At 41.6% G+C, this 288,358-nt stretch overlaps 1 protein-coding gene across 1 annotated transcript; it reads left to right on the top strand.

The window, feature by feature from the left end:
* Positions 1-117,166: 117,166 nt before the first annotated feature.
* On the top strand, positions 117,167-246,007 carry LOC119660327 (pair-rule protein odd-paired). The gene is made up of 3 exons (XM_038068805.1): positions 117,167-118,815; positions 240,557-240,726; positions 244,486-246,007. Exons 1-3 carry the CDS (start codon positions 117,828-117,830, stop codon positions 245,023-245,025), a joined length of 1,698 nt encoding a protein of 565 aa, XP_037924733.1. The 5' UTR covers positions 117,167-117,827; the 3' UTR covers positions 245,026-246,007.
* The last annotated feature ends 42,351 nt before the right edge of the window (positions 246,008-288,358 follow it).

Here is a 288,358-nt window from a genome sequence, read left to right as displayed (position 1 = left end):
GTCAAAGCCTCATTATAAATTGGGTCGACATCCCCAGTTACTAAGCTTCTCCTGACTACTGGATTCATGGAGTGCCTTACAGGTGGAGTACTTGTGTTACTCCTTTGACTAGTCCGGTAATTTGATGACTCCAGCCCGAGCTCAAGTGAAACCTCTTGGAAGATTTGTTGCCTAGTTGGTAAGGCAACTCGGTTGTTATTCACGATCACCCGGTACTGGTTGACGACGTTTTGTTCCGGAACATGACTTAGCTCCGGAAATCGGGTTATGAACGCGTCATGTAGTCGATGTCTGTACCCTTATGGATTCCGTTCCAAATCCGTGACACGGTAATAGGCGCGGACGATAAATTCGTTGAGTTGGTTCGTCCAAACCATACGACGCCTAGGTTTCCCGTCCCTGGTGGTTGACGGCATAACCGCCAAAACATCCAAGGGCGAAGAGCCGCTCTGATGTTGTTGAATGACCCTTAACCGTGTTGGGTACTGTCTTCGTGTCCCTGGGGTCCCATTAAAAGAATTTAAATTGTTTTCCCCAATTTTATTCCCACGAGTATTAGGGAAGCAGTCAACCCTGCAACAGAGCCCCAATGTTGCAATGCCCCATGGTTACCTCCAAAGGTAGGGAAGGTATTTGGAGGGGAGCCGCTGAAATACAGTGTAACGTCACTGCAATTCATCCGATAGGCGCGTCGATCCCTTCACCCCGGATTACGGATTTGTTAAGGAGGTTTACTCCCCCTGAACGGGAAGAATCGGTAAGGGAGGACGAACACAAAGGGAAACGTTCTGCTTGTCCGCGGCTACTTATTTACAAGATTAACTTGCGATATTCGTAGCTGGCCCGGTGGGTCATGTCATTATCCGCAACCCATGACACGCGCCTGCTCGCATGAAGCTCTGCGTTTGCCACTCAGGTGAGGATAAACCTGGTACGCATATATATATATATATATATGCCGACGATGGCTCCGAACTGGATCTTGTTTGACGCATTAGTAGTGTTAGATCCGCATTTGATGCCTTGTCTCGTGTCCGAAAATCCACTTATCTCAACACCAAGATCAAATTGAGACTGTTCAATGCTAGTGTTCTTTTCATGATGGTGAATTGGAGTAGCACATGAAAAGTGAGCTCCACGGCCATTCGAAAGCTCCAATCCTTCGTAAACACTGCGACGTATCACCGAAGAACCCTAACCTGTTACTATTTCAAACAAACAATTTGGTCGGCGCACAGCCCTGTCTCCGTAAGCGATGTGCTCGGAAGGCAGAAGCGGCAGTATACAGATCACATAATGACGAGGGGTGGCAATTGCATTACTGCCTACTCCATCTAGTGGAATCTACTCTCCCAAGAAAGCCGACGAATGGGCTCCTCCTGGGTTACTCGGCGCAAAACAGTAGAGGTGGAATGTAGGGTTCTCAGGAAGTCGCGGAAGGGGGTGTGGATTTGAAGCACACTTCAGCTAACTGGAGGGGGGGGGGGGGTAATTCAAAAAGCTATGAAAGTATCAAAACGGTGGATTACGAGCCATATGGTGCAAAGCTTCAACTTTTAGTAAGCAGGCATTTGGGACGCTATCTTAGTGCACGGAGCATATATGTACATGGCCGTATATGACATATAAGTCATGTTCATTTTATTCTACTTAACTGTACAAAGATTGCAGTTTGTAGTGGAAGATACGCTCAGTGAATCGTTTAATTAACGTCCAACATTAATACTAATTTACAATTTTTGTCCGCACAAAGAATACAAAAATATTGACAGCCACAACAACTGAATTTGTTTTCTCTTCATCTAAATCTTGTATCTGAGCAAATGGACAAGATTGAGATAATTTTATCTTATTACCATCGAGAAGCAATTTGGGTCGCTTCTTGTCAGACAGTTCCTGATTGACTTCTCTTCTTCATTTTCTGTTGGACTCTAATAGCATTATTTCAAACATAGTCTCGTAGGCTGTTTTCAGATTTGCTGCTCATGTGTTACATATGCGTGTTCTTTGTAGATCTGTCAGATTGTAATTTTGTAACATTCCAAAAGGAATCTATCTGAAGGGGAGACATCGTACGAGCATACAACGTTAATCTGAACAACGATGGAGGAAGTCGACGATTCTGTGAAGGGTCGTTCAGATTAATGAATCGAAACAAACAAGACAAACAAATACAAGAGGAATTGAATTAGAGCCACTATCGTCATCCCAATCATCAGAATCATCGTCGATTTAATCAGCAACAACATTTCCATAATAGACGACATAATCGAGCAAACATATAATGACTAATCAGGATAAGTGGGATGCAAATTAATTGAATAAAAGATCATCTGCGGTATTGTTGAGTGGTAGAGGGAAGAATGTACATATTCGTGTCAGAAAAGAACTGCGTATTGTGGAACAGAGAAATCTAGTTTGGAAGAAGGAGCTAATCAACTCTCAGTAAAGTAAGTCACAAGAGCTAAATTTGGAAAAAAAAACTTGTAAGGTATTAGCGAAAAGTTTCCTGCAAACAGTGGCATTAATTGTGAATATATTGATTTCAGAGGCAACAAAATAAACTAGGTTGTAATGAAGGTGGCGTTCAAATCTCTTCTTTTCAATGCTGTGTGCGTGTCAAAACTTCTCAGCTTTGGGGTTGTCTTTTACACGAAATATGATAGAACATAGTTTAACCTACTGTCAAGAAACCCCGCGACAGGAAGTCCTTCGTATAGTGGGCCTCAGAATGCTGACTTCTTGCAACTTGAGTGAAAATACCGGCGATATCAACCTGAACACAATAAGCCCTTCTTAGATGCATCTATCATCGCTAGTAGCTCTTCCCTGTGCTTCGGCTAAGAAATTATAAGAGGGGAGTGAGTTGGCCAATAAGTCCTTTTTAGAAGAGTGTCGAGTTTGGAACACTAAGCTGTTCTATATTAGGGGATTGTAAGAGAAAAGCCCCCAGATTTTTCGGTTGGGTAGTTTCTGAGAATGGGTCCGTTGAAGAAATGATCATTTTCCTAACAAATGTCAAAATTAAATTAAGACCGGCTTCGGAAAATAGTAACCTTGATGAAAAAAGAATTCACACCCCTCTTTTACATGTATGGGGACCCCCCCCCCCTCCCTTCCAACATAAATTCGACGTAAAAGGATGTAACTCACTGTATTTTGTGTCATTTGAAATGGAGAAGGCGACAGTCAAATGCCCAATAGAAGTGACAAAACCCGGACAGTTCGCTAGTTCCTTAAAGATTTTGAGGAGGAGACATTTCTGCGGCTTTAGGCGGAGGTCACGAGCCGAAAAGAACATCGCTGGAAAAGGTGAGTTAGCTCTGTCAGCGGATATGTAACTCTTCAATGCCGCGACGGCGTTCTCACCTCAGTAAGAAACCAAATTACTGGTGGAATTAGGAAATCTCACTGTTGAGATCATAATGTCTACAAGCGAGGAAATTTTACCAAAAGATAATAGTGAAGCAAGAATATCGGTATATGGAGGAAGAATACCGTAATCTTCATGATCAAAACTTGCCCGCCACTCTTGTTCCAAATAAGCGCAATTGTTTTCCCATAACAGGAAGAAAGTGAACTTCAGTCAACGGTTCAACAGAAGATCTTTACGATCCCCCGGGTGTCGGGGCAGGAACTACGAGGGATCAGTGGACGAATTGGGTATACTAAATCTCCGCGATTGGCCAAGAGTCTGAACAAAACCTTGAAGTTGACAGTTAAAAGAGGTTCGCATCGTGCATACCCACATTTGAATCATGCCTGGTAGAAGGAATGTTCCCTGCCCAGTGGAAGAGGTGGAAGTTGGTTCTGCTACCGAAAACCCAACCCCACTTGGTGCACTTTTTCATTTCTCCCTATCTGTCTTTTAGATACTATAGGATGTTGGAGAGGGTGAAATACAATAGGCTACTCCGTTCATCGAGCTAGTGGCTTGTCTTTAGGAGCGGCAGTGTTGGCAGTGTTGTTTTGACCCCACCGACCATGATTGATTCGTTGATAAAAACCTACCGTGTAGTAACTCCGCAACAATAGCCGGTATTACGCACCGTGGTCTTTAATCGTTGGAATTACCAACAGTTATCGTCTAAGATATTAACATGGGCGTAGGGCTTGGCTTGGCTTACGGAGTCTGACAACACCGCACGATACGGCGATTGAGAGTATGAGGAGATGCTAGAAAGTTTTGCATTGGACGCTTGATAGCAGTGTTTTGTCTGTGGAGCCTGTAGTGATGAACATCGTAGGTCAAATTGTCAAATTCTAATCAAAATTTCAGTAGAACATCGATATCGCACTAGCCAAAGTACCGATTTTTCTAAGTAGAGGGTTGGGCTCGATCGTCGACATTCATCAGTACTTCATTGGCGAGGAGGACGGTCTAGCAGGTGAGTCAGCACCACCAGTCCAACTTTATTTACATTGGAAACAACAATCGAAGGCGCTCTGGAAGTAATTAATCCAGGATTACTGATGGTACTTCGACTTTGTGGTCGTTTCGTCTGCAAGCGGGGAGATTTGAAAAAAAGGGAAAGGGGGCAGCTGGAGGATCTCTCAAGTAGTAAGAAAAATTTAACAAGAATTCTAGAAAGAGTTATACTTTGAAGCTAACTCGAAACCGTGGTTCGTGGGCTCAGCTAATGATTTAACAATCGAGATAATATCCTGGGATTCCCGATGAGGAACTACGGGACATCTGTTGACATAGAGGAGCTTCGGGATTGGGCAGAATACTTAACTAGGCTCTTAAGTTGGCTGCTAAGACTAGGCCCGACTGTCCCATAAGCAGATTTGAATTATGCATGTTGAAAGGAGTATTCCCGTTCCATTGCAAGAGGCAGTAGTTGATCTTCTGTGAAGCCGCAAAATGCGCTTGGACTTTGGGAAAGATGTTGAAGGTTGGGTATATAGTAGACAGGTATAACAGGTTCATCGAGCTGCGGAGCAGCAATATGGGTTCTGACGCGCTCGTTCTATAGTTGATGTGATAAAAAGGGTCGTATGATTCGGAATCTTATAATAATTTGCATTTGGTCCACAATGGTGGCACTAGATATCAGGAATTCTATTAATTCAGTGAGCTGACGTTAGATTAAGGGTAACTTTGCTATTCTGGATGTGATTGGCTACTTATCCTCCTCCTTCGATGATTCGGTCCAGAATATTAAGGTTTGGCTCCTCGTTCACAATGGCGTACAGCTGAACACTAAGTCCCAGCTCTGATGGATGATTCATTCAACTCCGGTAGCATGGGTTGCTCTCCAAAATGGGAAATCATCTTGGCCATCAGTGCACTTATGCGGGGGAAAGAGATGACAGTACTCCTTAATTGCGGTATGGGTATTATGTAAGCCTCGCATCTACCACCAAGAACGCATCGTTGTGTCAGTTCGTGCGTGCCTCTGACTGTGGTTTTTTACTGAAATAGTCGATGAGGACCGTGGGGGTAGGTTAGAACGTAAAACCACCAGGACTTAACTATGCTACTGTATGGGAGTAGTACCGGAAACTGATCGCCACTCTTAATCACAAGCTCCAAGCTTTCGTTAGCACCCGCCTTACGGTTCGGTGGGATACTCTAGTCCGACACAACGTCAACCGGCCCAGATATCCATAGACATATTGCGGCGACATAAGCGGAAGTGGCAGTGGATAGATCACACTTTAAGAAAGGTCGAAGACTCCATGGTCGCCGCAGAAACATGTAGCACAGAACAGGAAATGAAGCATGAGGCTTCTCAGGGAGACTTGAAAGTAGGTAAAGGCCATTTCGGCGATTCGACAACGGTTCGCAGAAGTGTCATTTAAGGGATATTGACAGTCATATATATTTGTATATGAAAGATCGTCGATATGTTCACAGTTCTGTGTATGATGATTCTACCTTTTCCACTGAATATCCGTTTAAAGATAAAGACCTGAACCAAAATGATATTCATATATTTGTTTTCTAGACCAACAGCTGTAGACTCTAATTATACATATTACTTAAGAAGGTCTGCCGAAAAATGAACTCCTTTGTATTAGAGTCATCGATGATTTGCAAACAATGCAAGGAATCGTTCGAGATGACGTGTGGCTCATTTGATTATGTTCACAGACGTGGATGCACATGAACACTAAAAGGGTTTGCATCCGGTGTAATGCTTATTTCCCGAGGATATGATCCAGTGTCAAAACATTAAGCCATTTGCTAATTGATTTTCCTTTCCTTTCCTCCCATAGTTGCGCAGAAATATCAGTTGCATCGACCATCAAGTCAGTGTCTCTTTTAATTTATTCAATGCAGCTGAAGAGCGTGCATTGTAAATACCACGACAGTCATTTCGAAATCCTTCATTTATCGAGATGCTTTGTATTTCTTGATTTCAAATTAATTAATATGAAGAAGGCTGGACTGTTTTGACAAGTAACCGGCACAGAGTCTTTGTAGTGTAGAAAACTTCTTAAAGTACGTCCCAGCATGACACAACCGAATGCTTACTGAATTTGTCGTTTCTGGAAGGAAAAATGAAAACAAGAAGGAAAAAAACAATAACAGCAACCTTTCGGCAAGGTCTGCGCGCAAGATTAATAATAATTTGCACAAGACTGAATTGAGGTTCGACTTGGAAATGTCTGATGGTAAAAGCCATTTGGGGGCTTTCATTCAATTTCCAGCCATCGTACTATCACGTACACATATGAGTTCTGATGTATGAAGATTCGAGTGGCAAAAAAGAACATGGCAAGCGAATGGCCAGATTGTGAAAGGTCGACCTGAAAAGAAAGACCGAACGTGCCTTTGTAAACTTTCAATACAAACTACTAATATTAGCGCGTGCTGAGGTGTCTCAATGGGAGGGCGAATTTAGCGTCCTGCTGGGTATTTTTTGTCGCACTATTTCATCTTCTCCAAAAGTTCAAATTCAATTTGAGTGCAAATTTAGCGGTTAATGGAACCGCGGCAGCAACTCACTGGAAAACCAACAAAACGGCATCAATGATTCACTTAGAGTCGTCGACATTTCCCCTGATAGGACTACACTTCTCGTGGTTGTGTAAAAGGTGCACGCAGGATTAGTCGTTATTCGCGTCGAAATTTGATGAGACGTGAAAATAATCAGAACCCACCGTTTATCCTTAGAAGTCCTATGACTTATTGAACAACAAAAACCAAATGACGTTGAAACGTTTCCTCGAAAGGGTTCGAATACCTTGAAGCCTAAAGTTTGAAAGGTCCCCAACTGGCATGCACATTTGCTGCCACCCATGCGGTCCTACTTCATTCTGTTGTCTCTGCGCAATGAACTGCATGCATTTGGTTTAGATCCTGACTTGATTTGAATGGCATTTCACAGTTCTCGCGCCGACCATTAACTTCAGGCCATTAGCCATGATTGAAGTCAACCGGGACTCCTGGGTTCAAAGACTCTGATTAGTCCTGTCGTTTGATTCAAATATTCAGAACTAGAAAAACCACAAATGAACATAAACAATAATCACCTGGGGGCTCCTAAGGGGGAAACATAATGTTTCGTCCTGGGAATACCAAAGGACATTATGCCAATTCACAAAAACAAAGGAACGATTAACGAGTCGTTTTACAGACCCCGTACATGCTATGTATACACATGCATATGATTTTGAACAAAACTGAACAGCGAGAGCAACAGCTAAAACGGCATTGAAAATATCGGATCCTATTCAGTTAATAACAAAAGGATCTGTCAAATGAGTGGAAAATATTCGTCCCATTTTTGTTCAGTTTTTGCTTTTCAATTGTTTCTTGCCCAGGAGAGCCTTTTTTGTTATCGTTCGTTTTCCAAAAGGACGGTATTTGATGGTTTGGTCCTGTTTGTTTTTCGAATCTGAAACCCGTGGAAAACATCCGGGTATTGTTCTAATGTTCTTTGGATTTGTTTACAAGGCAATCTGACTTCTTAAGAACTGACTTTGGTTCTTTCAAAACGCGCTTCAATTCATAAGTCAGGCTTTTATTATTTCCATGGCCGTCTTTGGCGTATCCCGTCTGTTAGTAATTTCATCAACTTGAGAAGGCATTGTTTGCAGAAGTAGGTCTAAGTACAATTCCGCACTCAGTCACATTTAAATACTTGAACACTTTTTAAGGAGCACTTTGACACATTTGGAGTAGGAATTGAGCTGCATAATATCATAGTTCACTACATTAAGAAACGTAAGAAATTACGTCATTTCATTCAGTGAAATCATGTAAGCTACAAGCATATTAACTATCATTTCAATAATAGATTGTTTATAATCGTCGTGTTTTCACAATAGACCTGGATGGTCATGACCTTGGTGCAGGCGGTCAAAGGGTAGTATATGTAGGTCCCAGGGCGAAACGTGGACTGGTACCCACGATGGAGCATTAAACCTGCGAAACGCCTGCTGAACTAACATCAACAACTCTATTACCACATCCTGTCTCCACCTCCTCGTGTTGATGGCTGGGAGTATTTCCTTAATGAAAAACTGCGGACGGAGAAGGAGTCTCCGGCGCCTAAAAACGGAACAAATTGTACCAAGTGGTCCTCTAGGTTGGGGATTGGGTAGGACTGACAAACTTACACCGAAAACTGCCTTTATGAAGCCACGAAAGGAGCCTCAGACTGGATTGACAACACAAAGATAATTCCCGCAACGAAAACGGGATAACGATTTGTGCATTTTCTTAAGAAACGTGCGCTCCCTGTACAGACCGAATCCTGCACGGCAGCTGGCTAATACCCTGTACAAGATTGATGTAACAGCGTTGCAAGAGATGTGTTGGACATGGACCGGTTTCCTGGAGAAGAGCTACTACATCATATACTATAGTGACCATCCCGTAAACCATGTGTTCGGACTAGGTTTCCTAGTCAACCAAAAAATAAAACCTGCTGTTATTGGCTTTGAAAACATAAGTCAAAGGCTATGCACTCTATGTTTGCGAGGCAAATTTAGAAATACAAACCTCGTTAGCATTCACGTCCCTACAGATAAGACTGCGGAACCGGAGAAGGATACCTTCTACGAGGCAGTTGAGCGGACCCACCAAGCCTGTCCGAAGTATGTTATTATCCTTGAAATAGGGACGGAGGCGTATTCAGGCCACACGTCCGCTTCCATAGTTTACATACCAATGATAACGGACGAAACCTGGTTTGCACGGAAAGCGATCCACCAACATACGTGGGCCTCTCCAATGGGATCACTTTCAACAAAATTGACCACGTGTTGATTGAACACCGCCACCTTCAAGCCTTCATGAATGTCAGAACATATAGGAGGGCAATACAGACTCGGATCACTATCTTATTGGTACAGTGCTCCGGGCTCGAATTACAACACCGCCAACAATCCCTCCTGGTAATCAGGTGAGAGTTTACACTGAAGCCATCCACAGCACAGCCCTCTATAACATGTATAAGTTACAAATAAATGCTGCAATAACTGCAGCTAATAGATATCCTAGAGATGAAGCAACAACAAATGATCTTCACAATCACTTGAAGAATATTATCATTGGTACGCCGCAAACATACTTGACCCCAGTCGCAAAAGGGGTCGAAACGACTGGTTCGACTAAGAATGTAAACTAGCAATGGAATGGAAGAATACTGCACACCGGGCAATGCTGCACTCTCAAAGAACTCGGGCACGCGCAGAAGCCTATCACGAAATCCGCCGGATGGAGAAGCGACTTCACAGACGGAAAAAGGAAACCCAGGAGAACCAAACAGTCTCGAAAAGTACAGGGAGCAACCGCACCATGCGCGGAAGTTTTACCAACAAGTCAGCAGGATGAAGCCTTATACACCTCGATGCTCATCTTGCCAGGACAAAAAATGAAATCTAATTTCTGACCGAGCAGTGGAGCGATGGGTTAAGTACTTTGATGAACTGCTCAACAACCAAAATATCGGTAATTTGGAGGTCCCGCCAGTTGAGGACGACATGCAAATACTACCACCACCAAGCATGGAAGAAACAGAAACAGAAAAAGGGAGATATCACTCAGCGCTGCAATTATAAGGGTATCACGTTGCTGCGTGTGCCCGGTACGTTGGGGCTTAAGAGTACATTCAAAGTCTTCCCTGTCATAACAGGCGACTAAGGGGATAGAAACTTATGGGCAAGCAACTTGCCAATTTTGAAATTTTATTTTTACCAAAACATCAACAATTTCTCGGATAGGGACTGACCTCACGCCTACGACCTTTGGCTATCGAAAACAGACAATGACTGGTTTCTGGAATGCACGCACGCCCCTCGACGACGGTAGTGACGGTCTTAAGAATGCTCACTTTCTGCAACTTGAGCGGGAATTCAAGCGGTATAGGCTGGATATTTTGGGTTTAAACGAAGTAGAATTCTGGGACTCTGGAGAGTACTCCTCTCTTGCCACGCTTATGACAATGTACTTCTGTATTCTGGAAAGCCAAGTGGTAGGAGACGTGAATCCGGTACAACGCTGCTTCTGACGGCTACCGCAAAGCGCGTTCTCTTAATTTGGGAGTCGGTTTCTGTCAGATTTCTAACTGGAAGTTTCCGTTTCAGGTTAAGGAGCATCATAATTGTACAATGCTTCGCACTAACGGAAACTTCCGATATAGTGGAGATGATCTGAATACCAAGGTGGAGGTGACCTGAATACCAAGGTGGGCTCTGACAACACCTTACTCCGACATGTGAAGGTGAGACATGGTCTTGGCGACCGCAACGGTAATGGTGGAAGGTTCGTGGATTTCCATCCCGTCGTCATTGATGGCACAATGTTTGAGCATAGAATCTCCCATAAAGTCAGTTGGGTTTGAACTGACCGACGCCGTACGAATATTCACATCGACCACTTCACGGTCAACAGTAGATTTAGAAATTGTCTGCTGGATGTGCGTTACAAGAGAGGGACTTACATCGGTCTCGAAAGAGATCACCATCTGATGACCCCCTAAGTTCATCACCGACCGCTTGTATGTCCCAGCTTTCGTTCGACAGTGGGAGAGCTATTTTGCTGATCGGACGGCAGATATAATGATGACAAATTTCGTCGGCTTCGTCCCGAAGGGGGGTTATAAGATCTAAGGTGACTGCGAAATCCTGGAAATGGATCGATGCACGGAAGGTGTTGAAAGTTCTACTAACCCCTGCGGGTGATGGCGGGGATGACGCATTTGAACTCTGATACCGAGCGAAATCCCGAGAAGTTCAACGTAGTGTACGCCATGACAAGAGATACTTTGCTATTGGCGCAGATCGCAATAATTTCAGGAATTTACTATACTGCATCAAGAAAGAGCTTGCATGTGGCCGTAAATCTTCGCTCCACCTGGAGTACTCTATGCAGGAGGGGCATTACAGAAAAACTAATAGCGACATATGATGGGCCCAAAATGTCACGTGCTGCAATGCAGGAAAATCTCGGAGGATTTTGAGGCGCAAAGAGGAGTTCACCAGGGCTGCATACTATCACCGATATTATTCCTTATTCTAATCGGTGACGTTGTTCATGCTGCCTGGTCTGGAGGGCGTGGTGAAGTCCAATAGAGTATGACATTTTTCCTCAAATACCTCAACTACGTTGATGACATCTGCTTGATCTCTCACTGGGCCATTTACCTTAGTCAAATGGCTTTGAATTTGAGGTGCAAATGGAATTGGACTGAAGATAAACACCAATAAAACCAAAGTTCTCAGTCTCACGGGTCATCATACTCTCTCTATCTGCATTAAGGGGGAAGGCCCCAAAGGCGTCGATTAATCCGTATATATAGGCCACGTCGTTTCTGCGGACAGTGTCACCGAATTGGACGTTGCCCAATGCATTAACAATGCTAGAACCGTCTTCGTCAGTCTAAAATCTGGAAAGGCAGTTGTCTCAACGCCAAGATCAAGTTCAGATTATTATGTGCTTCTGTTCTTTGTGCGTTTCTATATGAGAGTAGCACATTGAAAGGAAACTCCACGGTTACCCAAAAGATCCAAGCCTTCGTCAATACCTGTCTGTGTCGTACGACCTGACACTATCCTAAACGAAGAACTTGGTTGGTGCGCAGGACTGGTACTCGTACGCACTGCGATTGGAAAACGGATGTGGCAGTGGATAGGTCATATATTAAAGAGGGGCAACAATTACATTGTAGAGCAAGCCAAGTAGTGGAATCCATTCAGGCAAATCAGCAACGGATCAGATTTTCTCTGTGAGGCAAGCGATGCATCATGCCAAAGCTTCTTCCTATCTACTGGCGGCGAAGCTAGCCAAGTTGCAGGTCTGGCCTCCTTATATATTTCTGGTTCAAGAGCCATGGGTTTGTTTTAACAGAATCTGTGGTATTGGATCAGTCAAGGGGACTAGGTTCGATGAAAGATCCTCGAGACCGAAGGCCTGCGTTCTGATGTTCAAATTGTTAGAGGCAACCATGCTGACATAATTCTGTTTCTAGGACCTTGTTGCGGTCAATTTACAATACCAAGTTAATGGTAAGAAGAGAAAGGCATAGTTGCCTCTGCCTACCTCCCTTATGATTCTTTGTGCCGTCCGCCGATGCAAGAACTAAGGGATCTGGTAGTGTATGCAGAATCAAGTGGCCTTGAAGTGTTAATAGGTTGTGATGCGAATGCTCAGCGTATTTGTTGGGGGAGTAGCAAATGCAATTCTAGAGGAGAGAAGCTGTTTGATTTTATCACTTTCACTGGTCTAATGACGCGGGGCCAAGAAGAAGTGAAGTAATTGACCTAACAATCTGTACTCCAAAGTCGCTAGAGTTGATTAGAAACTGGTGAGTGCTAGATAAAGTCTCATTCTCAGATCATCGTTAGTTAGAATTTAGTTTAACTATTGCAGGCTAACAGCCTTTAATACAAAGACGGAATCCTAGGAAAACGGATTGGACGAAGTTCAATGAACTTCTTGGCGACAAAGTTGAACTCCCTAGGCGACTAAGGCGATAGAAGATCAATTGAAAACTCTGAATTGTGCACTTTTAGAGTGCTTTGAAGAGGCTTGTCCTATTTCCCGAGGCCAGAGTGGTAAAACGGTTCCATGGTGGAGCCGAGAACTGGAGATACTCAGGAAATCAATCAGACGACTTCTAAATTGTGACTGCAAAAGCAATAAAGACGAAGACTGGCTAAACTTACAGAACTCGCAACATGAATATAAAACGCTCGTAAAACGTTCTAAACGAGACTCTTTTAAAGCATATTGTGAGAAACTGGAAGGTGAAAGGGAGACTTTGAGGTTATACAGAGACCTTAATAAGGATAAGTCGGCCAAATTGGACTCTCTTAGAAAACCGGGTGGTACTTGCATGAACACCACCCGGGAGAACATGTCTCAGAAGTGGGATGAAATGAATCGGGGGTTTCTGGAAACGCTTCAAAACAACACCTACGTGGAGGGACACTGGGGAATTGGGACACTGCAAGAGCGGTTGTTACCAATGAAAAAGCGAGAGTTGCTATACTGTCATTTGAAAACTTCAAAGCACCTGGCATGGATGCATCTACCTAGCGATGGTAAAAGAGGATATAAGGCAGTTAGAGCAACTTCTAAGAAATATTTTTCGAGGATGTCTTGCTCTGGGCTACGTGCCTTCCTCTTGGCAGAAGGTGAAGGTAGTCTTCTTACCTAAGCCTGGGAAAAATGACTATTCAAATCCAAAGGACTTCAGGCAAATCAGTCTAACATCATTTTCGCTGAAATGTCTTGGGAGACTGGTAAAGCGTCACATTCGCAAGAAGGCACTAAAGTCGCACCCCCTAAATGAAAACCAACGTGGAAAGCACTGTGAGTCTGCTCTTTATTCTTTGGTTTAAAGATAGAGGATGGAACTCTGAAGGGTGAGTAGGCGATGGGGGTGTTCGCGGATATTGAAGGGGCTTTTGACTGTGGGCCCTTCCAAAAGCTCTGTGATGCTGACAAAGAGGATGGTGTTGACGAAACTCTGATAAAGTGGATCTACGCTATGCTAACGCAGAGATGGTTGTGTGTTGAAGTGGATGTTGATCGCTACTTAATAACGGAAGCGACGAAAGGCTGCCCTCAAGAAGGTGTGCCATCGCCACTTCTGTGGAGTATACTGATCAACTCACTACTATGCGGATGAAGTGGCTGTGCTGGCTGTTGATCGAGATCTTGGAATGGTGTGTAAAAATATAGAACGCGCCGTTGATTTGATTGACAGTTGATGTCTCAGGCATGGACTTTCAGTAAATCCAAATAAAACCACAACGGAGGAAACTGAATGGCCTTTGCCTTCCAGAGATGAGGGGTGCAACCCTTCAACTCTCCGAAGAAGTGAAATACCTGGGAGTTATCCTAGACAAGAAGCTTCTTTGGAACAAACATGTAGATTTAAAAATGAAACGAGCTCTCACAGCTTATGGGCTGTGTAGGCGGACCTTTGCCCCGACGTGGGGACTTAGACATCATATAGTAATGTGGATATATTTTGCTATCATTAGGCCGATGTTTGCTTATCCATCCATAGTGTGGTGGGTTAAGGTGAAATAAAAGGGTTTTCGCTGTAAACTAGGCGCACTGCAAAGGACTGTGTGTCTGGGTATCAACGGGCCCATGAGCACCACATCCGGCGCAGCTCTGAATGCATTACTCAATTTGTTACCCTTGGATTTGTTTATTCAGAGGACTGCAATGAGAGCAGCTCATAGATTAATTCGATTAGATCTATGGGAAATCAATGGACGGGGGGCGCACAGAGCATTGGAAGAGTCATTGGGAGAACTGAATTCAGTTTTCGCAATGCCTTCCGATTCTCAGATCCCCATACATTTGTTTGGTAGAAGATATAATGTTACCTTGAAACGGGAAGAAAATTGAGACGAACCAGAAGAATGCGTGTCAGGCTATACTGACATCTTCTACACCGATGGCTAAAGACAGAAGATGGTTTTGGAGCACGAGTCTAGCTCTCGGATAAAAGCGAGAAGTGGACTTTTCCTTTGGGACAATACAGAACGGCCTTTCAGGTTGAAGTATATGCAATCCTAAGGACGGCAACCTGGATGATTGACGAGTGGTTGAAGGACAGGAGCATCTGTAGCGATAGTCAAGTTCCATTGAGGGCGTTGATCACTTCCAAAATCGTTCAGGAATGTAGAAACCGATTGAATTCTGTTTCTAGATTCAATACGGTGGATTTACCTGGTCATTGTGGTGTAGAGGGAAATGACATCTTGGATGCTTTAGCAAAAGAGGTTTCAACGATTCAACTTTCACCATGCCCGGACCGGAACCAGCAATTGGGGTTTCAGTAACATTGGCTGATGCTGCTATCAAAAACTGGGAATAAGCTTCCCATAATGACAGGTGGCGAAGCCTTAATGCTGCTAGACAGACCAAAGCCTTCCTGTCAGAACCAAACTAACATACTACAAAATTTATCCTGTCGAAAAGCAGGAAGACGTGCAGAAGTATTGTGGGCATTCCAACTGGCCATAATTCACTATTCACTAGCTGGGCATATGCTCAGGATAGGAATTATCCAAGATGATACGTGTCCATCCTGTAATGAGGAAGCGGAATTCACGGAACCATGTGAGTGCCCCTCCTACGGACGCATCAGACATCAGATTTTTGGTGCTGATGTGCTTTAGTTGCAGCGGGTAGCAACACATCCACTAACGGAAATCCTGCGATACATAAACGAATCCGGGATATTCTGTTAGACGAGGAAATCGAGTACAATGGACCACTAAGGTCTGAGTGCTCAGAGGGTTTGCCTCTCCCCCACCTCAAACACACACACACTAATTACCAAATAGGAATATCATTTGCATTTCTATCGACACTAAAGTTTGAGTGGAACTTGGGATCTAATTAACAAGCACGCGAGCAATTTAATTGTTCGTCATTTGCCGAGTGCTATCTCGAGAGTGAAGCCTCAACGTGGAGAGTAAAGTTCTTGAAAGATCCATCCAAAGCATTGGGGCTAGCAAGTCTTCTAGATATCTACTAGTAAAGGATAATTAAAGTTAGGTGGCTTCCTTAAAGTTTTTAAATTATAGTTTCCCACACATATCATCACAAATAATTCACTGGCATTGACTAGATGAATCTGATGGGAATTGACTAGATAAATTTGATCGAAAAGATAGTTCCAATGATTTTCAAATTTCTTTCAGATACATATCACATTAGTTCATCTGCGAACAAAGGATTTAAATGGTTTAATTGGTGAGCAATAATATCATGACCGATTAGTAGCACACAGTGTTATTATTGGATCTCTATAATTGGACCCGCGTCAAATACTAATTATATAAGATTGTAATCAAGAAAAGCCTTTTAAAATTAATGTAGAACAAATTCCCACCGGGGGTCCTTATTGTAAGCTTTAATTAGATTTAATTAATGCCAATAAAGTAAAAATAGATTATCCCAACCGAAATGAATCCACCTTAGTTCGCTGCCCTTTCACACATTCAAGAATGCCAGGAGCACAAATAACGCTTTCACTGCACCCAGTTTGGTTAGCAAACATTTGATCGACTGAAGATTCGATAGCCCAGAGCTTATCGTTTCACCCCTGGATCCCCATGAATGTTTATATTGGCTCTTAATAAACTCTATTATAGCTCGAACATCCCTTTTGACATTTTCAAGCCGAGGGTGGTCTTTTCATATTGGGAGCTGGATACGTATACTGTCGTTCGTTGTTCGGAATGAGGATGATGGGTTGGAAGTATGGTCTCTAATTCTTTGTCCTCTTTATTCATCACTCACAAGTCTATGTACATATTTATGGAAGGAGGTGTTTGTTATTAAATCGTACATCAAACATATGTTCGTTACAGTGAAATGCAGGAGTGCATACAAAGGGTCACATCCCTTAAATAAGATGTCCAGAGTAGTATCTTCTCGCCGCAGTGTCTCCTTCATAATGCAATTGAGTGGTTTTTGCGTGGAACCATCAGGATCTTAGGAGTAATATGGGGAGTCTTATTTGAGTGCTTAAGGAAAGCCAATTTGGTGTAAGGGCGTTATTAAATTGTGAAAATCTATTAAGAGCATTTTGCTGTTGTTTCTTTATTGATGAGATGATTAGCCATAATTAAGGACTTCATGGGAGAATGTATGGAAGGTCTGGGCGTGGGAGGCACTTTAATTTCGAGTTTTCTGTTTTCAAATAGAAAAATTTATTTAACGTAACATACTTTACTTAAGACCTTGAGAAATTATAGAAAGTTCAAACTGAGTTACGTTGTCAACGAAGTGTTGATGATTGAGATGATTTGAGGTCGCTTCTGCATTTTAACACAATTTTTTTTTTAGTAAAATGACTGAGTTGTGTTAGATTTATCACTTTACACTTTATTAACAACTGTTTGCCACTTTGGAAGAAGGTAATTAATAATGAACGCGATATTTGCCAATAAGTTCCGACCAACTTTACAATACCAGGTTCATTACAAATTGCCCCCCGCCATTTGCCATAATCTATTATAGTTTAAACTAAGCACGGAATTCGGAGTTAGAGTCGGCGAATGTATGATTCGCATACCCACTAAAAACACCCCCAATCTTTCCAGCCCCAGTCTCGCGAGACCACCGTTTAGGTATTACTTCGCGTAGTGGGTTTGCATTTAGGCTCTCTTCTTTCTGCTCCTATCAGCTTTTCTCTTTCTTTCTTCGGCAAGTTAATTTTCCCGACTCAAACTCCTGGTTAGTGCTTGGTTTACCCCGAGGCAGTGAAATATCACATACTCTGAAGCCTTCGGTATGCCACCGCATTTAGGATAATTCGGTGAATTACTCAACCCAATGCAATGCAGAGACTATCTGTAGCAACCACCAAGCTTCATGTGGAATAAGGTAATGTGGCAGTTGGTCTCCCCATGTTGCCGCTCAGGCCACACCCTAATGTTTGGAATGAGCATGTGGGTTTCCAAAAATTCCTCCAAAAATCACCAATTTTCCTGGCACTCAGACCCCCCAACCTATATAACATTTTGAAGCTCAGACCCTCCTCCGGTAGTAGTACGAATTAAGCACCCTTTTTCGAAATTCCCAATATTAACGGAGATATAAGTGTTTAAAGTTTTCCCAAGATTCCTCAAAAAATCACCAATTTTCTTGACACTCAGACACCCCAACCTATATACTATTTTGAAGCTCAGACCCTCCTCCGATGGTAGTGATCACGAATTAAGCTCCTTTTTGCGAAATTCTCAATATTAACGGAGATATAAGTGTTTAAAGTTTTTCCCAAGATTTCTCACAAAATCTGCAATTTTCCTGGCACTCAGACCCCTCAACCTGTATACCATTTTGAAGCTCAGGACCTCCCCCAATAGTAGTGATCACGAATTATGCTAATTTTTGGGAAATTCTCAATATTAAGGGAGATATAAGTGTTTAAAGTTTTTCCTAAGATTCACCAATTTTGCTGGCACTCAGACCCTCCAACCTATATACCATTTTGAAGCTCAGGCCCTCCCCCAATAGTAGTTATCACGAATTAAGCTACTTTTTGGGAAATTCTCAATATTAACGGAGATATAAGCGTTTAAAGTTTTTCCCAAGATTCCTCCAAAATTCACCAATTTTGCTGGCACTCAGACCCTCCAACCTATATACCATTTTGAAGCTCAGGCCCTCCCCCAATAGTAGTGATCACGAAATAAGCTACTTTTTGGGAAATTCTCAATATTAACGGAGATATAAGCGTTTAAAGTTTTTCCCAAGATTCCTCCAAAATTCACCAATTTTGCTGGCACTCAGACCCTCCAACCTATATACCATTTTGAAGCTCAGACCCTCCCCCGGTAGTAATACGAATTAAGCTCCCTTTTTCGAAATTCTCAATATTAGCGGAGATATAAATGTTCAAAGTTTTCCCAAGATTCCTCAAGAAATCACCAATTTTCCTGGCACTCAGACTCCGTCAGCCTATATACCATTTTGAAGCTCAGACCCTCCCCCAACGTAGTGGTCACGAATTCAGCTCCTTTTTGCGAAATTCTCGGTTACCTGAAATGCGCTTCAGACCTCCCGCGACTTCCTGCTGAGATGCTCGCACTAGTCCTCTACTGTTTTGCGCTAAGTGTCTTGGGAGAGTAGATTACACTGCATGGCATAGCCTGCAACACAACTGTCGACCTATCCAGTGCCAGTTCCGCCTTCCCATCACAGTCGGAGGTGTCAGACCTGAACGTCGACCAGGTTCTTCGTTTGAGATAGTGTTAGGTCAGCATAGTCGGATGATATGACGCAGGCAGGTATTGACTAAAGCTTGAGTAACAGTGGCGTTTCATGTGCTACTCCTATGTAACACGGAAAGAACTTGATCTTAGTGTTGAGACAACTGCACTTCCCGATTTCAGACAAGGCAGCGGAAGCGGATCCAGCGCTGTTAATGCGGCCGGCATATCCAATTTGGTGGTATTGTCGGCAGAAATCACGCTTCTTACATATACAAATTGATCGACACCTTTGATGGTCTGTTCATTATGGCAAATAGGGAGGGTATGATAACCCGTCAGCCCGAGAACTTTTTATTTTGTTTGGTTTGGTGTAGTTTTATTGGTGTTTATCTTCTCCCAACTCTACTTGCCTCTCCTTTCAAATCGAGGGCCATTGACCTTTACAATGACTCAGTGCGAGAGCAAACAGATGTCATCGGTGTAGTTAAGGTGAAGGGAAATGTCATCGTCCAATGAATTCCTCTACATTCTCCTCTAAGGCAACAAGAAGAAATAATATCATTGGCAGGATGCAACCCTCCACTCCGGAATCCGATTTGGATTTGAGAATCCCCCAAGATTATACCTCGGTGCAGCACGTGATATGTTGCGCCATCATATGCCATTCTGATAATGACTATTAGTTTATCCAGAATGACCCTCTATGTGGAACACCCCAGATACACTCCCTATTCCTCCAATTATCACGCACAAAACGGGTGCCTGCCTTTGAAATCTTAACGATCATCCTTTTCTCCTAGTTTTTGGAAAAGGCCCCGATTTCCGTGCGACTGGAAGCATTAGATCTGCAGTAACTGCAGGTGCAGCGATAAATAACTCATCGAAAAAACTGCCAGCCGTCACCACATTCGTATGTTACGGTGACTAGCTATTGAATCAAGAAGAGAAGGAACCTCATCGAATGTGATACGGTTAAGAACAGTGGTGAAGTGTTCCTTCCACCTCTAGAACTAGATGACATTCGCTCAGCATTTATTTAAGGCGTAGCGAACTAAGTGCAATTGAAAAAAATATCGTCACCATGACGATTGCGGTCAGACGTGGTCGCCTAATGGAACGGCACAAGAGGCGTAGCAAGGGTCCCGAGCGCTTAATAGAGCTTGGCTACTGTTTGCTTTTTACCTTCAAGTTGGCTCCCGAATTTTCTGCGAAAGCAGGTTCTAGGCCATGGCTTAGCATCTTTTGTAGCAAATTGTAGGGTTTACCGCTGCCTTTAGTCCTTTGCACAGAATTTGCCACGACTCTCCAGTGCAGTTTCTAATGGGGTGCTCTCCTTTTCCGCATTTCCTGCACTTTAGGAACGTACTCGTTGTTGAAGAATGGCATCAGAAGCCTACAAATCCAACTTACTTTCATACTGCCCACTATAATTAAGTTAAGTCTTGATACATCTCGGGAACGACAGGGATTTCTAATGTTATTTGCAGCGCTTCACTCCATATCGCTGACGACGAACAGTTCTCAAAATTCTCTTGGAATCCTATCAGCCAGTGGTGAAGCACGTTATAAAATCGCTTCCACAACTGGGTTTTTGGTGATCGATACGTAAACAAACATCTCAAATCCAAAATTTCTCGTAGTTTGGTATCCCTTCCGACCTTTACGGTTCTGAGTGCTGGTCGAGTATAAAAGACAATAAAAGGTGCCTCGCGTTAATGGACATGGAGATGTTACGTCGAACTATTGGGGTAACACCCCATAATCACATACGAAATGAGGATATCCACGACCGATATGGAGCTGCAACGATCGTCAAAAAATTTCAAGAAGGACATCTTCGATGATATGAATATGTAATTTGCGTTGACGAGAACTCCCTTGCCAAGATTGGTCTGAACATCGAAGTCGGTAGGAAACGACCAAAAAACGACAAAGACAGCATTGGCTCAATTTCTAGATTTTCGAGTCAGAAAGTAAGTGTACTGGGGCTTTTACGGCCGTAGGGAATGGTTTTTCGACATGTTGGTGACACCGTCTGTAGCCTGACTACTCCCTTTCAAAATGATACCAATTCGAGGTTAGTATGCTGAAAATTTTTGATCCAGAATCATCTCTTGCGAAAAATGATAATCTAATCTCCTGCCAAGGGCAAAATCCGTTGTCCGCCTTTTCATTGGCAAGGGAAAAGAAAAATCTATGAGCGGTGCAATGAACGTTAGGTTGTGGATAAAATCCGGCTCAATAGGTTATGGTGGGCGGGTCATTTAACTCGTATGGATGAGGATGATGCAGCCCGGAAAGTCCCAAAAGTGAGATGAAACGATGGCGTAGGTCAGGACGCCATACAGCTTTTAGGGATATCGAATTAGTGGACCCCGGCGCAAACCCGGGTTGTCTGGACTTCCTTTTTAAGGCAGGCCTAGACCGGATACCGGTTCTTGCGCCGTTGATGATAATGATGAGAACTATTTATGGGTGCTGCCCACTGCACTTTCGACACCAAAATAATGAATATCTATCTCAGGAGTACACCATCTACTCAGCAAGAAACTGCCCTAAGACACTGCAGATCTCACACGGTCAACGCTATAAAATTAGTCCTGGACTTTTCCCCTCATTTGCGCTTTCAGATTACCATCACTTTTCTGCAGGTACACATGGGTGAAAAAGGGTTTCAAAGGGGCGAAGAAGAATGGGAAGTGAAGGAGACGTTCAGAATCCGTTGGACGTCAGATGCAGGGATGACTAGCTTTGGGCTGCTGTTGCCGACCAATAGACAGACAAACTTTGCCAGCCGGTCAAATTATGTTTCGTCTTTTCATCTGTGGGAGTAATTAGCGAGAATTCAGTTCTAACTAGCTCTATGTCAAATGGGTACACCAAAGGTTCGAAGTTAAGATATCATGTTTTACTTTAGATGCGAAAAAATCGATCCTGCCTATAGTATTTGAAGTTGATAAGGCTCCTTGAGGCATAAGGGGGAATTAGCCCATCTCATATCTAAATTTGAGGAGGTCCAAAATTTCAGTCGCACTATTTCCTTGAGCTCTCTAATAATTACCTTTTAACCGCGAAGAACACGCCTTTTTACTGTGGGCTTCACTTCTAAACTCGCTTTGTAGGAAGGGTTAAAACTACGAAGGATTTAGAACTGGGATTCAAGCCTGGAAATTACTTCGAAGCAATATTCTTGCTAAACGTTCAGTTTTGTATACTACAAACCGCGTTTAACGAAATTCTATTTGTTCTTTATTAGAAATTTAGTGCTGAATTGGAAATTAAAGAGAAAGCATTTTTTCCTTTCTCCTTTCCAGCAAAGTTGTTTTTCAGAATTTTTTACTTTGGGATTGAAGATGTTCGCATTTTATTTCATTATTAGACATTCCAATTTCATGACTCACAAAACCAGCGATAGTTTCGAGGCTTTATTCCCACGACCATATAAACTTTTATTGAAATTTCAGTATGCAAATTGCCGAGTATCTAACTGAAAATTAAAAAACACAAACATTGCTATTAATTAAATAGAAATAACAATCAGCCCCTGTAACTTCCAACAAACAACCGATCCAATAGCAATTTCTCCAATTTAGTTGCAAAATTCGCCCCGTTGGATCCATTCTTCGATTTGGAATTTTTAAAATAGTTCCCATGGCGTGTGAGGTACCACCTGTCGCTACATTATCATCTTGATCATTTCCATCTATGTATATCGATAATCAAGCGAGATGATCTTTAAGGCACAGCGGGAAAAATGTCACATGTTTGTTACGTTTTAATTTTATATCGGGAATTCAGTCAATTATTAGTGAAAAAGCAATTTATGATATTTCATCGCTCATAAAGTAATGTGTCCCAGAAGTCACTGTGCCGACCAGGCTTTTAGGACTGTTGAAATAATAAAGACCATGTGCATTGTCAGGCTATAGTTTGTCTTAACCATAAAAGGCAAAGTGAGTTAGTTTTTAAGAAGATATTGCCATTTATTCGGGAACTATTAACTTCAGAAAGTCGATCGTAGCGCAGCTTCCTTTACTGACAACAGTCAACCCTCAGATATTTTTTTGATCTCTGACACGACGAAGTTATCATAGAGCCCCTGGTCCAGACAGAACTTCAAGACATATTTCTTCTAGTTCTTGTGCCATGGCCGTTTTTTAGTTTTCCTGACTCACATGAACCTTCGCCCTTTATTCATTTATAACATATCAAATGTTACTCCCACGCAGTTCGCCTATCTGTATAAAAATATTGGTCTTGATTCAACATTACATTAAGGAAATGTTAGCGAAAGCATGGAAGACCCCTTTGATATTTAAAATGGTATGCACTTTGTAGGCAGAAACGTTGAAATCCTTTCGACAGAGCTCACCAGTATATCTGGGTCAGAAAATAAACATCAATATCCGTATCCAGGTCCAGATGCTCTGTTAGCAGTAAATATATTGAACTGTTTTTCAATTCATGTGGGGCCCAATAACTAGCTCTGTGAATCATTGTCTTAAACGTTTTTCAACAGCTAATTCTTTTTTCTTCAACCTTTGTCCCGTTCACAAGCGAAGTCGTCTCATCGTGATCGGTTTCGCCATTTGGCTCTGTCAAATGTCTGATCTGGATGCAATCGCAAGGCTTTGAAATCCCCATCCAACGTATTAAGCCACCATTGTATCGGCCGGCCATTTGGTCGCTTACCATCGACTTCGACGTTCAAACCAATCTTGGGAAGTAAATTCTCTTGTAGTTTTTCCACGATCGGTGCAACCCTATATCGATCCTCATTTCGGATGTGACCAAAACGTGTCACGCCACTAGTCCAATGCAACATCTTCGCCTCCATTACCGCAAGACGCGGCTTATTGTCTTTTATAGTTGGTCAACACTTAGAACCATAGAGAGCGACAGGACGGACGACATTGCGGTAGATTTTAGATTTGAGACGTTCGTTGATACGTCGATCACAAAGAACACCAGTTGTGGAATGCCACTTCATCCAGGTTGCATTATTGCGTGAAGCAATTTCATTACGCATTTCTCCATTCGCAAATAGCGTTGCTCCGAGGTATTTAAATTGATTAGTTCTGGGCAGATCACTGCCGCTGACAGTGGTTGTCCCAGTTTCATGGGGATCCGTCGTCAAAAATTCAGTTTTGTTTAGACTCAATCTGAGACCGTGTTGCATGAGGCGATCATTCCATTTTTAGACAAGTTGTTCGAGATAATTTTTGCTATTAGACGCTAGGAAAATATCATTTGCATGAAGTAGTGTATAGGACGCTGGATGTTGGATATCCCGTGTGACGGTGTCCATAACAAGAACAAAGAGGAGTGGTGAGAGGGCGCTTCCTTGATGAACACCAACAGAGACACGAAGCGGTTCGCCATACTTCGAACTTTACTTTTCGGATCGTGCTAATGCAATTGAATCCAGCGCAAGAGTTCTCCGGGTTTTAAGTGTTGTGGTAAAGCATACCAGATGAGTTCGTGTGGCACACGTTCAAACGCCTTCTCTAGATCCAGAAATGCAATGTAAAGAGGGCGATGCTTCTCACGGTGTTTCTCCATGAGTAACCACGCAGCGTGTATTGCGCCAATAGTTTCATAGTTCTCGACAAATCCAGCTTGATTCACGGTTTTTTCAACGATTTTGCGAATACGGTTGTCAAGAATGTGTTCAAAAATCTTCATGGTATGGGAATATAACCGGATCGGACGGTAATTTGAATATTCTGCTGGACTACGTTTCTTTTTCCATATTGGAAAAGTGTACTTTCTTGCCAGTCAGATGGTATTCTTCCTTCCTGAATAACCCGATTAAAGAATTCACTGAGTTACAGTGTTGGGTCCTAGCTCTTCGCTTTCAAGAGCTCAGATGAGATGTTGTCAAACTCTGTGGCTTTTTCCGATTTCATTCATTTTATTGCCTCGACCGATCATATGGTTTCCAGATTCATCTTTGAAAAGACATACACTGTCGTAACCACTGAAAGAGAAGAATGATTGGCAAATGGCCATGAGTCTTTTCAGATTGCAGACTTAATAATATTCACCGGCAGCACAGGGGTGTTCTCGCAGAATCTGATTATAGAACTGGCCCGACCCTTCAGAAAAATGTCGACCATATTCCAGGCGGAGATATATCGCATTCCATTGGCAGCAGAAGAATGCGACAAAAATGGGGGTCACCATTGGAATCTGTTCTGGCAGCCGGGTGGCATTATCAGCACTAATCAACATTAATATATCAAGCTAGTTGGTGTAGAGTTGTCATTAGGTGCTGCTGAAACCTGGCCGACTGAACAAAACATTGTTGATGTGGGTGCCGGAGCACTGTAACATCGCTGGTAATGAGGAGGCTGACAGGCTAGCAAGCCGAGGATCTGGATCCGCAATGGTGGCGATAGAACCAGCTTTTGCAATCCGGCCATTCACTGTCAAGTCTACTCTGAACGGTGAAATTGCAAGGATTCTGGCAGCCGAGGGGAGAAATGTGGACTCTGCCGGCAGGCAAACATCCTTGTGAAAAAGCCTAGGGTCGCTAGAGCGACATTTTTTTGTCCCTTAAGAAGTGGGATATGCAAACCCTAGTAGGGCTTTTATCGAGATACTGCTCCTTAAACTACTATATGGAAAATATTGGGGTGGTGGTTTCGGCTACATGCAGCCAATGTGAGTTTAGCTATTCTTCGTTCCGCAACTAGTTTTGGGGCCAGGCTCGTTCAGCTCGAACGTTATTATGCAAAAGGAATATCACCAATTAGTATTCGTTCGCTGGTCGTTCGGCAGCTCATATAAAAATCAAATTTCAAGATGCTTTGTGTCACTTCACTGTAACAATTCCACTTTCGCATCGAACGCAGCTGGTAATTTCACCACTTTGATCGTAGTTTCCAAAATAACTTTCCTGAACCTTTACGGTTAATGCTAGGCAGAACAAAGTTTCACGTTGTCTGCTTAGTTATAGTTGGGATCAATTGTTAAACAATTTCAATTTAGTTCTACGTCTGTTTTTTCTTTGGTTGAAATCAAACGATATACCGAATTTAGCTAGTTACTAAGTTACACATTACACATTAAAAGAATACTTCAATTTGGATAATCGATGAATTTTGTTCAAAAAGAAAACGTGCTGTGCGCACTTGCCGGTAGTCAAGACAGGAGAGAGCGGCTCATCTCCATGCGGTCTTTTCCTGTTCCAACCAACGGCACCTTCTCACCGCTAGTCCTCCACACCCGTGGCGAGTTCTAAATAGTAGAGAGTTCGGCGCGCCATCTATTTGCTCGCATTCGCAACATTCGAAATAAATTTCAAATGCCGCGAATCCTGCTGCACCACATCACTCCGCCCCCAGATGAAATCTAGGTTGTTTCAGCGACTGAATCCGGAACTGCGTTCTCCATCAGTCCGCGAAGCGAACGCGACGTTGCTTCGGGGCGCACACGGGTTGGTTTTGATGCGTCGGAGATTATCCCTCAGCAGACGCACTAACCCCGAATCTGTGAGACCCGATCTCTTGTCGAAGACCGGATCGCTTGAGAGTCTTGGGTTCTCCCCGTATACCAGCTCCGCGGGGCTGGCAGCAAATTCCTCTCGGCGGGTTGTACGTAGGCCGAGTAGGACTAGAGGCAAGGCTTGCGTAGGATGTTTTCGTGGCGTTTCATCCTGGCGGATGTCACCTTCCCCATACTAGGCGCAGACTTCTTGTGTCACTATGGGTTGCTGGTGGACTTGCAAAATAAGCCCCTTATAGACCCCATGACCAACCTTAATTCGTCCGTTCCTTCCGTTCTTTTGGAAGACTCACCGACTCTCGTGTTCGGACACTTCTCCAAAAGTTCAGCCAGATTACTATCGAGTGTAGTCTCTCAAAAACAGTGAAGCACAATGTGCAGCACCAGATTAACACTACTGGTTATCCGATCTTCTCGAAGGTGCGTGTCGTGGCGAGTTCTGAATAGTGGAGAGTTCGGCGCGCCATCTATTTGCTCGTATTCGCAACATTCGAAATAAATTTCGAATGTCGCGAATCCTGCTGCGCCACATGAGGAGGAGGCGGAGACGGCTCTACACTTTTTATGCAGTTGTCCGGCCTCCTCAGATCTCAGACGAAGACACCTTGGCAAGGTTTTCATCAATGAAGAATTTGCACACTCTCTGCCTCTGGAAAATATTCTCAGATTCACTAAAACCTACGAACGCCGTAGGTGGGAAGCTATTGAATAGGCGATTTACGGGGATAGTACAATGGGCCTAACGATGGCTTCAGTGCTCGGAGCTGCGGATCCCCCCCGTAAACTAAACTAACTATGTTAGAGTACTTCATTCAAAACTGTAGCGGCACACTACAGGATTTTAGTAACCTTTAGGAGGCAATGTGGTCAGCATTCTGGAGGTCCCATCCTAAAATACCTATTTTCCACGTTGGTTAAAATATTCTGTTTGATGAGTTTCTGATTTTTTTGTTCTCTTTGAAAGGGTCCTATACTTCGTTAAGCTGGCCTCTCCTCAGCAATCGAGTGCCATGAGTTTAAATTGCCCACCGTTTTCGCGAAGTCACTATGGCTTTAAATGTAACAACGAATCTCTGATTTTGTCCCTAAAGCGAAATTTTTCACTCCTTGCGACTTACAACATTTCTGTACCTTTTTATGCTGGAAATTGTTGCAGAAATATTTTCAGGAACCTCATTGTTTGTCGGATTCAAAGTTCTATAAGCAAAGGTCAAATATTCTTTTCTATTTCGCAATATAGGGTTAAAAATTGTCATAATTAGGCACATCTTTGGAAAATGATCAAAGCTGGGACAATAAAAAGCACAAATTTATAGCGTCTTTCTATTATTTGAATAATAGATCCTTATCAGTTACTCTTGTGTTAGTCGTTAACATTAGATCTTATCAAAAGCCATTTTTCAGACGGCGATAGTTGCTTAGATCGCAACATGCAGCGCATGGGACATCTTTAGTACGCCGATATAGATCCGTATCTCGGTTACGGTTCCAAGATCCGTTTTAGAGATTGTAGGCCACACTCTGGTGAAAATTGCGCACCTCCTACGTTCCTGATCTTATCTCTGAAAAGTCGTCACTTTTGAAAAGCCAAATCATTAACGATTTCGGTTGATTTAAATTCGAGATAGCCGTACTTTTCCACAAAAATTCCGATTTTATCTATTTAATAAAGTATTTCATAAATAAAATATGATCACGTCATCTACTAATCTAACAAACAGTCTTGGCGGGTCTTAAATCAACGCCAAAGTTGATTTAGGAGCCTAAATTGTGATTTGGCTGGTTGTCTAATCACACTGTGTCCACGCTGTTCAGGTGAGCATTCCCGCATTCTAAATGGCAAGATGGGTACACGATTAGCACCACAGCAATTGGATAATATCATAATATCAATGGCACGATCTTTCGACACATACTTCCCCTATAGTTCTAGGTTTGGGCAAGAAAAGTAAGAAACAATTAACGTTCGGCATCTCACCTTTCTAGTACCACGCTTTTCAGATGGCAGGCTTGATTCTAGGCAAGGAATGAAAAATTGAAGTTTTAAGCGGGTCCCTTGATGGTTTTGACCATCTGCCAAAAGAGGTTTATGCAGAGGTTAATATCGTTGGACACTTACCTACAGTACTGCATTGGAGTATCTGACTAACGATGCACTGAGATTCCAAAATTTCCCAGTTCCTAAGTTTGGAGTTGAAAGAAAATCATTTCAATTTTTACAACGTGACTTTGGATATTCACTGTATCGAAAATATACATCGTCCAATAATTGATTATCCTATCACCCGCTTAATCTGACTGCAGTCGTTTTCTAATCGCTTTCGTACGATCTTCAAGATCATTTTTAAACGTGAAGATTGCCAAATGATCTTTTCATTGCTCGAATGCCTGCACACGATCTCCATTGAATGTAAATGATTTGAAGAAAATTTAACGATCGTCCCAAAATTATGTTCAGATGGGAATAAGTGATTATAGGTTAATTAATTTGTTTAATTTATCTTCTGTAAGTATTTGTTGTCGGTGATTTCACTGAAGGAATGTGCACCGACAATTTGAACAATTACAAAAAGTATCAATCATGGTAGCGTATTAGACGAATTACAAGGTTTTCTGTTCTATTAATTGAAGTTGATTCCTCAAATACAAAGTTTGGAAAGTATATCTGGGTCCTCTATTTTCTATCTGTTTCTATCGAATGTCCAGAGGAGAAATGAGGTCGCAACCTGATAAACATTCCTAAGGGGCTATTTTAGTAACAAGGACCCGTTCCAGGTCCAAGTCAACCCTCCTATGTTGTTTTATAATTATGAGGAACTTAATAACGACGCCATGCTATTAACATAGTATCCTGGTCCCAAACCCAGGTAAAAGAGGAGGGATCCTCAGTAAAACAAAAATAAAATGCTGAGAACAGGGGAAGAGATAAATAGAGTATAGTTGGAGTTATTCTACTATGCCAAATCCTACCTCATCTCTCTTGGTGACAGGTCCCGTGACAGGCCGATCAAGAAAATGCATGCAATATCGTTACAAACATGATGATCGGATTCAGTCACAAGTATCGGAAAAATGCTAGGGCGTTCGCCTCAGTCGACGCGGTAGGACGGGCCCCGGTCCTGACGAGAAATGGGGAAGGGATCTTGACGTCAGGACGTAAGTAAGTTAGTCCGAACAAAACGAACAAAACAAATACGTGTCTGCACGCTAAATGATGGTATCCTAATTAGAAAGACCGAGCAACTCGCAAGAGCCCTTGGGAAAAGGCGCACTGACATCTGCGCTCTGCAAGAAACCCGATGCTCTGGTGCCAAAAGCTGCGACATTGAACGCGAAAGCCGTAAAAATTGCTATAAACTTCTCTATTTTGGTAGCCCACACACTCAACATGGTGTTGGCGTTGCCATTTCAGAGGGTTTCCGTGATTCCATTAAAGAAGTCGAACGATTTGATGATCGGCTGATGAAGCTCACCATTATATCAGCTGATCTCACTATTCACTTCTTCACCACGTACATACCACAGATAGGTCGACCTGATGCCGAGAAAGATGCCCTCTGGCAACTTCTTCATCATTGCCGGTGACCTTAATGGTCATGTGGGTGAAAAGGCAGACGGTAATAGGTGCTATAGGGGAAAGGCGTTCGGAGCGCAATGAGGGTAACGATCGTATAATCGATTTTGCGGACACTCATGACCTTGTACTTATAAATACATGGTTCATCAAACGATTGTCTCATTTCCCTACATTTTATAGTTGGAACAGTAAAACGCAAATTGACTATATTCTCATAAGACGCCGACATTTTGCCACCGTCCCTGATTGCAAAGCCGTTCCCTATGAGACCATCGCACCTCAACATCGGCCATTGATTGCCGTCCTGCGAACTAAGCCACCAATAAAACAACGTGAGGAACGCACTGGCTCGCGGCGCATTAAATGGTGGCGATTTGGTGAGAAGAAAAAAGAAATGATCTCTCTAAAGCGATTACCACCCATTACGGATGCGGAAGATTCGTGGAACCAAATGAAAGGCACGATCCACAAAGCGGTGTCTGCAACCCTCAGGGTCACCAAACCGGGTAAGTGGTACATCAACCGAGATACTTGGTTTTGGAATGATGATGTTAAAATGAAGGTCTGTGAAAAGAAACGCCTCTACTATAAGTTTCTCGACGATAAAACACCGGCCAATTGGCAAATTGATAAGAATGCCAACCGGGAAGCAAAGAAACCAGTCGCCTTCACCCGAGCGGACCATTACAAAATTCTTTAAGATAAACTGGATACTTGGGATGCTGAGAGAGATCTGTATCGACTTGCCAAAAGCAGTAACGAACGCACACAGGATATGGAACACTTCTGTTGCGTTATTGATAAGAACGGTACTTTGCTTACCAACCATCGAGCCGCAACGGATAGATGGCGAGAATACTTCGAGCAGATTTTAACTGAAGAATTTGCTCATCCACCACTTCCACAATCGTTGCCACCTATCAATGCAACTGGTGCTCAGAGGTGGCGGTGAGGACGACGGTGCGTCAACCCTATCGGCCAAACCAAAACCAAGTGGCCGAGGAGAATCTCCAAAGTGGTGGCACCGGGAGACGCTGTACTCACTTTGGTTTGCCGGTCGTGATGCAGTAGGCGAATGCTCCAAAGGCCTAATCAGGGCGATCAGACCCGAGTCTGCACGGGGACTCATTTGAAGTGGCAAATTGGTTACGAAACCTTACCAGGGGTATACTGTTACCATGGGAGCCGGGATAGCCCCTGGACTCTCATACTTCTGGTGAACTCCCGTTGTATGTGAGTATAGCTCGGTTGTTTGCGGTTGGCCCCCCTAGTGGGAGTTTCATGGGGGTTGTGGTTATGCTCAGGCGAGAAGAGACCTTCGGGCCTCGGCGTGGTGTTGCGTTTCAACACGGGTGCCGTACTCCTTAGTTCGGTAGAGATTTAGGAATGTCTTGCATATACCAGTACGAATGCTATGCCATGCAATTGGTGTAGACTGGTACCGTTGTTGCTTGTCTCAGCGGGGCTCTGATTGTGGTCACAAAATCAATCCGTGTCTTAAAAAGACCGTGGGATTTAGTCTTCCAGACAGGTGCTCACGTAAAACCCTCATGGACTTATCAATGCAACTGAAGTCGTGGAGGCGATAAAATGAATGAAATCAGGGAAAGCCACAGGACCTGACGACATCGCATCTGAGGTCTGGAAAGCGAAGAGCTGGGACCCAACACTGTGGCTCAGTGAATTCTTTAATCGGGTTATTTGGGAAGGAAGAACACTATCTGACTGGTAAGAAAGTACCACTGTTCCAATATGGAAAAAGAAAGGTAGTGCAGCAGAATTTTCAAAAAAACCGTCCGATCCGGTTACTTTCCCACACCATGAAGACTTTTGAATGCATTCTTGACAACCGTATTCGCGAAATCGTTGAAATAACCGTGAATCAAACCGGATTTGTCAAAAATTGCGGAACTACTGACTCAATACACGTTGCGCAGTTACTCATGGAGAAACATCACCCTCTTTCCACTGTATTTATGGATCAGAAAATGTTTGATCGTGTGCCACACGAACTCATCGACTCATTTACGACAACACTTAGAGCCAGAAGAACTCGTGCGCCGGGTTCAATTGCTCTATCACGATCCGAAAAGTAAAGTTCGTAGTATGACGGGTGTATCAAAGCTGTACGCTTCAGGTACGAAAGGTTTTGTGTATTTCTTAGTACGTAGCACGTAATATATGCATAATAATATTATCCACTTTCGGGTGATATTGACGTTCATTGTCTTGAATTTTCATAGAAGCGACAACCTTGACGTATTATAACTTTGTCCGTCCCCATTACCATAAGACGCGTTCATTGTCTTTTATATTCGGCCAACACTCAGAACTATAGAGAGTGGCAGACGGACGACATTGCAGTAAATTTTAGATTTGGGATGTGCGCTGATACGTTGATCACAAAGAACATCAGTTGTGGAAAGCTACTTCATCCAGGTTGCGTTAATGCGTGAAGCAATTTCATTACGCAGTTCTCCGTTGGCTGATACCATTGACTCGAGATATTTAAATCGGTAAGTTGTGGCAATGGCAGGAACCTGCCCTTGACATATTTAAATCGCTCAGTTCTGGCAATGGCAGTAACCTGCCCGGAACTGAACGATTTAAATATCTCGGGTCAATGCTATCAGCCAATGGAGATCTGCGTTATGCTCCTCTCATAGGGAAACACAAAACCTTTTATACCTGAAGCGTCAAGCTTTCCGTTTCCCGACTTGTTTCCTTTTTGGTGCCTGTTGATTGCCCAAAGCTTCTCCCTCCTTGTCTCGTACTTTCTTACTTGATCGAAGGTCGATGACGTTGCGCTTTGGGTCGCCTGTGATACTGTTGGGGCTGGGATGTCCGGCTTCCTTTCTTCTTCCTGTGACCTATTGTAAAGCAGCCTCATGGCTCTCATCATGTTCTTAATGGCTTGGTGCACGTTGTGCTTGTCCTTGATGAATTCGGACAGCTCTACTATTTTACCCCCAAGCTGCATAAAAGGTAGTTCTTCTGTGTCAGGGCTCTGTTCTCGGCGAGTCGTGGCTGCCTACTGAATCCTTCACGTTTTTCAGTCGCTGAGCTCCCATGAGCTTTCTCTTTTTGCCGGCTTTGGTATTGGATTAGATCGTAAAATTGCTGAGCTTCTCTTGAATGGATCTATTTGCTGCTGCAGGAATACCTCTTGATCAGATCCGATGGGGGTCGAAATCGCTTTTTGTGGCCAGCTATCATCTTTTAGCCCATCATTCTTTCCCTTTGCAATTGGTGTTCTTGGCAGAGTTGTGCTTCGTTTGACCACCTTCTTCTCCAAATCTAAAACACTGTCTGTGTATCTATCTGTCTCTCACACGCATTTTTCTCGGAGACGGTTATAGCGATTCACATCAAATTTGATAGAAAGGTGAGAACTGTGAACGCTCACGCATGCAGTGAGTTACATCCTTTTACCTTGAACTTATGGTGGGAGGATCCCCATACTTGCAAAAGGGGGTGTACATTTTTTTTCACCAAATATTGTCATGTGGGGTATCAAATGAAAGGTCTCGGTTAGTACTTCCCGAAACCGGTCTTAGTTTTGACATTTGTTGGAAAGGTGGGGAGTTCAGGGGGTTGAAACTGGTCAGTTGTCGTTTCTTTGAAAATTTAAGACTTTGAATATTAATATCACCCGCAAGTAGATTTTCTCACATAGTATATGCATGTACAATATTACGTTCTACGTACTAATGGGGGATATGCATACTCAAATGTCTTTATACCAGAAATACACAAACCTTTTATACCTGAAGCGCCCAGCTTCCAGTTTCCTGACTTGTTACTAGGAACTGCCAATGATGGCGGTTGACCTTTATCGCAACCATAAGTATTCCAATTGTGGGGGTTTTGGAGGTTTCATATAAAAAGAAGGATGCCAAACTCAGGTTATGAAGGTCGTGAAAAGGATAAGAGAGTGCAGGCGGTTGAGAGCATAACTCATTCGAAAATCAGGACATTCATTCATTCATTTTGGCTGTAGATCAGAGCATCTAGAACTGTCGATTGCGATAGATCTAGACTTGACACCTTATTGACATTTGCTATTTATTGATATTTTTATTAATTAAGAGTATCTTTTTTCTACGTGGTATGTGAATTATTGCTGAGTTGACAAGAAGCCTCATCTTTGCATGGTCACAAATGTAATTACTGACTGTGAACTTTTTTTGAGTTATATATTCTAACTGACGTAGGGAAAGATGTAATCAGTTTGAACGATTAACAATATAAGATTTTCCTTACAGTCCCGGGTTTGCTTTCACATACATTCGCATACAAAACTTAAAACCAAATAATGCAATCTAAAATTTAAACGGAAATTTACGATTACTTTCAATTACAGCCTGGACTTGTATCATGTGAAAGCAAGTTGAAATTTTAATTGATATGCATAAAGTGCGCACGAATAACTCATACGTACGCTTTGCGGTACTCAGTATTCATGCAATTGAACAATAAATCAGAGCGATTTCATCAATTTTGTCAGAGCAGTATGCAGGTCATGCTAAAGGACACTTAATTTTTATTGCGATAATTGAGTCGAGTGGTTCTAAGCGAGATTGTGACTAATTTTAGATTTGATAGCCAGCATGAGTGCTACTCCGTGAAGAGTGTCTGAACTTCAGCTGATGTTCTTGAAAATGGGGACATGAGGGTTTAGTTTTAGGATGAAAATGAAAGCTTTCAGAATAGTTACTTTTCTCTGCCGATTGTAAGTTAATTTTTTCTCCATATTTTTTCCTGGAAAATGGGCGTAGTTAATGACTGACTAAATTTTACTTTGAGCGTCCATTTCACTTTTTTCCGAATAAAACCCGAATTGGCACTAAATTATTCCTAACTATAATACATTTAATAAAGTTGTCATATTATATCGCGTTCAAATGGGTCACATGAAAATATCATTTCCACCCCGAATTTCATAGCTAAGTTGCCATTACTAGTGGTAAGTAAATAAAGACATTGGATTGCCTTGCCCTCTTATAACTCTCCCAACCCATATACGCAGAATGGAAACATTATATCAAATGGACACGCATTTGCCAAATATTTTTGGATAGAAAGTCAACTCACTTAGCAAGGAATTAGGATTTTTGGTATTTTTTCACATTCCGTGCACGCCGGTCATTTATCAGGCACAGCAGGCCATCTTCAAAATGTTTGTTGATGAAAATGTAAAGCAAAGAGAGAACAAACATATTTGTATGAACAAGAAAAATGGCACAGAAATGTATTTTCCGAGGGAAATTGAAATAATATTTTCATTACTACGTTTTGCTTGCAAATAAGATGTAACAGACCTTAGAGCTTTTGCTATATCTCAAAGAGGAGTTAGATTTTGTTGAAAAACTAAGTCAAGGTGGAATTTGATAGCATGCGCTAACCCTTTCCTGGTTTGCACGACAGTTTGGATTTTTTTCTGCGATTCGGTTAGGAGGGTGTAAGAGAAGATTGACCATCATCATCATCATCATCAACGGCGAAACAACCGGTATCCGGTCTAGACCTGCCTTAATAAGGAACTCCAGACATCCCGGTTTTGCGACGAGGTTCACCAATTTCATATCCTTAAAAGCTGTCTGGCATCCTGACCTACGCCATCGCTCCATCTCAGGCAGGGTCTGCCTCGTCTTCCTTTTCAACCACAGATATTGCCCTTATAGACTTTCCGGGCTGGATCATCCTCATCCATACGAATTAAGTGGCCCACACACTGTAACCTATTGAGCCGGATTTTATCCACAATCTGACGGTCATGGTATCGCTCATAGATTTCGTCATTATGTAGGTTACGGAATGCTCTCGAACGCGGCCAAAAGTTTGGAATTTTTCTTGCTAAGAACCCAAGTCTACAAGGAATACATGAGGACTGGCAAAATCATTGTCTTATACCGTAAGAACCTTGACCCTCACCATAGTTCGAACCACGTTTCGAGCAGAACAGTTTTTGTAAGCTGAAATAGGCTCCCCCTCGGACACCACCTTGTCGTGGTGGGGGAGCCTGTAGTAGTTTACTACTACACTAAGGGTGTCCAAAAATATGAATATGGAAACGATGGATTTAAACTCTCCAAGTGGTAAGAAGTCACAGACTTTGAATCCACCCGCGACCATGAGCAATCATGTCGCGGCCCGAAGCCGACGGTAGAAGAGAGCACTGCGAAGGAAGATGAAGTACCTTGAGAATGAAGACATGGACGTGACTGTACCCAAGGCGCGGTAACGCCCAGAGAAATCGGATACAAGGAAGCGGAATCTCCGGCGGAAAGTGGGGATAAACTGGAAACCCCGGTAAGATCCACACTGGACGCACCAGACTCTTCTGTCAGCGGTAATGCGCGCAAGAAGCGTAAGACCAACACATCTGCTGTGGACAACGCTTTATTGTGCTCCGCACCAGGGCTTATATTCACGGCTCTCGCGGGGATTAGGACCGGTGTGCCCCCCGTATGGGGGCTCGCACTGGGGAAGGGACTACAGAGTGAATCCTACCTGCTAGTAACTTTTCCTACACCTTCCAAGGAGCAGGCGGAAGGAAGGGAAGCCAGAGACGTGAACGGAACTGAATTGATGCCAGTTCGAGTGATCGAATCTATGCAACCCGGACACCGCAAACCAATTAAGGTGCTAAGTGGAGAACAGACGAATGCTCTGCGGGATGAGATGAGATCTTTCGTGGATGAGAACATGGGAATTGTGGTACTTCCAAGTACGGCTTTTCTAAGAGAAATCAATCACGAGGGGATCGAGTCTCTGGCGGTACGGTGTGGGGGGAACCCCGTCATACGCGGACTGCCGCATACGCTTTTAACTGTTTTCCATAAGACAATAGACTAAGTTTATGTCGAAAAACATAAAGATTGGTCAAATCATCCTGCAGCATGCCAAAGCTCCTTCCTACCTGTTGGCAGCGAGAATGACAAAGCTGCAGGATTTCCCCTATATCTTTCTGGTGCAAGAACCGTGGGTTCGATTTAACAGAATCTGTGGCATTGGATCAGTAAAGGGGGCTAGGATCTTCTACGACGAAAGATCCATAAGACCGAGAGCTTGCGTCCTGATGTCAAGACGGTTAGAGGCAACTATGCTGAGACAATATTGTTCCCAGGACTTAACTACGGTCATCATACAATACCAAATAAATGGCGAGGGGAAAAACATCATAGTTGCCTCCGCTTATTTACCCTATGGTTCTTTGTATCCTCCACCGACGAAAGAACTTAGGGATCTGGTGGCGTATGCAGAATCAAGTGGCCTCGAACTCTTAATAGGTTGCGATGCGAATGCTCAACACATTTGTTGGGGCAGTAGCAAATGCAATCCAAGAGGAGAGAAGCTATTGATTTCATCACTTCAGCCGGTCTTATGACTGCAAACGTAGGGTGCGCCCCTACGTTCGTGCGACCGAGAAAAAGCGAAGTAATTGACCTAACAATCTGTACCCCAAAATTGTTAGAGTTGATTAGACACTGGCGAGTGCTAGACGAGGTCTCACTGTCAGATAACCGATATCTAGAATTCAATCTGACTATTGCGGGCGAACAGTCTGCAGTACAAAGGCGGAACCCTAGGAAAACGGATTGGGCAAAGTTCAATGATCTTCTTGGCAATAAAGTACAGTTCCCTAGGCGACTAAGGACTCCTTTGGTGCTGGAAGATGAATTGAAAACTCTGAACTGCACACTTTTAGAGTGCTATGAAGAGGCTTCTCCTATTTCCCGAGGCCAAAGCGGTAAAACGGTTCCTTGGTGGAACCGAGAACTGCAAAAACTCAGGAAATCAACCAGGCGACTTCTAAACCGTGCTTGCAAAAGTAACAAGAACGAAGACTGGTTAAATTTCAGGAACTCACAACGTGAATATAAGAGGCTCGTTAGGTGTTCGAAACGTGACGAAAGAGAGACTTCAAGGCTGTGCAGAGTCCTCAAAAGGGATGAGTCAGCCAAGTTGGATTCTCTTAGAAAACCCGACGATACTTTCACGAGCTCCAGACTGGACGCAGTACAGACCCTCCTGGAAGTACACCACCCGGGAGAACGGGTGAGAGAAGTGGTAGGGGGAGAGTTGACGGTTCTTGCAACCCCTTCAACACGCAAGTGTTGCAAGGGGAACTGGAACACTGCGAAAGCAGTTGTTACCCATGAAAAGGTGAGAGCTGCCATACTGTCCTTTGAACATTTCAAAGCACCTGGCATGGATGGCATCTATCCGGCAATGCTAAAGGAGGGTATGGAGCATTTAGGGCGACCTCTAAGAAATATTTTTCGAGGATGTCTTGCTCTGGGCTACCTTCTTCTTGGCAACAGGTTAAGGTAGTTTTCATACCGAAACCTGGGAAAGATGACTATTCTAATCCAAAGAACTTCAGACAAATCAGCTTGACTTCATTCTTGCTGAAAGGTTTGGAGAGACTGGTGGAGCGTCGCATTCGTGGAAAAGCACTTAGGTCACACCCACTTAGTGAAAACCAACATGCTTACCAACGTGGAAAGTCCTGTGAGTCTGCTCTTCATTCTTTGGTCACAAAGATAGAGGATGCAACTTTGAATGGTGAGTACGCGATGGGGGTGTTCGTGGACATTGAAGGGGCTTTTGACTGTGCGCATTTTCAAAAACTTTGTGATGCCGCCAGAGCGCATGGTGTTGATGATGCTTTAATTAAGTGGATCCATGCTATGCTAACGCAAAGATTGTTGTGCGCTGAGGTAGGGGTCGTTTCACCGTAAACTAGCCGCACTGCAAAGAACTGTTTGTCTGGATATCACTGGTGCCATGAGCACGACATCCGGCGCAGCTCTGAATACACTACTCAATTTGCAGCCACTGGATATATTTATTCAAAGCACTGCAATGAGAGCAGCTCATAGACTAATTCGATCGGATCTATGGGAAAACAACGGATGTGGGGGGCACAGAGCATTGGAAGAGTTACTGGGAGGACTGAATCCAGCTCTTACAATGCCGATTCTCCGTCCGATTCTCGTGTCCCCATACATCTGTTTGGTAGAAGCGTAGAGAGGACTGGGAAGACCCAGAGGAATGCGTGGCGGGATATACGGAAGTCTTCTACACCGATGGCTCAAAAACAGAAGAGGGTTCTGGAGTCGGAGTCTACCTCTCGAATAAAAACGATAAGTGGGCTTTTCCTTTGGGACCATATGCAACGGTTTTTGAAGCCGAAGTTTATGCGATCCTAAGGGTGGCAAACTGGGTGATTGACGAGCGGTTGAAGGGCAGGCGCATCGCAATCTGCAGTGACAGTCAAGCTGCACACAGGGCATTGAGCAGTCCTTTGATCACCTCGAAAATCGTTCAGGAATGCAGAAACCGTTTGAACTCTATCTCTAGATTCAATGCGGTGGAACTACTCTGGGTACTGGGTCACTGTGGCGTAGAGGGAAATGAAATCTCGGATGCTTTAGCGAAAGAGGGGTCAATCTCCCCCATGCTGGGACCGGAGTCAGCAATTGGAGTATCAGTAGCATTAGCTAAATCTGTTTTCAAAAACTGGGAACCCCATAACGACAGGTGGCAGAGCTTAAATGCTGCTCGACACACCAAACTTTTCCTGCCAGAACCCAACATACTTACCGCAGAGTTTATCCTGTCGAAAAGCAGGAGGACTTGCAGATGTATTGTGGGCATTCTGACAGGCCATAATTCACTAGCTGGGCATATGTTCAGAATAGGAATTACCGAAGATGATACGTGTCCCTCCTTTAATGAGGAAGCGGAATCCACGGAGCATTTCCTATGTGAATGCCCCGCCTATGGACGCATCAGGCATCTGATCTTTGGTGCCGATGTTCTCCAGTTGCGACGGGTGGCATCACATCAACTAACGGAAATCCTGCGATACGTTAACGAATCCGGAATATTCCGTTAGACAGGGGAGGCGAGTACAATGGGCCAACACGGCCTGAGTGCTCAGAAGCTGTAGCTTCTCCCCCACCATACACACACACACACGCACACACGGCTCTATTGGTTGCCAGCAACCGTGCGCGGATTTCATCATCATAGCTGTTATCGGTTGTGATTTTCGACTCTAGATAGGAGAAATTATCAACGGTTTCAAAGTTTTAGCCTCCTATCTTTATTCTTCCTGTTTGACCAGTGCGGTTTGATGTTGTTGGTTGGTTGGTTTTGGCGCTGATGTTGTCACCATGTTCTTTGTCTTGCCTTCATTGATGTGACGCCCGAGATCTCGCATCAATCGCTGCCTGCTCGATCTGGATGAAGGTAGACTGTACATCTCGGGTTGTTCATCCCATGATGTCGATATCGTCAGCATAGGCCAGTAGTTGGGTGAACTTAAAGAGGATCCTCCCGCATTTACATCGGCATCGCGAATCACTTTCTCCAGGGCCTGGTGGTAGAGGACGCATGATAGGGCATCCCCATGTCGTAGACCGTTGCCGATGTTGGATGGTCTCGAGAGTGATCCTGCTGCTTTTATCTGACCTCGCACATTGTTCAGGGTCAGCCTAGCCAGTCTTATCGGGATACCGGATTCTCTCATAGCCGTGTACAGTTTTACCTTGGCGATGCTATCATGGGCGGCTTTAAAATCGATGAAAAGATGGTACACTGTCCGTTTTCCATCGGTTGCATACAGAGAAAATCTGATCTGTTGCTGATTTGCCCCGAGCGAAGCCTCTTTGGTATGGGCCTACAACATTCTGGGCGTATGGGGCTATCCGGCCTAGCAAGATAGCGGAGAACATCTCATAGATGGTACTCAGCAACGTGATATCTCTATAACTGCTGCACTGTGTGATATCTCCCTTTTGATCTATAAGGCAGATAATGCCTCTTTGCCAGTCGTCAGACATTAATTCACTGTCCCATACCTTGAGCATAAGTTGATGTACCACTTGGTGTAATTGGTCGCCTCCATATTTAACCAATTCCTTTGCAATTCCATTGGCTCCTGGCGACTTATGATTCTTAAGGCGATGAATTGCACGGACTGTTTCTCATATACTTGGCGGTGGCAGTATTTGTCCGTCGTTTTCAGTTGGCGGGACCTCTAACTCACCGATGTCCTGGTTATTCAGTAGTTCACCAGAGTACTCAACCCATCGCTCCAATATGCCCATTCTGCCGGAAATCAGATTTCCCTTTTTGTCTCGGCAGAATGAACATCGAGGTGTGTGAGGCTTCATCCTGCTGACTCGTTGGCAAAACTTCGGCCTTCTGTGCCTGGTGCGGTTGCTCCCTGTAATTTTCTAGTTCACACACGTGTTGGTTCTCCCAGGCTTCCTTTTTCCATCTGTGAAGTCGCTTCTCCGCTCGATGATAAGTCTCTGCGCGTGCTCGCGTTCTTTGAGAATGCAACATTACTCGGTATGTGGCATTTCTTCAGCCGTTCCGACTTTTCTTGTGGCTGGGGCCAAATATCTTTTTCGACGTATCAATGATAACGTTCTTCAGGTGGTTGTGAAGATGACTTGTTGATGCTTCATTTCTAGGATCTCTCTTGTTACGGAGGGAGGGGTTGTGAATGGCTTCAGTATTCACTCTCACCTGATTGTCAGAGGGGATTGTAGGTGGTGTCGTATATCGAGCTTGGGGCACTACACCAACGAGATACTGGTCCGAGTCTATATTAGTCCCCCTATATGTACTGACATTCATCAAGGCTGAGAGATGGCGGCGCTCAATCAGCACTAGGTGAATTTGGTTGAAAGTGGTCTATTTGTGGACCGCTTTACGGTCAAACCAGGTACTTCCAATATCTATTTCCTGCGATACTGCTAACTGAATAATGCGCAATCCGTTATCATTGGTATTCCTATGCAAGCTATGGGAGCGACTCATCGCCTGAATACGGGCTCCTTCCCTACTTGACTGTTGAAATCTCCAAGTATGATTTTGATATCGTTCTTGGAACAGACTTCGAGGGTCCGGTCAGCTGCCTCGGAGAAGTTATCCTTCTCCGACTCTACAGTCTCCTCTGTAAGGGCGTGAACGTTTATGAGGCTTATATTTCTATATTTTTGCCCCGCAAACGTAGAGTGCATAGACGTTCGCTTATATATTCAAAGCCGATAACAGCAGGTTTAATTTTTTGGCTGACTAAGAAACCTACTCCGAGCTCATGGTTTACTGAATGGCCACTATAATATAGATGTAGTGGCTCTTCTCCAGGAAACCGGTCCCTGTCTATCGCATCTCTTGCAACGCTGTTGCATCTGCCCTATATTGGGACGAAATATCTGATAGCTGCTCGGCAGCTCCATCTCTGTACAGGGAGCGCACTTTCCATGAGAAAATGCACAAATCGTTAATCCGTTGTTGTTGCCGGGTCCGTCGTTTTGAAATCCATCCTGGCCGGGGCTCCTTCCGTGGCTTCGTAACATCGTTTTCCATGTAGGGTTGTCAGCCCTATTCAACCCCCAAACCTGGAGGATCAGTTGGTACATTTTGTCCCGCTTTTAGGCGGGGGAGGGTCACCTTCATTCTTCTCCGTCTGCAGTTTTTCATGAAGAAAAAACTCGCAGCGATCACCACATGGAGGTGGAGACAGGGTTTGGTAGTAGAGCTGTTGGTGTTGGTTCAGCAGGTGTTTTCCAGGTACCAATCCACGTTTCGCTCTGGGACCTATACTACCTTTTGACCGCCGAAGATTGATTATGCACCAAATTCAGGCCCCTGGGAATGAGGTTTGGTGAGACATCCTATCCTTCATGTCTAGAATATCAATTTCAGTCTGGCTAGCGGTTCCATATGAAATTATGAACTATGTGAAGTTGATATCATAATTCTTAAGAAGGATTTCCTCCGTTAATTTTGTGTTGTCTACGATATTTGGATAATGAGGTGAAATGAAATTGTATCAAGTGCACTAACGTGAAACCACACAATTTTGACAGTTTAAGAGCACACAATCCGTGGTCCCATTAGTGTTGGCTACTGCGAAGCAGGTCGTTTTGACGCCGCTCGTTCCGACGCCAGATAATATTTTTTTAACTAACATTTTTTTTTTCAAATTGCATCTGTTTATCTAAGTTCATACCGTTTTGATGAGGTATACTTTTTCACCAGCATGTTGTAAATTTTGTTCGTGAATATTATAAGCATATACGATATAGGCATGTATTTTGAATTGTGTAGCTATGCTATTGTACGCGCGTAAAAAAAAAACAATATCTGGAATGCTACTGCATTCGGAGACAATTTGCTATACCAGGTTTTGTTTCAAGTTGAACTATTCTTAAAAACCATGGTTTACGGGTCAAGACCCTTCTTCCTTTGGATGACCATTCTTCTGAGAGTGAATTGAGAGTTATGACATGTAATTTTTTAGCGACCGAACGTGACAGCTTTGCTATTAACAACTGCTACGCAGGGGAATATTGGAATTGGGGAAACGTAGAAGGAACTAATGATGAAGGATACGGTATAGTCCAGTCATTGAAACTGAAAATCGGGTGCGCCTTCCGAATCCTTTCAATCAAGATCGATTGACATGGGTGAGAGGAGAGTGTAGCATAAGAAACAAAAATTACATAACGCCGAAGTTCGCCTCCCTTCGGGGGGCCAATGATTGAAATAATTTAATATTACCAGTACTGACCAAGTTCTCTGGCGGTGTACCCGCCCTAGGCCCTGGTATTATATTTCCTTACGAGGAAACCACACCATACCTTAGGACCATAGAGAAGAACGGACTGAACTATGCTATTAGTATGCGACACCTACTGGATACAGGACCTCTTACATTGCCCATCAGCCAATCAATCGCAGCGCCCAGAGCCTGTCAAAGTGCTGAGGTATTTCATTCTACCGTGATCTCACCAACTTGCACTTTGGCCACTTCGGTTTTCTCCAGAGCTAGATAAAATCCGTGCACAGTCCATCTAATGATTCGCTTTCTTCCCAGTGTGTGCTGGGCTTGCTCGGCAGAAATGTACCGAAACATCATGAAGGTATCAAACCCGGTGCGAGTACCTCCCGATGTGACCTTTATTCTCCGTTATCCTTCCCGGGTCTCGCAGAGTAAGACGGAATAACGTAGATTCGAAATATCTAGTTCCTAGTACCTCGGAATCTAACTTTACAGTGCCCGACATATCAGAATACTACGACGCTGAACTCCTAAATTAATACTGCTCAATGAGGACCAACAGGTCGGCTATTCTTTCTCCTACCATACAATCTCATCAGGTTGTGAATTCGGTCTGCCACACTTGTAAGACAAAGTACTCTAGCTCTTCCCTTTGCATTTTCTGGTTACGTGCCCAGCCCAAAGTTGGTGGGCTATTTTCTTGGGGACGCCAACTGTGGCCTATTATTGCCCCCGAAGTTGAAAAATAAGCCCTCTCCCTTCGGATTGATTACATTTGGGTAATCCGGTTTGATTGCTTTCTCTGCCTCTTCCTTATACAAGGAAAAGCAGCTTCCTTATGTTAGGACCGGATGTGGGTACGACTTAGGAAAATATTCCGAAGGTAGTTTGGATTTTGCAAAACGTGATCCTCCTTTAAGTTCTTGACAATGCGTTTACGGTCGCTTGGAGTTCGCCGGGCAGATTTCGCATTTACCTGAGCTTCCTTTGGTCTGACGCTAGTGAAAGTTCCTTGCATAATTTCTTACAAGAGATTGTTCGGCTTACTGTGAAGGACCGCAAAGACATTCTTCATTGTGTGTGTGTGTTTGAGGTGGGGGAGAGGTAAAGCCTCTGAGCACTCAGACCCTAGTGGTCCATTGTACTCGATTCCTCCGTCTAACGGAAATATTTAGAATTCGGATTCATTTACCTATCACAGAATTTCTGTTAGTGGATGTGAAGCTACCCGCTGCAGTTGTAGCACATCAGCCCGCGGTGGGGCACTCACATAGAAGATGTTCCGTGGATTCCGTTTCCTGCTTTTCGGCAGGATAAACTTCGCAGAACATTTGCTTCGTTCTGACAGGAGAAGTTTGGTGTGTTTAGCAGCATTAAGGCTCAGCCACCTGTCATCATGGGAAGCCAATGGTACTGACACCCCAATTGCTGGTTCCGATCCGGGCATGGGGAGCATCTGAGATTTCATTTCCTTCTACACACAATGACTGGGTACCCAGGAAAGTTTCACCGTATTTAATCTAGAAACACAATTTCTAGATTCCAGAATAATTTTTGAAGTGATCAAAGCGGATTGACTATCGCTACAGATTGCGATGCACTTACCTTTCAACCTCTTGTCAATCATACAGGTTGCTGCCCTTAGGATCACATACACTTTAATATGCATATATAACGTGCTACGTACTAATGGGGCAAACCTTTCATACCTGAAGCGTCTAGCTTTCGGTTTCCCGACTTGTTCTTGTTGATTTTGCTGATCTATGGTTCCCTGCGAGCTGTACGCTCGGCATATTCAACCTCATGCAGAACATTCCGTACAGTTTCAACCGATACGATTTTCCCTACTTCTTTCTTTACCTCAGCAGCTATTTTCGACCCACTCTGGCTAGGATTTTTTTTTAAATTTTTCCCACTATTTGCTGTTTTCCACTTCCGGTGTTTTCGCATTTTCTTGTTTTCGTCTACTTTGTGTTTTTGTTTTTTCTTAATAACAATGAGTGAAAAGCTTATTTTTCAATTTATTTTCAAAGAATTGATAATAGAGGAAGTTGGCGAGATGAACTGGTTGTAAAAGAAGTAGGGAAGGATAGCTTCAGTCTGAATGGCTGTACGCGCCACCGCAGCGCCTTAGGCGGTAAATGAGGAAAGTGCAGGAACTTTGCAGTCTTGGAGATTACTCACTGAGGAAGCTATCATCACACCTGGCAGTTAGGTATAAAATGCAAATCTATTTAATGAGAAGAAGGAGAAACTTGAGATCCGGTACGAATACCGGCGGGAGTCGTCTGACTTGGTAACTGGGTCGTGTCCCCGTAATGGACAGCACGGCGTCGATCCGCTAGTCGTGGGGAGGTTGGAAGTCTAGGCGCCATGACGACTAGGAGCATTGCTCCGTCTGCTTTAGCTGTTTCGCCACAATCTGTGGCGACCATTTCAGCACGTTTGCGTAGGCAGCGGATGAAGTGGACTGAAGAGATGAACCTCTTCATCATCCGCTCCTACTGTGAAATAACGGCGGGGGCGGGTAGAACTTCTTACTGCCCCTTGTTGGACCAGAGATTCGTCGAGCATTTCTCGCAATCCGCGCACGTGACTGCGCAGCGAGTCGCAGACCAGTACCGCTTTATAACTCGCAGCGACACAATACCGGTCATCATCAGAGAGCGTGTTCGACTTGAAGTCAACTGGGAAACTGGTGACCAGGGATCGATGCGGGCAGAGGCGGCGGCATCAACAACACCACGCCGCACTGCAGGCAGTAGTCTCACTACTCGCCGAAGCGCTCTTCTCCACCGTCCAGCTGAGGTTTCCGTTGAGGTTCGGAACGAATTCCAAAGAGGTGTATCGAATTCTCGGAAATGGATCCTTTGAATAGACTAGGTATTCCCAGGCTCTATGCATTTCCAGTAACTCCGAGAATTCTATCTCAAATCAATGATGAGATTGCATCTCGACTGTGTGCTGATATGTCACTGTGGCAACTACAAACACTTGTGTATCGTGGTGCAGTTACGGCTATAAGATTACACGGTCAGAAGATTCGCTTTCGTGTTATTGGTTTGTGCGACCGAAGAGACAAACCATGGAAACTTTGTCTGGAACGTCGGCGGGACTCATTAAGGCAGGATATTGCTAGACTGATTCAGATTAGCACTGGCAATGCCAGCAGATAGGTGAGAAATAAGGTGCAGAGGATTTACCGAAATTATGCCATCCCCAATGAGACACCCGTAGTTGAAATTCTGGACATACTAAAGCAGAAACTTTCTGTCATATGCAGTCGGTTACGACGGTATGGCGAAAGTCACTCCAGACGCGTCCAGAATGCAACATACACGAGGAACCAGCCGATCTTCTTCAGATCTCTCAACAGTTTTCGGTGACATAAGCGAAAGAGTATTGGAGTGGACTTTGGAGGTTACCCGCCCAGCATGCTGAGTGGATTACCACCGATGGTACCCGCCATGCCAATACGCCTGGCATGAATTTTGCGGATGTTACCGAAGAGGAAATTCGACGAGCCATAAACAGCTTGAAGAATTGGAGGCGGCCAGGTCTGGATCGGGTGCAGAATTTGTGGTATAAGAAAATTAACAGCGTACACAGTCGGTTGGCAGGTCATTAATCGGCCGGAGGAATGTCCATCCTTTCTCACTGCGAGGATTACCTACCTTACCCCTGAGTAGGACACGATGCAGTACCCCGCAAACACAATACCACTTACTTGCTTACCAACCCCCTACAAATTCATAACGTCTATTATTAGTGGAAGGGTTAATGCGCACCTCGAGACCAACAACATTCTGTAGGACAAGCAACTAGAGGCTAAAGAAACCTCTTTAGTTGCTATATCGATTATGCCAAGGCTTTTCTCGTGTTTTAAATGTATGTAGATGGTATCTGACCCCCCCAAAAAAAATATTGTTATCGATTTTATATAACATCTGGCGAATTGATCACCCGAGGCTGAGGCAAAGCACTTGAGACGAAATGTCGTTCCCTCATGTAAAGAAAATTGGATTAGGACGCTAACTCATAATTGTCAATGATTTCTGGGCTACGATTGAATTATTGATGTTCTTGGTTATGTTCGAGGTATTACTACTTTCTTCTCTGGAATCCTAATCTCCATCCAAAAAATATAAAGGAGTTTCCACAATGCCTCACAAAGGAAACTATAGAAAAAGTACAAAGTTAATTCATGCTTCAACTCTGCTTCTACTATATATGAGTATCATTACCAAAGTATAACGACCAACGCTATCAAGCCCACTTCGTACCTAGCTCTATAATTATCTGGTAGCCTCACACTAATTCCGCATCAGTCAACAGAAATTACACCCACTCCAATTTGCAAAACTTCCGAAACCGTGTCGTGATACTCCACGTCCACTTCTGCAACAATCATTAATCTTCGCGAAAATTACCTCGAAACAGAACCCATAAAAGGGCGTTACAAGGGCGTATTCCCATTTCATAGCCTTTAATTAATTTACTGCCTGCTGCCTAAGGATGAGCATCAGGAATTGGAGCCCGCGTTTGCTTCACCACCAGGTACTTTCGAACCTGCCAGTTATTGTGCATCAAGAGCTCTAATTAATTTGTTTCATTTTTGAGTCCTTTCTTCAACTGTAGGGCTGGCGGTATGGGATTCGAAATTTCAACAACAGGTGAGTTTGCCCCTGGGGAACAAGCATAAGGGTCTTCAGCTTATAAACATGGGTTTGGAATGCAATTAATTACTGTCTGAATCGGAACAAAAAACAAATGATATTTCAGCCATTTGCGGGCTTCAGATGACCGTGGTAAAATTATTTGGTTTTCGATGCGTATCAATTTCAGGAATTTTTTTCGGCTTGCCGAGCATCCTTTTGTCCTGTGTTTCGTGAAACCATTTTATTCGATTGTTATTAATTATTTCTACAAGAATGACTCCTTAAGGGGGCTTTACACGCAACGATAACTCGTAACAATTCATTGAACGATTTATCGCTCCAACAAATCGAAAGAGTAGAGCACTGTTTACACGCTACGCTAAATTGTAACGATTTCTTGTCAAATATCACCCTACATCGACCCCTCAGTCTTTATAAAAGCTTTAACCATGGAGGAAGTAGTGTTGCTGTCGCTGTACATCGGTTGTTTGGTGAGAAAGGTGAAGAATCGTTACGATTCCCAGAAATTGATGCCGGCCGGCATCAACCATCCACTCCAACTCCAATCCCAATAAATCGCTACAATCTCCCGTTTACACACAACGATAAATTGTAACAATCTGATCGTTACGATAAATTGCTACAATGTATCGTTGCGTGTAAAGCCCCCTTTAGAGGCATCTGGGTTCCAATTCGTTTTGGACTTTGAGACCGCGGGTCAATAATGGGCGGCATTGTATTTAGGATATTCTAACACTCTAACAAGTCGACAACAATAGGACGAAAGTGGTTTGACAAATGATGTTTTCATGAACTCGCACAAAGAAATAATGCTTAGTGTTTTCGAGGAATAATGGAATTGTTTAGGGGCGAACTGAAAAATATTGTTGGTCGTTGATTTAAAATTATTTTCCTATGAGGGATGGGAGATACAAGAAACTTATTTTGAATATTGTAAGTTTATTTTATAGCAGGAGATTACAATGCACACCTCAAGATCCTTAATGAGCTCACTCTTCATTCATTCATTCTCTTTCGGGCATGGTACCAACAATCTGCAGTATTGAAATTCTTTTCAATGTTCAATTGATCCTTGTCAACCACGAGGGCAAAAGTATTCTATGAACCGAAAAAGTTCAAGTTCGACAGCATTTCAGTCCAGCTCGAATGAAGAACTCATTAATACTCGTATATGCTGGGAGACGTAATAAAATGGAGAATATGTAATCTGAAATAACAATATTAGGTTAATGAAGCCAGTTTTTGAGAGCATGTAGGTACCCGAAATGTTACTGCTGGAACCAAAGCCTACCTCCGCTTTTACTGCGCAGTTTCTGTACGGCAACCTTTTTGAAAGATACAACAGCGCTAATCTGTCGGATTTGAAGTCAACCGCCATCCCATGTGTCCAAATTCAACACCGAAGCCTTATACAGAAAATAAATGGGTCACTTGCAAGTCCAACCAATCCCCCTCCTTCACCCGGTCCCAGCAAGATGGGTACGACTTCATTGGTGGCAGACGGATTTGCATTATGACTGAATGTTGGATACGAGTCGACTCAGTTCTGAATGAGTACCTAAGCCATATCAGGGTAATAATTTCGGATGAGCGTAATACTGATCACATTAACTTCTAAAATGTATTGCCATGCCTTCGGTCTTATTCACTAGCCTCAGCAGATAATCACCTTTTCAGGATTTGTTGTTTTCTAGGAGGTAAAGTTCGATTGCGACAGATCGAGGCAATCCAACATAACATCGTTGCCAATGTCGCCCTTTTCAGCGCAAAGTCTATGTATAGGTCCCCATCTTGTGCAGATATTTCAGTAGCCGACAACTACCTATCAGCGTCCTCATTTTAAGTTCACTAAGTTCCAAGTTTTCAGCTGTTTTTATCTGTCACCATTTGATGACTATGTTATCTCTTTTTCCCTTTCTAGTGTTTCATAGTTCTATTGGCATGCCACCTGAAAAATTTTGACCTGCAAGGGTTCACTGCATATATCTCAACCGCAGTGCGAACAAGTGGGATCAGTGCAAATACAGAAATGGATCCAAATAAAATAACGAAACGAAGTAAGTCGTCCTATCCAAAGGGGTTTAATACCACCGCTCATAAGAGGATCGAAAATTGGAAAGGATAGATCTTAATGATCAAATTCTGACCTGGCGGTCTATGCCTAGTGAATGCTTGATATTCATAATAAGTGACGCGAACCGTGGCATTTTTCTTCCGTTTCTATGTCACAAAATAAAATCTCTGCTCGAGTTGCAATTAAGTTGCGTGTGCCTAGGACCGTGACAAAGCCTGGCAATCCAAGAGTCAATCAAACTAGCAGTATAGTTTTTCGTAAAACTAGAGCCAACTTCGACGCCACTAAATTCATCAATATCATCAACGGCGCAATAACAGGTATCCGGTCTAGGTCTGCTTTAGTAAAGAACTCCAGATACCCCGGTTTTGCGCCGAGGTCCACCAATTCGTCATTCCTAAAAGCTGTGTAACGTCCTGACCAATGCCATCGCTCCATCTCCGGCAGGGTCTGACTCGACTTCTTTTTCTACCATAGATATTGCTCTTATAGACTTTCTAGGCTGGATCATCCTAATCGATACGGATTAGGTGACCCGCCCACCGTAACCTATCGAGCCGGATTTTATCCACCACCAGAGGACCGTGGAATTGCGTTCATGTAGGGGGCAAACATTTTTCGGAGGATTTTTCTCTCGAACGCCAGGCGAAGAGTTCACAATTTTTTTTACTAAGAGCCCAGGTCTTCAAGGAATACATGAGGACTGGCAAGACAGTTGTCTTGTACAGTAAAAACTTCGACCATATGGTGAGACGTTTCGAGCGAAACGAAACGTTTTTGTAAACTGAAATAGGCTCCGTTGGCTTCCAACAACCGTGCGCGGATTTCATTGTCGTAGCTGTTATCGGTTGTGATTTTCGACCCTAGATAGGAAAAATTTTCAACAGGTTCAAAGTTGTAGTCGCCTATCTTTATTGTTTTCGTTTGACCAGTGCGATTCGATGTTGTTCTCTTAAAGGTTATTAACGCCGACGTTACCACCATATATTTTGTAGCCCAAGATCTTGCTCCATCAGCTCGATCTGGGTAAAACCAGTTTGCACGTCTCGGATCATTCTTTCTATGATGACGATATCGTCAGCATGGGGCAGTAGTTGGGTGGACTTAAAAAGGATCGTACCCCTCGCATTTATCTCAGCATCTCGGATCAGGGCCAGGTTAAAAAGAACGTATGTCGAATGGTCTCAAGAGTGATCCTGGTGCTTTTATCTGGCCTCGCACATTGGTCAGGGTCAGCCTAATCAGTCTTATCAATTTCGTCGGTATACCAAATTCTCTCATGGCCCTGTACAGTTTTACCCTGGCAATGCTGTCATAGGCGGCTTTAAAGTCGATGAATAGATGGTGCAACGCAGAGAGAAAATGTGATCTGTCTCTGATTTGCCTTGAGTGAAGCTTGTTTAGTATGGACCAATGATGTCCTGGGCGTATGGGGCTATTCGGCCTAGCAAGATAGTGGAGAATATCTTATAGATGGTACTCAGCAACGTGGTACATGTATAATTGCTGCACTGTGTGATATCCTCCTTTTTATATATGTGACAGATAATGCCCCGTTGCAATCGTCAGGCATTGATTCGCTGTCCCACACCTTGAGTATCAGTTGGTGGACTGCTTGGTGTCATTGGTCGCCTCAATATTTAACCAATTCGGCTATAACTCCGTCGGCTCCTGGCGACTTATGGTTTTTAATCAGGTAGATTGCACGGACTGTTTCTTCCATGCTTGGTGTTGGCAACATATGTCCGCCCTCTTTAGTTGGCAGCACCTCTAACTCGTTGATATTTTGGTTGTTGAGCAGTTCATCAAAATACTTAACCCATCGCTCCAATATGCCCATTTTGTCGGAAATCAGATTTTCCTCTTTGTCTCGGCAGGATGAGCGTCGAGGTGTATAAGGCTTCATCCTGCTGACTTGTTGGTAAAAATTCCGCGCCTGGTGCGGTTGCTCCCTGTACTTTTCGAGTTCACAGACCTGTTCTTTCTCCCAGGCTTCCTTTTCCCGTGTGTGAAGTCACTTCTCCGCACGACGGAGTTCGTGATAAGTCTCCGCTCGTCCCGGGTTTTTTGAGAATGCAAAATTACAGGGTATGCAGCATTCTTTCGTTTCATTGCTAGCTTAAGCGGTTCCCACTCTCTTGCGACTGGGGCCAAATATATTTGTGGCCGTATCAATGATAACGTTCTTCTGGTGGTTGTGAAGATCATTTGTTAATGCCTCGTCTGCAGGACATCTGTTGACTGCGCTTATTGCGGCATCCCTTCCCCCTTGTAGGTATTACGGAGGGTTGTGTTGTGTATGGCTTCAATACTCAGTCTGACCTGATTGTTTGAGGGGATTGTAGGTGGTGTTGTAATTCGAGCCCGGAGCACTATACCAAAGGGATAGTGATCCGAATCTATATTAGCTCCCTGTATGTGCTGGCAGTTCATCAAGGCTGAGAGGTGGCGGTGTTCAGTCAGCACGTGGCCAATTTAGTTGAAAATGGTGCCGTCTGGAGAGGCACGCGTATGTTTGTGGACCGCTTTCCGCGCAAACCAGATACTTCCAACAAACATTTCGTGTGATGCTGCTAACTGAATAATCCGCAGTCCGTTATCATTGATATCCCTATGTAAGCTACGGGAGTCGACATATTGCCTGAACACGGGCTCCATCCCTACTTGCCTGTTGAAATCTCCACGAATGATTTTGATGTCCGACTCTGCAGTCTCCTCTGTAGGGGCGTGGACGTTTATGGGGTTTATATTTCTAAACTTGCCTCGCAAACGCAGAGTTCATAGCCGTTCGCTTATATTTTCAAAGCCGATAACAGCAGATTTCATTTTTTGGCTGATTAAGAGACCTACGCCGAACACAAGGTTTACTGGATTACCACTATAATATATGGTGTATTGGCTCTTCTCCACGAAACGGGTCCCTGTTTAGCGCATATCTTGCAACGCTGTTACATGAGCCTTATATTGGGCAGAATAGCGGCCAGCTGCTGAGCAGCATTTAGTCGTTTTCGGCGGGTTTGTCGAGGCTCCTTCTGTGGCTTCGTAACATCGGTCCGTGAAGAGGGGTTGTAAGCCCTATCCAACCCTCAACCTGTAGGCCAACTGCTACAATTTGTCGCGTTTCTAGGCGCGGGAGGCTCGCCTTCTCCGTCTGCATTAAGAAATAACTCCCAGCGATCACTACGTGAAAGTGGATATAGGTTTGGGTTGTTGAGCTGTTGGTGCGTTTCCCGTGGTTTATGTTCCATCGTGGGTAGCAATCCACGTTTCGCTCTGGGACCTATACTACCCATTGACCACCTCAAATTTGTTTTTAGTAATGCAGGATGATAGCGTGGTGCCAGTAAATATCACGTGGTAGCTATCCTAGATGCAAACGCATTCAATTTAGTCAATTGGAGCTTAATTAGGATCAGTGATCACTAGACTGATATTTTTAGGTGCTGTCGTTAGCAGCAACTTGGAGCGAAGAAGGTTGTGGCATGACAGTGGTGGCTTTATTGTTGCTGATGATGAGACCGCAGTCAACGTTATTTGGTGAATGACAAGAGCTAAACGCGCCTTCGCTGGGTAAGCAGGTAGGTATCAGTGGTCGCTCCGAGGAGTCCAATTAGTGCCGTTGTGCGCGATTTGATGCCATAACCTAGGAGTGCAGTGGTAAGAGCAAGCGGGCAGAGTCCAGTCGGTTCAGATCTGCTGAGCGAGCCCGTAGTTTTCATGATGGAAAGCAGCTCTCCCATCCTCTTCTCCGCAGTTTCGGCAATGCGAATTGTAGAGTGTCCAGAGTCAGGTGGCATGGTACTTCGAAAACCGGTGCCCCTGCAGGCCGCCGTAATCTTGTATGCATTTGTACATGTCGGGCGCAAGAGCGCTCGTGATCGTATTTTGCGTTAAGCGAGCCAAACCCTCCTAATCTTGGCACAGATGTATAACCTTCACCATCTGAGGTCCGCTATTGTGAAGTAGTGTGAGTAGATTCCACCATTAACAGTCGCTAGCGGGGTGCCTACCGAAGAACTGTCTAGAGAAGAGCCCCGCCTGGCGAGTCCGTTAGCCGAATCAGTCCCCTATACCATATGTTGAGCGTGCCGCCCAAACTGCCAACGCATTTCTGCGCTGCCCCACCAACTTGGAGGATGTTGTGTACTTCCGTTTGGAATACACTGGGAAATCCTGAGAGACCACGCGACTCGGGTACACTGTGTGTAGAGAGAAAATTGTCGGTGAAGAATACCATGTCATAACCTCGCATCATGCTGCCGGTCTTCTATTCTGCACTGGTTGGAAATTCCACAGAAAAGTCTCTTTTGAAGTTCGGTTTGTGTGTGGCATAGTCCGTGGGTGATGTCCAGAGTTCCCGAGGTGCTGCATTTAATGCGGAGGTGTAGGAGTAAGAGCCTCTGACGGGCAGGACTACAAAACCCCGGTAGCACCAGCGCACGCGCTTTTTTGAATCTTATTAACCTTTGTTCTATTGTACTTTTTGCTCAAAGCCTGCCACCATACAATATACCCTCATGTTAAGATAAGACGTACCATACCTAGTGGACCTACCATCTGCCAGCGCCACACGTGACTTTTGACCACGTCGCACTTCGTGGTTCGTCGGCTAGCTTTTCCTGGTTACCTGTTTGCAGAGATTGTTTGGCATCCAAGCCCTTGCATACTCTGGCCCGCTTGTGCTGTTGTTCCAGCTTGCCCTGAGATCGAATGCATTTGAAAGCGGTGGGCTTTGCCTTTTTCTCGTTTGCCATTTATATTTGATATATTTTTCAACAATTGCCTGATGTTTAACGAGGTTCTTTTCTTCCCGCTCGTAGACAGAGTCGGCCTCTTTATTATTCTCAATCTTGCTCAGAATATGTGTGGCCTTCTGGTGTTAGATCTTGAATAAGACTACAGTAGATCCCCAGTTTTTAGCGTGTTTCTTTAGAAGTACTATGGCTGGTATTTGCTACACCCAGCAGCGGAATCCAAGTTTGCCGCCTCGCTTCCGAAGGTTCCTTGCGGTTGGTTACAGCATAGCGGTGCTACGATTGGTACCTCAACGGCTACTGTCTCCTGGCTGGATGCCAGCAGCTCGTCCTCCCGATGATGCGCTTGTCATCATTTCCTCTTCTTCTCCGTTTTATGTATTTTTTGTTGGGTTCATGTCTTGGTCCCACGAGTAGTTCAGCAAAAATACCTTCCTGGCTAGCCCGCCCCCAGGGTTAGGGTCTCATTTGAAAATGAAGGTATCCTAGCTATTCAGAGTTCGCATACTAAAGTTCAATTGCTAGTGATATTATGTAGTGAAGTCCACTACCCTGACCTGCGAATAAGTTGTCTTAGAGACACAAAGTGCAGAGCAGTGAAGGAGAAGTGTAAGTTTTCCGGTAAGTCGTGGATGTATCTGAAATGTGTTGTCAAAAATCGCAATACTTGTGTTTAGGCTAATACGCTATGCAACACATGAGGGATGTTAGCGACCATATATTTTGGAAAGTCCATCTGGGACGACGGTGGTTGAGGGGTTAGAGCGCTAGCCTTTCGGTCTCGTTGCTCTGAATGGATGTTTGTGTTCGTCTTGCTGCTGTGAGCTTATCACTTGCACAGCGTTATGTATAGTGATAATGAAACTAAAGTATAATCTCACTGTGTCGATGTTCTATACTCCACCAAAGAGTGAACAGCAGGTAAACAAATATACAATCAGCTCTTCAGGATTGCAACTTTAAACTGTCGAAAAGAAAAGATTGTCAAGTGAATGGGATCAGCGATGGTTTTTTTTTTGGGTAGGGTAGGTGAATGCATTTACGCACAGAGCGTTGGCCTCGCGCAACGGTATGTTGTCAAACTACCAACTAAGCACCTCCTCATCGTCAGAGAGCTAACCTGGAACCGTTTGTCAAATTACTTCGGGCAAGCCCCCGAACTGTCCCGTCTTGCGAAGCCTTCAAATTAGGGAATTCCTTTCACCAACAGGAGGGGAGAGAAGGAAGGGAATTATTAGTTCAAAGAGCCCCCTATCATCCGACTCTTCCACCGGTCGAGCTCTATCTGTTTTGCAACAAGAAGCACCTGAACGTAATGGGCAACACGGCTCCTGTCAGTGCTCCTCAGCATCTCCTCGACAATGTTGTCTGGAGAGAGATCCGCTGTGTTTAAATAGAGCTGCGGACGAATCCCATCTCACCTTCCAAAAGTGTGGATCCATCGCCCCAGAAGAGGGTAGTTGATTCTAAGGACTGCTTCCTAATATCAAAAAGTGTTTGCAGACAATGGATTACACACAGGATTACTATCATCTTGTGGGGTATTTCACAGGGATTATAGGATATCACAAGAAGCTCCACAGACAGGCTGCTTGTGTTACCGCAAAGACCAAAGGAGATTTGTGGACATAAACGAAAGCCTAAAGACGACTTTAGATGAAGTACAAGAATTAGAAAATGAACCGATAGCCTCATGTCAAGAGTGAACCGTTGAATGTTATGTTCGAAACTAGGTCTTGATCTTATGATTTCCATATTGTGGGAATTCGAGATCGAGGTCAACCTTAACAACCTCAGCCACTTTTGGCTTTGTTTAGAAATCTCAATCTAGACTATCTAAATAGTACATCCGTGACTAGCAGAAATGGGGGTCCTGCACTCAAGATTATACTTATGTTACCCATTCGTCCTGCATTACTACCCTCACTACTCCGAGGCTGTTTATTCGAAATAGCATGTTTCCAGAGCAGCAGGCATTCCAAAAAAAGTCTAAACTTCAATTTCATTAATTGGATAGTAACGCGGTATCTGTGGTTGATCGATTGAATTCAAAAACGATTACATCTAATTCTACATAATTACTGCAACAAAAATGTCAAAGGCCCAATTGATTTTGATTCTTATCAAAACCATCCTCGATCAAATTGAAATGACATTTTTTCTTTGAACCCGTCCAGCAATGAAGATCGTTCCTTAGTCGCCAGATAAAATCTAGACTCTCCGATATCACGAAATCTCACAAAAAGTGTTGTTGTACAAGGTAATAAATGACGGCGCTTGGATTCAATCAAAGCGCCATCAAAAAGTGATCGTTTCGGACGCCAAGTAAAATGATGACGATAACCTACAATTAAAAAAAATATCTTGAATCTCCAAATACTGGCACTGATACTGTCCGGCCTTTTATAAGAAAACGCCAGGACAGAGTCCATGATCGTTACGCTTGTGTGATCTGGGGGCAAGATCGACTGGGATCCACCTTGGATGCGGACTCATTACAAGAGCGCCAGGTCCTGGACACTTTGGCCATTATTATCTGAAATCGGATCGCGGCGTCTGTGTGGAGTATTAAAAATTCTTATGGCGACATCAGAAATATCTTTTAAATGGCTTTCTTATTGATGATAAAATCATGTCCCAATAGGAAATGGTGGCGTTTGATGGGTTTGACCGCCGAGCGAATGGCGCACAGCCTGTAAGGGGAGCGAGTGGCTAAGTAGAAACCATACTATTTATGGTGTAATAAGGTGTAGATATTAGGTTTGGATTCAACAGAATTCTAGTAGTACACGGTTCCGATGCAATCCTAAAATAATGTACCAAAAGGCTCCTCTGGTTTTATCACTAATAGGTCAATAATGCCTTGAACCGCTCTTCAGATTACTTAATCCCTATTACAGTATCTTCTAAGTATGCAAAAGAAACTCAGTACGTATTGGATTTTCTATTACTTCTTTTCCAAAAAGAAAGAAAGATCGATTGACGGCCCAAACCGTACGAATAAGGAAGGATCCCATCGAGTGACAAGTCGTCTTCGACGGCTTTACAAGCGTTTAATCAGTTTTGTCACTAAAATCCGTGGATAGGCCATAATTTCAAGTTGGTGGCTTGTATCGCTCGATACGATCATGTTCACCTGCACGTTATCTTGTTACTGCGTTGCGGTCGGCAATCGAGATGCTTGTTCCTCAAGTCGTCTGAGTGATCTTGAATAAGTACCCACAGCACAGCCGCCATCGTCGTGGTCGATAGGGTCCTCTTCAGACCAAGACAAGCCGTTGGCAGTCGTGTGCCATAGCAAGTTATTTACGACTTGTCGGGAGATTTAGCACATTTTAGGTGCCATGAGGGAAGATTCTTCAGATAATAGGGAAACGGACGACTTACAGCTGTGTTATGAATGGTAAAGTACTCTTGATGTTTTCAATCAAGGATTTCGAAAAAGGATGTACGTTAGATTCTTTGCGAATCTAAAAGATAAAGATCTTTGAAAATTTATTTCATAGTTATGTTGATTGTATCTTTGCAATATTATAAGAAAAATTACTTAACTGATAAGCGGTGTTTGGATAATATCTGATGCCCAAACTCGGACAAGGCAGTTATCTTAAGCTTTATCCTATTAATTTTCTCCTGGATAAGTGATTCAGGTGTGTAATTCTAACTGTAAGTGCCCATTCCAAATCTAGTCCTGCTAAGAATTGTGGTTTACGCAGGGTGAGCTTCGTGCGGGATTTCCAAACAAGATTTGTGATGTGTTGTAAGGCTGTGGAGTTGGACCTGAAGATTTCTCGGGTACTCTCCAGGTGGAGGTACTCGCGATATAGAAGCCAAACTAGACCCAACTCCCAACCGAAACTTAGCTATTTTGACTGGCACTCAGCTTGAGATTCAACGATTTTACCTGCTAAACTGGTAAGTCAATGCAGGGATGAACGGAACAATCTAGCGCTTTATCCCCCTGGTTTCAGGATACAGGAATATATAGCGAAACATGTGGCGCAACTACCTGGCTAGAGGGGTTGCAGCCTTGCTGCTCCCGCCAGGCGCAGTCCACGCCCTATTGACTGCAGTAAGGAGTGGAATCTACCTGGACTTCTGATGGCTTATTATCACCATCTTTGATAAATTGAGGAAAATTTGACGTTCCTACTGCACAATCAGGCACGAGAGCTTTAATACCAATCAATTACGAATACCTACGAAGTTACAGGGATCAGCATACAGTATTGTCCACTAAGGTAGCATGACATCGGACTGTTACGAAGTAACAATAATCAGGCAACAAACGTTAAGTCAACCGCCTTTTGGCGATCTCATAGAAATGTTTACCTGTAGGGTAAAGGAATCGACATATTTCGTAAACTCCACGGGTTAGCTATAGGATTAAAAATCCATCTACTTTCTTTTTACTTCTTTGATTCCTTATAACTGCCATGAAGTTGAGAATGCTTCGGTTTGCGAAACATCCACTTTCACCTGCTCATCTTAGCCGTGCTTCTTCAAGACCTTTCTCAGATATACCTCAAGGATTATCTTCGTATCATGACTATATAATCGGGAGTTGTATTGCAAGCAATCATGCAGTCACTGATACGCTCTGTTCTTTCTTTTCTACCATTCACTTCAGCAAGCGTTTCTTCTTACTTTCCCACTCACTACTTAACATGTTCCCAATAAGGATTGAGTCTGACTACCTTTGTTCGGGTAGGCAGGTAAAATGTGACACTAGGCCGCTTGACACATTGCCTCAGGCAAGACCTATTCAGTCTAGCAGTACAACCCCCCACAGGGCCTCAGCTACCTTGCCGCCTCCAATTCATCTCCCTCTTTTCCGTCTTAGCACTGCTTTGAGTGTAGCGCACTACTGTTCTCCACGTGTCCCGCTTTACAGCATACCACTTGACATCTTTCCGTCGACAGGTGATGGCAATGTTGCCCCCACCTTCTGCAGAAGAAAAAGGTGTGGAAAACATCATGTACCACATCGTTGCAGTAAATACAGTCAGCCGGCCGTGATCTTCCAAATATGTCCAGGTAACACTTGGAAAGCTTGTATCCGTCGAGCAGCTTGGGTAGGCAATGGTCAATCTAACAGTGTTTCCGATTGAAAGACTGCCACACGCCATTAGTGATATGCACGGACCATCAACCCCACAGCTGCTACCACGGTTTCCTTATTTTCATCAGTTTTTGGGGTACATAGACCTCAGTTCTGTAGCATGGTGATCAACCCGAATAACTTTTACCGCAATCATTACTGCTGTCTTGGGGATGGTATGATGGGCGAATGCAACTCAGAAAGTCCCTTGTCGTTGCACTTGCGCTAGGCGCTTGCAGAACATTTCCTTACTGAAGCAAGCCCATACTTCGGAACCGGAAGGAAGGATGAACTGAACCGCACTCATCAGCAAACGACGCCAACTTGATACAGGACCTCCAACATTGAACATCAACAGGCAAATCGCAAACTTGGGTCGCGCCGCTATAAAACCATATTGTTTTGGAAGGTATCTCTTGCACGTATTGCTTCAGACAGTCAGTGTCTCAAGTAGCTTCCTCGCTGTCCATCTTACTGAAAGACGAGTACGCTGACTGCACCTCAAGGTTGCCTTTGTCTTGCGGTCAAAGGGTAGTATAGGTCTCAGGGCGAAATGTGGATTGGTACCCACGATGGAGCATAAAACCTGGAAAATGTCTGCTGAACCAACACCAATAGCTCTACTACCAAACCTTATCTCCACCTGCACGTGGTGATCGCTGTTCCTTTTTTATGAAAAACTGCAGACGGAGAAGGATGAATGCGAGTTTGCCGCACCTAAAAACGAGACAAAATGTACCTACTGGTCCCCCAGGTTGAGGGTTGGGTAGGGCTAACAACCCTATACCGAAAACCAAAGTTAGCAAGCCACGGAAGGAGCCTCGAACAGGATAGAACGAACGGAACGAAAACGGATTAACGATTTGCGCATTTTTTATGGAACGTGCGCTCCCTGTACAGACCGAATGCTGCTGAGCAGCTAACCGACATCTCGTCCCAATATAAGGCTGATGTAACAGCGTTGCAAGAGATGCGATGGATAGGCACCGGTTTCCTGGAGAAGAGCCGTTACACCAAATAGTGTAGTAGTCATCCAGTAAAGCATATGCTCGCACTAGGTTGCTTAGTCAGCCAAAAAATGAAATCTACTGTTATCGGCTTTCAAAATATAAGCGGAAGGCTATGCATTCTATGATTGCGAAGAAAATTTAGAAATATAAACCTCATAAACGTTCACGCCCTACAAAGGCAACTGCAAAGTCGGTGAAGGATACTTTCTACTAGGCAATAGAGCGTACCCTCGAAGCCTGTCTCAAGTATGATATCAAAGTCATACTTGGGAACATCATTGGTCCATACCATAGAGGCTTCACTCCAGGCAAATCAGCAGCAGATCAGATTTTCTTCCTGCGGCAATCGATAGAAAAACTGTTGGAATATGAACATCAGTTGCACCATCTTTTCATCGATTTTAAAGCCGCCTATAATAGCATAGCCAGGGAAAAACTGTACATGGCCATGGGAGAATTTGGTATTCCGACGAAATTGATAAGACTGACTAGGCTGAGCAATGTGCGAGGCCAGATAAAAGCAGCAGGATCACCCTCGAGAAAATTCGACATCAACGACGGTCTACAACATGGGGATGCCCTATTATGGGTCCTCTTTACCCTGGCCCTGGAGCAAAAAGCTCCGTGATGCTGAGGTAAATGCAAGGGGTACGATCCTCTTTAAGTCCACCCAACTACTAGCCTATCCTGACAATATCGTCGTCATGAGAAGAACGACCCGAGTCGTAGAAATTGCCTTCATCCAGATCAAGGAGACCGCGATTGATGCGAGATCTTGGACGGCACATCAATGAAGGGAAGACAAAATATATTGTGGCAACGTCAGTACCGAAAACCACCCAACCAGCAACATCAAACCGCACTGGTGAAACGGGAAGAATAAAGATAGGAGACTACAACTTTGAGACCGTTGATAATTTCTCCTATCTAGGGTCGAAAATCACAACCGATAACAGCTACGACGATAAAATCCGTACATGGTTGTTGACAACCAACAGAGCCTATTTCAGCTTACAAAAACTGTTCCGCTCGAAACGTCTCACTATAGGGTCAAAGCTCTTACTGTATAGGATAATGATCTTGCCAGTCCTCATATATTTCTTGGAGACTTGGGTTCTTAGCAAGAGAAATTACGAACTCTTGGGCATGTTGAAGAGAAGAATCCTCCGAAGAATTTCTGACCCCCTACATGAGGATGGGCGATTCGGTAGCCTACATAACCACGAAATCTATGAGCGATACCATGACCGTCAGGTTGTGGATAAAATCCGGCTTAATAGGTTACGTTGGGCGGTTCACTTAATCCGTATGGATGAGGATGATCCAGGCCGGAAAGGGCAATATCTATGGTAGAAAAAGAAGACGAGGCAAACCCTGCCTAAGATGGAGCGATGGTGTTGTGTAGGACAGCTTTTAGGTGTATCGAATTAGTTGACCTCTTTGTAAAACCAGGACTAGACCGGATACGGATGATGATGATAACAGAGGATGAAAATGTAGGAACTAAAAAACTCCCGGGCTGGACGGAATACCGAACGTGGCTATGAAGGCGGCGGCGAAAGTAGGACCGGAGTGGTTCATTTCCACTTTTAGTATTTGTTTGGAAGAGGATACCATCCCGACTCAGTGGAAAAGGCAAATGCCGGTGCTGCTACCAAAGAGAATTAAATTATCTGGAGAGCCATCGTTCTATCGCCTCATTTATTTGCTGGGTGGTGTAGGGAAGTTGCTGGAGCGTATTATATGCAACAGGCTGCTCCCAATTGTAGAGGAAGCAGCAGGCATGTCTACACAACATGCTATCGACCCAGTAGTTAGTCTGGCAAAGAAAGCAATTGCAGGTATAACCCTCGACGTGAGGTTTGCTTTCAACTCAGCGCAATAGCAGCATATAATAAGATTCTCAAGCCAGCTGAATGTGTCTCAGGAATCAGTGCTGCGCCCACTGCTCTGGAAAGTGATGTATGACCATGTGTTGCACATCAAACTCCCGCGACAAACTGCCCTTATCGGCTATGCAGACGCCATCGCAATTGTTATAGTAGACAAACACTTGGAGGATATTATCTGGGCATGTGAGACATCGGTTAGGCTAACCAAGGGTTGGTTGATATAACTGGATTGGAATTGTGGAACACAAAACTGAAGCTACGCTAGTCAGCAGTCGTAAACTGAAAGAAATTCTACGGTTTCATATAGGACAGCATTATGCTGGATCTTCGATTGACCTTTAAGGAATACTTCAGCTACGCGAGCGGGAAAGCGACGAAAGTTGTACCTGCGTTAAGCGGCACTATGCCCAATATTGGAGGACTCAAACCATCGACGAGGCTGTTGCTAGCCAAAGTGCAGCACCAGTTTGGATGAAAGCCCTTAATGCTCACACGTATAGGAGAAAATTGTCTTCAGTATCTCGTCTGAGGGCGTTAAGAGTCGCTAGAGCATTCCAAACAACGTCAGACGAAGGAACTTTCGTAGTCGCGGGAATGGTGGCCACTGATATTTTGGCTGGAGATCGGAACGCTATACAATTGGTAAGCACGGAGTGACCTTAATGCTGAAAATCGACAACGAGAAGGGAGAACGCATACAATCAGGGTGTGGCAAGTACGTTGGGATAATTCTCATAAGGGGAAGGGATGCACGGGCTGATTCCAAATATCCAACTTAAGATTATGCCCAGCCATGAAGACGTCCACTATCACTTAACCTAGTTTCTAACTGGGCATGGTGGATAGAGTAGGTATTTACATCATTTTGGACATGACGATTCTCCCTTTTGTCCTGAGTGTATAAACGAATACGAGAACCCGGAGCACATATCTTCGTACGTTCGAGATTTGCATATGAAAAGGAACAGCTTCAACTTCTCTTGACAAGACCCTTATAAGTGGAGACGATCATTCCACAAATGCTCGAATCCCTAGAAGCGTGGAATGCAGTTAGTGGCACCATAAGCTTCGAAGGTTACACCGCTTACGAAAAAGCGGCAGGGAGGGAACAATTCTCACCATAAGAGTAAGGCGCTAACGCTTAAATCTGTCCAACGATGTAATGTCTTTAGGGGAACTAAAAGGGCTAGAAATTGGTGGTTTAGCAAATTACGAAACTTTCTTGCTACGGCTTGGGATGGGGAGGAACTTCACGGCAACTACATTTGGCAATGGAGAACGGTTAATGATTGGTTTCAGGAATGTGCGATAAGGGTATCGGGACCTCTGGAGAATACTTCTCTTACTCTTCTGGTACTGTGCTTTTGTGCTCTGGTAGACATGAATTCCGTGTCGAACTGTTGCTGACGACTATCACTCACTTCAGAATCAGGTCCTGTTTAAGGAAGGAGGAATCTTTCGACAGTGTATTGTATTTGGAGTGCTCCATGCAGAATTCGTGGTGAAAGTTAGAGGTTCAGCGTCAATTAACTTTGATTTTCACTTGCCATCTCCAAACTGTTAGCTAGCACAATCGACTGCCATGACCTCTTAATAGCCCTAAGACTAGTACTCATATTAAAGAATTAATTCACCATCGATCTGGCCATTTCCTTACGTTGCTTTCTGTGAAGGACCCAATAAACTTTTTGCAAGTAAAGGGTGTGCTGTGGCGGGGCTAATTATTTCACCACTTACTTTCTCTTAAATACAATTCAGTTAGTTGCTTGAATTTAGGGAACTTCAAGCTTCCTAAATAGTACCTCTGCGTCAAGGGAGTTTAACACAACATTGGTTCCAGAAAGATATTTAATAAGGCACTTCCAACTCTAGTACCAACTCCTTGCATGTGGGATGAAGTCTATTTTCCTACTTTTCAATATAAAGAAATGGAATTAGTTCATATAAAAACCCAATAAGCCCAGAAAGGATTACTAAATCCACACAAGCCTATGTATGTCGGTATGTTATTTTGACGTCCTCAATCTTTGTGTCGCCAGACTGTCGCCCACTTTATTATCATCTTCCTCTAAGCCATCTCCAGGCGCATTCATCGCCTCCCCATTGAATCATGTATCCCCGCACATTCACATCCACACAAAATTCAATTAACGATACCACACAAATTTCATTTTTCGGAAAATAAATCCCATCAATAATTTGTTCCAATAAATAATTTCTTTATTGCATTTCTTCTCGTTTTGTGGATTTTTTTGCGGTCTGCATTATGTCTTCTATACAGTCTGGTTGTGTTGAACCATCGTATGTCCATCGAGTGTCCGCTGACATTTGAGGGATGGCACAATTGCACGCAAGCATATCCCTCCTTTCCACCTCTACAAATGAAGTTAGGAAGATGCGCTCAAGGATGAAGGAGAACGTCAGGATCTTTGTGTATTTATGTATAAAAAATTACCGGACTAAAAAAAATGCTGGGAAAAGTGGTAGAACACAAGCAGCAGAGAAAAGAGATGAACTTAGAATTCGTAGGGGAATACTCCCAGTTTATCGGATGATGTCAGTTCGCATTTTTCCAGGTTCCTCAATATGTTGTTGAAGGCCCGTCTTAAAGCTTTGGGAGATAATACTATTTCAGATGTAAAACTCGACGATTTGAAATCAGAGAAGAAGTTAAATATTTTTCTTGGAAATTTGGGCTTGGGGGAGGGAGTGTGGGTTTCATCCGTTCAAACGAAATGAATGAATTGTCATTGTTGCCTATTTTATCGATGAGTGTATCACCGTTTTTCTGAAGAGAATTGAAGATATCTCCTATTCCACACTTTTTCCAAAGTATTGTAATATGTTAAAGGGGTTAGATGATGGTCAAAAGGCCATTAGAGTTTGTCGAATCATTACAAATGCCGCCCAACGTTGAGCCCGTCATTCATTACGATATCGTTTGGTTCCAAATAAATGAAACTTTTGGAAAAGGCATCCTCCATTTGGATGGTCCGATGATACCAAACAAGGGTGGGACTAACAAAGGCAATGGCTCCTGAATATCAGAAGCAGGGAACATCAACTGCGGATGCGATTCGCCGTGAATCTTCCGTCTCGATCACGACACTCGAGTCTCGAATTTTATGGCTCCACGCGTTTTCGAGCCAGTATTTTCATCAATTTTTGGTCTAACTATACGCGAAATCCCATTTAGTCTTTCAAGGTCCAGAGCGGTCCCACGTATCTGCAAATAACACGTGAAATTTTGGTTAATGCCACTTGAAGCGCTCATTGTGAGAAGCATGTTCCCAGTTTTTAAAGACAGCCTTAGCCAATGCTACTGATACTCAAATTGCTGGTTCCGGTCCAGGGATGATGGAGATTGAATCCTTTCCCTCTACGCTACAGTGACCAGGTATCCAGAGTAGTTCCACCGTTTTGAATCTAGAGATAGAATTCAAATGGTTTCTGTATTTCTGAACGATTTTCGAGGTGATCAATGGACTATTCAACGCCCTCAATGTAGGCTGGCAGTGACTGCAGCTTGTGATGTGCCTGCCCTTCAACCGCTCGTCAATTACCCAGTCTGCCGACTTTAGCATTGCATACACTTCGCCTTGAAAAACTGTTGAATATTGTCCTTAAGGAAAAGCCCACTTCTTGTTTTTATTCGAGAGGTAGATACCGACTGCTGAGCCCTATTCCGTTTTTGAGCTATCGGTGTAGAAGACTTCCGTATATCCCGCACGCATTCCTCTGAGACTTCCCAGTTATCTCTAGGTATGTGTAATTTCATATCTTCTACCAAACAGATCCCTATACACCCGAGAATTAGAAGGCATTGTAAGAACTGGATTCAGTACTCCTAATAACTCTTCCAATGCTCTGTGCCCTCCACATCCCCGCGGTTCAGAAGTTGCCTGGTGGATGCCTTGAGTTTTTGCGGCGCCCAGTTCCACGAAGGAACCGGTTTGGCCTCGGAAAATAGGACAAGTCTCTTCATAACACTCTAAAAGTGTGCAATTTAAGATTTCCAATTCATCTTCAACCGCCAAAGAAATCCGTAGTCGCCTAGGGAGCTACATTTTATTGCCAAGAAGTTCATTGAACTTTGTCCAATCCGTTTTCCTCGGATCCGTCCGTCAGTTTCAATGATGATCTGTTATCTGACAGTGAGACTTCGACTAGCACCCGCCACTGAGTAATTAACTCTAACACTTTTGAAGTGAAGATTGTTAGGTCAATTACTTCACTTCTTCTCGGACCCACGAACGTAGTGGCGCACCTTTCGTTTGCGATTGTGAGGCCAGTTAAAGTGATGAAATCAAATAGTTTCTCTCCTCCTTGCTACTGTCCCAACAAATTCGCATAACAAGCTTCGCATTCGCATCGCAACCTATTAAGAGTTCGACACCACTTTATATTGTAAAAGCTACCAGATCCCCCCAATTCTTGCGTCGTGCAGGATACAAAGAATCATAGGGTAGATAAGCGGAGATAACTATGTTGTTTTTCTTCTCGCTACTGTTATGGTATTGCACGAAGGTCGTAACTAAGTCCTGCGAATAGAACTATTTCAGCATGGTTGCCTCTAACCATCTTGACATCAAGACACAAGCTCTCGGTCTTATGCATCTTTTATCGAAGAAGATCCTAGCCCCCTTTACTGACCCAATGCCACAATTCTATTAAATCAAACCCCTAGTCTACAATCACTTAACCTAGTTTCTAGCTGGCCATAGTGGATAGCTTTTGCACCAGAAAAATGTAAGGCAATCCAGCAGTTTTGTCAGTCTCGCTGCCAGCAGGCTTTGGCATGCTTCAAGTTAATTTGCCCAATACTTATGTTTTTCGACATAAACCTAGTCTAAGGTGTAATGTGTTCCGTAAATGATGTAAATGAAGTTACTAACAGGTAGGATTACCTCTGTAGTCCAGTGCGAACCCATACCAGGGCTCCGCCACTATATGCACTATCCTCCGCGAGTAACTTCCTTGGGGGAATTTGCAATCTGCTCTATCTTGTGTGAGTCGAAGACCATCATGGTTCTTCGCTCTAAGAGTGGAGATGATGCTCTACAATTTCCTGACATGATTGAATTTCAATTTATCTAGGAAAAAGTGGAGCACCATACGATGACTTACCCTGAGCACATTCAGGCTCCTTTGGTTCAGTTCGGACACCAAGATAAAATCCCCTCGTTTGCAGATCTGTCGTTTCTAGCATTCATGTAGCGCCCTCCAGTGGCGAAGTCCATTCCGGTGGTGTGTTCACTCAACATGCGGATTATAACTCATGCTTTCTTTCGAGGCCCCAGTAACCAACACCGGACGTGTTCTGTCTGCGCAGCGCAGTGTTCACAATAGTGAACTTATGCCGAGCGCCAGAATTCAAAGCCAGGATTACCTGCTGGAGTCATTTTAAGGCAGCCTTATCAATGCACTCTAAATGGAGAAGTCCATCGCGAGAACCTTAATTGTTAAATCTTGGCTTCGTTCCAGGCCCCACAGGCACAGACATTTTGCCGTCCTTGAAGGAAACTCCCACAGCAGCGGACAAAAATTAGATTCCAGCTTGTGCATACATCCTCTTCCTTCCCGTCTTAGTGTCCGTATTTCTATGGAAGGGACCAGCTTCATTGAGATCTCTCTCGCTGATTTGCTCATTTCCCGATACGCCGGTTCTAATCCCTGTAGGCCCCGGCGTGGTTCACAATAAAGCATTGGCCACCACAGATGTGTTGATCATACGCTTCTTTCGTGCATTACCGCTTACAGAAGAGGCTGGTGCATCCAGTGTGGACGTCACCGGGGTTACCAGTTTATCCTCACCTTTCGCCGAAAATCCCACTTCCTTCAGTCTGATTTCTCTGGACATTATCACACATAGTGGTGCAGCCGCGTCCATGTCCTCATTCCCAAGTCGTTTCATCTTCCTGGACAGTGTCTTCTTCTGCCGCCAGCTTGGGGCCTTCCAAAGTTTACGGTGTTCAGGCCGCTTGGGTCCATCTCCACATACCGGCATTAAACCAGTAGCGCCCACGTTATCAGCTTCCCCCTTTTTTCCGCTCGTCCCGGTAAGGATCAAGGAGAAGATTCTGACAGGCAGGATTTAGCCCTCCTTAGTGGTTGAAGTTTCTTTTTGAAGAGTCTTCCTCTTCAGTTTGCGGAGAGATTTGGGCTGTAGTACCGTGAACGGGCTGGCGTAGTTGGATTTCACACTTTCCTTCCTCCCCCTTTTACTAATACGGTTCGTATTCCGTATTCATATGTATGAGAAATTGTTTGAAGAAGTCAAGCCTATCCAAGCCCGGAGGTTTCCCTCCTTCGGGAAGAAATATAAATATTCTTCGCATCAACGCCAATATCGCTGGCACAAAAGGCGATTGTAGGGGACAGCAAACTGGAACAGCGTTTCCTTTACTAGGAGAGTAGTCGCGGTCCAAATCTCACTGGTAGCAGAGAGATTAGTTATCTGGGCTGGACGTCAGTTATGTGAATGAGTACCTAAGTTAAATCAGGGTAATAATCTCAGGTGATCGCAATGCTGACCGTATTGCCGCCTACAGCGTGCGGTAATATACTGTCACGGCCTTGAGTGAAGTTCTCTAACACACTTCAAAGCCTTGATCCCCAACAATTAATTACTATTAAAGCACTGGGAGAAGAAAAGATTCAACTTTTAAGTGGCAAAATCCGAAGGGGCTCTGGAAGTGCAAAAACTATAGTTGGCTGATCCCCTGGGGCTTCTGAAAAGGAGATATTCTTGGCGGCTCTAGAAGGAGCTTATAACTCAAGGGAACGGCGAAGGATAAGGCGAATCAACCGGCGCGATCTTTCCATCACAGAATTGCACCGAAAAACTGTAGGAAACAAAAAATCTCAACGTTGAGATTATTTTGATTATGAGCGGGGAATTATTGCCCAAGGCCAAAGTTACTCGGTTACGTGCCTGCACTCCTGTCCTAGTAATTACAATTATTGTCGCAACAAGTAAAAAGTAAACCTCGACCAACGACTTCACTTGGCAATTTTGGCAATGGTTACTTGGTTCGGTTAATCGGAAATTACCTCTCGGAGAGGCTTCTCTGGGGGCGTAGCAGGTGCTTCGCGTTCGTATGCCCGAGGATGAAATGTTGAGTGGTTTTACAGAGGGCGTGGACCCTTTTGGAAGTGAAGCTATTCATGCCACCAAATCTTGGTTAAGAGTAGTTTAACGGGACCTGATGGACAACAAACCGAAAGTGGTCTTTGTAAGCAGTCGCTGAAAAAAACAATACTATCAAAATTCGGGTTGGCAATCATGAAGTCGTTACAAAAGATCGATCATTAGATACCAGGGGGTGATGATTGATGCTTACTTGTGTTTCAAGGGGCGCGAGACAAGGCAACAAGGGCTAGTTCATCTTCAGCAGGAATGGTGTCTTATATCCGAGAAGCAGAATATAATCACAGGCTTCTTGTCGGAATATTGTTGAAATAAATTATTTTACATGTGACTCTTGTCTGGGCGGGAGCATTTTTGAAAATACTGTGAATCGGAAGAGGGTCGGGTCCGCATATTATTCAGTGCCGGTGAAGATGTGCAATGCATATAGCGGGGCGATCCCTTCGGATCTTCTAATTAATGAAGAAGTCCAAGATGATTGCTGACTTTTGAAAATCCACTAGGAACGATATGTACAGGAGACGGTAGCAATAGTAAGGTAGTTCCCAAAAAAACCCACAGGATCCATATACTAGTCGCTTGTACTGTGAGATGGGTTGAGCAGAAACACGACGAATTAAATTACCACCTGACAGAATTACAGAGCACGGTGAGTGTAGGAAGTATTTTCATCGCTTCGGATTAGACGAGTTCCCCGACCGTGCCGAATGCACCGCTACACCCAAAGTCACGAGGGTCCATAATCTCCTGGGGGAGGTACTAAGGTCAGAAACAAAATGGGAGCGTGTTAAACGCAAAATAGCAGATATCGAAGGTCTAAGTTCATATAGGCGCATAACCATGATTTTTTCAGATTTTTTGTTTGGAGTTGATTTGGGTGTTGTGAACCAGATCTGTTACAGAGCAGAATATTGAAAGTTAAGATCTGCTCATGTACGACGTTTTGACATCAAAATACCTTCTATACCGATAATTGATCAAATAACGCTAATAGTAGTTTGTTACTATATTCTTGGAAAGTTTAGGGTTAACCCCACCTAAGTGGACCCCAAAAATCATTTGCAGCAATATAGGCTATAATATATAGCATGATACTATGAAGTTTGGTGCAAATCGAATCATTATTGACAAAACAACCAAATATTCTCTCACAACAAACGCTCCCAAACTTGCCAGTTCCATGAGAACTTAGCAACTAATAAAAATGTGACATAATAAAGCATTGGGTCTGCAGAACATACCCATTCATCATCATCAACGACGCAACAACCGGTATCCGATCTAGGCATGCCTTAATAAGGAACTCCAGACATCCCGGTTTTGCGCCGAGGTCAACCAATTCGATATCGCTAAAAGCTGTCTGGCATCCTGACCTCCACCATCGCTCCATCTCAGACAGGGTCTTCCTCGTCTTCTTTTTCTTTTTCTACCATAGATATTGCCTTTATAGATTTTCCGGCCTGGATCATCCTCATCCATATGGATTAAGTGACCCGCCGACTGTAACCTGTTGAGCCGGATTTTATCAACAACCTGACAGTGGTATCGCTCATAGATTTCGTTGCTATACAGGCTACCGAATCGTTCATCCTCATGTAGGGGACCCAAAATTTTTAAGAGGATTCTTTTCTCGAACGCGGCCAAGAGTTCTTCTTACTAAGAACCTAAGTCTCCGAGGAATACATGAGAACTGGCAAGATTATTGTCTTGTACAGTAAGAGATTTGACCCTATGGTGAGACGTTTCGAGTGGAAAAGTTTCTGTAACCAATAGGCTCTGTTGGCTGCCAAGAACCGTGCGCGGATTTCATCATCATAGCTGTTATCGGTTGTGATTTTCGACCATAGATAGGAGAAATTATCAACGACCTCAAAGTTGTAGTCTCCTATCTTTATTTTTCCCGTTTGACCAGTGCGGTTTTCGGTGCTGACGTTGCCACCATATATTTTGCCTTGCCTTCATTAATGTGCAGCGCAAGGTCTCGCATCAATCGCGGCCTGATCGGTCTGGCTGAAGGCAGCTTGTATGTGTTGGGTCGTTCTTCCCATGATGTCGATATCGTCAGAATAGGCCAGTAGTTGGGGGAACTTAAAGAGGATCGTACCTCTCGCATTTATCACGGATCACTTTCTCCAGGGTCAGGTTCAAGAGGACGCATGATAGGCCATCCCCCTGTCGTAGACCCTTGTTGATATCGAATGGAGTGAGAGAGTGCTCCTCGTATCTGGCTTCGCGCATTGGTCAGGGCCAGCCTTGCCAGTCTTATTAATTTCTTCGGGGTACCGAATTCTCTCATGGCCGTGTACAGTTTTACCCTGGTCGCCGGCAATGATAATATAAGCGTCCTAACGTCAAGAAACCTTCCCCATTTCTCGACAGGACCGGGGCCTGTCCTGCCGCGTCGACTGAGGTGGACGCCTTAGCATTTCTCCTAGACTTGTGACTCAATCCGATCATCATGTTTGTAACGACATTGTATGCATTTTCTTGGTCGGGCTATCGCGGAACCTGTCAGCAAGAGAGATCAGGTAGGATTTAACATAGTGGAACAACTCCAACTATACTCTATTTATCTCTTTCCCTGATCTCAGCATTTTATCTTTGTTTTACTGAGGATAGTACAGAGTACGTTGCCTCAAACCCTCCTCCTGTAATGATATTGTCAAAAGCATTTATCGTTTTTAAAACCGAAAATTAACTATAAATTCCTGTGTATTGTATCTAAATCTTTCTTGATTCCTTATCTGTTTACTAACCAACCGAAAAAAGGCTCTTCTACCTTATTTTTAATTTTTATATGAAAAAAAAAACAAAGCGATATTATGATCTGCCCTGGTGAAGCCAAGACGATTTGACTGGTCCTGTGTAATGTTTGTTATTGATGAGATATTGCCTGGAGCGCCATTGGGGGGCTGTACCTTGATCGCACCACAAAATTATTAAAATGTGACAGCTGAACGATTATGAGTAATCATTTTGGTCCTCACATATTGATTTATGCGATACTTAAGGTGCACCTTTTGTCAATCTAGTGAGCAACATTGTTGGACTGAAGCGTTTTTAGGTCATGAGTTCTCAATCAAATGTCTTGAAGAAATGAACAAGGTTCAATTTGTGCATTCTCAGGGGATGCAAAATGAATGAAGGTTTTACGTATTTGTAATAACCCCCGCACTTTTGAAATTTCTATCTATTTGGGCGAAATATTTACCATAAAACAACACAATTTCGCCTGTACGGTTGGTTTATGGACGCATCCTTGTAGTCGGAATTGAATATCAAAAGCAGCCGACTCAGTATATCTTCCACCTATTGATGACAGAAATGAAACAGTTAGATGCATTCTGGTTTAGTATTCAGATGGATGGCAGCTGTAACGTTGGTCAAAATTCGGCCCTTTGTTCGCTTCAATGCTAAAGGACCTCAAAACATAGAACACCCACATTAGCTTTGGTTGAAGGAAGTCATTAATTATCACCAACGCATGAGTTCACATTGAGTTCATAGAAAACGCCTGACTAATTCAATGAGGAAAGATTGGAAAACGGGTCCTTAAAAATTAGAGAATTTCCATTATGCCAAGAAAAATAAAAGGACAATAGAGACTCGTGCGGTCAATGAGATGCAATACAAAGATTGTGAACTTTCCGACATGCTGTCAGTACCTCCTCTGGCGATTTTTTACTAAGAATCTTTAAAATCATGTTTGCTTTGGCTGTTTTAGATGTGACACCTCAATCCAATTTTATAGGGTATTAAACTGCAATTACACCCTTCAAAAGGAAAAAGGTCAAAAGGTGGCTGTGTGGAATATTACACCAATTTATCTATTCTATAATAGAAGATAATCTGGCTCAATTCTATTTTCAGTATTCACGATCAGATACATACATAACTTCATACCGTAACCAGTATTGACAGTTACACCATGAAAAGCCTTTATTATTAGCAAACATCAATTTATACAATCTCTAGATATCCCTCATATACTCGGTGGGCTCTATTTTTGGGGTATTGTAAGGGATAATTAGCGCAAGGACAAAACCATTACGATTCAGGAAAACTTAGAGCCGAAGGATATTAGATAATACAATGAATCTGGTGCTGGAAGGATTTTACGATCGTCAAGGAAATTTTATACAAAAGCTAGGAATTTGTCGTATTGAAGGCTTCACCTTTTTTATTACAAGGACAAGAATTAAATCTAGTTTTTAGGTATTTTTAAATGTTGACTTTAAATGACTTCTGAATAAAACGTTTGAGAGGTTTTCTCAAAAAAATATTACTGATGATGTGTACACTTTTTTATTAGGCTCAGACTAAATTCTTCGAGGTATTATTTATGACAATAATAAAATAGCAATGAAATGGATCTTCTAGGTATTTTGGGAAGAAACTTAGATGAAAAGCAAGTTGTTTCATAAATAGGTGAGCTTTGAGATATATTACTTTATTGTACTTCAATTAGGAAAGACTCCTAGTCCTACATATTTGCTTTAACCATACACCGACTGGTCACGGAGCTCGCGATCTTACTCAAGAGTCAATAAGGACATAATGTGACATTACAGGAGAAACCATCTAGAATGAAAATGAAAGTGTCCTGTTTTAGTGACATAAACAATCATCACCATCTCCCTTCGGACACCACCTTGGTAGGGGACCCTGTAATAGTCTACTACTACACAAAGGGTGTCCAAAATATGAATATGGAAACGAAGGATTTAAACTCTCCAAGTGGTAAGAAGTCACAGACTTCGAATCCACCCGCGAGCTTGAGCAGTCATTTCGCGGCCGAGGCGCGAATTTTGGAGGTCTCACCAAATTCATACCACTCTATAGACAAATTGGTGAAGGCATGCTTTCCAACTCAGTGGAAAGTTTGCATTTAGGACCTATGGCGGAGCTAGCCAGAAATTAAAGTACCGAAATTTTGAACTTAGGAGAAACTGGAAATTCGACTACGACTACCGCCGACCCGTCTGCGGTACTGCAGCTCAAATCAACCCGCAAACGGAATAGGAAGGCTCGGCAGAAGGGAACTTCGGCCACTAAAGAGGGGGAACTGCAGGCTGAATCCTGCCTGTCAGAACCTTCTCCTTCACCCTTACCGGGAGGAGCGGAAAGAAGAGAAGCTGCTAAAGTGGACGCTGGGTGGTTTAACACCGGTATGTGGAGATGGATCCAGGACACCGTGAACCTAGCAAGGCCCCAAGCCGGCGGCAGAAGAAGGCACTGTGAAGGAAAATAAAGCGGCTTGAGAATGAGAATACGGACTTGGCGGTACCACTAGGTGCGGTAATATTCAGATAATTAGGACGCAAGGAAGTGGAATCTTCAGCGAAAGGTGGAGATAAATTGATAACCTCAGTGAAATCCACACTAGACGCACCAGACTCATCTGTCCACGATAATGCGCGCAAGAAGCATAAGACTAACACATCTGTGGTTGCTAACACTTTATTGTGCTCAGTACTAGGGCTTACGTCCGCGCGTCCCACGAGGATTGGCAACGATGATCAAATCAGCGAAAGAGATCTCAATGAAGCCGGTCGCTCCCATAGGAATACGGACACGAAAGCAGAAACGAAGAGGTCAGTTCTGAATGCCTGTGGAAAAGAGTGCTGAAGCCTGGAACGAAGCCAAGATTTAACAATCAAGGTTTTCTCGATGGGCTGCTTTAAGGTGGCTTCAACAGGTAATCCCGACTTTAAGTTCTGGCGGTCAGCCTAAGTTCACTATTGTGAACACATCATCCGTATGCTAGGTGATCAGAATCCGGGCGTGCATGTTAAACACTGGAGGGTAAAATACATGAATGCGAGAAGGGACAAATCTAGAAACGTGGAGAGTTTCAACTTGGTATTCGAACTGAACCAAAAGAGTCTGAATGTGCTCAGGTGAAGTTTTCCAGTACCCCACTTTTTCTTAGATAAACTGAAATTCAATCGTGTCAGCAAACTGTAGAGCATCATCTCCATTTTGAGAGCGAAGAACAACGCAATATAGAGCAAAGGAGCTGAGGATAGTGCATACAGTGACGGAACTGAATTGATGCCAGTTCGAATGATCGAATCTATGCAAACCGGACACCGCAAACCAGTCAAGGTGCTAAGTGAAAAACAGACGAATGCTCCATGGTAACTGCGGTACCTCCAAGTGCGGCTTTTCTCAGAGAAATCAAGTACGAGAGAATCGAGTCTACGGCAGTCGGTTGTCAGCAGACCGGACAGCAGTCGCGGATCGCGGCAGTTTTCCATTACATATTAGACTAAGTTTATGTCGAAAAACATAACGATTGGTCAAATTAACCTGCAACATGCCAAAGCCTCCTCCTATCTGTTGGCAGCGAGGCTGACAAAGCTATAGGACTTCCCCTACACTTTTCTGGTGCAGGAGCCATGGGTTCGATTTAATAGAATCTGTAGCATTGGATCAGTAAAGGGGATAGGATCTTCTACGATGAAATATCCATAACACCGAGAGCTGGTGTCATGAATTCAAAATGGTTAGAGGCAACCATGCTGAGATAGTTATGTTCTCAGGAATTAGTTACGGCCATCATACAATATTAGATTAATGGCGAGAGGAAAAATATCATAGTTGCCTCCGCTTATTTACCTATGATTCTTTGTATCCTCCACCGACGCAAGAACTAAGGGATCTGGTAGCGTATGCAGAATCAAGTAGTGTCGAACTCTTGATAGGTTCCGATGTGAATGCTCAACATATTTTTCTGGGCAGAGGCAAGCGCAATCCAAGAGGAGAGAAACTATTTGTTTTTATCACTTAAGTTGGTCTCATGAGTGCAAACATAGGACGCGCTCTTACATTGGTGGGACCCAGAAGAAGCGAAGTAATTGACCTAAGAATCTACACTTCAAAAGTGTTAGAGTTGATAACACACTGGTGGGTGCAAGGTCAAGGTGCAGGTCTCACTGTCCAGACGCCGTTACCTAGAATTCAGTCTGAATATTGCGGGCGAACAGTCTGCAAAATAAAGACGGAGTCCTAGAAAAACGGATTGGATAAACTTCAATGAACTTCTTAGCAATAAAGTACGGCTCCCTAGGCACATAAGGACTTCATAAGTACAAGGCCATGGGTGTCCGCAAAATCGATTATACCTAATACCGTCTGCCTTTTGACCCACATGACCAATAAGGTCGCCTGCAATGATGATATAGTCGTTAGCAGGCACGTGACAACTCCTTTCATCGAGAAGATGCCTGAAGGCATCTTTCTGTCTGTCTGTGGGGCGTACGCAGTGAAGAAGTGAATAGTGCGACCAGCTGATATAACAGTTAGCTTCATCAGCCGATCATCAAATCGTTCGACTTCCTTAATGGCATCACGGAAACTCTCTGAGATCGCAATGTCAACACCATATTGAGTGTGTGGGCTACCAGAATAGAGAATCAGATATCAATGTGCACTTTTTCGAAGGGCTCTTGTGAGTTCTTCAGTCTTTCCAGTTAGGATACCAACATTTAGCATGCAGACTGGTATTTGTTTTGTTCGGACTAACTTGCTTACGTCCTAACGAACTTCATGCGTCAAAAGCCCTTTCCCATTTCTCGACAAAATCGGGGCTCGTCCGGCCGCGTCGACTGTAGTGGACGCCCTAGCATTTCTCTGAGACTTGTGACACAATCCGAATATCATGTTTCTAACGACATTGTATGCATTTTCTTGGTCGCGGGACCTGCCACCAAGAGAGATCAGGTAGGACTTAGCATAGTGGAATAACTCCAACTCTACTCTATTTATCTCTTTCCTTGATCTCATCATTTTATTTTTGTTTTACTGAGGATAGTACGTTGGCTCAAACCCTCCTCTTTTACGTGGGCTTGGAACCAGCATACTATGCTAGTAGCATGGCAAAGTTCGACTGTGTAACCTAAATATACTCGTATAACGACCAAATTTACGAGTGATATAACCACTGCCAGGTTGTGCATAAAATCAGACTCAATATGGTGCGGCGGGCGAGTTGCTTATCCCGTATGCGCAATATCTATGAGAGAGTAAGAAAACGTAGTGGACGCTGCCTGAGATTGAACGATGGGGAGACCAAGAAACCAGACAGTTTTTACGGATATCCAAGTAGTAGACGAAAGATGTTGGGGTTTTAAATATAGTCAGGTCCAGACCGGATACCGATTCTTGCTCTCTTGGTAATGATGAGGCATATCTTAAAAATAAAAGATTGAAATTTGTTTGTAGGTAGTTGACGGTAATTTGCTTCCTAACTATTAACCTAAATTGCCAATTCCTAGCTATTAAGCGGCCATTCTGTCCAGTAAGCTCATCGTGTGCAATAGCGACCCCAAATGCTTATTGTGTGAAATAAAAGAAGGACAGGATAACCGGCATATTGCCGGAAGTGGCAAATATCCGGAATTTAGGAAGGCGCTCACTGCAATGAGAAAATGAGGTTTATTCAAATAAACGTGAATAATTGCAGGGTCGGTCAGGATATACTTGGGCAGACCACGTACGAATCCGAGATAGAAATTGCCATCATAAGTGAACCGTACAGAAACCGTCACGGTGGCATGTGGGTCACAGATTCTACTGGTGGAGCGGCGATATGGGCTTGCGGTCGACAGGCCATACAATGTACTGCAAGTCAGGCAGCCAGTGGCTTTGTGTGGGCGAAAATAAGTGGTGTATATATATACAGCTGTTACGCCCCACCAAGTTTGACACTGTCCGAATTCGAGCAAATGCTTGACAATCTTGCTCTTAACGCAAGGGAACGAAGTCCAAAGGTGATTGATTATTATTATTATTCTGTTAAGGGAAAGTCGCACCGCGTCCTTGAAGAACTATTGTGCCCCTTTTACTGGTTATAGTGTACCTGTTGATCATAGTATCTCAAGCAGGCCTGTAACCGTTAGGAACTTTAGTATGTTCCCCACTTCCAGAAGTTTCAGCTTTTCATCTGGTATTAAGTGTTCTCCCAGATGTATCGACCTACTTTGCACAAGTGCCGGACACTGTCCCAGGACGTGCATAGAGGTTTCGTCCTCCTCCTCACAGGACCTGCAGGCAGTGTCCGTAGATATCCCTAGCTTCCCTAGGTGATAGTTCAGCCGACAATGACCAGTGAGAATTCCCACTATGATTCGGAGGTTCTTTTTGGTGAGGTTTAAGCAATCCTTTGTGCGCATGGGTTCGTATCCCCCAATAAGCACCCTGGACTGCTCCATCCCTGGTAGGCCCACCCAATATAGTTCCCTCAACCGTTTCTCTTCGTTTCTTAGATTCATAGCCATGAAACCGTTTCCGATTCCACAGAAGGGTTCTGGCCCGTGTAAAGGCATCCCTGCTCCCTTCTTGGCTAGTTCATCCGCTGCCTCGTTGCCTCCCAACCCAGCATGGCCTGGAACCCAAAGTATCCAGACCTTGTTGGACGAGCCGAGTGTATTCAGTCTCTCAAGGCATTCCCATACCAGTTTAGAGTTCACCTGGTTGGACCTAAGTGCCTTGATCGCTGCTTGGCTATCGGTGAGAATAGCTATGTTCTGCCCCCTGTAGTTTCTTTGCAGATTAAAGGAGGCACATTTGTCTATGGCGTAATTTTCCGCCTGGAGTATGCTAGTGTACCTGCCCATTGGCTCAAAGTACATTTTCCTTGGACCAATGACACCGGCACCCGCTCCCTCTGCTGTCAGGGATCCGTCAGTATACCAAGTAATCAGTTGCTGGTTTAAGCCGTATGTCGCAGCCACGCTCTCCCAGTTTGCCTTGTTACTCCAACGTGTTTCAAACTTCTTATCGCAGTGAAACCTCGTTGTCATGTTGTCCCTCGGTATCAGTAATTCGGGATACCGCCTAGAAAGGATATCAATCTTCCTTCGATTTAGGCAGCTCCCCGCCTCACTCATACTACCGGCCATCCTGAATATTGATCTCCTTGCCTGCATCTGTATGTGCAGATGGAGAGGGGTTAATCCCAGAAGGACCTCCAGGGATGCCGTTGGGCATATCCTCATTGCCCCACTGATACAGACGCAAGCCAGCCTTTGGAGCTTATGTAATTCCCTGGCTTGTGTGCTGAGTTGGGTTTTTTCTGCCCAGATTACCACTCCATAGGTAATCATTGGCCTTACTATTGCAGTATATATCCAAAGTAGTATCTTCGGGCTACAACCCCATTTTTTTCCTGCTATGGATCTGCAAGTCATCAGAGCTCTTGTGGCTTTTCGACAAGTGTTTCCGACATGTGTCTTCCAGAGTAATTTTTGGTCTAGCGTGATTCCCAAATATTTGACCTCTGCTTCTCGTTTCACCTCCATATCATGTAATGTTATGGCTTTCAGGTGATCCAGCTTACGCCTCCTAGTGAATGGTACTATGGTGGTTTTGGTTGGGTTGATCCGCAGTCCCACCTTCCTGCACCAGGCACTAGTAACCCTTAATCCAATTTGGATTCTATCACATAGGGTATCTTCATATTTGCCCCTACAGATTAGAACAATGTCGTCCGCGTAGCCCTGGACTTGTATTCCAGTATTAGTTAACACGTCCAGGAGTTCATCCACTACCATACTCCACATCAGCGGCGATAGTACTCCACCCTGTGGACAGCCTTGAGTGGTGTTCATGATAATAGAATTTGTACCTGTTTGTACCTCTATTTCTCTACTTTCTAGCATTTTGCCCGTCCAGAGTGCCAGGGTGTTTCCCACTCCTTTGCGGCTCAGGGCATCCCGTATCTCTGTGTGCGATGTGTTATCGAATGCTCCTTCGATATCCAAAAACGCGCACAGTGCAATTTCTTTTGTTTCTATGGCGTCCCGTAGTACCTCTGTCAGCTGATACAGAGCAGTTTCAGTTGACCTTCCTGCCCGGTAAGCGTGTTGACAGTGATGTAGGGGATTACGCTTTAGAACGTTAGTTCTAATATAGTTGTCTATGACCTTCTCCACCGTTTTGAGTACGAACGATGTTAGGCAGATAGGTCTGAAAGATTTAGGGTGAAAAGGATCCTTTTTACCCGCTTTCGGAATAAAGACCACTTTTGCCCGTCTCCATGCCCTTGGTATGTAACCCAGTGCTATCCTCCCCCTTACCACCCTCAGAAGAGACTCTAAGATAATTCCTAGGCCTCTCTGGATAAGTGCTGGGAAAATGCCATCTACTCCGGGAGATTTCATTGGTTGAAAAGTTCCCACTGCCCATCTTAGCCTAGCTTCTGAGCATACCTCTTTTGTTAGTTTCCAGTTCTCTTTCCTTCCCCTTTTATTCGTTGTTGGGGTGTCAGGCAGATTACTGTCGCCTGCCGCCGAGGGGTAGGACCCCGGGAAATGAGTTCTGAGAAGCAGGTGTACCCTGTCCTCCTCATTCTCGGTGAATGTCCCATCTTCCTTTTTCAAGCAGACAGAGGATATTCCCCCATCTTTGGCTACAGCCTTGTACAGCCTGGTTGCTTCTGTGATCTGTTCAATCTCTTCACAGAATTCCCAAAAGCTGTTCCGTTTCGCTTCCCTGATCGCGTTGCTATACGCAGTCAGTGCAGTTTTATACCTCCGCCAGTCCCCGGTTTGTTTTGCCCGGTTAAAGAGTTTTCGTACCTCCGTTCTCATTTTGGCTAAGTTCCTGTTCCACCATGGTAAATCCCTTGATGACTTGACTGTCTTGGCTGGACAGCTGGCCTCATATGCGTCAATGACGATTGTGCTGAGGTCTTCCACCACCGTTTCTAATTCCAATTCGCTCCTGATGTCACCTCCCCCTTGAAGGTGGGCAATGTTGTTGCTCAGGTGCGTTGTGTAGGATTCCCAATCCGTTCTCTTTGGATTCCTTATTATTCTTTTTATTTCGGAGTTACCCTCAATGTCGAATCTGATTATCCTGTGATCAGACATTGAGGGTTCATCCGACACCCTCCAATTGCTGACCATCCCGTTCATTAGGGTATTTCCTAGAGTTATATCTAGTACCTCTTGTCTGGTCCTGGTCACAAATGTTGGAGTGTTCCCTACGTTGTATATTTCTAACTTATTATTAAGAATAAATTCGAGAAGGTACTTACCTCTACGATTAGTGTGGCTGCTTCCCCACACTTCGTGGTGGGCGTTGGCATCGCAGCCGAGAAGAAGTGGTAACGCCCTCTCCTCGCAATACTCCGTCAGCTTTGCGACTTGTTCCGGTGGAGCCCGGCTCTCGTCTCCTGGGAAGTATCCCGATGCTACAACTACCTCTCGAGTGCTCCTCCCGGCTTCCAATGAGACTTGGATAGCCACAAGGTCCCCGGTTAAGAACTCTGAGAGACATATGTATTTTAAATTACGTTTGAGAATTATGCAAGCTCTTGGTTTTTCACAAGAGGAGTCCCAAATTACCTGCATGTCTCCTCCTTGCAGACCGCGAATCTCCCCCGGTACACCCAGGGCTCCTGAGCCAGCACTATTCCAATGTTCTCCTTGGAATTTGCCCTTGCAATCACTGCAGATGCAGCTCTCGCATGGTGGAGGTTTATCTGGGCTATCCTAGTGCTGGCCATTGGCTCCGTTATTGTTTGGAGCTCTTCTCCACTGTCGGAGTGTCACCCTCCTCCTCCGACATGGCGCTTTCCTGCGCGTCGCTGTCCACCCCGAGCCCTAGGAGTCCTAGGTCTAGGTCGTCCAGCTTCTGTTCTTCACTGGGCAGCAGGTCTATTTCCCTGGTTGATCCAGTTCTTTCCGCCTCTATGGCTTCCGCGACTTCTTCAGGGACCTCGGTAAGTTTTCCACCCGATGTCTCCTCCGAGGTCTCTTTCCTTGGTTTTTCCTTGTGCACATGCACGGGTATGTTGCCAACTCGGTAGTTGATATGACAACTCCGACGTTTAATTGCCTCTAGGGATAGGTCATCTACCCCGATCGTGAGGAGTTTATCCTTTCCCTCCACCTTGCTTCTGAAGACTCTCCATAGTCGAGTATGGAGATCTTCATTCTGAGCAATTAGGAGTCTCATAAGGTCTTCTGTTTCTATTGCCGCGGCCTTTGGCAGAAAAACTGTCACCATGTGGGCTCCTGGTATATCATCTCCAGCACATGTTGACAGTTCTACCCCTTCCCAGCCTGGCAATCTAGGAATTATGGTTCTAACCCATTCTGCGGTGCCTTCCGTCGCGCAGTCCACCAGTATAAGGCCTGGTCGAAAGCGTATCCCGGTGAACACCAGTTTCGACGTCCAACACTTGATCATCTGCTTGACGACAAGTTCCTCGATGATTTCCTGTTCCTCCCGAGTGAGTATTTGCTCGGGAAACCTTTTTGGCAGTATGGCCAGTCGAATGCCCTTGACCGCACTAGCATAGCTAATGCCGGGCTTCCTGGGTCCTGCCTTCACTCCTGACCTGCCCGGGTTTTCTCCTCCCGTGGGTTCAGGTCTGGGTTTTTTGGGAGCATTCCCTTCATGCGGGCTGATCTCTGCTGCTCCCCGCTTTCTCGGCTCCGGTAGAGATGGCTTAGGTCTGTCCTGAGCCTTCTTAAGGGCCTCTTCTGGTTTCAGGCCTTCCTTCAGATAGCGAAGGTACCATTTAACCCCGGCGCCACTGAGACCTGTCTCCTTCCTGACGTCTGTTATGTTATAAGGTGATTGATGGTGATTTCAATGCTTAAGCCCTAGAGTGGGGTAGCAGAGAATCAAATGCTAGGGGGCGCAGTTTATTAGAAGCTTTTGCGCAGATGGAAGAGAGTAGAAGAGGCGTCAGCACGTAAGCAAGAGTAGAAGACCGAACTGCTGGTGGAATGATGAACTGACCGGCTTTTGGTCAGGCTGCCACCAAGCCAGAAGAACGGTTCAGAGGGCGGTAGGTAGATTCGATCAGGGGCAAAAAGAGTATGCCTATAAGACAGCCCGCAAAACCCTCAAGCTCGCCATCCAGCGAAGCCAGGGGAAATGGTTTAAGGAGCTCTGCTCAGAAGCGGACGTAAACCCATGGGGGAGTGCTTATAGAATCGTGATGGGACGATTCAGAGACCCGTTTATCTCCGCAGATCACGTGTCCCACCCTCCTGCTGAAATTCATCCAGAGGTTATTCCCCCAGGAAGAGGAGAGCGCCAACACATTCCAACCACCTCTGAGTGTGACGGCAATTCCGCCAGTCACCAGAGACGAGCTGCTGGAGATCTGAGGTAGAATTGGAGACAATAAAGCTACGGGCCTGGACGGAGTACAGAATAACGCCCTTAAGCTTGCCGTGAAATCCAGGCCTGACATGTTTGCTGAGTTGTTCGAAGCGTGCATGTCCGAAGGAATATTTCCAGCGGCATTGAAGCGGCTGAAGTTGGCACTTCTGCCTTAGTCTGGTAAACCTCCAGGTGAACCATCCTCATACCGACTCATATGCCTTCTGGACACGGTGGGGAAAATGTTAGAGCGGGTAATCTATAATAGATTAATGCCGGTTGCTGAGAGCCAAGGCCTTCAGATCGGCAGTATGGGTTCCGTAAAGTCAGATCAACCATTGATACCATCAAATTGGTTACTGGCTTGGCCGAAGATGCAATTCACGGAAAGGGTAGTATCAGCAAATACTGCGTGGTAGTAACCCTGGATGTGAAAAATGCATTCAATTCGGCTAATTGTAATCTAATACGGAAATGCCTAGCAAAGGTTGGTATTCCTGCCTATCTCGCTGCTATCGTCGATAGTTATCTAACTGAAAGGAAGCTCTGGTATGACACTGATGACGGACCCCAGGAGTAAGTTATTTCCGCGGATGTCCCTAAGGGCTCCGTATTGGGCCCACTACTGTGGAACATCATGTACAACGATGTACTTAATCTTCCCCTTTCAGAGGAAGCCACAGTGGCGGATTACGCTGACGACATAGCGCTGGTTGTTGTCGCAAAGCATCTCGAAGATGCTAAGTTAAACTCAAGCTCTGGTCTGACACTTGCGGAGGAAAAAACAGAAGCGGTCCTCATCACTAAGTGCCGGAAGAGGAATTATGCCTGCATTAGAATTGGGAATCATATCATCTTTTCCAAGCCGACCATCAAATACTTGTGGGTGGTTATAGACAGGAAGCTCAGTTATAAGCAACACGTACAGTATGTTTGTGATAAATCATCCACTGCTAGTATGGCCCTGGCGAGGATGATATCGAACGTGGGAGGGCTACGACATACCTCTAGGTGCTTAAAGCCACGGTAGTGGCCACAATCATGCTCTATGCGAGCCCAGTTTGGAGGGAGGCGTTGCAGATGTCAGGTAACACTAACAAACTGAGTGCAGTCTACAGGAGGACAGCCCTGAGGGTATGCTCTGCCTTCAGGACTGTCTCAGATGATGCAGTATTCGTCATCTCTGGAATGATGCCAATTGACATCTTGGCAGATGAGATGGCGAATATATGCAATGCGAAGCCAATTTAATCTTTATTGCAGACGAAGAACGCTGAGAGGGAGAAATCTCTAAATAGATGGCAAGAGCGTTGGGAACGCTCAGAAAAGGGTCGGTGGATTCACAGGCTTATTCCTGCCATCAAGGAGTGGTTGGAGAGAAGACACGGTGAAATTAATTATAATCTCACCCAGTTTCTAACGGGACACAGGTTTAAATTGGAGACCTCACCCGACTGTCCAAATTGCGATGGAGTCCCAGAGGACCCAGAGCATGTATTCTTTCACTATCCAAAATTTATGGAAGAAAGGAGGAATCTAGAGGAGACTCTAGGAGAGGTGCTGGTACCAGAAAATCTGGTGCCGAAAATGAGAGCTCATCAAAAGAATTGAGATGCGGTCAACTCCATGATCGCATCTATCCAAACCAAACTGCGAAAAGCGGAGGAGAGGAGAAAAGCGCGGTCGCATGCGCTGCGTATAGAAGAAATGTGACTAAGCTGGAATGAGCTAACTCCGCCCCGTGATGTAAAACCTCATGGTGGTTCCGCGGGGTAGGGAGGGAGCCGGTGGTGGTTTTAGTGGGTAAAAATCCCATATGCTGGTGTGTCCATACCAGTGTCTTTTGAAGGTTTGCACTTCCTGAAAAAAAAAGTAAGCTGATCGTGCTTTGGAATCGAGTCGGTAGTTCAATAGAAGTGTCAATATGTATACCTTCAGCTTCGTATATTATATATAAAAGCAAACTGGCCAATTTCATTTCACGGGAAACATTCCTGCATAATTTTCAATAAAGTTGTTGTTATACCGCGCCTGAAACCGTGTAACATACTGCACACAATATAAGGATTAAGGGTGTATGAGAGATAGTTCTTCATATAGATAGAGAGCCTTCTTCTAAGCAAATTAATATTAAACATGATTTATTCTTGGATAAAGTGAGTTTAATAGATACATAAACAGCACAATATCATCAGATTCGTCTCAATCTCTTTGCACGAACATTCCATTGCCACCACTATTTCAACGTCACTTTTATTCCAATTTAAACTAAAATGTTCCTTTTCGTAGTGACATATTGTCCAAATGATTTACAATTTCTGAATAATTACTGCAAAATCCCATTAGAACAGCACGTTTGAAAATATCTGAACAATGCAACCACATTACAGAGGTTCCCGTAACGAATCACCCGCTTTTAAAACAAATCGTCAACTCCAAGGAAAAAATCCCACTTGCCCAGAGCAGACACTAAATTACTTTACAACGTTGCCTGGTTCATTATCCTGCGACCGATGCATTTATTCCTCTGACAGAGGAATTTGTCTTGAAATTCACAAGAAACATCATCAAATGTTTTGTGCACCCATGAAATTGACTTTTGAAGGCTACGGAAGGGCCTGTCAGTTCCTAAGTCGGGTTTTCGGGGCGGCCATAAATTAACATCGACAATGGAAAGTCAGCGACTTTCTCGCTAGGATTAGGTATGACTACGTTTATAATTTTTAGAGATTTCGAAGGACATGATCCCACTGAATAGGTGTTTACCTCTATTTTTTCCGACATTTGTTTTTTTATTGTGGGCTGAGTCTGGATATGAAAGGCAGCATCCCGAGGGTTGTAAAGTGATAACAAATCGTAAAATCATTGATTCTCCTGACATCGAATTTTGGAATACCTGAGTATTTGGGAGAGAGTGTAAACAGAAACCGTGGGTTGGATAAATATTTACCTTCCTAATAGGTTTATGCAAATTTAAGAATTAAGAATATTGGATTAAGGTGTTCAGTTTGGAGACAGCTTGATTGTTTTATAATGAAATTTTGTCTTTTAATGAAATGCAAGAAACACACGTAATTTTTTGGCTAGCACTCTTTACAAATTCTGAGGCGGAAAAAATTGTGTATAAAAATCGCATAAACAATAAAATACAAAATCTTTTGAGAAATACAAATAAGCAAAATAATCAAATTAATTAAAATTCATGAGCTGATTAACAACAATGAAAACTGAAGAAGTCAAACATCTTGACTACTTACCGTCAGAAGAATTCCCAACAGTGATCCAGCGGGATGCAAATAAAGATACAAGTTTTCAATATAATTAAACTGGAGCCAGTTTCATAGTTTAGCATACGAAGCAACTAAATAGTGACTAAATTTGATAAAGGATAATTTCATGAAATATATCAGACATGAACGTTAATGAATTTATACTATATTTCACTTGAATGATATCTCAGCATTCTACATAGATATTAGAGGACAAACTGAAAAGTTGCTGCCAAAACAGTCAAAGAACTTTACATTTTGTAGAAATTTTTCCCAGAGTGTTTTTCGTGCAGCGGTAAACAGATAAAGTCGGGAAACCGGAAGCTAGACGCTTCAGGTATGAAGGATTTTATGAATTTCTTATGTAAAGACATTTGTTCCATTAGTACATAGCATATATTACGTGAGAGCATCCACTTTCGGGTGATATTCGGATTCATAGTCTTGAATTTGCGGGGAAGCGACAACTTTGACCTATTATAACTTTGTTAGTAACATTGCGATTTCCACCAAACTTGGTAGGATCATGTTCTATATTATAGCCCACATTACTGCAATTTCGTTTTTGCAGCCAATTACTAAAAATTATAGTACTATACTATTATTAGCTTTATTTGAAAGGATATCGGTATGAAGGGTATTTCGGAGCCTAGACACCATATATTGGCTACCTATTGATTTTTTTCAGATTTTTCGTTTTTGTAGTTTCTGAGAATAGGTCCGTTAAGGAGATGATCACTTTCGATCCCCCCCCCCGTACTCCCCACCTTTTCAACAAATGTCAAAACTAAGACCGGCTTCGGAAAGTACAAATCAATACCTTTCACTTGATACCCCATATAACTATATTTGATGAAAAAAAAATTTACAATTTACCACCCGTTTTGCATGTACGGGGACCCCCCTTAAATTCGACCTAAAAGAATGTAACTCACTTTTTGCGTGCGCGTTCGCAGTTTCCAGACAGATAGACCCCAAAAGGCGGAGTCCAGAAGAACACCAGGATGGTCCGCCAAAGCGATGGATAAGCAGACATTCATGGAGGTGTGGCTAGACTTGCCTAGCAAAGCAGGCACCTCCACGGATAGAGCTCTCCATGTCACACAGAGCATATCTAAAGCATGTGACGCCTCGACACCTAGGAGATGCTTATTCTCCACTAGAAAACCCAATTATTGGTGGAATAGTGAACTTGGCAGCCTTCGATCGATTTGCCACAGAGCCAGACGAATGGCTCAGAGAGCAATAGGTAGGATCGATCAGGGGCAAAAGGAGCATGCCTATAGGGAAGCTCGCAAGAACCTCAAGCTCTCCATCCAGCGGAATAAGAGGGAATGTTTTAAGGAGCTCTGGTCTGAAGCGGACATAAATCCGTGGGGTAGCGCCTGTAAAATCGTGACACGACGATTCAGAGGCCGATCGTCTCCGCAGGTCACGTGCCCTATACTCTTATTGAAAATAATCCAGGGGTTATTTCCCCAACAAGAGGGGAGTACTGACACCTTCCAGCGCCCCCTGAATGTGACGACGATTCTACCAGTCACCAGGGACGAGCTGATCGAGATCTGCAGTCGAATAGGCGAGAGTGAAACCCCAGGTCTTGACGGCATACCGAATAAGGCCCTCAAACTTCCCGTCAAAAGTAGACCGGATATGTTCGCGGAGCTGTTCGAAACGTGCATGTCCGACATCTTTCCTGCACCATGGAAGCGGCAGAAGCTGGTGCTGCTGCCTAAGGCTGGCAAACCTCCAGGGGAACCGTCCTCCTATAGACTCATATGTCTTCTAGACACTATGGGGAAAATGTCATTTATACTAGATTACTTCCAGTTGTCAACCATTGATGCGATCAAAGTGGTTACTGGCTTGGCCGAAAATGCAATTCACGGAAGGGATTGTACCAGCAAATATTGCGTGGTGGTGACCCTGGATGTGAGAAATGCATTTAACTCGGCCAATTGAAACTTTATACGAAAGTCTCTGGCAACGATTGGTTTTCCCACCTACCTCGCCGCTATTATCGATAGCTACTTGAAAGAGCGGACACTCTGGTATAATACCGATGATGGACCCAAAGAGTACGTTGTCTCCGCGGGTATCCCACAGAGCTCTCTACTGGGCCCACTACTGTGGAACAGTAACTATAATGATGTACTCAACCTTCCGGTTCTGGAAGAGGCCACGGCGGTGGGTTACGCCGATGATACAGCACTGGTTGTGATCGCAAAGTATCTCGAGGATGTTGAGTTGTACTCAAGCGAAGCAATCAGTGTTGTTAAGGCTTGGTTAGGAAGTGCTGGACTGGCACTCGCGGAGGAAAAGACGGAAGCGGTCCTCATTACTAAGCGCCGCAAAAGAAATTACGCCTGCATTAGAATCGGGAATCGTATCATCACTTCCAGACAGATAGACCTGTCCTGTGAGGAGTGGCCAGATCTCCCATCACGCGACCCCAGCTGGCGATTTGGGGCATACCTATTGATGTGTAAATATGTGTGCATGCACTTTCTTTTCTGATTGTGCATGGGCTAGTATTTGCTCATTTCTGGCGTGTGGACCAAAATGACTATGGGAAGACACTCAGAACATAAAACTATCATGGAAGACGAGGGAAGGAGGAAACTTACGGTGGAGGGACTCGGAACCCCAGTACCGGCGGCTTTTGGGAGTGAGCAAGTGGACTCCCGGTCGTCGATATTCCTCGACCGTAGTGTCTTGGTGGTGGACAACTTGGTCACCTTGGCGTACAATGTTATATGTTCAAAATGCGCGACAGCAGCAGGTGCTCCATGAGCAAGGAAGGGATCCATTCAAAAGAAGCTCGTTAACTTTGAGATCTCCACCAATGTCAAAGACTATGAAAGATAAAGTACAGGCAAGGCCAATAAACGCCAAAAGTGAAGGAGCGTATAAAAGGGGTAACCCTGCCGGGGCTTATAGGGACCCGAGTCCGAAGCCGGAGGAATTACCCTTCACCCAACTTGGGGCAAAAATAGTTGAGCTGTCCGAGTTTATCAAGCACAAGCACAACATGCACCAAGCCATAAAGGATATGGTGAGCGCTATAATAGATCACAGATGGAGGAAAGATTCCAACAGTGTCACAAGCGACCCAAGTGAGGCATAACCGTACTGCCATCGAATTACGCCGAAATAAACGAATACGTGAAAAACTAGCATTAATAGTTAAGAAAGAGACACACAGACACTCATACAGAAAATGTAGGAAAGTCGGCCAGGGTTGCGAAACTCAAGACGAACGAAAACGATGGATGGACTAAAGTCACCAGAAAAAAAGCGAAACGAAAAACAAAAGTGTGAACTCGTCCAGTTGCGATTGTAATCTTCAGTAAGGGCAATCTGTCCTATGCGGAGATACTCAGAAAGTTCAAAGCTGATCCCCCTAGATTTGAGCAGAAATGCGAATAGAATCCGAAAAACCCAAAAAAGGGGATCCCATGTTCGAGCTGAAAATATCCAGCGTAGGCGAAACTGACGACTTTCGCACTCAAGTCAAAAACTGACTTGGGGAGAATGTCACAGGGTGTGCCCGAAAAAATGAGATTTATATACAATGTAAGGTTCTCGATGTAGTGACACCGAAAGTAGAAATTTGTACTGGGCTGAAGGAGCAATTCAAATTGGAAGAACTTACGGAGGAGTCTGTTCAGGGTTTACGAAATGTCTATGGCGATATTCAAACGGCCACAATACGAGAACCAGCGGAGGCAGCACAGAAATTGTTAGCGGCGGGAAAAGTTCGAATTGGATGGGTTGTCTGCCGTTTAAGAGAACAAACTTCACTGAAGAGGTACTTTAAATGCCTAATGTTTTGGTACTTCGTGAAGGGATGCACCAGCAGCATTGATCGATCCGATCGATGCAGGAGGTGTCGGGGAAGGGCCATATTACCAGGGAGTGCAATAGGTAATGTGGTATATAAGATGCCTTATATAGGAAAAACGAATAAGGATGTTGATGTAGTGGAATTACTGAGAAATAGGATTATATTGTTACAATTGATTCCAAAACGGGGCACAGCCCCTCAATTATATTTATGTGCCATCGTTGCCGGTTAGCCACGTTTAATTCCACTTGTTGAGAAGCCTGCATCCATCTCCTATTTTTTATGAAATATAAATCTTTCAAAAATGATAAAGGTGTTATGATAAATAATAGTTGACGCAAAATACTAAATTTGAATATTACCAACAATTTCAAAAATGTCAGACAACCAAAAACTGGGTTGGAGCCCTAACCAACTAAATAAATTAAATGAGCAAAAACTACAAAATGTACATTCCAGACTGTAACATGAAACCAATAGGGTGAGTTGTCGGCGCAAAATATCATCTGCCTCATCGAGGAGGAATCTCACAGTAATTTGAGGTCCAAAGCGGAGTCCGCAAGGGCCGCATGCCGATGTTTTAAAGGTTCTCCTGAGAGCAAAACCTTATTACAATTGGTTCACTGTCTGCTTGTCCATCTGTCTGTTTGTCTGTAATCCTTTTAAGCAGATGGAAATTTTCAAAACACTCTGACCTGGACACGTTGTATTGTGGATTTTCTACCCAAAAAAACACCCTCGACACTCCCCTTTTTTTACCCTTTGGAACCACAATTTGGTATTAGAATACACTAAGGAGAGCAATAAGCTCTCTAACTAGATCTTCTTTCTTGTATCGTTGGCGTTCGTAGCTCGACTTCTTCCGCTTTTCACAGTCTCTCCTGGATTGCTGCAATCATAGAGTTGATCGCATCCCAATGCTACTGGCATTGGAAGAATACATGCACTGGGTTCCCCTAGCCCCCATCGCAGTTTGGACAATGTGCGTGTCCAGTTTAGGTGTTGACGTTAACCTCTATGGCCGGTGGGAAATTGGGTGAGATTATAATTGATCTCCCCATGCTTGCTCTGCAGCTACTCCTTGATGGAAGCGATTAACCTTTAAGTCTAACAATTCTTTTCTGACTGGTCCCATCGCTGTTGCCATCTGTTTAAACCAAAAAGATGGAACTCATCACCCTGGGGTCGCCCACGTTCGGCATCATTCTAGGTAGAGCCATACTGGCAGTGGATGTCTTTTCGCGAATATATGCCACGTGCTGCTTAGAATCACTTTCAAGTATTTTATGGCCCGCATAGAGGTGTCTTTCTATCTTTCTTTCTCGTTGAAATGTGGACGGTCCAAAACCTACAACTAACTTCTACCACTCGGTTATGTGAGGATTTTACGCACTAAATCCACCTCCTTCCCTTTCGCATACCCCGCAGATCTACCATTTCGATATTACATTGCGGGGTAGGATCAGTTGTGAACTATGGCTCGTATTGGTACTTATCCCCTTCCTCCGAAGCTCCTCTTTCCTTAGTATATTGTGGATCGCCCTTGGGTGACAATTGCGTGCAGAAGATAATTTTACCTAGACCTTGTATGCGGCGAATCTTGGAAGGTTAACAACAACGTGTTCAACATCTTCCTGAATCATATCTCATGCCAGGCAATATGGGGAGTTGTCACGCCCAAAGCGATAAAGATATACACGATACCTCCGTGTCCGCTTAGGAATTGGGTTAGGTCGTAGCTAACCTCTTCATTGCGTCGTTTAATCTACTTTGAGATATGTGGGATAATTCTGTAAGTCCGGTGTCCATTAAGTGAATCGCTTCACCTGCAATTACTTCATATATGACTCAGAAATATTCCAACGTTGGTTGCGAGTGTATCATATGTTCGCCAATCCTAACCTGTATCGACGTTTGCTTCCTTCATTTGGTGATTACTTCTGCTCACCTATGCTCTGCGAACTCCAGACCAGCGCCTTCTTCTTGATTAACTGTAACCTCAAGATTTCGCCATACGTTATTATCCACAGCAGAGGGTTGAGGACCGACCCTTGTGGAACCCAGCAGGTTGTCCGATGTGCCTTAGGTCCATTGTCTGAATCGTAACATAATAGTTTCTCCCGAAGAAACTCTGTGACGACGCGCACCAGGTATTTGCGATTGCCTAATTTGGGTCAAGCCTTAATTATATTACACCCGTTTGAAGCATTAAAAGCATTTTTGATATCGGGAGCAACTATTTACTACTTCCGAAATTTTTATCACCATAGGGATCGCATCGACAGTAGATCTCGCCTTTCGGAATCCGTGATCCGTAGAAGCTGTAGATGGACCATTTGAAAAGTTTGCCGACGACATTTGATAGCCATGTAGGCGAATAAGACGAAGGATCCCGTAAAAACTTATTTAGCTTCAGAATTAGCAATACTATCAGCTAATGGAGAACTGCGTTATCAAATTGCCTCACGCATTTACGCAACCTGGATGAAGTGGCGTTCCACAACTGGTGTTCTTTGTGATCGTCTCAAATCTAAAATTTACCGGAATGTCGTCCGTCCAGCCACTCTCTATGGTTCTGAGTGTTGGCCGACTATAAAAGACAATGAACGGCATCTTGCGGTAATGGAGGCGAAGGTGATACGTTGGACTAGTGGTATGGTATGGTCACACAATTCGTGCAAACGAGAATTCACTTGCCAAGATTGGTCTGAACATCGAAGTCGATGGTGAACGGCCAAAAGGCAGACCTAAACGACGGTGGCTTGATACGCTAGATGGGGATTTGAAAGCCTCGAGATTGCACCCAGATCAGGCATTCGATAGAGCCAAATGGCGAAGCTGATCACGACGAGCCGACCTCGCTTGTGAACGGGACAAAGGCTGAAGAAAAGAATTAGCAATACTTACTAGTGCTTCCACCTTTCCTGGAAAATCTTTGTTTTAAAGAACTCTGTAAATATGTGTGCGAGTCAATTTGGACCTGACTTGACTGTCACTAGCAGCACTTAACTCGAGATACCGTCGAAACCTGAAGTTTAATTTTCAGCAATCTTCTTCGGCTTCAAAAACCTCTTCCGTGGTTACTTCAGGAATTTCATCGGGATCTACTGAACAGTGGGTGGGCTCCATTTACTTGGGACTTGTGAGAAAATAATAATAACGATATCTCCCAGCAAATTACAGTTCGTGATTGGCGGAGTGCGTTTATCCTTGATCGATGCGAAAAAATTTGACTAAAAATTACTTATTTTATGAGCGTACTTCGGCTCAGGCAAAAGGAAAAGATTGTCACCCCTGCTGTTGTCTTTCAACTAATATTATCGGTACCCTTTGAGAAATTGTTTTAGGAGAGCGGAGGTTGAAGAGCGTTCTTCTAAACACGTATGAGACGAAACAAAACGTTCGAAAATAACTGTATGTTTCTTGACGCCGAAATTGGAAAGGGGGAATAAAGACTTTACTGAGTAGGTACTTTGGTAATTCAGAGAGCCCTCTATTCACTCCGAAGCCGTTGTTTCTCTCCGCTTCCTGCTCACGTGTGATTATGTATTTTGAGAAGGCATGCGAATACTCGAACACTTCTGAGCGTTTAATGGGAAAGTTGTAGGGATAAAGGGCATATTGCCAAGAAGTGTGAGAGGTTCTCAAATCTATGGAACGAATTTTAACTTGTTGTCGTTAAGTACGTTGGGTGTTAGCTGGAACGGAAAAAAATAATAGTAATTCGACGTCAATCTTTGCAGAGTCGCTTAGGATTTGCTTTTCGAGATTACTTCCAAAGTAAACTCTACAGAAATATTTGTAACAATGTATAGACCACGGAATAATGAACTACCTAATCTTTAATCGGGTCGTCGTGGAATCGAACAATTGCCCGACGGCAATGGTGAGGGAAAGAGTATGTTTATTAAGTAGTCTAAACAAACTTATTGTATAGTGAAGGACTACTCTTGAATACAGTCAGGTTAGATACGAATATAAGTTTGTGATGGGTCTCTAGAGGTTTGTGAGGTCACTTTACCAACAGAAGAATCACGTGCACCAAATTTAAAATCATTCGCAGTTATTCTTCTTAGCTAGCAAGGAATTATGACTGCCATAAGAGACTTGCGGAGAGAATAGTACTAACCGTAGAAGTCAGTGAAAAGCTCCTGGAAATTGCAGTAAAATATGGGGAAACAAAACTTTGTGCCTGGAAGACAAACCTAATAAGGGCTTCAAGATCGCGGTTCTCATGCCACCCTCTGCTTCTAACCCAAATTCCATGTCAATCGGTCTTGACTGCAAGAATTCAGAGGTTGACAGCCTCAATGACTGCATAGGGCCCGATAGGAGGACAGCATGTGATCAGGTATCACCAAGCAAAGACCCAAGCTTTTTCAACAAGGATCGTGGCGCGGGATGGAACTATAAAGGGCTAGTACGTGACAAGCTGATTCGCCTAGTAGAAAGTAACAAGTACCGGGGTGCAACCGCTCACAAGTTGCTAGTACAGTTTACTGCAGAGGTAAAAACTGATCTAGTGCCAATCAGCGAACAATACCGGGGCAAGGACCCGGCTTTATTTCGATTCAGAAGCTCTTGGAATAGATAGAATCACTGCACACTAGTGTGCACTGCACACTAGTGTGTGCTCGTGCACACACTAGACTGCACTTTGGATGGTGATAGCATTGCAGCTGATATTGTCGTAAATTTGGCGACGAACATTATGTGAATTGATCGCATTGCACGGGCATTATTCCCCAGCCATCCCGCACGAATTACTATCAACAGCCCGAAGGCGTCAAGCAATGTCCCCTTTGTTCCGCCAACGACCAGGCATGCTGGCCGGGGCATTCAAGGCTTGCCTAAAGTAGCGCATTTTCCCCTGTTGCTGCAGGAAAGGAAACTCAGAATTACCGTTTACATTTTGACTGCTCGAAGTGGCCCGTGATGCCGGAGAATTATTCCAAAGGTAGTTCGAGTTTAAAGCAGGGGGAATCCACGGAGGTCGTGGGTGCGGTTCATCATGCCAAGGCACGCAGCCACCGATCTCGAGGGATAGTGCTTTTCATCACGCTTGATGTCAGAAATGCCTTCAATTCCATGAGATCGACAGATATGCTAGGAGTCAGAGACTCTGCGTTCGTACCTTATATCTATCCGGGGACGTCGTCTTATAGGAACAACTTAGTCCATTCTGCTCTACGGCGCGGAAGTATGGATTCACGCCCTTGGTGAAATGTGTACAGGGACGGGGAAGTTTGACGTCTGCTTATCACACTGTCTCAGAACCGGCTGTGATGACGATCGTTTTCCCAGTTGCCTTCCTCGCTGCCATGAAGCCACTGACAAGGCAAGGACGAAGATCTAAGAGAGATTGTTGTCCGTGAAAAACGTCAACGCACATTTACCGAATGACAGTTCTCTTGGCAAAATGAGCCAATATACAGATGAATTGCGCGCTTCATCGGCAATTTAGATCCATGGCTGCATCGAAAGCATGGTGAGATTGACTATTTTCTTACCAAACTACTAAGTGAGCATGGAGTTTTTCAGTCTTACCTTCACAAAATTGGGAAGGTACAATCTACTGATTGTATGTTCTACAATGGAGTAACATAACGCCACATTTTCCTCTTGTGAAAGATAGGATGAGTTTCGTCGGCAACTTTATATAGACACATAAGGTTGCCGATGTTGAGGAGCGCTGACAGATAGAGTTGCATATTACCCCCGGATTCATCTTGTTATGAAGAAGATTGAACTCGACCGGTGCAGGGACCGGATGACAAGCGGTTCCTTGAACTAATGACTCCCTTTCTCCTATCGCTTCCCGTTAGTAAAAGGAATTCCTTTACCTGAGGGCTCTTTAAGCAGGGAGACCGGGGTAATATATCAGATGGTTCCAGGCTAGTTCACTGATGACGGGGAAGTGTTTAGTTGCTAGTCCAGCGCGTACCGTTACGGGAATCCAACACTGTGCATAAATGCATTTGCCTACTCTATTTAACAAAAGACCTGAGGAGAGGAAGAGAAAGGGGTGATTTTCCAGTGATCAATTTTATTAGGAAATAGCTAAGACTGAAGCGACGATAAAGAGGCATGCATAATTTTCACCTCACCAAGTTTTCCAAACCTCTTAAAAATTATCGAGTTCTTTCACCTCACATCCCTAATCAATGTTTCCCAAGAAAATTTACTTTTGCTTTATTTAAATGACATTCTGTATCAGGACCCTTTGACTTGCAATCTGCTTATTAATTTCCAAGCAAATAAATTAAAGACCACAGAAATCAATTAAAATTTAAATTATATTATATTTCAAAATTTAATCGAAATGAAACGAATGACGAATATTCAAAATTTTTTGAGTCTTCAACAACGAATCAACGAGAATCAACCCTCGCTCGTGTGACCATTAAGCCTGATCACCGCATCAATCGATTAATTCTGTCCGATCAGTCCAGCGGTTTTGTCTCTATTCCTAATAAATTTGTAGAAGTTTTTTAGAATCAAGATAAAATGTCAAAAGAACAAGATCCCAATTTCCTGATAAGACTCCTGATATCGATCGTACCTGAAAAATTGAATGTGCCATCACAGGCACAGGTCTCTATCCTTTCTATGACCGCAACTCTATTTGGAGGCTTATCTCTGTCGCACACCTCTAAGATCACCAACGAGCAATATTTCGAGATCAGTCACGATGGCGGTAATGGAGCAGGCTGGCCGGTTGTTTGAGGCTCTGCTCACAACTTAGGTTGCTACGAGTGAGCAGCTCATTTTGACTCGATAAAAAATAATATACAGAAAGATAAATGGTCCAAATGGAGATTTTTATTCGATTTTTGTTCGAGATCATTTCTCTTAATTTTTATCTTTTTCATAATTTTGAAAATGACACGAGGATTAACAAAAGGAGCGAGTCGAATAACGAGGAAGAGAGTCGCATGTTTTGTGAATACTTTGTCTTTTAAATTTTTTCTTAAATGTACGACGGAGTCAACGACGTTTATGGGTTTTATTGTCAATTTTTTATACAATTATTACCCCTCTTCGAATATGATTAACCCCAGCAGGACAGGATCGTTTATTTTAATCAGATTCACAAGTGACATCCATTTGATGTCGTTTTTAAAATTACTGATCAGTGTCACATGCTTCTATTAATTTTACCAACCCTAACTAAAGTAAACTCTCTCAGTCGAAGCTGCTAAAAATCTATATATTAACATCAACACCCATTGAACTGACCTGAAAAACACGATATTAAGAGCATCTTTCAGATAATGACACTTAGGCACCAGCTTCACTGGAACTCCTAAAATCTCAACCACATTGCCCTGGGGTTAAAGCAGAAACAGACCTCAAGAACCAAAAGATGATATCAACCAACTTCGACATCTTTCATTTTTATTTATTAACTTTTATTTATTTATTGAAAATTTATGGAAAGCAGCATTCTGAAATCTTAGATAATTATCCATTTGAAACCGAGAGAGATGAAGATTTTTTTCTACAGGTACTGTGAAGCCTCATGGCACGATCGGCGATCAGTGACAAAGACCATAAAGATATCTGAGGATCACAGGGGGATGCTAACAATCTTAAATCTCGAAGAAGTATTGTCATTTACTTCCTCCAGTTGTCAACACTTTAACGCAATGCCTACCTTCACCGCGCCCCAGTGAGGGTCAGATCAAATCAGGTAATTATGATCGCGGCCATATTGAAGATGGGAATGTTGATTGCTGGATTCTTTGTTGGCTAATTTTACAAATGAATGTTCAACCGAAATTTATTGATTACGAGCAAAATAGTTAAATACGCGAACTTCATTCTACTTTATTTGGCCATTCATCCGTTCGCGCGTCCATTCAGGTATTTGTAAATAATTAGATTTTCGATATGGCTGGAGATTGCTCAGATATCGCAAATAAATCTGATTGATAGTTACTGCGGCCTATTCAAGTGATTTATGGAACTACGTGAGATATGAGGGAGAGAAATAAATGTTGCCCAAGAGTTATTTCTTCGGCATAAATCAGGAGAACTCCAAAGTGGGCGGACTAGTTTGGTATCTTATGGAATTCTGGATTTTTTTTTGTTTACCTGAACTCAGGCTAAGAGTGGAGATTATTGACGCTAATTGGCGGAGCTATAAAAGTTTTGAGAGTTGTCACCAAATATTTATTTAATTAGACAGAATCGCGTTGGCATTCGTTGAAATTCAATGGAAGAATAATGAACTCCATAATGATTGTGAGAATATGCATATATAAAGTGGCTTTACCGGCTGGTTAACGTTGTGACATATGACCATTTGAATCAATATGGAAGCAATAAAAAGTGTTACCTGATAGTTCTAAGAAACGACTTGCTTCGAAAATTAGCAAAATTGTATGAAAGACCTCCTAATAAATTAAAAGCCAAAAACAGATAAAATATTTACGCAGCGTTGGAGTGCATTTGTTGGTGTATTCAAAATGTTCACCCTCCTAAACTTTTGTACTAGTTCCAATGAAGCTTTCCAGGAACGTAAATTTTATTGCTGCAAATTGTTACTGCTGATTCTTCTTCGGACAAAGGATACCATTCAGATGCGGGTTCGCAGCATCGATCGATGAAAGTAAGGAGCTGAGAGTTCAGTTGATAATTCCATATGGGCGTGAGTGCGACCCGCTGGACCTCCTTTACAGTGGAAAAGTCTAAGAAGCGAAGTGTGCTGTTTCCGGTGAAAAAAAAGGAACTTCACCAGTACGTTGTTGACTGAAGCAAATAGCAGAAATAGCAACGATTTCGCCACCATATACCGCATTCCGAAAGAGCTGACCGTAATGTTTCTATGGTCCCGTGAGGAACGTTAATCCTAGACTTCTCATCCATGATACCGAGTAGCTGAAGAGGGGGAAGAAGCACTTTACTACGCTTCTGAATTTTACAACATCCGGTGTAGTTCTACCTCTTATAGATGACATGTCGAGTCACCGTAACATGCCAATACGGACCACCCTTCCAAACTGAAGCGTAGCTTTGCCAATGGCTCACTAAAACGGAGTGAAGCCGCTGGACGTCTGCCCGAGAAACTCTTCCTTACAGCCCTTGCACTTCCTGCTGAGAATCTGAGGTCTTTTTCAATGAGGGAAAAAGGGGATGATCGTCAAGTTTCAAAAGAAGGGCATCCATCCTGAGTGTGACAACTGCATGGGTATCCGCATGCTTCTGCCATCGCGAAGATATTAGCTAAATTTATTTTGGAACAAGTGAAGGAACACCTCTAAAGCAGGGTAGTTTCTGTTCAACTCCGCCATGCTATTAACATAGTATGCTGGTCCCAAGCCCAAGTAAAGAGGAGGGTTTGAGACAACGTACTTTGTACTATCCTCAGTAAAACAAAAATAAAATGCTCAAATCAAGCAAAGAGACAAATAGAGTATAATTGTTTAGGATAAGTGAGGGATCCTAAGTCCACAACCACTTGTTGTTGGACCGGACCAAATGGAGAGCAACTTACTCCCACGTTTATTTGGTCCGCGGATCCCTCGTTTGGGGCATGGCACCCAAGCATTAAAAATCGTAAGACAAACGGTTTCGTCCAGGGCAGAGGCAACTCTTCAGACGCTGCCTCAACCTCTGCCCTGGGAGCAGCGTGACCGTGAGTGGCATCGGATGGAAAACGCTCCATTTATATGTTAAGGAAAACACGCCAAGGGTGCGAATTATATCCAGTGGAAACCGATAGTTTGAGCCTGAGCTGGCTAAAGCTAAATTAATTGTTTAGGATAAGTGAGGGATCCTAAGTCCACAACCACTTGTTGTTGGACCGGACCAAATGGAGAGCAACTTACTCCCACGTTTATTTGGTCCGCGGATCCCTCGTTTGGGGCATGGCACCCAAGCATTAAAAATCGTAAGACAAACGGTTTCGTCCAGGGCAGAGGCAACTCTTCAGACGCTGCCTCAACCTCTGCCCTGGGAGCAGCGTGACCGTGAGTGGCATCGGATGGAAAACGCTCCATTTATATGTTAAGGAAAACAGAGTTGCCTCTGCCCTGGACGAAACCGTTTGTCTTACGATTTTTAATGCTTGGGTGCCATGCCCCAAACGAGGGATCCGCGGACCAAATAAACGTGGGAGTAAGTTGCTCTCCATTTGGTCCGGTCCAACAACAAGTGGTTGTGGACTTAGGATCCCTCACTTATCCTAAACAATTAATTTAGCTTTAGCCAGCTCAGGCTCAAACTATCGGTTTCCACTGGATATAATTCGCACCCTTGGCGTGTTTTCCTTAACATATAAATGGAGCGTTTTCCATCCGATGCCACTCACGGTCACGCTGCTCCCAGGGCAGAGGTTGAGGCAGCGTCTGAAGAGTTGCCTCTGCCCTGGACGAAACCGTTTGTCTTACGAAATAGAGTATAGTTTTAGTTATTCCACTAAATCCTACCTGATCTCTCTTGGTAACAGGTCCCGTGAAAGGCCGATCAAGAAAATGGATACAATGTCGTTAGAAATAAGATGGTTGGATTGAGTGACAAGCCTCAGAGAAATGCTAGGGCGTAAACCTCAGCCGACGCGGCAAGACAGGCCCCGGTCCTGTCGAGAAATGGGCAAGGGTTCTTCACGCATGAACGGCGTCAGTACGTAAGCAAGTTAGTCCGAACAAAATGAACAAAGCAAATACTTGTCTGCACGCTAAATGTTAGTACCCTAACTGGAAAGACCGAGGAATTCGCAGGAGCCCTTCGGAAAATGCGCATTGATATCTGCACTCTGCAAGAAACCCGATGGTTCGGTGCCAAAAGTTGCGACTTTGAACACGAACACGGTAAAAATGGCTATAAACTACTCTACTTTGGTAGCCTACATACTCAATATGGTGTTGACATTGCCATCTCACAGGGTTTCCGTGATGTCATTAAAAAAGTCGAACGATTTGATGATCCGCTGATGAAGATCTCCATTATATCAGCTGATCGCACTATTCACTTCTTCACCGCGTACACACCACAGACAGGTCGACCTGATGCCGAGAAAGATGCCTTCTGGCAACTTCTCGATGAAAAGATTTGCCAAGTGCCTGCTGATGACTATATTATCATTGCTGGCGACCTTAATGGTCATATGGGTGAAAAGGCAGACGGTAGCAGGTGCCATGGGGGAAAGGGGTTCGGAGTGCGCAATGAGGATGGCGAGCGTATAATCGATTTAGCGGACACCCATGACCTTGTATTTATGAAAACATGGTTCATCAAACGATTGTCTCATCTTCCTACATTTTATAGTGGGAACAGTAAAACGCTAATCGACTATATTCTCATAAGACGCCAACATTTTACCACTGTCATTGATTGCAAAGCCGTTCCCTATGAGAACCATAGCACCTCAACATCGGCCATTGATTGCCGTCCTGCGAATTAAGCCACCGATAAAACAGCGATTATGAATGTGGAAGAATCGTGGAACCAAATGAAAGACACGATTCACAAAGCGGCCTCTGCAAACCGGGAAGCAAAGAAAGCAATCGTTATCACCCGAGCGAACCATTACAAAGATCTTTACGATAGACTTGACACTCGGGATGACGAGACACATCTGTATCGACTTGCTAAAAGCCGTAACGAACGTACACGAGATATCGAACACTTCTGTTACGTTAATGACAAGAACAGTACTTTGCTTACCAACGGTCGAGCTGCAGTGGATAGATGGCAAGAATATTTCGAGCAGATTTCAACTGAAGAATTTTCTCATCCTGCTTCACGCGTTAACGCAACCTGGTTGAAGTGGCATTCCACAACTGGTGTTCTTTGTGATCGACTTATCAACGAATATCCCAAATCTAAAATATACCCCAATGTTGCCCGTCCTGTCGCTCTCTATTGTTCTGAGTGTTGGCCAATTATAAAAAACAATGAACGGCATCTCGCGGTAATGGAGACGAAGATGTTACGTTGGACTAGTGGCGTGACACTTTTTGATCATATCCGATTGATCATCATGGAAAAGTTGCGAGAGAAGCGTCTTCGATGGTATGGTCACGCAATTTGTGCTAACGAGAATTCACTCACCAAGATTGGTTTGAACATCGAAGTCGATGGAAAACGACCAAAAGGTCGACCGAAACAATGGTGGCTTGATACGGTGGATGGGGATTTAAAAGCCTCGAGATTACACCCAGATCAGACTTTCGATAGAGCCAAATGGCGAAACCGATCACGTCGAGCCGATCCCGGTTGTGAACGGAGCAAAGGCTGAAGAAAAAGAAGGATTTTGGCCTCTTACTTGAGTACTTTACAATTCACGTCTGAACTTGAAAAGTTTTCCTATTTAGGGTTGAAAATCACAACCGATAGCAGCTTTGACGATGAAATCAATTTACAACAGCTCTCATTTCACAAGACAATGATCTTGGCAGTCCTCATGTATTCCTTGGAGACTTGGGTACTTAGCAAGAAAAATTTCGAACTCTTGACCGCGTTCAAAAGAAGACTCCTCCGAAGAATTTTTGGCTCCCTACATGAGGATGGACGATTCCATAGCCTACATAACGACGAAATCTATGAGCGATACCATGACCGTCCGGTTGTGGATAAAATCTGGGTCAATAGGGTACGGTGGGCGGGTCACTTGATCCGTAGGATGAGGATGATCCAACCCGGAAAGTCTATAAGCGCAATATCTATGGTAAAAAAAGAAGACGAGGTAGACCCTGCCTAAGATGGAGCGGTGGCGTAGGTCAGGACGCCAAACAGCTTTTAGGGATATGGAACTGGTGGACCTCTTTGCAAAACCGAGATGTCTGGAGTTCCTTATTAAGGCAGACCTAAACCGGACACCGGTTGTTGCGCCGTTGATGATGATGAAGTCAGTGTTTGGCTTCCTGTACACAGTCACTCTTCCATCGCATCCACAGAGGTTGTATTTGCTTTCGTCTGCAAAAATAAAATCAAACCAAAACCCCGCGGGTCTGTTTACGTATTCCCGAGCAAATTGAAGCCTTTCTTTACAGTTTTTTTAGTATATGGCTTTTTTCGAGCTGACCTGGCTTCATAGCTATTTTTTTTTTTTTTTTTTTTTTTTTTATTTACAGAGAAACATTTTTACAACAAGAATTAGACCTTTTGGTCTCTAGCCTGTAGTGTGGCGAATCTTAATACTAAAATAGAATATTCTCACTCTATCAAGCCAGTGTTTGAAAAGAGTTATTTTGTTCAAGTCTTATTATAAATTTATAGCTAAACGCTTATAACTAATACAATTAATCTTTTTAATAACTAATATAATTAGCCTTTTTATTCTAATCTCAGATTTAGATTTGGAACCAATTCGTAGGGAATTTCTTAAGGTTGAAGGGTTCAGGAAAGGATTGCTATGTAGTTTATAACGTGCTTATCTTGAGTATTTCCCATATTACTGGTTTGGTTAAACGGAAAAGAGTACTATAAGAAAATTGATGAGTGTGGCGGGTTTTTTATTTGCAATTTGTAGTGGATTTGTTATTATTTGTATGATGTTGTAAGGTAGATGTTATTGCAAGTTGGCTAGTTGCAGTGGGTCAGTTCTTTTTAGTCTTGCGTAATTGTTGGAAAGAAGAATGTCTTTAGCTGTAGTGTTTGGATGGTTGGCTAATCTTTTGATATATTTTTTGCTATACTTTTTCGCTTCTTTTGCAACCTTTAAAGTATTGGTGTCGCGAAGAATTATTTCGTTCTTAACGTACCTGGGTGCACCTAAAATTGACCTAATAATTTTTGTTTGTACGCGCTCGATTATGTTGATGTTCGACTTTTTGGCTGTGCCCCAAAGTTGCAAGCCATAGGTCCAGATTGGTTTTAATATAGATTTATACACCATTATTTTTGTTAAAGTGTTGAGTTTGGATTTTTTGTGCATTAGCCAATATAGCTTGCGGAATTGAATTTTGATTTGGTTGCGTTTATGTTCAATGTGAGATTTCCAGGTGAGCCGTCTGTCTAAGTACAGCCCAAGATATTTAACTACGTTAGAAAGATTGACTTTATTTCCGTTTATGGTGACAGGTCTGCATGTTCTTTTTCTCAGCGTGAAGGTTATCTGCTGTGTTTTGTTAACATTTACACTGATTTTCCAGGTTTTGGCCCAGTTCATTATCGTGTTGATGTGTCCTTGGATTTCTCTGACAGCTGTTAATGGATTAGGATGGCTATATAGGATGGCGGTGTCATCAGCAAAGGTGGTGGTCAGCATTTTGTTATTTGTAGGGAGATCTGAAGTGTAAAATAGATAGAGAAGTGGTCCAAGTACACTACCTTGGGGTACACCTGCTTCTATGTAGTGGGTTGAGCTGAGCGCATCCTTATATTTTACTTTGAAGTTTCTGCTATCTAGGTAGCTAAATAGTATAGCGTGAAATTCTTTAGGGAGGAGGGCAGTTATTTTTATCTTGAGGCCTTTATGCCAGACTTGATCAAAGGCTTGTGCAATATCTAGGAATATACCTACACAATATTCTTTTCTTTCTAGGGCTTGTTTAATATTGTTAACGATTTTGTGGATTTGCTCGATCGTTCCATGTTTTTGTCTAAATCCGAATTGGTGAGAGGGTATGATATCTTTCTTTTCTATTACCTTTAGAATTTTGTCAAATAGAAGCTTTTCGAATAGTTTAGATAGGGTTGGGAGCAGACTTATTGGTCGGTATGATTCAATTTTTTTCATGTCTTTTCCTGGCTTAGGGATGACTGTAATCCTGGCGTGTTTCCAGGTGTCAGGATAGTAGTTAAGACGAAGAATTGCATTGAAGATAAATAGTATTGCAGATTTTCCTGAGAGCGGAAGTTCCTTTAGCATTTTCCCTGATATGCAATCATGGCCTGGGGTTTTCTTAGGGTTAGTTACTTTAAGTTTTTTGAGCAAATCTGAAAAATTGAATTTTAGGGGTGTTATTGGGTTAGTTGTATGGTGGTTAGGGATATCAGGTGGGGTGCTATCACCACCTTCCGTTTTGAATACTTTTTCAAAATATTTAGCAAAGGCCTCAGCTTTTTGCTGGTTAGATATGATCCAGGCGCCTTGCTGACTTTGGATTGGAGTTTCCGCTTGTATTGACTTTTTAATTCTTCTTGTTGTTTTCCATACTGCGTAATTTGTGTCTGCTAAATGGCTTAGTCCAAGAACGAATTTTTGAATGTTTTCATTTCTTTCTTTGATAAGTTCTTGTCTAAGTGTTTTGGTTGCTTTATTCAGGATTGCTTTTGTTCTTGGGGAGCGTAGGTTTTGCCATTCGCGTTTTGCTTTTCGTTTGGCTTTAAGCAATTCTTGGACATTCTGAGAAGTATCGGGATGGGATATTTTCGGGGATTTATGGTTGGGAGTAGCTAATTCGATGCATTCTAGTATAGTGCTAGTCAGATATTGCAGTGCGTTGTCAATGTCCGTTTGAGTTTTAAGTCTGATTTGTGAGCAAAAGTTTTTGTTGAAAAGTTTCTGAAACTTGTGCCAGTTGGTTTTGTTAGTGTTTAGTTTGTCTTCTTCTTGGAAATTTGTGGCCGTAAGTCTAAGCACGAAAATGGTTGGTGAATGATCCGAAGAGAGGTCGATCGTAGTAGTGGCCCTAATGCGATTGGGATTTAGGCTTTTAAAGATACCAAAATCTATACAGTCTGGGATTTTGTGGGGGTCGGATGGCCAGTAGGTGGGCAATCCCCCTGAAATGCAATGGAGATTGTTTTTGTATACAGCGTTTAAGAGCTGTTTACCTCTGGGGGTGGTTAGGCGTGAAGCCCAGTGTGGCGACTTGGCGTTAAAATCGCCCGCCGCGAAAAATCTGGGTCCTAGAGTATTGAAAAATTCAGAGAATTGGTTTTCACTTATTTTGCTTTTTGGGGGACAGTAGACAGCAGCTAATCGAATGATTTTTTGATTTTGATCGGTAATTTCAACTACCGAGCTTTGAATAAATTTTGAATTAACACTAGGTACAGGAGAATATCTTAACCTATTTCTTACTAGCACAGCTGTTCCTCCACATGGCTTGTCTTCTGGGTTGTTTTGTAGATGGGTATTATAACCGTTGATTTTGAAGCGGTTGTTTTTGCTGCAGAGGTGCGTTTCGACTAACAGCATGACATCAATGTTGTTTTCTCTGAGAAAGATTTCTAGCTCGTTGCGATGTTTGAGAATACCGTTTGCGTTCCATTGGGCGATATTGATGCTACTCATTTACCTAAAAGTTGACTAAGTATTTCTGTTTGTTTGTTTAAGGTTACCTGCATTTGATGCATCGTATTTGTTAGCTGTTGGATGTTGCTTGCGAGTGTTAATAGTATTTGAGTTGTGGTGTCAAGAGTGCTGGTTGGGCTGGTTGATATCGGAATGTGTGATTGTCTAATTGTCGGCTGAGGGAAACGCAGCATTTCCGCATATGTCGGCTGGGGAGGGGTGCAGAATGTTTGTTGGGTACACGGTTGGCTAGTAAAATTTGTTACAGCTGGTTGATTGTTTTGCGTTTGATGGATATGTTGAAGTTTGTAGGTTGTTGGCGGGGAGTATTTCTTCTGAGCCGTTAGTTTATTTATGGCTGAGTAGACAGGGCAGCCTCTGTAATTTGCGGTGTGGTTGCCTCCGCAATTGCTACATTTTTTACTATTGGGGTCCGCTTTGTTGCTAGGGCAAGCTTTAGCTTCGTGTAGTTTGCCGCAGATTACACAGACTGATGATAATTTACAGTAAGTTCTGGTGTGGCCATATTCTTGGCAGTTCTGACACTGCACAGGGCCTGAACGTTTGTGTGGTTCTTCGATAGTTATCCTGCGTTGGAGTAGATATTTCAAATTGTATATTGGATGAGGTTTCCCTTTGGGCGGCACACTGGTTTCGGGTGTTAACTCCACAAGAAACATAGGCTGTGGCTTCTTTGATCGATTAATTATGTTGTGCACGGATTTGGTCTCGAATCCTTTTGCTTTCAGTTCTTCAGAGATTTCTTGAGGTTCGACAAGGTGGTCTATACCTTTGATGACAGCTTTAAGCCCCTTGGCACTCTTCAGCTGGTAGGTGTAGTATTGCATTTTTTTACTGTCCAGCCAGTTTACCAGAGCTGTATATTTCACTTCGCTAACAACTTGCACTTTAGTTTCTTTTATATCTCCTCTTTTGAGGTCAACTATGTAGAAGTTATCTGCTCCAACTATTTTTCCGATTTCGGTGGTTAATTTGTTGCTGGCCGCTTGCCTGATGTAAATCGGAGGTGGTTTTGTAGTTTTTCTTATGGTTACGTTGACGTCATTGCTTTTGTCCGCTAGGATGCTATAGTAGTTGCTACTGCCGGGATTCGTTGTGGTAGTGTCTTCGTTTGGCTTAACTTGCTCGTTATTCGTGGTTGGCTTTTGCTTTTTTTTACCAGTGATGGTAATATATCTTTCCATCCCGGTTTGTATTTTTTTGTTCGGTGGCGGTGCCTCTTGATCATTGTCACTTATATTTTCCTCGGATGAGGTTTCCATGTCGTCATTCTCATTGTTGGTCATTCATAGCTATTTGAAAATAGATAATTTCTGATGGTTTGGGGTGTAATTTCTATGTCTTAATGTTCCTTGGAAGCTCTTGCCAATTTTGTGGCATTCGTCTTTGGTCTCTTTTCAATTTAACTTACCAGCCAACGCTCTGCAGTCTCAGTCAATTTTTTTGGTTCGACCAGATCTGGGTTTGTTGCCAACTGAATTTGCTTTCCAAAATTCTACAAATAGCAAACAAAATCTATTCTTTTAAAAAAGTGACCGTTTATCGCAGCCAAAATTAAACATAGACACTTCAAGTTATCAGTTTGTATCACAACACGTGATGTGATTGGTGCTTTAGAATAGGTACCGTTATGTTTCTTGTTGCATTTGGGACGATAACGATGAAATTGTTGCAATTATCGCACGCTGCCTCGCAACTCAAATGAGATATAAAAGCGTTAAGAAAATATCTCAAAAACAAAAAAATCTAACGTTTGCTGTTCATTACGCAATAAAAAGCTTAAAGAAGTTGACTCCGTTCCTCACAAGACAGATGGTGGTGGAACTGTGAAAATCTAGCCGGAGCAAGCAAAACGACAGATCCTGCGAAACATAAGAAACAACTCCAAGATAACTGCGGTATCTTTTGCAAAAAAGTTTGACAAAAAGGTGGAGTAACAAATCTTCCTAACTCCGTTCGGAATTTTCTTCACAGAGAGGAATTAAGGCCTATACTCCAAAGAAGAAGACATCGATTTCCCAAAGAAATATTGAAAACTAATTGAAGTAATAAAAACTTGTTGTTTCTTTTTCGTTGGTGTGGATATTTATTCTTGCAAATTCCGATATTTCGGGAACCACTGGTTGTTCGGGAGTACTTTACAGCCAGCTCTGCCTCCTTCATGTGCTCCCTAAATCTGGTGGTTGCCAATCTTTTTGTTTGCCCGATATACACCTTCGGAAGGAAAAAAAAAAAGATTGGCAACCACCAGATTTAGGGAGCACATGAAGGAGGCAGAGCTGGCTGTAAAGTACTCCCGAAAACCCACTAAATCTATGGTGGCAAAACATATGGTGGAATGCGGCCATAAAGTAAGCGCTGAGGATTTGAAGATCCTAAAGCAGGTAAGAAAGATTAACCAGCTGGATGCCTATGAAAGCTGGTTCATTAGCAAACAACCGGTTGACACTAGGTTGAACTCAGATCTGGGTAACTGCTATTCCCCATTGTTTAGAAAACTCTTAAAGAAAACTAAATGAATCTCTTCTCGTTTTAGGATAAATAAATTAGCTATTAGGAAGTTAATTAAATATTTATTTCTTTTTCAGGACCTAGTTATAAGTTTTTAGTCATAATTATAATATCATAGTATCATTACCAACCGCAGGAAGAACAACACGGTTACCATCCGGGTTGGTAATCGTGAGGTCGTCTCAAAATCGGTTGTCAAATACCTGGGGGTGATGATCGATGCCAAGCTGAGTTTCAAGGCACACTTGGATTATGCGCGAGAGAAGGCAGCAAATGCCAGCTCATCCCTTGCAAGGATGATGCCTAACTTGGGAGGGCCGAAGTAGTCGCAGGCTACTCATCGCGGGAGTGGTGAGGTCGATCCTGCTATACGCGGCCCCTGTCTGGAAGATAAAGATAAGTTCGGCATACCGGCCAATTGCGCTAAGGGTGTGCAGCGCATTCAGGATGGCGTCGACGGAGGCAGTGTGTGTTATTGCAGGAATGATGCCTATAGATCTTCTAGCGAGTGAGGCACAGTGGCTCTACGAAAAACGGAAGGGAAATCCAGCCGAGGTGAATGCGGATTTCCGAAAAGCCATCAGGAGAGAGTTGTGTGGCAAGTGGCAACAACGATGGGATAACTCCGACAAGGGCAGGTGGACCCATACATTGATCCCGTGTATCGAGAAATGGGTCAACCGAAAGCACGGAGAATTGAATTACCACCTGACACAGTTCCTTACGGGACACGGTGGCTATAGGAAGTACTTGCATCGCTTCGAGTTGGACGACTCTCCCAACTGTCCTGAATGCGGTGCTACACTCGAGGACCCGGAGCACGTTATGTTCCATTGTCCCAGATTTCTGCAGCAGAAAAGGCTGTTGAACAGCATCTTAGGGGCGGATATCGAGCCCTCCAACCTGGTGGAAGAGATGTTGAAGTCGGAGGAAAACTGGATGGCGGTAAATGAGGCAGTAGCCGTGGTGCAGACAAAACTCCTGGAGTTGGATCGAGCTCGGAAGGCGGCGGGACGGAGACGTGACATGGACGAGCTGTTATAGCGAACCAGAGCTTCCCCCGCGGAGTAATACTTCACGGTGGTCCCGCGGGGAGGGGCGGAAGAGTGGGGGTGGTTTTAGTGGGTGTGAATGCCACACACTGCTGCAACCTGGCGCAGCAGCGTCTTTCTAAGATTTCCACCTCCATCCATAAAAAAAAAAAAAATAATATCATAGTATATAGTATAGATTTAGAATAGTATAAATAGAACCTTAATGTCTACCGATGAGCAAACTTGGTAGCACTGATGAAGGGAACAAGTGGTTCCCGAAATATCGGTATTTGCAAGAATAAATACCCACACCAACGAAAAAGAAACAACAAGTTTTTATTACTTCAATTAAGTAATCGTTGGAAACACCGCATAATTTCACTCAGATTGAAAACTAATTGAATTTGTCCAAGTGGTTGTTAATAAGACAGAAGAGCTTTTATGCCGACTCTAAATTCAACATTTCCGGTTCCGATGGCCTGCAATTGGTGTGGAGAAGGGTGGTCACTGCCTTAAAAGTTCGTAATATTGAGTCAACAGTTAAACATGGCGGTGGCAGCATCATCATGTGGGATGCTATGGCGTCTAAGGGGCTAGAATTACGCATAGAAACCAAGAAAACGCCACTAAAATAAATTAACTAGACATATGAAGCCAGTACATACCAGCTACGGTCGCTATAATAGGCTTGTCATTTGATATAACGTTAGATCTTTACAATGATTCAATACACACAGTCAGGGTCGTTAAGGAATGGGTCCTCTATAATGTCAAAGAGACTCTTTCCTAGCAACGTCGGAGCTAGGATTTAAATTTGATAGAGCACTTGTGGTCACACGTCGAAAAGGAGCCCCGCACAAGAGAGGTAAAAGGCAAAAAGGACTCGAAGAATCACATAAAGGATATCTGGAAGTCTATTCCTGCAGGAGTTACCGAAAAACAATGAAAATAGGACCTCTCGCAACTTTAAAAGTTGATGGTAACCACACAAAATATTAATATACTCAATTGTTATCTGTTCTTTTCATATTAAATTTGAAGTGTCCAAGTTTTTTTCGACTGTGCAAAACGCTCAATTTTTGGATAAAACAAAACCTTATTAAAATCGATTCAGTGTCTGTCTGTCTATCTGCCATACGTACTTTTCTCCAAAATACCTAAACCAATCAGAATAAAATTGTGTGGTAAGATGGGAACTATGAAATCCCACGCATACAGCGAGTGACATAAATTTAGGTGAAGTTTAAAGGAGGCTCCCAATACATGCAAAGGGGGTATTTAAAAAAAAATTTCACCGGATATAGTCGTGTATATCAAATGAAAGGCCTCGATTTCCGAAAATGACATTAATTTTGGCGTGAATTGCAAAGTGCGTGAGTAAGGAGTCAAAATGTACGCAGTTAGGGGGGTCATCCCGTGTGAAGGCCGTTTTTTTTGGCTTTTTTTAAAAATTTTTTGTGAAGAACTGGATACAGATACAAATACGAATTTTTCACCATAGATTTCTTAATATCTTGAGTTATTTAAATACTGACCAATTTATACACCCATCTCCAAAAAGGTGTTTTCTGCTGCCACGCTAGAGGGCGCTGTAATCATCGTAAAGAAAAAAAAAGTAAACGGCATTTTAACGTACAGACTTAACTAAAGTCCGCAAATTAGGATTATTAAAAAATATTAAAAGCTAAATTTTTGGCGCCGTGTTAAATTTTTTTTTGTGAATTTTAGTTTTTTTTACGGCTTTTTTAATGAATAAAAAAAACTACTGAATGGATCCCAATTATCCTAGTTTGCAGACCGTAGAAATATGCTCTGAATAAGTCATGAAAATTTCAAAGAATTTCGTTGCATAGATTCTGCGCTATGGTGGCAGTCGATTTTCAACATGCAGTTTCGAGAAAAACGCATTTAAAAAGCAGAATGCGATTTTTAGCCAGAAAACCTTAACTGACCATTAATCTGGTATACCTCGTCCATAAACCTTAGGTTTCTTCAAAAAACATATGTACAATTCTTGTCCTTTTAGCGAAGTCATTCGAACATCATTCGGACTAATAAATACGCGGTTTATTAGGGCGATCAACATAAATCTGGCATGTGACTTATCACGTGTTTAACACTACAATTTCCGAACGACTCCGAATATCAAAAAAATTCGATTCCGCGGATCCGACACACTGGATGACCCTCTTAAAGTAAGATATGACTCATTTTTGGAAACTACACAACCCAAAAATCCGATAAAAAATCAGGAAAGAGCGCTTAGATGAAAACTAGGCCTCAAAATATGTCCCATTCCGACATCTGTTCAAATAAGCTTATTAATTGTACATAACCAACTTTAGAAATTTACTGAAAATCCCCTTAAATTCATCCTAGGACTACCAAATTTCGTGCCAGCACACACATGCCAAATTTTATGGAAATCCGACCATGAACGCCAAAGTTACAGCAGTTCAAACCTAGCAATTTCGCGCGAAATTACTGCTTTCAAAGCCATGTAAATAAGATGCTGACGTCATAATTTGCGGGAATAATTGACATTCCGGTGTCCGGATAGCTGAGTGCTTAGAGCGCAAGGCTGTCGTACGGAAGGTCGCGGTTCAAATCTCGCTGGTGGCAGTGGAAATTTGTATCGTGATTTGACGTCGGACACCAGTCGACTCAGTTGTGAATGAGTACCTGAGTCAAATCAGGGTAATAATCTCGGGCGAGCGCAATGCTGACCACATTGCCTCTTAGTGTACCGTTACGGTCTTAAATGAAGTGCTCTAACACACTTCAAGACCCTGATCCAACATGGATTGTTGCGCCAACGATTATTATTATTATTATTATTAATAATTGACATTCGCGTGAAATATTAAAGTCGCATTTATGTAAAATCTACTTCTCTCCAGCTCTTTTTAACGTTTTGTGTAAAACACTTGTGTGAAATCTAAGCCTCGAAAGATGTCCCTTTCCGGTATCTCTTCAAATACACTTGCTAATAGTATATTACCAACTTTTAGAAATTTACTAAAAAACCCCCTTAAGTTGATCCTAGGAATACTAAATTTTGCACCGGCATAGAGGGCAGCAAAGCATACAAATTTCATGAAAATCCAACTATTAGTGCTAAACTTATAGCAGTGCGAATTAACAGCATCTTAATAATATGGTGACGTCATAATTAACGAGAATAATTGACATTTGAGTTAAATATTAAAATGCCATTCATGAAGGGTCTACTTCTCCGCTGCCTTTTTTTATATCTGTTGTAGGCTAAATTCTTCGCATTTGCTGATAATATTAAATTCAGAGTGTGAAGCGTATGAGGTTGACTATTATCAATACATGGCTTTCCATCAAATGATTTAACTTTCTAAAAACTAGAGGGCAATAAAATGTTTAACTATGTAACATGGAGCTGTCATGCACTCGTCGCTCCTCACATCTTCTTCTTTTTTTTTAGCTTTTGTCCCGTTCACAAGCAGGATCGGCTGGTCGTAATCGGTTTTGCCATTTTATTTTATAAAACGCCTGATCTGGATGTAATCGCGAGGTTTATAAATCCCTCATTTCGGATGAGTTCAATGCAACATCTTCGTCTCCATTACCGCAAGACGCCGTTCATTGGTCTTTTATATTCGGCCAACACTCGAAACTATAGAGAGCGGCAGACGGACGACATTGGCGTAAATTTTAGGTTTGAAACGTTTACTGATACGTCGATCACAAAGAACACCAGATGTGGAACGCCGCTTCATCCAGGTTGCGTTAATGCGTGAAGCAATTTCATTACGCTGTTCTCCATTGGCTGATAGCATTGAACCGTGATATTTAATTCGCTCAGTTCTGGGATTACTGGGGCTGAGAGCACTGAGCAATTGAAATATCTCGAGTCACTACTGTCAGCCAATGGAGAACTGCATTACGCTCCTCACATAGGAAAACACAAAACCTTTTATACCTGAAGCGTCAAGCTTCGGGTTTCCCGACTTGTTTTGTTTTATCGCTATTTTTCTGCTTAATTATTTTAACTAATGAAATAATAATAACAAATGTATCGTATTTCTCTCCAATAGGTTATCTAAAAATCTAAATTAATAATAATAATAAAATAATTGCTGAAACAGATAAAAAAACATACAGCGTTTAGTTTGCACTCTTCAAGCATCTGTTGGTAGTTACTGCCCCAGAAGATACAGTGAATGAATTATTTTCAGAATATTTTCATTTCGGTTTCCAAAATCTATACTTGCAATCCATTTGTTTCACTTAATTCTTCTGTAGAGAAGCCATAAACTCCTCATTTTCATTCCCAATCCGTGAAAGAAAAAAATTGATTGAAATCATTCTGGAATATTTATTTTTTCCGAAATTATTTCATTTCCCCTCATTACGAATAGTAATGGTCGTGATCAATGAGAAATCGAAATTTTTCTCACAAGAAGAACGTTTTGCCATAATTCACACGCGAGTCCGGGGCAGAGCTACAGAAACCTTCAGTTGCGGTTGCATAACCCGAAGAGCTATTTCTACGAGCCTTTCGCTCCTCAACCCTCAACCCGGACCGGAGTAAGAATAAAAGTGCACTTAAGGTAATTTATATCCGAGAATGCGTAGCAAGAACAAGCAGAAAACACGTTTAATTAAAAACATTAGCGAGATTCGAGGAGGAAAAAACATGGGTCCAATGGAATCTTTCTCGCCGCCCCCCGCGGTTCAAATCATAACAAACCACACTCCTCACCTGTTGAGCAAAAATAACCAGGAAACGAGTGTCCAGCCAGAAGGAGAAGAAGACGGAAAAGTGTTCTCGTCTGACGCTGGGCAGGCCAGTGTCCGTCTTGTGCGGTGCGAATCGCCACAGTTGCGTTCCCACAGAACTGATCCAGTACAAATTTATTTACTCGAACTTGCGCCACCATATTGATTCCGTCAACTCGCAGATTGCTAGGCTGGATTGGCCTGGGTTCCACCACTCAGACGCTTGTATTTTATCTTTAACACGCCCCCTCGCCTATCCCAAGATATAAATCAAACAAAAAAACACTTTTGAGCCCCAGGTGAAGGGTTCCACGCATGAGACAAGTGGACATCGTGGGCGGTGCTGCCTACTCTCTATCCATAGGTGAGTAGAACTGTTTCAATCACTAGAGCAGTTGCGCAAACCGGATTCTCACCCACAAGAACCTCCCACCATAAGAAACTCGTTTACGGGGCGGAGCTCAACATACCATGCTCACGTATCAGTAGGCGGTGCTCCGTTGTGAACACAGAGATAGTCGTGAGAAAGACGGGTTTTGAGCTGGTTTTGAATGGGATGGAGTACTCAGGGCGTGTTTCATGTGCTCTCTTGGAGTTAGAGAGAGGTGAGTAGATAATATTTTGTTAGTGTATCTCTCTCAAGCTAATCCGGACCGGATTTGTACGCGAGCAAACAACCAATGGCACGCACTCGCACACCAACTCAATGTAGAATGGCCGTGCACAATGCGGAGTGTGCCGTCGTTCGATAGGCGTTCGTCTCATGCTCGGCCGTTCGTGCTCGGATTTTGTGTGTTTTGGTTTCGTGGTTGCCCAACCTGGTCTGGTCGGCATGGCGCGATCAGGGTCGGGTTTCGGGCCTGCGCTGGTCGTGGCTTCGCAGTCGATTTCCTGTCGGAGGGACAGTATTAAGCCACCAGCAGGCAGTCGAGTAGCACACACACGGATACACGGCATGGGGTTGTAGGAAACCCTGCTGACGCAAAGGTCAAATCTGGATAGGGAATTAGGAACCTGAACCTCTCAATAGTCTCTCAGCACCGTTCAGTCCTGCTGCGAGTGTCCGTAGAGTTCGTATTGTAGAGTCCGCGGCGCCACCTCGTGTTCGCAGGCTGTCTTATCGCGCGGTTTCGCGTTATCTAAAAATTCTTTAGGAGAAAAAAACGTTAGAATATTGAAATCCTAATTAAATTTGAAAAACAAAAAAGGGTAAAATGTTCGTGGAGAAAATATAGGTGTCGTGCGTGGGAAAAGGAAGTAAAAAAAAAAACAAAGAGCAGTGAAAAGTGAAAAAGGAACCTTACAAGGAAGAAACAAAATTTACTCTTGGTTAAAGTGGAATTTTTGTTTTAACAGAATTTGAATTGAAATTCAAAGAAAAATGTGAAATTGCCCGTTTCGAGTGAAAATTGAATCCCAGTGAACAGTGTGTGATATCAGAACCAGTGGCTACACTGGTTGATGTCACTATCGTGCATCTCCTTGGAAAGGTTCCGGAGGAGCAGTGCATATTTGAGACAAGCAAACTTTCTCGTTAGAGGAAAAAATCTTATTTCGGGCTTCCAAAATATACAAAACTGACAAAATGATGATGAATGCATTTATGGATCCAACGGCGTCTCACCACCACTTAGCCTCTTATGGGCTTCGAATGTCGCCTACCACTCAAGCATCTTCACAACAGCAGCCCTCCCAGCAGCCCCAGGACTCGTCTGCCTCGGCTGTTGCCCAACAACAAATGGATTCAGCTGGGCTAATGGCCGGCTCCATGTCGTCCTTGACCAACTCCAGTGACATGTCCGCGTCGTCTTATCAGAATGCAACGGCTGGAGCATATGGTCATATGGGTCACCTGAACAGCCAACTTGGCTCATATTCACCCCGCGATTTCCTGCTACGTCGCGATCAGGACTACATGACAGCGGGAGCTGCTTCAGCCGCCGGTGTTGGACAAACAGCTCCCGGAACGGATTCAATGCTCTTCCCGTCCATTCATCACACGCATGCAATGCATGACACCTCCACCACTTTTGGCAATCATCCATTTCACCATCATCATCATCAGCATCAAATGCGGATGGGAATCGCCGCGGCTGATTACACCCACCCCTATCATCCGCACGCTCATCATCAAGCGAACTTTCCGTCGGTCCATCATCATCATCATCCAATGACCATGAACCATGGCGCCTCAGGTGCATTCTTTCGTTATATGCGACATCAGCCTCCGAATACGATGAATATTAAGCAGGAGATGCAGTGTCTGTGGATTGACCCGGATCATATTCATCCCGCGCCACAGAGTCGGAAGACTTGCGGAAAGATATTTCACTCCATGCATGAAATTGTGACACATTTGACAGTAGATCATGTTGGAGGTCCTGAATGCACAACGCATGCATGCTATTGGATGGGATGCACCCGGAATGGTAGACCGTTCAAGGCAAAGTACAAATTGGTCAATCATATAAGAGTGCATACGGGGGAGAAACCGTTCGCGTGTCCGTTCAGTGGATGCGGGAAAGTGTTTGCAAGGAGTGAGAATTTGAAGATTCACAAAAGAACGCATACAGGTGAGTGCCAGATGATTTTTCTTGAATGAGATAATTTTTGGGGGAAGGTTATAAATTTGATTAAGGAAGAAATTTCGAAGAAATCAATTGATTAAGGCATTGCGGTAAATGTTTATAAAACGTTACTGCTCTTGTCACTTAACAGGAGACACCCCTATTTATTGGCAGATTGTCTCATAGTTTTTGGTATGATGCGCCTTCGAGAAAGAGATAAATGTGCTAGTAACGCAAGGATTCTTTGTCAACGGCGATGCTATTCAACCAAAAATTTTTATTTAGGAACTTTGGAAATTAGGACTAATTCCGGAATTAATATTTTTGTAAAATGATCCGCAAGGACTTTGCAATAACTACTTGTGAAGTTCCAAAGTTCTTTCATATATCGACAGTTTGCTTCGTTGGCAAACTTGAGGTTTAGGTTTGGGAAAATGAAGTGCCTGCCCAACTGTTTTTTTCTTCCATTTGGCTAGATATAGACTACGCCCGTTTGTTCATTTGTCGTATTTCAATGACTTCCAATGACCCATACACAGGTTTTTTTGCAAGGGGTTAAACCCATTTTATTTGATTCTCAACCCTTTAACGTTTTTCATGCCTGTAAGCCCGCTTGTTTGCAAAGGTTTAGAAGCTGCTATGCCACCACTATTACCAGAATAAGTTTGAATTATTACTCGTTTATTGGCAAGTAGGTCTAACCTAAAGAATAAGTACAATATTGGCCTGACTATAAACCCTGCACTGTCTTTGTTGTGAAAGTTCCCCTTTGAATATAATGACGCGATATCTCAATTGAGCGTGTAGCTTCGAATCTTAGTAGTCATGAATCCTCATTGTGCTTATCTCGCTGCTTGTAAGATTATCACTTCAAAAGCATTTGGTGTGATAATAATAAAACCTAAATACAATCTTATTGAAAATAAAATTGAAGGATACGCCCGATATTCCACGAAGGAATGAATAACTTAGCTTGGCCCTGATATTAGCCACGCTTTGACAACTGGCCCACCTTATTGCCTTACGACTCAGCAGATGAAGTTTTGGCGAAGTGCTAGTTGAGGTGTGAGCTAATCTGTTTACCAATGATCAGGTGCTGAAAAAAAAATTAAAGAAGAATTTTTCGATATTGGCTAATTTTTGATTTATTATACAAATATAGTATTTCGCGAGCCAGCTATTCCCTGCTCCTGCTCTATAGGACGCATTTCTCTTCCCGAAATTCATCAAGGCCGGTCTATCGAAAAGGTGAGGGGGAAGATGGGCGAGTCCTTCCAGACCGGGTTTTTTTTCGCGGGGCTCAAAATGTGGACTTTGACAAAATTAAGTAGATTTTGCAATTTCAAAGGGGCTGCCTCATTTTTATCCCGTGATTTTCACCTTATGACCCTGATTCAGGAAAAATAGCTCCAGGACCTAGAGGAAATTAGAAAATAAGACTTTTTTTGTGCATTTACTGAATTCGTCGAAAGTCGAATCAGTAAAAATTTTTGTGGATTCGGGTCACGATTGCTTTGAGCATATCAGTTTCGTCTTATTCGGGAAAACCATTCAATTTAGTTGTAGTCAACTAATACACTATTGGTATATGGTTTGCCCATAAGCCCTTCTTTTCTCGAAGATATCTTTAAGCTGTGCTCGAGCTAGTTAATTTCTTTTAGTCTCCTTCAATCGAATCAATTTGCCCATGTTATCAGCGGTTAAGATGGGTTTGATTAGCTTGCATCAATTAGATTTTCTACTAATGAATCTGGTTTCTACGTGTTGCTTGTGGCTGAATATCCATCCTATAGTGGCTTAGACTAAATTGGTCCTATGAGATATCAATTGACTTTCAAAACGGGCAGTTGGTTGGTGAAGCGAGAACTGTGATCATGTTTTGGATAGAAAATTTTCATGAGATTTTAAAAGACAGTTTAAATTTGGTTTATAGCTTAGATTACTTATTGAGACTGCTAAGCTCAGATTTGTCTAGATGGTGGATCTAAGTTGTCATGTACGAAAGTGGTAGCGGTTTCTAAATATAAGGCCTAGTTTATATTTTCGCTGATAATCCTCGACAGCATCTCTATTGTATGCTACCAAATTGAGGATTTCTAAGTTAACTACCTCCGCAAATTCATCTGTCATTCTTCTCAAACACTGCAGTGTTTTTTTTTCCTTAAAAGAATAGAATCTTCTTACTAAAAAAATCAAATTAAAAACCAACGTTTAGGTTTTATTTGTTTGGAAATTTCATGGCATTTTGTATTTCAAAATGATTCCGTTCGATACGTTCTAGAAACACCACCTTGCTAGTCCAATTTGGTACCACTTTTTCCAGCTTGGCGGGCTCGCAAACTGCAGCTAGTATATCAACTTGGCCCAATTAGTTGAGCTATCTTGAAAAAATTACCCGAAGGGCTCAAATCACATGAGCTAGACGGCCAACCGTCAGGTTCAGTTTTCAGCGATTCGCTCAGTAGATTATCTCTATAAATTGAAATTTTGAGTCGCAGTTTGCCTTCCAGATTATTGTCATTGACGTTGAGAGCCAAAAGTTGAAAATCATTGCCTTGGTGTTGGCCATTCACGGTTACGTGGATGCCTTCAGTTTGAAAAAAAAAACATGGGCCGGCATACAAACTGCTTCAAGCAACGATTTGTTCAGGATATAATCATGCCTCATCAGGATTTTACTTACCTAAAATACCCATTAAATCAGGATTTGATTTAACAGTAAACATTCGCTTGAACTACTGAATAAAATATCAAGGACATGTGGTCAGAATGACATTTGCTTAGACAGATATCTCAATGGGAAGTGCATATCTCTAAAAACACACAGGATAATTTAAGTATATATTGCAACTTGCAAAATTATTCTCACAACCAAGGTTTGGTGTTTGATTGAAACCAATGGCTGAGTAGTTTAAACAAAACGTCATCATTTTCTCGCAAAACGTTGGGGGATTCGATAGGTTGGCCTTGGCTGACGCAATGAAGAATCTTCTTAGTTACAATATTGACGGCTAGTATTTGAAATGATTGGGCCATTGGCTACTTGATATTAGTTTTTGTATTACACAGCTCAGCTACTTCCTGTTTAAGGTTCTTTAGGTTCCCAATAGTTTCCTTACAGTTGCCGTTCAAAGTATTCACCAGTCGTTCTTCTCAGGCTCTAATAAAAGGATATCATTTGCCTTTCGAGATTCCTTTGAAAATTTTTACAAATTTCAATTGTAAGGCAATAGCTTACTTCCAAAACTAAAATTCATCGTACTTTCGGCCTTCCTTACGTCCTATAGTTCTGACTGTTGACCGATTACAAAAGGCAATGAACGGCACCACGCAGTAATACAGACGAAGATGTTACGCTGAATCAGTCGTATAACATGCACCGTGGAAAAATTGCGAGAGAGGTGTCTTCGATGGTATCGTACGTAATTCGTATTAGCGAAAACTTAGTTGCCAAGATTGGTCATCAAAGTCGATGGGAAACCACCAAAAGGCGGATCGAAACAACAGTGGCTGGCTGGTGATTTGGAAGCCTTTGCGGTTGCGTCCAGATCAGACCTTTAAGAAAGCAAAATGGCGCAGTCGACAAAAGCTGAAGAATACGAAGAGGTTTACTGCCGGAACTAATTAATAAATTTATTAATTTAAGCTAGGTTACTTAGGTAGCTCAAGTGCTGAAGAAAAGAGTAAGCAGCTCTCGAAATACGTATATACAAACTATAAAAATATATTGTAGTGGGAGAAGCTACGTAGTTTTATTTTTATTTAGAAGAACTAAAAACATCGGAACGATAACTATTTTTTATTAATTTATTATTTTATTACTTAAAAAACAGAATAATACCATTGCTCGCTGGCACTCACTAATACCATCTGTTGGGTCGAGCTTTTCTGATTTCATTCACCGCAAGGGTCGAATATAAGTTTAAGTTTGCATTTTATATTTAGGTAATTCTATAATTATTATCACCACGGGTGGGCGAGATCCTTTCAGGTTTCCGAATTCCCTCAAGCCTGCGGACCGAATATATACATTTCAATTCATTCAATTTGGTTATCTTTAGGTAATGAACAAGGTAATCCATACGAAGGTCAATTTACAAAAATATTTTATAATGTGTGATTATCCACTAAGATTCATGATAAATTTGAATAGCTTCTACTGGATTTGGGTTTTGTCTAAATAGATATAACTCTTAACTTGAGCCTAGCGTCACTGTCAGCGCTAGATATTTGCTCTCTTGTTAATAAAAAATATACTATGGCTGCTCTGGACGAGACTCCGTATACTCAGTGTCCTTCATCAACTAGATGGACATTCAGGACCGTCTCGATCCTGAAATGAAACCAATCTGAAGTTTCTCTAGATCGTTGCATTGGAGACTTTACTAGGCAAATTCTAGTCCTACTTTGGGGCGTTGGAATAATCCGGCGACAAAAGTTTTGAACTCGGAATTGATAGACCGACGCAAGGGACATATATGTAGACTCACATTAATTCCAATAAGCCTAAATTTTTACTCTAAAATTTAAATTCCGTATGGGAAAAACATTACCTGACAATATTTGTTCGATCGTCAAAGAGGCATGGGCCCATTATCCATTTGGCGTAAGATTGCAGCAAGCCTAAACAAGGTCCTTGTATTTTCCTAGAAGAACTACTATTTTTCAACAGAGGTAATTTTTATTGTATGTTTCCCAAGTAAATTCACTAGAGTGAAAAAAGTGTTTGCTACTTTGAGGGCCAAATAGTTCATAATGACAATTATTTTCTCAAATTTTGGGAGAGAGCAAAAGTTTCCGCTTGCCCACGAAGGCATTTCTTGACGAACAAAGTCAACCCAGACATAAGACATTTTTTCAAGTGAATTACACTGTGTCATCAGTAGCGACAGCAGACGTAAGATTTTGAAAAATCCCAGGAAAATACGTTCAGGAGCCAAGCTTATAGTAGCCTCAGAAGCGTGCACAGAAAGTTGTCGCTTTGGAGGAGTTCCTCGTGACCTTGGTTTGTTTTCAACCTCTCTGTCGAAATCTCCATTACCCTCAACCGTTTTCTTAATTAGTCATATTTCCTTAATTTCCTCAATTAATGAACCGATTTAATCCTTTCTTGTATAAAGGCGTAATTAACGACCAAAATTGGGCATGAATGTTAAATTTTTGGAAATCTGATAGCGCCTTTTCCAATAAAAAAAGGCAAAAATCGTGTACACTATTTCCAAAAGCTTTCCAAATTACCAAAATTAAAAATGCCTGGCCAAATTTAGGTGCATGTAAAAAATTTTCAATTTTTATTTTAAGTACTTAATAAGGAAATACTTAAAATTCTAAGTTCCTTTTTATAACAGTTTAACACTAGAATAGCCACTTAAGATACAGAACTCAAGCTATTAAAATAACGATATGTCAAGGATGGCTCTTCCAAATAAGTAGATAATACCAGATTGCGATTAGAAGGATACATTGGAGATAAGTGTGATTAAAGAGCTGCAGTAGAAAGTTTCACGAGTTGCTTTTCGTCGCAAATTGAATAATCAAAAATCAAAACGGAGAAATCTATTGGGTACCAAAAAAACGCAGTTCCCATTAAATACTTCCTTTCTTCCTTCTGCATAACTGACTTTCCAAACCTGGCATTGGTTGCCATTTGTAATGAAAACAAAGTCAAAAGAAGATCTTGACATTTCTATGTTCTTTATCCATTCGATGAAAATTCAACTGACCATATTGATTACAGTACACAGTACTATATGGGGAGCATATGGTTGATTCACCTGGTTTATTGGTGAAGACCTCCCTCTTTCAAACGGGCAGTGAAGGCACTTTTTGTTTTTACTGGAACCTTTTATTGCAACTACATCTGATCAGTGTTTGCAAGCAACCTATCTGAAGTCACCCTTGTCGCGTCGCCTCACAGGAGGTTATCTGGTATCATTGAAATCGTGATGCCCGTCTGACAGCCGGTTATTTGCGGCTAGCCTCATCTGGGAACTTCTTGGTGATTGTGTTTATACCCATATGGTGGACAGAGCTTGCTGTGAGGTGAATGAGTAGAGTTAGACTTTACAATCCGGAGGATATACCCCTTATCTACAGTAGATAGGTCTCACATCCATTGGTAAGAATGTTGGGCCTGTACTTAGTGGTACTGAAGTCGAAGCTCTGATTGTAATGCTAAAATCAAACCTCGTGGCAAGGGTATTGGGATTGTGCCTACATAGCAGGTATTCATTCTTAACCCCAGGGACTGTCACGAAATTCCAACAAAAGCCTATAGAGCCTAACTATACTTTAGCAACACCTAATAGCTTAATATTTCTTTAAATACTCACTTCATTTGAGTTTTATTTATTTATTTGCAAAGTAAAGCCATGCATATGACATTTAATTGGAATATTCTGAAAGAACTGAAACTGGTTGCCTGTATCCGACCAGGATGGCAAACATGTATGTTTTGCGCGCTACGCCCACATATCGGTTTCTGGTAGCTATATAGCTAAATGAAGAGTAAAAGAAAATGTAATCCAAAGTTCGAAAGAAATTATTTCTACACTATCCAAAAAATGTGGCCACCAGTCATATTGGAAAGTATTTCTACCCCCAAGTCGAAAATGCCAACTATATAAAGATTTTGCGGAGATTAACTCGTAATTTATGACATTTGGGAAATTTGGGCTTGGGGTATTCGCGAAAATGGGGTATCTTTTGACCGTTATTTCAAAGAATAGAAGTGTATCATTGTCCTTGACTTCCATGTGGCATTTGTGAAGAAATGGTCCGGAAACTTTTCTCAATCTTCTCCGCCATTTTGTCAAATAAGGAATATGTCAAAATCCTTTTTTTTTTGTTTTTACTTAGGTCTAGTTCTTTACCAACACCATTATCAAAATTTCAGCTAATACAAGGGAAATTAATGAGCTCATTGCCACCTTCCATCTAGTTATGTAGTTTTATTAAATGGGTGTATTGGGAACATATTGTTTCCACAATTTCGCATTCATCGTCATCAACGGTGCAACAACCGGTATCCGGTCTAGGCCTGCCTTAATAAGGAACTCCAGGCATCCAAACACTCCAAGCCCAATTCGATATCACTAAAAGCTGTCTGGCATCCTGACCTATACCATCGCTCCACCTCAGACAGGGTCTGCCTCATCTTCTTTTTTTACTATAAATATTGCCCTAGCTAGATACGAGAAATTATCAACGTTCTCAAAGTTGTTGTCTCCTATCTTTATTCTTCCCGTTTGACCAGTGCGGTTTGATGTTGTTGGTTGGTTGGTTTTCGGTGCTGGCGTTGCTACCATATATTTTGTCTTGCCTTCATTGATGTGCAGTCCAAGATCTCGCATCAATCGCCGCCTGCTCGATCTTGATGAAGGCAGTTTGTACGTCTCGGGTCGTTCTACCCATGATGTTGATATTATCAGCATACACCAGTAGTTGGGTGGATTTAAAGAGGATCATACCCCTCACATTTACCTCTGCATCACAGATCCCTTTCAACAGGGTCAGGTTAAAATGGACGCATGATAGGACATCCCCCTTGTCGTAGACCGTTGTTGATGTCGAATGGTATTGAGAGTGATCCTGCTGCTTTTATCTGGCCTCGCACATTGCTCAGGGTCAGCCTAGTCAGTCTTATCAATTTCGTAGGGATACTCTCATCCTCATTCTCTCATGGCCGTGTACAGTTTTACCCTGGCTATGCTATCATAGGCGGCTTTAAAATCGATGTGTGGAGGCTGCAACTAGTGCCCACATTCCCACAGTTTTTCCATCGCTTGCCGCACAGAGAAAATCTGATTTGTTGCTGTCGTCTTCAGTTGGTAAGACCTCCAACTCGCCGATGTTCTGGTTGTTCAGTAGTTCATCAAAGTATTCAACCCATCGCTCCAATATGCCCATTCTGTCGGAAATCAGATTTCCCTCTTTGTTTCGGCAGGATGAGCATCGAGGTGTATAAGGCTTCATCCTGCTGACTTGTTGGTGAAACTTGCACGCCTGGTGTGGTTGCTCTGTGTACTTTTCGAGTTCACAGACGTGTTGTTTCTCCGAGGCTTCCTTTATATATATATGTGGTAGTTCAATAAAAACATTTTACCGACAGATGTAACTCCTTTTGTTGAGTTTCATTTGTAGATGGACTGACAAAAATACTCCATGCTTAATGGTTACAGAAAAAACTTTGCAACATCGAAATTTGGCAGGAAGCTCTCAAGTTCCGACTTTGTTTTTCAACTTTTCAACATAATCGTTGGAGTTTTTTTAGAGTATCGCTGAAGCTCCATTAAGAAATTCCTGGAGACATCGTAGAGCACAGATTCGGTGGAACTAACTCTCTCAGTATCATTTCTTTTTAGAGAAAGTGAGTCTGGATATAGGTTTCGGGATGCTTTCTGATATGCTTCATTTCTCTTTATTGGAGACCACTAAAGTGTTACATTTAACACATTTCATAATGTTGATATTGGGGTTTTGCTTTACAGACTTGGTTTGTTTTTGCGGCAAATAAAGGAAAGGTGGGGATCCCTTTCTGACACCTTAGGAGATATAGCTATGGAATTCACTGGCTTGGCTTAGATGTCAAAGTTTTGATTCAATATATTAAATACCTCGAATAGATACGGAGGAACGGTGTTTTTGAATAGATTGTCATGGGCATTACCCGTGGGAATGATCGAAGTGCACGAACCCAAGAAAATATTGAAAGGGCCTCGCAAGTGATCGAACAAGCTCTCGGCAATGTGTCACGATTTGACTTTTTGGATATCCAACGAATCACTCCATAGAATCTTAACTTATATCTTTTGTTTCAAGTAAGAGAATATGGAACGCTGGGAGAAGCGAAACTACTTTTCACCACATTGGAAGCTCCTTGGCAATAGGCAATGATCATGGCACTATTTTCCAAGAGTGATAGGGCAACATAATCATGGTATTTTGGGGCATGAAATCGCTAATGGATGCAGGAGAGAAAGCTTTTACATTCCACCCTGGGATTTTATCTTCTTGTATCTGCCTTATCATTGCTACAAGCACAAATAAGAGTGATTGATGCCGTAGGAAGGATAACATCATCCACTTAACTCGAAATGTCCGAAATAGTCCATTTTCTTTTGAAGAAGAGTTTCCTATTTGGTCTTCATAATGGCTCGAAATGGTCAGTGGTTTAAGCCCTCGCAGATGCATCCTTTAAAGGATTAAAGTAAAAAGAAAATATGCTTTGAGGGGTATATACATAGTGTGGGGCGTTTACAACTGTCTATGAACATAATATAAGATGTTGGTAAATGTGGAATCTTCGCCTACTTCCTGCATGTTTTCATTCACAAACAGTTGAATGCACTTTCCTCAATTTGCCTTGTTTTCATTGAACTTGAAAACCTCTTGCAAAAAAAGTTCTTCTTTTTGTTGTGATAATTTGCTCTCCCATAATTTATTGCCGATTTTTTTAGATATTTTACATATTTAATTTTACTCTAGCGGAGCGCATTAGTCATGATGCTCATTCACGAGATCATATCAAATTAAAAGACTCTACACATCTCAACAAAGACCAAAAATTAGATATTCCACGGAATGAATGCTCACACATTTAAAACTTTTTTTGTATCTGAAGACTAAACTTGAATTCAATACACTGAAACTACAGTAAAATTAGTAGATACATTGAAAAAGGCAATTTCATGTTTTCCATAATCGCATTACATATTCCACGCAACGTTTAGTTTCCATCAGTCGGAATGCCAGGCTGAGTGGAAAAAGTCTCGGCAGAAATATGGAATGAATTCGTGTATTTCTAATTATTTATTCCCTCAACGATTAATTTTTATGTACAAACTCTTTAAGATTTATGATCGCTACAGAATTTATTTAGTGCAGTTGAATAAAATTTGCAAAATTCTGTAGAGGGCCGAATTCCAGTGGAAGACGGGGTGTAGCATGATAGGTGGAAGTATGACATGGAATTGGACATATGAGGTACAGGATACCTGGTCGTTTGGACACGAACCCGTTTGAAATAACCATTCTCGTGCCATAAATTCAAAACTATAATAGAAGAAATGCTATAATAACGAACCACGGACGCAGGGAAGTAGGTGCCAATGTAATTAGGTGCTCATCACTTAGACAGTAATAAAATTAGCTGGAGAAGTTCACATAAATGGGATTAACGTGCATATTACAAAGTTTTCCAGCAATTTGCGAAATTACAATGTTTACTACCGAGAAGTGGAGTGGCAATACCTACGTGGATGGGTGGTTACCTTTGGTTGCATGCTGGCTCGGGTTGTTGAAATGCAAGCGGCAACCGAAACCATAATTTTCCCATTCTCTAGATCCAATGATTATCATTCAAGATTTGCTTGATTTTATATCAAATTTTATTTATTTGATATAGACTCTATGGCACGGTACTAGCAAAGTTAGCACGATGCATATATAGAAGAAGTGTATGCGCGAGCAGCTAGTAACAGGTTGGAATTGGAAAGTGGTGAGTTCTGTCTAATTGGGATAATTTGAATAATTTTATATCTATATATACATATTTACCTTAGAGGCGGCTTTCCGTTAGATTCCACTTTTGTTTTTTCCGAAAACCAGACACGTTTATTGTACTTCAAGATTAGTTAACAAAGAACTTCTAGTCTACCCCAACGAATCGACTAAAATTTTTTCACGGTTGATATCTTAATAAATGGGTGAAAAATCCAAGATTGATAAATTATTATCCACTGTCAGTGAAGAACTCTAAATATATGTACACTTTCCTAAACTATTCGTTCTCACGGGAGAACTGTTGCTTGACAAAAGGTGAGGGTGACCAATTGCATAGTAGAGTTCAATCCTCACTAGCTGCTACGTTAGCTTCATGACAGAAGCCTTGGTAAAGTTCGAATATTTGTCATTCATTTTACTCAGCCAACACAATTGAGAAAGATCACGTGTTTAGTCCTGTCGATACGGAACATTGAACACAGCGTTGAAACACAGGGACACGACAGAATCGTGAGAAAAGCATTATTATTGACATCGAATATTGTTAAAAACAAAACTTAGTGGAATACCGAACGAAAATGTAGAATCACTTTATTATGAATGGCGCCCAATGTGGGGAGAGTGGGAGTTAATAAACTCAAATTCAGTTCTGGTGTCCTCAGGTCCTTTGAGAATCTTTTCTTCAAAAAAATCCATCCAACAAAAAATATCTAGTTAGCAAAGGATATTATTTTGTTGACAATCCGCAGTCTGATGTTATTGCGCACTGAGTATGTTACCATCGTGACATTTGCCGAGGCGTCATACCATTGACATTAAGATACTGTGAACGAGCAGGGCAAGACTAAATTTGAATTTTTAAAAATCGAGTTAAATCCACCAAAAAAGTGAAAGTCCTATTTCCATCTTTTTTTCTGAAAACTCTGAAAAAACTTCTATATTATGGGGTGACACCAAATGTCACTCAAGTCACCTATACTAAGCCCTGCCTAAATCATTCCACGCTGCCATTGAAATTCCGTTGGCTCTTCGAAAGTTTTCCACCCGAAACCCTGCCTAAATCATTCCGCGTTTCCACTGAACTTCCGTTGGCTCTTTAAAAGGTTTCCACTCGAAAAACTGTTGGTCTCTTCAAAGTTAAACTAGTTTAATCAGGAACAAATTGTTTTCTGAGCACTCCATTTTTCCTGTTTTCCCAATATTCATTCTTCTGCTGGTTTTGCTGGTTTAATTACAGCACACAACACTTGACTTCTCCAGGTAACTACAGACAAGGATCTGAATTCAGTAGATCCTTCTTATCCTATACTTTTCTAGGTCCCCAGCGATTCAACTGTAAAATCTTTTGGTATGTGGCAGCTTGACCCAATCGTTTGGAGCGCCAGATGAGGTCGGGTTTCAAGCACATGGTGGTACTGTCTAGAGGAATTCGACTGGTATCTATTAGCACAGAATATTTATTTCAATTTGCTCTTCAGCAACAAAACCTTCCTCTTTATCTTAGAATATTTTATTGGGCTTAATGTAAGTTTAGATAAATGTCAACGTTTCGTCGAGTTACATGGGCAACATCAATAAAAATCAAAGAATAGAAATTCAGGCTTAGTATATACATAGTACAGCCATAAATTTTGTCAGTCAAACAAATCTTTATTTCTCTCAAAGTAATATACCAAATCAATCGCAAAGTACACCATTAGAAAAGGGGAACAAAGAGCTTTCAAACGAAAAAAAATGTTCAAAATGACAGCCGCTAGCAGTTATACAGGCCCGAAGTCTATGAGGCCATGCATTGATCGCTTCACGCACGGTATGAAGCGACATTTCTCGAGCTGCACGCACGATGCTGGCCTTCAAACTCAATCTCCTCTAACTTAGCCCAAAGGCTGTAGTCCAGAGGTTTCAAACCTGGGCTGCCTGAGGCCCATTCATCCGCGGTTATGAAGTCAGGAACATGCGTCGCTAACCACTGCTGAATTATCTTGGTTTTGTGGGCGAGGCCGAGTCCTGCTGGAAGTACTACGGCTTTCCTCCACTCGGCAAATACTACATCCTCTAAAATCTTTTCGTACACGTTCCCATTGGTTTTGACGCTGGCCTCACAGAAATGAATATCAGTTACTCCGTGATATGAGACACCCCACCATGCCTTGACAGAAGTCGGATGGTGACGACGTTAGACTCGCGGAACATTTTTTTTTGGGCTTCATACCAATTGTGAGCATATACTCGATTATATCGTCGGTTGAATTTTTCCTCGATGGTAAACAATTTTTAATCTGAAAATAGAATTTTTCGATATTTTTTACCGGGGAATCACCGAGTTGGCCGTATTTCCTTCAGTTTTGACGTTAACATATGGCAACTTCGAGTTGAAAAGCCCATTTCCGCCGACATTCGTTTCTGCTTGCGGAGAGGATTGCGATGAACACGCTCACACACAGCATGCACGACATTCTGGCGACTTGCAGAGCGCGGGCGCTTCTCCCGCGGCCTGTCAACCTCATCAGCTGTTTCGCGGTATCGAGCAAATGTCCAAAAAACGAATCGTTCATTTACCGGCAGCTTTTTTGACAAACTATGAATCCTTTTTCGTAGTTACCGAACTTCATCATGTTACTGACGTTCGGAACCTGAAAGTCTGACGGAAGTGGGGTATGATTTGGTACTTTCCGTGCACAGTGTTACCAGTTTCAGCAGCTTAACATTTCTGGCTATACGCATCGACTGACAGAACTTATGGCTATACTATGTATACAGGTTGGAGCTAATTAAGTTGGTAGAACCTAGATGATTGAACAATGAAATTTGGTCTAATACCCTCCATTTTTGTTGTTTATTTCACGGTGCAGCTGGTTATAAAAATATGTAGGGCCTTCAGGGTTATTTTTTAAAACTGATGCTTCTTGGCATATATATTGATCTTATCAACACATGGTTTATGAATCGTCTTTATGCAGTGATGAGCCATCCACGCGTTATGCCCGTTCCTGTTGTTTAGATCCAATTTATGCACAGCCCGGTTGCTCCCACCGGTTGGTTTTACCAACTTGATCAGCGGAACTACGTTTTCCAAAATCCGCGGAAAAGTTTTAACAATATTTATGAACGACAAAATAAACAGTAAATTTGGCTGCGGTTTTATCCACTACTGTACGGAAAATACACACTCCAGGTGCTGTATACTCAGTCCGCTGGAATTACAAAATCGTGCCAGACAGGTATCCTCCACAGTCTTTTTATGTTGTAGGAACCGAAAAACCGAATAGAAAAAAGGAGTGGCAAACTTTACTTTACAGGGCAGGATGGGGTTTGAAGTGGTTAGCTTTTGTTTGATAAGAAAATATGGCAAGAATTTTTCAATTACTCGAACTAGTATTCAAAGAAGACTTATTCTAAAACGAGGTTCTAAGTCAGAAAAATCTATTTCCTTGTGCCTTCCCCAGAAGTTTTTAATAGTTCCATCGAAGAAAACAATGCACCATTAGTGGACGGAAATATTTGCTTCATAGTAACTGGAAGATCCAACATTTAATTGAGATTACATTATGCTTTCAGTGAATTCAGATCCCTTTAATAAGTAAAACATATATATGGTCGCTGTCAAATCCCTACGTAGTACATAGCACATTCACCCCACCTATATACTGTCACTGCCGGTTCTTGGCAAGCTCTACCCACGACTTTCAAGGAAGGTCGGCGCCTTATTATTCTGGAACATCTCACACATCGGCTATTCTGGGATAGTGGACTTCATTGCACGGGATATACAGCAATGTAGTTGTCTGAGATTTATATTTACTATTCTTATACGCGAGACTACCCCAATGACACGTCAAGAGATAAGGAAAGCTTGGAACTTGTGAGTGACAGAGACGGTCTTCTTCCATTTGCAAAGAACAAGCTTAACTAGATATTAATGTTGAGTTGCATTTCCACATTTTGAACAAAGAGTGGGGGCATATTCGACGCTATTATTATAATATGTCGAGCGAAATCAAATTTGAGGCCGCTAAATAAAGCAACCTAGATTGACAAATTGACATTTAATGTTCCTCCTATGAATAGAATGAGTGCGATGATCCATCAAGCTGAGAACCTTGCTTCTATTGGTGTTTATCTTCAGTCAAACTCTGCTTGTCTGCTTTTCCAAATCCAGAACTGTTTGATCAAGGCTATCTGCATAGTCATGATGTTTATAAGGGAGGATCCAAAGCGGAAACTGAGCTTTTTGGAGATATTCTTTAATGTGTTCTATGATGTTTTTAGCTAATATCTTTGCGATAGCCGGAAGCAACCAAATGCTCCTCTTGTTGCTGTACTCATACGGGAGCTCTTTTTCGGAATCTTAACGATCATTTCCATCTTCAACTCTCGGTAAAGTTCTTCGATTCCCAGGATTATGAATTTCGAATGACCGGAAGTGGAAATTCTGCAACGATTACAAGAGTTGCGGGGAATAGTTTCGGAAGGAGATCGTCAAGGTTGACTATTTTACTCCGATCGAGGGCGTTGATGGCGAAAATAATTTCATTTTCCCTGGAAACGACCCGTACGTTACGTTGGTTTAACATACCACCCACAAGAGTTGGAACTACCCTGGATGTTATCGATTCTCAATCGTGATGAAGGGTTCCTTTCACTTCTACAACTACTGATCATCTAGGATGGGAAGTCTGTGGTTAAACTCTTCATGATATGGTACACGGTAGCGAAGTCAGCTTGTATAACGAACAGTAAGATGTGGTTCCATTTGCAGTTCTCGATAACGACAAAAGAGCTCCAGTACGCCGTTGTTTAATACTGCTCTTAGCTCGTTATCTTCGTCGATCCTTTTCATATTTAGGCAGGTTTTGTAACGTGCTTTAGGGTCGTGAACGAGAACTTGCCCTTCAGTATTGTTCAACAGGTTTGTTGTCATTTGTGCTGTTTCTATAACAAGAAAATTCCCACTTCTGGTCAGACATGACGGTTCTGAAGGTATGACGTGAGTGTCTGTCTTGTAAACATAGTCCTAAGGCCCTCTTCGAGCACGGATTGATTTGGAGTTCGTAATCAGAGACACGCCATGAAAAGCGCAGCGATACTGGTTCATACTGAGTGCAGGCTCCGCATTCAAACCATTGGATGCGAGGCCTATCTAACATCTCTACCGCAACTAAAGGCGACGGCGCCCGATTTGTACAGCGCGACTGCACACTTGAGTCTACAAGAGTTGGATAATTGGAATTGCATGGTGAGGATTTTGTCAGAAACAAGTTTCAGGGAAACAAGACCCGAGCTTACAATACCATTCGACGAAATTTCGACACGGGATTTACATTTTCCGCCACAAGGTTTACCAAAGCGTAAAAACACAGTGCACAAGAGAGAGAGGAGTACGCTCCAGAGTTCCACAATCTCATTTCGATTCCTTCCAGAATGTCCTCCTTATATCGCTGGATTTCGCACTTTAGCTGGAGGCTGCGGCCTTTGGTATCGCTGTTGAGTACTGAGTATACCTTTCGAAAACCAATCCGTTTTCGATAGTTGATGGACGCAGCGGTAAAGTCAGCACCTATCCGAGGCACTGCCAACGTGTTGGTAGCAAGAAAGTTTGGAAGTTTGCAGTTGACTTTTATCGGTTTTTGTCGCCTTTTACGAGAAACAGAAAATACTTTGAATGTGTCTTTAAACCCCAGCTCAAAAGGCTAAATTCGGAATCATGGACCACCAAAAATTACAGGTTTCGCTTCTATTATGGAAGCAGGTTTGAGTTGATCGTTAAATAAGGTTCGTTGATAAGTTTCTTATTGCTTTGAACTGGTCCTGAGGAATATGAGGAAGGATTTCTTGGAGGTGCGGCTTCCCTATTTTTAAACCTCGCCTAGAGCATACATTCAATACAAGCAAACATGTCCAACACAACATTTTGGTAATCGTATATGCAACGTTATTATCAAAGTGTCAAGTGTCGCAGCAACCATTTCAAATATCTTGTTCGGGAAAAACAATATTCTAGGCTTAACGCTATGGGCGATCATAATTCTCCTTTTAACTTTAACAAGCAACAAGAGTAAGAATAGAGTAGTTCTCTAGGATCACGACAGCGGTTTTCTTTTGGGTTGACTCTTAGTTGTATTTAGTCAGTTCTATTTAATGGGGCCTCTGGAACTGGTACGTTTCGTTGGTGTTTTTTTACGTCTCACCGAAGATGCTATTCCCAAGGATGCTTAATAATTTATTAGAGCTAGCTGATTTTTTAGAAAAAAATAACTTTATTTAGAAAGGTTGATAGTCCGTGGGGTTAGGCTTACAAGGTTCCCAAGTTCTATCTTCATTTGAGCGAAATTGAAGGTTATTTACAGGAGAAGGTTAGTTCAATTTTACAGAGTCCTAACATCGAAATTCATCATTGAGTGTTATACTATCTTCTGAAGGGTATATCAATCCTATGTTTATAATTCTCTCAGGTTACTTAAATAGCGATGCAGGTCTAGCAATCCAATGCATGCCAGCTCAAACACAGGATATTTAGGCTACTTTAAATCTTAAGTCAAGGTAGAATGTTCTCAGTCTAAGCATAATCAAGGATTTCAGGTTAATGCTGAAATCTCTTAAATTATGGTTTTTTTTAACTCTTTCTCGAACTTGCTCGTCTCTTGCCGAAACTCTCCTTTGGTATTTGACCTCCGCTATGCAGTATGGAGACCTATTCCAATTATCATTACTGTGGGCTTCAAGACGATATGATAGGTGACGCAACTATCAGCGCCCCACACTTTTTCACTTTCGCTACGCACTTGCGGTAAATTCTCTTACTGAGAACCGTAAAGAAGGACGAACTAAACTGTACTCATCAGCAGATGACACCTACTGAAGAAGGGGCCTACGACAGCAGCCATCAGCTGGAAAATCGCAGACATTCAAACTGAAGTCTTGTTTGTCGAATCTGTTTGAAGACGCTCATTTTCGTATCTATCATAATGCCGAGGTATTTCACCGCTGGCATTGACAAGACTTTGATTTCACCCACCGGAATACCCCTGATGTGGCTCTTATTGTGCGCTGTTTTTCTCTGGTATGATAGCGCAAGTCGCGGTCGTTTACTAGTAAATAGTGAAAGCATGCATTATTTGATTCCACACAAAGGTAACATCTACAGAAATCAGGTCAGTCCCAAATGACAGAAGATTTTACAAAATTCAAATCCCCAACAATTAAGGCTTCTTAGCACTTCAACAACAAACAAATTTAGCTGATTCTGAGGTATATCTATTTGTGAAGATATCCAGGCAAATGCAATTCATTCTTCTGTTTAAGATACGGGAATTAACTTGTGACCTGGAAGTGCCTTTAATTGCTTCTAGTGAGATATCTCATGCAGTTTCTCGGAATCACATAAACTCATATAATGTTGGACCTGTTTGACAATTTCTCATTTAACCTGATCGCTACGCTAATTGACAGTATCGAATGCACAGAAGCTTAGAAAATTAACTTTAATCTTCCTACCTCTTTTCCTGTACAGCATTTCGTCTAAAATCTTCAGTACCTGACGGACTATGCAACTCGAATTATCCTGAAAATCGATTTTTCAACGTATCCTTCCCATAAAGGCCTTCCAAGTGCAATTAGGGTAACACTTATCAAGGATACCTACATTTTTCGTTAGTATCTATAGATATACAAGTACAAGTACGTAGCTGGTAGACCTGCCCTCAATATCCACATTATTTGGATAAAAATAAAGATAAATTCTGAAGAAAGAACTAAGCCCGGTCAGTATACCATCAAAAAGTCAACAACAGACGACGGAACTCCAAGGCGTAGCTTGAATTTCATTAAGAGAAAATCTGTCCAAATAAATAGGACACCATTGCATTGAGGGAAAATACGAAGGGAATGGGAGCGCGTTAGACAGGAAAATCATTTAATGGCACGTGTCCCTCAATCCACATCAAACATAATCAATGCCATTTTTAGAGGCTCATTGACTCTCGTCGTCTTCACGTTCTTGAATGAAAACCACTTGACGAGGATCTCAAGGCGAAGTCAAAGACTCTTCCCATAGCAGTGTCGCTCATTTCTCAGAGTCAATTTTATTTTGAATAAAAACCCCTGATTAGGATGAAAATCGAGGGTGTATCGAGATGGAGATGGGGTAGCAAATCAAAGAAAAATGCCAGCTGGTTAATGGTGAATGAAAGCAGTAGAGAAGGAGTATTCCCGGTTCACAGGATCATCTCACAAGGTTCAATCAATTTTTTTGAAACTGTTTCAATTAAAAGGTTCTCAATTAAATGCTGGGAATGATGGTTTGTGTGGAATAATTCATCTATTTTAGGTAATGACAGGCTAAATAAAATGTTTGGAACAGACAGCACGAAAATATCATAGAAGGAAGTGAGGCTTACACGTGTCAGAAACAGTTGCGATTGTGACGGTTTTCTGGTTATGAAAGGATTGCATCATGTAAGGATGGATAGAATACAGGATGAGAAAACTTGTGCAATATCATCTAGCAATTAGGTAACTTTGAATAGCCTCCCAGTTTGAACCTCCACACGAAACTACCGCAAACTCAATCTTGTATTGAAAGATCGTAAACTTCTCCAAGATTTTCTAAAAATCAGCTGATTTCAAACCGGAACCCATTCAAATAAATCCCTAAATAGTGCTTTAAGTTGAAATTTAGTCCACCAAAATGACATCCTTGTAAGGACCGCTAGGCACCATATATTTTAACTCTGTGTTGACCAGGACGCGCCCTACAGTTGTGACAAAAACAACAACAATGGCAACAATACGTTTTGAATGGGTCTTAAATTGGGCACCACCAACAAAACAAAATCACAGGAAGGATAAGGATTCTCGCTAACTGTCCTCTGTCCTTGTCATTGCCATAGCGTGTATGTTAACGACAACAACAGCGCATTGTAGAATTCTCCGGTTGATAGTTGGGAAAAAGGACCCGAGAAAATGGTTTGTCTGCTCGTCCTTGTCTATGTAGGGCAAAAAGAAAAACTATACATACAAATCCTAAGGATGAACAATGAGCCTTGTTATCCTCTTGAACGGAACGAATCGTTTCAACGACCTTTTTTCACTGAGCCTAAGTCCGTTTGCTCTTCGCAGTACGGTTCGGCTCAAAAACAAGATATCCTCATTTATGGCACCATCATATATCTCCGCTACTCTCTCCTTTTTTTGCATTCGATGCGGATGGTAAAATTCAATTGTCGAGTTTCGGTTGGTGTTGATGATAGCACATGAAACATATACATTGAAACTTTCAAGGAAAATACATCCAACTACAACGCATATAATGACAAATAAGAGGCGAAATTGCAGAATTCAAGGATATGGGTGGAAATGTGTCATATCCAAAAGGAAATAGGCAAAAAAAGGTTTTCGAATAGTTCTGGATGAAAGATGGAATGTTGGAATTTGGCTAAAGAATAGGCTTCAGACGAGACAGTTTTTTTGTGTATGAAGTTACTTTCAAGGTGTCTGCAAGGCTTGCTTTGCGCACCATGGTCTTAGTCAGGGATTTCGAAGAAAAATTAGCAATCAATCACTCATATCTGACTAGCACCTGATTAGTATTCCTTTAATAGGCTAATGGACATGAGAAGGAAAATGAATTTGCAAGTATCTTCTGAAATATCGCTTAGTCATTTGAGGCAGATACGTATCTAGAAAATTGTCTAAATTTGTTCGGAAATTAAAAAAAAAAGGTTCTTCGAAGAAATTGAAGTAAAAGACTCATTACGTTCATTACTTCAAGGCTAAATTAGATTTAGAAAGTTAGTGAAATGTAATACAAATTTTGAAAAATAAAAAGATTATATCGAGGCATATTAGAGTTTAGGGGAAAAAAAAAAATTTTACAACGCAAATAAGGATTGTCCTCTACCCAATATAGTAGGTAGCAATTTTCAGTTACATTCAGTTTATAGATTTTTTCACAAACAGCATCCTCTCTTTTATTCGTAAAATCAATATTGGTGATACAATTTTTAGGGTTCTGTGTAAAACAAAACCTGATTAAAAACGGTTTATTGTCTATCTGGCTGTCTCTCCGTCACACGCAATTTTTCGGAAACGGTTACAACGATTGACACCAAATTTGGTGAAAAGGCGAGAGTTGTGATTGGTCACGGTGAGTTACATCATTCTACATCGAATTTAAGAAGGGGTCCCTATACATGCAAAAGGGGAGTGTCAATTTTTTTTCACCAACTATAGTCACGTGGGGTATCAAATGGAAAATCACGGTTAGTACTTTCCGAAGTCGGTTTTAATTTTGATATTTGCTGCAAAGGCGAGCAGTGCGGGGGTCGAAAGTGATCATCTCTTTAATGGACCCATTCTCACAAAGTACCCAACTGTAAAACCTGAAAAAATCTATTACTATAATACTTAGTAATTGGCTGCAAAACCCTCCTTAAGTTCGTCTCAGCACCATGAAATTTTGCAGTAATGTAGGCTTTGGTATAGCATGATTCTACCAAGTTTGGTGGGAATTGCACTATTTCTAGCAAAGTGATAATAGGTCAAATCTGTCGTTTCTTTGCAAATTCAAGACTATGAATGTCAATATCACTCGAAAGTGGATACCCTCAGATAATATATGCATATATTAGGTGCTACGTACTAATGGGGCAAATGCACACACACACAATGTCTTTATATAAGAAATACACAAAACCTTTCATACCTGAAGCGTCCAGTTTCCTGTTTCTCGACTTGTTTAAAATTAATCTATCTCTCTGCATGTTGTTTATCAACGTACTTCCACTGCCAGAGCAACGTCTTCTTTGATGGCGAGCTGCCCCAAAAACTCAGAAATACTCTGCGTGATGAATAACCGATTGTGATTCACTGCGTCATGAAACGTACGTAAAGTCTTTTAGTTGTACTATTTGGTAATAGCAATGCCGGGCAAGGCGCACGAATGCTGAACTACGCCATTAGAGTAAAAAACATATCTTTGTATTGTTTTGGACCCAAGGATGTTCCTTGGTTCCGTTTTGATGGTTACAACTTGGTTTCTGGCTCGTGTTCATAAGCCCAAGGATCATTACCAGTGGCGTTTGTATTAAGAGAGTTAGAATCATGGTTTGTAATGTGGATTCAGATACAAAGAAGCAAACTTTCAGAAACATCTGTTTGCTTTAGGTCATTTTGAAAACCAAATCTTCAGTTGAAGTCGAATGAAAGAATTCAATGCTCATATTCACTTCACCTATAGTGCTTCAAAAGAGTTACGCCAACCTTGGACGAAACCGTAAATAGTCTTTCCCTTGGTAAAAACAAAAAGAAAGGTCCGTGGACCAAAAAAGTGGAAGCAAGTTCTCCCAAATTGGTCCGGTGCCACATCAAATTGATCTAATCAATAAACAAAGAAGTATTTGGAAACTGTTCTATGTTTGCTCATCGCAGCCCTTAACTCGATAAAGGACTGCATGATGAAGTTCTATCAGAACATGTCTCACTCTCCAGGGATTAGTGGCCTTCTTTAAAGCAGTCTAGCCTGCAATAATAAGGAACTTCAACTTCATATCTATACCAGCTGTTAAAGTCCATCCATCAGAGGCAGAGTCAGCGAAGTCGACTTTCTCTACCACAGATATTGCCTCTATAGACTTTTCGGGCCGGATGATCCCCACCCATACTAATTAGATGGCGTTCCCACAGCAGCCAATTATGCTTGATTTTATACACTATTAGATGATCGTGGTTTCTCTCATAAATTTTGTCATTATGGCGGTTTTGGTTTGGGCTTTTTAAACGGATGATGTATGACTATTTCTTTCAAGTTTATTTTGAGACATTTTAACGAAATGTGATTCACAACTAAGTCTGACTTTTTGTTAATACTGTTTACTCCTGGGGGTCATAGTTTGTCCGACTTTATAACTACGTTTTTAAGGTAGTCGCACATTTTACAACACTCCCTTCGATGGAAAAGGCGTTGTAATATAAATAATGACGGCCTGGTCGGTAATGGTGGCTTGGTAACCAGCATTAAGTTTGCCTGCAATTTTAGAAATCTCTGGTTTGGTCGAACTTTTTGACAACTCTCCTTGACGAGTCTCATTCTTTCATTCCTTTCATTTTACCAGTCGTCATAGATTGCTTCACGTTATTGACCAATGTATTGATCATATCGTTGAAATTGGTCCAACAGATCGAAAATGATGTTCTGAGCTTCTTGTTGGAAAAAGTGTGTTCCAGATGTACAATATCGTTAAAGAAACATTTTCTTCGTCCAAGACGTTCTCTGGAAGAACCTTCAGGAAGTGGAAATAATTCAGGTCCAAGTGCAGGTTACCAGAAAGGTTAAAATTCGTTTGAAGCGACTTAGGTCATGAGGCCTTAACAGTGGAGGCCCTTCGAATGTTTTTATTCTTAAAATTGTAACTTCTGAGATTTATGATTTCAACCTGGCTCTTCATAGATAACGTTTTTGAAACAGTTCGATGCTGACTGTGTGATGTGACGACATTCGAAGGTAAATAAATACAGCGAATAAGAAATAAATACATAAATAAATATAGCGAACACGCATTTTTTATTTAATCCTTATGATTCTAAAATCAAGCAAGTCGGAATAAAGGTTCTGGGTTCATCTTGTGAGAGAAATTTTTTATGTACGTTTTCCTATTCGTACATACCTAAAAATTCAAAATGTTCCTTGATATAGGTATTCCCAAACACCAACTCCGCCTTTCATATAATATGAGTTCACTTTGTATGATAATGACGTTATACACGTGTTAGATAGCAATAAATTCCCGTGAAATTCACAATTTTGACCTTCTATAACTTTGTTAATAATGGTTGGATTTTTTCAAACTACCAAAATTATGTATTATATTATTACTTCTAACAGTACTAGTACCAGTAATTCCAGGGTGAACTTAAGGAGAACGAGAACGAGACCTGTTATATTTTCTCTATGTTTCAGCAGGTATCAAAACTATCATTAGCTTTGAATTGAGCCCTTTCATTTGATACCCCACACGAATATATTCTGTGAAAAAAAATTTCCATCCTTTTTCATATGTTTGGGGAACCCCCCTTAAACCGAGTGCAGAATGATGCCACCTGTTGTATATAAAGGAGTTCACAGATCACACGTTTTCACTCAATTTCGTGACAATTGGTTCAGCCGTTTCTGAGTAAATCAGGTGTGACAGACAGACAGGCTGACATCAAATTAATTCTAATGAGGTTTTGTTTTACACAAAACCTGCAAAGCGATATATAGCATAGGGGAAGAAAAGTTGGGAACATTGACAGAATATGGGGGGAAAAGCTAATTTTGGTCACCCTCATAAGTTAATCAAGAAACAGCGAAAACAGGGAAGAACTTCGATTAACTTCTACCCAAAGAACCTAACACTACCAGCGATGAAGCCGACGAAAACTAAAAAGGGCAAAAAGGGGTAAATATAAATGCCATTCCACCCTAGAGTGAAATTACCTGGCTGTGCTAAGTACAGACTTGATATTGTCATCAGTGGACACAAAGTCTATCTAACACTTCTATGGCCTTTAAGTGCCGAAATCTGGTTGGGAGAAGACGCAACTCCCAAAGTAAGTTCAAGTTATTCTTCTCCCTTGCGAAGTCTACTTTCAAAGGACAATTTACCTTCCGGGTAACAAATGAGGCACTCGCAAATACCATTACCGAACGACTGTCGAGTACGTATGATAGGCAAATAAGGGATATACACCTCATTGAAAGACCACATTCATTCTACATAGTTGCTACACACTACGGCAGGAACCTACACTGATTTAGTTCCCCTATCCTCCCCAAGGTCCTAATATCCAGTTGTTATTAATATCGTAGCCTATGTATGACCGCCCACTTTATTGCATCTAGCAAGAATTTGTGATTGCAATCTCACTTAAAAGTGTGAGCTTTCAAAAAGATGCGAGTGAGACCATTGTTTATGTTGGCAAAACAACTAAAGGTATACTCGACGATTATCATAGGACGATAAAAGTAGCAAATTCTTGAGGGTAGTTAACCAAAATTAGGAAAGAAAATCCACTATTGAATTAGTAGAAGCCATATTCAGCGTCTTCCTTGTGCATGACTGCAGTTTACGACTGCCGTTTACAAAAGTTATATCAACTTCAAATCCATTAAGTACATAAAAAAGTACTTTTTGTTTGGAAATCGGTTACTTGGAACAATTCTTCCACAGCTCTCCCAAGATATAGACACCAAAAACTTATGGTATGAATCGGGAAGAACTAAGGTCTTAAATAGGACCGTCAGTCAACTTTGCCGTTCTTTTTTGAAAACTTGGGTGTTTAGAGGAGTCCGTGGACTACAAAAGAGGAATTTCTTTCCCAAGTGGTCCGGTCCGTCACCAAGTGAGTGCAGACTCAGGAGTCCAAGCATCCTCAACAAGTAATTTATATTAACAGCTCCAAACTTTGGAAAATGGGTATACCTCTTTCCATGTTCAAGTATGCTCCGTATATATCACTTGACCCTTCAATATTGTCAAAATGACAGTTTTTCAGAGAGGCTTTAATATTCTGGAAGCTGCTGTATTCTAGAAGAAATGGCAAGAGGTCTGTAGAACAATGTCGTTACGAGCATTGCTTTTCGCACTCAAAGAACTCTTTTTCCTATCCTTCAGGGCCACTTCTGTAGGAAGCAATAATAACAGTTTAGTCTTACTTATTAACATCTTCACTTTTAGATGTACGGACCTCATAAAATTATAAACTCATCATGCCTGTCATCGACGCCATCCTTTTTTGGGTATCCTTTACCGTCTAGGAATTTTAGAAAACGATAGATCACAGTGGCCGTAGCTGGAACAACTGCCTTACTCCCGTAGATCCATTTATTTTTCTGCGATTGTTTGATGATTCAAACACAATTTAGTAACTATAGTCAGAGCACTGCATTATGAGGTGGCAGAGGTCCGCGTCTATATTGAGTGTAAGTCCAATGTTTTGACTAGGAGCTACTTTTTAAAACAATTGTGATAAATCAGAGCTTGTGAAAAAGTTTAATAATTAAATGATGAACTCCCGCAGTGGTAAGCCGCCAGACTACCAACTAAATACATACCTTTCATCCGAGAACCGTTTGACACTTTACTTCCGCCCAATCCTCCGGTTGTGCCTCCCTAGGGAATTCCATCAAAAGAAGGCCAGGCGATGAAGCAAAATTGTTAGTTCAAAGAACTCCCTGCTATAGGTTACCTAGACCGGTCGCGTTAAATTTCCTTCGCGAGAGGAAGAACCTGAAGCTAATGAGAAACAGGGATCCATTTGGTAGCGCCCCTCAGCTTCTCTCTACAATACAGTCTAGAGATAAGTAACTTATGTCTGCATGGGATCGCTGACGAGCGTCTTTCCAACAACCACAAGAAGAGATTAGAATGATTGGCGACGTCTATAAGCCCGTTGCAGGACACATAGTCAGGGGATTTGTCTTACTGATCTTATTCAGCTAAGATTAAAATCCTCTATGCTCATTTAGAAGCTAGGTACGGAAATAATTAATACCACCACATTTTCAATCCAGCCAGTCTACCCGTTCTCCAAACTGCGTTGCCGCGCATCCAGTATATATTGAGGTTCCTCACGTGTTAAGAACCCCATTTCTGCAGCTGTTCAAGGTGCTCACGATACACTTCCTACGGACACCAGCCTATAGTTCTGCTCCGTGGAGCAAAACGGCCTTCATTGCGCTTCGCTGAAAGATCATTTTCTTATGGCCCACAAGATTGTAGTCGACTTAAGACTGCAACTTCTAGTGCATTTTTGTCCCCTGCCCTGTTTGGTTTTGCTCCAAAAAACTCATCTTCGTGTGAAAACTGTAACTTTATCTCTATAATCGTCTCATTGGCCGCTACAGGACGCAGGGGCAAGTTTTTTTATCTAAGCTGATTTCTTTGATTGCTCCAGTGCAAGGTTGAAACCATGGGCAGTCATCCAATTGTTTATCCATCGCACCAATATGCCAAGTCTGCTGATGTGTCAGGTTTTAGCAGACTGTGATAGGAAATCCCAGGGAACATTTATCGTTTCCGCAAAGCCACTCCTGATGAGATTTTCAAACACTCGTATGATGTGGTCTATCCTTTTGGAATTAAGCGTAGTATCCAGATATCCAGCTTAGATTTTTCGGGTCACCAGTTTATAACGAAACCAGCCGAGATCCCCCTCGACACCGACTAGCTCCTGCAAGCATGATTTTCTGATGGAATACACACTGAAGTGTCAGCCGTCAGATAACAATTTAATGACAATATCATATGCGTGATATCTATCTGAAAAATTCAAAACCTCTCAGTTGTGAACCGAACATTACAATTTCTTGTTTTTGAAATCAAATCAATCACCAAGATGAGGGCTAACATTTTCTTTTTCTTCATATAAAATTTTGAATCAATCATTTCAGAAAGTTCCTCACAACTTTCCAACATGTTTCCACCAATCCTTTCGCTCTTCGGTGGCTGGTCACTCCAAGAGATTGCATGTAAGAATATGATCGTGTATCGTTCGAGACGGTGCATGTAATGCCATCAATAGACCATGTAATTGGCGATTTGTAATCAGACCGAAAAAATGTGGAATGACTTCCAGTCGCTGCTCAAATTGTTCAACAGCATGGCGATATCCAAGCCCGAATGAAAGTAATGTACTGCACAAAACAATTTGCGAATGAAAGGGAGTTTCTGCAAGTTATCAGTTCGCACTTTCAATCGATCGTGGAAAGTAAACGCGCGATCTCCTCGACTATCATCGAGGTCATGAAAAAAGTATCTATCACTCCAGCAGATACTTCACCTAATAGATGCATTATTCTAGATGAATCTTCATAGCAAATAGCAGATAACCAGTTTTTTGCTTGCTTCCCATCCCGGTTAGTTCGTGTTGCGGTAGTGGTGATCACAAGTCTCAAGGCGTCAAAATGATCGGATCGAATGGACATTGTTCGAACTGTTCATGTGGACACAGAACTTCTGTTAATCTGTTCATGGCAAATCGGTTGAATCCAAGAGGCTGCACGTTGAATATGTTTTGACAGCACCTATACCGTGTAATTTGAGATCGCGATATTCTCGCGAAATGCGATCATGTATCCTTATGCACTTTAGTGTCGACCGATTGTTTCCTGGAGGTTCAGAATTGGGTTAAGAGATCACTGGAGGGAATTGTTAAGTTTGACTGTGTGGGAAAGGAGTTCGTGTGTTTTTCGGCTCCCATAGCAATATTTGGATAAAGTTTCATCACTTTGCATTATGGATACAAATCGTCCTTCTTATGAAAAGGGCTAGCTGATCTCGTACACTATTATTCTCCCACGCTCGCTGGTTGATGAATTGAAGGACAGAAATTCCCCAAGGTTGCGTAAAGATATTGTGAACATTGGATTGATGGATTTGGAAAAAGAGTTTTCATAAACGATCTAACGCAAATTATATCTTTTTGGTAAATTTACTGGGGCATGTACATCTATCTGGCCGAGATCATATAGCAAGGACCGAGGCATGAGTCCTTATATTTCTTCCCATCAAATTGGAGACGTTGATAATCATCGAAAGACGAATTCTAGTAATAAATCTTTTTGGGTAATTATTGAAGTTTCAGCAATTGATGTTACTCCTATCTAAGGTATTAATCGAAACTTGGAAAGATATACTACATCCAAAGGGATAAATTTCTTTGCATGTCCTTCACCACTCCTACTCATGCTAATTTCCAGAAAGAACCTACACCTTTAGTGCATATGCAACTGTTAGTAGGATTTATGTGGGGGACAGAAACTCCTTTGTGGAAAGTTAAAAAACGGATCATTTTCAAAAGCGCAAATGCACATTTTATGTATATACAAACATCCCATTCCTGCAAACATGCTAAAGGAAAGCATCTGGTTTGCGAGTTTTTCTCCTTGCTAATGCCTTTCCTGTTACATTCTGTGATGGAAATGTCGCTGCTTCTGTAGTTTCTGGCTTCTTGGTGCACTTGTTCGTGGTGCAATGTAGTAACGATAAAACGTTGTTAAGGTGCACTCCTTTGTGGCAACTTTATTGGATTAATTTGGGAACACTAGTCGTGCTACTTTGAGGAACTTGATGTTACCCGCAAAAAAGAGGAAATGTAAAACACAGAGTGGCTAGGACATGGCTGGCTAATAATGAACATTTTATCTGAAGTTTGCAGTTTGTAAGGACTTTTCTTTGATGAAGGATAGTAACTTTAATGTCCTTACCGCGTTGGGGTAGATACTATAATTGCACTGTGATTATGAATTCTTGACAAATTTTTAAACCACAAGGACCACGGACTTCTTTATCAATTGAAATCTTTTATCAATTATCTATCACCTTGTGTTAAGGTATTAAGGACTTGTTTTGTAATACACTGATACAACTCCAAGCGGTTATACTCTGTAGCCTACGCCATGGAGACACAGAATTATATGGTAATGTTTAAAAAGTGGAGAGCAAATTGGCGATAAATCAATAGGATCAAAGATATCGACTGAGAAAGTAGTTGAGTGGGAATTTCGAGGTCAATGAATCGATTTGGTGTTTCAAAGTGCAATGTGAATCCAATTAGTCATGTGATGTATTTGCTTGCATATTTCGAAATTATGCTTAATTTAACAATGCCTCATAACTACTTACTAAGAGAGTAAACCAAATATAAAGATGATTTCTGGTCCCGAACAGCTAAGGTTGGTTGTACAGACTCTGCGAGCTTGAGAGTCAACATGCATAAATTTCTCGCAGATTAGCTCCACAGTTTGGTGATCAAACACCAAGCAAATGGCATAAAGAGTTTTTTGTTATGGATTCAGCGAGTTCTGAGTCCGCAACCACTTGATGACGGACTGGACCACTTGGGAAGCAACTTACTTCCTCTCTTGTGGTCCACAGACCCCTCGTTTTGAGTTAAACACCAAAGTTTTCTTTAAAAAGCAAAAGGTTGACTGACGGTTTTATCCAGGGCAGAGGCAACTCATCAGACGCTGCCTCACCTCTGCTCTGGAAGCAGTGTGAGAATTTTCAGAAGAATCAACATGGTTAGAAAATTGGAAGCTCGATTGCCATCCTTGAGCCAATCCCATAAACGGAAATATTCTATTGTGGAAAAGCAAAGACGAAATCGAGTTTAGTTGAAATAAGTTGTGAAGTGAAAGCTGTCGAGCAATCGAATGACCAACAAGTCTGCACACGGTTGCTTGCCTTTGGTTTTACACGGTTCTTCGCCTCTCAACCGATAATTAGAAGTTGGGTCGTTTGGAAGCTTATCAGAAGCTTATAGCGACGTTTGCTGAAGAAGATGCTGTATTTTTTAGTCCGATCGCGACCTGTAACGAGAAGTGACTCCAGTACATTCCGCAGTTACAAGAAGTTAGTATGGAGAAGAGGGAAAAAGGGAAAAAGGGAAGGCGGAGCAAGAAGTCAAGATTCACCTCGCAGCTGGGAAGATTTTTGAAGCAGTCTGCTTCAACCGTCGGGATATTTCAGCCATTGATTTTTTGCATGAAAATACGAGCTATTGGGGAAAAATAAGGCTGGATAATGGCACAAGAAAAGAAAAAATCGATTCATTATGTCATCCTTCTCCATAATAACGCTAGGCCCAATACTGCAACTACGAAACTCAATGAAATGCCTGAGGCTGCATTTGATCTTTCTCCCTATACGTCAAACTTTTTGCCCCAAAATTTTCGTTTGTATTGACCGTATTGACCACTTAAGGGGGCATCTCTAGCCTTTTGGACATATTTTCAAGAATTTTTTTTAACAGTAAATTTTATTATCATACTACAATTTTTTCCCAAATGTCAAAATACATATTAAAGTGTACAAATTTCTTTTTTTTTTTAATTTTTACAATCCAATGTGACCCAGATGTGATTGTCACAACAAAGCCTGCTTTTTTCCTGGTTGACATGATTTCTCGACTCAGGGACCTCTGAAATAAAAAATTCAAAATGCATGCTAAATTATAAGTAAGTCGCGGTAGCCCCTACCAAAATCAAGTAATTTACCAGTGAAAAATAACAAAATGGCGGACTTTTAAATTTTTCAACCTATTTTTTGAGGTTATGTTGTTTAAAAAGGTGCCCAACTTACAACAGATATTCTTGCTTCTACTACGGGCTATAATCATATATGTGACGAATAGCCTATCAAATTTTCAGCTCGATCTGTTAAATAGTTTTTGTAAAATCGTGTCAACCAGGCTAAAAAATGTTGTTTCGACAAAGATGTCCAGTTTAAAAATTTTTTTTTTAAAAGCTGTCTTCAAAATTAAGAAAAAACATCTTACACTCAATCAGTGATGCTAGCTCCATACATATTTCCTTCCTGCTTTTCAAAAAATGAATTTTCTTGTGCCTTAACCTTCCTAAGTTCTAGTCGGCGTTCTTTTGAAGCTTCAATGCTGCGACGATTGTCTTGCTTGATCCGATTGTTGTCCTGTCTCTGCACACAACTAATTTGAAATAAAGTAATACTTTCAATGCTTCTAAACAAGTGTTAGATGTACAAATATAGGAAGGTGCGGGAATGTGTGTACTAAAAGCAACTATACCTCTCCCATCGCCAGCTGTCTGAATCCTTCCAAAATCATAGTTACGCACGTACTCAGGATATACGCTATAGATACATTTTTGGAGTGCGTAGACTTGAACTTTTGTACTGTGTTCCTAAATGTATACTGAACGCAAAACCAGTGTTTTTGGGAAATCTATTTTTCCAAAAAAAAATAGAGGTGCCTCCTTAAACAAGTTACAAGAGAGAAATAAATCGAAAATGTCTCCGAAAAATCGTTTTCAAATAAGAATTCTTTGACCTTGACAAAGCCCACTGGGAATCAGTCTTTTGATCTTTCACGTGACAATTCAGTAGGCCTAATATATCAACGCTGAATTCTTGGAGCTACGGGTCGTTTCCACACCCCTCAGATTTTGTGAACCCATAAGAACCTTTGGTCTCATGATCGAGAACCCATTCAATTTTCCTCCACTTCCATCAGTTTTGTTGGCCTCTCTGCCAGGGCATTCCCTACAATAAGCCTGTAGGTTCTTACCTCTTTTCCGTAATCACATCCTCATTTCCTCCACATATCAGATCCCTTCAACCAGACTTGGTCCCGATGAACTATTTAACTTTCTCCTAGTTAACTGCATTAGTTACATCTTCTCTCTTTAAGCATTCTTTTTAGTGAAATTTAAAAAGTGGTATTTTCCACACTTTTGGAAAAAGGGCCCTATCATTCTTAATCTTGAAAGTGTTAACCCGAATCTAGCTATGAACTACTGCCCTATCTTAATGTTCCCCTCTTGCTCCAAAATCCTCGATCGATTTTCGATTGATATAATACTTCCATTTTAACAATTTTTCTAAGATTTTAGACTCTGTCAACGAAAGTATCCTTCCCTCCAACACTTCACACACTTCCCCACCTTTTTTACGATCCCGCGAAATTTCTTTAATTGCTATTCATCCTGCTCCTCTTCTATTTTTTTTCTGGAGTGCGCCAATACTCTATAGTAGATGGTATTTATTTATTTGTACTTTCAGGCAATGGTTTGTCCTCTCTCTTCATCTGCCCAGGTCTACTCTATACAAACGACTTTAAATTATTTGCACGGTTTCATCTATCTTCAACTGTGCTTTCTTGTAATGCTTTGGAGCTTGGTGAATAACGTCAGTGTCAGCCACTCTTTGTGTTGCCCGATAAAATCGGTGCCCACATCCTATGATTCGGTCTCCTTTCCGCAATTCTGACTCGCTTGGTCTTAAAATTGTACACCACAGCGCACCCATATCCTTTAAGGAAAATATTCCCCATTTGGACCATCCTTCCTGGCTCCCGTTGTCAATCTCCTTTACTTGCAACAGCGGGTACACTTTTTCAAGATTTATAGTCCTCTGCCTTCTCGATTGCCACAACAGAAGATCGCTGATGGCAGGGGATGGAAATTTCTTCGTTCGATTACTTGAACATTTTTATATTCCTTCTTCGTCGTTGGAATGAGGAGAACTCTGCTTTCTGATTTCAAATGAGGAAGTCCAGTCTTCCCGCGATCCCCTCTAGCTTGACTTGTTTATCATACACTCTACAACGGGGGGCATCTCATCAGATGTTTTTTTTTCTAATATCCTGCCAGCAGGAATGCTTTGCCCTTGCATAAAGGTTGCTAATACATTTCAGTTGGGGGTGGTACCTTGCCGTCCGTGAGTTTCATTGGTTAGGTGGAGCTAAGACGCAGAGGCAACAAGCGGAACGGAGCCCTCCGATATCTCATTGAATTTTCCATAAATTTGGATTATTTTAATCATTGATCTTACCCGACACATTCTTTTCCTGTTGTGTTAAGAAGCTTTTAAAATACTGCCCAGATTGTAACAGCCACCCCATAAAGCGGAGTTGATGGATACCGTGCGGGGGAAATTGCGACCAGGGCTAACGTGTTTATATTCACGGTGAGGGTGTTACAAGGCTAGGCTACTGAGTTCGAAAGCCAGCAGAACTGCTTAACCGCTCGTTGGTTTGGGGCCTTCTGTTTTAAAATGTCAACTATCGGAAAGAAGTGTCTGAAAGAATCCCCCTCCCCGACCCCCCCCCCCCCCTCTCCCCTCTCTCCCTCTCTATATTTCCGAACGTGGATAGCACAGAGTGGTAGAAGTGTGTTTCGACGGGGCACCTCAGTGGAGCTGCACTTAGGTGTTGAGGTGTTCGCGGACCTGCACAGCCAATTTTTGTACTTTTCTGTTCTCGGGATAGCCCTGCCCTCCTGACTGGCCAATCCAGATCCAGGCCATTCCGGCTGTTTCCAAACTATAACGTCCATTGCAACTTGATTTGATTCAGAAACTATGAGCTGAGAAGACTGGTATCCTGTCGCAATACAATCTCTTTTACCCCCGCGACGGTTAAAACAGTGTTAAGCAAAAATAAGACTTGTTTTCTTAGAAAAGGGGAAGCCGATTTCGCAGACTTCTTCAGCTTTCTTGAAACATCCCTACTGACACTACATAATACCGATTGCCAATATTTTTAAGCTCATTCGTCAGGTATATTCAGGGGGTATATGTTGAACAGTTTTTGAAACATGTTAAGCGTCAGTTCAGCTTCTCTCGGATCACTATGTACCGATTTACCACCTTAACTTAAATTCCATCCCCATTATTCTGGTTGAATCGTTTCAGACGCTTCTGAAATTTTTTTCCAAATTTTTTGGAATTGGAAAGAGGCGTATATTCTGGATATCTTTCCGGAAACTCTTGGGGAGAAGAGATCCTGCAGCTTTAGTTTCCCAAACGGAGAAGGATTCATCATTGTACATTGAATTTTCTAATTCATTAAGGCTAATAAAATCAACTATGTATCACCTACTCCATGAAAAGCTTAGACATTACCTTTCTTTTCGGGTGGGACTATACACACAGCAACAAAACGTTTAAGGACGTTAGTGTGGAAAGTTTCAGAACAGGATAAACGCAAAATATAACTCTGTTTCAAGTACATTTCTGCTGTTCCATACTGTGCTGTATACCCATATTCAAGTTTTCTTTTTTTGCTTCAAAGAAAACCAACCACATCCATGTCTTCACATATCGATGAATCCAATATACCCAACTGAAATTTACATGCGATGACTTTAATTCATTCAAATACAATATACATCGTTTTTTAATCTTTCCAAATCTTGTTATTATCTAACATGTAATCCGTTTAGTCAAATACAACCTCTCAATCATCGAAAAGTTTAAAGATACAAAGACCGTAGAGACAGACCTAAAAAGATACTGTAGCTGCTGCCGAAGATAAAAACTCAAATCTGATCTGATCCAAGAGATAGTGCTGCCACATTAAACAAACATTGTCAGAGCATAAAAACACAAACTCACGTATCGATTGTGTCGATCATTTTCTTTAGATACATTTTTTTCGGTGGGACCTTCTTCAAAAGCGAGATCTGCTGCCGGGTGATTTCTTTTCGTTTACGTGTGTATTGTCTTCAGTATTGTCACCTTTGCGGACGGTTTTCCAATATATTTTTTTTTTTTGTGATTTAAAAAAGTAGAAATTCCCTTGTGAGTTGACTAATTTTTTTAAGGACTTGAAGGTTTTCCGCTAGTACGCCTTGTTATCGAGAAATTACCTTCATTTCAATTTTCATTGTTCTAGATTCAGATCAGAAGAATTCCTATCAATTATTTGAAATATTTCTCCTCACGAAGAATCTCATAAGATAAATGTATCTTCGATCTGGATATTTGATAAATACCTGAAAATCTGCAGAAAAACTAAAAATAACAAGCAAAGATATTCTAAAACGAACCGAATAACCAAAACGAATTGGTGAACCAGTTGTGTGACTTTTTGCTTATTGTGTGTATCTGAAAGATTATTAATACCCTCGCGATTCAACAAGATTCGCTAATCCAAAATAATATAAAAATTATATTGAATGTTTACGGCGGATCAGTCTCGGTCAGTTGGTCCAGTAAGGGGGGTAACAAAACAAAATAAAAATATGTAAAAAAATGAATACCGATCTTGTACCGGAAAAAAATCCAAAAAATTTAACAAAAATATCTATGGACATTTGTATTTAATAAATTTCCAAGACGATTTTTGACATATCTAATTTACGAATCAGACTTGAATGGACTGAACAGCGTTTTCAATGTTTTTATTGATTCAGAGTAGGATATGGGTCACAAGCCTGGCACTGATCTATATTTGGGGATGTCGTGTTTTTCATGGGTTTTCAGACGCAAACGTTGGAGGATTAATTTTAGTAGTTTATTGAGAAAAGTGACTTTAGATACTGTCCGGTAAAGTCGCGCAAAGATATCTCATCTCATTCGTTGTTTAGTAGCTCTCATGAAACAAATGGAATATGTTCGCCATGGTGTTAAAAATTCATCTCCGTTTCGTCTACTTTCAAAATTATCGTAATCATGCTGGATCAAATGATAATATATATCCATTATTGGAGCTGAGTCTTCCTACCATTTTCCGGGTTCGAGAAAGCTACAATATATATAAAGAAAATCTTATAATATTGCCTTGACTATTCAAGAATTGTTCATTCTCCTATACATATTTATCCGCTCCATTGATGCTTTAGAGTATTCGGGTTTAATTTTCTCTGTTGTTCAGAAACTTCCTTGCAAAGACGGTGAGTAGTTTTTCAGAGGTGAAATTGCGTGCTATGAGCTTCTATTTCCAGTGTTTGCTATTTACTTTGAAATAAGAAGGCCTCCCAAAAAATCAACATAATATAAGGGAGGTCACTAGTTCTGGATAGACCGTCAATCGCCGGTATGTCTACGAGTGCCTTATTCAATCATATTCGCTAGACCATTATTAAGATATTTGCAAAGAAATTCACAAAAATAAACCACGACCTTCGGCTGTCCTAATACTATCATCCTTGCTCAGCTTCCCTACTCTGGTTATCAAAGACTGCGATTGAGGCGGATGCTCCATTAACAGACAGATGCTCACAAGTCCAAAATTCATCGAAACTGCCACTTAGTCAGACCGGATTAACTGTTAGGCGACATTTTCTATTTAAAATGCATATAACCATTACGCCCGTTCAACTAGTAGACATCTGTGATGAAGGCTTTTTTTCCAACTTGGAAACCTGGGACTTAATTGATACAGGGAGGCAATTATCCTTTCATCCTTTAAAAACTTTTTGTTATAGGCCGTAGGTATGCCACGTCTAGTTTACCTCATATGGGAAAGCGTATAAATATCGATCATCGATGCCAAAGGATGTCTGTTCTTTCTGTTGTCGTGGGAGGCCATCTTCCGCCTTGGTATGACTGACCACAAATGGTAAAGGGGAGTCATCTGTTCATTTATTTGAGGAAAATTCGGCTTTCAACACGCTAAAAAATCATAAAGGCCAACTGGCACCTTTTGGGCTTTCCCTTATCTAACAGTGATCGGTCACTGGGGTAAAAATTGTAAGGAAAAAGCCCGACAAGTACGATGATCTGAAAACAGCACTCAGTATTTCGTTTATGTCACATTGTCCTGAATTCTGAATTCGTAGATGGGCACATCACAAGTATTTTGGATAAATAATGAAGATTGGCTTTTTTGGTATAACAACCTGAAATGCAAGGTTGTAATATTGTGTCCAGTGACAATTTGACGAATCGCTAGTTTCCTTCACGAAAGTATATGACAATATGGCAATCCTAATATCATTCCGAATTCATACTGAGGACTCCTTGCGGTTATGCCAAAAACCTACCGTACCTTATATACGAAATATTGAATTTTTTCCTTCAATGAATTTTGCTCATTTCCTTCGAATTTAACGTTTTTACGGAGATATTTATTAAAGTTATTAAAGTGTTTCCTAGAAGATTTAATTTTTTTACGATTTTCCGACTCTACATCCTATATATAATTTTCCATCATTTTAGCTCGCGAATTTAATCCAAAGAATCGCAGTAGAAAAAAGCGTAACCCTCGCTAATTCCTCTAATATGGGCCCGAAAAGAATTGTTTGCAATGATTAATTATTTCAAATCCTAATTCACGTTACGCGTCTTATTATGTTTTATCTCTGAGTCAGCAGGTTGAGTTCCTACTTCGGGCTCTAAAATGTATCCTCCAGCATCATCTCAATTCAAACTAGAAGTATCAGCCTATGCCATGTGCACGATCATGCTCAAAACACCTTTTACAATACCCTGTCCTATCTCCTCTCCTATTGTGTCCCTTCTTCCCTTCTGTGCCTACGTTCGTACTCACCTTGGCTCACAACGGAAATTCTCATTAACATTCGCCTGAAACATACACTGCGGAAGAAGTTTCGGGCTTCTAAGAATGACGCCGACCTTGCTAACTTTTGGTCTCACGTCCGAAATTCTCGTAATCCCATTCAATTTCTCGCTTCTTCTATCAGTTTTGCTAACTCCACTGTCAACTCCCCACAACAAACCTACAACTTTCTCTGCGCCTACTTCTCTTCAGTGTTTTCTACCTCGAGCTCTCCACCCTCTACACCTCTCGTAACTACAGACTGTTCCGAATCTCTGGCCATTCCTCTCGTTACGTCTTCCTTGGTTGAGCTCCTCATTGGTAATCTTGGCCCCAATGTCGGACCTGGTCCCGATGCGCTTCCCAACCTCTTTCTCCTTAACTGTAGAAAACACATTTCCCTCACCCCTTATCATCCCTACCCTCAAGAGCGGAGACCTTCCTCTTGCTGTGAACTACCGCCCCATTTCTCTTCTCTCATCTTGCTCCAAAATCCTAGAAAGATGCGTCAACGACTGGTTGATCGCTTACTTCGATCACCTCATTGTCAAAGAGTAGCATGGTTTCGTGAAACATAGATCTACTGCTTCAAACCTTCTGGTCTTTACCAACTTTTTTGTTAAATGCTTTAGTTCACGACAGGAGGTATATGTTATTTAACGAACCTTCATAATTTACTCCGTTGGTGTTCGGTCGACAAGCTAACGCTGAATGTCAACAAATGCCACTGGATGTGCTATTTCGCTTAAACCCTCTCCAACATCCTTTTCCTGTTCTCTCAGTGTACAACTGCTATCACTGCTGGCCTTCTTCAAAGACCTGGGTGTAATATTCAACGACAAACTGGCGCGCTCTTGAAGTTGTACAACGCAAATTCAGCCGGACCCTCTTTTACAAAAAGAACCTTCCCTCAATCTCCCCTCCCTACAGCAACGCCGTATCTTCCTCGATATGTGTATTTTTTTCAAACTCTGCAATTGTCTGATGGACTGCTCCGCCAACTCAGATATTACTTTCCGTATCACCTCGTCTCATAACACACGTAGTGCGGACATTTTGTATGTACCCTTCGCCGAGCTTGAGATTTACTTTCACTCTCCGATCCCGAGGCCGGTCGTATAACGCACTACAGCTTGGGTCCTTTGACTCTATTTCCTTCTCTAGTTTTAAGCGCAAAATAAGCCCATTAACAATATGTAATAAGGAATTTGTTTTCTGTGTATTGTCCTACCTATACCATACCAATCTAGTACCTATGGGGACTCAACTGAAAGAAAGCGCGAATGTACACGGAGTTCCTCCGCTGACAGCAGATGGCGAAGGCTCACTATCTGCGCTGAGTCTGCGAAGATCTGGCCTTTTTATAAGTACACTTCATCACGAGAGCTTCTCAATCAAATGCGTGCAGGATTGCGGCGGCCCACATGGTACACTGTCCCGTGGAAGAGCATCCCACAAGACTCTGCTGGCCCCGCAATTCGCATTGTCGAAGCTGCGGAGAGGGGAGAAGCACCCTCAGGCGATTTTTTAGTTACCTCAAACAGACTGCTTGTACAAGATGGAACTACTATCCCTCGCGAACATTAAGGGTTGATACTGAAGGCTAGGATGCTCCTCTTGTCCTTCCCACACCAGTCACCATCTTAAAATAGCATTACTATGGGGTCCGCAAACCTCCGTTCGACTACCAATTCAGAGCAAAACAGTTTGGGATTCCCTACATATGGAGGTCCCATGGCGCAGACAAGCCCGTAATACCTACAGATTCAATTTTCACTTCTATGTGCTAATTGAAACGATCTGATATCGGTTAGGCATAGATGATATAGATAAATGAATTAATTTTGCAATTTAGTTCAATCGGGACAAAGTGTAGCTCCTCTGGGAGTTGCGAAAAAGGTTGTCATCTGTGCTGACGCCAATGGGCTGGCTAGAAATTGAGCAACCAACACAAAGGAAAACAACACAAAAGCCGCTCAAACAGCGACTAGAAACGACCAGACTTTTAGCAGACTTAGATGATGGCCTGGATTAAATGACGAATCCCGATCCAGATGATGCAGAAGTTGAAGGAAGGCAGAAATAAAGTGGTTCAATTGCCTTTAATTTTTAAGAAGTGAAGAGGAGGTGGAAAAATGGCTGTGAAGGAACTGGCGGGAGATTTCTTTAAAAGGTATCAAAAAATTACACAGATTTTCTGGACGCGCCTACTCAAGGGCCATTAACTCAACAAATTTAATATGTTGGCACGGTTTCCCTACAAATTATGCCAGTTATTCATGTCAACTTTTCTCGATGCATGGTACGTAAGCTGAAATATTGGCTCAAAAGCTGTAACCGGTTCTACCTCGTGTCCTGTCTCCTGCCTTCACTGCTCTAAAACACCGCCCTTCCTTTTCCACTTGCTGGCAAAACAGTAGAGTATCATCATCATCAACGGCGCAACAACCGGTATCCAGTCTAGACCTGCCGTAATAAGGAACTCCAGACATCCCGGTTTTGCGCCGAGGTCCACCAATTCGATATCCCTAAAAGCTGTCTGGCGTCCTGGCCTACGCCATCGCTCCATCTTAGGCAGGGTCTGCCTCGTCTTTCTTTTCTACCATAGATATTGCCCTTATAGACTTTCCGGGCTGGATCATCCTCATCCATACGGATTAGGTGACCCGCCCAACATAACCTATTGAGCCGGATTTTATCCACAACCGGACAGTCCTGGTATCGCTCATAGATTTCGTCATTGTGTAGGCTACGGAATCGTCCATCCTCATGTAGGGGGCCAAAAATTCTTCGGATGATTCTTCTCGCGGCCAAGAGTTCGCAATTTTTCTTGCTAAGAACCTAAGTTTCCGAGGAATACATGAGGACTGGCAAAATCATTGTCCTGTACAGTAAGAGCTTTGACCCCATGGTGAGACATTTCGAGCGAAACAGTTTTTGTAAGCTGAAATAGGCTCTGTTGGCTGACAACAACCGTGGGCGGATTTCATCATCGTAGCTGTTATCGGTTGTGATTTTCAACCCTAGATAGGAGAAATTGTCAACGGTCTCAAAGTTGTATTCTCCTATCTTTATTCTTCCTGTTTGACCAGTGCGGTTTGATATCGTTGGTTGGTTCGTCTTCGGTGCTGACGTTGCCACCATATATTTTGTCTTGCCTTCATTGATGTGCAGCCCAAGAGTATATCATGGAATATTCATCCATATTTCTGCAGGTTTGTACTTAGGGGCAACCAGTTTTCCATGATTACTATGCATCACTTGACAATTCCAATTTCAGCTCCACTAGTATACGTCTCTTGCTCAATACTTCGTAGAGTACATAAGCAGTACAGTCTCCTTTTCGTATCACTATTATTGTTACTATTTGATTTTCAATGAAATTGTGCTTCAGGACAAAAACGAATATAAATATCTATGGCCAAGAAGGATTCGAACCTGGGACAACATGATCCAGAGTGACGTTCTACCTTTGGGGATAACGAACAGTTCAGGATGGTTTTTGACTAAAGCCATCTTTGCAAGTTCATTCCAATGTGACCCTTGCTTACAAGGAAGAGTCTTTGTATTTGAATGATAGTTTTAACTACAAACCAGTTCAAAGAAACTACATAGGCTTTCATTGATTACCTTTGAGACAACGTCAAACGTACGTTTTTCTGAAAAAATGTCAGCTATGCTTCAAAAATATGTATATCCACGCGTGTGTGAAATGGAACACTTTCATCTTTCATTTTTACAGGCGCCTTGGACCGGTCAATCCAACACATTCACTCCACTCTGCTCAAATGTCCCAACTCGCACAGGCATAAAAAGCCATCTACTAATTTCTTAACTAAAAAGTATCTGCCCAATCTACAAAAGCGTTTAGAGACCAAACCCAACCGTTAAATTGTGATCTTGCAGAAATTACACACTTAAGCATAAGATATATCCGTTTTTACCTGTTAACGATATTTGGACTTTTTACCTAGTCATGGTCGCGCGGGTATAAAAACTGATCAAACCCAATACCGCAATTGCCTATCCATCAATTAATTTGATCGATCCCTAGCCTTTAATCACCTCACGATTTATGTGAATATACATACTTACTATATCTTTATCTGACAATGATTGACCTAGTTTTTCTAGTGATTTTCTTGATAATTTCGACCAGGTGTCTTATTTTGCATTGCTTAGGAAATTCTTGAAAAGTTTAGAGGTAAGTGGGCTACCTTTAATGGAAAGACAGTGATAGTGTGTATTGCAAGGTACACATTGTTAAATATTCACTCAGCTAAGGATAAAGTTTAAAAACAATAACTAGAAGCAGATGTGAAGTGCATGGGGATTATAAGAAACCCATCCCTTTGATCATCATTCTACTAGTGCAATAGTATTATCATTTTATAGTGATACAATATTATTAAAAATGATCACTGTGACTAAGCTGAGGCTGTCCTTCTTCAATCCTTTTCCATTTAATCCCTCTTAAAAATATGGTTCCAAATTCCATATTGCCACTTAAGCCGCAAAAATATAAAGTCCTTCCCTATGCTATCGTAATTAGCGAGGCTGTCATGAATACGTTTGAATGAGAAGAACAACTCTCCCTTCTAAAATGGAATCATCCCCTTCCGGTAAATCCGGCAAAACGAAGTTTTGTAAATATTTTGCAGGCCCTTAAGGCTTTATATACCCTTCGTAGTCAAGCATTTGAACGACCCTTGATAGTGTTCATTTAGTCATCATCGACATAATCATGATTGTTGCCGTCATCATCACCATCGACTCCTCATACATTTTTCGACCCCCTCTTATTTTTATGAAAGTTGCAAAATGAGTGTTTCGTTTACTGTTCAAACAGGCATACATGTTTTGATTTTGCGTTTCGTCACAGTTTATTTTTGAATGTAGTGGTGAAACGAGTTCGTTTAGCGGAAGAGTGTATTAGGGGTTGACACTTTTAGGAGGGTGAGACAGAGTTTATTGTTTACGGAATTTCATAACAATGCCGACCATCTGTAATCGCATACATATGTTTGGATATTACTGTAACGCCATTTTCTAAATAGGTGATAAACAAGGGTGTGATTACCTAGAAGCGGTTTTGAATATTTTATCTTTTATCTATTTTGATATTGGGTGAACAACTGCATTTTCAGGATATTTTTTTGTTTTTTATATTTCATAAAAGTGCCAGTTTAGTTGAACTTGCACATACCCCAGTAGAAGCTATTTCTTTGGCAATAACGCAAATCGAGAGAGCAAAAAATTGAAAGTGTATTTTTTAGTTAAAAGTTGTTTTGATCCCATTCCATATACAGTATTTCGGGAACCACTTGTTCACTTTCTCGAGCTTTTCATTAAAGAGCTAACAAATGGTTCCCGAAATACTGCAAATGGTATTTAATCAAAAAACTTCTTAACCAAAAAAGATACTTGGTCTCTCGATCAAGAACAGAAAATTGTTTATAAGCAAGAAAATCGTATTTTGATCGCAACAAATTGAAACAATACCTGACCTTACTTTTTGAGGGATGACTGAAGGTCACCGCGAATGAAATCCAGTTTGTTAGCATAGTTCGATCAATTCCGTTGCCCCTTTTTTTTTTCTGAGGGCCACGGACGGCAGAGAAGGGCTCTGTCATCACTCTGTCTGTCTGTCTCCCCGTTCCCTAGAACGAAATTTCAGAGTCTAAATAATATATTTTGACCGGCTTATGACCTTTCATTAGCAATTCATATCCAAATTACCAAACTGTTCCATGAGAGAAATTTATGTCTCTTTTCAAAGAACGACTTTGTTGGTTGGTTGTAATATAGGTTGGCATCTCTTATGAAGAAGTGCTGTCATTCCCGTCATTCCCGTCATTCCCTTTGCAAAGGGTAGTTCTAGCTTTCCAAAGAAGGTAGTGAATTGGCGATGCTAGAAAACCATCCTGACTGGCCGGTCCTTAGCAAAAGGTAGTTCTAGTTTTCCAGAAAGTTACAAAAAATGACTTTGGGTAAAATGAGTGGACTGGAGAAGAAAGTGTAATGGGTATAGTGACTTGATGATGGTTAAAAGACCATCCTGAGTGACCGGAGATGACCGAAAGCTATCCCAAAAACTTGCAAATTTAACGAAATTGATCGTGAAGGTCCTCCGGCAAATACTGAAGTTTGTATCATCGACACGCGTCTGCTTGCCTCTTTGCTAGCCAGGCTCGGGAATATGGGGGGAAGGGGAGCTCGTTAATCAAGTCAGCCACTCACGTGCTTTTTAAAGAAACTTCATGTGTCCTAGTACTGGAACTTGGAAAATGAGCAAACCTGGTGATATTGCGTACCTAACGGAAGTAGAATATGTCGCGAGCTAAAACTAGAAATTAAGACAAAAAATGATAGCTCAACTGCGTCGTAAAACTCCGAAGCGCCGCGATCGAGAGGGAAGATCCCCGACAGATCACATTCTCAATTGATGCTTCTCAGCCTCAGATGTTCAAGACGTTCGATTTTTGGGGTCTCTATTCTGCCTTAGAATCCTCAGGCCATAATAATGAAGATGCGCCCATTTACTATATTGTCAGTTTTGCAGATTAAAAAGAAGGAGAGAGTCTCCAAATTAAATTTAAAATAAACGAAAGAAAAATATATAAATTGGTAAAAAGAAAAATTGCATATACAACGCAAAAATAATAAAGAAAAATACAAAAAAAAATAAGTTAATGGTTTCTAAAATAAATGATCATGGCTCTAGGGTTGGTTCAAATTTTCAAATTTTAGTGATGAAATTGTCACGCTTTCTATTACTAATGGTAATTAGTGAGTAAGATCAATTTCTATCTAATTGTAATATTTCAAGCGCCCCCTTTCAGAATTGACCTCACCCTCGACAGCGACTTACGCTACTCCAAAGTCGCAAATAAGCACTTTTAGATCGCCGCGACTAATGTCGGGTAATCTGAACGGCGCCCGGCAGAAAAGTTCCACGACCGCGAATTTGCCTTTAATTGAACCGAATGTAACTAAATCGCCGTATTCATTGTAAACTCATTGAAACTTCTCTACACAACAACTCCCAAAAAGAACTCGGTGAATTTTGAACGCTATGCATTAGCGATGCAGTGCAGCTTTGCAAGTGTAGATTGATATGATTTAGACGAATCATCAAATGGCAATACGCAAAGGGTCGCATCTACATTAGAATTTCTACTTTCTAATGAAGAAAAACTGACGGTGTGATCCACCTAATGACTCAACGACACTTTCGATTCAGGACATGAACTGTCTAGAGTGCTTTTCAGATTCATTGTTGCACATACCTGGACACTAAAATCTAGTAAAAGGCAATTTCCATGATAGTCCTGTGATTCCTCGAAATCGGATAATCCTTTAATTTCTACGACAATATTGAATCCTGACTTACTCGAGCCGGCAATTATCCTTAAATGGATGAGATCCCAGCATCAATATTTCACTTTACCCGGAAACAGGCGTTGGGAATGCTTTTCATAATATGCAGCACGATTAAATCTATGTGAAAACAACAACAACAAAAAAGTTAATGATCAGTTTCGAAGGTTGTGGGTATGCTAAAAATTAAAATAAAAATAATCTATTTTGAATTATAATTTCAAAGCAAGTGAATGTCGAGATGGGAAATAGGGAATGGAAAGGAGGGCAATGGAAATGAATGCCACATGCGCGCGTCACAGGGCAAAGACACTACAAAGGGCGAAGCAGTTGCTGTAAGTTGAATTTCTGTCATCCACGTCGCTGTTAATCTCTCATTGAAATAAAATATTTCTGCAGTGTGGACTTATTCTCAGCGTTATACTGGTTATGATCAAAAGAAAATATTCGTGTGGAGTAAACATTGAATACTCAATAGCTTGATATGTTAGATGGTGATCTAAGGCTTTCTCAACTCCACTCGGACTAAGCCTATGACCAAGATCCAACCTAGACGGTCCAACCCGTTATTGAACTCAATAAAGGCTGAATGAGATGGAAAATACCGTTATCTGTTAAAGGTTGCGGTGCAAGAGCTAATTGTATGTTTCCAAAGATCATAAGTGTTGGCAATCTAACGCTTATATATAAGCTTGATCTGCATCGAGACGAAATTGACATTCAAACAGAGAATAATCTGATATCACTGTCACTGGAGTCGACCTTTGAAAGTAGACTTTTCCGAAAGTCCTCTTCAAGCAAGGTTATTTACGCTTCGTACAGCTGTAGGAATTCAATGCTGGTTTTGGATACGTCTTCTAAGGCACATTTTCTTCTCCTAAGACTATATAATTCAGGTTTTTAACGGATTCCTGTCGGTTAAGGGTTTATTATGTCTCTGAAATATACACAAATATAAATAAATATATAAATATATATATAATATATAAATATATAAATATCTGAAATAGGTTACGTGCAAATTTAAGGCAAGCTATTTTTAAAGGAAAATCTTTATTAAAAGGATCAAGTCTAAATATCGTAATAAAAGACTTCAGGTATCACTGAAACCTAGGTGGGGAGTGCGGGGGGTCGAAAGCGATCATTTCTTCAACGGACCCATTCTCAGAAAAAAATGGGCACTCAAATACCTTTATAAAGGAAATGCACAAAACCTTTCATACCTGCTTCCGGTTTCCCGATTGGTTTCTCCGTTTAGGTCGATCTAAGTTCTTGGATTTCAGTCCGGAAATATCTCAAAAAGCATGTCTCCTAACTAACAATAAACATGCTCTTCCAATGAAAGTCAAGGTCACTGATTATTTATGCCAATGCCTAGTTATTATTACCCCTCTCCCATAAAGTATGCCCCGCGGTCACAAACTAAGTATTTTTCATGAATGCAAGTTCTTAAAATATATTTCCCGACAAAGTTCACACCGTTCAAACGAAAACAAAAGTCAATAAATAACATTACAAAACCTACTTCGATTAATCCCTTTCGTCGTTTTTAATTTAGCAATTCATTGAATTTCCATAGAAATGCCAAAAATTCTGAATAATCCCCGCATGAATTCAATCAAGTTAAAAAATAAAAGTTTGGTGCTGAATAAGAGAAAAACTCACCGAAAAAAAAATTGAGGTAAATTAGAAAAATGTCGAAGCCAGTGGATATGATGATGATAGTCAAAACGATGGGACCAAACACACTACCATGCTTAAGAATCAAAATAATTTAGGAAACATTTAAAAAAGTGAATCTTACCAAACTAGTCTCCATCATAAATCACAATTTATGTACCGTACCGCCCATTAAAAAATTTTTTAGATGGCATAAATGTCGTCTCACAAAGCGATCGATCTATCGACCAAAAAGAATGGAGAGTTAACGGACGTAGACGTCTCATGGCTGTTGAGGAAATTTACAAGAATTATTTGGGCTTTGGTCGTTATGAAAAATAGTATTATTTAGCAAAATTACTCATTGGCATATTCAAAAAGGGATGAATTAGTGCCATTTGTATTCTGATTGCAATTGCATGGGACCAAGTCGTTTGATTGAACTTATCACTTGAAGTTAATGCTAAACTGAACGGGCTCATTGGTAGAGCTCGAATGCATTAACACCTTTAGTAAATGGGTCTCCCAATGAGGCCTATATACACATATTTAACCCGATTCATAAAATGAACTACTGCCTTTGCATTATGATATTGGACCACGTTCTGAATAGAATCTTATGCATGGAATCAGTGAGGAGTCCACAAACTCTCCCTTGGTCTGGTTCCGTTTAACTTCTTTTGAAATGTCAAGACTAGAAACTTCCGCCGAAACAGAAAGTCTCGAAATTTAGTTCATTTCGTAGATACATCTCTGGAGATCCAATTCATGAATAGAAAGGTATGAATGGCTGACTAATTAGATGTATAGTCGGCGCCCAATGTGGGGTTAAATTTACTACTTCACATCCAAGTTCATAAAAGAATGGCAAACTATCTGGTTGAATTGATTGTGTACCTTATATTACCTAATAAGTACCCAGCCTTATCCGATTTTATATGATATATGCATTCTGCTATATGCCATTTTTATGGCGAAGTAGTATGCTTGTTAGCGAGAGTTCCAGGGCATTTTGGATATATAATATACCGTTGAAAAGACATCATTAGTCAAAAAGGAAATATATCTTGACTAGAGTAATCGCTTCTGACGAGCAACTATACAATATACTTAAAGAGAAAGAAAATGGAGAGGGTTCCACATAAATTGAGTAAAGCCAAAAAAGGAGGCGTTATGATACTGCAGTTTCTTCTATACAGTAACACTTTAACTGATGGCGAAGAATGTGTTTCACTAGGACACCGTCAAGCAGAAAAAAAACCCTAGGTTCGTCCGAGGCAGCCTAGAACGTCTACTGCGAAATGGGAGGATAAACAGACCCAAAATTCGCCTTTGTGTCTTTTAAGATATGACAGGAATACCATATTAGAGGTTTCCCAAGCTAAGGGACAGGTTGCCAACAAAAATTCCTCAAAGTAAGTGGTGAAAGCGAAAAAGGACTGGTTGCGAGGATAGGACCTGAAACATGATTTTACCCCATAACAATGGATTTTACAGTAAAAAACGTATACAACATGATTTAGGCGAAGACTTTTTACCGGATATGGCTTATTCACCGGAGACTGTTCCATCAGATCACCATTTGCTCTGGTTGATGGGAGATCTTCGTTGTACATCCATTTTAAAGTTTGAAAACTTTCGAAAATGGTCCGATGATATCTCGCTTTAAAGTCACCAAGAGCATTTCGCCGGTTAGTTCACAACTTACTTGAGCAATGCCAGTGGACCGTAGATTCCAACATTGAATATCTTGGATCATATTCATCATATTTGAACCGTTATTGTAAAAAAGTTGAATTAAGTGAATTTGGTCCGACTTTTATTGATCTAACGAATCCATCCGTTCATCAATTATTGGAATTGCTGCGAAGAAGGAAAGCATTGGGCCACTACATCATCACAATAACAAGCCACAATTTTTTCTGATCCTGAGGAAAATCGGCCTTCGTCCTGTCACTTCCATATGACATTTTGACGTGGATATTTTATGTAAGGTGACATCCCCTCCATCCTGAAACTATGCAATGATAGGCATGGTTTCAGGGGAGGAGGGGGTGGGCATTAAACTTCTATTGCAGTTCAACATCACGCTTCTTTTAGCCAACTGAACTAAAGACTGTTGTGAGTTTATTCTTTCACTTTTAATTTCAATATCTTTCATAAAATTGCTGATTTTCAAATCGCTACAACCTTTCGGAAAAAGCATTTCCCCTTTTCCGATTTAACAAGTCTAAGCTCTCATTACTAGAGTAAATTGACCCTGGACTAATAAACGTGACGATATTTAACCTCATGATTTTTGTTTTATTTTTTTTTTAACTCGAAATATCTTAAGCCTTACCTTCAACCTGGCAGTGATTTAGGACAGTTATTTAGATTTTGAATTATTCTTGGATCACTATTGCTTCTACCTAACTGGAAACCCAGGTCAGGTTTAAACGATAATTGCTTTTGGCTTACGAAAAAAAAATACAAGCGGGTGCAAGGGTCGTTCATCATCACCATCAACGGCGCAACAACCGGTATCCCGTCTAGGCCTCCCTTAATAAGGATCTCCAGACATCCCGGTTTTTCGCCGAAATCCACCAATTTAATAGCCCTAAAAGCTGCCTGGCGTCCTGGCCTACGCCATGGTTCATGTCAGGCAGGGTCTACCTCGTCCTCTTTTTCTACCATAGATATTGTCCTTATAGACTTTTCGGACTGGATCATCTTCATTTATATGGATTAAGTGACTCGCCCACCATAACCTATTGAGCCAGATTTTATCCACAACCGGACGGTCATGGTATCGCTCATAGATTTCGTTGTTATGTAGACTACAGAATCATCCATCCTCATGTAGGGGGCCAAAAATTCTTCGGAGGATTCTTATCTCGAACGCGGACAAGAGTTCGTCCATGGAAAATGTGCTTGGACCCAATGAGTAAGAACAGTAGCATATTCTAGGCGCCAATATACACGAAAGACAGATGTGCCTCCTTTAACCTCCAAAGGAACTACATACCGGGGGCAGAACATTGCTATTCTGACTAACAGCCAAGCGGTGCACTTAAGGAAACTATACTGGGCGAGCCTACCAGGAATGGAGCAGGCCAGAGTGCTTATTGGGAAATGCGAATCCAAAAGCATAAAGGACTGTTTAAACCTCCCTAAGAAAAAACCTCCGAATCACAAATGGGAATTTTTACTGGTCACTGCCGACTTAACTATCACCTAGGCCAGCTAGGGATATCTACGAACACTGCCTGCAAGTTCTGTGCGGAGTGTGTTGAAACCTCTGTACACGTGCTGGGACAGTGTTCGGCACTTGTGCAAAGTAGGTGGAGGCACGTGGGAGAATACTTAATACCAGATGCAAAGTTGGAAGATTTGGAAGTAGGAAATATACTAACATTTCTAACGGTTATATACTTACTTAGCATACCGTAGTTAATGGGTACATTATAACCATTAAAAGGGACACAATAGTTCTTTAAGGACGCAGTGCGACTTTCCTTAACAGAATATTAATAATAGTTACTTAAGAAATGGGAGATATTCGCGAAAAGAAGTGCATCTTTCGTGGGGTAGATTTCCCTAATTTCAAATTTGAGCTTATTGCCAGTCAATGAAACTTTGGAAAAGTTAGGCCTACACAATTAATTTTCCAGTCAAAATTTGGACGACCAACTCCGTTACTAAACGGGACGAAGGCTGAAAAAGAAAGAGGTTGGATCAAATTAAATAAAAAATTCGTTTCCGGATTTGGGATAAATATTCTCTGTACTTGTGGAATAATTTGAAGCTGCTTATTTTTTCAGTTTCATCATCATCATCAACGGTGCAACAACCGGTATCAGGTCTAGGCCTGCCTTAATAAGGAACTCCAGACATCCCGGTTTTGCGCCGAGGTCCACCAATTCGATATCTATAAAAGCTGTCTGGCGTCCTGACCTACGCCATCATTCCATCTTAGGCAGCGTCTGCCTCGTCTTCTTTTTCTTCAGTTTGCCAATTTTTTTTTGGAATTATTCTAGAAGTTCCCGTTTAAAGTATATATATATATAGGTACATATGTACATGTTATCCAACAATTTATTCATGTTAGGTTCAGACATGCCCAGAGAATAGAAAAGGAGGAAACTGACGTGAGCTGTCAGAGAGAGTCAGAGTCATCAAAATTTAGCACCGCATTAATTAAATATACTTCAAATGCGGAAGAATGTGTTGTTGAACTTTTTGAATTTCCAGAGAGCTTTTGCCTGGTTCAGGCGGTAACAGGAGTAAATTAACCGCGAAAAGCGTATTTCAGCAAGACATGGTTGACCTGGTATTCTACCAAATCCTAAAATCTAAGCCATATTCAGTCATATTCAGTTTCCAGTGAACCTTAACGAGTGGGTGGGAATCGCTACCACCAATATTACCGCTGAAGTTTATATTATATAATTGGATTGAACTACTGCGGAGTGTTATGAGAAATAAGACGAACATCAAAGCTTACTTTCTCCATGATAATGCCCACCAGGAGGAGTACAAAAAAATTATTTTTCAAAATCATGTTCGTCAGACATGTTATCAACAGACCACGTTTATTTGGATTTCTAACCAACGAGGGGCAAGATCAGACCGCGCCAGTAAGTTCTTTGCCAGGAAGTGGCAACATTTTAACATAAGTGAACTTCGCATTTCCGAGGGAATAGCATCTTGCCATTGGTAGGGGAACTACATAAATTATTTGATTGTTCATTTTCAGTGGTAAAACCAAGGTAGTTTTGAAAAGAAACCTAGCTTAACAAACTTCTCTTGAACCTTCTGGTCGAAGTACTCATCGGCATGGTCTTAAGCAGCTCGATTCCTGAAATTTTTTAAAATATCGCATGCCTTTTATGCGGCACATCTCAACTTATCCAGGAAAGGCTCAAGCGAATTTGAATTAAAATCCTTCATGACTAGACTGTTAAACAAAAATATAAAACCTTTTTGCCTCGAGAACGAGCGTGCCATGATGAAATGGCTACCCTTTTTGGACCCCCTCCCCACGTTTTGACTTTGTTGTTGACTCCTGAAACATTGTTTCGCTTGAGTTAGTAACTATCATTTAATTATCTATGTCAAAACATTTCATTACAGTCCATAACGGTGAACTTCCGAGCAATGTGCTCGGTATTTTCCTCATAATCTCAAACTGCGAAATGATAAGAAGTGAGAAAAGAGGAATTACGGGTCGGCAACATACAAAGCAGAATGCCGCAACCCTGATATCTCTTCTGCCTCAGTAACTGGTTCAGCGCAGTCTATCGGGCTCCATTAAATTAGTTTTGAATAAATGGCATCCAACGTGGGTTACAAACCCTCTGGTTTCTTTGTATTTTGTCAAGGGCGTATATAAAAGTGTAAATGAAGGCAGATTCTTCGTCCTTAAACAACTAAAGTGGGCCAGCATTACAGCGGACAAAATACTACACATTGTCTATTCTATGTGGCGAACATTTATGGTGACCAAATTGATAGGAAGGGACCTACGATAATTCTAATGTAAAGCAAAATTTCATATCACGACACGAGTCGAAAGGCCCTTTCCTCAAAGCCGCTCGTCCTATTTCCAACTTTTTACGGCAAGTTTCTTGGAAGGTCCTTCATAATTCCAATCTTTTCCTGAAGTTTCACTAAAGGGCGGTCAAGATCCCTCCTTTTGCCATATTTATAAAAATCGTTATATTCGGTAAGAGAAAATGAGGCATTCTTCCGGTTCCTACCTAATTCTAGCTTTACAGTTGTAACCATCAACATGTCGCCAGAATTACTTGTAACTTCTGCAGCTTGCAATATTGGCCTGATGAGGTAGGAGGCAACAAAAAATCATTAGCTATGGCGCCCAACGTGGGAACCACAAAAGGGAATGTTCTGCCTTCCTTATTCCTTCCGTCCTTCCTTGTTCTAACTACTGTTCTTCGTCGAAATTCAAATTGGTCTGCTTCTTATTTTTAAGTCCAGATTTATTCATTGTCTTCACTGAAACAAACTTGATGGGCTGGTGTAAGGACCATGCGTTTAGATAAGTGACACCATGCGTTTAGATAAACGCAGACCTATATCTTTTGTAACACCTGCAGTAGCGCAATTGCAGTCAAATATCTGTTCCATAAGCTCATAAATTAGAGAAGTTTGGAAACTGAAGAAATTATGTCCCTGGATGGCTTTGGCATTCGCGGTTGAATGCTGAATAAAGTATTTCCAGCAGAACTTATTTTCCCTATCTTCAACCTTAGACTGTGAATTTACTTTTCTTTTTGTTTCAACGTTTATTTTGTCAACATTAATTCAACCGAAACTAATCTTCTTTTTCTTTTCCTTCCAGGTAAGATTTGACTGGCTAGATAGTTCTATATATGCATGTGTATAAAATTAGAGTGTTACTCGACACCCAAGTAAGTGCTTCTAATATTTACATTTTTCAGTGCACAGAATACCCTCAAGACCAAACTGGCAGGATTGAATTTATTTATAGTCCGATTTTCCTCCTTTCCTTTCGCATGAAAGATATTTTCAATAAATACCAGCCCATAACCTAATGTATCTTAAATGACGTCTTATTTTTCGCTTATGCGATGTCTCCGCTATTGTTATTATTATTGTTGGTGTTGTTATTGTTCGGTCGAAGAGTTGGGAAAAGTAAGGAAAATCCTCTATGGCACTTAGCACCCCGCAGAGTACTTGAGAACGCATGTACAATTACAAACAATCATCGAACAAGTAGACAAACTAGAATGAAAATACGCGACAAGCTAAACACGCCGTGTACCGCTCCACTCTCTAAACATGAAAGATGTAGACGATTTGAAAATTTGAAATGATGTAACATGGGAATGAGAGGTACGTATTGCACGTAAAATACGATATTTATGTGGGACAAGAAGCTGATCGAATATTGGGGAGGAATAGAGTGTGACCAAAAAATGGACCGCCCGATTTGATATGGGGTCTGTTTTTCGGTGTTCAGAATTTATTTGAAATTAAAACCCGAACACATCTATGTATCTGGGACCATACTAGAACGTTGACCAAAGAAGAACTACATAGTACTTAAACATGGGGTTTCTCGATGCTAGAAACAGAGCACAATTCAAGCGTACATAAGCTTGAGGTTGCATACACAACCCCCAGGTGCTTTCTTGCACCTAAATCCCCACAAAAACACTTCATGACCTCTTTCCGACACAAATTGTACCTCACATCTTGTATGCGCAATGTCAGCATTATTATTGCAAGGTGAAAGGTGGAGGCTGGAGGGCACAAGAAAGAAACGAAACAAATTCGTCATTGTGTCATGTCACCGTAGTCTCTTTCAAAAAGTAGCTGTCACTGCGAATGACAGCATTCTGATCTTTTCTTCGATTCAACAAAGATTTTCTCTCAGTCATGTCTTTCACAGGCTCCTCCTTCTCGAGTTCGATAAGGTTGTACTGGCATATAGACAGATACGCTAGTCGTTTACCTAGAGAAATCAAAAACGACCAGGGAAAATAGGTTTCCATTTGTTAAGAAAACAAACAAAGGAAATATTACATATAGAACGTTGATGACATCTATCTAAATTAAGAAAATCATTCTGAGTTCTATCAACTTGGGGGAAATTTAAATGGAAACGGGGATGCATGAATATGTATGTACGTGGTGTGGACTAGCTCATTTGGACAGATTTCATTCGGTTTCGCTAATAGCTCTGAAGTGCCCTTAATTGTGGGTGGTTGTGAATTGCAATGTGTTGTAAGCTCATTGAACGAAATTGAATTTTAGAGTTGTAGAACTAAGGATTCGTTATTTATTTTGCATATAAACTAATTATAGCGCTATTATATATCTAGTTTCACCAATATAAATAATGACTTGTTCGTTTATCGACTAACCTCTGTCTGATAAAGGTTGGTTGGTTGGTTATTTGTAACTATCAAATCGATTCATACTTAGATTTATACAGTGGGTTTTAAGATGCTTGAATAAATGATAAATCCTAGAGTTTCTATTAGTAGGTATTACCCTGGCCCAACTCTTCACAAACGGGGTCGGCTCGTCGTGATCGGTTCCGCCATTTGGCTCTATCGAATGCCTGATCTGGGTGCAATTTCGAGGCTTTTAAATCCCAATCCAGCGTATCAAGCCATCGTTGTTTCAGCTTGCCTTTTCGTCGTTTACCACCAACTTAGATGTTCAGACCACGAATTGTATGATCACACCATCGAAGACGGCTCTCTCGCATCTTCTCCACGATCGGTGCAATCCCATATCGATCGCGGATATCCTCATTTCGGATGTGATCAAAACGTGTCACACCACTAATCCAACGTAACATCTTAGTTTCCATTATCGCAAAACGTCATTCATTGTATTTTATAGTCGGCCAACACTCAGAATCATGGAGAGCGACAGGGCGGACGACATTGCGATAAATTTTAGATTTGAGACGTTGGTTGATATGTGGATCACAAAGAACACGAATTGTGAGAGGCCACTTCATCCAGATTTCGTTAATGTCTGAAGCAATTTCATAACGCAGTTCTCCATTGGCTGATAGCGTTGACCCGAGGTATTTAAATCGCTCAGTTCTGGGCAGATCACTGTCATTAACAGTTTCATGGGGATCGGTCGTCGTAAAAATTCAGTTTTGTTTAGATTCAATCTGAGACCATGTTGCAAGAGGCGATCATTCCATTTTTGGACAAGTTGCTCGAGATTATTTTGTTTACCCTGACCTAACTGTCAACTTTATTACAGCTAAATGATGATCTACCCAGACCTCAACCGATTTCTTGTATATTTCATGGAGCCCTTTGTATTTGCGCTGTAAGAGCAAAAGCAAAGTCACCATATCTTAATTAATTTCATACCAATTTCCCCAAATATTTTTATTAAAATCGTAGCCTTCTAAACCCTTTCACACATTTTGGCATCTATTATCCAGTTCGAATAAGTATTAGCAAGTATTAACCTAAGATACATTTGCAATCCCCCCAATTTTGGTTCAAATTATTTAGCTTTATATATAATATAAGGAAAAAAATTCGTGCTCTTAGATGTCGACACTTACGATCTCTAATCCACCGACTTAGAAAAACCTTAAACTATAGTCAGGACTCTTAGCGAAAAGTTATCTTAGACGCTGTTCTGATACCGCAGAATTTCATTTATTGACCATAATTGCCTGCTGTTAAATGATTGGCAGGAGCAAAAGGGAGAAGTTTCATACTGAGACTTGTGATATTCAAATATTAATAACGAATTTTTCGACCTCTCCCTCGTTCGAAATAGATGACTCTTACCCCAAGTGGACACCAACGCAGAAACTTAAATACTCCGGAGCTGTTTATCGCTTTTCCACTCTAGCAAAGTAGCAGGTTTACCTGCAATTATATTATAAAGCTAGTCATGTCTTTCACAATTCTCATTTCCAATAGTGATTTGTCTAGTTTTGGGGAAATCCTTGAAAACCAAGGGAAAAAACCATTATAATTAGCTCGTTCAATTTGAATCTAATTTTCAACTTTTCAATATAATTCAACCAACGGGAGCGGTAATAAACTACTATGCGAAAATTGGCCCATGGAATAGAATCTTCTACAGAACAGGATAACGAAGGCTTATTGAGTAAATCCTTTACTGCTGAAGTGCTTTGAATCTACAACAGTGAGTCGGGTCTGCAGTTGAGCATATTCCGTCGTATAGTTACCTTGGACTCCCATCTAGCTCATAGCTTCGGCCATGTCCGTCAGCTTCCGCATCCAGGAACTCATAAGAAGCAGGCACTGCTCCTCACTGTTCTGGTTCACGTAGTTCTAGACAACCTTCTCACCACCAGCCTGGGAAACATTAATAGTGCGATGAACTTTTTTGTAACATATTCACTTCTAGCTCCTTCTCTGAGCTTAACTCTTGCCCGTCCGTCAAAACAGCCCTTCGTTAGATATTGTATCAGAAGATTTAGATGTTTCGAGATATTGATTGTTTTATCTAGCCACACAAATTACTCGTTGATTTGATTACTCTGTCCAACACATCAGTCCTGAGAATTGCGAGTACCCGCCAGGGAGAGAATCTTTATACATACTACTAATATAAGCATTCAGTTTGAGTCTTTCAGCTCTAGAATCATTTCACGTAGGCCCTGATTAAACCAGGACACTGTATCGTATTTCCCAGATAAGCTATTGCAAAACACGCCAACCACCACGAAAAATTAACTGATTCCTCGAAATTTTTACTACAATAGAGATTTGCTTTGGCATACCACCTCCAAATCGTTTCCCATTCGTAATTAATTTTCTTAATTTTCCAACGATCTAGAGATATAGTCCTTTCTGCAGAGGCCTTTGAATAGCTGAATTAGACATTTACTTCTTTATCGGAGGATTTTCACTTTCAATCACTTTCTTTATTTCAAAATTTAAAACAGAAATCGTTTCTAATCTCTCGCGAAATAAAAGTCCTCATTCTGCAGCTTTCTTCATACTAAAAATGCTCAGCATATTGCAAAAATTCAATCAGCTAGCACTATAGAAAATTTGTAGGGAAGGCTAAAACAAATATTTCAAAATTTATTTAGGACCAGAGTCAAGACTGCACATAGGAGATTCGTCTCCCGGTACATTGCTCGAATTTGTATAGTGTAAGAAAAGCATTGCACATATTCGACGTTCTTTGATCACTTGCGCGTGAAAAATTTTGCACGTTTACTCTGGTGTTAGTGTCGTATATGTGATGCAGTGCATTGGTATGCGGCTACGGCGGTGTAGTCTTCTTGACCAGAATTCATGAATACTCCCAGTATCAGTGAATGATTAGCTTCAATTGAGAGTTGTTGGGGAAGAAAAAGTAGCAAAAAAGTAAATTCTTATTTGGTAGGTGTGGTGTAACGGCAATAAAACATGCTATGAACTGAACGGGAGAGTAGATGATTAATGACTTCGAGCATTAATACGGCAAAAGATTCTTGGGCTTAGTGAAGCAGGACAGCATTCGTATTATACAATTTATACCAGGAGCCCCAATCTTCTACTGATATTAACATCCGAAAGCTCCTATTGGCGGATTATATATAGTTAATGGAAGAATTCCTAAACTGAACTCAGATCCACGGAACCAACAATTTCTTTCTGCCCTGCACGAAATCAAAAGCCGTCTTTTTTCTAAAAATGGGTACTGACTCCTTGCACCAAAACGAGTAAAAGGTACTGTCCAATTATTCCAGTCCAGGATTAATTGGATGGTGGAATCATGACTATCTCAAACCTAAAACAAAAATTAGTTCCACTTTGCCTGGCTAAGCGTTGAGCCTCACGCTACTTGCAGGTAAAGCGTCTGATAACTTCTCCTTGGCCTAGACGATTTCTTCTTCAGATGATATGTAGTTCTCAACTCTGAAGGCAACCATTGACTATGCATTATAGTTGATATATGGAACCGATTTTTGCTAACCCAATTTGTCAGAAAACACCCCTTTTTATCTTATTTTGGGAACCAGTGATGTTTCTACGCACTTTGGGATCTTTTTCATTTGTGAAAATAGAAAAAAAAGCCTTTCTTTATGTCTGCGTAGAACTGAATTCCCATTAAAGTGTTTTTTAAGCCATGCTTATATACTATTAGGTGTACAAATAAGTTTTCGCGGTTTGTCAAAAGATTGCCCCACCAGAAGGTTATGGAGAAATTGTCAGATGTAAAACGTAATATCCCAAGTTTCGTCATCCGGCAACACCATAACCTTAAAGTACTAGTGATTCCGTATCAGCATCACGTAATTTTTTTCGTGCAAAAATGTCAAGTTTTGTGCCGAATAAGCATCATTTGCGGGAACTTTTGATTTACTTCTTTAATTTGAAAAAATCTGCAGCTGAGGCGCATCGATTGCTTCTAGAAGCATATGGTGAAGCTGCTTTAAGTGAGAGAAGTTGTCAGGAATGGTTTCAAAAGTTTAAGAACGGTGAGTTTTACGTGAAGGACAAAGAACGCAGTGGAAGGCCGAAAGTGTACGAAGACATGGAATTAGAAGTACTATTGGAGGAAGATTCGTCCCAAACGCAAAAAGAACTTGCACTTACATTACAAGTGACTCAACAAGCAATTTCACATCGTTTAAAATCGTTAGGAATGATTCAAAAACAAGGAAATTGGGTTCCATATGAACTAAAGCCGAGAGACGTTGAACGCCGATTATGCATGAGTGAAATGCTGCTTGCCAGGAATAAAAAAAAGAGTTTTTTGCATCGTATAGTCACTGGTGACGAAAAATGGATTCACTACGATAATCCAAAGAAGAGAAAGTCATGGGTTAAGCCCGGCGAACCATCAACATCGACAGCTAAGCCGAATATTCATGGAAAAAAACTTATGCTGTGTATTTGGTGGGATCAGCTTGGTGTCGTGTATTATGAATTGCTGAAACCAAGCGAAACCATTACTGGAGCTCTCTACCGAACACAATTGATGAGATTGAGTCGGGCACTTAAGGAAAAACGCGCCCATTACTACTCCAGACACGACAAAATTATTCTTTTACACGATAATGCTCGTCCACATGTTGCGGCGCCGGTAAAAACATACTTGGAAACACTCAACTGGGAAGTTTTACCCCACCCGCCGTATTCACCAGACTTAGCCCCTTCCGATTATCACCTGTTCCGGTCGATGGCACATGGTCTGTCTGAGCAGCGCTTCACATCATATGAAGACACCAAAAATTGGGTAGATTTGTGGATAGCGTCAAAAGATGAAGAGTTTTTTCGACGGGGTATCCGAATGTTGCCAGCAAGATGGGGAAAAGTAGTGGCAAATGATGGAAAATACTTTAAATAAAACGTAATGTACTGTTCCTTCACAATAAATTCCTAATTTTTTATAAAAAACCGCGGAAACTTATTTGTACACCTAATAATTTGGTAGTTTAACCTGAAAATCAAAAATTCACCATTCAGTTTCACCGAACTTTAAATGCATCGCTGTAATTTTCATGCGTACTCCCAGACCGTATTACTAGCCACTTCAAGGAGTAGATTCCATTGTTACATGTCCATAAATCTCCACATTGTTCATAAGGATGAAATGTCTGGTGGTTTAATAAGTAAAGATCGAATAAATGGTAGGGTTAATGGAGAGGTTAGTATCTGTCGCAATCAGTGCGATGTCCGAGATAGTTGAGGCATCAGCTTCACGATTTCAACGTCGTGTCTCATATTCGGATCCCAACTATAGTCATAGATGTTTGTGATTGCCCAAAGGCCTGAAAGCTGGAACTACGGCTCCCTCTTTTACAAGAATCTGTAGCAATGGTATCAGCCGCAATGGAAGGTGCGAATTTCCAATTCAAGTCAAGCCTCGCTGATGGTAAAAGGAAGCTGAATACCGTTCATCACTTGACTCAGCTCTAAATGTCCACCTGAATTAAATGAAAGTAATAATCTCGAGGAAATGCAAAGAATGACCAATGAGTGAATTTCTTCTATATAGGGAAGGCATCCATTAGTACCTTCCCACCTTAATTGCCAATCTATTCCGAGTTCACTCTTAATATTTGGATACGGCTTCATGTGTGAGCAGTAAGCCTACTCTGATCATTATGTCCTTACGAAAAGTGCCAGCCAGACTGAATTGTTAACGAATGGTACCCTCTTCATGACTGGGGCATGGCTTCTTTACTTATTACTCCTTACTTTGTTAGAGTCCCCTGTTCAGTTGGAAGGGTTTAGATTTATGCGTTACTGGCAGCTCTGAATTCTTATAGACTTAAATTAGAGTTACTCTTTGCCGCGTGCTCCTTTTCTTTGTCGAGGTCCCCCATATTGCTTCGTACCTAAGTATGTCGACCAAACACCGTTCCACAATTCCGTTTGGTTCATAATCCTGTGATTTGAATACTCAATACATTTTCATCTCTTCTTGGGCCTAGTTGGAGGTAAGCAGAGGAGATTCGATTATGTTTGGTATGGGTACATTTTTTACTTTCCATAGGGTCAGATCTCTGACCTTTTACTTGTCTTGCTATACCGGGGTACTCTTTCTTGTATTCGATGCTTATTTTTGGCTTTCTCCATATGTTATCCGAGGTCGACTATTCCCTTTCCAATGGACTTGCTCTCCTTGCGCGCCCGTTGACATATTGCTTCCAAATTTTCTTTAGTAGCATCATTTCTATCTGTTGCCAACTAGCCCAAAACAATTGCGCGTTTCTCGCAGCAGCAGTTAATCCTTGGAGATCGGTTGTTTTTCTTTCAACTTCAGTCTGCTGTTGTATGGTCACCTAACCTTAGTCTCTCTTAGTCTCTGTTATTAGATGCAGTTAATTGTTGTCTCTCTTTTCTCGTTGTCCAAATGTTTAGCCACGATTACTTCCATCTATTAGTAATACAGCTGTGGCTTATTTGCCTCCTTGGTTGCCAACTCGGGATTACCCAAGTGTATTTTAACTATTCTTGAATAGAAAAGTTGTTCCTCCATCCATTTCATGGAAGCATTTTCTTAGTGAGAAAGTGACTGCAGTTCCCATAACTAGGCTAGTAATTATTAGTTCGTCTATTCCAGTTTTCTTTTCCTTATTTAATCTATGAATCACGTCCAGGAAGTGAGATTACTGGTTGCACAGGTCTTGTGGGAAATTTGTAATGATTTTATTGAGTTGGTCGTTGGCCACAAGAGCATTCTTGGTATGACCAAGAGGGGAGAACTATCCCAAAAAATTAAAAAGTTGGCGAAATTGGCCGTGAAAATCCACCTACAGAAACTAAACCTCCACCGAAGTGTTCCGCCGACATGCGCCCGGTTGTCTTTTTGCTAGTGTGGCTCGAGAATATGGGGCATCCTTTGAACACTGCAGTACCCCACATGTAATTTTTATTCTTTAACGAAGCTTCTCACTTGCGACACCTTTGAATATCTGTTTTCGTTTCGGGAACGTTGACTTCAATCATCCTTGCGTTGAATTCATTCATCATTAAGGCTAAAATTCGATAGTGAACTTTAAGACTGTGTTGCTTGCTTCTCCTTAGGCACCCCGAAAGTCCTCAACATTTCGCTGCTACTAATTCTACCATAAATCGCCACCAAATGCAACTCATGTCCTCGAAAATTCATTTCGAAAGAAAATAAGCCATTTTCTCACAGCAAAAAATAGCTGACAGCTGACCACTTTGCAGTTATTTTGGTCACTTTACTAGAGTATGGCACATTTCCAACCATCTTCATATCAGCCCTCAGAAGACCACAGCTATAAATGGAAACTCTCCCAAACACCTGCATTCTCTTGTTGACCTCAAACACGTTTCCAAACGACCGCTCCGAATAGATCTCGGCAAAAGCATGTGCAATGTTTCGCTTTAGGCAGAAACCGGCTTTAGGGTTGCATTTCACAATATTCAATGAACAAATATTTTGTCGAAATGTTAGATATTTTTATATATTAACCTCGAAATGTTTAAATTAGTTTTAGTGTTTTGTGGCAAATTAAAAATTTCAAAGGAACTTCCAGATAAAATTATGATTATAGACAATAAAATGGGGGGAATGGCAAATAGGAAATAATAGGAAGGGAAATGGAGGTATTAAAAGGAGTTAGCTAAGCAAAACGGAAATATGCTGTATATATGGGACTGAATCTCTTATCCGGTTGTCACAGAACACAGAGAATTAAATGATGCGGATGCCAAGATGTGACGGACTATACAGTGGGTGGTAGTGGTGAATATATTGAACAGATTAAACAGAGACCCATGAGATCCCGCCAAGTGTAAGGTACACACTACATCAGATTCCTCCTTGTTGAAGTTTAAAGGTGTTTATGACCAATATGTTCTGAAACCAACAAATATGTTCAAGCAATGCCATGAGTTTAGTGAAGGTATAACGAATGCCCTTAAGAGGTGTGGAAGACTTTTCATTTCGAACTATGATGCAAAAAATTGGGAAACTGTTCATGGAAACCGTAAATTGACACTGAATCAAACTTTTAGGATATCCCCATAATTCACCGGATCCATATTATCGGGGAAAAGTACAGAAATACTGAAAATCTGAGAGTTGGATCCAAGATGGTTCCCAAAACCACAGGCAAGACAATGGAAATGGCATCGTTTCGTAAGCGATTTTTTTCTAGAGATTTGAATTGCAGGGTACAGATATTCTGAGCCTGTTCGTAACTAGAAAAGCGCCCCCGCCTCCTGAAGCAAAAAAATAACCACCAATTTATTTTGGTAGAATATGCGCTCGTAACCTACATAGTACAGTCCTCCAAACTTGGTAACATCAAGCTCTATATTACAACCTACATTGCTGAAAAATTTCGTGGTGCTAGGATGTACGTAAGAGGGTTCTGCAGCCAATTACTGAAAATTATAGTAGATAGTATGCTACTATTACTATTAACTTTATTTTAAGGGGTATCGGTATGAAAGGTATTTCGGAGCCTAGGCACCATATAGTGACAGCCTTTTTGATTTTTTTCAGATTTTTCGGTTTGGCCAATTTCTGAGAATGGCCCCGTTAAATAAATGATCAATTGACTACAGTGCCTACAGTAACAGTACTAACCGAGACCTTTCATTTGATCCCCACATGACTTTATTTGGTGAAAAAAATGTACACCCTCTTTTTGCATGTGTCCCCCCCATACATACATACCCTTAAATTTGGTAACAGGATATAACTTACTGTATGTGAGTTCGTTCACAGTTCTTACTTTTCCACCAAATTTGGTATCAATCGCTGCTACTGTCTCCGAGAAAAATGCGTGTGACTGACCGACAGACAGTAAACCTATTTTAATAAGGTTTTGTTTTACACAAAGCCTTAAAAAGCGAGTACTCTTACTTTTTAGACAAATCAATCTATCCTCTCTCCGTTCTCCTTGAACACCTTCCTGTTGAACACCTGGAGTTGGAGAGGGACAAAATATTCCTGAATCTAGATGCAAATCAGACATTTTTCTCGGTCTTGCCAAGGAATTAATTCGATGCACATAAAATTGTTTGAATAAAGCTCCTCATCTATTGTATCTGGATTAGACCAAAGAGCATTTCTCGTATGAAATACTTATCATTACACCAATTGGGTCCGTTTGTTGTAGAGTACAGCAGAAATGTCTAATAGTTTGGCATAGCTTCAACCCTTAATGGTTGAAAGACTTATCCTTCTGCTACCTCTTACAAACAGATCTGCTGTCTGAGGAGTTCATTGAATGATTTTGGTATAAGTCAAGCCTTAAATTCGAAATTGATCACTTAGTTGCCACCACTAAACCTAATTTTTGTAATCCCATCCAATAATTGTGGAAGAAACTGGTTCAGTAAAATAACATCAAATTTCCCTACTTTTCTCGATTTAAAGATGATGAGCGGCGTTTAGACCTAGACCCACACTAAAATTCGATTTTTCCACTTTTCCTTTCACGCAAGTATTAACAATAAATTATCTAATCCTATCACGAATGTTCCTATCAACTCCACAAAAAACTCACTACCTACATCAAATATGAACCCTATCATAATCGAATTAACCCGTAAACGAGATTCATTTAGACTTGGATCAGTGCCGAGTTTCAAACTGTATCTAAAACTTTTGGACGGCCTGAGCAACCGTTGAATTAATCAGATGTCGACGGCCTAAGTATCCCCTCGTTTAATTCCATATTGGACCAGAGAAAATCTCACGAGGTCAAGTTCTCTGAAACAAATGGGGAACAAAAACAAATCCAACAAGTTACTTAAACACATTCAAGAAGAGCAAGAAGCCACAAATAATTGAACCTAATCAAAAGGAACTAGATTAGATTTGAATAATCCTCAATTTGGACATGATCAGGCATTCTTTGAACTCTATGGATCATTTTAGAATTACAAGCGGCAGACATTATATTTTCATTTGCGTGTTTTGATTCAGACATTGACTTCACTTTGGACGGGGTTTGTTTGTAATACAAATTGATTTGATTCTGGATCAAATCGATTTTTTGAAGTTGAGAAGAATTCCCTAGTACACGCCAGATGACTTGCCTTCGTCCAAGATATATTAAGATTCTTAGACTAAACGAAAGTGATCGAGATTAATGATGGGGAACACCAAACTGAAATTGCACAGTTGCGTGAAGAAAATCAAATAAAACATGACGTAAATTCCATCTTAGCATCCTCGTTATCAGGTCTCTCATTCTGACCTTTTTTTTTGCATGATTACATAATCAACCAACTGTAATCCCCGTCCTACCTCAAAAATTAAACTGCCGCCACCGCGGATTATCTAAATGTCAAAACTGACCTCGGCATATATGCAGACCCCGACCTTTTGTGGTTCATGTTGAAAATGTGAACCGACAATCGACTAATCCGGATCGACTTCATCATCATCAACGGCACAACAACCAGTATCCGGTCTAGGCCTGCCTTAATAAGGAAATCCAGACATCCAGAAATACCGGTTTTGCGCTGAGGTCCACCAATTCGATATCCCTTAAAGCCCCCATCGCGCAATCTCAGACAGGGTCTGCCTCGTCTTCTTTTTCTACCATAGATATTGCCCCTATTGACTTTTCGGGCTGGATCATCCTCACCCATACGGATTAAGTGACCCGTTCATCGTAACCTATTGAGCCAGATTTTATCCACAACCTGACGGTCATGGTATCGCTCATAGATTTCATCGCTAGGTAGTCTACGGAATCGTTCATCCTCATGTAGGGGGCCAAAAATTCTTTGGAGGATTCTTCTCTCGAACCCAGCCAAGAGTTCGCTATTCTTCTTGCTAAGAACCCAAGTCTCCGAGGGATTCATAAGGACTGGCAAGGTCATTGTCTTGTACAGTAAGAGCTTTGACCCTATGGTGAGACGTTTCGAGCGGAGCAGTTTTTGTAAGCTGAAATAGGCTCTGTTGGCTGACAACAACCGTGCCCGGATTTCATCATCGTAGCTGTTATCGGTTGTGATTTTAGACCCTAGATAGGAGAAATTATCAACGGTCTCAAAGTTGTAATCTCCTATTCTTATTCCTCCCGTTTGACGAGTGCGGCTTGATGTTGTTGGTTGGTTGGTTTTCGGTACTGACGTTGCTACCATATATTTTGTCTTGTCTTCATTGATGTGCAGACCAAGATCTCGCATCAATCACCGCCTGCTCGATCTGATCAAGGAAGTTTGTACGTCTCGGGTGGTTCTTCCCATGATCCTGCTGCTTTTATCTGGCCTCGCACATCGGTCAGGGTCAACCTAGTCAGTCTTATCAATTTCGTCGGGATACCGAATTCTCTCATGGTCGTGTACAGTTTTACCCTGACTATGCAATCATAGGCGGCTTTAAAGTCGATGAACAGATGGTGTAATTGATGCCCATATTCCAACAGTTTTTCCATCGCTTGCCACAGAGAGAAAATCTGATCTGCTGCTGATTTGCCTGGAGTGAAACCTCTTTGGTATGAACCAATGATGTTCTGGGCGTATGGGGTGGGTGGCGTAGGCGGCCTAGCAAGATGGCGCAGAATATCTTATAGATGGTACTCAGCAACATGATACCTCTACAATTGCTGCACTGTGTGATATCTCCCTTTTTATGTATGAGACAGATAATGCGTCGTTGCCAATCGTCAGTCATTGATTCGCTGTTCCATACCTTGAGCACAAGTCGATGAACCACTTGGTGTAATTGGTCGCCTTCATATTTAACCAATTCGGCTGTAATTCCATCGGCTCGTGACGACTTATGATTTTTAAGCCGATGAGTTGCACGGACTGTTTCTCCTATACTTGGTGGTGGCAGTATTTGTCCGTCATCTTCAGTTGGTGGGACCTCCAACTCGCCGATATTCTGGTTGTTCAGCAGTTCATCAAAATACTCAACCCATCGCTCCAATATGCCCATTCTGTTGGAAATCGGAATTCCGTCTTTGTCCCGGCAGGACGAACATCGCATTCTGCTGATTTGTTGGTAAAATTTCCACGCCTGGTGCGGTTGCTCTCTGTACTTTTCGAGTTCACAGACCTGTTGGTTCTCCCAGGCTTCCTTTTTCCATCTGTGAAGTTGCTTCTCCGCCCGCCGGAGTCCGTCATAAGTCTCTGCGCGTGCCCGCGTTCTTTGAGATTGCAACATTACTCGGTATGCGGCATTCTTCCGTTCCGTTGCTAGCTTATATTCATAGTTAAACACGCTTTTCGGACTCTTTCGCGACTGGGGCTAAGTATGTTTGTGACCGTATTTATAATAATGTTCAGATCATTCGTTGATGCTTCATTTCCAGGATCTCTGTTGACTGCGGTTATTGCAGCATCCATTTCCCTCTTGTAGGTGTTGCAGAGGGCCGTGTTATGGATGGCTTCACTGTTAACTCTCACCTGATTGTCAGAAGGGATTCTTGGTGGTGTTGTTATTCGAGCTCGGAGCACCATGCCAACGAGATAGTCATCCGAGTTTATACTGGCCCCCCTATATATTCTGACATTCATCAAGGCTGAGAGGTGTCGGCGTTCGATCAACGCGTGGGCAATTTGGTTGAAAGTGGTCGCGTCTGGAAGGCCACGAATGTTTGTGGACCGCTTTCCGCGGAAACCAGGTAGTTCCAAAAACCATTTCGTGTGACACTGTTAATTGGAAGATCCGCAGTCTGTTATCATTTGTATTTTGGTGTAACCTGTGGGAGCCAACGTATCGCCTGAATATGGGAATCGCCAAGTATGATTTTGATATCATATCTGGGACAGGCTTCGAGAGTTCGTTCTACTACCTCGTAGAAGGGGTATCCTTCTCCGACTCTGCAATCTCCTCTGTAGGGGCGTGAACGTTAATGAGGCTTATATTTCGAAATTTGTCTCGCAGACGCAGAGTGCATAGCCGTTCGCTTATGCTTTCAAAGCCGATAACAGCAGGTTTCGTTTTTTGGCTGATTAAAAAACCTACTCCGATTACAGGGTTTATTGGATGGCCGCTATATATGGTGTAACGACTCTTCTCCAGGAAACCGATGCCTCCCCAATGCATCTCCTGCATCGCTGTTACATCAGCCCTATATTGGGACAGGGTATTAGCTAGCTGCTTAGCAACTTCGTCTCTGTACAAGAAGCGCATGTTCTCTGAGAAAATGCGCAAATCGTTATTCCTCTGTCGTTGCCAGGTTCGTCGTTGTGTTATCCGTCCAGTCCAGTGCTGTTGTGGTGGGGAACACCAAACTAAAATTGCACGGTTCCGTGAAGGAAATCAGATAAAACATGACGTAAATTCCGTCTTAGCATTCTCATTATTGAGCATCCTATTTTGACCTTTTTGCGTGGTTACATAATCAACCAAATGTAATTCACGTCCTACCTCAAAAATTACACTGCCGCCACTGCGGATTATCTAAATCTAAAAACTGACCTCAGCTTATCTACAGACCTCGATCTTTTGTGGTTCATGTTGAAAATGTGAACCGACAATCGGCTAATCCGTATCGACTTGCTTTTTCAAATCTTCGAATTAAGAGAAGCTATTGAGAAGATAAGGATCCTTGAACTAGTGGCTCATTCCACTACAAAGATAAGTAGCCTGTGAATGCTTCGCTGGTGCTTGACGAACAAACAAACAAGGATACATTGAAAAGGTGTCTTCCTGTCTGCGGATCAGCTCTTATCTGAAGTGGGTTTTTGTTTGGGTGATTATAAGACATCAGTTTTCAGGCCGTTGTGGATTTTTCAATCACACAAAAGTATAACAGTAGCGTTCCTTTGTATCCAGTGAAAGAACTACTGATCCTGGGATGATCTTTGGTTGATTTTTGGATTGAACTCCAGTTTTAGATCTTTATTTTTAACTGAGGTCCTATTGGTTTTTTTGAATGGATTTTTCTGGAGGGACTTTCTAAAAAAGGAATGGTAACCAGAAAGCCAAGGTGTTTCAAATCCAAGATAATTATTGGATCCGTAGCACTTGGGACTGATTATTTTTCATCGGCGGTGATGCTATTACTGGGTGGCAAAACACTCACAGCATGATCACTACAGATTGATTTGAATCTTCACCGATGTATCAAGTTTTTCAAAGTGTTGCTAATGTGTTTCACAGCAGTCGACCACTTAAAACTATACCGTGCGACGTATTTATGTTAATCTTGCGCTGTGAACGTACATATGTATGTTGCTCATGAGCTTTTTATTCCTGACGAGAAAAAGTAGAATTTAATGAGGCAGGAAAGATATTCAGAGTGCACCTTATGCATAGTATCAATTTAGATACGTTAGTATGTTACCAATTGCATAATTTGCATCGAACACATCTTGACAAATTTTCATCATTTAGAACTCCGAAAAGCAAAAGATACTATACAGGTAAGTTCCATAGCACATTATTATTTCAGGTAAATGAAAAGTCCATCTCCAAACACGAAGAATCGACCATTCATGAGAAATACGCTTCCACGCATATCAATAACCTATCATAACCAATTTGTGAGATTAAACGATTTTCAATTCAAAAAGTATTACAGAGCTGAAAAACGAATTCAAAAACCTTTCAAAAAAAATCAAGAATAAAACCAGATATTTCATAAGGGCAATGGGAAACGTCCACATGCATATTACGGGTACAGTAAAAAAATGGGACCCTTGTGGTACACCGAGATGCTTTGTACATTATACGTACGTCGGATCCGTGGCGATGGTGCCGCCGTCGCTGTGTTAGCATCATCAACATCATTTCCATTTTTTTCTGAATGGAATGATGGAGCAAAAAAAGATGGAAATAAAATAGAGAAACGCTTGGAGCTTGCCTCCTTCTCATAATGTTTATTCCGGTGTGTCACCATAATACCAGTTCTTGCAAGGTGCGCTGCTGTTGCTCCTATGGTTGATCATGTCGAATTTTTCGGTTTTTCCTTTTTTGGTATATTTTTACGGTACGTGACGTTATTAATAATATTTTATATGTGAAGACATTCAATAAATGGAGGGAACTATAAAATAGCAATATATTCTGTTCTGTAGTGCCATGTTCTTATGTTGGCCCGTAATTATACTTCGAGATCCTTTGATGGTTTAGTGGGTAATGCTATAAAAATTAAATTCCTATTAGATTTGCTTACATGGCTGTCTGTGAGTTTGTCTCGCTTGTAAGCGCAAAGACAATAAGTACACCAAGTAGTCAATAAGGGATCTTGTCCCATGTGCTAAAAACAAAATGGATACCAGGCATTTTTTTAGCCAAATCTAGCTATGTGAGCTTGAAAGTGGTTGATGAATTATACTCTGACAATATTTGATGATCCATCATCAGTTTCTTCTTTATCTTCAGCCTTTGTCTTGTTCATAAGCGGGGCCGACTCGTCGTGATCGGTTTCGTCACTTTATTTTATCAAATGCCGGATCTGGATCCAATCTCGAAGCTTTTAAATCCCCATCCAGCGTATCAAGCTGCTTACCATCGACTTCGATGTTCAGACCAATCTTGGTAAGTGAATTCTCGTTAGCGCAAATTACTTGACCACACCATCAAACACGCCTTTCTCGTAGTTTTTCCACGATCGGTGCAATCCCATATCGATCGCGAATATCCTCATTTGATCGAAACGTATCACGCCACTAGTACAACGCAACATCTTCGTCTTCATTACCGCAAGACGTCGTTCATTGTCTCTTATAGTCGGCCAACACTTAGAACCATAAAGAACAAGGGGACGGATGACATTGCAGTAAATTTTCGACTTGAGGCGTTCGTTGATATGTCGATCACAAAGAACACCAGTTGAAGAACGCGGAGTTCTCTATTGGCTGATAGCGTGACCCGATGTATTTAAATCGCTCACTCTGGGCAGATCACTGCCGCTGATAGTGATTGCGCCTGTTTCACGGGGATCGGTCTTGAAAAATTTAGTTTCACGACAGACAACTTTAAACAAACGATTAACTCGCCGCCCAGGCATCTGATATTTACTATGACCCTTAAGGTTGGAAACCACATTAGAAGGCCTTTTTTCAGATACTCTTTTGATATTTTTTTTTATTAGGAAGAATTATTCGGAATTCAAGCAAATTAGTACATAATATTGATCATATTCCGAGCAACTTTGGAGATTTTTTTTTTTGAAAAATTTAAGTCAAAAAAAAAATTCATTTTTCACTATTTTTAAGGTTTTGTGTAAACACAAAACCTTATTAACACAAAACCTTATTAAAATCGGTTTACAGTCTGTCTGTCTGTCCGTCCGTCTGTCTGTCTGTCCGTCACACGCATTTTTCTCGGAGACGGTTATAGCGATTGACACCAAATTTGGTAGAAAGGTGGGAACTGTGAACGCTCACGCATACAGTGAATTACATCCTTTTACGTCGAATTTAAGGGGGGTCCTCATACATGCAAAAGGGGGGTGTAAAATTTTTTTCATCAAATATAGTCATGTGGGGTATCAAATTAAAGGTCTCGATTAGTACTTTTCAAAGCCGATCTTAGTTTTGACATTCGTTGGAAGGGTGGGGAGCGCAGAGGATTGAAAGTGATCACTTCTTTAAGGGGGCCATTCTCAGAAACTACCAAACCGAAAAATCTGAAAAAAATCAGAAGGCAGCCACTATATGGTGCCTGGGCTCCGAAATACCTTCCATACCGATATCTGTTTAAATAAAGTTAATAATAGTATATTACTTCAATTTTTTGTAATTGGCTAGAAACCCCCCTTAGGTTCATCCTAGTACCATGAAATTTTGCAGTGATATAGGCTATAATATAGAGCATGATCTTATCAAGTTTGGTGGAAATCGCATTATTACTAACAAAGTTATATTACCTCAAATTTGTTGCTTCTTTGAAAATTGAAGACTATGAATGTCAATATCACCCAAAAGTGGATACTCTCAAATAATATATGAATATATTACGTGCTACGTACTAAGAAATACACAAAACCTTTCGTACCTGAAGCGTTTAGCTTCCGGTTTCCCGACTTATTTTCACTAATTACGCTTTGGTCACGCTGGTCCCAGGGCAGAAAAATTATCATTCACATGCTATCTTCCCATGGAGAAGCGTATGTTATCAATTACAGATGTAAATTTACTAATAGTATATTACCAACTTTTAGATATTTACTGAGAACCCCCCTTAAGTTCATCCTAAGTCTTCCAAATTTTGTGCCAGCATAGAGAACAATATTTCGTATACACCTGCCAAAATTTCATAGAAATCAGGCCATTAACTTATCAATTTCGTGCGAATTTACTGCATCCTAAGCCATACAAATAAGATGCTGACGTCGTAATTAACGAGAATAATTGACATTAAACTCAGAGTGTGTACTGTATGAGGTTGACTATTATCAATACAGGGGTTTCCATGATTTATTTAAATCGCTTTCTAAAAACTAGAGCGCAATGGAATTTTCAACTATGTAACACGGAGCTGTCATGTACTCGTCGCTTCCCACATCTTCTTCCTTTTTCTTCAGCCTTTGTTCCATTCCCAAGCGCGGTCCGCTCGTCATGATCGGTTTCGCCATTTTATTTTATCAAATGCCTCATCTGGATGTAATCACGAGGCTTTTAAATCCCCATCCACCGTATCAAGCCACGGTTGTTTCGGCCAATCTTAGTAAGTGAATTCTCGTTAGTACGAATTACTTGACCATACCATCGAAAACGCCTCACTCGCAATTTTTCCACGATCAGTGCAACCCCTTATCGATCACAGATATCTTCATTTGGGATGTGATCAAAACGTGTCACGCCACCAGTTCAATGCAACATCCTCGTCTCCTTTACCGCAAGATGTCACTCATAGTCTTTTATAGTCGGCTAACATTAGGAACTATAGAGAGCGACAGATGGACAACATTGCGGTATATTTTAGATTTGAGACGTACGCTGATCCGTCGATCACAAAAAACACCGGCTGTGGAATGCCACTTTATTCAGGTCGCATTATTGCGTGAAGCAAGAGAACTATCATACATTATGCTCCTGGCAAAGGGAAACACAAAATACAAAGGTATAAAAACCTCACATGTCAAGCTTCCGGTTTCCCGACATGTTTTAGATTTGAGATGTTCGTTGATACGTCGATCTCATCCAGGTTATGCTAATGCTTGACTTCATAACGTAGTTCTTCACTGACTGATAGCACTGACCCGAGATCTGGGCACGTCACCGTCACTGAGGTGGATCTTCTGACGGTGTTTCTTCGAGAGTAACCGTGCAGCGTATATTGCGTGCGTAGTTCTGCAGTTCTTTACAAACCCTACCTGATTCACGCTCATTTGAACAAACGGTTGTCAAAAATGCGTTCAAAAATCTTCATGGTATGGGACATCAACGGGATCAAATTGTAATTTGAACACTCTGCTGGAATACCTTTCTTTTTGCATATTGGAATTGTGGTGCTTTCCTGCCAGTCAGATTGTGTTCTAGCTTCCTCAATAACTCAGTTGAAGGACTCACTGAGCCACAGTGTTGGGCCCCAAATGCAATATCATCAGATCCTGTTGGCTTCCCCAATTTCATTTGTTTTATTACTCTCTCGACTTCAGCGCTGACAGGTGGAATTGGTCTAAATGTCGCTAGGAATTAGACGCGGAAGGATCCAGAACAATGTGTACAAATATTTTCAGGGTGAAATATAATATTACGCGGGGAAATGAACAGCTACTCCTCATCGTTAGTTCTTGAGTCAGGCTCTTGATTGATTCCGTTCTACATAATATTCTAGACACCTATTGCAATGGAGAATCTTTATATATGTTAAGATATGACTTACATTATTTTGTTCATAAATATTCATCTGCCAACTTGATTACCCAAAATGGGTATAACGAATAATTTTTCGGTACCGCAACTGGCAAAAAGAATGCCCAAATATACCAACATCCAGAGACAGTCACCATACCAAAGGCACCTCAGCGGCGATGTGATGCTCTTTTGGGAAAGTCACTGGATAGTTGTTCGTTGGTTACTTCCTTCATTGCACTACCTTTTCAGCTCCAAATTCTGCGCAGTTTTTCATCTTTCCATTATGGTTATATTTTCTCCTACACTTTTTCGTTTCTTTCCTCAAAATTCACCTGACATTTATATCTCCACCTTGTTCTTGCCCGTTCTCTTAGACTTATGTACCATTCAGTGCTGTAAGATCTTATAGTTGTTGCTCGTGTTTTTCTCCATCTGTTTACTTCCATTTTTTCCTGCAAACGATGAACGTTATATCACAAACAAATCGTGTACCTATTTTTAGTTGCCTGAACAATTTTTTATTTGTTGTTGCTGTTGTTACCTGTATCTCTGGCAGACCATACGACGTGAAGAACTCGAACAAATTTTTCAAACATGCAATTAATTTGAATAGCACTGTTTGTAACAGTCATATAGGAGTACATCATATTGTATTGAGTATGAGATGAGGATGGGAGCATACGTTCTGGCCTTGTCACGATTCGATACGCGGCTGGCGCAAGGCATGTATGCAGCAAGAAGAGTGACATGAGAACCTCGGATTATTGGCTAAGAAAAGTGGGTAAAAAGAGAGGACTTCGTGGGAGAAGGTTAAGTGATTACACTTAGAAGCGCCTGGATGAGCTCCGTAGTGACTGTCAGATAGGTGTTCCTAGACCCCATAGTCAAGACTCGTAGCCCGTCAACAATTGGTACCTCTATTGCATTAAATCGTCCTTAGCAGTGTTGGATCAAATTAATAACCATTTGGAATTGGAATATGGTTTCAACCGGTCTAGTTAACCAAGCAAGCATCCATCAGCTGGAGAAGGAACTTTCTGTTACTCCTTGCCCACACTGCAAGGCGCTTTTGCAACTAAATGAACTTCCATCTGTTCATTCAGAAAAATATTATTCAAGTTTTCCATAACAACTAGCAGCAAACCATAAAATTAAACTGTCATTTCATATCGTTTGCAGTTCGATAAATCCACCAAAAAGGTGGCATGTAGACACCGTACTAATCCGCTTTAATCGTGGCCTCTAGCAAAATTTGACGGAGTGACATGGTCCACCAAGTCTACCATCGAACGCGTCATATTGTGCGATCTGCATCATCTACATATACTTATATCCGTGTCTTCATATGAATATCTTATGAATCTTATTTCAAGTGCAAATCATTAGATTGAAATGCGAAAACTTGAAACAAAAAAAAGATATTTCCGAAACCGTCCATTCAAGAAGATCTAAAGATACCGACTCCGTACCCGGAATATAATTCAGTATATAACAGGAGTACATAATCATGTCTGGTGACATGACATGATATTTGAATTTTGGCGCGCGAATATAAAACGCATACTATTGTATATAAAATAAACACAGAGACAGCACACTTTAGTATTTCTATGAATGTATTAATTAAATCTCAACAAAAACCAGTACCGGCGAATAAGATACAAAGCGAACATGGCGATAATTTATTGTTGATAATTTATTTAGAAATTCAAATGAGGATGAAAATTAGATAATTAAATAGCCAAGAGGTGTATCTGAATGGAATCACACAAGAACAAGATGGCGTGAGGCTAGAAAAATATATACAGGAAAATTGTAAAAAAAGTCAAACTCTTATGTATCCATTACACTAACAGAATATGTAGGATTTACGATTAAAACTTTCTTTATTCAAGGAAGTTAAGATTCGAGTGTAGAAGTAAACATTTGGATGTTTAGAAGAAAAGGAACATAAAGGGAAGCGTTAATAAGAAAATGAAAGTTTATATTTACTTTCATTTGTTTTGAAATTCTTCGCAAAAATTTAGCTCGTACTGAAAGATAATTTGGGGACTTGCAAGGAAAAAGTGAAAGCGGCCATTTGACACTAAAAATAACGCCCTTTTCAATTTGTTTTGAATATATAAGTCAAATTTGAGTCACTCATTGATTTTTATTTTTAAACTAGCTGACCCGACAGACTTCGTACTGCTTCAATCGACAAATAAAAGACCTAAACTTTTGTATAAAATAATTTTAAAACAAACAAAACGAATCCGTATTTAATAAAAAAGCATATTGTGAAGCATTCCGTCTGCGGATTCGATCAATTTCATTATGTCGTGATTGCTGTTGTTGTGTTTGATGTACACGAACTCGTTGCATTCTAAGCCTATCTACTTCATTATCACTCACTAAATAACGCAATTCTGAGATAGCAATACGACTATTTTCTTGATCTGTCTCTCTCTGGTAGTGCGGTTAGCACGTGAGGTAGCTCTTCGCACATTTGATTGACTGCGACGACCTAAGTCAGGTCGTCTTCTCCTCGGCATCGTAAATTGTAAACAATCAAAGTGAGAAAATTTTTCGCTCACTTAGCAGTAAAGTGTCACATTCACAAAATATAAAAAAAAAGAGTACATTACCTGGAATGTCACTATCACAAAGAATTGCCAAAGTAAAGAAAGTTCTCGCGCACTCATAGATATCGTAACGCAATATCGTAATACTTCTTTCCGTGTTCTAAAGTGCAACAGGATGGATTGACATATTAGTTGGTTGTCAAATCTAATGTAAAATATTATCGTTGCGTTCAGAAATTTAATTTGTAACAAAACTTAATATCTAGTGTAGGTCTAGGTAGTCTAGTTTGGTCTTGAAATATTTATGGAAATTCAGAGAAGGTTTAAACGGTGAGAAACAAAAATACTAAAAACAGAAATTCTATTTTCCAATACAACATTTTCTGAACTGTGAAACATTTGATGTCTTTTGTCTTTTTAGAAATAAAAAATTGTCACTTGGTTGTCAAATATTTCTAGTTGCGTTAAAAAATTTGTTCGTTTCATAGCTGTAATATGAGGTCCGATGAACAGAGTGAGTGATTGAACTTTATTGAATATCAATAAAGTTCAAATTGACTCTAAATTTTATTTAGAAAAAAACGTTTATATGGGAAGAAGAAAAGTGCTGTTTTTAGGGTTTTACCGGCAATTATTCGAATTTTTCTCACCTTTTAAACCTTCCCTAGACCTCCACGGACATTTCAAAACCAAGATAAGATAAACCCGTTCAGCCATTCTCGAGTTTTAGGTAGACTAACGAACAGCATCCCTCTCGGGATGCCAGATTTCTTTAATTAGAAACTAGTACGTCATTCATGTTTTTGTATGGAATATGGCAGCCACTCTCAATACATGCCACAGACAAAGCTATCTGCCTGCAGTTTATACCGGTAAACCACGCATGTTTCTATCATCAACACAAACCCTCACAGTATAACCAGAGATTCGATTGGCGAACGTTTCTTATGCCCGGCTGCACATTTTATGCTGGTCGTTCTCTATCCGCTCCTTTATTAATGAACTTGCAATAAGCATGCCGTCCTGGTCCGACTTCATCCCAACGACAGCAATCTGCGTCAAAAACAACCCCGCCACGAGTCGACTTAGGATGATGTTGTACTACAACCTTATTATTATTTTGTTAAGGGAAAATCGCACCGCGTCCTCAAAGAACTATTGTGCACCTTTTACTGGTTATAGTGTACCTATTAATCATAGTATCTCAAGCAAGCCTATAACCGTCAGGAGTTTTAGTATGTTCCCTACTTCCAGATTTTTCAACTTTGCATCTGGTATTAAGTGTTCTCCCAGATGCCTCGATCTACTTTGGACAAGTGCCGGACACTGTCCCAGGAAGTGTATAGAGGTTTCGTCATACTCCTCATAAAACCTGCAGGCAGTGTCCATAGATATAGGTGATAGCTAAGCCGACAATGACCAGTGAGAATTCCCACTATGATTCGGAGGTTCTTTTTGGTGAGGTTTAAGCAATGCTTTGTGCGCATGGGTTCATATCCCGCAATAAGCACCTTGGTCTGCTCTATCCCTGGTAGGCCCGCCCAGTATAGTTCCCTGGACCGTTCCTCTTCATTTCTTAGTGTCATAGCCATGAAACCATTTCCGATTCCACAGAAGGGTTCTGGCCAGTGTAAAGGCGTCCCCGCTTCCTTCTTGGCTAATTCGTCCGCTGCCTCGTTGCTTTCCAACCCAGCATGGCCTGGAACCCAAAATATCCAGGCCTTGTTGGACGAGCCGAGTGTATTCAGTCTCTCAAGACATTCCCACACCAGTTTAGAGTTCACCTGGTTGGACCAAAGTGCCTTGATCACTGCTTGACTATCGGTGAGAATAATTATGTTCTTCCCCCTGTAGTTCCTTTGCAGATTAAAGGAGACACATCTGTCTATGACGTATATTTCCGCCTGGAATATACTAGTGTACCTGTCCATTGGCTCAAAGTACATTTTCCTTGGACCAATGACACCGGCACCCGCTCCCTCTGCTGTGAGGGATCCGTCAGTGTACCAAGTAATCAGTTGCCGTATGTCGCAGCCACGCTTTCCCAGTTTGCCTTGTTACTCCACTCCTGCTCTATCTGCTCTAATAAACTTAATAGTATATTACCAGCTTTTAGAAATTAACTGAAAAACTGGTCTTAAGTTCATCCTAGGAGTACCAGGCATAGAGATGGTATCGTGCATACGCATGCCAAGTTTCATGAAAATCCTACTATTAGTGTCAAAGTTATAACAGTTCAAACTTATCGTGCGAATTATGATAACAGCATCCTAAGCCATACAAATAAGATGCTGACGTCATAATTAGAGAGAATAATTGATATTCGAATGAAATATTAAAATTCCATTCATGAAGAATCTAGTTCTCCTCAACCCTTTTTTGTATCTGTTGTAGGTAAAGTTCTTCACATTTGTTAATAATATTAAATTCTGAGTGTGAAGCGTATGAGGTCGACTGTTATCAATACAGGACTTTCCATCAAATGATTCATTTAAATCGCTTTCTAGAAAATAGAGGCCAATCGAATTTTTAACTATGTGACACGGAGTTGCCAAGCATTCATCGGCCAACACTCAGAACCATAGAGGGTGGCAGGACGGACGACGAATTTTAGATTTGAGACGTTCGCTGATACACCGATCACAAAGAACACCAGTTGTGAAATGCCACTTCATCCAGGTTGTGTTAATGCGTGAAGCAATTTCATTACGCAGTTCTCCATTGGCTGATATCATTGACCTGAGATATTTAAATCGCTCAGTTCTGGGCAGGATACTACCGCTAACAGAACTGAGCGATTTAAATATCTCGAGTTAATGCCATCAGCCAATTGAAAAAGCGCGTTATGCTCCTCACATGGGGAAACACAAAACCTTTTATACCTAAAGCGCAAAGCTTCCGGTTTCCCGACTTGTCTAATAAATAAATATACAGATTGCATCTATCAATTTTGAGATGTAGCTACATCTGAGATCATCAGCTATTCCAATTTTCATGATATGTAATATACTCGAACATTTGCTACTTATTATCAAGCCTCCTGGCTACTACCTTTCAAAAGGACAATGGAATATCTACATGTTCGAAAGTAACTCCAGAAACTGGAGAAACTACAAAATTTCCATCACTTCGTAACTACTCAGCCGCAAAGGGTCCACATAAAACCTGAATTGTGGCGTGTACCTGTTTAAAAAAGTCACTGAATTCAAAACGGTTTCATAAATCCTAGTTTGAATCCTTCATTCCATAAAAAACATGTAATCAAAGAACTGTCTTTTTCATAAGCCTTTTGTACCTTATTTTCCGTTTTCACATTTCTATGATATTTTTACGATTCATAATGGAGGAGAAAAACGTTTGAAGACTAATCCTTTGACTTTTCTCGTATCATTTCGACTTTCATCTCGATTGAAAGGATCATTCTAAAAGATAAAATCGAACGAAAAGGGTCAAAGAGCATCATAAACGTCACTTGATGACTATATAAATAAATATTGTGATAATAACAATCGGATTTGTTCATATCCTTTGAACTTGTATAAAATACTTTTGTCATTATTACATCGATCTGTTCGCACATGTTCAGTAAACCGTGAAAATCTTAAAATTTATCATGGATTTATCGATTTACTGTCGTGTTTTTTGTAAGAGGGATTGTTGCAAGGTTATAAGTTAAATCTTGTCGGTTGGTCAGCTTTTTAACGATATCCATTATTTATTCTTAAACGGTTTGCCTTTTACAAAGGTTTGCTGGGCGAATTTGTTTGGTGGACTAAGGAGAAATTGGTGAAAGGATTAATTTTTGTTACAGTTCATTGTGGGGGTCAATGCAAGGAGAAAGTGAAAGCATTTATTAGTGAAGCGTAATTCAGGGAAGTGAAATATTTGGAAGAATATGGGTAGATGCGGGTATAAACATTCTCCTTTATTGATGCAGGTGAAAAGTCAGATGGATGGAAGGATATCAGTTTCACTTGAGGCAGAATTAATTTTATATTTTTTTTTCAACGTTCCAAGAATACATACTATCACTTGATGTTCAATATCAACGTCTCCATGTTGGTGTAGCAATGGTAGGATTGGAATATTCCTTAATTAAAACATGTATATATCTTCGGGTCTTCCCTCCCTCCTTATTAACTCCACCCGCCCTTCCCTTCCTCTATCCACTTTCACTTTCACACCTATGGCGCCCTCAGTTTAACCTTAATGGAAACCACTTAGATTGCACTCTTGACCTTGTCCTCTCTAACCTTCATGCCCCGTCTTGCGTTGCCCCTGATGCTCATCAACCTGCTCTCGAGTTCGATGCTCAGATATCTCGACTACACTCTCCTGTCGCTCGCAATCTACCAAGTTCAACTTTCGTAAGGCAAACTTCGAAGGTCTGAATTCCACTCTGGCGACAATCAACTGGGTTCCCCACCTCTCTCCATTTACGTGTGACCAAGCACTCAACATCTTCTATACCATTTTATCTGATCTTCTTCCCTGTTATGTCCCCTCCTCTCCTAAGTGATGATGTTCTTACCCCGTCTGGTTCACCATTGAAGGCCACAAAAAAATATGTCAAAAATTCGCTGCGAAGAAAAAGTTCCTGTCTTCTAGAATCTATGCTGACTTAGTTTTTTTTCAAATCTCTACGCTCCTCGGTTAAATCTTTAATACGTAAGTCCAGAAACGAATATTCGACTAGTATCGAAGACTCACTAAAGCGCTTTCTGGTCCCACATTAGCAACTCCCACTGTCCTGCCCAGTTATCCATCCATTAAATTCTTACCGTCCCATTTCCCTCCTCTCCTCCTGTTCCAAAATCCTGGAAAGATATGTCAGCGACTGGTTGTCCGCCCACTTTGGCCACCACATAGTGAAAGAGCAACACGGCCTTGTTAAGCGTAGGTTCACTGCCTCCAACCTGCTAGACTTTACCAACTTTGTCGCCAAATGTCTAAATTCACGGCAAGAAGTACATATCATTTACACTGATTTCACTAAAGCCTTCGACACTCTAAATCACAAGATACTTCTATCTAAACTCTGTTCTCTAAGCGTTCCCATACCACATGTTTTATGACTTTCCAACCGATCCTGCCCCGTCTCTTTTGACGGCTGCACATCCCGCTCCTTCTCCACCTCCTGGCGTCCCACAGGGTCCCACTCTGGGCCCTTTGTTTTTTTTATTTTTTATTTACGACCTTCTTCCCCTCCTTACTTGTCCTTCTTTGCTCTATGCAGACGACCTTATTGTCGCCTATGGACTATGTTTCCCTTCAATCTAACCTGTTGTTTTTTTTGGCACTTTACGTCAAACCAATTGTTTCTTCTCGGCAAAGAGATTCCACTTCCAGTATTCTCTCCATTACGGTTTAATAGGGACCTCTGCCTTGGACGAAATCGTCAGTCATTTTCTGGTTTTTTTAATTTTGAATGCTTGGGGTGCTATGGTCCAAACTAGGGATCGATGGACTATAAAACGGGGGAGTAACTTGCTCCTCATTTAGTCCGGTCCACCATCATGTGGATGTGGACTCAGGATCCCGCATATCCTAAACAACTACCCACCTTTAGTCAAGCTTCACAGCAACTGATTACTTGGTACACTGACGGATCCCTCACAGCAGAGGGAGCGGGTGCCGGTGTCATTGGTCCAAGGAAAATGTACTTTGAGCCAATGGGCAGGTACACTAGCATATTCCAGGCGGAAATTTACGCCATAGACAAATGTGCCTCCTTTAATCTCCAAAGGAACTACAGGGGGCAGAACATAGCTATTCTCACCGATAGCCAAGCAGCGATCAAGGCACTTTGGTCCAACCAGGTGAACTCTAAACTGGTATGGGAATGCCTTGAGAGACTGAATACACTCGGCTCGTCCAACAAGGTCTGGATACTTTGGGTTCCAGGCCATGCTGGGCTGGAAGGCAATGAGGCAGCGGATGAACTAGCCAAGAAGGGAGCAGGGATGCCTTTATACGGGCCAGAACCCTTCTGTGGAATCGGAAACGGTTTCATGGCTATGAATCTAAGAAACGAAGAAAAACGGTTGAGGGAACTATATTGGGCGGGCCTACCAGGGATGGAGCAGTCCAGGGTGCTTATTGGGGGATACGAACCCATGCGCACAAAGGATTGCTTAAACCTCACCAAAAAGAACCTCCGAATCATAGTGGGAATTCTCACTGGTCATTGTCGGCTGAACTACCACCTAGGGAAGCTAGGGATATCTACGGACACTGCCTACAGGTTCTGTGAGGAGGAGGACGAAACCTCTATGCACGTCCTGGGACAGTGTCCGGCACTTGTGCAAAGTAGGTCGATAAATCTGGGAGAACACTTAATACCAGATGCAAAGCTGAAACTTCTGGAAGTGGGGAACATACTAAAGTTCCTAACGGTTACTGGCCTGCTTGAGATACTATGATCAACAGGTACACTATAACCAGTAAAAGGGGCACAATAGTTCTTCAAGGACGCGGTGCGACTTTCCCTTAACAGAATAATAGTAATTAGTCAAGCTTAGACTAAAACAACTGGCGTTTTAGTCCAATATTCCAATAATCCAATTCGCAACCTTGTCGTGTTTTTGCGTTGTTAAAAGGAGCGTTTTTCCACCCGGCGGCACTTTTGGTCACGCTGCTTCCAGGGCAGAGGTGAGGCAGCACCTGATGAGTTGCCTCTGCCCTGGACGAAACCGTCAGTCATTTTTTGGTTTTTTTAAGCGACTCTTAGTGTTTATTTTTGAGGTCAATGAGTATAGATGTTTCTTTTCCAGCTTACACCTTTGCCACTGGTTAATTTTAGAGTCTCTTAATGGGGTTGGCTTTCTTCCTTTTCATTTTAGATATACGACGCCGATAGATGGCTTTCATTAGATAGTGGTCAGAGTCGGAATCCGTTCCTCGATATGTACGAAAATTGAGGATGCGAGAGGGCCATGTTCTTTGAAAAGTGCTTAGTAGATCTGGTTGTAAGTTCCGCGATTTGGAGATGCCCAGGCGCTTTTGTGTATGCGCACATTTCAAGATCCAAAAGAGGAGCCCAGTAACTGTTTGCCTGATAATTTCACTCGATTGTCCAGTTATATTTCGTGGTACTTCGCAAATCCAACAGCTCCACGCAAAGTGCATGGCTATATCCTCTTTTTGATGAAACTAGCCTGTAGCATTCTTAATTCACTGAAATCTACTTCCTTTCGTTGACTTCCTTTTGAGTGCCATCTATCATCTATTCTTCCTATCGTCGAAAGGTAGATTTTTATTGCTCGGAGGCATAGAGGCTTAGAGGTGTCAGCTCTACTGGGTAGTACAGTTGGCTTGGAAGTCGCTATTCGGCTACTTGAGTTCCTGTACTAAAAAGCACTTTGCCGTTACTCTGTCCTCAACTTCGGTGGTCAAAAAATTTCCAAATTCCCTTTGTAATAGCCCAAAATTATACCCCGTTTCATTACAAACGTTTGATATGTATATGCCTGCGAATTAATGACATAAAAACTAATAAAATATCTTTTTTCTTCCGCAGGTACGTTATTTCTTCTTATGATTTCATGTAAGTGGCTGTCAAAAGCAATCATAATATCGAACAATGCAAGGTAGAATAGTAAATTTCCAAATCTTAAACTGCTCATTTTCTACCTGTCAAAGAAGTTTGACATCGAGGAATTACGAAACTCGACTAAGGACATGTGTATCTGAGTTTTAACGATTGCCTTTGTCATCCGGAATGATTTTATGTTTCCATGTCTAGCAGGCATTGTCACCTACTCGTAACAGTGAGAGAGAGATTGCACAAAATGGACACTAATACTTTCTTTTCTAAAATCACAATCGTTTGATTAACATAACGTACTGCAAGTACCAATGGTATGAGATCACCAATACAGCCATACTCACTGTAGCGAATAAGGCGTTCTGGAGTAGCCAAAAGGCCATATCAAGCTTACTTTTGCCAACAACAAAAGCAGAGTCTGACAACTCCCGGACTCCCCGCAAGTCAGCAGGCATCTAAGTGAAACTTCACTGAAGTGGCCTACAAACACCTATAACAACCTGCGCTAATTACCTTGGGGTTGTGAGGAAGATCCTTCGTGCTACATTTTACAAAAATTCATATGTTTTATATCAAAGGCAGCTAAACTTGCGCTGGAATAGGCTCTAAAACCAAATTACAGCCACAACCGAGATTATGCCTGAAGGGCTGGACTTCGAAAATTACAAGGAAGTACGGAAAATAAACGGTTCGATAGCGCTGGTGTAGCCGAGGAACACCTGTCTCGAAAAACAGGATAGAAACAAACGAAAATATCAACGAACTACTCTTCCATTTTAGCCTCAACTAATAACGAGGTACGGCAGTTCCTCTCTACTTTAGCATATCCCAGTCTATTACATTTGAAATACTTTTGTACGCGAATGATTGCTAAGGAATCTTTAATGATGATTTAATGATTGGAATGCAATAATGCCGTAACGGAGGGTATCGGTTGAAATCACGCTGATGACAGAAGGATGGTCACATAAGCTTCTCACACAATAAAACACGAGGATGTGGCTAGCAAGAATTTAGATTGAGTTAGCTTTTAGGATTGCTTATAAGACTGCTTTTTATGCGTACTTATAACCAAGTTTTGTGTGCATATGTCAGGGCTCAGTCATGACAAACAGTCATTGTCGATTTATTTCAATTTGGCGACGAAAGTAAGTGTCACAGCTTTTGAGGGATGGCCTGAAATAGCTCCCGTACTGTTATTATTTGCACTGGCCACTATAAAAACGTTAAACCATGCAATGGTACACCCGGGTTGGAAAACTCAACGATGTACATGTTTTACGTCAATCAAAATCTCCATGAATCTAGCGACGATTGCCAATAGTTTTTACAGAACATAAAGGTCGATTTAGCAGCTTATGCCACCCTGCATTCAACAGTTTTCTATATGTAGAGCCGCAGCTTTCCACCACAAAAAAGTTTTTCTATATACTAGAGTCCTGTGGCTCCCTGATTCATAAACGTCAGAAGGATATCCACTGCTGCTATACAAGAAAAGGGTCAAATCCTGATTCTGTCATCGTCATCATCGAGGCCTGATTTTGGGCCTTAGCCCTCAATCGATCGATCCATCGGTCTATTACGTCCTCTAATTTCGAAATCTGAGTAGTAATACGCTGTCTTCGTCAATGGAATATGCTGAGAACTTTTGTGGTATTCCCACTAGTCCTCGGTGTTCTCTTCTCCGTTCGATCATCTTTTTAGGTATCTGAGTATCTTCCATTCACTGAACTGACCAGCCCATTGAAGTTTCATTATTTTGGAGATTGCAGGATCGTCAACTATTTCGTTCTCATTTATTCTTCTCAGGACCCCCTCTTGAAGGTATTGACCAGTTCTTTAGAAAGCCATCTACAATTTCATTGCATTCGTCGGTCGTTACATTTTGTCTGGTAGATGCAAACCAACTTTGTTTGCAGTTTTGTCGAAGACTATCAAAATCTCCTTTGCGAATGTGAAACATCGCGCCATGAAGTTTATATCGCCTGCGCCACGATTTGACAAGACATATAGGGCAACGCACCTTTTGTGTCCACAACTTTCGTATAACCTTCTCCAGTGCCAGCTTAAACAGTCGAGGAGTTATCCAACCTTCTTGCTCTATCGAGGTGCAACCTAATTATTTTCTCTAGTATTTTCCTGAAAATTTAACAGGTCATAAAAACTAGTGAGATGCTACTGTAATTTTCACATGTCATCCTGTCATTTTTTTATGGATAGGAAATACGACAATTTGCTACCACTTTTGCGGAATCCGTTCTTGATTCTAGATGAAGAGAAATCAAATTATGTAGAGTTTTCATACCCCATGGGGATTCCATCTATGTCCGGCGACTTGTTCATTTTAAAGGTTTCGTGTAAAACAAAACCTTATTCAAATCAGTTCATCGTCTGTTTGTCTGCCTATCTGTCTGTCTGTCACACGTGCAGCTCTTAGAAACGGCAGTACCGATTCGCACAAAATTTGGTGAAAAGATTGGAACTGTGAGCGCCCTTGCATGCAATGGCAGACATTGTTGTACGTAGAGCTTAAGGGGAGGGTGGCATATATGCAAATCGGAGTATAAATGTTGTTCATCGATTATAGTCAGGTCTCGGTTAGAACTTTCATAAACCGGCATTAGTTTCGACATTAACTCTGAATGGAAAAAGTGAAGGGACTGGAAAGTGCGCACTTATTTAACGGCACCATTTTCAGACAGGGTAACCGGATAGCTCAGTGGTTAGAGCAGAAGGCTGTCATTCGGAAGGTCGCGGTTCGAATATCTCTGGTGTCAACGGAATTTGTAACGTGATTTGACGCCGGATAGCAGTCGACTCAGCTGTGAATGAGTACCTGAGTCAAATCAGGGTAATAATGTCGGGTGAGCGCAATTCTGATCACATTGCCTCCTACTGTAATGCTGTAGTGTACCGTTACGGTCTTGAATGAAGTGGTCTAACACACTTCAAGGCCCTGATCCAATATGGATTGTTGCGCCAACGATTATTATTATTATTTCCAGATACCCATTATACTACGCCTAGGGCTCAAATCACCCCCCATACCGATAACCGTTTTAAAAAAGTTAATAATTCGCTATCTCTTCACTGGCTTATGCATTCGGAATATTGCCGTGGACGAAGACCGATCTGGAAAACGTCCAGCGGTGGATACAGACTACATAGTAGTCTGTAAGTCTAAATTCCGAATGCATCATCCAAAGTCTGCCGTGGAGCGCATGAACTTGTAACGTGACATCGAGAGCGTGGTTGACGTGGCGGCACAACATCATCGCCAAGTCGACTCGCCGTGCGGTTATGTTTACAGCAAAGAGCAGGCGAGCCCCTTGCATGCGGCTGTCTGTAAGGCAGACTGTGGGCTGACTTCATTTAACTTGAAGGATCGATCATTTAATCCTCTAAATGGGGTGAAGTCGAACCAAGAGCGGATCGATGAATGAAAGTCGAAGGGAATGCACGATAAACAGGCTTATCCTAGAATCATATAAGTTATAACATAGAGAGAGATATTGCTAACTTTGGTGGAAATTGCACCACTAATAACAAAGATATAACAGGTCAAAGTTGTTACTTTTGTGCAAATTTGGCAGAACCTTCCCTTTGACTTCCCTACTAAATGCATAAACGTTCCGAGTTAGGTACAAATGGTTGAAATGTCCGCTCAAATATATAAGACTTACACAAAAGCTGAAGCGTCCAGTTTCCGGTTTCCCGGATTGTTTGAATTGAATCTGACGTATTTCCACACTAGGTTGTAGTACAGAAGGTCGCAGTTGAAATCTCACTGGTGGGAGTGGAATTTGTATCATGATTTGACGTCGGATACCAGTCGACTCAGCTAACCCAAATCAAGATGATAATCTCGGGCGAGAGCAATGCTGACCACATTGCCTTCTATAGAGTACTGTAATCCTGTAGTGTACCGTTACGGTCTTGAATGAAGTGGTCTAACACACTTCAAGGCCCTGATCCAATTAGGCCAAGGATTATTATTAGTATTTCTATTTAACGCCTTAATGCCGTACTATCCATGTATGGATACTAGCTAGAAAGCTAACCTGTTGCTCTACCATTAATTGCATCTTTCTAAGAATATCTAACATCATACAGAATGTGTCTGAACATACATACATAATACGATGTAGCAATTCCATAATGAATTCAGAATTTCCGAATTGGATTGGTTCCTCAGAGTTTTCGCCTACTAGTCCTACCCAACGTTCGTTGTAGAAAAGGGATTTATGGTGGCATCACCCGAAAGTACTTCTTCGTTCAATTGGTTATTTTGAGATATGGAAAATGGTGCCCCGCCAGCTGATCCATAAAATATGCATACAAAAACACGGACAAGTACAATTTTCAAATGAGATCCCAAAGATACTCTGCCTAAAAGGAATTTTGGCAGAACGTCGAACAGAAATACCTCGCTATTCCCTTGCTTACCCTATAACTCTTTTTCTTCATCCATTTTAGAAAAGTCCTTTTCATGGTTTTGTGAAAAACAGTAAGCAATATGATTCTACTGTGAGTTTAAGGGGGTCCTTTCTTATTAATCTTTCATGCATTTCTTTGTAAAATGGCTCCTCTTTTCATTAAAAGTCCAAAATTTTCAGGGCGAAGAACTGAAATTTGTAGAGTCTCTTTCGAAAAGGATGGCAATGGCAGACTATCTTTTTTCAACAAGTTTACATCAGTTTTACCGGCCACTGAAGTAGCATGTCATAGAATCCTTCAATATACACCATAGCTCGAAACTCTCCAAAAGATAACTCTTATTTAAATTTTCCATCTAATTTGCATGGCCCAGTTCTCCTTAAATTGCAGTTTAATCTTATGTAAACAATCATGCTTTCATAAATTCTGAGTATGCACGTACTATATCTATGGCGCCCACCATAAGCACGCGGTTTAAGAACATACATTTTGTTTCACCACCCTGTCTCCTGCAAACTAAACTGAGGGTAATTCCCCAAACACCACCCACTCCACCCTATTCGGGTACCTTTCCAAAAAACGAATAAGAGGTGTTTCAAAGAGATTTAAATCCTAAAGTACCTTTGTAAATCCACTTTTTAATATAGTTTGTTTTTCTCTGTGTCAGGATAATATTTTTACGCGTGGTTGTGCGACAAAAAAAAATGGCCGAAGAGCATGCGAGGGTTGTATTCGAGCAATGTGGATATTTCATTTCGTTGAATGAGCTTCCCTTCATGTTTGCGTTGTTGATGTGAACTCTGAATGTTTTTTATTAATATTTATGTACTGCCTAGGACCACACACCCTTTGGAAGATTCCAGTCATATTACGTGGTTGTAGGGGATGAAAAGTATAGAGCGTAGTATGAAGTGTTTCCTATACATATACATAAATCATAACCGCCACTGTAGTGGTATCAACATAACACAAACTTTGCCATAACAAAAACAGGAAACAGACAAAGAAATGAGCCCCATTTGGTAAATATACGCCTATGTGTGTTTGTGTTGTACTTGCCAACAGAACGAATTGTAAACTTCATCCCTGGATAGAATATCCAAAAACAAAACACCACTGCTGCTGCCGGCTTCCTCCTTTTTTGGGAACTTCCATTATCAACGCACATAAATTCAACTTGCAAGTTGGCAACCCCACAAAGCAAACGCTGAACTGTATTGAAGCTCCTGCGATAGTACAAAATCATTTACCTCCTCCTTCCACCCCCCACCCTTATCGAGCCAAATGCCGATCCGACAGCTCTTCACCTAAAGGGATACAAGGACATCATGGCAGGGCAGGGACGAAAGGAACCCTCCGAAGACATGTTTTCGCATTTATACTTCTCCAGCGTATTGACGTTTCCATTCGGAAAGCTTTCCATTTCGTTTGGGGCTGCTATGGAAATAGTCATCCGTTTTCTATTCGCCACCCACCCAGTAGCTGGGGTTGTGAGATGACATCCCAGGGACAATGAGTTGCCAAGGGAAGCTCGAACATACGGTTTTTGCTTGTTCAAAAGGTTTGTCGTCTGTCGTTGTCTGTTTGTGACGTATGTCGCATCCATTTCTATATTCTGAACCAACGAGGTGAATAGGGTGGTTTATTCAGGGTTCAATTTGTATATATGCAGACATATATATGTAGGAAGATTTACAATGTTTCCAGAGATATCGGCGAGCACGCGCTCCATCTGGTATTTCTCCTTACAAACAAATCAGTATTTCTCAATTTCGAGTTTATGTACGAATCCATGTTTGTGTGGTAGTTTTTGGTAACTTTTTGGGGGTTTTCTGGAATACAACCAATTTTGAACCTTAGTATACCTTTAAGGGTGTACGTGAACTCTCACAGTTTTTGAGTTTGCGTATGGGTACGCATTAACAAGGTTTCCTAAAGTGCGTTTATGGGGTGATAGCTTTTCAGAATGGAATGCGTTTCCTTTCAGTGTATCGGTATCTACAGGAGTCTTGCTTAGATGTATGTACAAGTAATAACAGTATGTAAATATGTCTGTATATATTTCCCGTAATGGGTAGAAAATACCGGATTTAAGAGTGAGATTCTTCCTATGGTCCCGGGATTAGGGAAAGTTGGTTTGTTGCGGCTGACAGTGCTGAAAATTTAATAAAAAAAACACTTTAAGGGCTGCAGGAATGTTTATCTAGTGAACTAATCGCATGCTTTGTCTTTGGTTTGTTTGGCATATTTATCTTGGAGAGGCATTTACTGTTCCTTATTTTTGAGAAATTGAAAATAATATCTTTTTTTTGAAAACAAGAATCAATTTTTTGAACACAAATCAAGAAAATGGAGTATCAAAATTTAAACTGAGGTTTGGAACTAATTGGATTTAGAGCTATAAAATCAAAAGCGGTTGAGTTTAAGAATATTTTCAAGGATGAAGTAATTTCAGAGAAAAGTAATGATCATTTTCTGGGTAGCGAACTAATTTTTACCAAATTGTTTAATTGGCTGATATAGATAGTATCCAAATTACTTTTTGGACAATGTCTTCCAGGAAAGAAACCACCTGATTTCCATGCAAAATTTTCAGTCCCCAACTGACTGACCTCGACTGTACATACATATGAAGCTATATATAAGGTCGACATTAGGCTTATAAGTTGTCAATATCCTAGAAGAAACTAGAACTTTGTGATGAATGATTTGAACCATAATTTACCCTTCGGTATGGTTGGCCTCTTTCGGACAATTTTCTATTTTTGACGTAAGCGACAAACGACATCTGGGAAAGTAATGGACGGACAATAGACCAATTAAGTCATCAATTGTTAAATTTACAAAAGAGCGGCACATTTTAGCCGCTCAGGTCTTCCAGTACTTAACGGCACTTTCAACGATGATACCGACAAACAGATCGAAAAGATTGGTCGGCTCTTTTGACCTTGGCCTGCACTCTCGTCACATATAAAATCACGTATCTTAGGCTGCGCTTGTAACTTACGCTAGGATAGGTATCATAAACCAAAACATAACCGATTTCATGATACCGGAAAATGCAAACAAACCTCCATGCTTACAAATCAGCGCAAAATCTACTCTCCAATGGTCTAGGAGGATTGAATAAAATCAGTTACTGAGCCACCTGCGTAGAGCCAAACTTCTTTCTACCCAGCTTTTGTGATCGAGGAAGAGAGACTTTACGACGAATCGTCTCCTCTACTAATATCTCTTTCTACCTCAGATATAATGGAAGCACGATTTTCGAGTTTCTTACTCTTCCTTGACACTGACACTTGACACTTCCTATAAGATAAAAAGTAAAAAAACCGGGAACAGCCTGGTATTGCGTTTAGACACAAGTCCCCATTATTCAACTAATTGCGACTATTACAAAGATGAAAAGGAGAAAAACAAATTTGCCCCGAAATTGGTGAAAATCGAATCTTCTTTCTGAGATAGAAGGATCTGGATTCAATTTTCATGCTTTTTTAAAGGTTTTGTGTAAAACGAAACCTTATTAAAATCGATTTACTGTCCATCCGTCTGTTTGCCTGTTCGTCACACGCATTTTTCTCGGAGACGGTTGCAGCGATTCACACCAAATTCGGTGGAAAGGTGGAAACTATGAACGTTCACGCATACAGTCAGTTACGTCATTCTACATCGAATTTAAAGGGGGTCCCCATACATGCAAAGGGGGTGTATCAAATGAAAGGCCTCAGTTAGTACTCTCCGTTTTCACATTTGTTGAAAAGCTGGGGAGTACGGGAATTCAAAAGGGATCATTTCTTTATCGGACCTATTCTCAGAAACTACCGAACGGGAAAATCTGAAAAAAAATCAGGAGGCTGTCACTATCTGGTATCTAGGCTTTGAAATACCCTCCATATCAATATTTGTCTAAATAAAGTTAATAATAGTGAATTACTATAATTTTTAGTAATTGGCTGCAAAACCCCCCTTAAGTTCATTCTAGCAAAACGAGATTTTGCAGAAATGTAGACATAATCCTACTACTGTTACTAACAAAGTTATAATAGGTCAAAATTGTCACTTCTTTGCAAATTCAAGACGGAATGAGGATATTTTCACAGGTAGGCCATTTAATGTGGGCCCATTTGTTTCTGCAAAAAAGAAACATGAAAAAAAAACATTCTTTTTGCTGCTCATATTAAAAATCAATTATTTTAGTTCAAAAAGATTTGTTCCAGCTGTTTTTTGAAAATGTTTGCCTTTGTTCTTGATGGCCAAATGTGCTCTTTTTTTAGCATTTTCCATCGGTTTGGCCAATGTTTCAGCTGATATGCCGGCTATTTCGCCTATGTCCTGCTGAAACCAGAAGCCTTCCATGTAATTTTCTTCGATGATTGGCATGACAAAATCATGAATCATGGCCTGATAACGCTCGCCACTAATAGTAACAGAGGCTCCTTCGCCATTTTCGAAAAAGATAGGTCCGATGACCTTTTCCGCAGAAACACCACAAGAATTAATTGAGGATTTTCGGTAGCGTAGAAGAGACAGTTTTGCTTATTTAGCCCTATCATTTAACTGAAAGTGGGTCTCGTCTGATATGATGATTTTTTGCCAAAAGTCTGGTTTATTGCGAACAATTTCGACGGCCCATTTGGCATAATCAAGGCGTTTCGGATAATCAACTGTGTTTAATTTTTGTTCCAATTGAATTTTGTACAGAAACATTTTAGTTCTCATAATGCCTAACTCCTGGGAACGGCAATGACTCGATGTTCTCGGAGTCACCTCAATACTCGTACGGCTTCAATATTTTCATCAGAACGTCTTGTACGTTGTCTAGATGCGTGAGTGATATTGTTGGCAGTACCGTGGATAACAAATTTTGAGTATAAACGGTGCAAAATGCTTTTAGATGGGGCACTTTTCACTTTATTTTTTTTTACGAAATCGACGTTGATAACACAATTGAGAGCTTATTTTGAATCTAAAGCTGAATTATTTCAGCACGTTCTTTTGGAGTGTACTTCATGCTATAAATTGTCTTAGACTGACGCTTCAAACGCGGTATGTCATTAGTCAATCTGCCATTCCTGTCAAAAGTTACAGGGTTGCCAGGTGGGCCCACATTAAATGGCCTACCCTGTATTAGGTGCTATATACTAATAGGGCAAAAGCACACTTAAATGTCTTTATAAAAGAAATACACAAAACCTTTCGTACCTGAAGCGTCCAGCTTCCGGTTTTCCGGCTTTTTTTCGAAAATACTTTAAATATCTATACCTTAAAAGTGCTACCATGAGAAACAGTGGACCTTCAAATGAGGCTTTGATTCACCATTCTTGGCTTTCACCCATTCAATTAATTATTATTTTTGCCAGAAGCAAATTGGTGACCTATAGGTTGCCTCTTGATATGGGAGATTACGTCGACTGTACGCTAACTTATAGTTCAATGTACTTGTGAATAATCTGGCACTACTATATTATATTGCTCGGTAACCATGGTTTTAAAATATTCTGATAATATGATGCCGTGTTTCATTCGTCTTATATGTAATTTTCATGGAGATTGTGGAGCTTTTTTGATAATGGAATAAATTTCTAACTGCTGAACTGATGTACTAAAACAGTTTGCTATGTTGATACTAAGATAAATTCTAGGTAAAATTACATTAATTATGAGATGGTGAAATTTAGTCTTTTCCTGACGAGTATTCCTCCTACAATTCCGCTCCACTTACCCTAACAGCTCTACTGAGATTAAACAAGGGAAATCGCAGCATATTCTGGTCAAGGGATGCCAAGATTAGACAGGAGCACCGACGAACGGCGACTTAGCATCTCATAGTCATCAGAGACATGAAAAAAAAATGTGATTGAGGATTCTGGTCGCTCGATTGAGATGCCCAGAGTCAGGCATTTGAGTCATACATTTTATTCCTAACTTTCATCGTCATTTTTAAAAGAACTTGAATATTTTTAATTGACTGTGTGCTCTAAGAGTAGAATTGTATCGCTTCTTTAATATTGAGGGGAACATAAACCACCGGCAGATAAACTTCAACGTAAACTTGCCGCATATTTGAATGATTTGGTATGGTATATTTTACCTGATCCATTAATACGCTGTCAAATTAGGTGCATGATGCTCAGCAAACCGTCGACACCGACCTACAAATTTTCGATTACCGATTTACGATATTTCAGCTATCATGTATATATAAGTCTTTTGAGAAATATGACAACGATTGGTTCTCCGCTTACTTTGACCACATGATAGCTAAAGTGTAATAAACGGTAAGCATCCACTCACTGCTATCAAGTTACTAGGTTTCATTAACTTCGTGGCAAAATGTCTAAATTTTCTGTATGAAGTGCACGTTATTTGCACAGATTTCTCTACAGTTTTTCACTATGTAAATTACACGATACTTCTGTTCAAACTCGCCTCCCTTAACGTCTGATTACTTGGCTCGCCTCCTACCGCTCTAAGCTTTCTTGCAGCGTTTCCTTTTATAAATGCACATTCCGCTTATTTGCGTCTTCACCTGGTAGACCGCAAGGATCCAGTATCATTTTTGTTCTTCAGCAACCATTCTCTAGCCGCTCCGGAAGCGTTTTTTTCATACTGCGTTCCTCTCTTGACTTTGACTTCGCCCGAATTCAACTCCTTCTGCAAGTTTTGCTCCGTACTATGCAATGTTATTGGCTTGGTCTTGAAAAAGTTTAATGCAAACTTTCCCCGTATAGACTATCCTTCACTCTTTTAACCTACCTCACTTAGAACCTTCTTTGATAAGTCTACTATTTTGGATCGCTTTACCCGCCTGATGAAATGCTCCGCCTCAACTGACACCTCCGATCCTACCATTTCATATAACATGCACAAAGTAAACATGTTTTGAGTGCCTTCCGCAGAGCTCGAACTGGATTTCCACTCACTGATTCCGGGGCGAACGCAATGTTACACTACATTAAAGCTCGGTTTGCTCGACTATCCTTCTCATATCTGTAACTTCAAGCGTGTGCTAAGTTTTCTTCTCTCCCCCCCCCCCCTGCTGGGAGTAATAAATAATTAAATTATCCTTGTTTGATGAGAACAGTACATATTTTTTTACAAATAATAATTTATTGCTCATTATTATGAGTAGTAATCGGCACACTTCAAATCGGGCCTAAATTGAAAGTTATGCCGAAAAGCTGGCCTCGTGGTAACTACTGTGCGGGCCGCCCTATTATCAATTTTTATCATTGAAATTGCTATTCGAGGCTTCCAAGAAAAACTCCGAGCCCGGAGGAGTGTTCCCTTTCTACCCCCTCTCATCAAGCCTGGCCCACAACATGCAAAAGAGACATTTATTGCGAAAACCCACCTTAAGTAATGCATAATAAAAAGCACGATACTGGAAAGTTTGACGAAAATCTTGACATTTTTAACAATTTGGTTATTTTTGTGTCAATTTATAGCGGTTTTAGACCTCATAACACATAGTAACAAATTAAGGGAAAAAGGATGACATACAGAATTAAACGCCCACATATACTTATAGTTAATTGCAATATTAAGCATGTGTTGCCAGTTTTTTAGCTTCGAAATTGTAGGGTTTTTTCCGGTAATTTCCACGTTTCAATTAAATTAGGGGCTAACGAGATTAAATAAGGCCAATTTAATGTAGTAAAGAGCGCATCAGCATATTTTTTATGATTTGTTTTTATTGATTTAGTTTTACTCCACTTTAAAAAGTATCAGAAAACACCGACTATTACGCTCCTTCGAGTTTTTTTTATGGTAGTAGCTTTCTGGAACACTTTCCACTGTTCTTACACTCTCTCTCAAGCTAAAGAAGGCGGCGGTGAATGTATTCTCTGTAATGGGTTGATTTTAGATGTGGCCTGAAATTTTTGATCGCACTGAGTCTTTGAGCAGAAAAGATTGTGTATGAAACAACTTTTCCGCTTTAGTGCGCATGTGTTTTGGCGTAGACTGCACTGCCTTTCTGCCTTTTATGAGACATGAATCCAAAGGATTAAAATCACTAAATTGGCCCCATAACATGATCGAGCCTCCTCCCACTTAATACTTTCAGGTGTTAAGTGACTTCCTTTTCCAAGTCCAGGACCTTCCCAATACCGGTGTATTGCAGCAATTAATTACGGATGTATCAGACCATAAACCCGTTTTTATGGCTTTTTCGGTGACTTTCATGAAACTGGGATAACGAACTTGTTTCCCTTTTCGCTTGTAACTCTGCAAAGTATCTCGGCTCGTTTATCCTGGTCTGGGTGCTTTCTAGGCCTAACACCTGGATTGTCTCTTACAAATTAATACTTTTTCCTACGGCAGTTAAATGACTAACTCCGTACATCTTACTTATTTGCCCGGTAGGCGTCTCGATTTTCAATAACTACTCCCCTTCTTATTTTTCTCAGGAAGAGATTACATTATACTCTCCCGTTGGTACTTAATACATTACAGAAAAGAAAGAGGGCCGCTCTAGTAAAATTCAGTCAGTTAGTTTCGCCATTTGGCTCTATCGAATGCCTGATCTGGGTGCAATCTCGAGGCTTTTAAGACCCCATCCAGCGTATCAAGCCACCGTTGTTTAGGCCTGCCTTTTGGTCGTTTACCATTGACTTCGATCTTCAGACCAATCTTGGCAAGTGAATTCTCGTTAGCACGAATTGCTTGACCATACCATCGAAGACGCCTCTCTCGCAATTTTTCCACGATCGGTGTAAACCCATAACGATCGCGGATATCCTCAGTTCGGAAGTTATTAGAAAGTGTCACACCACTAGTCCAACGCAACATCTTCGTCTCCATTACCGCAAGATAGTTATAGTTGGACGGACGACATTCCGGTAAATTTTAGATTTGAGACGTTCGTTGATACATCGATCACAAACAACACCAGTTGTGGAACGCCGCTTCATCCAGGTTGCGTTAATGCGTGAAGCAATTTCATAACGAAGTTCTCCATTGGCTGATAGCGTTGACCCGAGGTATTTAAATCGCTCAGTTCTGGACAGATCACTGCCGCTGACAGTCATTGTGCCTGTTTCATGAGGATCGGTCGTCAAAAATTCAGCTTTGTTTAGATTCAATCTGAGACCGTGTTGCATGAGGCGATCATTCCATTTTTGGACAAATTTCTCGAGATCATTTTTACTATCAGATGGTAGAAAACATCATCTGCATAAAGCAGTGTGTAGGGCACTGGACGTAGGATATCCTGTGTGACAGTTTCCATAACAAGAACAAAGGGGAGTGAGCTTCCTTGATGAACATCAACAGAGACACGAAGCGGTTTTAATACACCCGCCATATCTCGAAATTTACTTTTTGGATCGTGGTAGAGCAATTGACCCTAGCGCAGTGATAAAGCATACCAGATGAGTTCGTGTGGCACACGATCAAATGCTTTCTCTAGATCCAGAAATGCAATGTAAAGAGGGCGATGCTTCTCACAGTGTTTCTCTATGAGTAACTGCGCAGCGTGTACTGCGTTAGTAGTTCCGCAGTTTTTGACAAATCCGGTTTGATTCAAGGTTATTTAGTTAGTCTGGGCATATTAAGTAACAAATGTCGAAAATGGAAATTATCAAAGTTAAGCCTAGGAGAGAGTAGTTAGTTTTTAGGTGGGGGACATGGGAACATTTATTTTTAGTTTTCTATCTCCTTTAGGTAGTGGTAAGAGAGGTTTTTAATATAGGACACCATACTGCAGATTTTTCTGTAAATCTTACTAAAAATATGATTTAGTACGAATTCGTTGCATCACAAACCACCATTGAATGCCAATACCAGTGGATAGTTTATTATACATTGTGCTAAAGGCCTGCCTAGATAAACACTTTAGAAACCTATGCAAGTGAAACACATTTATTAAGCAATGTCATAATTGTCAATTATATACACATATGGTTCAACGCAATTAGCCAAAGTTTAACGGAATCGGTAGAGCAGTGGTTGAATCACTGAGGTTAAGCACTCTTGGGTAGGGTTGTGCTTCGTTAGGTGACCGAATAAGAACTTTATTCTCTCTTTTTTCTTAATTTATCAGTTAATTGCGAAATAGATTCATGACATTTGATATGAATATGTTTTAGGGTAACCAAACGGTCGCTAACAACATTATAATGGCCGCAATTGTCTTTGGTGAAAATCCTTCGTCTTCTTTCGTTAAGTGTTGCTAGAAGTGGTTAGTAATTATTTAGATGGGGGGAATAATGTTTTATTTTCGCAGATCTTGTAGTTAATTGCAAGGAGATGTTCAAGTCTTGACGAAAATTCAGATAAGAAGGCAAGTTGACTATTCACCTTATAATGCCTTTGAGAAGGAATTTCTATGGGAAAAGAAACAAAACCTTCTATAATTGTAGCTTGAAACTTTCGCGTTCGACTAAAATTGTCATGCAGTAGGCAAACTTCTTTTGTTAGCAAATCTCTCCTTTTATTCCGAATTGCCCCTTTCAATGTTTTTAGGGGCTCCAAATATCTTGCGCATTGACGCTGTCCTGCTGACCCAGATATTCAATAAGAATCGATGCCATGATTTTTTGATTGAAGTTCTGATTTGGGGGTGGTGGTCGTAGCTGTTGAGGCTGTTTGTGTCTGTGGGAAACTTCCAGAAATATTTTAATTCTCATTCAAAAACTCAATTGTAGTTTTTCTTTTCACACGAATGACGGCGCTTATTTGGCAGGATGTTAGGTCGACATTTTCGCAGGAGATGATCCTTAGAGCGCTTTAAGATACTAACCTTGAATTGATCTAATTTTGAAGAGAAAGAGTCAGGCTACACGGTAGTATTGCCGCCATGTGGAGAAGCCGTTCCGTACGGCCGTGACAGCCTCAGTACATGTGCTTCCTATGTTCGTTTCTGATTCTTCACGCATTCAAATAGGTTTTCATACTGTACTTTTCGAATGCATATCTTTTTACTATTCCTCCATTTATATTCTCATTACCATTATTTATACAACTAATATCCAATCAATTCATTATCATAAATGAACACCAATCGTAAAAAAGAAACTCATCCCATTTATCTCTCATATACTTTCAATCGTTGGCCATTTTCTAGTGTCCATCAAACAGAGCGTTACAACAAAAAAAACTGAACAACAATAACAAAAATTAACTCTTCAAAAATGGGAGTGTACCATAATTGTTAATTTCAATAACAATAAAAATCACCTTCGGGCAATTTTCTTTCAAACAAGAAAACACCAACCCCTCGGCCCCCACTGCCATTCGGGGCACAGTCAATTTACCTCAATCGAAAATATCAATCAAAATATTCATAATCAATCAATTCGTTTCGGATGGTCTATTGCTGGGTATTCATATTTTATGGTTCCTTTGACTATATTTCCAATGCGGACATTAGTGGGTTTATTAGGTCAGAATCCAATATGGCGACCGATAGTGAGGTTTCCCATGTGCTTGGGGCTAGTGCTAGTTTGATTTTTTTAGTGGTCACTGCATTGTTTAGTTTGATTAGGAAAAAATAAGTTTAACAAGCCGCTTAATTCTACCTTCTGTTTTATTTCTGCAATTCCCGTGACTGCTTAAGAATAGTTTTTTTCCTCGGAATAAGACCCAAGAAATTGACTCACAACACCAGTTAAAACAAATTGAATTCCAAAAGGAAAAAATAAATTCAAATCCAAACGATGTCTGTTTAAATTAATTCATGTGTCTTACCCTCCAAATCAAACTACTTCCAAACAATTTGTTATGTCACTCATTAATTATCGACCATTCTATAATGTCACAATTAGATTAACTCTTTTTGTTTTATGAAATGTTTTTTATGCTTCAGCTAGTTGTTTCCACATCTTCTAACCATATGATGATTACCTGATTGACTACACACATGAACATATTAAACGTTTTGAATTGCCCATGCATGCCATTGCTGCCGGAGTTGGTCTTCCAACAAAAACTAGCCTTCAGGGCGCTTGGTTACACGACGATGGGGAATTGAATAAATGAAGAGTGAAGCCCAGGAATGACTGGCATTTTCGGAATTCACGGAATGTCGTATGTACAAGAAAAAACAATTCCTGCTGAACGCTGCTTGGTTGGGCTTTTGTTTCTACCATTCTTGTCTCTCTGCTCCACCGTGTATAGCTGTCAAATTTTAAATGGAGGGAAAATCCCTTTCCTTCACTTCTGGAATGATTTCTGGGTTGCTCGTTCAGACTACACTCGATTGTTAAATAAAATTCGTTCAAGCTAACATGGTCAATATTGTATTGTAGCTTTGAGTTTTTTGGACAGTTTTAATTCTTCTACAGTAATTGGTGATATAAATTTTTTATATTGTCCTTCACAAGCCGATGTTCCACCCCATTTTATGCTGAGGAATTTTCACATTTCTTAACGGGACTCGTACGAAGTGAAACTTCCTGAATTGTACTTAGAGTATTTAATCCAGACCGCGATCTTTTTTATATCGAAATCGTATCTTACGCACTATTGAGTTCCTAAAACCCATATCAGTTTACACTTAATTTGAGGTCGTGTCGTCGTTGAGACTCCGGTTTACCACCAGTGGTATATGCAGACGATTCGAGTTGGTAGCCTTTTATTCCTTCTCTTTTGAATCATTCCTTCGCTCCGTTTTGATTCTTTTCATTCAAACAAAAAAAAAACCGGCAGAAACTCGTGATCGCAAATCGTCTACTCCAACGTAGAGTATTCCTCAGTTTGTAATGAATAGCGTTGTATTGTTGCTGGTAAACGTCGTCCTTAGTGTAATACGATCATGATGAGAAAAACCACAATTGTAAAATTGACAATAATATTGGTAAACATCGATATGGAAGTGATAGTACTTTTATTTGGTTTTTGCATTTCTGGAGCAAGTCAGAGAAAAGAGTACCCTCCTGCTCGGTTCCGGGATATAATGTTCAAGTTTTGAATATTGCATTCCTACAAACAAACTAATGAGCAACGCACATATGGAGGTAAAGATTTGAATTTATTATTTAAGGGGGTCATCCCGTGTGAAGGCCGTTTTTTTTTAGAAACTTTTTTTTGAAGAACAGAATAAAGACACGAACGATACGAATTTTTCACCATCGATTTCCTAATATCTTGAGCGTTCATAGTAATTTTTCCAGCCCGATCACATAGTTCGTTATTGAAATACAGAGCAATTTATACACCCATCTCCAAAAAAAGGTGTTTTCCTGCTGCCACGCTAGATGGTGCCGTGATCATCTTAACGCACAGACTTAACTACAGTCCCTAAACTAGGATTATTAAAAAATATTAAAAGCTAAATTTTTGGTGACGTATTAAATTTCTTTTTTGTGAATTTTGGTGTTTTTTCACGGCTTCTTCAATGACATGTGACTTCAATGGCATGCGACTTATCACGTGTTCAACACTACAATTTCCGAATGACTCCAAATATCAAAAAATCACTTTACCCATATATTCTACACAATATTTAGATACAATTGATGCCACAAAAAAAAATGCGATTCTGCGAATCCGACACACGGGACGACCCCCTTAATATGGGACGTTCTTTCACATAAATATTGACAATCACCCTTGCTTTAAACGTGCAAGCAACATATCACATATGATGATATTTCGGGAATCATTTGCGGCCTTCATCAGTGGCAGTTCTTCTTTTGTCTTAAACTAAACTGTCGAATACTACTAATACCGCACACGCCATTAAATTCCATGGGAAGATCAAACTTGAAATCTGTTACCTCAAATCGATGGTAGCTTGCAGAATCAAATCAAAATAAATTCATCGATGCTACCACCTGACGCGAGTCAGACGCGATTCAAACCATCTGGCCCTGTGCTGATATGTAATCAACTGATGAATATCCTTCCATTTCCAGTTTTGGATTATACACTACCTTGGAAAACCTTCAAACTGATTTCCCTATATTATTCCTTTTCTTCTTCACAATACGACTTCGTTCCTGGAATCTACCGATCAAGGAGCAATACTATCATTTAAATCGTATCAGTTTAATTAACAATTAGTCAATGACAGAAATGATACATTAGAAACATTGTTCTTTCATGGAAACAATTGTGGCCCGAAGTGACCAAAAAAGATGAAAATGCTGAAGTGGTTTTAAATTTGATGAATGAGGTCACACAGGGGAACTTATTGAAGAATTAATGGAAGAACGGGATAACACCGAAATAATTGAATCTGACATACAACCACAAACGAACGTTCATCCGAAAATACTCCAATGAGAAACAGAGCCAGAAAAACTCTTCATACCTGAAGAATGCCAATATCAATATCCTTGTTCTTAATAAAGCTGTCGCTAGAAAACCACAACAGGAACAGTCCTCAGGATATTTTAGTTCTTAGCAGTTAATTTTTTGCGCTTCCAATTTCTTGATATATTTAATTTATTTTATTATGTATTGTAGGGTATGCCTGTGAAAAAGATTTTCGGGAGCATATCTTCACCGTCAATCCTTATAACTGACGTGCGAAAATCGAACCCCAACCGAAATCTCTAGTTAAACAATCTTTGGTCATTCTATTGATCACTTTATTTCGAATGGTGCTTCAGTCTAGTTGGGCTTCGATCTTCCAATTTTGCCGTCAATTTTGAAAAATTAAACACGGATGTGATGTGTACACTGATAATTCTTTGAAAAGTGGAAAAAACTTACTTCTTTTAAGACTAAAACGATTAACCATTGTTTATTGCTGTTGTTCCCCTACTGAATTCTATTCCTTTCATTCACATCCTTAGAAAAGTTTTTCGTTAATTTCTAGTCCAACCTTCTGTGTTAACTGCATCCAACCATAATATCTACATTCCTGGTCAGCATTCGTCAAAATAGACAAGGTTTTTCTAACGACGTATTCCAAGGCGAAATTGAATAAGGACAAAAGGACATCTTCTCTATACAGTTCCACCTCTGGGCAACACTTTCAGCGACATTCCAATTTCGCATTCAATGTTTCCCATTTTTGCAGGAACCTACTTGACAATATCGATGAGTAAACTAGCTTCACTAAAAACTTCTTGGAAATCCTACGGTCGATATTATTAAGTTTAGTTATTTGCCAAACTGAAAATATTTAGTCATTTGTTGTGTCACCGACTCGGCATGCACCTTTAATCGTTTTTCAGATGCATTCGTCACATGAAAGACATACATATCAAGGGCATTTCAGTATAGTTCTGGTAACAGAGTCTAATCCCTTTCTTGAACATTAAGTGAACTACACTCTTTCGTGAAGGTTCTAGAAGTTTCTTATCAATCCACATGTCACAAATGACTTAGTGAGTTTTGCTGTAGAAAGCAATTTCGACCCCCTTTAGAAGGTCTATCAACATAGGCTTCACTTCAGGACCTAAAATAGGCGTCTATTGCATTTTCTTTTCAATATTTGATACCAGTATGGACTATTCATCTGGGTCATCTACGATATATAATATTTTTGTGCAAATGTAGAGTTCCTGTCAGAGGTTGGAAGCTGCGATGATAACAGCGAGCAATGCGTCGAAAACAAACAAAGGATGTCAGTTTCTCGGCTCTGCGCCGAAACCTATGTCAACCTTCGTTTGTTTTCAACGCTTTGCGCGCGTGTCAGTTTGCTGATTTATGGTTTTTGTCTGCGTTTCCCCGTGAAGATTTTTTGAGTACTGCTCGTAATTGGCCCTTACAAAAAAATGATCCAAATCACTCCTTGCAATCCGACGTATTCTCGCTAACTATATGCCAAGCCTTGCCATTAAGCAACGTCAATGTCATTCTTTTAATTCGGGCAGCATTGCGCTCCCAGTGGCCATAACAAACCCCCATATTACCATTGAAATTTGAATCCTAGCGCCCTAATCACTTGAGCCATCCGGATACTGGAAAAAATAAAATTTGAGGATCGCGCATGGGGAAGTTAGACTTCCAAAAGAGATATACCACCACGAGCAGACTATGCGTTTCAGATTAACACTGTTTACTGATTATGTTCTTTCTGTGTTGTTATATGGGAATACCACATGAAAAGTGACATCTACTGGTATTCGAAAACTCCCAACCTTCGTCAACACTTGTCTGCGTCATCTGATTGGGATACTCCGGCTTGATTCAATTTCGAATGAAGAGTTTCGCCGTCGAAAGTCAGTTATTCGTAGAAGTGTCAATCAACAGGCGGAAGTGACAGTGGATAGGTCGTACATTAAGGAAGGGCGAAAATATCGTTGTTGGCTGCGCCATGCATTGGAATCCACTATACCAAGATGGTCGACAGAGGAGAAATACTAGCTTCTTAGGAAGTGCCAGAGGGAGCAGATACATATTTCAATAAACCAGTTCTTTGTGAGTAATTAATACTATTTATTCTTGTTCTGCAATCGGAGTTTATGGAAGTGATATAAGGGTTTGATTAGGTTTTCAAAAACAGTAGAAGCGGTTTGCAGCCTACGTGCATCCTTGAAGATCATCGTCCACAATGACTAGCAGATTTGAAAAGGAAATTGTACTACTTTCCCACATGAAGTAAGTATTGCTTTCAAAGGAATTGATACAGAGGAGGATATCAAGCGCAGAGCTCTTCTAGAAGACAAGCGAGGGATTGGCCTAAATATGTGTCAAGCACGTTCGTTTTTTGGGAGAAAGTTTTCCATGCATTTGAAGATGGTGGTAAGGCAGACACCTTTTTAGAAATTCCACCGCATGTCGAGCTATGCTGCCTTTAGGCGGAGTCATAAAGAATTTGGTTAGAGACGTACTTCGTACCGTCTTTATTTTTAAACATGCTCGTGCCATTGTGGAGGATCTGTCTTTCTTTGAGGCGTAGCCTCTCCATGTAACGTTGAGGGACATCAGAACTGAAAGTAATCAAAGATCTAATTACCTGCTTAGAGTAGAAAGTTTTGACGTTTTGCGGGGTGGGTTTGTTGAAAGGGATGATGGACTAAAGTGACCTAAAGCCACAGTTTACACGGTTTAACGCCTTGTTGTCGTGCGAAATACTAGACAGGTTGGAGATCATTGCCTGTTGAGCAAGTCGTTTATCTAGACTTGTTCAACAGTGGGAATAGAGGTACCCTCGAGTTGATGTTAAGGGACAGTTTTTTATTATTTTCCAAACCATTTTCGGAGTCATCCTCATTCTGTTACCAGGTAAGACGATTGTCTGTCATTTTTGGGGATTAAGGCAAGTTTCTACTTGGTCAAATATGGGAAATCCTCGTCCAAATATGAATTCAGGAGGGCTCGGCCGTTTACAAGATCCTTCGTCATCACGCTTTGAAGGATTTTGACTAGGTTGTCCGCTGTGAATAAGGAGAAAAGGGTTGTAGGGAGGGCGGGACCTTGTGGAATTCGAACAGGACTATTACAAGGTGTAGATAGTTGATGCCGAACTTACGCCTGGGATTGTTGCCGGCTAAAGAAGCCAAGCATTAATTTAGGGAAGTGCGAGTAGAAGTCAAGGATGCTTTTCAGCTTCTAGACGAGTTCGTGTTGCCATGCAGAGTCGAAAGCTTTCCTTACATATCAAAAAAGCAGGCTACTGTTTGTGTTTTGCGAATCATTGCAAGCAATACATCGGTTTTTAGGATAAGAAGGGCAGGTTCAACCGAGTGACCTGTTCGGTGGGCGAACTGGAAGTCCTGGATAGGACTGTTATTATCACAGTGCTCATCGATGATTGTATTGATGGTCCGCTCGAAGATTTTAGTGGAGGTTGAAAACGGTTAGAGATTAACCTGCCGGGTGTGATTTGTGCGAACATCGAGCTCGTGGGAAAGTTGGTTACTAATGAAGGAGGACAGAAAGGGACTAAGCAATACGGAACATTTCTTCAGGATAATGGTTTGGATCTCATCAAGGCCAGACGACTTCTTGTTTTCGCTCGGCTTAATGGAAAGTCCGACCGTTTCGGATTTGGCGAACTTGATTGATGAACTCGAACCAGGGAGTCTGGTTAGGAGGGGTGGGCGCTGGAATAATCCAGTCTGGTTGTTATAAAACTTACCCTTTTCTGGAAAATTTTCAATTTTAACAATTATTCAAAGTAAATGGAGATTATATCTGAGCTCCATGGAGGTAACCGGAGTTGGGCGATATTATGTTTGTCAATCAAAATTCACCGAATGCGCTGGCATATTATTATGTTGAAGAAATCAGTCGCCAAATTTGTCAAAAAAGCGTTGCTTCTCCCTCATAACATAATGCAACCATTTCAGAACTTAAGAATCATGAATCAATTTCTTATTAATTATCCCACCTGCCAAGGAATATTCTTGATGTGCAGAACGTTCATAATCAAGAAAAGGACAAGCATCAAGCTTCAATCGAAGCTTCCCTCGAATACAGTTGTTCTATTTCCGTTGAAATTATTGAAAATCATATTCTTGGAATTCCATACCCAATTTCTAATAAAAGTACCACACAAGCGAACTAGGAAAGCCAATGGTTAATAGTGATAATCGGCGAATTCGTAAAAAATCATTGGCTGCGCTCACACCCAGCTGATCACTGACTTAATATACTTGGCCATGGCATAAGGTGTTAGCATACAATTTGTATGATTGTTGTAAATGGGTTTCTGACATTTTAAAATTTATTCGGAATTATCCATCGCACCAAGCAGCTTTTAGACCCTATTATTCAAAGCCCTTATTCCTCCAACCTACAAAGTCTGCTGGACCTCTACTCACTCCTTCCTTTTGAATAGAAGAAACTTAAATCTTAATACCGCACACTCCCTCAAGGCTATTAGAAAGTTCTTTGAGAGGGGATTGTCAAAGTTGTATACTTTGTAGAAAATTCAACTGGTCAACTAGCACCACACAAATCACTCCAAGTATCGTACCAATATTTTGACACCCTGGCTACCGATCATTACCTCTAAACGACACAATACCTTCCACTTATTTGCAAATCGTCAACATTCCCTTCAATTCAATTTTATCCTCGAACAAAGCCCTTTCTATCCCTCATGGCTACAGGATCAAACTTCCTATATTCCAGGTAATCATCCCATATCATCTCTATCACTTTTATTCACAACAATGCAAAATCAGAAAAATAACCAATCATTTATCACTTCATCTGCAATATTCCATACACACATACTTGTTACCCTCTCATCCTACCCTCCCGTTTCACAATTAGAAACAAACGGGGCTTGGTAACATTCAAGTTTCAATACATTCACCTTTTGTTCCGAAAGAAAAGACCCGAAGAAATATGTTATGAACCATATCGGTAACGCCAAGATAACCACCAACTAAACGGACGACCCCTTACCTTTCCAAATCGCTGAAAATTACGTGAAATGAAAAATCATTGAAGAGAAAAACCCCAAAAATGATTTGGCTATTGAATCTGTAAACAGAAAAGGTCACCGGCATAAAGGACAAAAGTGCCATAACAAAAGGACGAGGCGAATTTGATTCTTATAGACAGACACGTACCGAAGTGAATATTGCGGTATTAGCAGGAACGAGAGAGGATAATGTGAGAAACAAGGTTCAAGATACCAATGGGAAAATCGGTATATGTTAGAGTGTTGAAAAATAGGAAAGGTCAGCTTTTCTGCTAAGGAATATTAAAATTAAACAGTAAGGATGAGCATATTCCACCTGTTCTACTTTGGTAAAAACTAAAAAAATGGGCTATCACTCAACCAAGCCTCTTTAACAGCTTCTTCAAACAAAATCGTCCGCTCAAAACTTTTATGCAAAATTTTAATCAATTCGATTCCTCTGTTTCGTGAAAAGTGTAAAAATATTAAAGAATTCGATTACCACCTCTCCAACCGCTTCTATTTCCATCTAGATCCATTCGTAACAAAACCCTCGAACATTCAACAGTACGAAAGGAAGTGGGGAATCCCTAAGAAAACTTCCAAAGCGTGAATAATATTGTCATTCTTTTCGTTCCCTCGTTCGGTGTCTTACTACACAGTCAAAATTCAGGATGCTTTCTGAATATTATTTTGTTTGTTGTTTCTTCCCCCAAAATATTGCATCTCATTCGTATGACATCCAAGGTCTATTTCACGTCCTTTATTCCCATAATGTTACGCTTCACTCCAAGCATTCATACATACAAAAGGACAGAACCTAACACGAGGATGATCTGATCCTTTCTCATAAATATGAAATTTTCGTCACTCCATTTGCCTTTAAGTATAAATAAATTGGCCAACTTGGTACTTCAGTTTCGAAGCGAAGTGGCTCTTGTGGGCTCTTATTCCTTTTTTGTATGCATATTCGTATAACAACGAACACCACAAGAAGGACTTCAGTTGAGAAAATATTTGCAGCGAAGTGAAGGATCAGAGCAGAATCAAGAAGGTGATGTGAAGTCCTCTTGGCTTCTTTCACGTTTGTTATTACCATTTTATTGTTCAAGGAGTGGAGGAAAAGGTTCTTTGATTGGAGTTCAAAAGGTGCAAATATTTTTCAATCGGCGCAGTTGTTTGTTTTCAGGTCAAGAGATGGAGTTTTTATTGCATAGAAATTGGTGATAGGCGACTTTGGGAGAGAAAATGGGCTGACTTTTCTGAAGATGATAGAATATTGTTTTCTTTGATTTAATGGAGACTAGTTCTTTCAGTAAAAGTGGATTTCGCTTTGGAGGTGGCAAAATTCGGTTATTGGATTACTTCCGCAGTTTTGAAAAAGGACCAACTCTGCTGTAATATAAATGATCCATCTCTTTGTTGTATTTCAACTGTTCCATTCTGGAATTGGCTACCTCGATTGATGGAATAAGGAGGCAAACAATAAATTTCCAACACAAATAGAACTGTAATCAGCCATAAGGAAAGTGTCTTAATGAGGAATCATTGGTTCCTATCTATTCGAAAAGGTAAGAAATATAGAAGCGACAGATATAGACCATGAAGATAAACTTTTAAAGGGTACCTTTTCAGGGAATTTCAGCCCCAATTAAATGAAAAAAATGCCTCAGTTTAGTTTTGGTTTCCAAAGACCCTCGTATTCTTGGGGACAGAGCACCGCGAAGCTTTCTAATTTCAGAAGAAATGAATGTGCGATTGGTTCTCGCAGAGTCATTTCAGCCGTTCAAGCAGCAATATTTAATTTTCAACGCAAGTAATGGCGATTTGTTAGCTCTCATGATGATACTCCATTTCGTAGTTTTGGTTTTTACTATTTTATTCCTTGAAATCCATCTTCTTTTCAGATGAATTCCAATAGCCATTAAAATGTTGTCACTGTAAAAATGATTCTGGATATATAGACCTGGAATGACCACCCTCTAAAATCCAGCCTCCGTCTCCTCTCTGCCTTGCTCTCACAGGATGTTCTTTTCTGGAATGAGCTTGCTTTTAGACCTTGTCGCTTCTGGATCGTTCAGCTTTCCTACTCCTTGTCATCTTCAATGGCTCCTATTGCATTTTTAGCATTGCTGGAGCAGCTACAAGCCAGTTTTACTTGACTTGAATACCTCCCAAATTATACTTCCCGGCCTCGGCGCTTCATGTTTTGGATTTCTCGACTTCGCTACTTTATCCACGACATTCGGGAATTCATCCAATCAAAAAACAATGTAGATACTGTATTTAGCAAACAACATCTCATCTGAGCAAATTTGTAATATTGTGGTTGTTGTTTATTAATGTCCACCGACCCTTCCAGGACTCACCGCATTTTGGCGCTCAGACATCCCGGCTTTGCGCCGAGGTCCACCAATTCGATATCCCTTAAAGCTGTCTGGCGCGTGCGCCGATCGTCGTAGCTGTTATCGGTTGCGATTTTCAACCCTAGATAGAGGAAATTATCAACGGTCTCAAAGTTGTAGTTTCCTATCTTTATTCTTCTCGCTTGACCAGCGCGGTTTTATGTTGTTGGTTGGTTGGTTTTTGGTGCTGACATGGCCACCATATATTTTGTTTTGCCTTCATCGATGTCCAGCCCAAGATCTCGCATCAATCGCGCCTGCTCGATCTGAATGAAGGTAGTTTGTACGTCTCGGATCGTACTTCCCATGATGTCGATATAGTTAGCATAGGCCAGTAGCTGGGTGAACTTAAAGAGGATCGTACTCCTCGCATTTACATCAGCATCACGGATCACTTTCTCCAGAGCCAGGTTAAAGAGGACGCATGATAGAGCATCCCCTTGTCTTAGACCGTTGTTGAAGTCAAATGGTCTTCAGAGTGACCCTGCTACTTTTATCTGGCCTCGCACATTGGTCAGGGTCAGCCTAGTCAGTCTTATCAATTTCGTCGGGATACCGAATTCTCTCATGACCGTGTACGCTTTTACCCTGGCTATACTATAATAGACGGCTTTAAAGTCGATGAAAGGATGGTGCAACTGATCTCCATATTCCACCAGTTTTTCCATCGCTTGCCGCAAAGAGAAAATCTGCTCTGTTGCTGATGTGCCAGGAGTGAAGCTTCTTTGGTATGGACCAATGATGTTCTGGGCGTATGGGGCTATCCAGCCTAGCCAGATAAAGGAGAATATCTTATAGATAGTACTCAACAACGTGATACCTCTATAATTCCTGCACTGCATGATATCTCTCTTTTTATATATGAGACATATAATGCCTCTTGCTAGTCGTCAGGTATTGATTCGCTGTCCCACACCTTAAGCATAAGTTGATGAACCACTTGATATAATTGGTCGCCTCCATATTTAACCAATTCGGCTGTAATTCCATCGGCTCCTGGTGACTTATGATTTTTAAGCCGATAAATTGCTCGGACTGTTTCTTCTACACTTGGTGGTGGCAATATTTGTCCATCGTCGTCAATTGGCGGGACAATGTACTCAACCCATCGCTCCAATATGCCCATCCTGTCAGAAATCAGATTTCCCTCTTTGCCTCTGCAGGATGAGCAGAGACTTCTTCCTGCTAACTTGTTGGCAAAACTTGCGCGCATGGTACGGTCGCTCCCTGAACTTTTAGAGTTCACAGACTTGTTGGTTCCCCCAGGCTTCCTTTTTTCGTCTGTGAACTCGCTACTTCGCTCGACGGAGTTGGTGATAAGTCTCTGCCCGTGTTCTTTGCGGTATGCGGTATTGCGGTATGCGGTATTCTTCTGTTCCGTAGCTAGCTTAAATTCAACGTCAAACCAGCAGTGCCGACTTTTTTTGGGGCGGGGGCCAAGTATCTTTGCAGCCGTATCAATGGTAACGTTCTTCAGGTGGTTGTTGAGTTCATTTGTTGATTCTTCATATTCAAGATCTCTGTTAATTGCGGTTATTGCGGCATCCACTTTGCCTTTATAGGTGTTGCAGTAGCGTATCGCCTGAACAAGAGCTCCTTCTCTACTAGGCTCTTGAAATCCCCAAGTATGATTTTGATATCGTATCTGGGACAGGCTTGAATATTCGTTCTACTGCCTCGTGGAAGGTATCCTTCTCCGACTTTGCAGTTTTCTCTGTAGAGTCGTGAAAGTTTATGAGGCTTATATTTCTAAACTTGCCTCGCAAACGGAGAGTGCATAGCCTTTCGCTTATATTTTCAAAGTCAATAACAGCAAGTTTCATTTTTGGGCTGACTAAGAAACCTTTTCCGAGCACATGGTTTACTGGATGGCCACTATAATATATGGTTAGTTGCTCTTCTCAAGGAAACCGGTCGATGTCCATCGCATCTCTTGCAACGCTACATCAGCCTTATATTGAGCTAGCTCCTCGGCAGCATTCGGTCGGTACAGGAAGCGCACGTCCCATGAAAAGATGCGCAAATCGTTTACCCGCTGTCGCTGCGTCCGTTGTTTTGAAATCTATCCTGTCCTGTTGTGGCTTCGTAATTTTGGCCCTACCCAACCCCCAACCTGGAGGACCAGTTGGTACATTATCTCCCGTTTTTAGGCGCAGGAGACTCGCCTTTATCTTTCTCCGTCTGCAGTTTTTCATAAAGAAAGAACTCCCAGAGATCACCACGTGGAGATGGAGATAGGGTTTGGTAGTAGAGTTGGTGGTGTTGGTTGAGCAGGCGTTTCCCAGGTTTTATGTTCCATCGTGGTACCAATCCACATTTCGCCCTGGGACCTATACTACCCTTTGACTGCCCTCCTGATCCTCCTGCTTTCGTCTCTGCTAATGAGCAAGCGTCTCCCCGAACACAAGAGGTGCATATAGTGGAATGGATGCACTATTCTTAGTACTGGCAATCCTCCGCTGTTCCGGCTCATCAACATTCTTGGCATTGCAGTGATATCATCTGCTGCCTTTTAGCAAATTCAGTTTAGGTACCCTATAAAGCTAAATCTAACTTTGACGTCAATCATTATCGTCAAGCATTTGTTTCTCCAACTTCCATTTTGAAAAGAAGCCAGGATCAGCTCGCTTCTTTCCCGTCAGCGCTTTAAAGGTTTCGCTGTCTCTATCGTGGACACCTCTACTTTCTCTGAATATTTCGCAGTAACAAGCAAGGAGAAGTCATTGCCAAAATTGATAAAACAGATAATCATAATTTCTTCTATAATGGAAAGCGTTAGTGCTGATTTACACATCAGACTCCACTGCAGAGGCATCACCTTCACCCATGCCATACTAGCAGCTACAGGGGTCTCTTTTCAGCCTCCTGTAAAATCGCCTTACTTGAGATATGCGTCGGCATGTCGCGCCTGCAGTTCCCAATGGGTGTCCACTGGAGAGCAGTTGCATTCTGGGTCCATGGGCATTCCGTGTTTCTATGATCCACTGGGTAATCTAGGTGACATTTTCTATGGGCATATCATTCAAGGGTACATATATCAGCCACTAGTTTAGCGGTAAATATGGCCACTCTAAAATCCTTCAACGGTCATTCAAATAGCCAACCTGGATTTCTCCGACAGCTCTTTTAAGAGGTCGATTCTTCTCTGATCTCGATCCAGATGTCCACATGGTCACAGTGAGCATAATGTACGTTAACATGTCCGACAGATCTCCTTACTAAATAGGACATAGGTCAGGTCTATTATAGACCCCGGTTTTCCTCTTTATATCGTTACAAATTTTTAGAACAGAACACGTCTCCAGCTCAGCAGCTCGTAGTTCCGATATAGTTTGGTAATTATGACCACACCAATGTCTTTCTCGAGATCGTAAGTAAATAAGAGAGCATAAAGGAGTAAGCTTAGCGCTACCCCTCATTGGGTAAGGTTAATTGCTATCAACTTCATCTAAGATTCGCATTGAGAGCTTTCTTGTAATCTTAGTTGGTGCCTGCAATGTTCCGATGGTTGACACTCTTCATTTCTTTGCACAGTGTGCAATTTGGACCAGTTCTGCAATCTTTATTGATAAGGCGCCGGATTTAATTAACTCGGATCATACCCTGGAAAATATTGAAGAAGACAAAAGTATTTCACGTGAAAATGAGAGCTATTCACTAGTAATATGCAAAATGCTACATATCGGCAACTGTTGCACTACTCAATCCGTTCAAAGTAAGAAACATTTACACAACATTCAAGTTCCTTGACAAACCCCATTGGATCAACCCAAAACAAACATCTCCATTAACTCTCATTATATTGATTAATAGTGGTGCCAGCAGTAAAAATCACCATAAATTACAATATGCATACCTTGTACAGGAAAGAAACTTCAAGTCTCCTTTTGTGTGTCCTGGCCTGAATCGTAAGAGGAACACTCGCTATAAAACCTACAAGACGGCAATGCAATTTCATGTAGGGCAATAAAATTTCTTCAGATCGCATTCTTCATCTGAGATGCCAAACAAACACCAACGGATACTACGAATGACCATCATCCTGCTACTCATGGGCTGAAAGAGAGACAATCTTGGACCATCCAACGAACCTTTCGGGGACCCACATAATCGTCCGTAGGCACTATTTTGAAAGTTGCGGACGATCAGTGAATTCCACGCGGGGAAGAGGAGGGGGAGATTGAAAACCGAATAAAACTAAAATATATTTATGACTAATTTTAAATTATATTATGTGCATTCGGTCACATTCTTTTTTGAAGGTATGGCTGGGTCTCCAAAAAGGTGATCAATTTAAATGCCTTACATCAATAATTGTCTTTTTTTCCAGAGCGGTTATGTGTTTCGAATGTATGACGAAGGGCGAAGCAGAAAATATCTTTCTGTGAGACTGCCTCGGAAAAAAAGACTAGACAATAATTCCGAGGAATAAATTTTTGAAATAAAAACTTCCAAACAGGTAGAAATGCCGAGAAACATGTGTCTGACCGTTTTATTTTCTCTTCGGTGTTTTCTTATTTGATTAACTGAAAAGACAATATGGATATGACATGGGATCACAATCTGATAGGATTTATGCCGTCGTCATCCTGGTTAGTATCATAATCAAATAACAATTCTTCAAGCATTAAAGCACTCCGGACAGGCAACGTCGACGAAGGTGATCTCAGCATTCAAATCAGTAAATTTTGAGGATTTTGATATTCATATTCGGAATTTATATTATACTATCGAATGTTAATTAGTTGAGTTATGAATCTCGCCGTTCTCGGAGAAGAGCTTTGGCTGCATGATGCAGTTTTACAAAGATCCAAAACAGTCGGCTCAAAAGCCTGACAATATCGGACCCCATCCCCATAGACGAAATAGGAGAAAAACGCGTGCCTGGCGTCATACCAAACCCAAAGAACATGATCTTCTACATACGATAATGGCCATCTTACCTTTCAATCTGTTATTTTTCGGAATTTATGGATTGCCTGGACTATGGCTCCATTTGGACAAATTTTAACTCTTCCAAAATAATCATTATCTCCTTCTTCTCTGATAACAATCGCAAGCTCACAATCTGGCGCTTGGCTAGTTGTTATTTTGCTGCCCCCAAAAATGATGATCATTACAAGCTGGTTCTTTGTTAATCGTTGTACGACACACGTTCAGGTTTTAGAAAGAATGTGTCCCTTCTTTCTTGATGAAGCTTCGGTGGGTCCCGTGTTCGAATTGATCTGATCAATGCCGCAGATAAAAGAAAAAAATCCAAAGTTCAAAATTTATCGTTGGCGCCCAATACGACAGAAAAAAAATCTGAAACTAACGTCGTCCAACGATTATCGCTAAAGATTTGTAGGAAAATATGCTATGAGTGTGGATCTACGGCCGTTTAAATTCAAATCACTAAAGGTACAATCAGATATTGAGTTGCAGGATAGATAGTTTCTTCTTTTCGATGGCGACACTCATTTGAATTTGATTAAATGATCAAATCGGATGATAGAGGAGTTAATGACGACAGAAATTATCGACAATTAGCATGGTATTGTGTGGATGGGTTGAATTATGAATCGTAAGTCTAAATCCTTCTATTTTATTGGATAAGATGTTTGGGTGAAATATCTACCCATCTTTCAAAGCACAAGATATTTAGACTGTTGTACAACACCAGACAACTAGTACGTCTAAGGAACTGAGTACCCTTCAATCTACCATCTAAAAAGCTAATATTGGTACTGATTGAACAAAATTCGGCGTCTAAAAATACCAATAATTCCCAAATAGTTTCCGTATAAATTTTGAACCAGCTTTTTCAATAAATAGACAGGCTGCGGTCATTTATCGTAAGAAGGTTGATATCCCAAGATGCTCAAAAACAAGGCTCACTAATAAGCAAAAAATCATTGATGCTTGACTTTTTCTGTTAACTATCATATTCTAACTCCAAGATTGTTTCGCCTTAAAAGTACTCCGTTTTTTTTTAATTACCAATTTTTGGTTTGATTTTTGAGCGCCCAATGTGGGTCATTTTATTGACTCTTGATTATCTGGACAAGAAATACTTGCAGTGATTCCAACTTTCCCATGTTCAACTAGCTTAACCATCCTAACCCTCCACTCTCTTCTAATTATACTTCCTCCCGTTCCCTATCCACCTACCCGGACGTGATGTCCCCCTTGCTGATCCCAGTAGACCAGAATTTATGCTCCTCACCCAACTCCCGAATTGGATGATATAAATCAGTCGAGTTGTTCCGCGCAATCCTTTAAATTTAACTTTAGAAACGTCAATTTTATTAGCCTTAATTAACCTTGGCAACTATCAACTAAGATAACATTCTAATTGCCTTAATATGCCGTCAATGGCTTAGCACCACTACTACTCTTTAGCCTGTCAGTTCTGTTTATCACAATGATTCAGAATTCGTATGGAACTTGTAGCTGGGATGACAGTTTGCATCTTTAAACAAAGGCTGACTTTGCTCATTTTCAAGTTTAGTTTTCCTCTGTAAAATCAAGAAAAATACCTCGAAATGTATTTTTGATCAGTGTCGAGGTCACTTTGAATGAAAATTTCAAAATTTTCTGATCTTCCAAGATGGTCCTATCTTCATCAAGTTTGATGACTTCGTTGACTCTACTATTTTAAGATTTATTTGTAGTTATCTATCCTTGGTTTGCAAATTCTCATTCCCTTCTATTTTTTCGCCATCTTCCACAATCTTCCCTTGCTAGCGACAAAACATTTTTCGATGGCATGCCCTATTTAAACATTATTCTGATGGATTGCTAAGTATGTGCTTAGATAACCTACTAGTATCAGGAAGCCTCTGATAATACACGAGACATAAACATCATGAACGTATCCGTAAGGGAGCTACCCCCAAATCCTAATTTCAATACTATGTCGTTGTTATAATGATTTGCAGCTTACATCCTAAGACACCTTTCCTAATACTAGATTTAAAGCTAGGACACGCTCCCTACTTTCTCCTCCCTGCAAAGGTATTGTGCAACTGGATTATCTATTTACTGCCCTTATTACTAACTTAATCAATAAATAATTCTGATACTAAAAGAAGAATAGAAGGTGTTGGATCTTTAGATCAAATCTATTTTTGAAATCCAATTTGAAACTATTCCGAAATTTCTCCAAATCGAATGCATTTTACTTTCAACTGCAACATAACATAATATAATAGAAACCTGGGTTTGAAAAAGAAATCAACCGAAGACATTTGGGAGGCATAGTGGAGTAAGCACGGCTACATTTTCTCTACTGATTTCTAACACTGTTATTCGAATTTCTATAGGGCTTTCTGGAAAGTTCAAACTCTTCTGAGACTATCTTGATTTGACTTTCTATTGCATGATATCCCCATGAAATGACCTGCGGCTTCCTCATTATCTGTTTCTTAAAATCCAGAGTCATTTCGCAAAGGTACACGGCTCCAGAAGAAAGCCGACAGATGTCATGAGGGTAGTCGAGGAGTTTGAGGAAGGATGATATTGTCCATTGAAACCCCCGGCTCTTCCAACCAAACTAGTATGATGCGGGTTGCTTATAAAGAAAAGAAAAAGTATCGGTGACAGTATACAACCCCTCCGAAATACACCGCGTTGCGACTTCAAATTCTCAGAGGAATCAATTGGTAGGGGTTTACTCCTGAATGGCTCATAGCGCATCAACCACACTTAAGTGCTATCATTAACGGTTTTGCTGAAACATATTTCAGCTCCTTACAGGACTCCAAGGAATTTCACGTTACTCTTCAAAATAGCTTTATCCTTAGCGAATTTAAACGTCCGCCTTTCTGCTGAAACTGTATGTTATTTATGTAGACGATGGCTCCCAATGTAATATCTAAGTCAATATTTTGAGAAAAATAGCATAACCTTGGCAACTTTTGGTACGGTTATTAGTTATGTACATTGACCCTCACCAAATGGTTTATGCTCCTATTATCATGACAAATGTACCGGTAATTTTTCAATATTCAGAAAGGATAATGAGAACGAATACTTCAATTATATCTCGCCTGGATTTCCGCAAGTTTAAACCATTCCCTTTAGAGAGTATGAGAGTCCTAAATCCATAAGCACTTGATAACCAACCGGACAGATTGGGAACTTCCTTCACGACGGACCCCTCTTTTAAGGCTAAACATCCAAGTTCTGACAAGGTACAAACGACTGATACTTTCATCTAGAGCTGAGGTAACTCATCACCCTTACAAGCAAACACGAAGTGGGTGCCAATTATAACCAAATCGGTACAATTTGTCAATTTAATAACCCGGATATTATCAAGTTTATAAAAAATTAGTTCTAAGACTGTTCTTCAAGGGGGGGCCTGTTACACCCTTTTTCCGTATATTTTTGTCTGAAAGTCTATAGTAGCAGTTGGCAACCAACTAGCGTCACTTCGAAACGAACCAACCAACTCTCACTTTCTAGAGAAAATTTAGGAAATAATTGCGTAGAGGTAATTGCGTTTCCTAAATTCTCGGCACGATGTATGGAGGATGTGATGTCATTTGCGAAACATAGAGAAAAAGGGCAGAATATTTGAAAAACTCAACAGGGAGAACAGAAGCCCACAATTCACCATAGAGGCAGAGGAAAACGATAAAACTTACAGATGCTTCCATAGCACCAGGTTCCAGATACCAGCGGCCAAAAGTCAACTTTTACTAAGAAAGAGACGGTAGTCCAACCAAATGGAAAAACCGAAATATTCAGAGTCAATTGCTCAAAGTGTGCTACCGTGTAAATTGACCGAATAACATATTAAAAGACCGCTCGTGAAATAAAGACACCAACTTACCTGGGGTAAATATAGAAGTAACCAAAGACATAAGCCATACAAAAAAACTGTTCGCATATCTTCCACACAAGTTGCCCCACCGCAACGAAAGGAATACAAATCTAGGCAAAATTATTTCTGCCTTGCATAATAGCAACTAAGCATTCATAATAAGACAATTTAAAACTAAAAACATTGAACCAACCTATCTCGAAGTGCAGAAGGAAACGCATTCAGGTGGGAATTAGTTTGATCCCGAAATATGGTATTTGCCAACTTTTTTATAATTTTATTCAGCCTTGGAACACTTAAGCTTCATCGAGAAGCATCTGGTCTTCTGTTTATACGAATTTTTTTTTTTTTGTTGAGGATGCTGGGACTTCTGAGTCCGCACCCCCTTAGCGACGGACAGGGCCACTTGGGAAGCAACTTACTTCCTCTTTTGTAGTCACGGACTCCTCTTTCTTGGGTTAAATCCTCAAGTTTTCTAAAAAGGAAAGAATGAGTTGACTGACGAAGGACTCCCGGCATCCTCAACAAAAAAAATTCACTTCGACCTGGTTTAGGTCTGAACTTATGACGGATTTCACTTGAATATAATTCGTACCCATTAGCTATTGCCATCTGTCGTTACTTTCGGTCACATTGCTCCCCGGACAGAGTTGAGGCAGCGTCTGATGAGTTGCCTCTACCCTGGACCGTCGGTCAACTTTTTCTTTCCTTTTTAGAAAACTTGGCGATTTAACCCAAGAAAGAGGAGTCCGTGGACTACAAAAGAGAAAGTAAGTCGCCAAGTGGGTGCGAACTGAGGACTCCTAGCATCTTCAACAAAAAAAATTAAAAACTAAGGCCAGCGATGCACAGGCGGAATAGTTTCAATCGGTAAAATCATTTACACATCCATTTTTTTTATTTCATTAAGTAATATTTAGCCAGCACTTTTGAGTCAATTATTTGTGCGGTTTACTTGATACTCCGTCGAAAGTGTCCGAAAACTGACAGATTTTCTAAGGAAGATATAGAAAATTACAAAAACTTTCCAAGACTCATGGACTAAGCATATGTCACATCAGATACCTTTGAGCCACTTTTACTAGAGCGTGCCCTTATCTACCAACATGCCTATATTTTTAGGATCTGTTCATGGCTTTTATCTTATCTTATACAAAATTAAAATTTGAACTTCTTATTATCTTGAAAAAATCTGTAATGTAAATCAAAACTACTATTAAAAATCTTCCGATTCCGTTTTTCCACACTGAATGCGGCTACCAGTCGGAAAAGTCAGCATAGTGCTGCTAACGGTCAGTTCAAGTGACAGCCACATAGTGAAAATCCAGGGTTGAAAAGTGGATACCACAATGTTGCCCAACCAAGTCTGCTTGAATTAGTGCATTATCTTTGTTGTGGGTGATTTGTTATGGTCCAGTAAAAAGGTGACTCTAAGTCATATGGGACACATTACCCGACAACTTTAACCAGTTCTGGAGTAGCTCCATATATTCTAGGTTTGGCATTGTTCGTGATCAATTAGACCAAAATACAGCAAAGAGAGCTTTTAGACGGTGAATATTGGTTGGATTCTTCGCCCAGGACCCAGATTGTACGTACCGTTCTTGCGCTGGCAATGCATTTTCTGTGTATATGCAAAACTATTAATGATGAAGCTAGGATTCTTTGAAATCTGAGCTCTCCATCAATTTTCTATCACGATTTGGTTTAATGCAACATTCTATTCGGTTTGGGAATATACTGATCCAATGCCGTCTTCTCGTACACCATTAGCCAATTCATACTTTTTGAAAATGCACTTTTCGGATTCAATCCTGAAATTGTGGCCGCCTTTTGAGCCTACGTCAAATCCTAATTAGATAATTAAGTAAGAAATGAAAACAGAGATTTCTGGCGTGCTCCGATTAAACGTCTAAAAGTAATTAGCAACACCACAATTTAAATTTCTTAAAACTTGGGAAGTCCCCTTGATTGTCAGTTGACATAAATGGGGTTCTACATGAAACGGCGGAATTAATTCAAGTCACAGGTACTGGAGTTTATATCTGGAGGTCATGAAAAAATAGCAAAAATTGATGTGACTACATTTCATCCCAGACCAAATACCCTGATCCCTTAAAACAAATAATGATAGAAAGTTGATGGTCCGCTCAGATCTTTTTCAATGCATCCTGGCTCCTTATCCAGTGGTAAAAGTTTATATAAAACTTCATAGGAAAATATTGAAAAAAGTCGGAATTTGAAATGGAAAATTCTGAAATTGATTTGGGAAAGTTTGAAGTCAATTTGAAAATGAAATGAAATTACTTTGAAAAATTCTGAATTTGGTTTGGAAAAATCTGAATAAAACTTGCGAAACTTAGATATTATGTTCTGTGACTATAAATCCCAATTTTCAAATCTTTCTCCCGACCACAAAGGCGTTTAAATGTGAATACCTCATTAGGTAGGTCAACTATCATTTAAAAAGATAAATCCAGTCCCGAACTGGGAAAAACTCTCACTCGACTATTCATTAAAAACACAGGTTAGACACAGATTTTAATCCTACTGGTAGATGCTTTCTCAGTTCTTCAGCAAACCTTTCAAAATTCATTTCGTTTTTTTCATTTCAAACTTTGGAAATTTTCCAAATTGAATTCTACAAAGTTTCTTATGATTTAGGATTGCAACAAATACTGCAAGCAGGCTAGACAAAGCATTCTCCAAACTTCGTCGTAAGGAATCCCTTTAAAACGCATCTTTGTGGTGTGAATAAAATTGTTTCTCCAAATCCGGTTTCTTCCAATCCAAACAGAATATAAAAAGACCTTATGATTTGCTCATATTCACCTTCATCAAACCTTATTTTGATGGTGGTATCACCGCGGAAATTCAAAGAGCCTACGACATACATACCAATAAAATCAACTCACGTGTATATCCTTAAATTATAAAATCACAAGCCCTGTTTTTCTCTTTTCCATGTGCCTATCATACCTTCCAAGCCTTCCATTGAGAAAATCGATATTTCCCTAAAAAACCCAGACTTCCTGAAAATTCCAAAAAAAAAACATCAAATATGTACGCATTCCAACTAAAAATTATCTTAAATCACTTTTAAAAAATTTCCAAAACCCAACAATGCTTCTAATCTTAGAATGCAGCACGTATAAATTTGCGCCTTTGTTAAATTTATTTCCTATCTCCTGTTCCCTGCTAGACCTTGTGCGAAACAAAAGGCCACTATCCAGGCATCTTCTGTACAATACAAGCCAGAAAGACGACCTAAGATAGATGATTTATGATCTCAGATAGAATGCACATTTGAATGGTAGTCGAGGTCCTAAATGTGCCAAACACATTTAAAGCCATGACTTGGGAGGGTTCCCGCTGAAATGACACGGTCTTTGATTGTCCCTCAATAAAATAGTAACAACATGTCGCTGAAAAATCATAAAAATGGTGTGGAATTAACATTAGCATCAATAAAATCATAAAAATTCAAATTGACTGACATTGAGAGTTTTCAACACAATTGATTCATGGCAAAGTAAAAAAGTCAAAGAATAGGAATCCGAAAACAATGCATTTGATAGTTTTAACTTTACAGAGAATGGAGTTAGTTGTAAAAGACAGTAAAATTTAGAGTCTTTGACGTAGGCAAGGTCATAAGTCATATTTCATTTTAGTCTAACAAAACCCTTTTCGATTTTTTATATATTTTCAGGTGAAAAACCATTCAAATGTGAACATGAAGGTTGTGATCGACGATTTGCGAATTCCTCTGATCGAAAGAAACATTCACATGTGCACACTTCAGATAAACCTTATAACTGTCGAGTGAATGGCTGTGACAAATCTTACACTCATCCGTCGTCCCTGAGGAAACATATGAAGGTAAGTTTGGGATACTTTATTTGTACGCTTTTCAGGTTATCTTCAATGTCCCCCTCCCCCTCCTTTTTAAGTCATATATTGTCGGCTGGAGTTTGATTGAAATTATTGCTATATTGACGCTTGAAAGTCGCAACGGACTGTGAGCCGGACTGATATCTTGACACCACCTAGTTTAAAATCTTTCTCAAAAAGGATCACGACCATCTCCAACGATGAATACATAAAGTATCGCAAAAGAGCCTCGGGAATGTAGAGCACCAGTCTAGTGTTACGACCCTCTGTGCTTATGAAAAATAAAACCCTTGGTCTTAATATTTCTTGATCTGCAAAAGCCCCCAAAAACCCTTATAGCAAAAGGATTTAGGAGCCCAAAAAATTGTCATCAACTTGAATCACGTTTCTAATATATTTATCGACTAAACCTATTCACTCCCAATTTTTTTAAGGCCATTCGTTCTATTTTCCTATTCTTCTCTGGGTTTTAGCATTTTGGACCATAAACATGGCATGCCCTCTGGGGATTGACCTTGTTAGATAGGGCCACCCTCCTCCTGTGTTCATCTAAGAGCAAGACACTGCTGCAGTTGTGTGCTATGGACGATGGTCAGAAACGGCATTATATGGATTAAAATAATCTCTGAACTGAAGATATATGGACGGCGGTTACTTCCATTACTCGATGACTTGAATAAGTCGGCGATATTTAAGCAGTTACAAGCTCCAAAAGCAAACTCACACCAAAAGTATCAGACCATATACTAAAAGTCTGTATCAACTCTGATCCAAAGTGAAGAACATTTAGACACTTCAATCAATTTTAGGGTATCGTGTATCATCATCAACGGTGCAACAACCGGTATCCGGTCTAGATCTGCCTTAGTAAGGAACTCCAGACATCCCCGTTTTCCGCCCAGGTCCACCAATTCAATTTCTCTAAAAGCTGTCCAGTGTTCTAATCTATGCCAACGTTCCATCTCAGGCAGGGTCTGCCTCATCCTCCCTTTCTACCATAGATATTGCCCTTATAGACTTTCCGGGCTGGATCATCCTTATCCATACGGATTAAGTGACCCGCCCCCCCGTAACCTACTGGGCCGGATTTTATCCACAACCATACGGTCATGATATCGCTCATAGATTTCGTCATTATGTAGACTACGGCATCGTCCATCCTCATGTAGAGAGCCAAACATTTTTCGGAAGATTCTTATCTCGAACGCGGACAAGAGTTCGTAATTTTTCTTGCTAAGAACTCAAATCTGCGACGAATCGATGAGAACTGGGAAAATCATTGTCTTGTACAGTAAGAGCGTTGACGTTGGTAACACGCTTCGAGCTAAACAGTTTTTGTCAGCTGAAATAGGCTCTGTTGGCTGACAACAACCATACGCGGATTTCATCGTCGTACCTGTTATCGGTTATGATTTTCGACCTTAGATAAGAGAAATTATCAATGGTCTCAAAGTTGTAGTCTCCTATCTTTATTCTTCCCGTTTGACCAGTGCGGTTTGACGTTGTTGGTTGGCTGGTTTTTGGTGCTGACGTTACCACCATATATTTTGCCTTGCCTTCATTGATGTGCCGCCCAAGACCTCGCCCCAATCGCCGCCTGCTCGGTCTAGATGAAGGCAGTTTGTACGTCTCGGGTCGTTTTTCCCATGATATTGACATCGTCACCATTGTCAGCAGAACCGTACCCCTCGCATTTACCTCAGCATCATGGATCACTTTCTCCAGGGCCAGGTTAAAGAGGACGCATGATAAGTCATCCCCTTGTCTTAGGCCGTTGTTGATGTTGAATGATCTCGGGAGTGAACCTGCTGCTTTTATCTGGCCTCGCACATTGGTCAGGGTCAGCCTAGTCAGTCTCATCAATTTCGTCGGGATATCGAATTCGCCCATGGCCTGGCCATACCCTGGCTATGCTACCATAGGCGGCTTTAAAGTCAATGAAAAGATGGTGCAACTGATGTCCATATTGCAACAGTTTTGCATCGCTTGCCACAGAGTTCTCTCTGTTACTGATTTGCCTGGAGTGAGGCCTCTTTGGTATGCGCCAATGGTTGTTCAGTAGTTTATCAAAGTACTCAACCCATCGCTGCAATATGCCCCATCTGTCGGAAATCAGATTTCCCTCTTTGTCCCGGCCGGATGAACATCGAGGTGTGTAAGGATTTATCCTGCTGATTTGTTGGTAAAACTTCCGCCTTCTGTGCCTGGTGCGGTTGCTCCCTGTACTTTTCGAATTTGCAGACCTATTGGTTCTCTCCTTTCCTTTTTCCGTCGGTGAAGTCACTTCTCCGTTCGCCGGAGTTTGCGATAAGTCTCTGCGCGTCTTGGAGAATGTAACATTACTCGGTATGCGGCATTCTTCCGTTCTGTTACCAGCTGACATTCATCGTCAAGCCGTTTCCATCCTTTTTGCGGCCGGCCAAGTATGTTTGTGGCCGTATTTATGATAACGTTCTTCGGGTGATTGTGAAGATCATTTGTTACTGCGGCATCCATTTCCCTCTTATAGGTGTTGCGGAGGGTTGTGTTGGATGGCTTCAGTGTTTACTCTCACCTGATTGTCAGAGGAGTTTCTGGGTGGTGTTATTATAGTATGCCAACGAGATAGTCATCCGAGTCTATATTGGCCCCCCTGTATGTTTTAACATTCATCAAGGCTGAGAGGTGGCGGCGTTCGATCAACACGTGGTCAATTTGGTTGAAAGTGATCCCTTCTGGAGAGGCCCATGTATGTTTGTGGACCGCTTTCCGCGCAAACCAGGTACTTCCAACAATCATTTCGTGTGACCCTGCTAATTGAATAATCCGCAGTCCATTATCATTTGTATTTTGGTGTAAGCGAACGTATCGCCTGAATACGGGCACCTTCCCTACTTGGCTGTTAAAATCCCCAAGTATGATTTTGATATCATATCTGGGACAGGCTTCGAGGGTTCGTTCTACTGCCTCGTAGAAGGTATCCTTCTCCGACTCTACAGTCTCCTCTGTGGGGGCGTGAACGTTAATGAGGCTTATATTTCTAAACTTGCAAGCGCAGAGTGTATAGCCGTTCGCTTATGTTTTCAAAGCCGATAACAGCAGGTTTCATTTTTTGGCTGATTAAGAAGCCTACTCCGAGCACATGGTTTACTGAATGACCACTATAATATATGGTCTAGTTACTCTTCTCCAAGAAACCGGTCCCTGTCCAACGCATCTCCTGCAAACGCTGTTACATCAGCCATATATTGGGACAGGGTCTGGGCTAGCTGCTTGGCAGCTCCATCTCTGTGCAGACTGCGTACGTTCATTAAGAAAATGCGCAAATCATTATTCCTTTGTCATTGCCGGGTTCTTCGTTGTGTTATCCGACCAGTCCGATGCTCCTGTTGTGGCTTCGTAACAAGTTGTTTTCCGTGTAGGGTTGTCAGCCCTACCCATCCCCCAACCTGGAGAACCAGGAGATAGTGTTTGGTAGTAAAGCTGTTGGTGTTGGTTCAGCAAGCTTTTCCCAGGTTTTATGATCCATCGTGGGTACCAATCCACGTTTCGCCCTGGGATCTATATTACTCTTTGACCACTTTTGGCTGAATTTGGCCAGCTAACCGAACTATCGTTATTTTGAATTGTTGATTAATTTACCATCAACATTTCAATATTTGACTTTACATGATGTTTAAACTTCATTCATTCAATTTCAACACAAACTTTTAAAACAAGTCCAGATTTAAGATATCCTTTAACATTGAAATTTCCTTTCTTTCACAGGTTCACGGCAGTCTGGATGAGAAATCACCATCCCACGCTTACGATAGCGACGGTGAGGAGTCAAGTTCATCGAGTATAGTTACAGGCGGTGCACAAACACCCCCCAATAGTCGACTGACCAGCGAAGGAATGAAATCATCCCCACTCTCAATAAAATCCGAATCGGGTCATCATCACCATCACGGCGCGCATCATACACTTGGTAGTAGTTCAAAGTCACCCTCACTATTAGTTGCACCCACTTCATACCTGCCACCACCACTCGGTCCACCCTCACTCTCAGCATCCGCGCATCACCCGTCATCTTCCGGTGTCCCGTCCGCTGCAGTATCCCCTGGAAGTACAACAACAAACACGACTACAATGTTAGTGACCGGTCATCATAATCATCACTTACTTTATCATCCGTCGCAGCATCACCCCAGCTCGGAATGGTATCATACAGCAGCCCCGCCTGCAGGTGATTCAATGAATCACCACCTGAATCATTTCGGGCATCACCATCATTTGATGCATCACGGCGCTGCAACGGCGTATTGAAGTTAGGCTTTAGTTTAGGTTTTCTTTGTTAAATTAATTGCAATTTCGTAGCTTGTTGAAACTAACCTGTTATTAATATTATGGTTTTGAACTGAATAGTATCTGATTCAGTAGGAAAATGAGTATAACTGCGTGTAAGTCGTTCCTTGTCAATCTGAAGTCGCTGCTTCTAGACATCTATTGATCTATGTATATATTTATTTACCGCCAAATCTAACAATCTATTTTAATCAGTTTACTTCAAACTATCGAAATATGTAGCTTTCCTTCCGGAGTATTAAAATAAATAACGCGAAATAGCAAGTAATCCTTTCCAATGGCATATTCCACTATCCACTATCATTTCCACCTTCAGCGCTTATCACACCATCCAACGTTTAACATAGCCAAATTGTGCCTGTGCTTGACTCATTCTCTCACGTGAAACTTCACAAGATACTACCGAATATCTGAAACTGTGGCGAAAAAGATACTTAACAAGAAAGAACTCGAATAGTTGTTACAAACGCTAGGTAAACAAAAGATATCCTGCAGAACAAATGTAAATGTATACTTGTAAAAATACGCATACGAAGATTTATACTATTATCTAAAAATTAGAAACTTCTGAAATTCAAAACAAATTTCAACGAGAATTGTGGAGAAAACTCTGTATAAACTGCCTGTCCTTCAATTTTCCACTGTGTCGGTTTGTTTTGAATGTAGTTTATTAGTTTGGCAGATACTTTTGCTAAATAATGTGTATAGATTGCGAAAATTAAACTGCGAAATGTAAAATGTTAGAAGAAACTGAAAATAATCGTAAAATAGCGAAAATAAAAAAGTGAATATTATTTAATTTATTTTAAAAGAAAAACAAAGTTCTTTATATATTTACACAGCTTATGTACTGTAATTACTTGTATAATTATTATTTGTAAAAAACTATGTATAGAGATAAATATAAAATAAAAACACAGAAATTAAGTGTGATAATGGAAATAAAAATTATACTGAAAATGGAAATGCCTGAGTTCTCATTTATTTGATGAAATTATCTACAATATTGTTTCATGTTCCACTCCTTTGATAACAGAGAGTTGCTTCTTTTTCAATTTCAAAGATTTGGATTGTAGAAACCCGTCAACAGTTGAGTGCTTATTACAAGATTATCTGTTAAGGGGGTCATCCCGTGTGGAGTCGGAGGTCGAGTGAAAACTTTCCTAAGGTCGCTTTTTTCACTTTTTTATGACGAACTGGATAAAGGTACAAATACGAATTTTTCACCATATGTCTACTAATACCTTCAGCATGCGTAATAATTTTTCCAGCACGATAACATTGTGCGTTATTGAAATACAGAGCAACTTATACACCCATCTTCAGAAAAGGTATTTTTCTTCTGGTGTTTTATTAAACTTTTTTTGTGAATTTTGGTGTTTTTTTAAGGTTTGTTTAATGAATAAAAAAAAAACTACCAAATGAATCGCAATTATCCTAATTTGCGGACCGTAGAAATATGTTCTGAATCCTGAAAATTTCAAAAAATTTCGGTGGATAGTTTTTTGGCTACAGTGGTAGCCGGTTTTCATAATCCAGTTTCGAGAATAATATAATAATAAGTAGAATGCGATTGTTAGCCATAAAACCTTAACTGACCATTGATTTGCTACACCTAGCCCATAAACCTTAAGTTCCTTGAAGAAGCACATTTAAAGCCTTGGCTTCGATTCTTATGATTTTAACGAAGTAATTCGAACGTAATTTGGACCGATAAATACGTGCTTTATTACCGAGATCGACATAAACCAGGCATGTCGCATTTTATTGTTTAACACTGTAATTTCCAAACGACTCCGAATATCAAAAAATCACTTTGCCCATATATTCTACACTATATCTAGATACAATTGATGCCAGAAAAAAAAAACAAGTCGGGAAACCGGAAGCTAGACGCTTCAGGTATGAAAGGTTTTGTGTATTTTTTCTATAAAGAGATTTGAGTGAACATTTGTCCCATTAGTATGCATAACTTAAGGGGGGTTTTCCTGCAAATTACTAAACATTATAGTAATGTGCTACTATTAATTTTATTTAAACAGGTATCGGTATGGAGGGTATTTCGAAGCATAGGCATCATACAGTGCAACATCTTGCTTTTTTTCAAATTTTTTGGTTAAGTAGTTTCTGAGAATGGGTCCATTAAAGAAATGATCACTTTCAACCCCCGCACACCCCACCTTTCCAACAAATGTCAAAACTAAGACCGGCTTCGAAAAGTACTAACTAAGACCTTTAATTTGATACCCCACATGACTATATTTGATGAAAAAAAAATTACACCCCCTTCTGCATGTATGGGGAGCCCCCCTTAAATTCGACGTAAAAGGATGTAACTCACTATAGGCGTGAGAATTCACAGTTCCCACCTTTGTATCAAATTTTGTGTCAATCGCTACAAAATGGGTGTGACAGAGAGACAGACTGACAGACCGATTTCAATAAGGTTTTGTGTTTACACAATACGACATTTGAGTGTTAGTTTGTTCCATTAGTACGTGAGAGTATCCACTTTCTGGTGATATTGACATTGAAAATTTTGAATTTCCCACATGACTATGTTTAGTGGAGAAAAACGTACACTCCCCTTATGCATGTACCTCCCCTTAAATTCGACGTAACAGGATGTAACTTACTATATGCGTGAACGCTCACAGTTCGCACCTTTCCACAAAATTTGGTGTCAATCGCTGCTACAATCTGCGAGAAAAATTCGTGCGATGGACAAACAGACAGACCTGTGAGGAATGGCCAGACCTCCCAGCAGGCGCGACCCCAGCTGGCGGAATGTTGCATACCTATTGATGTGTAAATATGTGTTCATGCACTTTTCTCCTCTGACTCTGCATGGGCTAGTGTGTGCTCATCTCTGGTGTGTGGACCAAAATGGCTATGGGAAGGGTTCCCAGAAAATAAAATCAACATGGAAGATGAGAGAAAGAGGAAACTTACGGTGTAGGGGCTCGGAACCCCAGTACCGGCGGCTTTTGGGAGTGAGCAAGCAGGCTCCCGGTCATCGTGGCCACGTTGGCATAAAATGTTAAAAGTGATTTGGATCTGGAGAAGGAGGTGTTCAAGCGAAGTACGACCTTACCGAGAACACCAATAACAAGAGCAAACAAAGACGAACTGAAGGCAGATTTTTGGACGACAAAAACCGTGACAATACCCACCGCATATGGTGAAGATGCGCGACAGCAGAAGGTGCTCCAGGAACAAGGAAGGGATACATTCAAAAGAAGCTCGGATAAAGTACAGGCAAGATCAATAAACGCCAAAAGTGAAGGAGCTTATAAAAGGAGTAACCCTGTCGGGACTTATAGGGATCAGAGTCCCGATCCGGAGGAATTACGCTTCACCCAGCCTGGGACAAAAATAGTTGAGCAGTCCGAGTTTATCAAGCACAAGCACAACGTGCTCCCCAGTAGAAGTCCAAACTACTGGTGGAATGATGAACTGACCGGCCTTCGGGGGGGAGTGCTTATAGAATCGTGATGAGGCCGTTCACCTCCGTAGATCGCGTGTCTCACCCTCTTGCTGAAAATCATCCTGAGGTTATTCCCCCAGCAAGAGGAAAATACCGATGCATTCCAACCAGCTCTAAATTTGACGGCAGTTCCCCCAGTCACCAGAGACGAGCTACTGGAGATCTGTGGTAGAATAGGAGACAATAGAGCGCCGCGCGTGGGCCGAGTACCGGATTTTATCCACAACCTGACGGTCATGGTATCGCTCATTGATTTCGTCGTTATGTAGGCTACGGAATCGTCCATCCTCATGTAAGGGACCAAAAATTCTTCGGGGGATTCTACTCTCGAACGCAACCAACAGTTCGCAAACCCAAGTCTTTGAGAAATATATGAGGACTGACAAAATCATTGCCTTGTACAATAAGAGCTTTGACCCTATGGTGAGACGTTTCGAGTGGAACAGTTAAAAAAACTGCTGAAATAGGCTTTGTTGGTAGCCAACAACTGTGTGCGGATTTCATCGTCGTAGTTGTTATCGGTCGTAATTTTCGACACAAGATAGGAGAAGGAGACCGATAGATATCAAAGTTGTAGTCTCCTACCTTTATTCTTCCCGTTTGATCAGTGCGGTTTTATGTTCTTGGTTGGTTGGTTTTCGGTGCCGACGTTACCACCATATATTTTGTCTTGCCTTCATTGATGTGCAGCCCAAGATCTCGCCGGGATCGCCGCCTGCTCGATCTGGATGAAGGCAGTATGTACGTCTCGGGTCGTTCTTCCCATTATGTCGGTACCATAAAGAGAATCGTACTCCTTGCATTTACCTCAGCATCTTTAAGCTATGGGAGCAACCGTATCGGCTGAATGCGGGCTCCTTCCCTACTTGGCTCTTAAAATCCCCAATTATGATTTTGATATCATATCTGGGACAGGCTCCGAAGGTTCGTTCTATTGCCTCCTAGAAGGTATCCTTCTTCGACTATGCAGGCTACTCTGTAGGGGCGTGAACGTTAATGAGGCTTATATTTCTAAATTTGCCTCACAAGCGTAGAGTGCATGCTTATGTTTTCAAAGCCGATAACAGCAGGTTTCATTTTTTTGCTGACTAAGAAACCTACTCCGAGCACATGGTTTACTGGATGGCCACTATAATATATGGTGTAGCGACTCTTCTCCAGGAAACCGGTCCCTGTCCAACGCATCTCCTGTGACGCTGTTACATCAGCCCTATATTGGGACAGGGTATCGGCTAGTTGCTTGGGAGTTCCATCTCTGTACAGGGAGCGGACGTTCCATGAGAAAATGCGCAAATCGTTATTCCTTTTTCGTTGTCGGGTTCGTCGATGTGTTATCAGTTCAGTCCGAGGCTCCTGTTGCGGATTTATAACAAGTTGTTTTCCGTGTAGGGTTGTCAGCCCTACCCAACCCCCAACCTGGACGACCAGTTAGTACGATTTGTTCCGATTTTAGGCGCGGGAGAGTCGCACACATCCTTTTCCATCTGAAGTTTTTTATAAAGAAAGAACTCCAAGCGATCATCACGTGGAGGTGGAGATAGGGTTTGGTAGTAAAAGCGTTAGTGTTTGTTCAGCATAGGTTTCCCAGGTTTTATGCTCCATCCTGGGTACCAAACTACGTTTCGCCCTTGGACCTATACTACCCTTTGACCACTGTTGGCATGCTGCATTTTAATTTGACTAACTCTTATGTTTGTGGCCATAAGTGCAGTCTAATATGAAAACCCGCGCTAACTGAAAATTCTGCTGGGTCAGTGTGGATCTCAGCTTGTCGTCACCTTCCGCCAAAAGTTTCGCTTTCTTGCATCCAATTTCTCTAAATATCGCCACACTTGGTGGTTCATCATCTCCTCATTCCCAAGAGACTTCCCAAGAGACCTTCTTCCTCAGTGCCTTTCATTTTCGTCGTCTAGAAGCCGTCCCAGGTTGACGGAGTCCGTCTTTCTTGGTACAGATGGAGAAGTAGGTTCTGACAGGCAAGCCTGTAGTCCCCTCTCCGTTGCGACAAAAGCTTCTTTCTGCCGAGCTTTCCTCTCCCGTATTTTAGTAGAGTTAGGCAACAGTGTCACCGACAGGCCAGCCGCAGTGAGGTTTCCAGTTCTTCTCATTAAGGGACTCGCTGTATTCTCCTTTTTGGCTAACCGCGCCGTAGACACCGGGTGTAAGTTTTCCATTGAAGTGAAGAGCCTGTCTTCCACAGATCCGTGCCTAGGCCACGATTTCATTTCTCAAAGTCGCGGGTGGACCTCTTACCACTTGGAGAATTGCAATCCTTTGTTACCATGTTCATGTGCTTTTGGACACCTTTAATGTATTAGTAAACTACCACAAGCTTCCCCACCACGACAAGGTGATATCCGAGGAGTAGACTGGCCATAGTAGACAACCTCCATTTCCGTGTGGTTTGTGTTAGTGTTTTCTTGTGATGTCTTATGTGCTATGTTGTACGCAGAGCCGTGATTAACTGCCAGAAAGTCTTTGTTATGGTTCTCCACATCGGAAAGCTTCTAACCACTGTAGGGGAGTGCTGTCCTCATGTACTCGAGGAAGGTGACCAGACCTGAGCCAATCATGGGACTCATCTGAAGTCGTTTCAAGTTGGTTTTGGGCTATAAAATAATTTCATATAGATGTATGCCTGGAGATGCAGATTCTTGGCTATATTTGTACAAATGTAATTGAATTGTATCGCTTGGTAATCATTGTCGACTGTTTGATCCAGGTATGGCGTTGCCCTACGTAATATTTCCAAGTATAAGCCGCTAAGATGACTGTCGATTGCCGATGCCAACTATCGGTTGCGAATGTGCTCTCTTGGCTGTCTTTGGTGCGAAAAGATGATTTCAAATTTGTTCGTGATAGTGTGTGAAGTAACACTCTCTCTATTCCAATTTATCCCCTTTTTGATTAGATTTTCAGATTCGGGATGGGTTCCACCAGATTCAGGGCCCGTGGAGTTTCTGTAGATGGCATGTGAGGGACGTATCAAAAAGGAGCCTTTCCCTGTCGTCCTCATACCTAGCTAGTAAAGAGGCCTACAAGCACATGTCGACGAGACCCTTCGGGGGATCTTCACTTGGGTTCTGTTACGTTTTTGAGATAGCTCTGCCCTCGTGATAGTCAGCCTGGATGGACATCCAACCACCCCAATATCGACGTTCATTACATCAGCTTATCAATTTTCTCCGCTACACAGCAACCAAAAGGACACATTAGCAAATTTTCTAGCTTGAATACATCGTTTCACATACTTCTCACAGGTGCATGAAAGTATTGGCTGAGCAATAATATAATTTGTTTAGAAACCCGTGAATAACTCACCTACAAATGCACGTAGAATCGGTGCAAGGCAATGAAACCCTAAGCAAGAAGATGTGCGATAGCAAATTTGTTCGCTGAGAATAGAGGAACGTGCTTCAGTACAAGAAAATCATCTCACGATCTTTGAATTATGATGGAACTGGTTTCCAGATACTGCACAGCACTGCAAAGTGATTTATCGACTCCATATATTGTTTCATGCTACGAGAGCGAATATTCGCGATTCGCAAGTAATTTCGCGAACAAGAATACATTGTGTACGTTGGAAGTAAGAGCAGTTGCCTCCGCAATCAGTCTGAAATCTCCGGGACTTGAAACATGAACGGAACGGGGCAAAATAAATAATAGCCTTCTTTTTGTAAAAAGTGTCCATTCAGCACTACTCAACGCCACCGCCGCCATCCCCCAACCATATTTTCGCTCCTGATGATGCATACACCGGCAGGCAATCGAAAATGGGGACTAACTGGATTATGAGCTGGACACTAACCTCCAATATCACGGATGCCATAATTTATTTTAATGGGCCCGGATTGGACTCGAACCAATCGAACTGCAGCCATAAACATTGTCTTATCGGAATTCGCCATCAGCTGATTCAACGTCCCAGAACAACTTCGTCGGCCTTCATAAAATAATGTTTCGATTTTGGAGCTTGATTTCGCCAACCAAGAGCTCCAGATCTCCTCCAGTCTCGCCATGTTTTATGACGTGATTCGATGCAAGAACGTCGCTCTATGCAAGTGGATTCGTGTGGGCTCATTTCGTCGAATGTGCCAGCTCTACCCGCTCCAGTTGAAATCCGAACGTCGACCACTTTCACATAGTCACCAACTCCCATGCTCCTCCTCACGAAAAATCCTTGGATTGTCTTAAAGAATGGTGCAAGGCATTGATTGCTTAAGTAGTGAGAGGCTCAAATTACTGCATAAGAGGGAATTGTAAAAAAGACAAAGACGAGGTGAGCCAACCAGGTTCAGACTGCACCAAGAAGTCACACGAGCTTTCTTTGGTTACGTATGTGACTGCATGCAGTATAGCATACCCTCCGTAAGGAGACCTGCACACCTGTAAAAGAAATTGGAAACTTATGAATAATCTACTTACTGGGAAAACGTCATATAGAATGTTCAACATGGAGGAAGTTCTCAAAGTAGACGTAGATACCTATGTAGGTGCAGCCTTATGAAATCTTTTGGTGGCGACAAGCGATATACAGAATGGCTAAGTCACCACCGTCTAAGGTACCCTCGGAATAAACAATTTCCTACTCAACAACCTCAGAAAAATTGAGCGAAAATTGTATCATATGCAGATTGCAGAACCGACATAGTCAATTTGTTGTCATATTGATCCACCGACTTTAAAGCTTCGGAAAATTAGTGCCTTAAAAGCAATGAACTGAACATTTGGTCGGTTTCGAATAAATTTCTCGATTCCTGGACTTACAGACATTATATCAACAAAATACAACGCCATCGCTGAAAACCAGTTGAATTGGACCAGAATTGGGCAGAATGTGCTTAATTTATGGATCTTATTCGTGACTGTTTTGATCCAATGAACAGCAAACAAGTCCACTCGATGTGTTGATTATTTTAATGTGTTAGGTAAAATATTATAAAGGAGACGAGAGGAGGAAAAAAAGATTTTAGATATTTTCTGAATGGATGAAATACTTTACCGTCAAATTAGAGGTTGGAAATAAACAATAATAAAAATAACTCCAGAACCCGCAATTCAAACTGCACTAACACGCAAACGAGGTAATTTTTAAATAAAAAAAATCGTTGATTTGTAGTTTGCTTAAATCATTAAATTATTAAAAGACGCAAAAACCATCTTAAGACGACTTGATCAGTTTCAATTGCAGTAATTATCCAGAGCACCTTCGATATTCAAAATTGATGTAATAAACATGAAGTTCTGCAATGACCCAATGACACCCAACGTGGGAAATACCTAATTTTAACTCCAAACTTCGTTTTTTGTATTGCTTGAAACATGGTACGCAACATTTTCAATGTCATATTGTAAAGAGGAGTCTCTTACCATCAAGAAAACTACACACAGAAAATTCTTCTCCCCGGACAATATTTAAAATTGTATGGTGGAAAAAAATCATTGCGCATGTTCGACCATCTTCGGTATATGGCAGCGAGTTCAGCTGTTTATGGCTTGACATGAGAGATGGGCAAAAACACAGATGGGCACAACACACCAATGCATGAACCACAAAGGCCTTACTCCACGAATACGTAATGACCCCAAGATACTTGATTTGCTGCTCCTGTGGTTAGTTTTTCCACCTACCCCTTATGTTATCATCGTCATCTCCAACAGCACAAACCACATTGGCCTACTTAATATTCTTCTGAAGTCTTCGTCTCTATTAATTTCCGTCGGATCCGCCGATTTCGGAAAACCAGCAGCGCGCAACTTGTGTTGTCCACTGAGTTCTTCTATCTATTTGAACGTTTCCCTTCCACCTTGCCTTTGAGTAGACGGGGGTGAATTCTTCTTCTACGTGGCCTGCCCACTAGAGCTTCCGAGTCTCATTATGCATGGGGCTTCCTGGTTTGTCATATTACTTTTGTGTTTCAATCTCCATGCCTCCTTATTGGCAACGGTATTAGAAGGCACTGAGTTTTTTCTTTCCTCCTCCTTACCTCTCAACACAGGCCAAGCCATATCACACTTTTATATATAGTAAGCGTTGTTTTCATGTGTACCACAGCAAAATCCTCTCGAATCCTGTTAAGTGGAAAATATAAGGAAGCATTTTCCTAGACAGTGGCAATAATAATTGGACACTGTTTCGTCTAACAAGGTAATTAAATGAAAGAAACCAATTAAAGAAAACATGTTCTTTACAATTTCAGATCTGCGTACAACACCAAGTACGGGCTTGGGGACTGAATGTCCGCCAGGAGGTGTAAGATGATACTTCGGAACTGAAGGAAGTAAACACGAGCCTCCTCGAAAAAATCGAGGAATTAAAGCAGGGGAAAGACGCCATGGGCCAGCAATTGGATTGCCAGCAGGGCATCATCAAACAATTGAAAGAACGCTTGGCATCTTAAAGGGAGAATGCCGGTACCAACGTCGGAGCAGCAACCACATCAACGTCAATACCAACAAAAGCAGCAACAAGATAAAAAACAACCCCATAATGGAGGAGAGATGTACCTGGAAATACTGATCGGAAAAGAGGAAGGCGACTAATTCAACTCAGTGTAGCGGGAGCAGAGAAGAATGCAAGAAGATAAGGTCAGTGGAAGTGTCCCTCCGACAAACTCATAGGCGCATTCCCCCCAACTACCCGCTCAAAGAAAGACAAAATTCCCCCGGTTACTGAGTACAAAATTAATGTACCTTAGTTCCTCCTAAATTCTAAAAGAAAAAGGGTTGAAAGTGATCCTAAAGAATACGAGGGCCTCATCTTTGCGTAGAGCATCGAAGATCATGCGGCAATCGTCAAGCATAAGAAGAAGTATATATTCCACCAAACAATTTCGCTTGAGAAAGGCAAGCCTATCCAGGAAGTGCAGTGCTACAACTTCAATTGTGCATTGTGCATAAGTGCGTGAAGTGCACAGAAATCGATATACGAGGAGAATGTTCAAGACCCACTGCAGATACACTAACATTCTGCATATGCGGCTAAACCGGACATCCCACCAAATACCGCGGATGCACGGAGTACAAGGACATGGTTGCCAGAAGAGAAGCTGGCAGAGCAAAAAAGGATGCTATCATAGTATGATAGCGAAACAGGCGGTGATTCAGATGTCGCAAAGCTTGGCCCAACCAGGCGTATCTTACGCTCAAACAGTGAGGAGCTGCAGCTGCTCAAGCTTCGCAAAACTTAGCCCAACCAAGCGTTTCTTTCGCTTAAGGGGTCATCCTGTGTGTCGGGTTGGAGAAATCGATTTTTTTTTGCATGAATTGTATCTATATATAGTGGAGAATATGTGGGCAAAGGCATTTTCCGATATTCCAAGTCCTTCAGAAATTACAGTGTCAAACAGATAAGGAGTTTGCAGCCGCGGCTAGAGTACTCGATGAGAAAGAGCATCGAATCTTTTTTTACCTGTTAGTTTTTTACCTGTTAGTTTTTTACCTGAGCCTTATAAATTCGAACACAGGTATAAATACAAAAAGATGGAAAACCAATCAATTGTCTAAACTTATTTGCTGTTTGGAATAAAAAGGATAATCCGGTCTAGATTGAGCACTGAAAGCCTTTCAAGCTATACTCAGTCACATTCTGTTGTAAGTATTGTGCTGTTTGTGTGTTCATTGATTTTTTGAAATGGATCGTACGAAGGGAGATCGCTTTAACGTTCAACGTCATGCTCGCACTAAAAAACGAGTATTTCATGGGAATCGACACTTATCAGAGAAGAAAAAGGACTTCGCATCAACATCAGCAAAGAAACTTTTAGCAAGCATGAACATGGATGTTGCAATTGCGACAAGTTTTGTATGTTGTATATTGGATTTTGCTGGAGTTTTCTCCGGTAATTCTGCAAATTTCTGCAAATAATAAAATATACGTAGTAGTAAAAAAGGAATGCGTAGGACATGTCGAGAAGAGAATGGGAACGCGGCTTAGAAATGCAAAGAAGAATCACAAAGCCATTGGTGAAAAAGGGGCTGGAAAACTTGCTGATAAGGTTATAAACGTCCTCACTACATTTTTTGGGCTAGCTATTCGTCGACACCCAAATTCTATAGAAGGAATGAAACAAGAAATTTGGCAAATTTCTTCCATAAATGTTCTACAGACGAAAATCCTCAGCATCAAAATTGTCCAGCAGGCGAGAACAGTTGGTGCGAATGGCGCAAAGCGGAAGCTAAAGGAGAACTAGATAAGGCACCCTTGACTGAAGAAGTTCAAACAGTCATCAAACCAATCTACGAAGATTTGTCACGAGATGATCTCTTGAACAGATTTTTAGGAGCAGAGACCCAGATTAACAATGAGTCGTTAAATGCATCAATCTGGACTTTCGCTCCTAAACACCTTCATTCGGGGGCCAAAGTCGTAGAAATAGCAACTTTTCTGGCTGTAATTATTTTCAATGAAGAATTCAATGGCATTCTCAAAATCCTAGTGACAATGGGATGTCAAGTTGGTCACATATGTTGTTAGGTTTATGCCGACCGCCGTAATGAAGCGCGAATTTGACGGTCCGAATGACGATCGACTGACCCCGCTAAAAGAGCCAGAATTGAGACCAGAGAGCAACAATCGGCCTTACAAGACTTTTTTGAAGAAACGGAGGGTACTCTCTATGAACCAGGTATAGCAGATTAATGGTGAGTTAAAATTTTACTGTTGATAATCAGATTTAAATTTTCAAATGCGTTTTTCTCGAAACTGCATCTTGAAAATCGGCTGCCACCATAGCTCAGAATATATCCAACCAAATTCTTTGAAATTTTCACGACTTCTTTAATACATATTTCTACGGTCCGCAAACTAGGATAATTGCAATGGGACTTGTCGTTTTTTTCTTATTCATAAAAAAAGCCGTAAAAAAACACCAAAATCCAAAAAATTAAGTTTAAAAGCCCACCAAAAATTTACCTTTTAATATTTTCTAATTATCCTAGTTTACGGACCGTGGAATATTGTCCATATTAAAATGCCGTTTAGTTTTTTTTCGTCAGACGAACACACCGCCCTCCAGCGTGGCAGCAGAAAAACACCTTCTTTTGGAGATGGGTGATGATGAAAAATTGACGCGTATTCCGAAAACTAGTTACGATATCAAGCTATATACTAGAAATATCAATAAATATATGGTGAAAAAATCACATTTGTATCTTTATCCAGTCCTCCAAAATAATTTTTCAAAAAAAGGCGAAAAAAACGACCTTCACACGGGATGACCCCCTTAAGCAACTAGGAATACTCTTCATAGAGCTGCAGCCCCTCAAGTTCCGCAAGGCAACAAGTTAGTCTTCAGAAACTTGGTCGAAACGCTCGATTCGGCCAAACTAACTAACAGCAATATCTCACTGCCAACCAACTGATAATGCACGGTCTCATATGCCCAAACGTACCACCGCACAAGAGTTGGTAGATTTTTTGAAAGCGGGCTTCTACTGTGTTTCAGAGACACGATTAAAGCAGGCACAATGTAAATTTTACCGGTACCGCCCTGTTAGTCAGAAAAGACTATGAATTTGTGGAAGCTGCGGCTTTTATTAAACGCGTTTTAATAGCTGCAGTCTCCAGCAAATACACTTCACCACCCGAGGAACTAGGCCAAGACTTACCAATCTTGAACAATCTTCAGTCAAAATCTAAGTATCTAATTTTTGGTGGCAACTTCAACTCGAGGCATACTTCCTGGGGCGATTTGGCAAAAAATCGAAAAATGGATCCACAATCAAGACACATTAAACCAGCTTGAGATGATCTTGCCCGACACAGCCACAATGCTTAAAAGTCAATCCATACTTGAAATATTATTAAGTCCACAGAAAATACACTCACATTACAGGTGTTAATTGCAACACCTTACTCGACATGTCCAATCACTTTTCACTTGAGCTCAAACTTTCCTTCCTCCCTCAACTGCAGAAGCGAGTACCCAACAAAATTAGATCCTTCGTTCACACTAAGTGGGATAATTTCAGGTCAGAATTAGGACTACACCTGAACCTAAAAAAAACTCACGGTCTGATAAAATCTAACAAACAAAGAAATCGATGAGGGCATCTCTTTGGCTGCTGATGCCGTCAATACTGCTACCGGACGAAACACAAAGCTTCTCAAATTTGATAAAGTTTCATCCTGCAAACCAAAGGACCCAAAAACATTTTTGAGCTTATCACAGCTCGCAGCTATCACAAAAATCCTGAACGGTAAAAAATCAACCGAGCTAGATGACAGCAAATATTGTCATCAAAAACCTCCCTTGGGCACCAATGAAGTTCTTTCTTGTAGTCTTCCGCAACTGCATTAACAATGGTTATTTTCTCACCACTTGGAAAGTAGCGAAGATAGTTGCTGTTAAGAAAAAAGGCGGCTCTCACGAACTACAAAACTTCGGGCCCGTTTCTCTCCTTTCTAACTTGGACAAGCTTTTCGAGAAAGCATGGACAGTAGGGTCAGTCCAACACTGCGATCAGAAAAGCAGTATTTCGAACCATCAGTTTGAGTTCCTGGCCAACATGGGATTCAACACGTACTAAGCTAGCCTCACGATGCAGTGAGCAACAGACTTAACGTCAACAACAACCCACTGTAGTGTGTGCGGTAGATCTTGAAAAGGCCTTTGATTCCGTGTGGGTTAATGGACTCATATTCAAATTAATTAACCTTGAATTTCCTATCCCGATGATCAGACTTGTAATAAGTTCCTTCGAAGATAGACACGTTTACGTCAGCGTGCGAAATGAATATTCCGATCTCCTACCGGTCACTTCCGGAGTACGGCAGGGATCAATTTCAGGACCTACAATTTACAATATTTTCACGGCTGACGCTCCAATCCTAGAGAGCGGCACAGAACTCTTACAGTTTGCCAACGACACACTCATCTTCTCGTCGAGCCACCGATCCGGTAAGACAACTAAGGCTATTGAGAAATACTTATCAGATTGCTGCATGTACTACCAGACCTGGGGGATAAAAAATCAACGAGGTCAAAACACAGGTCATCACCCTTCGGAAAAGATCCAGATACTTGGGATCTAGATCTATCCACAGATAAGCTAAATGTTAAAAAATACGCATTGAGAATACCGTAGTGAATAGTTCACAAAAAATAAAATACTGGAGAATACTATTTCATGAACAGCTACGAGTCGATCCCCACCTCAATTTTGTTCTCAGCAAAGCACGCGGTGCACTAAGTAATACCTACTCTTTTCTTCGTAACAGAGTAGGACTTGGCACTAAATCTAAATTGACTTTATATAGAGTCCTCATTCTTTGTTACTAAGCCCCTACAAGGATCACTTGCTCGACTAGAGCTATGAACAAATGTGAGATCTTGAGACACTGTACCGGCTTGTCGTAAAATTGGAAAACCAAAAATGCCGCGGCGAGCAAGAATAAAACATCTTCCAGAGTTCGTTCTCAGTCTGATAGAGAGATTCTTCGAAAGAACGGAGAAGCATCCCAATCTACTTATGAGGCAACTATATCTGGAGGGTAACCCATTGCCCACATTTTTAAGACCTTGCCAAATTGTGAGCACAGAACTAAAACCGGCCATTGTCTCACTCCTTGCCTGGTACGGGTACATAGAGAATAAGCTCAAAATTTATAAAGTTCAAATTCATGTAAATCACTCTGTGTCTGCCTACCGTGGACAGCTGATGTTTTTTTTTTCAAGTTCCTAACAAGAGAGTCGACTGCCAAACAACAGCCTACCCAGAAAGTTGTTCTCAGCTTTCAGAAACAGAAAGTTTTATTGCTGGACATCGCAACTCACCCTGTTTCAACCAATTTTCACAATTAAGTTTTGTTTTTAGGAAGTACGCTTTCTAATCTCCACCAATTACGTTGGAAGGACAAAGGCTTAAAGGCAACCCTAAAAACACAAAGTCGGGGGTGGTTTTAGTGGGGAAAAATCCCACATTCTTTGGTGCCGAGTCCAAAGCGTTTTGAAGATTCCCACCTCCTTAAAAAAAACGATAAAAAAACAGACAAACAGACAGTAAATCGATTTTAGTAAGGTTTCGTTTTACACAAAACCTTAAACAAGTCGGGAAACCGGAAGCTTGACGCTTTAGGTATAAAAGGTTTTGTGTTTCCCTATATGAGGAACTGCCTTTGCCAGAACTCACCGATTTAAATATCTGGAATCAATGCTATCAGCCAATGGAGAACTGCGTTATGAAATTACTTCACGCATTAACGCAACCTGGATGAAGTGGCATTCCACAACTGGTGTTGTTTGTCATTGACGTATCAGCACACGTGCCAAATCTAAAATTTACGCCAATGTCGTCCGCCTGCCGCTCTCTATAGTTCTGAGTGTTGGCCGACTATAAAAGACAATGAATGGTGTCTTGCGGTAATGGCGACGAAGATGTTGCATTGCATTAATGGCGTGATACGTTTTGATCATGTCTGAAATTAGAATATCCGACATCGATATGGCTTTGCACCGATCGTGGGAAAACTGCGAAAGAGACGTTTTCGATGGTGTGGTCACGTAATTCACGCTAACGAGAATTCACTTACCAATATTGGTCTGAGCATCGAAGTCAATGGTAAGCAACCAAAAAGCCGGCCGAAACAACGGTGGCTTGATACGCTAGATGGGGATTTAAAGGCATCGCCTCGGTTTGTCCTCTATGTCCGTGCAAAATTTAGTACACCTAGGATGAACTTAAGGAGAGTTTTTTAGTCAATTTCCAAAAGTTGACAATATACTATTAATAAATTTATTTGAGCAGATACCGGAATGGGACATCTCTCGAAGATTAGATTTCACATAAGTGTTTTACTCAAAACCTTAAAAAGGGCTGCAGATAAGTAGATTCTTCATAAATGCGACTTTAATATTTCAAGCGAATGTCAATTATTCCCGTTAATTATGACGTCAGCATCTTATTTGCATGGCTTTGGAAGCAGTTAATTCGAGCGAAATTACTAAGTTTTAACTGCTATAACTTTGGCGCTAATGGCCAGATTTCCAGCACGAATATACGAAATATTGTGCTCTATGCTGGTACAAAATTCGGAAGTCCTAGGATGTATTTAAGGGGGGTTTTTCAGTAAATTTCTAAAAGTTGGTAATATACTATTAGCAAGTTTATTTGAGCAGATATCGGAATGAGACATGTTTTAAGGCCTAGATTTCTTCTAAGCGCATCACCCTGATTTTTTTCATATTTTTGGGTTGGACAGTTTCCGAAAATGAGTCCTGTCTCACTTTAAATGCGTATATTTTGACTCCTTACTCACACACTCACGCCAAAACTAATGTTAGATTCGGAAAGTACAAATCGAGACTTTTCATTTGATACCCTACAGGACTATATTCGGTGAAAATTTTTTTTGAATCCCCCCTTTAAACTACACATAAATTGATGCCACTGTATGGATGGGATTTCATAGTTCCCATCTGTCCACCAAATTTCGTTCGGATCGGTTTAGCCGTTTTGGAGAGAAAGGCATGTGACAGACAGACATTGAATCGATTTTAATAAGGTTTTGTTTTACATAAAACCTTAAAAATGAACAAGAACGGTTGAGGGAACTATACTGGGCGGGTCTACTAGGAATGGAGCAGTCTAGGGTGCTTATTGGGGGATAAGAACCCCAGCGCACAAAGGATTGCTTAAACATAACCAAATGAACCTCTGAATCATAGTGGGAATTCTCACTGGTCGCTATCGGCTAAACTATCACCTACGAAAGCTAGGGATATCTACAGGCATTGTCTGCAGATTCTGTGCTTAATGTGATGAAACCTCTATACACGGGGACAGTGTCCGGTACTTGTGCAAAGTAGGTCGAGGCATCTAGGAGACCACTTAATACCAGATGCAAAGTTGAAAGATCTGGAAGTAGGGAATAAACTAAAATTCCTGACGGTTATAGGGTTGCTTGAGATACTATGATTAGTAGGTACACTATAACCAGTAAAAGAGGCACAATAGTTCTTTAAGGACGCGGTGCGACTTTTCCTTAACAGAATAATAATAATTGATTAAGTTAGCTTGTAAGTAAGGTCTCTTACGTTCATTATATATTAGAATTGTTTTGTCCATTATTCACTGTTGCTTGTCGAAAAAATGTCATCCAAGGAGTACCTTGAGTAGGTTCTTAATCTGCAAAGGTGGATGGTAACCTGGCTAAAAATTGTCATTTTGTGCCATTCCGTATGCGAGTTTGACAGGGGACGGTAGCCATTACTAATTTTTATCACATGTATATTAGTTTCTATTTCTGATAAGGTCTACATTGCCATGTTGCTTCAAACTGTGACGTTGTAACCTAGACCCCTCATTTACTTTGGAAAATTTGCAAATTTGAGTAAACTGATGCTTCAAATTGGCCGTATCTGAATACATTCCTGAATGTAATCAACTCAATAGAGCACTGAATTTTCCCAATTAATTTAACATTTTATACAAAAATCAAATAAATTCATCACATGCTCAGAAACTTTATGTTTCTATCCTGGCTGATCATTATCAACTCATCATCACGCTATCAATCAAAATTTGATATATTCCAAAAATCGTCTGAGTAACGAAAACGCTCATCGTCTTGAGATTTCATATCGTTTGCAGTCAGCTCCATATACATAGCAGTCAACACTGATTTTATGGTAAAACTCATAAATTTCTAGCGCCTCTCTCATGTTTGCCATCACCTACCACCCACATAAACTATTTTTCAGGAGAAATAATTTTCCCGATTATTTATTTCATTTACAAATTCCAGATTCAATTCAATAAGGCCGAATTCGTATACACTTCTAGCCGCATACAATGACACGAATTTTTGGGGGAGGCACACTGACTCCTTCACAGAATCAAACTCTTCTAATTGCGTCGAAAGTTTGTATTTAGTCTTCCTCGCGCTTGCATCATCGACCCCAGATAGTTAGAAAGCAATTCCCAAATAAACATGTTAGTATGGACAGATTGCTCACTAGATACTGCATTGCTGCTAATTGTTGGGAGATTAATCTGTATCTCATGTTATAGCTTTCGTACGAACACAAAATACAGGGTGACTTGCATTCAGCAAGAGTTTGAAGATCGGACATTATACCCAACAGTGAGAATGCCTTAGTGACTATTGTCAAGGACTATGAGGCCGATATTTGAAGCAATAGAACTGAACTTGAATTCATCAAACTTGACAAACCTGCTTCACTGTAATAGTATCTTTAGATGTGGTTACTGGTTATCATACCGAGTATCTATAGCTTTTTAAGGTTTTGTTTGCTAAACAAAACCTTATTAAAATCGGTTGAATGTCTGTCTGTCTGTCTGTCTTTTTTTTTATGGATGGAAGTGGTAATCTTACAAAGACACTGCCGCGACAGGTTGCAACAGCGTGTAAGATTCTTACCCAATAAAACCACCCCTACTTTCTCCTTTTTCCTTCCCCGCGGGACCGCCTTCCGTTCTTCGCGTCCTCCTTGCGCGCTCCGCTCTCCGAATTTCCTCCTGTATTCTTTTGATTGCGAATTTCACCGCACACCAGTTCCCCTCCGACTTCAACATTTCCCCGACGTTGTTCTGCGGGCTTATCTTGGTTTTCAGGGAGTCTTCCAGACTCCTCCTTTCAGAGAAAAATCGTGGACAGTGGAACATAACATGCTTCGGGTCTTCAGGTGTGCAACCACATTCAAGACACAAGGGAGAATCATTCAGGTACTTCCTGTAACCACCATGTCTTGACAGGAATTGCGTCAGATGGTCGCCGTGTCGTCGCTAAATCCACTCCTCAATACAGGGAATCAAAGTGTGGGCCCAGCGACCCCTCTGCGAGTCGTCCCATCGTTTCTGCCACTTCTCCAGGGACTCTCGCCTTGCCGTCTTTCGGTATTCTGCGTCCTTTTCAAGAGGATTCATTTTCCTTGTCTCGTACAGGTAGCGTTTCCCACTTGCCAGAATGTCTATCGGGATCATTCCCGCAATAACACACGCTGGCTCGGCTTATATTGTTCTGAAGGCGCTACGCACCGTTAGTGCCACTAAGCGGTAAGTTATATTTACCCTCCTACGATTACTCTCACACGCTAGTGCTTCCTCCCAAACTGGTGCCGCGTATAATAGTGTGGAGCGAACCACTCCGGCCACAAGTAATCTGCGACTGTGTCTTAGGCCTCCAATATTAGGTATCATTCGCGCTAATGGTACGCTGGTATTTGCCGCTTTCTCACAGGCATAGTCCAGATGTCCCTTGAAATCGATTTTAGCGTCAATCATCACCCCTAGATATTTGATAACCGGTTTCGAAGTGATGACGTGACCACCAACACGAATATTAAGCGTATTCCTCTTCCTATGATTGGTAATCAAGACCGCCTCCGTTTATTTTCTGCAAGGTCAAGTTGAATCATCTCCAGCCACGCTTTTATGGCGCTAATGGTGTCATTAGCGTACATTTCAACGTCTTCAGGTTGTTTCGCGACGACAACCAAAGCTAGATTATCTGCGAAACCGATTATCGTGGCCTCCTTTGGCACAGGAAGGACAAGAACCCCATTATACATCACGTTCCACAGGAGAGGACCCAACATTGAGCCCTGTGGTACTCCTGCGGTGACGGTGTACTGCTTGGATCCCTCATCCATTCGTATCAAAGTGTCCTCTCCGAAAGGTAACTGTCGAGGAGCTTTGTCAAATACACAACTAGGCACACCCGTTTTAGGCAGTGAGCTTTTTATCTACTCCCAACTTGGGGAATTGAAAGCATTTTTTATGTCTAACGTCACCACACTACAGCATTTTTTAGACGACATCGCGTCTCTGTCTACCTGTCTGTCACAAGCAGTTTTCTCAGAAACGGCTATATCGATTATCACGAAATTTGGTGAGAAGGTGGGAACTGTAGACCCCCCCCCAGACATGTAATGAGTGATATTCTTCTACGTTGAGATTTAGAGAGGGGGGGGGTCCCCACACATGTAAAAGGGGGGTGTAAAATTTTTTTTCACCAAATATAGTCAAGTGAAATGAAAGGTCTCGATTAGTACTACTCTTCGAAGTCGGTCTTAGTTTTGAGATTTGTTAGAAAGGCGGGGAGTGGGAAGGGTGGAAAGTGACGATTCTTTTATCGGACCCATTTTCAGAAACTACCCAACTGAAAAATCTGAAAAAATTCATGAAGCTGCCTCTATATGGTGCCCAGGGCCTCAAAATACACTCCATATCGATATCTGTTCAAACTAAGTTAATAATAATATATTACCATTTTTTGGGGAAATTGAGTAAGTTTATCCCAAAGTTATAAAAATTGGGAGTAGTATAAAATATGATATGAAGCATATTATCCCCAAGTTTGATAAAAATCATGCTATTAGTAACAAGGTTTTAAATTACAAATTAACTTTACCATGTAAATTTACTGCAACAAATGGGATAGTTCTTCACTCAAATATACTCACAGAAGAAGCAAACAAAACCTTTCATACCTGAAGCGCCCAGCTTCCGGTTTCCCGACTTGTTTCTTTAGTGAATGTGGATATATTAGAATGACTCCCCTCTCCCGCGGCACCAACATCAACTATTACTTCACGAATATGACTCCAAGTTTTCCATCGAACTTTCGGACACGATCTTCATTTCTGTTTCACCATATTTCTACCCTCTGAGAAATAGTTCAAGGGGATCGTTAAAAACAAGAGACCACAACAAAGTACCAGGGCAGCTGATTTTGAGTAGAGGGAGGATGTGGACCCCTTAATTCCGCCAACCGCAGAAAACCGTCGAATAAGATCAGTACAGAAATGTTTAACGCCCTGATGTCCCTTTCCTTCAGGGAGTAAGCTGGTCACATTGTAAGAACAGTAGCTTTGCTGATAGAACAGTCAATGTAAAACTTCCGGGTTTATCTAACCATGTACCATAAAACGTGCTAAATGTGGGGCCCCATTGAATGAATGAAACATCGCACAACTTCGATTACATGCCCAAGAAGGTTCTTTTAGCCGCTAGTATGCAAACCCAGAATGCTTCAGGCAACTTCGTTCTCAACTATACTCTTTACCTTGGTACGGCCGCTTTGCCAGGACGTGCGCCCTATTCGAAACTACTCTGGCACCAAGCCATAGTACCCCTGGTATATCCTCGATATATTAAAAATAGTAACTGTACCAGGCAATTATGATAAAGCAGATGGAAATGAGATCATTATTGATGAATACAGTAGAAATATATTATAACGAAACAATGGATCAAGCGCAATTGAATGTGTGAGGAAGCTAGCAATGTAAGTGCAAGGAACAACTCCTAGAAAGGAGGCAAGCTCAAACTAATCATGATACGCAGCAAACGAGTGTCCACGTCTCAGGGATGAGCTTTGATAGATGAAACTTCCGCCAAAACCCTAAAGCGAGAAGCCTCAAGCAATATTGGCCTATCACCGGAATTCGACTGTCAAAGATCAACATTTTTGAACTTTAAACTTCCTTATCCCCTCGAGAAATGGAATAGTTGCGAAAAAGAGGTGTTTTAGAAAAATAGTTTATCTTTCTCCTGCATATCAAGAACAGTAGTTTGAAACACTAGAGAAGGCAATCTACTAATTAAAGTGAGGCGTTTGGAACTCCGGTCCGCAAATCTGAACAACAACGTATACTTCATTAACGACGTAAACGGCTTGCGAGAAGAGATGTCCTTCAGTAGAATATTCCAAAGAGGCTGGTAACCCCCCTACAGCAGATCAGCTGTAACCGCAGGTGCAGCGTCAAATAACTCTGAGGGGATATCCTCAGTGGCCTTACTCCCTTTGAGTGCGTATCCGTATGTTACTGCGGGTAGCCATTTCTTCCTCAAGAAAAGGAATTCCACCGGATGTGACACAGTTAGTGGTAAAGTGTTTTTTCCACTTCTTCAGTTGCTCGTCATCGTGGCTGAGGAGTCGATGGTTGACGTCCTTGATAGGACCATCGAAACATTCAGGGCCACATGCAAGTTCATTCGTAATGTAGTATACACTTCCGTAATCAATGTGTTCTCTAGTATCTTCCGCTCCTCTGACCAGCGTAATAACAAACTTCAATTTGTCACGGCGCACAATACGCTGAACTACTCAGAATTTTACACGGTATTCGAGTTCGAGCGCATCAAATCCACCGTTACTTCAACCCCTTCCGTTCATCGATCCGTTTTCATTGTAGCCAGCCAGATTGTGTGACGCCTCTTCTAGAGCATTTTTTGATGGCGGCCCAATGCCCACCGATATTCTCACTATCACTGCCGTCCGATCAGCAAGACAGCTCTCTCACTGTCGAGTCACAGCAGCTTTCCAATCCATCAAACGGTAATTTCTTTCGAGGCCGATGTCGGCGCCTCTCTTGTTACGCACATCCAGAAGACTACTTCCACTGCAGATCGAAAAGTGGTCGTATGGTGTCGAACCTACCACCATTATCGTTACCGTCGGCAAAACCGTCTTTCGCCATCATATGTCCGAGCAAGGTGTTGTCAAATCCCACCTTCACATTCAGATCACCCATCACGATTACAACGTCATCTTTAGAAAGTCTCTCCTCAACTGCGTCCAATTGCCGAAGTCTATGGTGTTGCATAAGACAGTACAATTGCGATACTCCGTAACCTGGATGGGAATCTTGCAGTCAGAAGTCTGTCAGAAACCGACCGCCAGATCAAGAGAGCGCGCCTTTCAGTAGTCGTTAGATACAACCCGACATGGGATTCGCGGCCAGAGTACAAAAGCGCATTGCCGCAAGAAGGGGAGGCGTACTTTCCAGAGTCCCACTAGTTTACTTCGCTTAGACCTAGAATGCGCACTGCATATCATTGGTATTTGCGCTCGAGTTGGAGAAGGCGAGCATTTCGGAGACCATCGCTACTACTGTTGAGGAACGCGTGCACATTCCAGAAACCTATCATAATCCGTTTTTGATAGGCAAAGTTTTTCGGCGTGAGGTCAGTTCCTATCTGAGATGTTGTTGACGTTCTGGTAGCAATAAAGTTACAAAATTTGTAGGTTGCTAGCCCATTTCTGTTACTTTCAGTCGCCTCTTGCGACAACCAGGGAAGACTTTGTCTATATTCGTAAGTCCCAACTCACAGGACTTCACATATAAGCCATACAAAAAAGTATATTCTTTTGGGCAGACTTTCAAAGAAGTGAATTGAATCAATAAATCAAGATCTGTGCTAGAAGTTACGATGAAAAACATGCTTTCGAAAAAACCACTTTTGAAGGTTTGGCTTGGGATAACTTTCTTGTTTTGGATCGCTGATTGCTAATCTGAATTTTGATTCATGATGACGCATGAAAAAAAAATTATATTTGCCAAGTTGGGCCAAAATGTCTACGATAACCACGAAAACCAAAGCAAGGCACAGATTTTAACTTGTTCAGTCAACACAACACGGGCAATCCTAAAGCTTGTCTAACCTGTGGTCGGTGGCTGTAGAACAGATGATGGGTGCTCAATTCAAAAATGAATTCGGAGCGTACATCTCTATCAAACATTGAGTAGGACCGAAATGGATGGTCACAAAAGAAAAAGACTTTGATCTGACACGAACTTTTGACAGCACCAGTAACTGCACGGAAACAGGTAATATGGACGAACAGGCAAGGGGCATAGGAAATGGCAGCGAAATATCAGGAGAGATATTTCATTAAAACTGGTTGATATCGTATGCGTGAATGCAACAACGCATCTTTCAATAACGTGGTCCATATAAGTATTATAAAAGAACCTTTACTGTAAAGAAAGCGGATACAAGGGGACTTTTATCAAGATCGGTATCCCGGAAAAACTAATAAGACTGACTAGACTGACCCAAATAAATGTGCGAGGCTAGATAAAAGCAACAAGATCTCTCTCTTGACCTTTCTGAATCATCAACTTTCTAAGACAGTCCTCATGTATTCCTCGGAGACTTGGGTCCTTTTGAACTCTTAGTCTCATTCGTAGTCTATATAAAGATGAAATTTATGTACTATACCATGACCGTTTAATCGTGCATAAAATCCGATTGAATAGGCTGTGGTGAGCGGCCCCCTAATGTGGGGATGATCCAATGATCCAGGTCGGGAATTCTAGAACGGTAACATATATGATAAAAAAAAGGTCCTGCCCTAAATAGAGCGATTGCGTAAGGCGTAACTACAGACACTTGGGGATAACAAACTGGTGGACTTACCCGCAAACCCGGGATGTCTGGAAAGCCTTACTAAGGTAGGCTTAGGCCCGACACCGGTTTTACCCGGTTAATGATGATGAAGGTGAAAAAATATCGACCGCGACTGCGCTAAAGTTATTCTTACGGATGAATTGTCTTTCTGTTTATCAGCAGCAGAGGAATCGGTATTTTTCAACGATATTGAAAGGCTCCTTTTGCGCGCAGTAAAACGGTTGGCTATCAGTTGAGTATTTTTTTTCGAGATGTCATAACAGATAGTGAAGTTATTCTTCGATGTGAATTTTATTATGAAAACAATCTGAGTCTAGACTCAGGTTCTCCAATGATGAGCTCAAGGTTGTTCTTTCACTCAGGATTGGATCATCACGATCAAAAGTTATTTTTTTATTGAGGCTGCTGGAAGTCCTGATTCCGCATCTACTTGATGACGGACCGGACCACTTGGAAAGCAACTTACTTCCTCTCTTGTGGTTCACGGACTCCTTTCTTTGGGTTAAACACCCAAGTTCAAAAAGAAGGAGAAAAAATCTTGACTGACGGTTTCGTCCAGGGCAGAGGCAACTCATCAGACGCTGCCTCATCTCTGCCCTGGGAGCAGCGTGACCGAAAGTGGCCATAGAAAACAACATTTTTTTTGCGATGCGGGATGCGATGGGGAGCATGCGGGAAAGGAAGCGGGAACAGATGAGCTCGTAGAAGATTCCCTTCGACGATCTTAATCTGCATAGATTGGGATGGAATAGGACGGTGTCGATGCTGGGCGTTTGATAGGTGTCGTGGTTGGAGATGTACTTGAAGCGGTCTTCGTTTTTGTAGGTGTTCGAATAGTGACGTTGGATTTGTTCTTTAAGACTGAGTCGCTCAACTTGGGTAGGAGAACTGTCGGACCAGAAGATGATGTCGAAAATGACGAGAGGACGGATAAACTGCTTGCAGTAAAACAGCTTAACTTTCGGAGGTGTTGGGCTGCTGTATTTCAGGATTGGGTAAAGGGATTTGAAGGGACCAGCTACACGGTTCAGTGCTATTGTGATATGTGGGTGGTGGGATAAACGGGAATTCATTGTCACCCTAACATAGGTGACTTCCTTACGGTTGGGATTGTTGCGTTGTGGATTTTCATGGATAAGTTTGATAGGTCGCTCCTTATTTTCGGCGTCATCATTGCGCTACCGCAGAATGGAGGATGAGAAGATTGAGTTAGGCTTGTAGCTATCGGGATTTAGAGGATTCCGATTCTTTTTTGGGATAGGAACTATTCGAGCACTCTTCAATCTATTGGGAAGTGGGCGTTGATGAGACAATGTTTGATGATGGAGGACATGATAGGAATAATGCTATGGGCGCAATTCTTGAGGACGATGAAGGGGATTTTGTCAAGTCCTACCGATTTTTATGTTTTTTGCGGCGGCGATGGATGCCCTGACAGAGTCTGGACTAACAAAGTGGATGGGGAGGATCTTTTTGCGTTGGCTTGGGTCGGCGAGAGCTTGGGTGAGGGGATTTTATGTAGGTTGGGGAATAAGGAAAGAAGGGTGGGAAAGGAGTTGGGAGATTTTTTCGTTTACCTTGTTGCCACGAAAGTGGAGAGTGTGCCTGGAGGAAGTGGTCAACGAGGACCTTTTTTTGAGGCGGGGGGGGGGGGATATTTTGGGGTAGGATCTCGTTTTTTGGACAGATTTGCCTAACGCGGGAAAGTTTTCCTGAGTTCCTTGTATGTACCAGGGTTCAGTTCGGTGTTGGAGGAGCGGATGTGGAGGTGGAGGATTCTTGCGTCGATGGACCTGTTCAATTCTCGGATTTCGAAAAGGAGGTGAGAGGATTGCGAAGAGCATCTATGTCTAAATAGTCTCCGCCTGAATGTCTTTTTATATTGGATGTCGATTAGGATGGTATCGGGGAGGGTAATGAGGTTGCGGTAGTTTAAGGGACGAGATGGGATCAGTTCGTCACATACTTGCCGAATTGCTTCGGTGTATTGAATGAAGGTCAATTAGGATACTTGTCTAGTTCCTTCGTCGTTTTATGGTAACTGAATATCTCGTTCTTCCGCTACCTGACCAAACCTCGACAAACAACGCAGGACTTGGATTATATAGGGACATCTCTTTCCGTACATATTCCAAGTAAGGTGGCAAAATTGAAGTGAGCGAAATTGCTACACATAGTATACGCTGATTTGTGTTATGTGCCCGAAGATGTGATTACATAATTACAACAGATATAAAACTACAATGGAAAAGCCAGAATTGGAATTTTATTGTATAATAAGATAGTCAAGTGAATAATTAACAAGCCGGGAAACCGGAAGCTTGACGCTTCAGGTATGAAAGGTATAGAGGTTTCATCACACTCCGCATAAAACCTGCAGACAGTGTCCGTAGATATCACTAGCTTCCCTAAATGATAGTTCCTTTTTTAGTCCTTTTGGTGAGGTTGGACACCGCCTAGAAAGAATATCAATCTTCCTTCGGTTTAGGCAGCTCCCCGCCTCACTGATACTCACGGCCATTCTGAATATTGCCCTCCTTGACTGCATCTGTATGTGCAGAGGGGTTAATCCCAGAAGGACCTCCAGGAATGCCGTTGGGCATGTCCACATTGCCCCACTGATACACACGCAAGCCAGTCTTTGGGGTTTGTGTAATTCCCTGACTTGTGTGCTGAGTTCGGTTCTTTCTGCCCAGATTACCGCCCCATAAATAATTATTGGCCTTACTCTTGCAGTATATATCCAAAGTAGTATCTTCGCGATACAACTCGATTTTCTTCCTGCTATGGACCTACAAGTCATCAGAGCCCTCTTGGCCTTCCGACAGGTCTTTCCGACATGTGTCTTCCTGAGTAATTTTTGGTCAAGTGTAATTTCCAAATATTTGCACTTTGTTTCTCGTTTCACCTCCATGTCATGTAACCTTATGGTTTTCAGGTGATGAAGTTTACGTCTCCTAGCAAATGGTGCTATGGTGGTTTTGGCTGGATTGATCCGCAGTCCCACCCTCCTGCACCAGGCACTAATAACCCTTAGTCTAATTTGGATTCTATCATAAAAGGTATCTTCATATTTACTCCTACAGATTAAAACAATGTCGCCCACGTAACCCTGGACCTGTATTCCACTATTTGTTAGCACGTCCAGGAGTTCGTCCACTATCATACTCCACATAAGCGATGATAGTACCCCACCCTGTGGACAACCTTGAGTAGTATTCATGATAATGGAAATTTAACCTGTCGGTACTTCTATTTGCCCACTCTCTAGCATTTTGCCCATCCAGAAAGCCAGCGTGTTTCCCACTCCCTTGCGGCTTAAGGCATCTTGTATTTCTGTGCGCGATGTGTTGTCGAATGCTCCTTCGATATCCAAAAACCTTTTATTTCTATGGCATCCCACAGTACATCTGTCAGCTGATACAGAGCAGTTTCAGTTGACAGTCCTGCTCGGTAGGCGTGTAGGGGATTCCGCTTTAGAACGTTAGTTCTAATATAATTGTTATGACCTTCTCCACCGTTTTGAGTGCGAACGATATTAGGCAAATCGGTCTGAAAGATTTAGGGCGAAAAGGATAATTTTTCTCCGCTTTCGGAATAAAGACCACTTTTGCCCGTCTCTGAGCATACCTCTTTTGCTAGTTTCCAGTTTTCCTTCCTTCCCCTTTTCTTGGTTGTTGGGGTGTCAGGCAGAATGTTGTCGCCTGCCGCCGTGGGGTAGGACCCCGGGAAATGAGGTCTGGGAAGCAGGTGTACTCTCTCCTCCTCATTTTTCGTAAATGTCCCATCTTCCTTCTTCAAATAGACAGAGGATATTGCCCCGTCTTTAGCTGTAGCCTTGTAAAGCCTGCGATCTGTTCGATCCCTTCACAGAATTCCCTTATGCTATTCCGTTTTGCTTCCCTGATCGCCTTGCTATACGCATTTTTGTGCCTGTGGCAGTCTCCGGTTTGTTTTGCCCAGTTGAAGATTTTTCGTACTTCTGTTCTCATTCTGGCCAGGTTCATGTTCCACCATGGTACATCCCTTGATGACTTAACTATCTTAACCAGACAGCTGGCCTCATAAGCGTCAATGACGGCTGTGTTGAGATTCGCTCCTGATATTATCGTCCCCTTGAAGGTGGACGATGCTGTTGCTTAAGTGCGTTGCATAGGATTCCCCATCCGGTTTTCTGGGGCTCCTTACTATTCTTTTTATTCTGGAATTACCCTCAATGTCGAATCTGATTATTCTGTGATCAGACATAGAGAGCTCATCCGACACCCTCCAATATAACTTTGATAGTAATAGCCAGATTTGCATTAAACTTAGCAGTATTATGCGCGAAGTTATCTTCTATGCTGTTGGTACTCCTAGGATGAACTTGACTTCCAAGCAACTTGGGGGATCGTTTTGAAGAGAAGTGCATATGACAGGCAGACAGTGAATGGATTTTAATAAGGTTTTGTTTTACACAAAACTTTAAAAATTGAGGGAGGTTAGCTGAAGCAAATGATTAAATTCTCCAAAATTCAGGGACAGTCCCTCGTCCAAGTTGCAGAGTTTTAGGAGTAGCGAGGACAATATAAATAACAGGAGTAAATTCCTCTGCTTTTCAAATACATCCTTCGCAGACCCAGTCATATCCAAACCAGGCGTACCCCTGCCGCACCCTGTTATCTCAATCAAAACTATTATAGAATTGGATAATCCGAAATCACATTGTATACTCAGTAGTAAATACGTGAGTCGATTATGCTGCGAACCATAACCGTGAGTTGCTACAAACTGGGAAATCCCAAAACAAATACGTTCGCTGATGGATTTATGCTGAGCCAGAATGTAAACTTTTTTGACACGGCACGGAAAATGAGAAATTGATTCCGTTCGAGAGGATACATGGCCAGACTGCGCTCCTCCGCACTCACTACTGGAACCATAGCATGCAAGCAACAGTCTGGATCACGTAATTACCGCTTGAGTGGACGATGGTGCAGCACCCAGCACTGAGGGCACCTTCGAACCTTGCGGGAATACTTTGTTTTGCTTTTTCATTAGGTGCTCCTAATTGGACATGGAAGCAACTCGGCTTTCCCATCTGGAGTAATGAGGTGTCAAAGATATTTGCTCGTAGAAGAGTGTTTATCTATTGGACTCACACTGAGACATTACTAGCTATCATGACATCCCAGATGCACTCACGCACATGCCACACATCCTATGGAGGGTGGGCTTGCAAGGTGCTGGCCGATCCACTTGAAACTTACTTGGCGTACTTCAGGAGCCCTTCACTTAATTATTTACTTAGGACTGCGGGCCTTGTTGATTTATCTGCCACGAGCGCAGGAGTATTTGTAAATAGATGGCATTAGGTGTGAAATATGAGGTTCGATTGCCCCGTTAATTTCTTGTACTGTTGAGAGTCATAAGGCAGATCAGAAGCCACGATGTCGATCTGTTTTTAATATCGAGAGGATATTGCAGGCTCTGAGGTGCATAGATTCAATCTAGAGAAGTATCAGACGCATTGGCACCTGAGTTGAACAATCTTGTTCCATTCTAAGATATTTTTTACGGAACAGTGCTCTGGACTTTTTTAGCGACTATTTTTGGTATATCAAATTGTTTTGGGAAACTGTTTCGGGCGATGTGGAGAAATTTTCAGTTCGACCTGCTAAGAAGCACTAGCACAAGCCACCCGCAGCTTGTTATGCTATTTATCGACATCGAAAAATTTATGGGTTTGTAAATGACTTCCTTAATTGGAATTTTTCGGTGGTGAAAGTATAGAATGGGAGGAAATTATTTGGTGGTGCTATTGGAATGGATAGATTTTGGTGTGTTTTAACATAGCCTAAGCTTTGTATGTTTATCTTTGAAATATTCAAAATAACTAGGTGGATTAGGTAGAGTTGATTTGGGGGAGTCAATTTTGAATGTTGAATCTTTCGAATATAATTCTTTAAGAATTTACACACAGGACAAGAACAATGGATTTTCTAACTCAGAAATAATACCAACTCTGCAGTACATAAAGGAAATCTGTCCAGAAGAAGTTCCTCAATTATATGTCTAATTTCATCATCTCATCATAAGACCAGCCAAAAAAAGAAGGTGTGTGTTCACTGTAGTTTAAAAGAAAGATATCTCGGCATCCCCTAAAATGTTAAGCTTAGACGTCGCAAACCCTACCTCGGATGAACCGATGGGGTAGGTCAGGACGCCAGGACAGCTGCTAAGATTATCGAAAAGGTGGACCTCGGCAGGCTTAGATCAAATACTGGTTGTTGCGCCGTTGATGAAGATAACGATTTTTAAACTGACAGAGACAGTAACCTTCGATATGAGATTTGAGAACTCGCTTACATATTATGCGGTCCCCATGCAGTGAAGTAGAGACGATAACACGATAAATTTTAAATATTAGATTTCGCTCTGGTTACTGAAGAATCATTGTAAAGTTTCTGACAGCCCCTTAAAACAGGACGGCCTCTGCATGTAAGTAACAGATAATATGAGATGTTCGTAGTAACCGGTGTTTTCAAGAGGTTATGGTGGCATGAGCATGCGTAAAATTTTTTCCGGCCTGGTATCTTCTTATTTTTCTTCAGCCTTTGCCCCGTTCACAAGTGGGGTCGGCTCGTCGTGATCGGTTTCGCCATTTGGCTCTATTGAATACCTGATCTGGGTGCAATCTCGAGGCTTTTAAATCCCCATCCAGCGTATCAAGCCACCGTTGTTTAGGCCTGCCTTTTGGTCGTTTACCATCGACTGCGATGTCCAGACCAATCTTGACAAGTGAATTCTTGTTAGCGCGAATTGCGTGACCATACCATCGAAGACGCCTCTCTCGCAATTTTTCCACAATCGCTGCAACCCCATATCGGTCGCGGATAGCCTCATTTCGGATGTGATCAAAACGTGTCACGCCACTAGTCCAACGTAACATCTTCGTCTCCATTACCGTAAGACGTCGTTCATTGTCTTTTATAGTCGGCCAACTTTCAGAACTATATAAAGCGACAGGATCTATGACATTCCGGTAAATTTTTGATTTGAGACGTTCGTTGATAAGTCGATCACAAAGAAGACCAGTTGTGGAACGCCACTTCATCCAGGTTGCGTTAATGTGTGAAGCAATTTCATAACGCAGTTCTCCATTGGCTGATAGCGTTGACCCGAGGTATTTAAATCTCTCAGTTCTGTGCCTGCTGCCGCTGATAGTGATTGTGCCTGTTTCAAGGGGATCGGTCGTCAAAAATGCAGTTTTTGTTTAAATTCAATCTGAGACCGTGTTGCTTGAGGCGATCATTCCATTTTTGGACAAGTTGCTCGAGATCATTTTTGATAGCAGATACTAGGAACACATCATCTACATAAAGCAGTATATAGGACGCTGCACGTTGGACGTCCAATGTGACGGTGTCCATAACAAGGACAAAGAGGAGTGGTGAGAGGGCGCTTCCTTGATGAACACCAACAGAGACACGAAGCGGTTTTGATACACCCGTCATATTTCGAACTTTACTTTTCGGATCGTGGTAGAGCAAATGAACCCAAAGCATGAGTTCTTCTGGCACTAAGTGATGCCGTAAAGCATTCCAGATGAGTTCGTGTGGCTTTCTCTAGATCCAGAAATGCAATGCAAAGAGGGCGATGCTTCTAACGATGTTTCTCCATGAGTAACCGCGCGGCGTACATTGCGTCAGTAGTTCCGAAATTTTTGACAAATCCGGCTTGATTCACGGTTACTTCAACGATTTCACGAATACGGTTGTCAAGAATGCGTTCAAAAATATTCATGGTATGAGAAAGTAGCGGATCGGACGGTAATTTGAACATTCTGCTGGACTACCTTTCTTTTTCCATATTGGAACAGTGGTACTTTCTTTCCAGTCAGATGGGGTTTCTTTCTTCCTGAATAACGCCATTAAAGAATTAAAGGTTAAAGGTCCCAGCTCTTCGCTTTCCAGAGCTCAGTTGCGTTGTCGTCAGGTCCTGTGGCTTTCCCCGATTTCATTCATTTTATTGCCTCCTTGGTTCAGTTGCGCTGACAGGTGGAACGGCTCCAAATATCGGCAATGATTGTGGAAGCGGAGGATGAGCTAATTCTTCAGTTGAAATCTGTTCGAAGTTTTCTCGGCATCTATACGTTGCGGCTCGACGGTTGGTAAGCAAAGTACCGTTCTTGTCATTAACGCTACAGAAGTGTTCGATATCCTGTGTACGTTTGTTACGGCTTTTGGCAAGTCGATACAGATCTCTCTCGTCATCCTGAGTGTCCAGTTTATCGTAAAGATTTTTGTAATGTTCCGCTCGGGAGACAGCGACCGTTTTCTTTGCTTCCCGGTTTGCATTCGTATAAATTTCCCGTTTGCGTTTTATCGTCGAGAAATTTGTGGTAGAGGCGTTTCTTTCACGGACCTTCATTTCAAGATCATCATTCGAAAGCCAAGTATCTCGACTGATGTACCGCTTACCCAGCTTGGTGACCCCGAGGGTTGCAGAGGCCGCTTTGTGGATCGTGTCTTTCATCTCATCATCATCATCGGTTACCGGCGACATATGGTTTTTAAGCCGATGAATTGGAAGGGCTGGCTGTTCTATGCTTGGTTGTGGCAGAATTTGTCCGTCGTCTTTAGTTGGCGGGACCTCCAACTTGCTGATATTTTGGTTGTTGAGCAGTTCATCAAAATACTCAACCCCATCGCTCCAACAGGCCTATTATGTCGGAAATCAGATTTCCGTCTATGTCTCGCCAGGATGAGCATCGAGGTGTATAAGGCTTCATCCTGTTGACTTTTTGGCCTTCTATGCCTGGTGCGGTTGCTCCCTGTACTTTTCTGACTTGTTGGTTCTCCCATCCACTTCGCCCTTATAGGTGTTGCGGAGGGCTGTGTTGTGTATAGCTTCGGTATTCACTCTCACCTGATTGTTAGAGAGGATTATAGGTTGTGTCGTAATTTGAGCTCGGAGCACCATGCTAACGAAATAGTGATCCGAGTCTATATTGACCCCCTATATGTTCTGACATTCATCAAGGCTGAGAGATGGCGGCGCTCAATCAGCACGTGGTTAATTTGATTGAAAGTGGTCCCGTCTGGAACCAGGTGCTTCCAATAACCATTTCGTGCGATACTGCTAACTGAATAATCCGCAGTCCGTTATCATTGGTATCCTTATTTAAGCTATGGCAGCCAACATATCGCCTGAGCGCTGGCTCTGTCCTCACTTGACTGTTGAAATCTCCAAGTATGATTTTGATGTCATACTTAGGACAGGCTTTCTCTGCAGTCTCCTCTGTAGGGGCATGAACGTTTATGAGGCTTATATTTCTAAACTTGCCTCGCAAACGCAGGGTGTATAGCCTTTCGCTTATGTTTTCAAAGCCGATAACAGTAAGTTTCATTTTTTGGCTGACTAAAAAACTTACTCCGAGCACATGGTTTACTGGATAGCCGCTATAATATATGGCGCAGCGGCTCTTCTCCAGGAAACCGGTCCATTTCCATCGCATCTCTTGCAAGGTTGTTACATTTGTCTTACATCGGGGCTGGGTATCGGCTAGCTGCTCAGTAGCATTCGGACTGTACAGGGAGCGCACGTGCCATGAGAAAATTCGCAAATCGTTAATCCGTTGTCGTTGCCGTTGTCGTCGTTGTAAAATCCATCCAGTCCGAGGCTCCTGTTGTGGCTTCGTAACTTCGGTTTTCCGTGTAGGGTTGTCAGCCCTACCCAGCCTCCAACCTAAAGAACCAGTTGGTACGTTTTGTTTCGTTTTTAAGCGCGGGAGACTCGCCTTCATCCTTCTCCGTCTATACATCGAAGTCGGTGGGAAACGATCAAAAGGCCTACCGAAACAATGATGGTTTGATATGCTGGATGGTGATTTGAAAGTCTGGTGATGGCGTTCAGATCATGCAAATGATAGAACATAGCTACTAAATGGGAAAAAGGCTAAAGGAAAAGAAGAATTTTGAATTCCCAGGCAATATGGCCTATCTCCCCATCCATCGTATCTATCAATGGCGCTAGTGCCGGATGGTACCCAAACATGAGGCATTTAGAGGACCTCTTTCGCCCATCCCATCCGCCAATTTTGGGCTTGCACTGTGGCATTCTCCGCAAGTAAGTTTTTAATTTGAGCGCGAACGCCATCAGTTTTGCCCACGTTGGGGGGTCAGTTGGAATATGAGATCCCCTTTTTAAGTTTTTCGGATCCTGTTGACATTTCTGCCCAAATCTTTTAGGCCGGGGTCAGCTTTGATCTTCTTGAGCATCTCCGCGTACGATAGATTTCTCTTGCTGGTGATGACCATCGCCTCAGGGCGAATTCGCAGTTTGCTTTTCTTTTCGTTTGTTTTTTGTTGGTTTCCCATGTTCATCCAATGTTTTCGTTCCCCTTAGGTCCCGCTACGCTAATTCGCACTTTGGACATATTTTTCCACGTGAACTTTTAATTCTGCTTTTACAAATTGCCTGTATGCCTTTTTATCTCTTAGGGGGCTGTAGATTCCCTAGAGGATCCCCACTTTTACCTATACCCTTTTATTTGGTCGTTATTCGATAGCGCACGGTTGTTGGCAGCCAACAGAGCCTATTTCGGTTTACAAAAACTGTTCCGCTCAAAACGTTTCACCATAGGGTCAAAGCTCTTACTGTACAAGACTATGATCTTTCCAGTACTCATGTATTCCTCGGAAACTTGGGTTCTTAGCAAGAAAAATTGCGAACTCTTGGCCGCGTTCGAGAGAAGAATCCTCCGAAGAATTTTTGGCCCCCTTACATTAGGATGGACGATTCAATAGGTCACGGTGGGCGGGTCACTTAATCCGTACGAATGAGGATGATCCAGCCCGGAAAGTCTATAACGACAATATCTATGGTAGGAAAAGAAGACGAGGCAGACCCTGCCTGAGATGGAAAGATGGCGTAGGTCAGGACGTCAGACAGCTTTTAGGGATATCAAATTGGTGGACCTCGGCGCAAAACCGGGACATCTGGAGTTCCTTATTAAGGCAGGCCTAGCCGGATACCGGTTGTTGCGCCGTTGATGATGATGAGTACGGTTAGGCATCACTTGGGTGGCCTGTAATACTGTTAGGACAGTAGGTTTGAGCGTCTCCTTGAAATTTCTTTACTCCTTTTGCGATCTATTATAAAGGAATTCCTTTGCAATGTACTCCTAAGATATTCTGCTTTCTCGAAACTCAAAAAGAAAGAGCGCCCAGCTTCCAGTTTAAAGTTTGTTCCAACACGGAATGATTCGAAATATAATATCCAAACATCAGTTTCAATAAACATTTGGAATGGAATTTCGATAATATCGAAATTTTCCTAGTCGTCCAACACTTATTCCGGTACATTTCGATCCGCTTTATTTTCATCGTTTTTCAAATGCAATAATTTCTCTATGGTCATTTTTAATACCACGCATGGTTACACACCGTAGTCATAAACTCTCTCTGTCAAGGTTCCATTCTGCAGATGCCCTGACCTTAGATGGACGCGTGCATATTTCAACGCAGCAAAGATTGCCGACTAGTGGATTGACGATTGGTTCCATCAATGCGAAGAGCGAATTATTGCAGACTCCAATTATTTATGTCATCGCTGACTTTTTCGATATGACCAGCTCCGCCAAGCTTGCTAGACTCTCCATTCAGTGCACAGAGTCTTGATTCAGCTACGCATTCACTGTGCATCTTAAATCTTCGCAATCAGTATCTCTGCGATTTGTTTAATTACTTTTCTATTTCCAATATTGTATCTATAAATAAGCCTTACCCTTGGAATCTCGACTACGTAAACAGGTGTAATGCGAAGGAAATGCTTCGACTAAGCAACGTCCAATAGAGCTGGGAATTACATATATGTATGTGCGCAAGATGTATTTACGTTATGAAGCAGCCACAGTTGACCATTAACTTAATTTCAACACTTTCGCGTTTCCTTAATCAAATGAGGATTTATTTCGTAGTGATTTTGATTTAAACCATTAGAAAGGTGTATTGAAATGTGGAATTGTTTAGATGGATACTTGGAGTGATTTATGTGGGGTAATAAGTTTCGGTTTATAGACCTATATTTTCAGGCATAAATAAGTTTGTAAAAATGGTTTCTAATAAAATTTCATTCAATAGAAAACATAATTAAAAACCATAAACATTTGTTGTTTATATTGGGTTACTTAACTTATGCTGGACGCAAGAATGGCTGCAAGGTGTCGTCATCAACGACTTTCACGTATACGTTATATAAAATGGAATCATTGCCACCATGTTGTGGGGAGCGAGTCAAAATCAGAACTCCTTACTCAAAATCTTCACATTCAAACAATAGTTCCCTATCAAAGTGCTCAAAAGGCCACTCAATTGAAAACCCATCCTCGCACAGTAGCTGCGTTCCTATCTCCTTTCCTACAGTATTTAGCTCAGACTTATCTAAAAACAAAATGTTCAACACGACATTTTTTGTGTCGAAGACAAAAATTCCACGTTCTAAACGACAAACGCCACTACACAGTGTATTAAGATAACAGCCACTGACACGTTAGAAACGCTAATGTGCAGCCACTACAGCAATTTATGTATGTTATCGATTACGAAAAGTCAAACAGGTGAATTAATTTCTCCGCCATGGCCCATTATATCACCTGCGTGGGTCACACTAGTACCCTACTATCTGGTATTACCTACTGCGGTGGGATCTCAAAGTGTGACCGGAATTTTAATTGGTGAGACAATAAGATAAGTCCAAGCAAAGTGGTCGTGTTGTATCAATGGGCCAACGACATTTTGGTAAAAACCCGGACGGTGGGAATTTTATGATATGTCTGTGGAGGCATGAAGGACTGATAAAAAGGGTTCACTTCAGATATAAGCAGACATTATAAAGGAAAACCGCAACCCAAACTTTACTTAAAACTCTTACATAATTCATCTCTTGAGTTTTTTACATCTGTAATAAAATTCAGTAATACTGATTTATTTAAAAATTAGGTCCACAAGTCCTGCGTGAATAAAAGAGAAAAAAGTTGATATATTTTCATCACCATCAACGGCGCAACAACCGGTGTCCCGTCTAGGCCTGCCTTAATAAGGAACTCCAGACATCCCGGTTTTTCGCCCAAGTCCACCAATTTAATAGCCCTAAAAGTTGCCTGGCGTCTTGGCCTAGGCCATGGTTCATGTCAGGCAGGGTCTACCTCGTCCTCTTTTTCTACCATAGATATTGTCCTTACAGACTTTTCGGGCTGGATCATCTTCATTCATACGGATTAAGTGACCCACCCACCGCAGCGTACTGAGCCGGATTCTATCCACAACCCGACGATCATGGTATCGCTCATAAATTTCGTCGTGATTAAGGCTACGAAATCGTCCACCCTTATGTAGGGGCCCAACAATTTTTCGGAGGATTCTTATCTCGAATGCGGCCAAGAATTCGCAATTTTTCTTGCTAAGAACCCAAGTCCTCTTATTCTTAAGCCTTTGTCCCCTTCACAAGCGGGATCGGTCCGTCGTAATCGGTTTCGCCATTTGGCTCTATCAAATGCATGATCTGGATGCAACCTCAAGACTTTTAAGTCCTCATCCAGCGTATCAAGCCACCGCTATTTCGACCGGCCTTTTGTTGCTTACCATCGACTTTGATGTTCAGACCAATATTGGTAAGTGAATTCTCGTTAGCACGAATTACGTGACCATACCACTGAAGACGCCTCTCTCGCAATTTTTCCTCAATCGGCGCAACCCCATATCGATCGCGAATATCCTCATTTCGGATCTGATCAAAACGTGTGACGCCACTAGTCCAATGCAACATCTGTACTCCATTCCCGCAGGACGCCGTTCATTGTCTTTTATAGTCGGCCAACACTCAGAACCATAGAGAGCGACAGGACAGACGACATTGCGGTAAATTTTAGATTTCAGACGTTCATTGAAACGCCGATCACACAGAAGACCAGTCACCAGCCAGGTTGCGTTAATGCGTGAAGTAATTTCATAACGCAGCTCTCCATTGGCTGATAGCGTTGACCCGAGGTATTTAAATCGCTCAGTTCGAAGCAGGTCACTGCCGCTGACTGTGATTGTGCCAGTTGGGGACCGTTCGTCAAAAATTCAATTTTATTTAGATTCAATCTGAGACCGTGTTTTGCCTGAGGCGATCATTCCATGTTTGGACAAGTTGTTCGAAATAATTTTTGCAATCAGATGCTAAGAAAACATAATCTGTATAAAGCAGTGTATAGGGCGCTGACGTTAGATGTCCCGTATGACGGTGTCATAGCAAGAACAAAGAGGAGTGGTGAGAGGGCGCTTCCTTCATGAACACCAACAGAGGCACGGAGCGATTTTGATACACCCGCCATACTTCGAAATTTACTTTTCGGATCGTAGTAGACTAATTGGACCCGGCGCACGAGTTATTCTTGCAGTAAGTGTTGTCGTAAAGCATACCAGATGAGTTCGTGTGGCACAAGGTCAAACGCTTTCTCTAGATCCAGAAAGGCAATGTAAAGAGGGCGATGCTTCTCACGGTGTTTCTCCATGAGTAACCGCGCAGCGTGTATTAGGTCAGTATTTCCGCAGTGCATGACAAATTCGGCTTGATTGACGGTTATTTCAAGGATTTCGTGAATACGGTTGTCAAGAATGCGTTCAGAAATCTTCATGGCATGGGAAAGTAACCGAGTCGGACGGTAATTTGCACTTTCTGCTTTCTTTTTCCATATTGGATTTGTGGTACTTTCCTGCCAGTCAGTTGGTGTTCTACCTTCCTCAATAACCCCATTAAAAAGTTCACTGAGTCACAGTGTTGGATCCCAGCTCTTCGCTTTCCAGTTGCGTTGTTGTCAGGTCTTTCCCCGATTTCATTCGTTTTATTGCCTTCTCAGCTTCAATTTCAGTGACAGGTGGAACTGGTCCAAATGTCGGCAATGATTGTGGAAGCGGAGGATGAACAAATTCTTCAGTTGAAATCTACTCGAAGTATTCTCGCATTTATCCATCGCGGCTCGTCGGTTGGTAAGCAAAATACTGTTCTTGTCATTAACGCAACAGAAGTGTTCGATATCCTGTGAACGTTCGTTACGGCTTTTGACAAGTCGATTCAGATCACTCTCGTCATCCCGAGTACGAAGTTTATCGTAAAGATTTTTGTAATGGTCCGGTGGAGTGACAGCGACTGCTTTCTTTGTGTCCCGGTTAGAATTCCTATAAATTTGCCAACTAGCAGGCGTTTTATTGAGAGTCGAGAACTTTGTGGTAGAGACGTTTCTTCATTTCAAGTATCTTGGTTGATGTACCTCTTACCCGAATTGGTGACCCCGAGGGTTGCAGAGGCCGCTTTGTGGATCGTATCTTTCATTTAGTTCCAGGACCCTTCCACATTCGTAGTAAGTGAGATCATTTCTCCTTTTTTCTCACGAACCTCTTTCACCATTTAATGCGCCGCGGGCTAGGGCGTTCCTTACGTTGTTTTATCGGTGACTTAATTCGTAGGGCGGCACTCAACGGCCGATGTCGAGGTGCGATAGTATCATAGGGAGCAGCCTTATAATCAGTGACAGTGGCAAAATGTCGGCGCCTTATGAGAATATAGTCGATTTACGTTTTACTGTTCCTACTATAAAATGTAGGAAGATGAGACAATCGTTTGATGAACTATGTATTTATAAGCACAAGGTCATGGGAGTCCGCGAAATCGATTTTACGTTCGCAAGCCTCATTGGGCGATCCGAACCCCTTCCCCGCATGGCACCTATTACCGTCTGCCTTTTCACCCACATACTATTAAAGTCGTCGGCAATAATGATATAGTCGTCAGCGGGCATGTTGCAGGCACTTTTATCGAGAAGTTGCCAGAAGACATCTTTCTCGGCATGTCTGTGGTGTGTACGCGGTGAAGGAGTGAATAAAGCGATCAGCTCATAATCGTTTGACTTCTTTAATGACATCACGGAAACCCTCTGAAATGGCAATATCAACACCGTACTGAGTGTGTGGGCTACCAAAATAGAGAAGTTTATAGCAATTTTTCCCGCGGTCACGTTCAATGTCATAGCTTTTGGCACCAGACTATCGGGTTTCTTGCAGAGCGCAGATATCAATGTGCCTTTTCCGAAGGGCTCTTGCGAATTCGTCGGTCTTTCCATTTAGAGTACCAAAATTTAGCGTGCAGACACGTTTTTGTTTTGTTCGGACTAATTTACTTACGTCCTGACACCGTCCATGCGTCAAGAACTCTTGCCCATTTCTCGCCAGGACCGGGCCCCATCCTGCCGCGTCACCTGCCCTAGCATTTTTCCGAGGCTTATTACTTGATCCGATCATCGTGTTTGTAACGCCACTGGATGCATTTTCTTGGTCGGCCTGTCGCATGACCTGTCACCACGAGAGATCAGGTAGGATTTAGCATAGCGGAATAACTCCAACTATACTGTATTGTTCTCTTTCCCTGATCTCAGCATTTTATTTGGTAAGTCGTTTCGAGCGGAAGAGTTTTTGTAAGTTGAAATAGACCCACCGGCTGGCTGCCAACAATCGTGCGCGGATTACATCATCGTAACTGTTATCGGTTGTGATTTTTGACCCTAGATACGAGAAATTTTCAAAGGTCTCAAAGCTGTAGTCTCTTATCTTTATTCTTCCCGTTTCAGCACTGATACTGTTGTTGCCACCATATATTTTGTTTTTCCTTCATTGGTGTGCAGCCCGAGATCTCGCATCAATCGCCACCTGCTCGTTCTGGGTGAAGGCAGTTTGTACGTCTCGGGTCGTTCTTCCCATGATGTCGATATCGTCACCATAGGCCAGTAGTCGGGTGGACTTAAAGAGGATCGTACCCCTCGCATTTACCTCAGCATCACGGATCACCCCCTCTAGGGCCCAGTTAAAGAGGACGGATGATAGGGCATCCCCTTGTCTTAGACCGTTGTTGATGTCGAATGGTTTCAGGGTGACCCTGCTGCTTTTATCTGGCCTCGCACATTGGTCAGGGTCAGCTTAGTCAGTCTTATCAAATTCGTCGGTATACCGAATGCTCTCATGGCCGTGTACAGTTTTACCCTGGCTATGCTATCATAGGCGGCTTTAAAGTTATGGTGCAACTGATGTCCATATTCCAACAGTTTCTCCATCGCTTGCCGCACATTGACAATCTGATCTGTTACTGTTGTTGAGAAGTTCATCAAAATAATCAACCCATCGCTCAAATATACCCATTCTGTCGGAAGTCAGATTTCCCCCTTTGTCTCGGCAGGATGCACATCGAGGTGTATTAGGCTTCATCCTCCTGACTTGTTGGTAACACTTCCGCGCCTGGTGCGGTTGCTCCCTTGTACGAGTTCACAGTCCTGTCGGTTCTCCCAGGCTTCCTTTTCTCGTCTGTGAAGTCTCTTCTCCGCTCGATGGAGTTCGTGATAACTCTCCGCACGTGCCCGCGTCCTTTCAGAATGCAACATTATTCGGTGTCCGGCATTCTTCCGTTCCGTAGCTAGCTTACATTCATCGTCAAACCAGCCGTTCCGACTCTTTTTGTGGCTGGGGCCAAGTATGTTTGTGGTTATATTTCTGTTGATTGCAATTATTGCGGCATCCATTTCCCTCTTATAGGTGTTGCAGAGGGCTGCGTTGCGGAAGGCTTCAGTGTTAACTCTCACTTGATTGTCAGAGGGGATTGTAGGTAGTGTTGTTATTCGAGCTCGGAGATAATGATCCGAGTTTTTATTGTTCCCCCTATATGTTCTGACATTCATCAAGGCTGAGAGGTGGCGACGTTCGATCAACACGTGGTCAATTTGGTTGAAAGTGGTCCCGTCTAGAGAGACCCACGTTTGTTTGTGGACCGATTTCGACCAGGTACTTCCAATAACCATTTCGTGTGACACTGCTAATTGAACAATCCGCAGTCCGCTTTCATTTGTATTTTGATGTAAGCTATGGGGGCTAACGTATCGTCTGAATACGGACTCCGTCCCTACTTGGTTGTTAATATCCCAAGTATGATTTTAATATCATACTTGGGACAGGCTACTGCCTCGTAGAAGGTATCCTTCTCCGACTCTGCAGTCTCCTCTATAGGGGTGTGAAGTTTAATGAGGCTTATGTTTCTAAATTTCCTTCGCAAGCGCAGAGTGCATAGCCGTTCGCTGATGATAACAGCAGCTTTCATTTTTTTGGCTGACTAAGAAACCTACTCCAAGCATATGGTTTACTGAATGGCTACTATAATATATGGTGTAGTGACTCTTCTTTAGGAAACCGGTCTCTGTCCAACGCATCTCCTGTAATGCTGTTACGTCAGCCCTATATTGGGACAGGATATCAGCTAGCCGCTTGGCAGCTTCATCTCTGTATAGGGAGCGCACGTTCCATGAAAAATTGGGAAAACCGTTATTTCGCTTTCGGTGTCGGGTTCGTCGCTGTAAAGTCCATCCAGTCCGAGGTTCCTGTTCTGGCTTCGCAATTTTGGTTTTCCGTGTAAAGTTGTCAGCCCTACCCAACCTCCAACCTGGAGGACCAGTTCATACAATTTGTCCCATTTTTAGGCACGGGAGACTCGCCTTCATCCTTCTCTGCCTGTAGCTTTTCGTTGTGAAAAAGCTCCCAGCGGTCACCACGTGGAGGTGGAGATAGGGTTTGGTAGTAGAACTGT

This window comes from Hermetia illucens, chromosome 6, assembly GCF_905115235.1.
Source record: "Hermetia illucens chromosome 6, iHerIll2.2.curated.20191125, whole genome shotgun sequence".
In the NCBI taxonomy this organism is placed as follows: Eukaryota; Metazoa; Arthropoda; class Insecta; order Diptera; family Stratiomyidae; genus Hermetia; species Hermetia illucens.
Note: the sequence above shows the minus strand (reverse complement) of the source record. Positions and strands in the feature narration are given on the sequence as shown.

What these genes read in the sequence shown, in the direction of transcription:
- LOC119660327 (XM_038068805.1), top strand. Translation starts at nt 117,828, where the DNA reads ATGATGATGAATGCATTTATGGATCCAACGGCGTCTCACCACCACTTA. An exon ending in TCACAAAAGAACGCATACAG is followed by an intron (nt 118,816 to 240,556) that starts GTGAGTGCCAGA and finishes ATATATTTTCAG; the next exon opens with GTGAAAAACCATTCAAATGT. An exon ending in CCCTGAGGAAACATATGAAG is followed by an intron (nt 240,727 to 244,485) that starts GTAAGTTTGGGA and finishes TTTCTTTCACAG; the next exon opens with GTTCACGGCAGTCTGGATGA.